Raw genomic sequence first — 288358 nt, 5'->3', positions numbered from 1 at the left:
CTGGTGAACAGAACGGTAACAAGGCATGTGTTTTTGATGAAACCTGACAGGTCAGGTGAAGATTCATTTGAAGTGATATGGACTCTACTGGACTACTCTTCAGAACTCAACATTAGGCGAATATTTTGGGAACAATACTAGCTGGTGGACAAAGCCTTTGAATTACAGGATTAATTCTTAAATCTAGAGAACTGAGACTGAGGTATTATTTGACGCACCTAAGGATATCTCGTCTTCTTGGATACAGGATTTTTCACATTCAAAAGTGTGACAATGCCTGTGATCGTATTAGAGGCCAGAGACTTCACCAGTCCCCTTTTTTTGGTGCGAACATGGGAAGTCTTATCCAGCTGTACCACCTTCAGTCTTGTGGCCTCTCTAGAACCTTCAGCACCAAACCTCGAGCATGTCAACACATTCAAGGTCTTCTGTATGTTTATTTGGTGCTTTTTCTTCAGTCTTACACTCCTCATCCACATTATCAGCATCATCCAGTTTCACAGTCTCATCCCAATATCCTGGAAGAACCTGACTATGACGGTGGCAGTCTTAGGTGCTCTGATGAGTTTCAGTGCCTCTGTGGTTTTCCCTTGGATCATCATGGATCATCAAAACCTGTCACCACACTCAGTGGCCGCCGCCGTGATCTCCTGCTTCACGTTCCTGGCCTACACCTCAGAGTCCTACGTTCTTTGCACCCAGGCCCATGAGCAAAGAGGCTACATGGGCAGCATGCCTGGTATCCTCAAGATACTCCAACTCTGGGGAGGCTGTCAGATGATACTCCTGGTTGCAGAGGTGGACTGTGGACTTCCTTGTGAAGTACAGAGTTGGCAGCGGTGGTTCTCGGGCGTGTCATACGGTGTCTGCCTCCTCATGTCTCTAGTAACACTGGTTGTCATATTAGGTGACATTGCTGGGCGATGTCTTCTACCTTTCGACCGATTTTTGGCTGGCTTCAGTCTGATTGGGGTGTTGCTCTACATGGTGGCCACGGTGATCTGTTTTACCAAGATACTACAGCTGGGAGACCTCATTCATTCAGTCCACAAGAAAAGTGCAGAACTGGTCATCATGGAAACAGTGGTTGTTGGTATTACACTGTTAGCTTATACAGTGGATCTTGCCTTCTCCATTAAGCTGTTGTGTGACCGGAGTCACGTATGAAATAACACATTAGAACTGTACTACATGCAAAGTTTATGTTGGATAGCCCTGAAAAGTTTAAGAAAAAATGATTTCTTTGGCAAGTGTGTAAATTTGAAACTGAACGGATGATTTTTCTTTTAACTATTTGCTCATAAGTCCTATACAATGTGTTTATATATTAAACTTAAAGGTTTAACTGACATGTGAAAGAGCAATATGACATTTATTGTGCACTTCAATGTGATGCACGTAATATACAGACATTAAACCTGGGTTGTGTGACAGGTGAATGACTTGTAAGCACACAACATGCTTTATGGACGTACTAACTTGGTGTAGATACTGTAGTGGTGGACAGCAGTCAGCACTGGTAAAGTTTAAGATATAAATTGCTGACTGACATATTTAGAATATATGGCTTACAAAAACAAAGTAAACTGACACCATAATTTGCAAACTAATAATACTTTTTTCCTGCCGTATCACTGAAAAATCCTTAACATTTCAACTGTAAAATTTTCTTTCAGATCACACACTTCTTAGTCTTCAAATCAAGTTGCAATTCACCACCACTAGGTGGCAACACTCTATTAGCACATATGTCATGTAAATCACAGGACTGGACTTTCCAGTGAACATATTAAACGTTTCGTCCTGCAAAAGTGCATTGTTCTCAACAGTGTTTTACTGTTAAGGTTTTAATGAGATAATTCACATCATGCCTTAACGTAAATAAAATAAAAAAATAACATACAGTAAGACTACATTGCTGTGATATCTATTAAAACTACGGATTACTTTGATCTGCTTTTAAGATATACACGCATCAAGACATTTGATTTATAAAAAAAAGAAAAGAAAGAAAGAAAAAATAAATTCTAGTTCGATGTTTTTAGGTCAAGCCTTTGATTTAACAAGACTTTCTTTCTGATGACCGTATTCTTTCTACTGTTCTTGTTGCTTGCACTAAGAAGCCAAAAAGCGCTGGGAAACATTATAATAATTTATTTACATTTTATACTGTTTACCTTCACACATCTGCTTCATCTGCTCTCTAGACCTTTAAAGACGCTCTATCGAAAAATCGATCTTCGACCTCGGACCAGTCAGCAAACCAGTAATCCTGCTGCTCGACGTCGATTACTCTGGCCTTGATAGACTGCTACTTTTTTTTATTTCAGGAACTGAGTCCAGTTAGGCAGTTGTCAACAGGCTGAGCGAGAAAACAAGTCGTCGCTTCAACTTGTTACGTGGAGCTCATAATACAAACGTTCAAACGTTACCGTACTGATAAAAGACTTTTGATTTGCTTTGGAAGTTCGGTTTTCCTCGGTGTTTCCAGACAGAAATGTTATTTGGATACGGTAAGCTATCTTTGACTTGTCTTTTCTTTGAAACATTCCGCGAGTTTAGTGAGGAGACCTCTCCCAGCAGGGACTTTAAAACATTTTTGTGATTCAGTTTATAGCAAGGTACTTTTCTATCAGTCCTGTATGTTTTATTATGCAGTCATATTTAAACCAGTAAGGTATCATAAAGTCTGTCTGTTGACTATCGTTAGCTTCTCATGTTAACCTGCATCACAAGACAGGCTAGTTTCACTAGTCGTTGTTTGGTTTTTGCTAATAAACCTTGATACGTGACTACATTAGCATGTTTTTTAGTCGATATAACTCCTTCCAACAACATCCATATGTTAACTACTACAGGGAACGCATGTCAGTTTTGCCATATGGTTAAAACTCAATCTACAAACACTAGTCAGAGGCTACCGATGTAACTGCTTAGTCTCCAAAAAGCTAATATATGTATTGTCTGTATTTGTTTTTACATCTGTAGTGATTCTGCATTTCCCCTGCTCGTAATGTGTTTCTCAGAATCCCCCCCAAGCACCATGAACATGTGAAACTTGACTCTCCAGTAGGCAGATGCAAGTCCCAGGCTGGATTGAATGGCACTGAGGATACAAGGTAAGCACTTTGCCAGTAAATTTGAGCGTATTATTGATCCATTTCCTGAGCTAGAAATGACCTTAGTGAGGGCAAAGTCCAGATAGACCAAGGGAGAGAGAATAGAGAGAAAGGAGGGAGGAAGTTGCTCCGGAGGATGGATTTCAGAGCAGGAGAGGGATTGCCATATTTGCCAATCACCTGAAGCGATGCTGGCTCATAAAATATTTGAAATTGTATTATGCTGATTAGCTTTCAACAAACTTGGGATCTAAAAGTTTTACTGTCCAACAGCTTTGAGAAACACCAAGGGAAGACTTGTTTTGCACTCAAACAGTTTACGATTGAAGGCCATGGATTCCATCATAAGTGTGGGCCTACAGTTACACTTCAGGGCCCAGAGGAAAAAGCCCTGAAGTGTGGATGGGGGAGGCAATAGGAGCAAGGCATTCTACAGGTTTCTTTGCACACATTGACCTCAAGGTATGCTTAAAATGTTAAGTAACCTGCAATGTGAGGTTTCTTTGCGTAATGACATCCAAATCAATTTTCTGCTGACAGTGAGCACTTACTTACTCTCTCTGTCAGATTAAATGCTTTGCACGGAGATATTGTTTTGATGTGTAGAAATATCAGAGGACCATACCGGTTGAAGTTGAGCATCTTGTAAAGGAATCTCAACATGTCACAGTAGTGTCACAGGGGACAAGACTCCAACTGCTGCCCCCCTTGAGCCCAGTGTCATGTAATGATGATTTATTGATCACAAAATCTGATGAAGAGATCTACACCCCCATACCTCCTGGTTATGGCGCTGTCTGACACATCACACTGTGCTTTTTGCTCCTATTGGCTTTCTGGAATTCCCGTTATCTCTCTGTTGATCCGACTCATCATTTACCTCACGATAATTTGCAGGTCTCAGGTATATAGAAACACTCTTCTGGTCCTGACATTCACGTCCCTACAACGATCATTTACAGTTCTCTTCTCTCCAGTTGTATTGTCTTCCCTTGTTTATTTGCTTGGGATTATGGTAGACTTTGCTTGTCAGAAAACCGTTGCTGCTTTGTTTGTCTGTATACACAGTAAATGATGATGTGACTTTCAGATTTGCATGAAAGACAAGCTACTGGATCATGTAATGTGAATAGAATACTGCTCATAGGGAAAATTTTCTTCAGCACACCACTAACATTACTTTTGTCTGAGTAATTTAGTCATTTGTAACAATTTTGTCCAAATAATTGATTCTATGTATCTATGTTATTAAATGCTAACAAAATTTGTATGTAGTACATGAAAGTGAAACACTTAATAATCGAACGTTGACTTGGTTTTTTTTATGTAAAATAATTATTGCTATATTATTTTCCCAGTAGTGATATTGATTTCAACCACATGACCTTGCCCTACATACATTCAATGTAATCATGTGTTTCTCTAGTTCTCAAAAACATGGCAGTACTTTCAAAGAAGTCATATTAAATCTAAAAAAAATCTAAAAATTAAAAATTAAAGATGTCTAATGTGAATGTGACAGACAGTTAATGGTTGGTTTTTCAAAAACCAAGTTTGTACATGATAAGAAGTTGGACAAAACAGGATGGCTCATTTTAAGTCCACTGAGACAAAGTTTAAAGATTAACCTATAGTTTATCATTGCTGCACTATCACCAAATCACATTACCAAACAAAACCCAAACACTATAAGTCTACCAAGTCTACCTATAAGTATGTATAAGTATAGTATAAATAAGTATAAGTATTCAATGGATTCCATATTCTTACTATCATCTTATCATTATATTGCTTGTGTTCATTTATTTATTCATTTATTTTTATATAACCACCATGAGCTGCTGTGGACTTGCATTTTTTGAAGAAGATTCACACAGAAAACAAATCAGAATGAAAAAGGAGCCATATTCAGTGGAATTGGCCAAAATATTTTGATGATTGTAATAAAGGACAAATCCATATTATTTGTTGATAATGACTGCCATGTTAGAGAGGAAACTATTGGTTTGCTAGAGAAAGCAAAAACAGAAACAGGGTCAGAAAGACAGAAAGATGGAGGGTTAGGGAACAGTTGGTGCAGTGACTTTTCACCAGTGTTATTTTCCTCAAATGTGTGCGTCACTTTAATCTGTCATGCTGAGACGATGAACATGTGCTGCTTATCATACACTTCATACTAAGTGGCCTACACCCCTGTTGACTGTACACCTGTTCATAGTTTTGACTCACTTTGTGACCATCCAAGTTCTCACTGGGTCTAACCTATTTTTATAAAACTGAAGTCTTCTTACTTGACCGTTGCACTACCCTGTGCTTACAGTGTGTTCACACCATTCGATTCACAGTGGCCAATTGCAATACAGTTCAATGACATCTTACATAATGTCAGTGAACCACATGGGATCATTTGTCCACTCATAAAACAAGGCAGATGATATTGCTCAGGAAATGGATGGTATTTTTCACTGTGATCTGATTACCTCTGATCCAGATCCAACAAGATAAGAAAGGTTTAGAAAGGTGAATTTCAGTCTGCCTTTTGTCACATTCATTTATTCATTTATTTGGTTTTGTCTCTTGTCTTGACCTAAAGCTTATTTGAATTAAAACCAATGCAACCCAGCTTTTACATTTAATTAAAGGCTTGCAAGTGACCCTGTGTGCCTTGCTTTAGGGTTACTCACTCACTGCTTGTTCAACCTTCTTGTCATGCCTCCTTAGACAAGTTTCTTACTTCATTTATACAGATATGTTTGATTAAGAGAGTTAATTTTCATTTCTGTTTAACTGGCGTGATGGAAAAGCTAGATAGGTAATTGTCTTTGTCCATAAATGCTCATCCAGGTTGACACAGTTAGCAATCCTGATAGCAATGCAAAGCCAGTAAGCCTAGCCTATTGTCACATGAATGTGTGCTTGTGGCAGCATCTTAGATTTATCACAGCAATGTCTTTCCAGAATACCACATAGGGGTGTGTCTGTGTAGATTTCACTAGACAGTTGTGTGTCCAAAAGATAGTGGGTGCATAGGACAGTGCAGATGATCATAAATGATCTGTGTTGACATTATATAATGGGAGAAATTATGATCTATCACTCAAATAACAGCTGCACTATAGCAATAATGTAGCTTGGCATTGCTTCTCCTGAGTATCCTGCTCATTTATACAGATGCCAGCAGACATCACAGTTGCTTCAGACAGGTGCTGCTCCCCCACATATCCAACCACTGAAATAATAACCATTACTGAGACATCAGGGGAATGTGTCAGCCAGCCACATCTACAGGTGTGATTCAGGTGCTGCCTCCATTGTGCGCTGACAGTACCATTCATCTGGCAACCGTCATAATAATCACTACCACAAGAAAGAGACAGAAGCGAGGTTCGAGGTGGGAAGGTGTATAAATAGCCTGACTATAAATATTACTTTGGAGTTTCTCACTTGAAACTGAGACAATATTCCCTGAGCTTCACTACGTTCACAGGCAGCATTTTTGCTCTCACACAAAATGCTGCCTGTGAACGTAGTGAAAAGAAAATGAGAGATGTCTGACTGTCTGTGAATCCATTTGCTATGTTAATTTGAGGTGTGAGGAATTGTGCAGCTTTTATTTCACAAGAATAAAGCCACTCTTGAGAATTTTGAGTCATTCACCATGATCAGCAGATATAATGCAAACTAGTTGAGTTTCCCATGAGCTGTTATCACATTTGATAACAGTGTAGTCTTTTTTTTTTCTTTACAATGTGGCTGCTTCCCAATTAATTTCATTTTGGCCAGCACTACCAACAATATATGTACAATTACTCTTAATTGAGTTTCTGTTTGATTCACTGTTGGCCATGAGTGCACAGTTATTGAGAATGGGAATCGGTTATTTTTTTGGGATATATTCTAAAATTCTGATGGTGATTCAATTCAATTCAGTTTATTTATATAGCGCCAATTCACAACAAAAGTTATCTCATGACACTTTCCAATTTGAGCAGGTCTAGACCAAACTCTTTAATTAAATTGTAAATAGAGAGAGCCCAACATTCCCCCTTGAGCAAGCACTTGGCGACAGTGGCGAGGAAAAACTCTTAATGACATCAACTATTGAAAATGAAATAATTCTTAAATGTGCAGCCCTACAATTTGTTGTTGCCATCAGAGGTTGTGTTGTGCTGTTGTTAAACTGTCTCAGGTGGCATGGAAATGCAATGACAGATAAGGAAGTCAATTACAGCTGTGGAGAACATCTTCAGAAACAGGAAAAATCCACAACCCCAGTTCTGCAGAGAAAATGCTCATTCTGCTTTGAGTCAGTCACATAACCTGTGATGCTTTGCCTGTTTTTCTGATTTGTTGAAATTAATGAATTGAGTGTGTTGACATTTGGTATGCACTGGGAATTGGCTGGAGAAACAGAACAGTCTTTGTGAAAACAGAGCAAGAAGTTGACCCAGCCCTCTTCTGGGTTCAACCAGATGTGGCCAGTCGGGCAGATGGCTGCCCCAAGGATGGGATGCAGACTGTGGCTTGGCTTACTCCACTAGTGTCATTTTCTTGTGTTGGCATGAAGGCTTCATTTGTACTGTAAAATGACTGTTTTTGCATAAAACAATCAAATCACAAAACGTGGTGTAAAATTTGGCTCAATAATAACTGTCATGGTTCACATCGAAAATTACTGTTTTTTGCTATTCCCCATTAATATGCTGCATTCGATGTTGTACTCATAACTCAGTTTCGGAGTTTACAAACCAAGATGGTTGCCTAGAGCATTGACTGTAAGTAAAATCTGTGGTTTTATGGGTTTTTAGCGTTTTGTCTTTTTTTGTGTCCAATTTAGCAAGCCATATACGCAAAACTGTCTTACTGCTGCCTATAGGCATATAGCTATGGTCTTGTTTGGTGTGAAATACAGGGTAATGTTTTGTTTATCAGCTGGTGCTGCTTGTAACTGGTCGTTGTTACAGCTTTTACAGCAATGGCCGAATAACGTCACAAACGAGCTGTCTCGTGCTGTGACAAATAGAACCCATCCAACTGGGTTTTTAATGGATGTTATGTCACCCCAAGTCCGGGGTTGTGACTTATGAGTACAAGTCGAATGCAGGGATAGCTTAAGCTCATCGCATTTGACATTGCATAAGTTAGCCTTGGAGCTAGCTGACTTTTCCTCATAGCTTAACAAATTATCCTGAGAGAGGAGTTAATTTCTTAATGTTCTTAGCCTTTCTTGCCACTACCTACCTGGTGCTAGCACTGCTTGAATGTTTAGGAAGGACGTGCACTTTGGCAGAAACAGTAACACAGATGCACCATGCCAAAATAAAGCCTTATCTTAAAGATGGTGATATGGACCATTTTTTTTCATTTTACGTTGATCATGTTGGATCGTTGATAGAGTCAATAATATATATCAATCTAAGTTGATGGATCATTACACCCATAGCAGTGAGACTATGTAGTTTGGTAGAAAGAAAATAGTTCCTACACGATACTGCTCACAACAAGGTCTGTAGATTATCTTCAGTAACCGGGTTAGTTTTTCAAATATATTTTTTGATGCTTTGAGCACCACAAATGAAGGGTCATCTAGTTACATTACATAAACAAGAAGACAGACATCTCTTCAGCTGATATCTCCAAAACTCTGCAACTCGCAACGAAATAATCTAGATGGATAAGTAACACCACAGATAAGAGGATGATTGATTTTGAGCTGAACTGTCCTTAACAAGACAGATTTGTAAGTGCTGAGAAGAAACTGCTGACTGTTTTACCCCATCATTTCTTCATTGGTTTTATTAGAGATTAAACCATAACTAAAATAATAAATAAGTCAAGGCCCTGGTTCGTCTTATAGACTGTCTGCAAAACGTGATTACATGCTTGACCTCTTACATGTAATAAAAACAGTGTCTTGTTTTTGACAACTGACTTGTTTTTAAGGACTTTACAAGCAACTAGCTGATACATTTTTATGAATAACAGTTAAGGCAAAGCTCAACCAGGAATAGAGGAGCTTTCTAATTTAAAGAACATAAACTAAAAACACAAAAATTAAAATGTTTGAAATGTAGTCGAAGTCAATCATCAACATGTTTTAGTTTTAATCCGAAAGAGATGTGTGTCCTGTGGGAGCCACTGTTAAGGATGACTGAGTCACTATCTGTAACTGGAGCAGAGATGCAGATCTCAGTGCTTGATCTATGGCACAGTTTTGTCACCGCTGCTGCCAAGGAGTTCATTCAAAAGTAATGAGGGCTTGTTGACGGGATTTAGCAGTTAAGTGAGAATTGTATTATTTAACACGAACAGCATGTGGGTCAGCGAACTGACGTGGCTTGTAATAGGCTGGACTTTACAGAGTATTAACTAAGTTCAGAAAACAAGGCCTCTTTTTGTTCTTTTCAAGTAAAAACAAGTAGCTGTGTATTGTCAGGATAGTTGTGGTTGTGAAAAGCTAGGGTCACTGTGCTGTGTAAGCCTGTTGTTACAGTCTCTCTCTCTTGCTGTGTGCATGTTAATACAGAAGTCTGGAGTCTTTTTTCTTCCTAGCCTTGGTTGTCACTCTGTCACATGCTCTCCACATGTCCACGTGCTTTCACTGATGTGATCCACAATAGTTGGGTTATTGCAGGCGATAATTGAGCAATCCAACGATTGTGACAGCTGTTATAGAACAACTGTTAACTCATTAATAGCCTCGCAGTGAACAAGTTACCTGAATTCAATACTAGTTACCTGCATGGGCATGTTCCCCAGAAAACCTCCATATGAATGCATCCAGGAGGTGTCTTAATCAGTTGCCCCAACTGCCACAACTAGTTTCAAATAAGAAGGAGCAGTGACTCTATTCCAACACACCCACCAGGGGAATCTTATTTTGGACATTTGTATCCTTGATCTCATTCTTTCAGTTAGTACCCACAACTCATGACCAAAGGTGAGGGATGGAACTTGGACTTGATGGACTGCCAGTCGACAGCGTTGCCTTCTGGCTCAATTCCATGTTCACTACCGCAATCCAGTGCAAGGCCCAGTACAATGCAATTTAGAAATATATATATATATATATATATATATATATATATATATATATATATGTATGTATGTATTTTCCTGACTTTAATATACAAAACAATTAAACTAACTGAATTTTTTAACTTGAAAGAATTTTAACATTGGGTCTTGGTCTTGCATATCAGAGGAAAGAGTCTCTCTTTAAAACAATGCTACCTGTTCAGATCTTACCTTTATATGTGGGTTTCTGGAGAGATTAGCCCAGAAGAGATTAGAAATTTCTTACAACAGTTTATTGGTGTTTAGGGGTCCAAGTGCCACTCATTCACTGTTTTCAATTCAAGAAAGAAGCGACAGCACAAAAAGAGCCGAGAGGTTTTTACGGCAGTGATAATGAGCGAGCCCCAGGCAAAATGAATACCACTAGTTTGCATTTTAACTGTAGCCGTGCAGAATAACTGTGGTACACCAGATTTATAAAACCAACACATAAATATATTTTGTCAATATGCTATGTTAGTTTTCTTGTTTCACTGTCAAAGTATGCTCTATTTGAAGCCAGAGAAATAGCTGATATCCATAATGATCTCACTGCCTAACAATTCAGTCCCCACCCATCTCACCAGTTTGTCAGCATACTTAAGAACAGTTTCAGTTCTGTTGTGATTCTATTGTTTATTTGTCTCTGGAACCTGAAATCTGAAAGGAGTCTGTGAAACACTTTTACCAGGTTACCATAGCCTCTAAGTCATTCAGACACACAAACATGCCTGTATGCACACACACAAACACTTGCACACTCCTTCCTCTCAGCTAATGTAGATAGCCCCTTTAAGTGTTAGCATAATGGTTTGCTTACTCATCTACACTGTATTTATTTCTACAGCTACAGAAACAGAGAGCGAAGGAATGAAGATGAAGATTATTGTCATCTTTTTTTTTTATTTCTTATCAAGTTAAAACACATAAAGGACCTTCAAGTGTTCATAATGGAAACAAAGATCCATTCTGAAGAAATATCTATCTTCACATTAAGCTCCTAACCCTAACCCTAAGCTCACATTCTTCCACCTCAACACTGAATAGTGAATCACTGCCCCAAACAAAGGGGCACCTAATCCTTGTGCAGGTATTATTTGTTTGTAAAAACTGTCCTTCTGTGTTGTTAACTGTTAGCTACTGTAGCTGTATTGCTAACTGGAGCTTTAATGTGAACACTGGGCTGTGAGACACTTTGCAAGTCATTAGCCAAACTGTCAACACAGGGAAAGCTATTACTACTGCAAATAAACAGCTTCTAATCCCTTCCTAGGCAACCTGCGAAAGGTACAGTGGTTTGGGATTTCATTACGTCCTCCGTGGGAGAATGTGTGAGGAAGGCTTGCAAGTTTTTCTCTTGTATTTAATCGCTGTCCCTTAAGCATTCTCTTAATGGTGCTAGTTTCATCTGGATCAGTGATGCATGACATTTGAGATCCTTTGAACAAGCTGGCATGGTGTGTCATATTGGCAGAAAGCAAGAGGCAGGATGACTTGCATTAATACCAGCACAGTGTAGTTAGTTGCCTGCACAAGACACACTGTCAGCCAGTTCTACGTGTGTTTAGGAGATAGGGACGGTAATATGGGGAGGGGTAACTCATGCTCATGTTTACTGACGTAAACATTTATCTAATAAGAACAGGAATCAGAAAATATGAAAAGGTGTACTATCTAGTCTCTCTACATATACAGTTTTTAGCTTCTGGAAACCAGATACAATGTGTGATCGTTGACTGTTTTTGTAGACTGTGAAGGCTACTGTTGTTTCTCGGGTGGCATGTCTTTTCCCATAGTCACATAGCAGCAATTACCCTAATAGTTCTGTTTGCTATGATTCAGGCTCACTCCCGAGTGAGCTGCAAGGACTTGCTGACTGATATTTGCTTCCTTTTAGGTAGGTAATCATTCAGTGTTAATGTACTTAGACAGAATTAAAGGTTTGAGGAAAAGTGACCAGTTGTTTGGGTCTTGGGCAAAGCATCAAATGGGGAAGCTTTTCATGAAGCAGCTTTTTTCCACACTGGATTGTGGAAGACACAATTTGGCCTCAAAATAGTGTACTTTTTCTAAATGTAAGAAAGTACAAACTTTTTGTTGGGATCTCTGGCCATGCGCTCTGGAGAACAATAGAGCGGCCTACATGTAACTCATAAAGCCTGAGTTAGAGTGACTAACTGTTAGAGACCCCACTCATGACGTGCACCTAAGTCATAAATTCCTGAGTTTAAACTCAGAACCGGCACGGACATTGGCTGTGTGCCAGCCATCTCCACGGGGGTCCGAGGTGACGTCACTCAGGTAATAAAAGGTCACTGCGACCATCAGCCTTCGCTTTTTCCCCGTGCGTGCTGTGACAGTGAGAGCTTCTCCAGGCTCTCCAAATGTCCAAACCGCCAAAAGGGAGCAACAATCAAACGTTTTGATTAACATCATTTTAGATCCCGGGTCACAGTTCTGCAACTCGCAGGCCGAGAAACAGACTGCTGTATTTCTCCTGTAACTTTTCCTTTTTCTTTTTACCGACGTGGATCGCTGGGCAATCAGCTGATCGCACGTTAACGAGCCGCGCGCCGACTTTGTTAAGGACGAAAACAAAGTTTGTTAACTTTTTCACCGGTGATTTTCTCCGCTGCCGCCGAGAGATCAACACTCCGCATCATCAGAATAACGGACCGCCAGCATCCCGCCGAGGACGACGCTGCGAACGTTTAAGCGGATCATCATTTCAAACTCCGAATGATCGGAGCAACGCAACGTAAGAGGCTTATGTCTGGGCAGAGATAGTGTAACGTAGGATTGTTTACACATGCTTTCTGTAACTTTTAAGTGCTGCATTCATTGATTTTAGTTTCCGGTCGGTCATTTCCGCCGTTTCAGCGAGACCGCGCGTCACCAGTTAAAGGACCAATAGCTGAGCAGATAAGCTCCGGTTTACTGACTCCGCTATTGTGTGGTGACACGCGAGTTTCTAAAGAATTTGAGTGGATTATTTTATTGGGTTGTGTTTCTTGTATTTTCATTTCTATCTTTCCTCACACTCTTCTTTCTGAACGGTGAGGCGAAAGTCCGAGCACGCGATCACGAACCGTAACCAAGGGGTACGTGGCGCTCAAAGGCTTCCGCCCATTGTTCTCTTCTGTGACCACATAAGCAACATCACGTTGGTTATCACCATCTTGGCTCTGAATGATACGGCCGGCGTATTCTTCGGTAGTCATTTGGAGTTTGCTGAGTCATCACATGCGTGTGACTAGTTTTGTTTGCTGAGTCATCATTTATGTGGTTGTTCATCCTGGTGTGCTGACCCCTCCTCATGTAGTCCTCCACCATTTTGGTTGTAGTTTCCCCACTCGCCATTCTGGTTGTAGCTCCTCCCCTCATGTGGCCATCCGCCATCTTAATTGTAGTCAGCTACTAGCTTGTTGTTAGCCACCCTCTGGCTATCTTGCTAACCGCCATTTTGTTGTTTTTAGCCTGTAGCTTGTTAGCCACCCTCTGGCTAGCTTGCTAACCGCCATTTTGTTTGTTTTTAGCCTGTAGCTTGTTAGCCACCCTCTGGCTAGCTTGCTAACCGCCATTTTGTTTGTTTTTAGCCACTAGCTTGTTAGCCGCTACCTGGCTAGCTTGTTAGCCTCCATACTGTTGTCATCATCTCTCTCTCACACACACCCATACATACACACACACACACACCTGTATATATGCACACCTGTATATAGATATACTCTTGCTACTGTACCTGTGTTATCTTAGTTAATAGTTAATGTGTGTTGATAAAACTTAGATTATAATAGTGTTTATTACCAAGTGATACTTATCTATGGATGGTTGTTGCTGTTTAATAAATCCTGTTATAGTTTAACCTGTCGTTGTCTGTGGTTATTGTGTATGTACTTGTAATAACAGCTGAATTCATGACAGCCAGTGCTCGGATTCATCCTTCACAATTTTAAGAGACTGTTTTCCCATTAATTAATTTGGCTATTGGTCCCTGGTAACAGGGTGGTGCCCCGATATTTATGTGTATTAAGCATACACTGATTTTACTTTGATGATTATTTCCCATAATCATTGACTTCTTGCCAATAACCAAATTGCTCCTACTAAGTCGCACAACATCATTGGTGCCCCGTGTGAGGCTGTCTTATTCTAGCTGTGTTACAGTATAAACACAATAACAAAAAAGGCAAAACCAAACTTTTCCATGGGTCCACCAACATAATTGGGGTCCCAGGTGAGTTTGTCTAATTCCAGCTGTGTTACAGTATCACCACAGTAACCTGCTGCTGACGGTTTAGAGAATTTCTTTTCTTTTGTGTTGTTTTATTATTCTCCTTATTCTCCTCTTTTCTCAGAATTAGAGTGAAGAAGCCGTCCCCTGCATTTTTAATTGTTAACTATTAATTACGGGTACTAAGAGTATTGGTTGTGTTGTGTTGTGATTGCACTAAGAGGTGCCATAGATTGGATAGTGGATTACATAGGTTAAGTAGCAGAATACAGACCGTGTTCTTTTGCTTTCCTGGCTCTGTGAGTCCTGTTTTGATGTGCACTAACTCCTTTAGCATAAGGTATAGTGCTACTGTGTAACCTCAGTTACAACTACTTAGCAGCCATAGTTAGCCCAGCACATTGTTGATTTTTGTAGGTTTGTAAGCCACAGGTTGAAGCCCACCTGTGCAACTTAAACTTGCTTAGCGTAGCAGTTTTGTGGTTTTTGTTTTGTCTGTTCAGTGGAAAGACAAAATGAGCAGTAGGGATTCCCACACCCCAGGAGCTAGAGGCTCCCAAGAGGCAGATGACCTGGACCTGCAGGCCACAGTCACTGGCCTCGTGAAATTGGCAGTTAATGGCATGAGCGACCTGAACAGCTACAACGCTAGCACCTGTGATAAGAAAATACAGGAAGTGGTCACTTGTCACTTGTCCCTCATTTCTCAGATGCTCAGTCAGGTAACAATGCTTTATCACCGTAAAGCCCAGTTACAAGCTGCAGAGTATATGGAGCAGATTACAGTGTTGCAGACCAGCTATCATGCTGAGCAACACAAAAACTTGATCCTACAGCAAGAGGTTAAGGACCTTAGGGATCAGCTGAGTGAAGTTAAGGAGGAAAATGAGACCATCCAGCAGGATTGTCCTTATTTAAATTTGCAGCTCCAAACGACGGAGGATCAGGTGAAAGCAGCCTTGATCCCTGATCCGTCTGATATTGATTCTGACCCAGATGCAGCCCCTGTCCCAGAAGAGATGGTTAAAACGCGAACGGCGGATACCATGGAGGACAAGCTGCGGGCTGAACGACAGGCATCCCGCGCACGGATAGCCGCCACATGTCAGGAGCTTGAGGGTGCTCGACAGACAGTTCGAGCCACACCCACTGATCTGAGGACAGTTAGTGGAGAGGTAGCAGCCCCTACTGAGATGCCCGACATGATCGTTGATGACCAGTACACTCCTCCACTGGTCCACCATAGGCATGGGAATGCCTCATGCACAAGAAGTGCAACTTCATCAGCTCTCCAGCGCTCCATACCTGACTTTGCCAAAGGAAGAACCTCCCTGGAGAAAGGTGGACATCAGCCATACTCCTTGAGAGACGACAGGGACTTTGGCCCCACACCGGCCGACATGCCATATCTAGGGCGCCGCTCACGCCCTCACTTTGACCAAACCCCTTCTCTGCAACGAAGGAGTAGTCATGGTCTTTCCCCCCAGGACTTGAGGAATCCAGAATCCTCAGATGACTCTGACGACGCCAGCACCTACTATCAACAGGGTCTGCGCATACGTCAGCTTGAATCTCTTGCAAGAGACATAGAGAGCTTTGACCCCAGGAACCAGGAGTCATCCATCGATGACTACTTGAGGGAAGTAGATCGCTGTCTCCTTGATCTTCCCCATGCGTCTGCCCGGGAGAAACTTCGCTTGATCTGGAAAACCACCTCCAGGAGCGTCCGTGTCTTCATGGAGACTCTCCCACCAAGAACCAGAGACCATTACTCAGCGCTCTGCCAAGCCCTGCGGGAAGAATACTCCCACTACACAGACCATGCTTCCGCCACTCTTGATGCTTTTGCTGTCACGCAGAAGAAACTTGAGCCTCCCTGGGAGTATTACAGGCGTCTCAGAGCAGCATATTTCCAAGGGCGTAATGCGCCTGGATTAGAGGAAGAACATGCATTCAAATCTCTGTTCCTCCATAACCTGCACGAGAGCGTACGCTACGACGTGACCATGCACTGCCGCACTAACAACCTCAACATGCAGGAGATGAGGCGGTACGCGCAGCTGGCATGGGAAACACGAGTACGCCCAAGTAGGACAGCTAACAGCAGTGCCAGGGTACTGAAGATCCAGCCGTCCGCCACTGCAGAGGTGGCACTGGAAGGTGGCAAGATGCCTCGTGCCCAGATGCAAGCGGGACCAGGTCCCCCGGCATACCAATCACTCTGCCCACAGGGTGAACACCCCAGTCAGAGGACCAACAGTCCTAACTGGTCACGAAACCTGAGCCCACCGGCAAAAGACACTCCCCAGCCAGACAGAAAGGGCAGGTTTAAATCCAACTCCAAACAGGGTAGGAGGTATGGTGGCAAAGCCCCACTTCCATTTAAAGGGGAAGACTTCCAAAAGGAAAGTTTAAAAGAACTTATAAGGAAGTGTATGGCGGAGACGTTCAGATCGACCACTCAGGCCGCCTAGTCACCCAAACTTACTCCTAACACCAGAAACCCTGTTCCTTTAACTGCTTTTCTTCTTTTTATTTCCCCTTTTGATTTTCTTATAGCATCACCAGCTGTATAGGATAGATTAACCCGACCAGCCACGGGGAGGGGGGGGGGTTGATGCTCACCCATGCCCTGACTCACCTGTGGTGGTCACCATGGTTACAAAGCCACCCTCCAGACACTTCAGCAGGTTGCATATTGGACATCCATGAACAACGACACCAGAGGTTAAATTCAAGGGTGCCTTACCTGCTGTCATCTTTAACCAACCATCCTCTGAATCAAGCACAAATTCAGGGAAAGGGGGGTCACCTTTTATGTTCTAATCTTCAAGTCAGTTAGATTGAACCAGTCCCTAAATTTACTGAAGGTAATAAATCCCTCCTTATAATTATCATAGACCTCTAGAAATTAGAGCTAGGCTCTGTTGGAATCATAATTATCATAGAATGGCAGAATGAGCAACTGAAGTCTGTTTTGAATGTTGGTTTTGGCAAGACAATACATATGTCATTTATATTGGTGTATCATGAGGAAGACTCCTCATTGGATTTTGAACCTTAACACATGTACCTGAACCAGGAATATCGACTGGGTCTGCCCCAGCAGCCATTTATTAGAGATGTGGATGATCTCTGTGGTATGAGAGTTGACTCACCCTAGCAAAAATGCCAGGATACCATGTCTGCAAGAACAGAGGAAAGTGAGATCCTTGCAGAGTGAATTGGCCACCTATGGTGGTGAATACAGTCACCACAAAGCCCATTAGCCTACGACCGGCATGATACAGCCACTAAGCTGCTGGCTACATTAGAACACATAGCCAATTCACTGATACTCCTCCTCTTCTTTCTCCTCTCTTTCTTTCCTTGGGTACCTACATTGAGCTATGCTCTTTTGAAGTGTGTTAAATGTGTTGTTGAAATGCCAAATAATCATAGTAGAGTTAGTTAGCTCATTACTCATATCTGCCCAGACTGTGCCTCAACTCTGTCCAGACATTAAAGCCTCAATGAACTCTGAATTAAAGCCTCAATGAACTCTGAGCTAAAGCCTCAATGAACTCTGAACTTTGAACTGTTGATCACTGTGTCTGCTCATCAGCCAACAGGAAGGAAGCCAGAAGGATGACCACCTTCAGCGCACATGGACCATTCGACCTTAGAGAATGTTGCTCTAAAGACTGTGGCCCCTACCCCATTCTTCAGACCAAAGGGGGGATGTTGGGATCTCTGGCCATGCGCTCTGGAGAACAATAGAGCGGCCTACATGTAACTCATAAAGCCTGAGTTAGAGTGACTAACTGTTAGAGACCCCACTCATGACGTGCACCTAAGTCATAAATTCCTGAGTTTAAACTCAGAACCGGCACGGACATTGGCTGTGTGCCAGCCATCTCCACGGGGGTCCGAGGTGACGTCACTCAGGTAATAAAAGGTCACTGCGACCATCAGCCTTCGCTTTTTCCCCGTGCGTGCTGTGACAGTGAGAGCTTCTCCAGGCTCTCCAAATGTCCAAACCGCCAAAAGGGAGCAACAATCAAACGTTTTGATTAACATCATTTTAGATCCCGGGTCACAGTTCTGCAACTCGCAGGCCGAGAAACAGACTGCTGTATTTCTCCTGTAACTTTTCCTTTTTCTTTTTACCGACGTGGATCGCTGGGCAATCAGCTGATCGCACGTTAACGAGCCGCGCGCCGACTTTGTTAAGGACGAAAACAAAGTTTGTTAACTTTTTCACCGGTGATTTTCTCCGCTGCCGCCGAGAGATCAACACTCCGCATCATCAGAATAACGGACCGCCAGCATCCCGCCGAGGACGACGCTGCGAACGTTTAAGCGGATCATCATTTCAAACTCCGAATGATCGGAGCAACGCAACGTAAGAGGCTTATGTCTGGGCAGAGATAGTGTAACGTAGGATTGTTTACACATGCTTTCTGTAACTTTTAAGTGCTGCATTCATTGATTTTAGTTTCCGGTCGGTCATTTCCGCCGTTTCAGCGAGACCGCGCGTCACCAGTTAAAGGACCAATAGCTGAGCAGATAAGCTCCGGTTTACTGACTCCGCTATTGTGTGGTGACACGCGAGTTTCTAAAGAATTTGAGTGGATTATTTTATTGGGTTGTGTTTCTTGTATTTTCATTTCTATCTTTCCTCACACTCTTCTTTCTGAACGGTGAGGCGAAAGTCCGAGCACGCGATCACGAACCGTAACCAAGGGGTACGTGGCGCTCAAAGGCTTCCGCCCATTGTTCTCTTCTGTGACCACATAAGCAACATCACGTTGGTTATCACCATCTTGGCTCTGAATGATACGGCCGGCGTATTCTTCGGTAGTCATTTGGAGTTTGCTGAGTCATCACATGCGTGTGACTAGTTTTGTTTGCTGAGTCATCATTTATGTGGTTGTTCATCCTGGTGTGCTGACCCCTCCTCATGTAGTCCTCCACCATTTTGGTTGTAGTTTCCCCACTCGCCATTCTGGTTGTAGCTCCTCCCCTCATGTGGCCATCCGCCATCTTAATTGTAGTCAGCTACTAGCTTGTTGTTAGCCACCCTCTGGCTATCTTGCTAACCGCCATTTTGTTGTTTTTAGCCTGTAGCTTGTTAGCCACCCTCTGGCTAGCTTGCTAACCGCCATTTTGTTTGTTTTTAGCCTGTAGCTTGTTAGCCACCCTCTGGCTAGCTTGCTAACCGCCATTTTGTTTGTTTTTAGCCACTAGCTTGTTAGCCGCTACCTGGCTAGCTTGTTAGCCTCCATACTGTTGTCATCATCTCTCTCTCACACACACCCATACATACACACACACACACACCTGTATATATGCACACCTGTATATAGATATACTCTTGCTACTGTACCTGTGTTATCTTAGTTAATAGTTAATGTGTGTTGATAAAACTTAGATTATAATAGTGTTTATTACCAAGTGATACTTATCTATGGATGGTTGTTGCTGTTTAATAAATCCTGTTATAGTTTAACCTGTCGTTGTCTGTGGTTATTGTGTATGTACTTGTAATAACAGCTGAATTCATGACAGCCAGTGCTCGGATTCATCCTTCACAATTTTAAGAGACTGTTTTCCCATTAATTAATTTGGCTATTGGTCCCTGGTAACAGGGTGGTGCCCCGATATTTATGTGTATTAAGCATACACTGATTTTACTTTGATGATTATTTCCCATAATCATTGACTTCTTGCCAATAACCAAATTGCTCCTACTAAGTCGCACAACATTTTAAAGGGTGCATTCCACAGTGTTGCAAGTCCTTGAAAAGACGGATGTGTGAGCATTGAAAAAGAAAGGTTGAGAGAGAAGTTCAAATCTTGTCCACACTTTCACTTTCTCACATTTCTCTTATCACTGCGTGAAATGAGTCTACTTGTCTGGTGTAGCTTTTTCCAACAGTGGAAAGGGGAGGGGCTTTCAGATGCTATTAGACAATCTGAAAAGCCTCTCATTTGAAGCATAATGACCCGTTAAGGGCCTATAGCTGCTAAGGAGACACGTGGCACGGTAAGAGCGAGCATTTCTTTCCTTCCTGACAGTCACATCTTGAGCATTTGGAGTTTCTGATGAGGTCACGCAGGGGGTGGTCACATCATGAGTCATGCTGCAAGTGTAACTGTCAATTTAAGGAACCCAAAGCTTGCAAAGAAGGCACCTTAGGAAAATTCGTTCTAAGAAAATATTAGATGATGAAAAATGGATTCTTCCTCGTATGCACAAGTATTATAACATCAGTGCTGGTGGTTGTTTTCAATTTATTTTTGTTGTAAATTCCAGGTTCTTTTTTTTAAATTTAGCTATTTCTGCTTCAGTTAGGGACTTTCCTGTTAGGACATTGTGAAACCTCCAGAGAATGGTTGTGAACCTGTATTGAACTCAGTGGTCACTGGTAGGAGGAATAGCAAAATCACACTAATGAAATGAGAAAGCAAGAGCATAATGTCGGCTTTTTAACCCTTTTAGCACCATAATAATAGATATATTTATTAAAACGCCTGGTCTTTTTTGTCTATTTTTGTCAATAATTGTGTCATATAATTTGAATTACACATACGCTGGTGTTTAGGGTGTCACCAGTGATCCCTGTAGTTTTAAAAGGGTTTTAAACTTTTTTAGTCTGAATTTGTCATTGAACTACTATAGATAGATATATAGATACTTTATTGATCCCAAGGGAAATTCAAGACTATTGTTAGTTGCCAAATCCTGTGCCTATAGTCCACTCATGTGGTGTTGGAATAATTAGTGAAATGAGACAACATTCCTTCAGGGAACACTTGCAACACCACACAAAAAGTCAGCACAAGACTATGGCTATATATACTATATAAATAAATGCATATAGTGCAAACAAAATTATGCATAGTGCAAACAGTAATAAAACATTTGAGATGGTGAGGTTATACGCCAGGTGGACACTAAGGAATTCGGTGTTGACTTTGCACCAGTCATTGCACATTGCCTGTCCGAGTCAGCTTACTCTCTGTTCTCTCTCTTGTTCTTATTGATGAGACCCACCACAGTCTTGTCATCAGCAAACTTGATGATGTGATTGGAGCTGTGTATTGCCACACAGTTCTTAGTCAGCTGTGTGAACAGTAGTGGCACAAGCACACAGCCTTGTGGATCCAGTTGCAGAGGGAGGTGTTCAGGCTCAGTGGGGCCAGCTTTCCAATCAAATGCTGAGGGATGATGGTGTTGAATGCTTAATTGCAGTCTATGAAGAGCATTCAAACACAGATGTCCTTTTTGCCCAGGTGTGTGAGAGCCAGGTGGAGCGCAGTGGTGGAGGCATCATCCATTGAGCAGTTGAAAAAGTCAGGCAAAGCAGTATTTAGTTAGTGTTATGGTGAACGTACTGATCTAGCAACAAGTGTGGGTCAACATCATTTCTAATATCCAACACCTACCACCACCTTGTTGAACTTCTCCAAGCAATTAAATACAACACATCCTCTTTGTAGCGTCCATTTTGTTTCCACAACTTAAAAGACCATGAACACAGTGAAGCCAGAAGAATGACTTCCTTATTGTGGAAATGGGAACATCCAAGGAGCATGCAAATGCAAGATAATGTTTGTGTAATAGTGTTATCATCTCTCAACTTTGACAACTCTTCTGGTAATAGGCATGTTTGTTGCAAGTTGTGTTTTGTTGATTAGACAACAGACATCAATGTTCTTGAAAAATGGTAGTGAAAGAACAAGAGATCAATAGTCAGTAAGTCCGTCTGCTCTCAAATCAACAATCAGGAAGACAAGTGGGACTATTGGTTTAGATCCTGCCACTGATCATAAATCTTCTAATCTACAATCTATAGTATGTACTATAGTCTAAACTAGGTTTGAATGATATATCCTTTCAGCAACAATATTGTTCTCATGTGCAACAGTAACACTGCAGGCAATGTCAAGTACAACACTTCATGCTACAGTGTCTTTGCTGCTTGATACAAAAGTAAAACTCACATGGTTCTCATTTTCATGACCAATCCACAAGAGAAGTCTATTTATCTGTTCTGAGCCTGTTTATTTTCTATACATTTTAATATTGTTACAAATGGTAGATTACATGTAAGTGACACAACTGCAAGACACAAGTGTAAAGTTTATTCCAAAACACACACGTTGTTTTTCACAAATTACTTTCCACCTGTTCTCTCCCCAGTTGCTCATGTTGGTTTCAGAGTTATGTATGTGAAACTATAAGTGGAGGGATGGCAGAGGGCTGAACCAACTGTGGTAGAAGTAGGAGGGGGAATTTGTTTTGTTAGAAGAGTACTGACTTTTAAAATACTCAAAACAATGAATCACGATTAACTGTATCTGTAAATCAGAAATCAATAATACACTGAACGTTTCATGTTAAGTTTCCTATTTTTTCATATCAATTTATATCGCAGACAAAAAGATATTACCTTGTCAGCTTTTTCCAATATTCCAACCCTAACCTAAACACTTTCTCTTGTTAGGATGTTATAGTTACCTTATTTTAATTAAAGAGTATGGTCTACACCTGTTCTAACTGGAAATTGTCATAAATAGAGATAGAGATGACTTTTGTTATGAATTGGCACTAAATAAATAAACTGAATTGAATTGAACTGAATCTTCTGCCCTTTATTAGCAATGTACATTTTTAAGAATACTGCAAATAACATTTGTGTAAACAACACTGGAATTTAAATACTGTTGACTTTGCAAATATTTAATGAGGAAGGAAATGCATTCAGCATTTTTGTTAGACCTCGAGGCTACACGTGATGCATTTCAGTGAATAACTTTTAAAGTAAGAATGCTTTAAAAGTTAAGTGCTTTAAGAGTGAAGTAAGAATTCTTACAGTGCTTGTAAGAATTTGTACTGGCTTTGTAAAGTTGTGAAGGTTTGAAAACATACATTTGAGCTGTTCCCACTCGATGGTACAGGGAGGACCTTTTTGGCATACTTAAGTATTACGCATATATTCAAATAACCCGTGTAATATATAGATCTGTGAAAAATTTCACCCTGCCTTTCCTTCTCATTATGTTTTTCTGGTTTAAAATACCACACATTTCATTCATAAGTGCGTCCAAGGTTAAGTTTAGAGCTTTAACTTAATGAATCTATTTTAGACCACTCAACATTATAAGACAGCACTGTGTCAAAATAACTTTTATATTAAATTACAGCATTTTCAGTTATAATTATAACTGTCCTTTCAACCCATTATCAAGTTTTTCCCCGTTCATTAGAATAATACATTTAATTGCGAAATACACAAAGCTGTATGTATAGCTACTCAGTTCATGTACATGAATATTTTCAGCATGTGTAATAGCTCTGTGAGTTTCTTCTCATTACCAGTGTGTGTGCTGCTTGATACCAAGGAAGTGAGCTGTTAGCATGCCTCCAATGAGTCCAAAACATTAGGGTTAATGAGGCTGACTTACTTCTGTAATTAGCCTCATCAGCATCAATGGCAAGATTTCATTCTGCACTGTCTGACAAACAGGGATTTGATTGTCACAGCAAACACATAAACATGCTGATGTACATGCCCAGTCTTTTGCTGTGTTTGTTTGTTCCTTTTCCATAGTGTTAAACTTGGGGATAGAAATAGCCTAGAAACAACACACACCGCTCATACATACATACCTCCCCATTTTATCACTAAACCTGATGTGCTGTTAGCAAATACTGCTCAGTCCTTTGAGTCTTGTATGGTAAAATGAAATCCATGTCCAACTGGTGATCCACTACAATGTCCTCATTGTGTTGCTGCCGACTGAAGGCTGGCTAGCTAGGGACAGAGGTGGCTGGCAGACTGCCTGGCTGGGTAACAAGCTCACTCGTGACCCATGTGACAATGAGTGACCAAGTTGAGTCTGTATATGAGTGAACCAGCATGACCTCATGCCACCTCTGTTGTCAGGACAAGGCACAAGGATGCCATTGCCATATGTCAACAAGAAATTACCATAACTCTTTTTTTCTACAAGAGGGTATCACATAGATGCAAACAGAGGCAACAGCTTGATCACTTATTGTTGTCAGACACTGTGTGTCCTGGCATAATTTTTCCATGTAGTGCAGAATTGTATTCCTTTGCAACCATAAAATTCCAAACATTAAATAAACTAGTCTTTAATTATATGTTCATTATGTCAAAGACCATCGTTCTGAATTACACTGGACAGCTTAAGAGTGCACTAAATCAGATATAGATGTCTTGCGTCTGGATTTGGAGATTTGGAAGCCTGAATGCTGATCCATGACCACATGTCTTACTTTTGTAGAGACCTGACCAGGCCGCAAATGAAGCGCTCATGTCCTTGTGCTTTACTTGTGCTGAAGTGATCTTCCCTACTGATGGTGACTCAAATGACATAACTTGAGGCAATTTATCAGATTTCTTGCAGCTCTCCCTCAAGTCACGAATGACATTCATGCAACAATTTTTTTCCTCGTATACAGTAGTATTCCTCAAGACCTCACTTTGGTGTTGAGTTACCTTTTAAGTTTTCTGCTTTATTAATGTATTCTCCTATAAGATGGGTTCCTTTTCTTTTGCTCAAGCAAGCACACCTGAAATTGATATTAGTTGATTGCCATTAGTACTTCAGGCATCTTGTTGTGACATATTACAAACTACATGTTAACGCAGTGTTCCATCATTCCAACCTTAGTTTGTTCTGTGGACTTCGGCCGATAATTATTGTCTTTGGAAATGTGCCCTCGAAAGCTGTGTTGTTTTATTACATGCCACACCGTATCCTTAACGTTGTGGCAGTTGTTTTATATTTTGTTGGCAAAGGTTTAAAGTGGAATCATATTTCCAAGATGAGTAATACGCAAAAGGCAGAGCTCGCACCTAATTTTATGTCATTCTCAACAGCACCGTAAAATCTTTCTTGTCTAAATGTCGTGTGTGAGGTTTGGTTTCTGTACTTGCAACATTCATTTTGCCTAGCAAGATTTGATTCTTGTTTTAGCCTGGCTGCATTTGTATGGACCCCACGGAGCTGCTTAATTTAGCTTAATATTTTAGCAGGTTGTAGGTATCCAAAAGTGTCATTGGGATGTGAGTGGGATTGGGAGTTCTAATCACTATTTTTGTGTGTGTGTGCGTGTTCGCGTGTGTTTGGGGTGATGGAAGATTGCTGCTGAATGCTTTATTTGCATCAAAAGTTATCTTTTGAGAATAGAATATGTCATGTTCTCCTTTTTCATAATTGGATCTTTCTACCTTTTCCTGCCTAGTGGGAATGCCAAATTCATTACACTGTAGTTCTTATGTCACTGTCTAGGTAGTGTATAGAAGGCAATTCACCAAGTGATCTCAATTCCTCTGTCTGCAGGGGGCTGGACTATTTACTGAATGTATCCATAAATATACAGAGCAATCATTGTATTGCTTTGCCTAACAAACAATTAGAAAAATATCACATTACTTTTGTGAGAATCAACTAATCAATGAAATGACAAATCATTCCAGCCCTTAATTAGTGTCATCTCTTTTTTTTCTTTGCAGACTGCGACTCAGTGGGAGTACTGCAATGACTAGCCAGCATCCTAGCCATGCAGAGAGTTCTCACTCCACAAAAAAACAGCCACCCGCTGTGTCCCCCATGCTCCATGTCCAGCGATCGCCTTCAAAGGAGACCATCACCATCCACTTCTCAGCTTTTGGGAAGGAGGAAGAGGAGGAGGAAGAAGAGCTGTACATGACAACTGTCTCCACTACCTCAGCTGCTCAGGATGACTCAAATATTGTGACAGCCTTAGAAGCAAGGGAGGAGATGTTCGAAGGGGTGCCGTTGGACTCTACAGCCGAGGTTGCTGTCATTCCTGAATCATCCAGACTTCCTTTACTTTCTAGACATCACACTAACAGTTCTCCCACACAGACTTCGTCATCATGTACTGCTGAGCAAAAAGGCTCAACTTCCAATTCCTCTCCCAGTAAATCTTTGAGCTTCCCTTCAAGTGACAAACCCTTCCTCAGCTTAGTGAAGTCTCTCTCCTCTGACATGGAGTCTCGCGATGGGATCCCTTCTGTTGCTGCTTCTACAGTAAGGCATAGGCACCTCATGAAGACTCTTGTCAAATCTTTGTCTTCAGATACATCCCAGGACTCATCGTCCTCCTCTTCCTCCTCCTCCACTCCCTACCGTCTTCCAGAACCTCGCCTTAACCTGCAACTTTTCAAGCAATTCACACAGTCCCGGACGTCGTCTGCTGCCGTGTCATTGGCTGGTGATTCTAAAACTGCCCCTTCCTCTCCTTTAACCTCACCAGAAAACCGCAGCTTCTTCAAAGTCTCAGAAGTCGAGGCAAAAATTGAAGACACTAAACGCCGTCTCTCTGAGGTCATCTCTGAGCCTCTCCAGCTGCTGAGTAAGATCATGGATGAAAAGAGTGGCAGTTTAGTCAGTAGCAGCATTTACCGGCCCAAGGTCCTCTCTGCCAGTGCTACAGAACTCTCTAACATTACTGCTGTCAATGGTCATCTGGAGAGCAACAACAATTACTGCATCAAAGAAGAAGAAGGAGGTGACTTGGAGGCTGAAAACCCTAACAGTGGGACCTCAGGTCCTGCTGAATCTCCTATTCTCCTTTCTGTTGACACTAAGAGTCCCAACAAATCATCTTTACTTTCCATGTCACTGGACAAATGCTCTATGTCTGCTCTTGCTAAACAAGAGGATGAGGACTATTGCATTCTGTGCAAAGAGGACTTTGAGAATTGTACTGACACAGAAGCTGATGTGGGTGATAGAACTGATGATACTGGAACCTGGAGTCAAACTAAAGTGCCACTGAGTGGTAGTACTGAACCATGCAGTGAAGATGAATCTGAAAGTATTGAGCCAGTGCCTACTGTTCCTCATTATACTCTCACCATCCTTACTCTACTGGTCTATGGGTATTTTGTATTACCTTTGCCCAGTTACGTAGGAGGAATGTTTCTTGGGATTGGCCTGGGATTCCTTTTAGCCATTGGTGTTGTGTGGTTGACAGGACCAGAAACTTCGAGCAGTAGTTTTAGACATTCTAGACACCATCGGAAGCTGTGGAATCTGCCAAAGTTGCACATTAAGGAACCAGAAATCTATAAGGTCAGTGAGTATTCCAGACTTCTCTGAATTAATTTGGTCACGCTGCAAAGGCCTTTTACATAAAGAATCTCATTGGTTGATTACTTTGGACTTCTGGAGTGTTTCTTATACAATCGCAAAGCTGAAACACCTGTTTTTAACTTAATTACACCAGAGATGACATGATAACACACTTGCTCACACAGTCTGCTGCGTCAGGGCTACAGTATTTCATGGAAATCAAATGTCTGATACCGACTGTGGAGCTTTTTGCAATATCTTTCTTTATGTCACAGTGTTTGATAGAATCACACAATAGTGAATTCTAACATCCATCATTTATCTATTATCTTATCATTACCAGGTACTCCTTAGACAGGTCATCAGTCTATCACAAATATTTACACTCACTCACCAAATTTGTACATGACAGCAACATGCCACAGAATTGTGTTTGTTAAAATTATAAACTGAAAAGAAAGGAAAATAATTCACATAAATTCTCCTGTTGAAAGCTAATTTTACTTTGTTAGTGCACTTTGTACAGCTACACCTATTGAATGCTGTGAATAAAGGAAAATGTGTAACTTCAGATGCATATTTCTGTGACAGTCATCGTATTGAAGTGACAAGACAGCAAATAAACTGGACGCAGATACTGGGCTGAATTTAGCCAGAGGAACTTCAAAGTCTAATACAAAAAGTAAATGACAGCAAACTGTTTATGTTTCCACTTGAAAAGACAGTGGTTACAAGACACACTTATGAATATGAAGTTCATAGAGACGGATAACCTTTTCTATCACAATAGAAATATGTTACGTGGGTGACAGCACACTGTGCAGATATTAAGTGTCCTCATTTTCCAGTCACAGTTTTGGATTGTTCTTTTGTCTGTGTCTGTAGTTGTTCAAAAGTATTTTGTCTTCAGATGCTGAAAAACACAGCATGTACATCTGTTTCTTCTTAAAGAAAGACTTCCATATATAGGGGAAAACTTAATAATTTGAATTTCAGATTTAAGCAGTTCTCTCGTATGATTGTTTTGGAACTCAACCTTGAAATATAATCTGAATTGTTTAAGATGGTTATGTCTTTCCCCCAGGGCTGGATGAATGAGATATCGAGCTATGACCCAGAGACATACCATGCCACACTGACACACTCTGTGTTTGTCCGGTTGGAGGGCTCTATCATCCGTCTGTCTAAACCCAACCACAACATCGCCCGCCGTGCTACACACAACGAACCAAAACCTGATGTCACCTACATCAGTCAGAAGATTTATGACCTCACCAACAGCAAAGTATGTTTTTAATGTAATTAAAAACATTGAATTTGTTGGAAGTTGATTTGTTGAAAATTGTTTTCTTAATCTTTCTGTAACTTGGTGAAAGTTTAGCCGTAGTTACCTGTGCAACTATTAAATCCTTTAAAAGATAGCACAAGTACCTTTACAAGTCCATTGTCCTTTGTGTCTTTCAATGGTCTTAAAAAAATCAATGAAATTTGGTGGAAACTCAATTTTTTTCCTTTTCCATAATCATCCCCACAGGTACATTTAGTGCCTCAGAGTCTAGCCAGGAAGCGCTTATGGAACAAAAAATATCCCATCTGCATTGAACTTGGCAGACAGGATGACTTCATGTCAAAGGCTGAAGGTGACAGGTGGGAGGCCAGTGAGAGCTTCAACACACGGGACAGAGGAGAGGGGGCAACTGGAGGACAGGAGCGAGGCTCATCTTCGTCCAGCAGAGATCTGACCCTCTATCTGTTTGGAAGGACTGGGAGGGAGAAGGAGGAGTGGTTTCAGCGCTTTCTATTAGCTTCCAAGCTCAAGGCGGACTTGAAGAAAGCTTCAAGTGTTGTGGGGACTAAGAGCGGTGAGCAAAACTGGTGTTTGTGAGCACAACACATTTTTCTCCTTCTGTCTTCCTGTATCACACAGTAAACATTTTTCTTCATTTGTCATTTATTTTGTCTTTTTCTAGGTTAAAACTGTCTAAATAGTCATTCCAAAAGAATATATTTAACACACTATACGGTTAAGGAATGGAAATGTAAAGGTTTCGTAGTCTAAAAAAAACAAAATGCAAGTGTAGCAACTAATTCCTCACCTTTTTCTGATCTGTACTGTGGCCCACAGCTCTGAGCTGTCACAGTCGCAGCAGCAGCCGCAGCAGTCTAGATGAGGTACTGGCCTCTCAGCCCAGGTCAAAGGACTCCTCACCCTCCTTAACAACAGCAGGCAGTGCCAAAGTCAAGCCGCTACTGGACTACAGTGTATACATGGCCTCCATACTGCCAAAGCAGGTAGCAGTCAGCCCTATGGCTGCCAGCCCTGCACTCCTCAGTCCTCAGAGCAGCCCTGGAGCTGATAAGAAGGTAGCATTTACTCATTTTCTATAATCCTCTCTTAGATGACAAAACTTCATCTCATTTGCATTTTAACCTCAAGCTTGGTTTTTGATAGGGTGTTTTACACGTTTGACTAGTGTTGCTCAGCAGGTTTTGTTACATTAACTAAATAGTGTGCTGATGCACCACAGAGATGGTAGTTTTCTGTAATAAATGAATGGAATCTGATGCTCATAGACAAACTGGGACCTGTTAAACGTATGTAGTGCGTCATTTGTGTTTTAAATGTTTTAGAATCATATGATATGAGATTCATATTCTTTTTTCTAATGTTCATGTTAACTTGCCTGCTGTGTTTTCAGCTTCAGAGCACCACTTCAGCTCAGGTGCAGCCCAGTGGGGAGGAGGAGGATGATACTGTTGCCTGGGTGAATGCAGCTCTTGGCCGGGCCTTCTGGGACTGCCTGAGTGAGCCCTACTGGGCTGAACTAGTCTCCAAGAAGATTCAGATGAAGCTCAGCAAGATACGAGTGAGTGGAGCAATTCCCCAAACAAGCTTTCACTCTAAAAGTGTTTGAAATTTGAGCATGTCAACAAGAGGAAAAGTCATGGTCACCTTACTGCTGAAAACAAGATAATGCTGATCTGTTCTCTAAATGTCGGTTTGTGCCACTGCACAGCCCTTTAGAGGCTCCACAGGAGCTGCACACTAAGTTTAGAAGCAGAGAGAGAAAGACTCTCTATCCCTTCATCTTTACTGTTTCTTTCTGATCCTGTCCCCCAGGCAGATCTATTTTGCTTGAACGTATAATGTGTTTTGGTGTGTCTGACTGTAAGTAATATCATAGTCTCAGTACAATAGAAAAAGACTGAGCACAGCTCAGTCTCAAGGGACCAGCACGTAGAGACAGCCAATTATAAGATGTTATAGGAGTGTGTGTACATGAGCTGTACTTATTTAATGATCCATATATCCATTTTTTTTCTCTTTCCTTTTTTTCAAGATAACATTCTATAAACTTTTTGAAAGATATACAGTTATGAAGTTAACTAGTTTGTTTATATCATCTTCTCCAAGTGACTTTTTTCATGTACAATGTACTCAGATCATTTGTGTGCTTTTGTCTTTTTCAGTTGCCTTACTTCATGAATGAGTTAACCCTGACAGAACTGGATATGGGTTCGGCCACTCCCAGAATCCTTCGGGCATCCAAACCCTCCATTGACTACCGAGGCAAGAGAGAAATCAATTTCAAATAAGGATTCACCCAAGCACACACACTGATTTCTGAAATTCCAGCCTGTCTAGTCAGCAATTCTCACCATGTGGTACATGGAGCTCTGTGCAGCATACTCTCTGTAATCTCTTGTCATTGTGCAGTATTTGCTCGTCCATGCAGCACATTTGAGTATTTGAAAGAACAACACCCTTACACTGATCAGAAGATGATCAGATAGCTGTATCCGTATTCCACTTCATTGACAAATGTATTGGGACCGTTACACCAACAGGGACCCATCCAACCGTGTCTTTATGGATCTTGCTGGAATAGAAAAGGGCTTCCCCCAAACTGTAACCACAAAGCTGGAGGCATAGCATTGTCCAAAATACCTTGGTATGCTGAAACATTAAGATTTCCCCTCCCTGGAAGTAAGAGGCCTAGCCAAACGCCTGAAAAATAGCCCCATTCCAATACTTTTGTCTGTATAGCATAGATAAAGTAGATAAGGTTTCACACATTAGATGATAAAATGGTAACTAATTCTATTTATGTAGTGCTTTTCTAGTCTACAGACCACTCAAAGCCCTTTGCACCACTAGTCAGCTTTCACCTATTTAGTCCACACTGGCGGTAGAGAGACTACCATACTACCTGCTCATCAGGAGCAAACACTTGCGCACTGATTGAAGAACCATCAGGAGCAGTTTGGCATTCATCTTTCCCAAGGACACTTAGACATGTAGATGGCAGGGGCGAGATTGAACCATCAACCCTCCAATTGGTGGATGACCACCACGGCAAACTGTTCACATTGTTTTTCTGATCTTCTCAATGACCATTTAGATCACAGTACTGAGACTGTCAGCCACTCTGACACAGACCCTTTCCAAAAATAAGTATCCATTAAAAACAGCTATATTAAGCAAACAACCAGTGAGAATACTGATAACAACATAAGTAAGTAAGGATCGTGTTATCTTCTTTTGATTTACTGCATGTGGAAAGACAGTGTGGAATGAGTCAGCATCAGTTTCAACGTTATGCAACTCCACACATTTTTAAAATGCCAAAAACGGAAATCCATCCACATTTATGATTACAGCAATAGTAAAGCCAAGAACATGTGCTTTAGTGTTCAGGCCCGACCTGCTGAACTAGTAATAGCCAGTGAGGGCACTATCCACAACACTACTGCTTCATTCACAAAGGGAGGCTTACTGTGCATCACACAGGAGTGTCACCCACTCAGTTTGTCAGGCAGCAGTGCCCTCCACGTTAGAGAGACATGCTTGTTACTTGAGGGTTCTCAACTGGCCAAATAAAGTAAAGTTTACCAAAGTGTTTGGTCAGTGAGCTCTCTTGGCTGAGTACAATACAGTCAGACCCTAAACACTTTACCAGGGCTTATGGTTGGCTATCTGTGGATGGGATAAATTGAGGTATAGCTTTGTAATCTCTTAGCTTTGTGAGGGATGGTGGATTTACTTGCCGCAGTTGCACAACTTTGTCAAAACTACAGTACTACTGCTAACAGAAGAAGCTTTGTATGTCATTTTTAGAGGAATAATTCTCTGATGATTCAGACATGCATCTGCATTGACTTTTCCATCTTTTTGTACCACATTGCTTTTCTCATTCCCTTACATTCTGTTACAGATCTGTCTCTTCATCTGTTATCTGTTCATATGTCTCCAGCCATCTTCCTCTTCCTATTCCTATCCCTTTCATTTCATCTTCCTCTTTGTGTCCTTACTCACTCTCTACTTTCAGTATCTCTCTTCCTTCTGTGCTATGAGTCACTGCCTCATTTTTATCATGGCACCACGAGCGTTACTCTATAATCAGAGTAAGAATTGATTGCATCTCCAGCTGAGATGGCAAAGCCATTTATTAGAACAGTTCCATACAAAACACACCTCACACACCACTCCAAGCAAAATTTGTGTGCATAGACCACTATTTTGTTGTTGTGGAACAGCTTTAATTGCGTTTTCATGTTGCAACTGCAATATGTTGACAGCTGTTTTGATTTCTCTCTCACAGATTGCAAATGAATTGATCTCTAAAACAGCAAAACTGTGCTTAGGTTTTTAACATATTTCTTGGAAGTGAAAGGAAACAGGAAGGAGGTACAGGCTCCACTATGCTAAAGAGAAATGCAAGCATTTAGCTTTACTGAGTCCTGTGAAGGTTGCTGTTTTCTACAAAAAAAATTTAATTTTTACCTCACCTCAATTACCCTTACCTTAATGTGTTAGAAAACCTATAATGGAAATGGCCTATTTAGTTCCCCTTTTAATTTTCCACTTGTATTAGTGTGTGTATCCTCTAGACGTATTAAATTCTATCTTTTCTGTTTCTCACCCCTCTCCTTCTTAGAACAAGCATGCTGAGTGCAATGAATCAATAAACCTTTCCAGCTGTGTATGTCTGCATATCTCTGGAGGGAATTGTCTCTGCATGCTAGTGCGCTTGTGTCCATGCATCTTTTTTTTTTGTTTATTTTGTTTTTTTGCATACACTTCTACCTCTTCCAGTGTGTGTGACACACATCTAACTCTGCACCCCAGTTAAACTTGAAGCACCACCCAGGTCCAGCAGCTTGCATTGCGGGTCTTCACTCCTCTACCCAAACTAACAAACCTCAGTGCCCTGCGTAAACCACAACCCAGGCACACAGTCCTATTATCCACCACACCGCTCCGGGGCAGGGCTGTAGAGCAAAGCCCTCTGGGGTCAGCAGAGTCAGTGTGTGACTGCCTAATGGTCTATTTTTACTTTCTGCTTTCTCAATCCCAAACCATCTCTGACTTTCTAACCTTCTGTTCTTTGTTTTGTTTGACGTTTCCTCTCTCGATTTTCATTTTGTTTGTTTCTGTCTGACTCGCTCTCTGGTTGTTTTTCTCTCCAGCACACCACATTCATTGCATTATCACGTCATTTAGCACAACCAGCTGGTGTTCAGGCAGAAGCAGAGCAGTGAGGAGAGAGCACCCAGTCTCAGTGCTGTATTCACATACTACATTTCTTGTTCCTATTTGAACATTTTTTTTCCTTTTTTCCCACACTTTATGAATTTGACATGGCATATATGTACATTGCAGCAAAGTGCAATGTGTTTCAGTTTAGAGCCCCTTCTGTATGCTATCGTTCTTGTGTCATCGCTTGTTCTCTGCTGCCTCCCAGTGTTATAAGGAGAAACCGCACCCAATGCATGATTTACTCTGGCTCTTGGTACACAAGAACATGTGATCCTGTTTTGTAAAGTGAGAAATAAATGAAAAACAGAGTGCACATAGCTTACCCTGTGTGGAGTTTGTATAATCCTGATTTTAGCAGGTTTGGTAGAGCAGAGCTAAAAGGGAGAGAGTGAGCGAGTCCTGTTTATACAGCCACCACCCAACCCCCTGCTGATATCAAATGTGGACTCTTTCTCTTCTGTTCAAAGGACCTTGTGATTACTCCTTCTCTCTCTCCCCATCTTTTGCTAAGTAGGTTAAGTCTAAGATCAAGAAAATGAAATCTGTCAGAGGAAGGGCAAAATGCCAAAGGTGGAATCAGACAAGAGGGAACACAATGAGAGAAAGACAAGCAGGGTGAAGGACGGTTGCCCGAACTGTTCTGTGTCTGCTTCTTTCATCTATTACTCATATATATGTTTGGACAATGTGATGATGTGACAGTACCTGCCATGCTACCTGTTTCCTGCATCATATCCCCATATCAACATTCAACATATCCCATATCAACATTCCTAATAACCACTGTGTGTCTCTGTAGGTCTGTGGTTCGACCTGGAGATATCCTACAGTGGGTCCTTCCTGATGACCCTGGAAACCAAGATGAACCTCATTCGCCTGGGAAAAGAGGGAGAAGGTGTCCGCTTTGGAGAATTTGGCAAAGATGGGTAAGACAATCAAAACCCCCTCATACCAAACACACATTTTAGAAAAACCTCAAGATTATCCCGGCCTGGATTAGATGCAGTTTTTCTCTCAGTGTGACATTAAAAATTATACATGTCTCTGTCAGCTGTGTGCCACATTCTGTTTGGCTCTCACTCACTGGCTGTCTTTTATATCTTCTCCTTTCTTTCCTCTGTTACGCTCCCTCTGCCCTCTGGCGGCTGCCTTTACGCCGCTGATAATCGGATATATTTCTGCTCTCGGTGAGTGCTGCTTCACTTTCAGAAATGATCTCTTCTGCTTACCTCTCATTCTCCAGTTTTGTATGCCTATAATTTTGGGGTTGTTTCATCTCATCTTACATTACATATTAAGTATTCATTCCTCACTGTGTTCATTGACTTCACCACTGTTTATGGTTGTTTAAATCTCCCCAAATAATCCTCCGCTATGAAGAGGAGCAGAATATAATAATAATTACGTCAGACTAAAGCCAGTAAAGGTCCAGTGATCAAACTGTTTCCTCTCTCGATACCAATAGCTCAGTGTATGTTAGGGTAGTGTGTAGTACTGTGGCAGTAACACTGAGTCATTGGCCTGCCAAGGCTAAATGAATGTAACTGATAGCTGAAGTGCTATAAGGCATTGAAGAAGGAACTGTGTTTATGGCGATACTGGATCCACTTTTTATGCTCAGTATCTGTGCCTTTACCAGTCTGCCATTTTTGACTGGTGCATCCATAAAGCATGCATTTATCCCTCAGGGCTACGCTGTTTGCCATTAAATAAGAAGTGAGCTCATTTCTGTTGGTCTTCATAAGGAAGCAAGTTCGGATTTAGTTTCACTTCAGTTAACATCTGAAGGTTCAGTACAGTTGAAACTGCAGAAGACAGCAGTTTTTGTATGTTAATATACTGAATTCTTTCTGAAAACTAATGTTTCCAGGAGTTTCTTGTTTTTGTGTGTGAGCAGTCATGGATGTGCACAGTCATAGCTCCCTTTTCTTTCTGTTGCTACATCTCATTTATTTACTGCTTTGTTGGTACAGTACAGTAGAATTTAGGCTCTAAGAAACACATCAGCACTATGTGCATGTGTCAGTGTGCGTGTTTTTGTCTGTGCTCGCCCTAATCCATTTGGGTTTGTTTTTGTGTGTCCAGATACAGGCCACGTACTTACTGCCTAGCCGATAGTGATGAGGAGTCATCCAGTGCAGGCTCGTCTGATGAGGAAGATTCCTCAGAACTCTCAAATGACGCTGCTGGAGCTGAGGGGTGAGAATGAGTTGATCTGCTTTATCTGGGCTCAGTCCACTTCCATGGTCACGAGACTATGGAATAAAGATATTCCTCTAATGATCATTTAAGAAAAAAAAGTGGAGACAGAAGCTTTCCTGTTACAAACATAAACATTCATACCTTATGTTAGCGCAGGCTTCACAATAAAAAATATTATTTTTTGAATTATTTTAATTGAGACAGAAGACAAAACAATATGTTGGCAGACTTTATGAATTATTAAATCTCTTCACTCTACTGACAACATAATCCATTTATTTGTCAGATAAAAAAAATCATTAAATTTAATGGAAACACAGCTTAGTGTGTAACTTCAACTGTGCTTTTATTGAATAAAGTTGGGCTGGAGGCCACAAACCCAGCAAGATCATGCGCTTCGTGGACAAGATCACAAAGTCCAAATACTTCCAGAAGGCGACAGAAACGGAGTTCATCAAAAAGAAAATGGAGGAAGTGTCCAACACACCGCTTCTGCTCACTGTGGAGGTGCAGGAACTCCAAGGAATGCTGGCTGTCAACATTCCCCCTCCACCCACCGACAGGATATGGTAAGTGCAGGAACTGTTGCATCTCGGCTACATAATTGCACAATTTACAAAGTGAATTCCCCCAAAGATGTAAAACACAGCCAACTCTGCAGATAGCAGTGGTTTTGCAATGACTAATAAATGTCTCTTTCCTCTCTTGTGTCAACTCAAGACATGTAGTTTTATGTGTAAGTGTTAAGGACTGATGGTTTACTCTTAATTTTTTTCTACCTTTTAACTGCACGGCAAATGAGACATTTGATATGGCACTTTGTTCAATACATCACTGCCCTCTGCTGGCGGTGCCTAGAGTCAGTGCTACAATGTTAATTTTTAATAGTTTGTAAGTAAATTGTTTATGCTTTTTCTGTTGCAGGTATGGCTTTAGGACACCGCCTCACCTGGAACTGAAGGCACGACCCAAACTGGGAGAAAGAGAAGTCACTCTCGCTCATGTTACAGACTGGATAGAGAAAAAACTGGACCAGGAGTTCCAGGTACTGCTAAATACTTCATGTAGCTTCTGTAAGTCAGAGAGAAGGTGCCCAGCCACATCTATTTCTTTATTTGTTTTTTTTAATTTAATGACAAACTACATGAGATATAAACAAAAAATTACCACCAAAGACAGAAGTTCCAGAAAGTTGAATTCATTGCATTATTCACTGCAGCGATTCCACTGAAATGAATTGCATTTGGTCCATAATTTGGCTGCCATAATTGCTGGTGTGAGCATCCCATTGTACGTTCAGTGGATGAATTACATTTAGCTCCTCATTCACCAATATTACAACATAACAATATTAAGAATCCCAATCACCTAAGCCATCTTTATGGTATTCATATGATCCTAGAATGAAAGCATGCCAAACAAATGTTTTCAAGCTGCCTGTTATATTCTGGCTGTTTGTGGTTAAAATTCATCACATGAGAAGACATGACATCCAGACATTACATGAATCCAGAATACTGAAAATTGAGAGAGTTACTAGACTTACTGTCCATTCATTATTCCCTCTCCTCTTTTAGAAAATCTTTGTAATGCCAAACATGGATGACGTATGGCTAACTATCATGCATTCTGCCATGGACCCACGCACAGCCGGTGGACCATTAGTTGGTCCCGCAGTTGACCCAGAGCCTTCCCAGGCAGAGAGGGACAGCACAACCCAGCCATGAAGATTGTTTACAGTATTTCCTAGAGCTTATGAAGTCTTGAAATGGTAACTGGAACCAAAGTCCATAGGTCAGACGCTAATACAAATACATTCCCACAGTGTGTGAGTTTCTCATTTACCAGATGAATTTTAATGGAATAAGATAGAGTTGTCCAAGGAAACACTAAACAAACTATTGCTTGCTGCTCTGTCCGTTAGTATTTATCTTGCCTGAAGAAAAGGCTTTTGTCTTTGAAGGATTTATGTAACAGTAAGAACCTACTGAATAGGGGATGAAATATGAAGAGAGTCATGTTTGGCTCAGAATTGGGGTTGCGAATATATTGAAATAGATAAATACATAATGTTCTGTAATGTCCATTGATGTAAAGCATTCACCAGATACCTTACAGTCGATTCTGCAAAGGCTAGAGAGTGGAAATAAAGCATGCTATCCCTGTATGATAGTATGTTGACAATGAGAGGTGTTTCATATTGAATGATTAGTGTGTGACTGCAAGTTGTTGATTCCATTGTGGAGAAATAATAAAGTGTAAGCAGGTTAACAAAGTGTACTGGAAAAGCTCAGATACTTGATGTTAGGTTTATGTACTTTGTCATAAAACTAGAGATGCACCGATACTGATGTCAGGTGTCATTCCGATACTTACTCAGTTGGTTGGATCCGCTATCAAATAATATTATTTTAATAGATAATAATTCAGTACATTGACATTTATGTTTTAATTGTTACAGCTTATCATGCAAAGTTAATTAAGCAATGTTTACGTCAACCCAATGTTGCCTTATACATAACAGAATGATCCCAGTGGCTTCCACAGAGAGGCATACACTTCATTAATTATACTCTGGTATGGGATCAGTACTCAATATGGGTCAAGTCCAAAGGCTTAGGTGTCAGAACTAAAAAAATCAGATCAGTGCATCTCTACGTGAAACCTTTAAGTGGCTTTATGTCTGCAGGTTTTTATATGGTGTTAGCAGTTAACAGTATTCATTTGTGCTGTGACCACACCCTTAACACCTCCCTTCATTTGCCAAAACCTCCTTTTTATGCCAATGATACCCTTATCCATGTCTATATGGAAATAAAGTTTAAGAGTAGCCATACATTACCTAGGAAAAGTGTAATTCATTATGAAAATTCCATAACACGAAAAGGGGAATGATTGAAAGGCTACAGTACGCTGCAGTATGATATGATGTATAGATATCATGTAAAAGTGTATATCTAGTGAGAAGTACAAGGCCTCTAACACGTCTGTTGAATGTATGTATGGATAGTATTTGATTCCTGTCATTATTGAATGATAGTTTTGACTGTGGTATGCAAATTATTGCACAAATATAAGTGAAGGTTTTCTATTTGCTTTCATGTGATAAACACTATCATCTTGCATATCTTTTTTCATGTGTCATTCAATCATTAGGTTTATGGAGTACCAGTTGGTGTATTTTTCTGTACATCATATAGACTACTGGTGTTAATGTTGATAATGATATTGTTGGAAGTGAATTTAAATGGCCAATTCTGATATGTGACAGTGCTTTAAAAAAGACTGTACCTGCCATACTGTATGTACATGATTAGGTGAAGATTAATAAGAATGTACATACTGTATGGTAGAGCATCTGTTGCCAAGAATGTATATCCTTATCTACAGGTTTCCTTTCTTAAAATACGCTTTTAACCCTTTCATAGTTCTAAGTCCTTTGATTAGGCCTATGTTGCCAGACATAACTCCCCCCCTCCCTCTCTCTCTCTCTCTCTCTCTCTCTCTCTCTGTCTCTCTCTCCCTCCCTCCCTCCCCCCCTCTCTCTCTCTCTCTCTCTCTCTCTCTTTCTCTATCTCTATCTCTCTCTCTCTCTCTCTCTCTCTGTCTCTCTCTGTCCCTCCCTCCCACCCCCTCTGCTCAAAGGTACACATCCTGTTATGACATAGCACTGTAAGGTACTATTTACAAATGTGCTACAATACTTGCATTAACTTTGTTTACAGGAATTCTTACCTTGTTCTCTCTCTTAGGATACTGAAGCACTGTAACATGAAATGGATTTTTTTTTTCTGAATGATTGTCTTTCCCTTTATGTCTTGGTTACTTTTTGTTAAGTATTTGTTTTTGAATGATTACATGAGATGGGTTGTGGTTGTATTTTTGTCAACTTCTTTGGAATAAACAGAATGAAGTGGGATTTTTGAGGCTATATGAAGATATGCTATGATTTGTATTTGTGAATTATTAATGACTTTTTCAAATTAACATGTAATTCTAAGGCCAAATTCAGCGATTATATATTTGCCTTATTTATAGAGCAAAATAAATCTGTCAATGAAAGCCATGTTGTTTTTTGTGAGGTTTTTTTTCTTCACATTTTACATTCCGAATAGCAGCAATCTCACTCGTTTTCTATTTATTTGCTCAACGTTGAAAAAAATCTTTTTCTAGCATGTTAAAAAGAAAGCATTCATTAGTCAGAAAAATGCCACCTTGTCATCGTTTAGAATGTGGTCATATCAGTATACTGATGATGATTTTAATATTAGTATTTCACCAGTTGGAGATGACCGACACACGCATGCATATTTCTTGTGCTTTGAGACAGCTGCCTGAACTGACCACACCCTCTGGTCCTCATGATCAGCACTGCGCCTCCTCCTCCAACGGAAGTTTACGGTTGCCTAGCAACGGTAGTGCTTGACTGTCGGTGATAATACTGCGCCGGTGAGTATGCAAGTGTTGTTAAAATTAAAGGAAATTACTATTTATATTTTTCAGTTACAGACTTTATTTATTTTATTTGTTCCTTAGCAGAGGTTGGTTGCCTACTCTTGGAATTGTGGGTTAATATATTCCTCAACGGCTCCGTGTCTATGCTTGTTATTATACTCTGGTTCACTGCTAGCGAGTTACGTCTGAGATAGCATGCTAGCATGCGTTGATATTGGCTTTGGAGGTGTTTTTTTGTACCGCACACATATGGAGAAAAAAGAAAAGAAAGAGTTTGCTACAGTTTCAGTTGAAGAAACAGCAGCATGAGCTAATAGAATTACAATCTATATTTGTTACGTTACAGTTAGTTAGAGGAAAGAAAATTACGTGTCAAAATATGCAAAAATAACTAAACCACTTGTTCGTAACCTCAGGTCCAATGCAGAGCACTGGAGATGAAGAAGGCTCCAGCCAAGAGGAGAGACACGGCGAGCTGCAGAATGAAAGTGACGAAGCCACAGAGGACTACGGAGCTACTGCCCCACCTGCTCAAGAGGTACCGTGTGTCATCTGTGCAATAGATAATAATTCTAATAATTAACAGCTGGCGTGCCCTTGAGCAAGGCACCTGACCCTATAATTGCTCCCCGGCGCCTGATGTGGCGACCCACTGCTCCAGTGTGTGTGCTCACTGCATGTGATTTGCTGGGTGTTGCGTGTATTGTCAACTGAGGATGGGTTAAATGCAGAAATGCAAAAATATACTGCCAATCAAAGCTGATTCTTCTTCTTAATTATTCCGTCTTATGCCCAGGTACTGTGATGTACATAATTTAAGTTAACAAAGAATTCAGTTGTAATGTGTGTCTAAAAATATACCCTGTTCTAATCATAATCAAAGTCATTTATACTCCTGTCTGTGTTCTAGTTTGGTTCACAGGATAGGTCAGGACCAGAACTTCACCCTGACCACAGTGGTGCTGATGAACACTCCCCTGTAGTCACAAATTCAGGTCAGAAGACACAGCATAACACAGTTCAATACAGCATCATTTATCTTCCTAAGGAAAATAAACACTGAGACTGGTTTGATAAGGATCCATTAGTTCAATGGTCGATTAAAATCTGATATTAATTTGAATGCAGGAAACTTTATTGTCCAAGAGCAGGATACTATGTTTAAGATTATAGCACCTTCACCGACTTAAACTATATATGAACTATTGTTCCTAATGAACAAAGAGAAAACACATCAACAAAAGTGTTGAACACACAAATACACTATATAGACAAAAGTATCCAGACACACCTCTTTTTTAGGGCTGTTTTCAGGGGTTGGGCTTGGTCCCTTACTTCCAGTGAAAGCAAATTTTAATACTACCAAGACATTTTGGACAGTGCTCTGCTTCCAACTTTATGGCAACAGTTTGGGGAAGGCCCTTTTCTAATCCAGCATGACTGTGTCCCAGTGCACAAAGCAAAGTCCATAAAGACATGGTTGGATGAGTCTGGATGACCTCAACCTGATCCAACACATTTGGGATGAACTTGAATGGAGACTGTGAGCCAGGACTTTTGGTCCAACATCAGTGTCTGACTTCACTATAGCTCTACTGCATTAATGGGTAAACATTCCCATAGAAACACACAATATATTGCAGAAAGCCTTCCCAGAAGAGTTTAAGCTGTTATAGCTGCATAGTTGTCTGTAGTCTGTGATGTCATTTAAGTCCCTGTTGGTGTAATGGTCAGATAGCCCAATAATTTTGTCTTTATAGTGTATATCCAGTTGGAAGACTCAGCCAAATACAAAAAAAGTTCTATATCACCTTGCAATATTTATAATTTTTCACATTTGACTTTTTTGATTGGTTAAGGAAAGTCTTTTATTTCCTCTGTTTCACCATAACACATCAGAAGACATGGAGGATCAGGAGCTGCAGGAGGATGAGGACGAGTTCATTGTTCTCAACGCTGAACATGTCTGTAACTTCTCCTTCACTTTTTGTGCAATCGCTGTTATTTATATGCCTAAATTTTGTCTTACTTCTCAAAGAGAATAAGGGTATTGTTATCTGTGTTCTTAATATCTTGGTGTATTAGGAGCAATGGTCACACTTTGCAGAAGGTTAGCTTGGGCTTTCATCGCTGTGAATTTGCACCTGTAACACAATGAATATATAAACATTATATTAACTGACACCATGTTTAATCTGATCTCTTGTCAGCCCCTGGTCAAAAGGCAGCAAGCTGCTCTGAGCGGCCAGCTCAACAAGCAGCTGGAAAGGATCAACCTGAGACTGAAGGAAAAGGTTCTAGGAACAAATTTTTTTTGTTTTGGGTTATTTATGTTCTTTTCTAATCTTTGCTCTTTGTTCCATTATTAATTGCATACACAGAAACAAATAACATGTAGTTCATAAGCACTTAGAGGTGAAATTTTCCTCACTTTGCATCTATAGGTCTCAATATGTCCACAAGATGGTGCTGTTGACCTGTATATAAATTAAATTTGCACTTTTTAATTGATCTTCTACATACAATATACACATTTATTACCCAACTGTAAAATGTTGACAAAAAATTGAAATTACCTTACTTTACCTAGAACAAAAAATATCTGTGATAAAGAATGTGGATGGAGGCATAAGGGAACCAGAATCAAACTGAGACACAGAGTTTGACATAATGATAAACAATTTGTTTTCTGGTTTTTACCTGTGCTCTTTCTCCCACTGCCCCAGCTGGCATTGGAGAAGACAGATGCCAACCATATTCTGGAGACAGGTGTTGAGATGTTCAGGATTCAGGAGCAGCTGGCCAGGCTTCAGACCAGGCTGGAGGACCGTCATCATACCAAGGAACAGGCTGAAGCTAAACACCAGCAGGCACAGTTTCAGCTGGAGGAAATGAAGAGCCAGTATTCCAATATTACAAACCAGGACAACAAAGCCAAAGCCAGTGGTGAGACTGACTTCCCATTTAATGCATCATTTACTTTAACTTTAACAAACTGATAGTACTTTACTTAATATGGAAATATGAGCCAAATATTGGTAAAACTAGGCCTGACCTGTTATTTCTGAAAATTATGAATCATATTGGTGTATAATCATGTTGACTTTTAAAACCAGCCTGTTTAAGGCAACAGCAAGGCAGCACTAGTGCTAGTCCAGCCATTGTGTCATCTCCTCTGTCTCTTCTCCATAGTGTCCCAACTACAGACGGAGATAGACAACCTGATGCTACATCTGATCTTTACACAAGGAGTCAGTGAAGATCTGCGTTCTAACATCAAAGCTATGAAGAATGTCAGACGTAAAGCAGGAGCTGAGAAGAACCAGGCTGAAGAGCAGAAATTGAAGCAGGTGGACAGATTGAAGTATTTTGACTGTATTAGGCTTGATCATTGATTGACTCAATGATATTGACTGAAAATACTCCTTTGTCATCAGGATTTGTATATAGAGCGTCTCACAAAGGACATGGAGAGGCTGACGCAGCAGATAGCTATGTCTGAGGCCCAAGTCAGTGCTCAAGCAGAGGAGACGCAGGCAGCTAAAGAGGCTCTCTCTGAGGTAAATATATTATGGCATAAGACAGTACATACTTATCAGTGTCTTTAATTACCAAAAAAGTACTATAAATTACTGCAGATACTGCAACTATTTGCATTTAAATGGCAGGAATTTGTAAAGCTTCATTATTATAGTTTTGCATCACTTGAAGCAGGGTTTCTAGTTGTAAGGAAAAAACTGACCAATGATCATCTTATAAAGTTGTTGTGGTTAACAATATATTTAGGCATCCAGTGTATATAAAGGAACATCATCATACATTTGAACTTGTATTTCTGTCCACATAAAAATGTTAGCCCAATGATCAATCTCCTTTTAGCTCAACTGCTGAGATAAATATTTGGATTATATGCTGCACTTTCTGTCACCAGCTAGTCACTGTTTTTGTTTGCTGTTACCTGCTGACCTGAGCTAAAAGTTGCTGGAATGACTGAAAAATTACACTGCAATGTCACATTATACATAATCATTTAATCCATTGTTAATGATAGATATAGTAAAAGATATTGATTAGTGCAGTTTTAAAATATATCAAATTGCTTATTATTTTAATCAATAATTCAAATTGGTCTGGTCTTTGCAGTAACTGAAAAGTGACAACAAGAACACATAATATCTGATTATGACAGTATAGTATTCACTGAAGATGATGGACTCAATCAGTCTCACACAACTTAACAACAAAATATTTTTCATTTGCTAAATCAAAATCAAGTATCTTATACAGTGAACATTCTCATATTCTGTGAGTGTTGGTGAAATATCTATACAACATCAGTCCCAGAACATGTCCACATATCTTTGTGTAGGCTGAAATGGAAATGGAGTCTGTGGCTATGGCACGTAAACAGCTGCTGCAACAGTGGAGCAGCAGCCTAATGGGAATAGGAAGACGAGATGAGGCCTTCAGTGCGATGCAGGAGGCCGTGAGGTGAGAATAAGGGCAAGAGGAGGATGAATATTAATATGTTGTTGATCCACTTGTGTTAGCGTGTTTCAAGTGTACCTATTGCTAACCATGTCCCCACACGCCATGGTGTGTGAATAGCATCTGGGGATTGATGGTGTTTCTGCTTTTCAGGCTAAACCAAAAAGACGAAATCAAAATAAAAAACTGGAGTCACATGCTAAAATAGAATTCACGTTTTTCAATATATGTAGATGTGTGTGAACAACAGGTAGAAAATACAATGCAGATTTAGAAGAGACAGTAATAACCTAAGGTTTAAACAGGTTACAAGGAAACAAATATCAAAATGAAAGCGTGCATCTATTCACTCTTTCCTGCTGTCCTTGTGTACCTCAGCACCATCAATCACCAGCTGATCTTGCTGGACAGAGAGACTGAAGGTTACAAGAAATCCATCACTGAAGAGCAGGAGAAAAATGAAACACTAACTATGCAGCTGAACTGGTCCCAGATGGACTGTACCGCCTCCAAAAAGCTGATCAGTCAGAAGCAGGCCCAACAAGAGGCTCTGCAGAGCCACTACAGCACCTGCCTCCTCACACTAAGGGAAACAGAGCTCACCCTCGCCAGACTCTCCAAGGTAGCCAGAAAACTAAAGCTTCTGTTTCGACAGCTCTGCATCAAATTTATCCACAGAGGTGTGCTATTAAAATGTCTTTCAACCTTCTCCTTTCCTTTGCAACCATTCCGCTCTCCATTTTTTTTCCATCAATGTTTTAGGAAACCAGTACCCAGCAGGCTGAAGTGAACGATCAGAGGAGGCAGCTGGAGAAAGAGAGCACTGTACGTCTGGAGTTAGAGGACAAGATCATGACCCACATGCAGCAGAAGCTCACCCACAACAGGGCTGCCAAATACTCGCAAAGGCTCACCAGCAAAATATCCACGCTCAAGAAGGAGAAGGTAAGTATTGCATTTAGTTAGCAAAAGCATTCAGATTGGTTCAGACTGCAGTTTGTGCACTGTTTAGTCAGTAGGTGCAGGTTCATTAACATTATCATATTATTAAATATAGACAGTATTTTTTTTTTTAAACCTTGAGTTTCTAACTGGGTCAGTTTTATTTGAAGGAGTGCTCCAGCCATTTATTAAAGCATAAAATTTCCATAAATTTTGAAACTCACAAGAAACAGATTTTTATAAAGAATGATCAGCAACAGAAGCCAAGACATCTTAACTTTTAGTGCTTAGTTTGTTTCAAGATCAAAAAGCTGAATCCTACATTCCCCAATGTGCAACTCAATAGCATCTTTAAATAGACTTCCTCTGCTTCATAGATACCCATTCATTTCAAACTCCACATCTCTAGCTTGTTACTCAGGTATTCTGTTGTAAATTAAGGTCTCAAGCTTGCACTGAGATGACCTTGATGGCATCACCAGGGTTATTTTTGCAAACTTTGAAAAGTTTTGTTCAGAGGAGAAATTATAAAACTGTTTTGCAGGCTGCAGAGTACTCCTCATGATGAGTAAACTGAACTTCATGTGTTCTTATTCTTCAAATCAGAGAGGAGCCTATTTAACACATTGTTATCGAGACCATGGAGGGTTGTGTAAGCTGAGCAGCAAACAGGATGCAAAAAATGCTAAAGTACAATGTGTTGAAGATAGAACATTAAAAAAACAGCACAAACAACACATGCACTATATGCTAAGGATAAAGATATTTAAAGGTAATGCATTTTTTTGTCCTCCCCTTCAGATCTCTCAGTTGTGGCAGCTGGAGAACAATATAGCGGCAGTGGGACTGGAGAGCAGTGAGGTCAGCCAACATCTGGACAGCCTGGCTCTCACCCAGGAGGCCCTAGATGAGGAGATCACAAAGTACAACAAGTTACTGACATTTAACCAGGATAATATTTCCTCCTTTATTACCCACATCAGACAGAAGCAAGACACTATCACCAACTATAACAAAAAGATCCATCAAATCACAGCCAGCACTGGGGTGAGAGAAACCTGTTTGTCTGCTGTTTACGTGGAATGGAAATTTGTGAGAAACTATTTCAGAAAAATATAATAATTGCATGCCGCCTTTGTAATTTGTGTGTCTTCATCCCCAGCACGAGGACCTGAGTCCTCTGCAAATCAAGATACAGGCATTAATGGCTCAGACTGAGGAGCTGGCAGCAAATATCAAGAGTGACCAGCAGCTCTGGATGAAACGACAGCGGACTCTTGTTGAACTGACCCAGGAGACAGAAGCCAACAGCAAGAACATGCTCAAACTGCAGGCCGAGTACACTGGCATGCAGCAGAAGAAAATACGCTTGCAGGGTAGGTAATCTAAAGAAACGTGTGCTTAAATAGGTACATTGTCAGTTGTCAGAAAGTTGTAAACAGGCTACTACTTTGTTTTTAGAGTAAAATTATCTATACATGCTGTTACCTTCCCTGTGCACTGGTGCATGAGCTCCTATTAAACGACTCTATCCTCAACAGGTCAGACTGAAGCAGAGCTGTGTGAGGAGGTGGAGCTGGAGAGGAATGTGAAGATGCTGAGAGGAGACCTGCTGAAGCTCAACACTCTGCTGAGCAAGAACGGACAGCTCAGCCTGGTGCTGGAGCAGGAGAATGCACTGACCGAGACAGACTTCCTTTGCAGACTTAAGGCATGACATATTTGTTCAAGTCATTTTTAGTTTTGTTCTTTTTTACCACTTTAATAGTAAATCATTTTTAAAGGTGATACAATGTGTTTAGGAGGCAGAGCGGGAGTCTATTGAAATGCAGATGAAACTCGAGAGGACCCAAGAGGAAAAAGAGAGACTACTCAACAGTCTGGTGGAGGCTGAGTCAGTCACAAACTCATTTTTTGCTTGTTCAATATGAGTTCATATTTCTATGGCAGTATGGCACTCATACAGAGTCTTACAAATCATTGCTGGCCTTTTACATTTGACATTTTACAATTGACATGTGACATTTTTTCCCATTAATGAATTCGTATTTATTGGAATAAAGTCATTCAGTTATTGACAGCTCAGTATCAGCCTGTTTTGTCATTCCTGCCCTCTACATTAACAGCTCATACCTCACATGACTGTGTACTGTTTTTTACCCCTGTCCTTTGTTGTGTACGTGTGGCCCACAGACGGCAGATTATGCTGTGGGAGAAGAAGATACAACTTATGAAAGAGACTCGTTCAGCTGTGGACTCAGATGTGGGAAAGGGAGACATCCAGATGATGAAGACTGAGATACACCATATGGAGGTAAACACACAGCACACACTACGCTTACATTTTACTAGACAATAAACTGTAATCTTAAATTGCCATCCAGCTGTTTGCCTTAGCATGTGCATACATGTATTTACATGGAGACAATAAAATTTTAAGAGCACTTTGCAAAAGTACCCTAAAACAGATCCTAGTTTTTATCAAGACTTGGACACCCTTTGTTAACTTGTCATCTCTCCTAATTTATAAGCTATAATCTGTTGAAAATCCAGCAAAAATGTGAACTTTTTTTTTTTTTAATCACAGCTGTGGTTTGGGTAAAGCAAACATTTATGGTGAGCAAAAATGAATGTCTGGGCCTCTAAAGCAACTTTAAAAGGTAACTCAATAAAGTCATCATAACCTAGTAATTTCTTTGCTTTCATTTGTGTTTTTTGTCTGTCTGTGCAGGTGCGACTCAACCAGCTGCTCAAGCTGCAGGAGCAGTTGCTGAGGGAGAGTGAAGCAACAGTGGCAAGGAGGGAGACCATTGTTCTGCGTCGCGAGGCCATGGCCCACAGCTCCCACAAACAGACTACAAAGGGCGAGCTGAAGCGCATCGTACAGGGCCTGCAGCGCAACATCCAGGACACACGCAAGGCAGGGCACATGGGGGACATTTTACATGTCTGTATTCATGTTTGAAGCATGTTGCTCAGTTATCTTATATGCAGTGTGTATGTCTTTAGCGTGTGGCAGAGTGTGAGCAGATGATCAAGGAGCTACAGGAGAGCCAGGTGAGTGTGAGCAACAGGCTTGAGCAGCAGAAGCAGCAGCTGATAGAACTATGCGGCACAAGTTACGTCCTTGACCCTGACTTCGTTAATCTCCAGGACAGCAAAGACAGGGTGAGGAGCACATACTTTTCCATGATATCCTGTAAATATGCTGCATGTCTGCTTTATGTTGGTTTCCTGTGTGCATTTATATACTATACTGGTTTGTACCTATGTTGTGTGTGTCACTGACTCTTTGTTGTCTTGAAATATAACACAACACACACCCTATTCATTTTTTAATCTATTAAAGTAAAAATAACATTAAACTGGTATGTGCAAAGCCAGTGTCCATCAAGGACTGAAATATACGCCCTCAGTCTCATGAATGTGTGGAACTAGTGACTTCAAAGTTTCCACTTATGGAAACCACTCCAACACACCAAGAATACTGGAAACAACTCATTGTTCTTCCACATTGTGTGTACATTTTCAAAAGCACAAACCGTATCTACATACATTCTGTATTCTTTCTTCCTTCTAGAACCTTGCTCTCCTCGTGGCTCTACAGAGCCAGACCAAGAGGTTGCAGGGGGTGCGCGAAGGCAGCTACCAAGCCTCGTCCACCAGCGAATCCGTTGGAGCTGCTCTGCAGTGCCAGATGGAGCATATGCATGCTACCAGCACCATCTTGCACCACGTGTGTGAAGAGTTCCCCCAGCACCAGGGGGCGCTCCGCAGGCTGTCGCTAGCATTGGCAGCACGCCCTCAGGCCCTGGAGTAGGACGTTTCCTGATGAGTGGAGAACAAAGACATGACAGTGAGTACAGAGGTGGAGAGGACGGAAAGGGAGTAAAAGTGAAGTGAAGTAGAAGTGACGATGAGAGGGAAGTGTTTAGAGAAGTGACTAATGGGGAGGTCATTTATTTTATTGTTTGTGTTTTGTTATGCTTTGAATGAAACACTGATTGTAAAACAATGTAATAAAATAAAGAAACAGCAATACAAATAACCAAATCCTTCATAGTGTTTTACTTTTTTAATCCAGTTACCAGTGTTGCCAGGGTTACTAGCGACATTGTCCTGATCATTAACGCAGCAATGACAAAAAAAATGAACTGGATGACTGAAACATTTCAGTATAGTTGTGCATTGAGCTCATAAACTTTTATTTATTCAGTTACTGAAAAAGGGAAGAGAACAGCACGTGAGTTCTGTAAATGTTGTGTCAGGACAATATCATCATTGTTCATAGATGCTTAATTGCCTTATTCACTGCCTCATTTTGTGATTTATTTTGACAGTACTGGACAATTGATTTTGACATGGTCCTGAAATCTCTGAGGTTTCACTCTCAATAAAATCCCCACAGCATCTAGTACTTGAGCAAAAAGTCCTGATTATTTCTGATGAAAACAGTAACGTTTTCTCATATAATCATACTGTAGCCAAACAATGTGTAACATGCATCATACTCCTCTTCTACCTTTTACAGTTTTCCTAATCGTGGGTGCAGCTCCTCATTAAATTTCATTTGTGTGGACAAAGCATTCAACACAATACTGAAAATGCGCACCTGTTTTTAAAAACAAATTCCATAAAACGTTCAAGTTCATTGTGGATGGTGGTGAGAAAGTTCTAACCTCACAATACCTCACAAAAGAAAAACGTTTAAAACCTTTGGAAATACGTTTTGCTTTCTCTAAGCTTAACAGTGTTTAACAGTGCACATATTGCATCATTTCTTGCAAGTGCAAAATGGTAAATTCCCCAGTATTCAACAGTGAAAACAATATAATATAATATATAATATAAAATATTACAGTTAGTTTATAGATCATATTGTATACAGTCAATATGTGGCATAAAATTGGGATGTATTGTTGATTCTGTTTATTTTCTCATTGTGCACCATCAGCATGTTGTTGAACAGTACCCACACATGCAGTTGTCTTATCTGACAGTGTTAAAATGACATTTGTGAAAAAATTATTTATACATAAAAACAACGTGTACAGGAGGCTGTTCACATGAAATGGGGGAAGTCACTGCACTGCTCATCACTGTCAGGGCTCATTTATATTTCTGTCTTTGGCTTGTGCATCATTTGTAGCTCTTAGCTTTATCATTATTGTTAGGGCAACTGTGCTCTTTGCAGTGAAGTGCAGTGAATTTCAGAACATGTTGGAACAGGACTTTGGTTTTGGGACATTCTGTGCTAATTTGTTCCCATCCTTTACAATGTGTTTTTTTGTGATCAGATGATTCACGATCAATCATGGCCCAATGCTGGAATGGACACCACACATTCCACACATTTTGCTGTGACCATAAACCGTGCTGTAGCTGACTATTTGGGGTGATATTATTGCGTTTGAAAATTGGGATGTAATTAAAGCTATTAAAGCTGTAATCTATAGTATGTTTTTAATCATCTCTGTGGGAGCTCATCATAAAAAGAGCACCTGCATATTTACCATGGGTGGAGATGACTTTATACCCTGCTACTGAGACAATGAATTCATCATACCTGTCCTAGCTGGCAATGTCAGTTAATTAAGCCTGTCAAGTCGTGACAACGTGTATGTGTTGTTAAGCACTGGGATTAATAGCATATGCCACTCCAACATCTGACAGCTTTACCACGCTCACCTGTGCACCTGAAGGCTGTTCTTAATGGCAGCATTGCATCAGGTGATTTCAACACTTGCAAGTGTGAGGCTCCTGCACAGATGGCCACCAAGCTTTGTCTCTGCAATGCTGTGGAACCAGCTCTTCAAACTGCATTCTCTCTGTAAGCATCGTGACTAGTAGGATTTAAAACTGTACATGGGACACCCCGCAAAATGAACTGGCAGCATTCATGCACCTGGAGTGTGATTAAACAAGCAAGTTAATAGAAACAACTCTGACTTCTATTTCACAAATTGCTTGTCACACTCTTCTTGAGAAAATCTAAAACTCCGACATGCCAACCTCACACCTATGGAGTGGATAGGGGAGATGACTTCTGCCTGATCAATAACATTTGTGCATGGGAGATATATTCAATGTACCTTTCTGTAAAGTCCAGTGACGTAGCAGAAAAACATTTCTTGCATTTCCAGTTTAACAGCATTGGTTGAATTGGTCTCCTGTATATTGTGTCATACATTATTTTAGATAACACACACTTCCTTGAAGCTGCTCTCTCATCTATGAAGACGGGGGGGACTTGTGATCTGTCATATAATTATGTTAAACCAACTCTGGTCACATTGCTCCTTGAAATCAGAGCAGGTCCAGCCCAGAGCAGGTTTCTGTTGACCTGATTGAATTAAAACATCGTTAGGAGGTCTTTTCCCAGTCATTTACATAATCATGACATTAGGGGGCATGGACATGTTAGTCTGACCTTATTACAGTATGTGAGCTTTGAGTCAGACTGTTTGACTTTTGAAAAACAAAATATAACTTTTTTCATTTCAAAAATTAAAACTTGAGTTCATAAGCAACAAAACACACCCTTGATTTGTTTTTTCTTTTTTTTCTTTTTTTTTTGTGACAGCATGACTTTGTCTGGCACATTGACATATAAAGGTGGGTGAGCCACTTCCTCTCACTGTGCAAAACTGAAACCAGAATATCTTGGATGTGGGTACTGCTTGTTCTGATGGTGATATGGCTCAGTGATATGGCATGACCTCAAAGTAAGAAGGTTCCAGGTTCGGATCCCGGTCTGGGCCTTTCTGTGTGGAGTTTCCATGTTCTCCCTGTGTCTGCGTGGGTTTTCTCGAAGTACTCCGGCTTCCTCCCACAATCCCAAAAAACATGTACATTATGTGTGAGTGTGTGGTTGTCTGGTTTTATTGGGGGTTTTTCCTTAGTCGATGTGAGGGTCGAAGGGCAGAAGATGTTGCTCTGATGTTATGTAAAGCCCTTTGAGACAAACTGCTTGTAAAAATGGGCTATACAAATAAAGTTGTCTTGTCTTGTGTTGTCTTGTCTTTTCTTTGTCTGTCAGCAATTGACTGACAAAAATATTATTCCAGGGTAGAATTTCTGTTGTTCAAGCAGCTCTCTTTTTATTACTGTCCTGTTTTCCTCATATATTATTATAGATGCTTAATGGGGAAATTCCTACTGTTAGTCGCCCACCTAGTATGAAATGATATGATGGTGATAAGCAGGCTCAGCACTGTTGACAGAGGCTGCTCAGGTTACAGAATACTGGATCTTGTACTTTAGACAGTAACCCCTTGAGTTTTGTAGCTGTGATGGGTGAGAGGATTGTATTTTGTTAGTCATTCTCATTGTTGAAGTATTTGGTTGTCACTTTGCAGTTGACTGGTACATTTACTGTGATGCAACACCATCCTTTGATCTTAAACGGCATAATTAATGGGAAAGAAATAGACAGAAATAGCTCTGGGTGTGTGAGACAAATGTTTGTGTCCTGTGATTGCTCAAGCTCTCCACTAATATTCTTTTAAAACTCTTTTTTTTTCATTTTTACAGTTAAAAGATATGTATTTGAATTATTTCCTTTCATTTCTGTATTTCCTGTACCTGGTGATTTCCTACATCCTCCAAAGTCTTTATGTTAATAACATCATTTACAGTAGGGTGCATTGATAGCTTCCATTTGTTTGCATAATCCTTTTACGGTACAGTAAGCACTAAGTCCACACAAAGGTTGTAAGTTAGCTAACAGCATGAGAAACCCTTGCACTGACATCCCGTGTCAGCTACTCGCCCAACCTTATTTCCTTCTTTAACAAAGGACTTTGCACTTCATAGCCCAGTGTTTGCTCCTATCAGCAGTGTGGTATGTGTTTGCTTTACTGTGATTAGGAATTATTAAGGTGAACACATCTAATTTTGTAGTCTTTGTTAGTTTAGACCATAGGCTGTGGCTTGATTCAATTCATCAGACAACTCTGGCTGCACTTTATAAAGTGAGACAAAGGTTTATGGTGTGATTAGGTATCGAGTTAGCTGCTGAAAACAAACAAGCTTTACTGAAAGCTTGAAACGTGTGGCTCTCTTGACTAATGGTTTGTGCGTGTCTGACTGTTTATCTGAATTGTGATTGTGCGTATGATCCTGTTTTTGAGCTCTGTTTGCACCAGCATGTGTTTTGCATGTGCCAGCCTCACTACTGTCTTGTTTCTCTGCTCTCTTCACACAGGTCTCTTCACACAGGTCTTGTCTTACAGGTTTTTCTACACGCCCACATATAAACACACACACATGCTTTGACACAAACACCCACAGGGCGTGGAAAGAGCGCTGGCCCTTTTATAGTGCTTTTCTGTCTCTTCCAGTCAGCCTGTCGCTGACTTGTTCCAGGAACAAGTGTATGACAAGTGTCTTTCCAACGGAGTTTGTGTGCTTGCTCCGTTTGCTCCAGCTGTGCCCATCGTCTTAGCAGCAGGCAAACACACACAACCCACTGGGATGGCAGGAGAGTGTATTCCCGAGGGTCCAGACCTGAGAGAGATGGGCGAGGAGGAACTGTGGGAACTGATTAACGACAATCGCCACAGGATCTCCTTGGGAGTGCGGCCATGCATCCTGATCCCGTATCTGAGGCAGGCCAGGGTGCTCACAGAGATGGACGAGGATGAGATCCTCTCCTGTCACAACCTCACCAACCGCAGCATGAGAACCAGTGAGATTTCTGACTTGGCTTGTTGCTCCTTGGATTGGAAAGAAAGTTAAAAGCTTGTCTGTGGGCATATGGAGTACTGCAGTCTTTGTAAACAATATGCGAATTCTGTATGGTTCTCTTTTACTGCATCCGATTTGTTTGCACTGACTTGTTGAATATATTGCCAAGAGGCAGAGGAAATTCCAAGGACTCTCTCTACTAAGCACAATTTTTAGACAGTTTTTATTCAACCAATATGTCAATATGTTATGCTGCCTGGCGAGTGTTTCGTCATGGTTATTAAGACATATTTCAAATCGTTGATCATGATCATTGTAGAGAACTATTGTTAGCATGCTTTTTCACTGAAGAGAAATGAAAATGTAGTGCTATTACTTATCTTCAGATACAAAGAATAAGACTGGAGTTAGGGATAGTATTGCATTGTCTTCCCCTTTTTCCAGGCTATATGCTTGATCTGCTGAGGACCCAGGGGAGGAATGGTGCTGTGGCCTTGCTGGACGGTCTTATGATCCACTACCCGACCCTGTACACGCAAGTCACTGGACGCAAACCCAGCACAGAGCCTTCACGATTCAGTGGTCAGTGACTTATGAGCCTACAGCAATTTTTTTTCCTCGTGCTGTATGTGTGACTTGTCCCGCTCTCCTTGCAGGCCTGATTAAGTACTCAGAGCTGACAGAGTATCTGGTCAGAGCAGTAACAGGTATGCAGAAGGAGCTCCAGGAAGCGCGTTGCGAGGCTGGCAGGATGAGTGCACGCTGTGCCTCCCTGGAGTCAGAGATTAGGGAGATGATTGGGCAGGAGGAGAAGTCCACAGGCCTTCAAACTGAAAACGAACGCATGCGGAGACACTTGTGCTCTTTGCAACATGAAGTCACCAAGCTGAAGGATGAGAAGTGCGAATTGTATATGCGCTACACAGCAGCTATCGAGGAAAAATCAGCTGTGAACATGCGCCTCCATGACCTCAACCTGCAGGTAAGTGACTAAAGTCTCAGCTGAGAAAAGTCAGAAATACACAGACTGAGTTTTCCTCCACAAGCACAAAGCTGTGATCTCAGTGAAAGTCTTCAAAAGGTCACGGTTAAAGAACTGAAATGTGGGCATTGTAGCTTGATGCAAAGTGTACAGGATCCAGTGTTTTTGGAGCTTGTCCCACTAAAAGCAATGAAAGTCTTTTTTGATCGTTACATTGCTGCTTTAATCGTATGGCTCAAAAAGCAATAAGTACAGTAAGCAGAAATATTGTTGAGTTGATGCTGCTGTTCTGTTTGAGTCATGGCTGCAATGTTTTGGTTCTGTACTGCTCATGCATTTTACCTGACCAACATTTTATTTTGTCAACTGTTATTTGATTAATCATTTGACTCATAGGAAATTGATCAACTATAACTTTAATTTAACTTATCAAGTATCATAAATTAGCCAAGTCCAGCATCTCAAAAGTGAGTATGCTATATACTGCTTTTCTCTTTTATGTAATTGTGAACTGAATTTCTTTGCGGATGGTGAGACTGTTATCGAGACAATACACACAATTTCAGGCCTTGGGTTCTCCACCATAGTACATTTTATAGACAAAAATATATTTATTAATCACTTTATTTGAACAGTGTTTCAACTCCATCAGCGTTGTTGTTTTGTGTGATGGCAGCTGTACCAGCTGCAGATAGAGCTGCAGAAAGCACAGACGGAGAATGAGTTCCAGAAGAGACAGTCGCTCAGATGTGCCCCTCACGCTGACCCACAACTGCAAGAGGAAATCAGGAACCTGCGCTGTCAGCTGTTGAAAGCAGAAAAACTGGACCCAGTGAGTATAATGATGTCATCTTTCTGTGTTATTACCTGAATTAAGTGGAATAGTGACAGTCCCTAGACTTCAGACAGTGAAAGATTCAATGGCCACTCACATCTTCATGTTTGTATCTCATCTGCTGTCACTACTGTGTCTCTGTCAGGCCCATCAGGACATCCTGGCCCAGGACCTGGCTGAGGCCATAGACAGCCAGCTGGAGCTTGCAGAACAGCTCAGGTGTTTCAGAGAGGAGAATGAAATGCTGCTCGCCGAGAAACAAGGGGTGTGTGTGTGTGCGCGCGCGTGTGTTTTTCTCTTTGTTTCATGCAAATTCAGCAAAGCATTTATGATGGACACAGTGCCATTTTGACAGTCCCACTACTACAAGGTGGTACATGAGGTGCAGATGCCTTTGACCAACATTAATGCTTTCTTTCTCGACAATTATTGTAATACTTGCATGAACCACTATATAACATAAAAGTTAAAGAAGCAAACATTAATACAATAAAATAGTATCCTAATCCAAATCCTATACCTCTGTAATGTATATTTAAAACATTTCAGGTCATTTAAGTGTGAGATGTGTGTATTTGCATCCAGCTCTTAGATCAGAAGGAGTGCCTAAGCCTCCAGGTGCAGCAGCTGACCCAGGATTGTAACATGCACCAGCAGAAGAACACTGTGATCCAGAACCAGATGAGAGAGCTGCAGGCAGAGAGAGACCAGGTAAGGAACTGATAACAATTACATAAGTCAAACTTTCCTGTCTTCGTAAACATGAATTCAGTTTTCTCTGCAGCATTTTCTCTTTTTGTGTCCATTTATATGTCTTGTCTGGAATGTAGCTTCCTTCAGTCATGTTGTTGAAGGTGTCAGCAATGTGAAGCTCAAACATCAACTAGCTCTTACTGTTTGCAACTCCCTCTTGTGTGTGTGTGTGTGTGTGTCTGTCTGTCTGTGTGTTCAACCCTGCTCCACTGGAAATAATATATTCTTTTAGTCACTGAGCTGTATGATGTTATATTACATTTCACCAATCTGAACAATCCATCCTCACTCCAACAAGCATGTCACATCCTGTAGCTGTCTGTTGCTCCACTGGAGCTGTGTTGTAACCAATCAACACAAGACTGTAATAATACTTCCTGAATATAATCAGTACATGATGGTGCTGGTGTACCTTGCTCTTTTATTTTAAGAAAAACAGATGATTAATCTATTGTTCCTGAGTTGCTGTGTTCACATGAATGTGTCAGAGGACAGAAAGCTGCCAGTCACAGATGCCTCACTGACAACATCCTGCATACCACACACCTTATTGGCCTGTATCTTACAATAATACTTACTCACTGAAACAATGGATGACTGAGACATATGCAAATCCACATTTTGAGTCACAGGAAGCGTGTGATGAGTAAGGCTATCTTTCTTGTCTACGTAAGGTGTGAACATGGCCTGATTGTGTCTTGTTGTACCTGTGCCCTGTCAATTCTGTGTAAAATAACTATGTTGTTAAGTAAATATAAATGGTTCTCATGCTTCTAGGCATACTTGTCCAGAGATGAGGCCCAGGCCATGATCGCCCGTGTCCTCGCTGAGAAGGACACCCTCAGGTGTCAGCTGGTTGAGCTCCAAGAGCGGGTTTTCAGTCTGCAGGTCAAACATCCCAGGGAACAACGGCAGAGCTGTGATGTAATTTCTGGCACAAGCGCATATCAGCTCACACATAAAACACAACACATTGAAAATGGATGTTAAGGGAGTGCTCTGTGTTTTTTGTCAAAGGAGGGGGGGGTGGACTGGGAGAGCCCAGTATCCAGCTGTAAAGAATACCCGTTCCCAGCTCGACGTAGACTTTGCCGCATGGATGCAGTCAATCCCATGATACCCAGGTCCTGCAATTCAGAGGTGTGTGTAAGCTCAGCCACAATTGTTTCAGTAGATGCTGACTTTTGAACAATACTTTGTGGACACTAAAGTAAACCAAAACTGACAAGCTGATTTTATGTCTGAGTCTCATGTATCTTATTCCTCTGTGCCAAGGAGCTAAGTGATGTCCACAAAGTATTAAAAACACATAAATGACCACACCATTACAATGTTCCTTCATTATGATAAAGATGGACATCCTACTTTATTTTGAGTCAAGCCCACATTTCACATTGCTGCTGTAAATACTCACAGGCTCTAAGAACAGTCCCCAGCAAATGCACTATTTACACCTGCTTGAGTAACATTTGCTAAAAACCTGCACTGACCAGCTGTTTTAGAAGAAATTGTAGAGGATCTCAACTAATTTGAAAAAATTAAATGTTTTGTAATACATCTACATATTGAGTCAGCTATAACAATTGATTTAAGTGTCTGAAGGTCTCTTGATTGCAGTTAAGCAGAGAGAGTGTAGAGTGCGATGAAATAGTTAAGTTAGATAAAAGTATTAGATAAATAATCAAAATAATTAATGGTATTGCATAAGCTACTAAAATACTGAATGACTGATCATTTTACCTGATTTTAATGCTTACTTGATTATTGCACCGTCTTTTAATAGACAGTAATGAATTTATATTTGTGTGTACTTGTACATATGTGTATTTGTATGTACTTGTACAGTGTGAAGATGCTGTAATAAGTAGTGTCCGATCCCGAAATGTGGAGCCCCCAAATCCAGAGTCTCTCCGCAGAAGGGAAGAAGCTTTGTATGCAGACAGCAGGTGTGTGTGTTTCCACCTTCAACGGGTATACGAATGTCAGCAGGTGCATTATCAGTTCCGAGACTGTTGGCAGCTTGCCTAGGGATGACTTAAAGGTGTTACTGACCTCTGGATTTTTCTCTGTTAACTTGATGACGTTTGAATGCATCATGATTTACAGGATTAAAAGGGACTTAATGGAGATCAAATACCAAGAGAGACACAAATATGTATGATTGAGAGTAAATTATAGAGCACATGATATCTCCAGAGAGAGGATATTAAGGAGCATGACAAACCCCAGCGAGAGCACACCGTGAATAGACTTATGTTTTATTAGTTGTTTGCAACTTTGCATCATCACGTTATAGTTCTTCTTACCTACCAAAGCGGTCTGGGTTGTAGCATGGCAGATAGTTACAGTTGGATGAAGCTCAGTATAAATCACTTAATTCAGCCTTGTCATTGTGTGTGGACGTGCTTGTATGTGCCTGCAAGAGGCAGAGAGAAATCAGATAAAGGTGTCATGTAGCTGTTGTCTTTTTTTTTTTCTTTTAGCTTGGAAACAGAGGAGAGTGACTCTCTATTAGACGACTTTGTGTTTCTCCCCAAAGGTATGTAGAGAAACATATCAAGTTTCTTTATTTAGGTCAGTGTCTATCTGTCTGTTTGTGTCTCTGAGGGCAGGGGGTGGTGGTTTGCTGTTGTTTGGCATAATCTTCATTAACTGTTGTTCAGCGCTGAACCTTTGCCAGGGTTGAAAAGTGACACGTTAACTCTGGCACATTATTTCTAGCCTGGGAAAGAGCCTTGATGCCAAATCATTAAACAGTCTCTCTTTTGTTTAGTGAGCAGTGAAGACAAACAGACATCCAGGCTTTCCTCTTCTAATGGCTCCAGCACTAATGGGTGAGGCGGTCCACTGGACCAACATTGTTATAGAATAGATAAAGAGTCTTGTACTACTGAGCAGTCTGTCTGAATGTGTGTGATATACTGTAAATCGGAAGCCATGTTTATTTATTTAAGGTTGTAATAATGGCAGTGTAAACGAAAAAACAAAAACTTCAGCCTAAGTAGATTTAATAATTAGGGTATTAGATAACACTGTAAGAGCTTATATATTGCAATCAGAAAGTGAGGCAGTGACATTTTCAGTGTTTTGAACTGGACCATGGCTGCGCTTAAAGTGCTGACTGTAAGCACTCCTCCAATTTAGCAGAACCAGAGATTTTTTTTTATGCCGCATATTCTTCTCAGCCTGGATTCTACAGCCCCCACAACCCAATTTGACCATAGACAGCGTACTGGAAGGTTCAGGTGTGAGTTCTTAAATGTCTAAGCAGAGATGAGGTCTTTTAAGACCTTTTAGATCATTAATTATTCCTTTTTAACCCCACACAACCAAATGTTTTTCATTTTCAAACTTGTAATTATCAGTCTCAAAAGATGTTGACTCAAGTGACATCACTTTTATTACCTTTTATTCACAGTGCATTGTACATTGTTCGCCTTAGTGTTGTTGGCTGGCCAAGTCAGTCACCTGACCTCAGTCCATCTGAGCAAATGAACAGGTGTTTCACTTGATAAAGGCAAAAGTAAACATATGTTACAGTATTGTCTAGACAGAGTGTCACTGGGAAAGATGCCAAGTGTGTAGTAATATCTGTGGGTCATCTGGGTGTTTTTGACTTCAAAAAAATAGTTAAGTATTAAGTTTGTGCCAAATTTCATGGCAATCCATCCTGTACTGTAGTTGCTGAGAAATTTCACTTCAGCAGTACAGGAAAAGTGATGTGATTACAGCATTCATCTTCTAAAGAGTATGAATATCCATACCAAATTTAATGGCAATCTATCCAACTTTTTTAAGATAATTCAGTCAAGACCAACTGAATCACACTGACAGTCTGACACCAGTATGACCAAAAAGGCAACAATTCATATAGTAATCATTTAATGATACTACTGGCACACCACCCCGGGTATACCTGTAAATATATACTATTTACTATGAAATGATTTTCTGTGTGCTCAGTGAGAGTTAACATTTGTCCTTACCAGAAAAGAAAACTATGATCCTTCCGATAATCAAAATCTACTTTCATACCAGCCTGTCAAGAACCTCAGCCCCTCCCTTCCTGATGCGTTCTCGCGCAAAAGCAATGCGCATCAACGGCCGTGTACTCACCATCTCCCTCCAGGGTGAGGCCCTGCTCAGCCAACTAGCAGTGGTAGGAGGCAACAAGACTGGAGTGTTTGTACATCAGGTGACAGAAGGAAGCCCTGCTCATACTGTTGGCATCAGCCCTGGGGCACAGATCGTGGAGGTGTGTTTAAGTGTGTTTCAGAACACTAATTAGAATTATTCTGCTCACATGAAGGCATTTCTCAGAATGCTGTTGTTCTACAGGTGAAATATGAGCAGAACCAGAAGGCTCTAAGGATGGTGCTGGAGGATTCCACTTTAGAGGAAGCTATGTGGGCTCTTGGCCAGATTACTGGTCTCTGTCACCTCTCCCTCCGGCCCAGACAAGATGGTATGTCCTGCAGCACATACATAAAACAGTTTTTGTTCTTTGCAACCAAGATAGTATTGTTATGATTTTTGCTAGGATGAAGACATACAAGCATAACACTCACAACAATCAAGTCAGTAGTTCAAAAAATACAGTCTTTGTTCAAACAAACAAGAATTTAAGAAACTGAATCTTAGCTGAACTTCAGTTTTTTTTCTAAGAGTCCAATGGAGGAGCAAGACAAATCCAAAAAGAGGAACCCGAGTTATCTAGGAAGACAATGGGGTCCAGAGAGCACAAGAGACAATGTTAGTAGGCGAAAATTGCAAAACACCTAGAGACGGAAACTGGCCAGAAGTCTATAGCACTTGTGTGATAGTACAGTCTGGCGGCAATGGAGTGAATGAATCAGTTCTAAAGTACCACAGGAATGGGATGCAGGTGATTGTACAGAATGAGTAGCAGGTGTGCAGGCTAATGTCACATAGTTTTTGTACAAACAGGTGTGTGAGAGCTGTAAATGAACTGCTATCATTTATGCTGTCCTTATCTAATAATCCTGCTAGAACAACATACCACTGAGCCAAAGTCACAGTGTACATCAAGTGAAGACATTATAGATGACAGCATATGTAAATAATGTAAAACATACAAAGCTATAGTGGCTTTGGATAAAGAGTCCTCCTCCACCTGAACAGATTACGAGGTGCTGCTGCAACAGCTGCAGAACAATGAGGCGTCATCTGGAGACTCATTCTACGTGCGTGTCAACATGTCCTTCCCCCCCGGACCCAATGGAACCCTGGCCGTCTCCTGCAACGACATCCTTCATGTGACCAACACACGACCTGCTGGCACCGAGGACTCATGGCACGCCAGCCAAGTTCACCCCTGTCAGCTACTGGACCTCCAGAGTGGAACTGTACCCAACTATTACAGGTTGGTCCACTGATGGTAAACGTAAAAAAGTAGGAAGGGAGGGAAGATGGTCTGTTCTGTTTCTTGTCAGTAAGCGTATAGGTCGGGGCTCAAAATCATCAGAGCACTGCAAATCACGCTTGAGTATTTGTTTGCCTCTGACTACACAGGGCACAGCGACTTCTGATTCGAGCAATTGAGGACATGAGCTTTCAAACAAAGAGGTGTCAAAAGGTAATAATACCCTAAAATTCAGTGGCCCCATCCATAATTTCGCTTTGTTAACTTATTCCTGGAAATATTCCTCTCCCCAGGTTTGCCGTGTGGTGACCAAGAATAAGGAGCAAGCAGTGAGGATTGTCAGCACCGGGCGCCAGGGCAGGAACCCAATGTGGGTCAGTGTGGAGGATGAAAAGACCACAGACTCAGGTACAATAGCCTGCGGCAGCACAGTTACAGTATGATATTATTGATCCTTGAATCTGCTGTTTGATTTTAATTACTTTTTTCAATTAAAACATTTACGTGTCTCATAGTGTATATTCCTTCCTGTGTAGGTGACCCATCTGCAGCCAAAAGTTGTGTATCCCTCATGCCTTACACCCTGGTCACCCCTCACTACCCACCCATTTGCAGGCCTGTCCTGCTGCTGCCCACCATCCTAGGACGCATCCTGGACAAGAAACTGGCAGGCTGGCAAGGCTTTCAGCTATGTGAGCCTGGTAAGAAATACTGTGTTGTTAGATGCTGAAATGAAACCCGCGCATTTATATTTCATAACTGTTTCCGTTGGAGCATCTGCCACTGAAAGCAATATTTCAGATATGAAGGATGGACACACTTTCCTGTGCTAGAAGATAAGTCTGTTTGATTTGACAGATCACATGTTTGTCTGTTGCTGCAGACCCGGAAGGAAATAAACTTTGTTGATAAATAGTAATAAAAAATAGAGAGGTTATAAAGCCAGTAAATGCTTGCCAGTGTTCACTGCAACATACAGGCAAATCTCAGTTTAATGATGTTTGTGGGAAAATTTGATCATTTTAAGCCCAGTGTATTTAAGACAATAAAAGACAGGACATACAGAAGAAAACAAAATAATAAATGTTTCAGATAATACCCCAATTAATTAAAGGTAGTCACTGCAAGTCAAGTCAGTTTTATTTCTATAATGCCAAGTCACAACAAAAGTCTCATGACACTTTTCATATAGAGCAGGTCTAGACTAGTACACTTTAATATGCTAAAGATAAAGATGCCACATTTTCATCCATCCATCCATTTTCTATACCGCTTATCCGTCAGGGTCGCGGGGGGGCTGGAGCTTATCCTAGCTGACTACGGGCGAGAGGCGGGGTTCACCCTGGACTGGTCGCCAGTCAATCGCAGGGCCAACACACAAAGACAGACAACCACACACTCTCACACTCACACCTAGGGGCAATTTAGAGTAGCCAATTAACCTAATGTGTGTTTTTGGTATTGTGGGAGGAAGCCGGAGTACCCAGAGAAAATCACATCTTCAGATAGGATTTAAATAATGCTGATGAAACTAGTCATCATTTCTTCATGAACTTATCATATAACTACATATGTATATGATCACTGGTTTGATTCTTCCCTCCCATTCCTCCTCACAGAGGTGCTGAGCCCCAGTGAGCATGCAGCCCAGCTGCAGAGGTCAGAGATTCTGGAGGAATGTGAGCAAGGACAAAACTGCTGCTACACCCTGAAGAGTGTCGAGAAAGTCATGAAGAAGGTCAGAACATCTAACTATAATGGAAGAAATCTCTATCTGCCTGTCTGCACATCCACCTTGTATTGCTGGGGACAATACCGACATCCAGTGTTGAACACACAACATGTTCAGTATTAATAAACTTTGAGTAGTAAGCAAATGGCACTTTGTACAGCAGTGGGGACAAGGCTTCAGGTTTGGACTCAAGCCAGTGATACACACAAACAAGACAAATGAAAGGAGACAATCGAAGGCCAAATACAATCAGAGAAAAGCAGCAAAGCATATTTAGCCCACATAAATTACGAAAAAGGTTAACTTCAGAAAAATCAGTCACTCCTAACATTTTCCTAAGTGTTTCTTCATAGCCCCCATCATGTTACAAATCATTTCTGCACCACTGCTGTTATAGTAACGTAACATTACAACATGTGTCACCTAATGTTGTACTTCAGTCATGTTATATTTTCTGTTTACTTTAACAAAAACGTATAAGAGAGAAGGTGGCTCAGACCAAATTGTTTGTGTGTATTTTGAGTTGTTTAGTTTGGTCAAAGTCCCCTCTGCTAACACGCTAATACTTTAGTTTATGACCAAACTGAAGACATTCCCATCAGCTTCAGCACATGACAAACATTACTTGCTAAACATCAGCATGTTGCTATTTTCAGTGTAAGCATATCGCATGCTCGCGTTTAGCATTTAGCTTAAAGCAGTGTTGTACTGTAGCCTGCCTCACAAAGCCACAAGCATGACAGCAGGTTTATTATTTTTGTCATATCCTCTGTAGAATTCTCATGACAATTTTCTGCCTGTTTGGATGTTGTCATGAAGTAATCAAAAGGAAGTGCTGTCACAATAATCTCTTATCAGCTCCTATTAAGCAGTGATTTTCAGATTCAAGTTGTTGCAGTTTAAAGGTGTGGGCTTCCAGAAAACTGTCCAAATTCAAAAGTTCACACTCATTTAAACTTCTGTCTTTAGGAGATATTCAGTGTATTCTTCTCATCCTACAGGGGATTCACTGTGTGCTGCCGCTGGGGCTGGACTGCGTGCGGAGGCTGCATCGGGCCGACATCTTCCCTATTATTATTTTCATTGGCCAGTCTGCACGTAGTGCACGGAAACTGAGGTAAACTCTTCTTCTTCTCCTTCATAGAAATATTCATAAAGCTCACCTTGTGATTCACAACTCTGATATCACAATCAGATAATCACTACAAGCACTTAGGTATGCTGTGTATCTGTATTTGCCGTAGTTTCCAGGCGTCAGAAATTCCTTAAATTATGTTCCACATAGAGCTTAAATCATGCAATAAGAATAATTGCACAAATGAATTTACTCTTCATCAGTTGTTACATGTTGCATAGTAATTCACATTTTTGCCTCTATTTCAGATTCCATGCTGTCATAGAAGTTTGTTTGGTCTTAGTACTGAGCAGATTTTACATTGTATCTTGGTAAACAATTTATGTGTTGTTTCTCTGTTGCTGCAGACCAGGAAGAAGGGGGGGGGGGGGTTTAAATAAAGACAGTAAAAGAAAAATGACAGAGGCTGGTAAGACCATACAGAAGATCCCTTTCTCTTCCATGATGCATCATTTAAAATGACTTACATTATATTACATTAAATGGTCGACTTTAAAGGAGTAATCTGCCTTTTAATGCAATCAGTTTCAATGTATTATGGTACTACATTTCTCCAAATTATGTTCAACCCCCACAATGAGCACGCTTAACCCTCAGATGACCAACCTTGTGTCAGGCTGAAAAACAACAGTGTGAGAACAAGAGAAAGCAAGACTCATCACTTTTTCCAATGAAAACAAAACAAACTAAAGTTATGTTCTCTTGTGACTGCAGTGTATTCTGGCCTATCAATGCTTGTTTTACTGGAAAAACTGGTATCTCCCTCTCTCTTTATCTTCTCCTTGTATGCTTTGCTGACAGTTCAGACTACATCGAGAGAGAAAACTGTTCTCTTCCGTTCTGAGGCACTGACATCAAAACCTGATGTTCAGTTATTTTGTTGTTCAGCAGGAAAATAAATATTCTGATGATGATCTACATCTGGACAGCTGTAAACAAAACAGTGAAAAAAAATGCATAAATTATCCTTTTCTCCCACAACTTTAGGTCAAAGCTGCAGCGCCACAGCCAGTCAGAGGAGCAGCTGCTGGCATGTTCGAAGAGCGAGGAGCCGCTGCTGGACAAGCTGCCGTGTCTGTATCACAGCGTGGACCCAGACTCCTGGTGTGACCAGGCCTCCCTGCTGACCAACCTGCGCACCATCATCTGGGAGGAGCAGAAGAAGATTGTCTGGGTAGAGCCTGACCTGTGGTGAAACGGAGGAAAACCTAAAAATAATAGAGAAAAATCGAAAGATAACAGAAACAGCCTTTTGCGAATATAAACAAGCTTTACAAGAAATATTTTTGTAAACATGAGTATGTATCTATGATACTTATGAGTAACTGAGTGAAGGAAGAACTTGGAGTGTAAGAAGCTATATGACTATTTAGTGTACCCAGAAATATTTTCTACTTTGCGTTGCCTCCCTTTTTGAGGCATTTATTTAAAGTAAACACTGGTGTGAGGTGTCCTTTAAAAACACAAACATTTATCATTAAAATATACTGCAATGACATGTACCGTATCTCCACAATATGTTGTAGGTCATTTCCAACCAGGAGGAATTATCTTTTAACGCTCTGCCGAAACCTTCTCTTGTGTTAAGTAGAATGAGCTACAGTATGTTGTCATTTGAATTTTGGGGAATAATTAGATATAGTGTAACATACTTGTCAGTGAACATCAGTCAGCTTATCTCTCCTAAAACTCACAGATTTTGGAATGAAACTCAACGATGTGCATGTGGTTAGAGTGAGTAAAGAGATCTGTTGAGTTCATGACAGGCATGTTACTGCACTTCTTCTTTTAAGGAGCTCCTCTCTTTTTCCTTCTCTTCTTCTTTCTCTTCTGCTTGGCACCGGCCAAAATTTCAAAAACTTCATGACATACCTTTGAAATAGTAATGACTTAGTGCACAAACTATTCTGCATTACACAGTGTATTCTCCCTGAGAAAACATGAAACCAGATTAAAAAAACAAAGAATGGTAACTTGGTGAACTTGGTAACACTGCTGAGCTACGTGTGTGTGTGTGTGTGTGTGTGTGTGTGTGTGTGTGTGTGTGCTTTAAAAGGCATATTTTGCAGGCCTGCAGGCACATGAAACACAACTTTGTTGAGTGCTTACAGCCTCTTGGAATTTAAGATAAGATTCTTATCAGGACATGAAAAAATCTGCGTGATGTTCACATTTTGTTTTTTGCCAAAATGACATGAAAGATGTGACGTCTGTTTTTGCTGGCCCAGTGTCGGAATTTAACTGTCTCCAGAGCATACGATACACTCAGTTACTTCCTCAGCAAAGACATTCTTTTAATTTCGGTGAGTATGCAAGACGTTGCTGACTTCTTAACTGCTTATTTCGAATGAAAAAAGTCAACTGCTCTGTTCTTGTGTCTCACGGTGATCAGTATTTTCAGTGTCAGAATTGTCAGCTGAAATCAGTCTTGGCTTTTAACCCTCTGAAGTCATGTATAATTGTCAGTTGTTGACTATTTTTGATTCTAATTTTATATTTCAACTTAGAATTTTTTTTTATCTTGCCATTTTGGAATCATTTTTCATCAGCACAACCTCACAAGTGTGATTTACTGTTGTTTTTTTTTTTCATTTTGACATACTGTATTGACACACTGGACCTAAAATCACACAAAACTCTAAAATCCGACTGGGGAAAATGCGCTGAAATGCGCTGAATGAAGTGCGCTCAATGCGCTGGTGTTTACTGCGTCTTCTTGCATAAAATGCGCGCCCCAAACGCGCACCAAACGTGATGGCAATGGTCATGAAAAAAACAGTGCGTATATTTTTTATCATAACTCGGGTTTTACTTGACATATTAACAAAATTTAAAAACTGGTATATAGTTTGAAGTGCCCACTTTCGCCACAAAAAAAACTGGGATTCAGCGAGGCTGCGTCTTGCAGCTACGTCGTCTTAAAGTGGTCTTGTGATAAGGACGCGCCGGTGCGTCTGTCGCCGGCGCGTGCGCCATTAAGATCCCATTTTACGAGCTGCGTCACCACAAGAGGGAGCAAGCGGAATATTTGACATTTTGAGGAAAAACATACAGAAGGCCGTTTCCAAAATGTGTAAACCTGTTGTCGGTTTGTTACGTGACAACGTTATCAGCTTAATACAACCAAATTCCACCACTGACTGTATATAGTGCTTCATCCGAGAGGGTGTGGTGTTCACAAAGAAAGCTAACACGAGATAACAGGTAGGTCTGATAGCTTAACTCGCCTCTTCTTCTTTCTGTGAAAGTGTCTTGAAGTGTTTCAGGTGAAGTGGGATGAAGTGTGAGCTAATAGCAACTCAGTGCTATTTAGGAGTTTATTTTCCCCACCCCAACCGATACTTTCCACCACGCCAAATGATACCTCCACTTTAACCTCGGCTAACATCTCTGCAGGTGACATTTTGCCCTCAGGCCTCCTCAGTTTACACCTGTGCATTAATGTTCGGCATGTAAGCAACATGTGATTTGTACAGCAGGCTCATGCTGAGTTAAAGTTGAAAACTGAGGCACAACATCTCAGAATCAACTTAAAATCCAATTTATTAACGTTGGTGTTAAATAAACTCAAGATTGTATTTGTTATAAATCATTTATGGTTTTTATTTATGGTACAAATGGTGGAAGACGTTCTCAGACATTTTAATCAAGTAAAGGTACTAATACCATCATGTAGAAATATTTTGTTAGAAGTAAATGATCTTCATTTGCACAAAATTTTCCTGAAGTACCCAAAGTAAAGGTACTCATTATACACAATCATGACCTATTTCAGAACACTATATATAAACAAAACTAATTTCTATTACTTTATAAAGTTTAATCAGTAATAAAATAATTATTTGTTAACGTGTATTGACAATATGAATCTGTGAACTTAACGTAACTAAAACTCTGAAGTGAAGTAGCAGAACAAAAACTACTCAATAGGCCCGTCAAGATAATTATTAATTGTCATCATTTTTGCTGATCTTGATATTGTGTGTTCGTGCCTGTTGTTTCCATAAGAATGTAGTCCAACATGATGCCAGAATAAGCAGCAGGTTTTTCCCTACCTTCACAAGTCTGCTCTCTGTGTCAGAGTTGCACTGTGTATAGACACACACAGCGACAGTGAACCAGGTGAAGATAACATGTTACTTGAGGCTAATAGGTGTTTTTCTTGACAAGCGCATGATTAACACCAAAAGGTTTGTGAGAATAAATCCAGATGAACCTTCACCCTTCTGGAGCTCATTAACATGAATGAGCCAGAAATACCATTAAACTAAAAGCTCATCTCATTTCATCTCTACATGTGCCAAATATTTAATGTTTATGGGCAATTTTTGTTGACAGAGCCTGAGAGTCTGTTTTATGTGTTGTTTTGGCTGTGTGGGTCCCATTCCAATGTCTAAATAGTCTTAAGAATGATCTCTTATCTTTTCATTGTTCTTTGGTGTCCTTGCATTACTGTGTTATTATTAATAGCTTAATATTATATCGGTGGCACAAAATGTTTTTAAATGACAATACTGTTTATCACAATTCTTTCTTGGACAATATATCGGCCAACAAATGGAGTTGCAAATGTAACGACAGGCCTAATACTTAAATACAATACTTGTTTAAATATACTTTTCATTGCTGCTAATTCTTTACATGTGTCTTTTAATGGAAACCTGTTAGAGTGCCTAAATTAAAAGATGTCAGTTATGTTGCCAGATTATGAGGCACTTAAGTGTTTTTATGAACTGGCACTTTAAATCTGTAAGGTGCTATTACTAACATGCAAAAGATTAATACCAACTAACAGAAAGCTTTAGTATAAACCTAATGAATGTTGGGAGTTTAAAAAAACCAAAGAATCCTTGTAATCAGTTACTGTTAACGTTTAGTGATTGAGAATTATTTTGTAGCTGGAAGAGCTGCCATAACCATTAGTGACCGCTGGGAGGAGCCAGAGAGAAATGAATGTGGATTGGAGGGAGTGGTTGGGAGAGGAAACATGGTTCCTGCTGAGAGAGGGAAGAGCAGGGAGAGATGAGAGGGAACACTTAGATTTCTGACCACAAGCCTAAAGCGCCACTGTCTTTCATCACACTGTCATGCAATTTCTTTGGTTGTTTCCCAGCTTTTGATTTTACTGCCTGTGTGTACAGAGTAGCAGAAAACAAGGATAATCAATGCCCCCCCCTTTTTATCTGTTGGTGATTATTGACTGGATCCGAAGGATTTTTTTTAAGACTTCCAGTGAATCAATTTCCTCTCCTGGAAGACGCTTTTTGGCTCCATCAGAGTCCAAAACCCCAAAGGCCTCCCTCCTGTTGCTGGGAAACCAATCCAGTGATTTGTGTGTTGTCAGAGTGTATTATAGACAGTGACATGAAAAGAGAGAGAGAGAGAGAGGCCTTGGCTGCAGAAAGAGAGAGAGAAGGAGAGAGGTGGGGGTTCTAAAATAAAAAATGATTATGTGCACTTCTACTGCAGCTCCCTTTCTCTTTCTTGCTTCTCCCAAACACACATACACACATGCACAACATACTGCCCTGTAGGGCTCGATTAATACGCTTTGATTCCCCTGTCTCTCGCTCTCCACTGGCATTTTAACTGGGTTGAGTTTCATCTGTTGGAATTAAAGGAATGGACATGGATGTGTTTGGCAGCAGAAGTGTTGGGGAGAATATTTGATGTTTAATTGATAGAGGGTTTAAGTCATAGCAGAAGACTTATTATTTACAATTAACCTAAGTGACAGTGAGTGCATTTGTGTGTGTGTGTCTCTGCGCATCTGCCTCTCTGTCTATGTCCATATGTCTGTGTCTGTCTGTGTGAGATTTACAGCTAGGAGCCGTGTCTTTGTGTGCTGTAAATGCGAGCTATTTCATACTGCGGTCAGAAGACGCCTTTCCTTGCCAAAAGCTTCTCTCCTTGATGTGAGAGTAAAACTGTCACATTAATTAAAAACAATAGGGCTCTGCTCAACAGTACATCTCTGTGAAGACTATTACATTTTGGAGAAAAAAAAGCTGTGACTGGCAGTAATATTAGTTGCAATATGTGTGGGTGTGAGTATTCCTCTGAAATTTTGCTTGTGTAGTGTCCTAAAAGTGATTTGCTTAGGGCTTATTGCCTTATACTAAATGGCATTTCTAATATTTTTTCCGCATCATTCACATCAGTGAGGGCAGACAGAATATTTAAAACACCTGTCAGTAACGCAGTATACAGCTCAGCATTTCTTTCTCAAAAACATTTTCAACCAACTAACTTTAACCTGCAACTGAGTGAATGTGCTGTAATTGTCGGGTCAAAGCTGCAGACTAACTACAGTATTTAGGTGCTTGCACTCTACTTGGTATTGGTGACTACAGAAACAAAGAGGCATTTGATTGTCCACGTTTTTCAGAAATTCTCACCATGGAATGAACAAACTCACAATTAATCATGCTTTGTAGATGTGAAAGTTACAACTGAGCTACTCTACATCAGCGAATGCTGACTCAAAATAGTGTTTACAAGTGGCCAGAGTCGTAGCTCCTGGTATAGCTGCTTAGGAGGGCCTTTGAGTAACACTTCTCAGTCAAAAAATGCCCAGACTGCAGCTGATGGTTATGGTGATTTCAGATCTTCTAATTTAGTGTCAACCAACAACAACAATAAATTATATTAAACTCTTTCTGGAACTCTATCATTTTTGTAGCTGAGGATGAGAATGAAATTAAAACTGCAGCAGAAATCTCTCTCTCTTTCTGTCTGTCTGTCTGTGTCTCTCTCTCTCTTTCTGTCTCTCTCTCCTCCCTTGCAGAGTGCTGACCCTCTGATGACCCAGTGTGGTGTGAAACATGTCACACAGGAGTGGCTGCAAACCCAAGTGTGAGTCTCTCCAGGCAATCATCTGTCTGTCTCCCACACTCACTCACACTCAGATCTCACCTTGAGAGCAGCCCTGTCTCTCTGTGTACCAGCATGGATTAAGCCCTCATGGGAACTCTGCTCAGTCAACAGGTTCTTAGTACACGAGTGCTGCGCTATCAACAGCATCTGTCATCAGTCGGTTTCTTCTGAACTCTGAAGATGTGCACAGCACAGCCCAGTGTTTTGCATAAGTTCTCGTTTTGTAACGCGTTTAGCCTTGTGTATGATCACAAAGGTTAATGGAAGGTCCGAAATGAACTTTTTGGTCTATCTTAAAATACTTACCAGCCAAAACATTTTTCAGCTGGCTATACGGCCGTTCAGAATACATATTATAGCACGTTAAAACTGAAATCTGACCCTCTCTGGTTTGTGTGGGACCTACTGCTTATTTAAATGAGACATAACCAAAAAACTTTAAACATTCATCATACAGGTAGCTAACACTGGGCTTAGGTTTAATATTAGCTTGTGAAAATGGATGAAAATCTTGTCCTTTTTGAATGGATTTTATTGGCATCTTCACCTTGGACGTGCCATGGCAAGCCTATCAGGGTGAACAAAAATGTAGTGAATGTATCGGTTTACGTGATGTATATTGCTGCAGCACATATATAAATAATGACTTTTAATTAAGAAACATTTTACATTTAAAATCCCACGACACAATGCCATAATTCGGCTTTTTTAAAAGAAAAAATGGCAGAGAATCACAACAGGCAGACTCTTTCTGAGACCCACAGAATGTTATTTTAAATTTCAGTCATGATCCAGTTTCTGTTTTTGAAAAAAAAATAGCTGATGTATTAAGATGAATAGAGGGAAATGTTTATGTTTGTAAAGTTATTTAGAATTTACCTTCTAATATAAAGGGATACCCATAGAAAGTGCTGTATGGGATTTCAATATTTCAGCAAGTGTAAGTGTGATGTAGCTTCAATGGAGAGCTGGAACTGCACATGATGCACAGAAGTTGATGTGAGTATTCTGTTAAATTTCTGGAGCGCAGGGGTTTGTGTAATATGCATCGTACAATAAAAGCAAAGGAAGTGCTGTACCTTTTGACTTTAACATGACATGAACTATAACATTTAGTCAATTAATTGAGTAGTCGAAATAAAATTATTAACTGTTTTGTTAATCAGTTAATCGTAAAACACTTGCTGGTTCCAGCTTTTTGAGAGTCAGGATTTTCAGACAGACTAAACGATTTATCATGAAACTAATCTGCAGATTAATCAATGATGAAAATGATCATTGGTGACAGCCGTAACCCACACACACGGACGTAATTTCACTTGCCCTGTACACTCCTCTCACAACTCCCCCCACCCCCATCACCCTCTGTTGTCTACCCGCTCATTCTCTGGCTGACTGTGAGGATTGAGGCAGCCTGGAAGGCTGTGAGTGGAGCCATTGTGCCCAGAGGTCAGAGAGAGTCAGAGATACACAATGCCAGGGTCAGAGCCACTGCGGCGATGGCCCGACCAATTGGCAGCACGGTCCTCAGCCAGATACACCACCATTTGGAAAAGAAGCCCAGTAAAAAGGGCCAGTTGAGAAGAAATATATTTTAAAGGTGAGAATAGCTGATAAAGACTGTCAGTTAAATAGGAGTTTGAAAATTGCCTTGTGCGTTGGTCATGTAATGTGCAGAAATTAAAATAAAATAAAATAAATAATAAAAAGAGTTTAAAATTGTGGTGTGCTGGGCATAGGAACTATTTGAAAGGCTGCTTTTTATGAAATCAAATCAAAAATAAGTCTCATTGAGACATTAAGGAAGTTCAGGATGTTAGTTCTTTGGTCTTTTATGCCATTGATTCAGACAGGAAATCTTCTACCTCCTCAGCGTCACCCAGCAGGAACCACAGGAAGGTGAGTTATATAAAGAGGAACTTAGAGGGTAAAGAGGTGTGTATGCGTGTGATTGGGGGGGTGGTGCACGATATGTGTGTGCTCAGACATATGCATGAGTACAGGTGTGTCTTTGTTTGAGTATGCTCGCAGGCTGTGACTAATACAGGAATAGCTGAACTGAAAGTCTTGATGTAAATTTGAGGCACAATGTCTATGTTGCGTTCAATAATCACATCTTGTAGTTTACTGCCCATCTCCACTGAAGTGCTAATGTGTTGCTTTCAAGCTCTCTCCACTCTATAAACGTAGCCTCGGCTGGAATAACCACCATCTATTAGCTGACCTGCTGTCACCCAGCCAGAAGACAATCAATACCCTCTGATAATGATGTCATTTACTCACAGTAAAGCACAGATAATGACGAGACTGTAGGTCTCCTGTTATTACCTCATTGCATGGGTTTTGTCTCATTGCAGGTATCAACTGTTACATGAACCCACTCATGAACGCACAGTTCACTTGAATGGAACCTTTAAGACAAATACTTGTAGCATATACTGTAACTGGGGAGTGTAGAATTATTAAATGAAGACAATAAGCAATTAGAAGCACCTTGAGATCCGCAGACAAATCACTTCTGTCTTTTACTCTGGATCTTTGGGTTTTATACGAATGCTGGTATTGAGTAAAAATTCTGATGATTTTACAATGTATCAAACATCTTCTGTTTTGCAATATGCTTAATGTGCATCAGTAAGATAATACTATCTGATAAATAGTATGTAGTGGATTCAGTTTGCATGTTGAACAGTTCATGTATTTACTTAACAGACTCCTTTCAGCCTACGGTGGTGCAGTGTTTAGTGCTGTCCCCTGATAGCAAGAGGGTTCCAGGTTTGAATCACGGTCTGGGCCCTTCTATGTGGAGTTTGCATGTTCTCCCTGTGCCTGTGTGGGTTTTCTCCGGGTACTCCGGCTTCCTCCCACAATACCAAAAACATGCACATTAGGTTAATTGGCTACTCTAAATTACCCCTAGAAGTGAATGTGAGAGTGTGTGGTTGTCTGTCTTTGGGTGTTGGCCCTGCGATTGACTGGCGACCAGTCCAGGGTGAACCCCGCCTCTCGCCCGTAGTCAGCTGGGATAGGCTCCAGCTCCCCCGCGACCCTGACGGTTAAGCGGTATAGAAAATGGATGGATGGATGGATGTTTCATATCAGAATTAGAATCAGCTTTAATGGTGACGTTCGTGTGTACAAATGAGAAATTTGACTCTGGTTAGACTTTGCTCTACAAGTACAAAACAGACACCTATAAGTAAGACCACAGAAGGTACTATATACAATAAGATAAGGATAAAAAATAGAAGAAATACTATATACAGTACAATAGCAGTGAATCTGTGGAGTAGTGCAATGACAGTGTAGGTAGACTAAGCTTTAAATAAATAAATCAAGCAAGACTTGTTTATGATGACGGCTTTGTATTTTTGTAATATGAACTCATACTTGACAATAGTCACACTAATATTTCTTTAACCAGTAGGCCATTTAATTTATCAGTCGAGCTGCACATGTAACAGGATTTAATCTCCACCTGTTTATGTCCAAATCCTTTTGTATTTACTTTCAGCTCCCAGTGATTTGAATTAAAGTGATTCATAAAAAAATCATTCAGGATATCTTTAATCTTAAGCTTCTCTTTTGTAAAAGAAGGATCCAGTAATTTATTTCTTTGGGTGCTTGTTTGTAAGCCTGTCCAGACCTAGTCATGACGAAATGTTGCAGTGTGCCCAAGGAGCGTGTGTATTGGAGAAGTGTTGTAAATTCATGCTGAGGTGAGGTCTGAGCTTCAGGTTGATCCATGGTCGATCTGACAAGAAGCACAGGGAGTCAGAATCTGCCTCCAGCCAAGTGCCCCCCCCACACACACTTTCTCTTCCACACACAGACATACACACATTCACCCCCACTCCTTCGTTTACTACCTCCACAGCACCCTCCATCATCCTTTCCCCTCCTCCTCTTTCCCCTCTCTCTCTCCTCCAGGATACAAGGAAAGGCAGCTAGGCTGAAGTGGATGTCGGGTGGAATTAGATGCTAGCAGACAATTTGATTTCTTCGTCTTCAAGGCTTCCTACTCCTCCCCAGACACAGGCAGCACAGAGGGTATGATGCTCACACATAGCAGACGAGTATGTTTTAGACGAAAAGGAGACGCAGATAGATACGGACAGAGAGGGAGGCAGGTGAAGGAAAAGATGGATAAAGACAGAAAGGGATTGGAGGTTCTAGACAGAGGTAGAGTTAACCAATGTAGTTTGAGACATATAAGAAATAAATGGGCAGGTAATTAAGACCGACTCAAAAATGACATTAGAACGAAAAGAAAAAAACAGAGAAAGGAAACAACACAGCAGAGGAAAGGTTGAGTGGGAGAGAAGAAAGAGGCCATCCAGGCAGCCACTTAATAGTCCACCCACTTGCTGCTGTCCAAATGGGCAGATTGACGCCCGTTAGCTTCTTTAAGAGCTCCCATAATGGACAGCAGTTTAGGTGGGCTGCAGGAAAGGGAGCCATCCTGTCCAAAGTAACTTAATTCCTCTTTTCTGTTCTCTTGTTTCAGCCCCTTTCAGAACAGATACTGTGCTCTTACCTCGCAGTGATCGTGTACACAGATAGATTTACTAACCCACAGAGGACTCTGGCAAGGTGAATTATGGCGAGACTGGCCAACCTTGTGGTAAAGTAATGTCAGTATGAGGTGTGTGTGTGTGTGTGTGTGTGTGTCTTTGTGCATGTCTGTCTCCGTGAAGCTCCATATGCGTTTGTGTACAGTGTACACATGATGCTGCATGTCCATTTATTTTTGTGTGTGTTTCTGTTTGTGTATATGCTTTGCATATGAAGGTCAGCATGTGGAGGGAAGTGCTGGTTGAGATTCAGCATTATATTTGAGTATCTTGCTAAGTTTTCTCATACTGGCAGTGTAATTTATATGATGCACACACCTTACACCTTACACCTCAGTCATAACAAACTTGTGCTGTGAAGCCAAAGATCATTTAATTGTATTGTAGAGGTTAGGATTTACATCTGGTGTTTCAGAAGGTGTGGAAGAGAACATGTGTCACATTCTTGTTGGTTTCTGTATGTGTCTGTCTCTGGACCCTGCTTTCCATGTTTTTGTGTCCGAGTGACTAGTTATTAGCAGTTTTGAAACTGGTCCTTATTATTGTTATTATTATTATTATTATTATACTATATTAACAACATTGATTTTAACAAATTGGGCTTACAGACTATAATGTGATCATTGAATTGTAAATCTAAAAAGAAATCAGAGCATAAGTATAAGGGAATATAAGGGTATATTTAAGTATATATGTATGTGAATGAAATTAATTTATGAACACACACATATTCATATCTAAATAATCAACTGGCTAATGGTTACTTGCGTGGGCTCTGGGCTGCTCGCATGGGCCTGGATAACGTACCTGAGGTGGATTGGCTAATGAGAGATGAACTACGAGTTAGCAGTTCAAAGTTGTGTATTTCTTCATCTGTATGTGATGTACTTTAGCAGGATAGATTCCTTGTGCTTCCTCCATTACGTGCCAAATGCCTGTTTGCACTTTTGAGAAGGATTGTTCAACTCTTGGGAAATGTACCTGGACTTTTGAGCATTTCTTTCTCCTTTCCATTGTTACAAGCTGAATCTCTCTCTCTGTTTCTGCATTTCTGAGATGGAGATCATGCATTTGTAATGTAACGTTATCTGAAAATAAACTGTGTACGGTCTCGCTGATCTGGAGTGTAAAACTGCCTCTTCAAGTTGGAAGTGATGTTTTGTGTTGAAAGGACTGATGAGAAAAATCTGACATACTGGACAATCTTGTGATCAATTTTTACACCACTGTATGTGAGAGACTTTTTTGGGCTAGAGTCTTTTTGGAGACCTTCTAAAATAATCCAGATGTGACACTGAATGTCCTAAGTGTCCTAAGTGTTTATTTATTTTTCTTATGTTGAAAGCAGTGTTTGTTGTTCGCACGGTTGTTAGTCATCCAATGGCAATCCCGTGATATTTTAAATATATGTGATAATATCATAAATAATATAGTTTTTACTCCACTACATTTATTCAGTAACTTTAGTTACCAGTTCCTTTGTGGATTTAGATTGTTAGTCAGTTGAAATAAACCCCTAATTCCCCACGTCCAATGAGACATTGGACATTGAAGCATTCGGAACCTGAAAGTTAAAAAAAAACAACAAAAAAAAAAAACACACAAGCGCCTCATTTGCGCACCGCCTCCACGACATCCCCACACACTGATAGAACATGGCGCATATTCTGCACTCAATCAACAATTCATGTTGTGTTTATTGGCTTTATTGCCAGTTTACAGTTACTGTTTTTTCTAAAATATCTCCCTTAGCTGCAGGCAGTGCGGCTCCCTCATCTGTACAGTCACAGAGGCTGTCGGACTCGCAGCAGGGAGCAAAACTGTATATCCACCCACTTGTGGGCTGCCAGACCCCAAACACACTGAGAGAAACTTGTAACTGTTCTCTGTTGGTGCCCTCCAGCCCAGCGGCTATGCTTTGCATGTCTCCAGCAACTCCACCCCCACCCAGCTGAGGGTTGCCAGGTCCTTGGTCTCCCAGATGCGGGTTGCCGGATCGAAGTAAGCCCATGCAGCGTGGAGGGGGTCTGAGACGCTGGCTGTGGCCCGGTGCCACGCTGGGCCCGGTTATTATCTCCAGATGACATCAGCATGAGCAGCAGATGCCTTTTTGGCCACAGGGGCCAAACAGAGAGAGCGAGAGAGAGTATATGTGTGTGTGTGTGTGTGTGCATGCTGTTCTCGGCAGGATCAGGCTATTTATTACCTCCTTACTTATCAGGCCATCTCTCTCACTCAGCTGGTAGGAGTGTCTGTTTCATTCCAAAACGACCATTTCTCCTCGTGATGATAATGTAATCATGCAAAGACATACACACACACGCACAGATGAACCATTTAATATTTGCTGTGGCAGTGATGCTGACATCCACGTGAAAAATGATATGATAATTAGTCTCATGAATAATTATGATAATACTAATTGATAGTAACAATCACAGTAATAGCGATGAAAGAGCACGGCTTGATGTCACAGTGGAATACACTTAACATGACAGTCAGACAGTAACAGAGTGTACGCATGAATAATGTTAACTGCACTGAAGGAGATGTGCAGTTAATGATGGTGATCAAGTTTGTTATGTAGGTCACCTGGTGTGTGTGTGGCCAACTGTGTCTGTGTGTGAGCCGTCCCGCTAAAAACTGCTGGTTTATTTATGCCTGTGTTTTCTTTGAGGGACAGGCTGAAGAGGCAGGAGATTAAACTCATGGAAGCAAATCAAAGCAGAGGCAGACGATTTAGATTAAAGCACCTCACCAGGTTTAGCAAGTGCACGACGGTGTGTAGATGTGTGTGCACGTACATATGTGTGTGTGTGTGCGTGTGTGTGCGTGCGTCTGTTAGGCTGTGCGTGGCAGCAGGCAGTGCAGCCGTTCCCTGTCTGTCATTTCAGTTATTTTACAGTGCTGCTTCCTCCAGCTTATTATATACAGTCTATCCCAGTTCAGCTCTGGCCAATTTAATGGAGGGAAAAATGGGCATCAGGAAATGATATTTTTAATCAGGCAACAGCAATGGGCCCCTTTTATTAAAGTGGGGGTGCTCTCTCTTTCTGTCTCCCTGTCTGTGTTCAGTGCAGCCTGATAATGGCCTCGACCGACCTGGTGCCACCATATTAAAGTGCTGAACGATTACGCACACACATGCACACACACCCCATCCTTCGTCTTCTCTCTGACCAGCTCCCTTATGTTCTTCGTCCTTCATTCTTTTCTAGTGAAAATGGACACTTTTGTTGTTTTTCTTTTATTGCTCAATAGCGGTCTGTATTATACCTTTGAAAAAATATTGAATCCCCCCGAGTTCTCTGGGTCAAGCAATCACACCTCATAAAAGCAGCTGTGGATTTGTAAAGCGATAATGTGCTGGTGATCACATGCGCTGTGGCAGGTGGATGATGTGGCGGAGCAAACAGTGTGCATGCGTCCAGAATTTACTGTTAGTGTAGTGATACTGAACTGAATTGAACATTTTTACAAGTTATTTGTTGTTATTTTACTTCATATGAAAAATATTGCACTGTAGGGGTTGTAGTAATATTCACACGTAATACTAACTGAGTTTTGATAATTGATTTGGTAAGTAATTAGTTCTTTATCTAGTGATCATTTTTTGCATGTTTGTTGTACTTAGACAAATCCCAAATTAAAAGGCTTTGTCTTTATTATTTACATTCAGTTCTAATTCAAATAGCTGTGATGTATTGCTTTCCATTTTTGTGGTTAAATAAACAACATTACTAAATGCTTTTGAAGCTGTTTACAGAGAGCCGAGGAGATGTTTTCCAAAATTTCTCCATGGACTCTCAGAAGTCGATCTTATCTGAATGTGATTAAAGTCATAATGTCTGAAGGTCAGGCATCTTCATAACAAAAAAGTGGATTTGTCAAATGAAAAACATTTCTTAGAAGGCCACAAAAGGCCTGCTTAAGCTGTTGCTGCTTTGGGACAAGGGATTTAATCCAAGAACAACACTGTAATTAGCCTACAAAGACGAGACCTTCAGAATGCATCTTAAAATATTTCTGCTTGCCAACCAACCTTCAAATATGCCTAGTGATGGATTATACCCTGGTCTTTATCAATAATTAATTCTTCTTTAACATTTCAGTGGAGCTAGACTGCAATGTCTGAAACAAAACTCAAGCCTTACAGTCCAGCCGACAGCTGACAGGGTGCAAAGGTTTGACTGTTCAGTCACGTCTCACAGTGTCAGTGCCCGTTTGTTTGAAGACCTGGACTGAAACTGGGATTCCCACAGTGGTTGCATCTGTACTTTGTGTGTTGGACAGGAGTGATGACATGCTAGGTAAACTGTTGAGCAGCTGATGGACTGATGGCCTTAAAGTGATGTTGTAATCACACAGCAACAACCTGTGATGAGGAAACGTGAGTGTAGACAGCAAGTCAAATGTTCTTTCACGCACGTGTGAGAAGAACTGTACTAACAAATGTAAAACTAAAGCATTGAATGCAGAGTAATGTTAATCAAGTTCGCTATCCACATGTGTGTTGTCTTAAAGCCTTGAAACACTCTCCTTTTGTGGTAGTTGTGAAAAGGTTAAAGGAAAATCAATAAGGAATAATGGCTTTAAACTTGACTCACTTTGTCACTTCAGAGTGAAAGAGTCTGTGTATATGAAACACTGTGGAGGCAGTGTAGACCTTTCAGTGGCCATTCACAGTGATATTCTGTATTCTGTCAAAAGCAAGTCGTCTTAAACTACTTGTAGAGTTTTTTTTTATTAGTAGAGCCAGGAGCACATATACGGTTAAGTCTCTGGAAGCTTAGCTGGTTTCAGTTGTAGCTGGTAATGCAAATGGTGTCTGAGCAGTGACAGACTAAACAGTTGCTCTGGGTTGCATCAGTTGTGTTTTTCTAACTTTGTGCCATATCATCACAGTGGAGCTAAATCAAGTTTAACTCCTAATTAGAGGCCACTGGTGGCTACGTGGGAGTTGTCTCAGAGATAGTCAGTGGTTTGTGTGGAAACAGAGAGGAAACAGAAAGTGTCACACAGGTAACAAAGCCTGGTTGTTGTGACTCTGGATCATCTTGACGTTTCTTTACTTTTCCATTTCTTTCCTTTTTATTTGGTTACATCTGCTGCAATATGCAAACAGTTCCTGCTACACAGGATCTAGCAATAACTTCTCCATCTGTTTTTCTTCCCCTCTACTCGCTGTGTTTTCATGCTGAGGCCTCTGTGCTGTCCTGGAAGTTCACATGTGGCCACAGGTGGAAAACCAACAGTACAGTGTCACCCAAACTCAGACACCACCCCCAGGCTTGAGCATAAGGTAAACACAAGTGTCGCCAGTGCACACATGCACATGCACACACACACAAACACACTTGAATGCATATACAAATACATGGGACAAAGTCACACACAGTGTGTCAGCTCATAAATTAAGGGTTCTGACGTAGACATTCACATTCACTGACACACACACGCACAGGTTGGCACAAAGCAGACATGTCATTCCAGCACATTAACACACACACTCATCCCCACCCTGACCTGACGCACAAGCATACAGAAGCAAAGCATAGTGGGCTGCTGAATACTTGCCCTGTCCCTTGGTGTTGTGCCATTCTTAATCCCTTTGCTACAGAATTTACAGTATGTGTCAAGTGCACTCAACGGATGATTCAGCCATTGTTTTCAGGGTGTGGTGTTGGGTTTTTTTTTGTTTTTAAAGCCAACAAACATCCTCCTTGTGTGCAGTTTAATTACTGCTTTTAGTGTGGAACATTGTTTGTGTATGCCAACCAGTTGTTGCTACCTGAATGCCAACATAACTGTGTCACCCTGATGGAAAGGAATGCCAACAGAAATCTTAAAAGGCTGCACGCTGAGGTTTGGACTGTTGTGTAAAATACAGAGGGAGTAAGTGGAAGATCAGTGGCATCATTAAAAACAGCAGAATCTCGCACATGCAAAATATAGAAGAACATTGTTCTCAGTGCATGTTCTGGGGAATAGCAGAATAGAATAGAATAAAATAATCCTGACTGTAACTGTAACAGACGCTAAGTTTGTGACACACCCTTAAGCAGATACGTCTGTCGTGTTTTGTATCCACTGATAACTCACTGTTCCCTTCCAGCTATTCACTGAGTTACATGGCAGCATCAAACTCTTTCGAACATTGTAAAAGACAATGACTGTGAATCAACAACCTTGCCTTTGCAACCACAGCTGATACGGTCATTTTAATAGGTATTGACGCCAGGTTTTAGCTGCGTTCTTCCACCACGCTTAAAAGCCCATGTTCCACTGATTAGCTAATTAAAACCTAGAGCGAGGGCTATTGATCCAGAGGAAGGCCAGTCGGGAGGCATCTGTCCCTCAGCTTGAAATGGCCCTGGTAGCCACACACACATACACACACACATGCCGCACACTTGCTCTTCAGCTCTTCAGTTAGGGCCTAAAAGCTTTACCAAGGCCTTTTACACTTCACTAGATCTATATATCGGCTTTGAGTAGAAGTTATCACTTCTATTTTGAGAACATTTGCTTGTGATTGCCCCAGTTGAGTAGGTGATATTTGTGTGTGTGTGTGTGTGTGTGTGTGTGCGCGCGTGTGTGATAAGGAGCTTCAGCCTGTGTTCGATCTGTCCCCTGCCAGGTTCTCAGTAATTGTGGGTATTTATATTCAGAGCTATCAGACACCTGATGGAGGCAGATTACAGGCTTGTGGCTGGACAGGTAGCTATAGAGGTGTCAACCCTCACTTTTGCAGAATTAAGGCTCTTCCCAGTTTCTGCCACTTCACATTACAGCTAACACCATGATATCCCATGATATCACCAGAGTGGTTTGAGACAAGCTTATTTTTCTGATAAGGGATAAAAACAGGTGAACAATGTGCTGTGTTAAAGGTATGAGCTAAATCACGAAAACTGGAGTCACTCTCTGGTATGGGGAAGTACCAAGTGATATTATTACCAATATTTAATTCAATGAAAGAATATTACTTTTATTGTATATTCATTTTATTAATTTTCTATGACGGTTAAAATAGACCTGGCTCAGTCACAGACTGAAGCATTGTATATTTATAAATTTTAAATAGATATACAGTTATTTTTTTATAATATGAATTAATTTACATTAAATCGTAAGATTGTAAGTTTGGCTGTATATGTTACTCTTCTCTTTATTTATTTCTTTTTTTCATATTAGAAACGCATCACTGATTTTGTAAAGACGCTACAGCCTGTTAACCTCAATAAAGCCTTATTCTATTTCTCTGTCCTTGAAAAATAAAAGTGAAAATATTAAGTTTATGATCACCAGGCAGTTTTCAGGATGAACAGAATTCGCATGGTAAGAAACTTTTGATAATTTTTATGTTAACAAAACACTTTAAAACAATGTTTTAATATGTATTTGTGTGTTTAAGCTCCTGCCTTCATAACAGCATGAGGTCAGCTCAGGTTGAACAGTGAATATTTCATTGGCACAGTTATACAACTTACACCACACACACACACACACACACACACACACACACACACACACACACACACAGTGGAAAGTAGGCCATGTTAGTTCCATAATCACATTTTTTCATAATGACACTTATCTAACCGCTGATCCCATCTTGGATAGGTTTTACCCAGTAAAGGCAAATCACCTGTGTGTGTGTGTGTGTGTGTGTGTGTGTGTGTGTGTGTGTGTGGTTTTGACATGTTTCCTCTTATATTGCGTTGAATAGGTATACTGATGGCCAACAGCCGGGCAAAACAAAATGAGGTGTGCGCTTGATGGTGTGGGGCACACAGACTCACATTTCCTCCTTCGTATTTATTAGCCTCCCACTTGTCTCTCCTGGGATGGCGGATTAGCCCAAGAAGGGAAATGAATCCTTTTGGGGTAGACGGCGTTCTCTCTGCCTGCAGCAGGAGGTCCATTGTCTGGTTTGATATCCACACAGGACAGGGGACATCTTATCTGGCAACCTGACACACATGACACAGCTGTGAGCACCGGGGACCAGAGAGGAAAGTGAAACATGCTGACAGAAAGTGCTGCTTTTGTCATTTTGGCACTATTGTTTGATTGGAGGAGTTTAATAAACTTATGATTGACTCTTCTCATTACAAAAAAAAAAAAAAAAATGGTGGACAGGAATGAAGACTTTATTGGCTTCCTGTTGACAAAAGGGGACATGACAACTGGAAGTTGGTTTATGCTTGTGGTGTGAGTCATTAAAATGTGTTGGAAATAGATTTTACTTAGGAACAGGAGGAGGGAAGTCAGCATTTCAGCCTTTATTGGGTTCTAGATTAGAAAATAAACAATAGGAAATAGAGACTGACTTATAGAATACACTGGAAGGGGATTGATTGGCTTTAAAAGCATGCATGTGGGACAAGGAAGCTGTGTACTGAACCACTCTCATACTGGAAGGGGAGTTGAAATTTTGATGCAATCAATGGCATAAATGCAAAGAGGTTTTGATAATGCATTATCAGCTTCTTATATTATTCTGCTTCATTACTGAATAATGCTGCATCAGGCAATAGATTTTTTTTTTTTCTAGCCAGTCTTTCAAAAAATTCTCTAGGACAAAATTGTGCTGCAAATGGCAACATTAAGCTTTAGAGGATGGAGCACGTCTTTCACCATACTGCCCCCTTTCCCTCTCTCTTCTGTCCATAAAATCCATCAAGGGATTTTAAGTAGCTGTTAATTACTTCCCTGTCCCTATTGAAAAGAGGAAGAGAGCGGCAGAGAAATCAAGAGAGAGAGGGAGAGAGACTTTTAAAGAGCTAAAGCTTTGCTGCAGTGCAAATCCTCTCTGCCTAACAAAACCAAATCAATCTATACCCCTTAGCCATCCACTAACCGCTCTACACACATACACACGCACACACACACACACACACACACACACACTCACGGGAAGATGATCCTGTAAATCTGTGGTCTCCAGGGGCTGTTTGAGTGCTACTCCAGGGGTTTTTGGGAGGGGGTGACCACAGGGGTTCGAGGATTGAAGGAAAAGTGTAAATATCCCCAAATTGCAGCTAAAATGTAACATTAGGATGGGTAAGCCCCACTCTCGCCCATAATCTTCCCCAGCACTAAACCATCGCACTAAATGACCTCTATTACAGAGCCAGAAGCCATTAAGTCAATACGAGAGAGATTACCTGTGAAATAAAAGTGACTGGCTGCCTGTTCTGACAGACGTGGGCCCCAAAAAAGCCTCGGGCAAAATTAGATTTGGGGCCAGGCATGGCGTGTGCCTGCAGGCTAGAATTATAGGATGTAGTATTGACCTCTACTCGCTTGTTAGGAAGGAATTTGTGTGTAGGGTGCATCAGGGTTGATCATAGTACAAATGACAGAGATCAAAACCAGGGCAGTGTTGTGTGTTTTAAAACCAAGTGAGATCCTTTAAGCTGAACCAGAACTACAAGTGTGGTCAGGTGGTTAGTGACGTCCTGTACTCTGAATGTCACATGCTGGAATCCAGCAGCTGTCAGCGTTTCCATCAGCAGCCACATGTCCTGGTGAAACCAAGTTGTTGGTTAAAATCTGCAAAGGACCAAAACTACAACATACAGTGAGCAAAAAATTAAATGATCACTCATGAGAACTGAATGCTAAGATTATATTAGATTTAGACTCAGGACTGTCAGCCTTCTGAGTGTAATTTATTGCTGTAAAGAGAAGGGAATTCAGTGCCAACAGTCAAGTTTAGGGGCAGGTGGAACTGGTTTGTAAAGAGTAGGTAAATAGAGAAAAAGATAACAAAAAAATTATAAATCATCCTAATGTGGACAATTTTAAGACATGACAGATGAACTTCTACTTACTTTCCCCATTTTGCATCAATAATTGTTATTACAAATTATAATAATTAAATCCTTAATAAGCTCTCATGTTTGAAGGCATCAGCTCACCATATGACAAAACACATTTGCTGCTAATGTCTGGCCATGTCTGCGGTGTTGGTTTTACCAGTCTAGGGCTGCAGATAATTGTGGTTTATCTGAGCTGAATGGAATTGTGTTTGTGGTGCTGACAACAAATTCCAGCAGCTGTCACTGGAACTACTCTTTACTGAAGATACGATCCCTATAAACAGCGATAACGGCGTGTTCTTGGGAGTAACAGTGACGAGGAGGATGGAGGTGATAATCTCAGAAAAAGATACCTGAAAACATGTATAAATCCAACCAAAACTACATTATATGCATGGCAACATACAACTAGAGGTAACTGAAAATATGTTTGTGTAATTTTAATGAACAAACCCTTTAAAAACATCAGTATTTTCAATGCCAGTGGACAACCTAAGTGGGAACAGTGGAATCATTTTCCTTTTCTGTCTGTGGGCTACATCCTCACCTGCTCACTGAAAAGCTGAAGCTCTCCCTTCATCTCTCTCTTCTACTCTCTGCAACACTTTATTCATAAAAAGAACCCAACCCAAATCATTTCAGTGCATTACTCCACGTTAGCTTTCATGTAGGATGAAAACAAAGTTGGATTTTTATTTTTTTTTTTTTTATTGCTTGTATGTGTGTTTCCTGTCAGATGCTATCAGATTAGAACAAGGTGATTTCTAGGCTGTGGTCACACCGTTCTTTGTGTTAATATGTGTTTAGATTCCTGCATGTATATGTGTGTGAGGACCATAAGCGAGTGAAGAGTGTGTGTGGTTGTGTGTGTGGTGTTTGTTGCCATAGCAGACGTCCCGCAGGGAGCGGATAGTGGTAGAGATGGAGGGAGGACATTTTTAAGCACTTCAAAGAGGCCTCATTCCACACAGCTGAGCTCAGAGGTGTGTGTGCATCTCTGCATGTGTGTGTGCATGAGTGTGTGTCCTCCATATGTAAACCTCTGTTTGTCTTTCAACATATGTCTGTGTATATATGTAAATATGTTTGAATGTATGCATACAGTACATGCATGAGATTTTATATCTTATCTTTATCTGTGTGTCTTTTGTATATTATGCTTGTGTGTGTGTGCGGTGCAAGCTGTTTCCGTTGTGTCTAAAAAATGCCACATCTCAAACGCAGAGTGAGGGATTGAGGGAAAGTGAAAAGATAGAGAGCATCACAGTGACTGATGAGTTTCTGGTTTCAACCTTGGACACGCTCAAAGTGAAATACACTTTCTACTGCTTTGTCTCCTCATTCCCCGCAGGAGAAAATGGAAATAGCCAACACTGAACCGATGCAGTCAATACCACTCTCCACAAAAGGGCTGTGAGAGATGCTCTCCGCCTTAGAGCAAGACCGATGGATGGAGGAGTGGGCGATAGCCGGAGTATGTCAGGTTTCATTTGCCCTGTGTGACACACAGCGCTCTGACAGCTCTGCTACACTTGATCCAGGCTCAAAACTTTCTGTCTCGTGCTCTCACTCATTTTCTCCCTCCCCGTGTTTTCCTCTTTTTCTTCCATGCACTCGCCCTTCTGTCTCTTTCTCTCTTTCCTGTTCTCACACTCTGTCTTCATCAGTTTCTCACCCCCTCTGGGCTGCCATTTTGCAGCATATGGCTCTCCCACACAAGTACTCACACATGCACTGCCATATGCATTTGCTCATACACTCATACACTCACTGTCTTTCTCTCTCCTGACTCGTTTATTTGCTCTTCTTCCTTCTCTGTCTTTATCAAAATAGCATCTAGCCAAGTCATTCGCATTTAAATGAGCTAATAATGAAAAAGTAACAAGATGGAAATGAGTTGATGTGACTGGAAGAATGATTTTGTGTCTATCAGATACTTTCATCTCTGTCTTGTGATGTTTCCTCTGACTGTTTGGCTGAAATGGCTGTCAGTCAGGCATTCATAAGCTGTCAGTCACTGCAAAATGTCATGACTCCTCACGTGATTTGATTGGTCAGCCTGTTCCCATTTTCTCTGCCCACTTTGGTCTCAAACAGACTGACCCTCAGGTGTTTCAATGTGTGTGTGTTTTAAACATCAAGTAACATGCAGTATCTCACACAGACGGGTAGGCTGATTTAATCACCAAGAAACACATTTCCAAAACATGAACCGCATGTAATACATATCACACATATAGTGAAAAAAATGTTGTGCCTGCACACGAACCATGCTGACTACATGTTTGTAATGCTTCGGTCATTAGTGATTTAATTAAGGTTCAAAGTGTAGGCAAAGGATAATTGTGGTCTTATTCTCAACAGAATAGAGTTATTAACGTGTCAGACAAGCAAATGGAGGATTAAGATGGTGAGACTTTGAGGGTGTCAGCCCTATGATTGGCTCGCGACCAGTTCAGGGTGTACCCCACCTCTCGCTCGTTGTCGGCTGTTAAGCTCCAGCTCCGCCGCACAGACAAGTGGCATAGAAAATGGATGGATGGACAGACATACGTAAGGGTTTGATAAGGTGCAGTAATTACTGTGGTGTTTCAACTCCATGTCTCCATGAGGAGACATGCTAAGAATTTTAAAAAATCAAATAAAACTTATGTCAGTTTTAGCTGTTTAGGTCAAAATTACAAAACAAACCTCAAAGACCTTCCCTGGATTATTTGTATAATATGTTTTTGTTTTTATAAGATGCTATATATACAGTTAATTAAAGCGAGTAGGTGCTGCTTATATGAGACTATTATAGTTGTGTTTCTAAACACAAATATCCAGTGCACTAAATCACAGTAATAAAGCAAAAGAAAAGTTTTATATTTAATAAAATGTTATGTATTTTCTGTTGTCTCCTTGTTTATAGATATGTTGTAGACGTGCATTTCCATTAAGTAGGAGGACGAGTACAATCAATTGTATAACTTCAACAGGCTGATTCAAAGAGCCTTTGGCCGAGCTGCTGTAAAGTGAGGACACAGACTGTGAAAAGCAAGCCAATGGAAACGCAACACCAGTACGCACAAGCTGGTCTGAAATATAGTTTGTTCATTTCATGTGAGACAGAGACTGCACAGTGTTCACAGTACAGAGCAGTCACCTGTGCCTCTCCCACACAGACTCATACTATATGTATACATAATTATTAGTTCTCTCTCTCTCTCTCTCTCTCTCTAATCAGTGGAAGCACTGCCTCGTTCTTTCCTTCTGTAATTACATCCCACGTACCGCATCAAGCAGCAGATTGAATCGTCATAGCCATGGTAAACGAGTTTCAAGAGGAGAGATTGAGAAAGAGACAGAGAGAGGGATCTCATCCTGTTTAATGAATTCTGTCTGTCTCTCTCTGTCACTGTGTGTTTGTGTGTGTGTGTGTGACAGAATGGGGTTTTTCTGTGACGGCTTGATCAAAAACACACACACACTGACAACATACACTCACACCCGATACCAAATGTATACAGACAGTGTGTTTGATCTCAGCATTGTTGGTTGTGTGTTTTAGCTTTGGCAAAGATTCAGTTTTAACATTCTGTTGTGTCCTGAATGAATGTGAGCAGCACTTTGATTAGCAGCAGTTTTGTTGTATTAGTGCTTCATGAAATATTCTAACTAACGAGATGTTAATAAGCTCTAGACAGGCACAGGCACTGCCAACGGAAGAGAATAGTCCCCATTCATAATCGATAGTGCTGTGGCCTCACTTCCATGTATGTGTATTGATCAGTCTGTGCTGCTAAATGAACATGTGTGTCTCTTTGTTTTGTTTTTCGCTCCAAAGGCTCTGCTCTCCAGTGCTCTCCTGCTCGTTTCTCTTCTTCTGTGTGTGTGTGTGGGTGTGTGTGTGATTGTGGCTGTGGAGATGGCTACCAGGGGTGGGTGTGTGTTTATTTGCATTTACATGCAAACATGTGCAATTTGTTGTGTTTTTTAGTGTTTGTGCCAAGAGTTGACATATTTATGTCAGTGGGTTTTTTGTATTAATGTGTGTACGTCATCCGTGTGTTAAACTGCAATGATCAGTCCAGCCTTTTTTTTTGTGTGTGTGTGTGCGCATGTGTGTGTGTGAGGTGGGGGTCTTAGGCGCTCCTGTGGTGAGATTGCATTGACCGCTGTGTTATTGCTCTTTAATTATCAATTACGACAGCCCCCCATCTCGGGCAGAGTGGGGGGGTGGAGGCGTATGCGGAGGTGATAATGAATACAGAGCTGCCATTAGGACAGTAACCAGGCTCTCCGTCTGGGGCTGGGGAGCCAGCGAGGAAGAGCGGGAGGAGGAGGGGAGCTGGCTGGTGTGCTAATGAAACAGGCTACATTGCAAGACAAAAGAAAAGCCACCATCCCTCCCTCTCCTTTTCTCTCCTCATTTCTCTCCATCCCATCTTGATCCCCTCATCATCTTTTTTTTATCTCTCTCGTGTATTTTCTTGCTCACTTTGCAGCCCACGCCTCACACGTGCACGTCCGCCACAATCATCGACAGTACACATAAGACGCACACGCACATACATACACATTCAAACACACTCACAAAGGACTACAGACATACAGAGTATTCACTGAGTGGGTCATCTTTGAAGCTGTCAGCTAATCCGTTTGAAAGTGTGCCCGCTCTTTCACAGCATATCATTACTCGGAATATCTCACATCTTTTTTGTTGTGCAGTTTCTTTTATGCCTGTTTTCACTCTAGTGTGTTTGTATAATAGGGCAAAAAAATGGAAAAATGTTTAGATTTACATTTTTACATATATTAAAATCTCTAAATCTGAAACAAATAAAAACCTTAATGGACAACTTTAGAGTTATGTTGTAAAAGAAAAAAAAATCAATATGTCCGAATTTATTGTGTTAGCAGACGTTCTTATTGTCTCTGTGTGCTCGCCTGTCAGTTATTCCGCGAGTGCAGTAGGTAGGTGGGCGACCTGTTGATTTCTGAGAAAATCGGAGGTGGCTATTAGTCAGTCCTGGATACTCCAGCTTTTAATGTCTTGTTTATAATGAGAATGACATTGCTAAAGCTACCTCATGGTTTAGCAGTGGTGCTTTTCTGTCCTTTGAAAAAGGAACAGTTTTGGTGATGGCAAAAATTCAGCTCCGTTTGCTAATTTTTTTGTGACAATAAATAGCTTCAGCTCTTAAAAATAAACCGCTATTTGGATTATCCTACGTGAAATGAAGATTTTAACGCGCTGCATCTTAGAACATGCAGGCAGTAAATCGCTGTGCCTGTCTACTGTGCCTATAAAGAGATGCCACATGACATTATGTCAGCAGCACTAACATGTAAATAGCCTATTTTATTTGGCTGACATGTAAATGCCATCATAGCAGCAGTGTAAAGCACGACGGGACAGACAGTGAGGGGCTTCTCTTTGTCCTTTCACTGCATGACAGATGAGAGCTGCTCCTAAAATGCAGCTGGCAATCACATCCTATTTTTCCCTTTTAGAAAATGAGACACATTAAATGTCTCCTGGAGGGGAAATGTGAGAAATAAACACAAATAAATGTGTCCTCTGCAGAAGCATGCAAGTAAATTACTGAATTAAAGCTATAACAGCCACAGGGCAATATAATGGCACATTTTCACATACAGGCATATTGTAAAGGCAACACCATCCAAGAAGCAAGGAGCAGACATGAAGAAGCTGTGCTTAGTGTTTTTTATCACTCGCTGTGCAAACATGGTATACGAAATGTGACAGAGAGGCAGCTATGCTCTGTTTTGTCCATCTGACCAGGCCGAGACCAGCTGCTCCACCTGTTGTCAGTCTACTCTGCTGCGGAGATACTGTGGCAGATAAAGAGATGGGTGAGCCCTGGTCTCCAGTTTGGAAGCCTTGTCAGACTAATCCACTGCCTAAAGATAGAAAAGTGAGTTACATGTAGATGAGTGCTTGTGTATATCCAAGTCCTTGAGATGTGAGACATTTTATTTCAACAGTCTTTTATTCACAGAGTCTCAAAAGGCTTTGCAGCTCCCACATTCTGAAGCACTAAATGACAAAGGCATACTCAACCTCAGAGTGAGAATAATTGAGCTTTGTAGTAAAGTGGACTAAGATGGTTTTACTCTTCAATATGTATTTACTAAATTAATTTCCAGTATCTTTGTTTTCTTTGTTGTCTTTGATATTCAGAATATTTTTTCCGCCTGACAGAGTCAGGTACTTGAAGCTTTTGCCCATTCATTTTCATTCAACTTCATGTTACATTCAGTGGAAAAAACACAGGGTTCCTGTCCGTGACTTTATATCTATTCAAGCTTTTCTAACTGCACAGTTCCAGAAGGAACTGATGCACCCCCAGTTTTATAAAGCTCAGTGGGTTTTTTTTAGATTTAAGTTTGAAACTGAACTCTACTCAAGGCTACAGAGAAAGTGATACAAAGCTTATTAAATTTGTCCAAACTTTGCCCATCCTTTTTTTAAAGATTATTTTAGACATTTCTTCTTTATTTGGAGAGTGAAAGCTAGAGAGACAGAAAAGGCAGGGAAAAGAAAGAAACAGGACAGCACAGAGCAAAGAACCTAGGTCTGAATTTAACATGTGTTGCTGCAGTAGGGACTCAGTCTTCTGTGACTGTGAGTAAAGGTGCTGGGCCTGATAACATCGCTGGCTGTGTACTAAAAATGTGTGCCTACCAGCTAGCCGAAATTCTGCAGTGTCTAATCTAAATTACTAATATCCTGTGGCACTCATGAAGTGCTGTCTCCAGCACAACATCTCAGCCAGTCTGAATGTAATCTACACTGCCCTTAACTTAAGTCTTCACACATCACACATCTTGAAAATAACAACACCCACATCAGAATGGTGTTTATATATATATATATATATATCGTGTGTGTATGTGTGTATACATATATATATCTATAGATATAGATATATAGATTAAGAACAAGTACCACTGATGGGCCCAGCTTTTGAGCTTTACACGGTGAAAGTGGAAAGTTAGATCTGCTTTACGCCTGCTACTTGGTATGCATTGGGGGGGGTCGAGTGGAAGACAGCCTTCCCTACCCTGTTATTTTGAGTATCTGGTGATGCCCTTCGGTTGAGAAATGCTCCTACAGTTTTTCAGGCACAAGTAAACAATGTCCTCCTTGATTTTTTTGAACTGGTTTCTCTTTTTATACTTGGATGATATACTCATTTTCTCATCTTTGTCATCCAGGTCATCTTGCGTAGAAAAGCTTAAGTCGGGATAACTGGACTTCACCTCTCATCCAAAAGGCTTCTTCAGTTGTGATTAACTAAGCGGGTCTACCATCTAGGTTTAATACCTGGGAATCCAGACCAGTTAATTAGAAGCCTTTTGGATGAGAGGTGAAACATCTTCCGTTTTAAACTGAAGTCCAGTTTCCCTGACTAAAGCTTTTCTATGCTTCTTTTCAGTACGTTATGCTGACGGCCAGGTCCAGACTAACCCAGAACATATCCAAAAAGTAGCTAATTGGCCTGAGCCCCAAACTTGCAAACAGTTGCAGCAGTTGCTTGGTTTTTCCAACTTTGATCATAGGTTCATTAGAAACTTCAGCATGGTAGTGTCCCCTCTTACCAAACTAGCCTCAGACCCCTGAGGCAGATTAAGCCAAGACCTCGTTCACCTCTGCCCTGTGCTCCTCCAACCTGACCCTGCCCTGGAGTTTGTGGTAGAGATAGACACCTCAGACTCTGGAGTCAGTTCAGTCCTGTTGCCTACATTCCGGCCCCCCGGCAGAGACTTCATTCCCGTACCTTCTTCTCTTGTCACCTGACCCCAGCTGAACGTAACTATGGCATGGGTAATTGTGAGTTGTTGGCCATAAAATTGGCTTTAGAGGAGTGGAGGCACTGGCTGGAGACACCTTTTCTAGTCTGGACAAATCGTAAGAATTTAGCTTGCATTCAACCTGCTAAAAGGCTGAACCCCAAACTGGCCGGGTGGGATTTGTTCTTCCGTCGATTTAGCATCACCCTGCCCTACAAACCTGGAACCCGCAATTTGAAGCTTGATGCCTTGTCTCATCAGTTCTCTGAGGATGAGAAGGACACTGGTCCTGAGTCCGTTGTTCCTTCCAGCATTGTGATGGCAGCGGTCTCCTGGGAGACAGTATCTGCGGTTCATGAGGCCCAGAAACAAGAACTGGATCCAGGTAACGGTCCTGCTGGTTGGATGTATGTACCTCATTATGTTCGTTCCCAGGTCCTACAGTGGGTTCACACCTCCAGGTACACGTGCCATCCTGGGATTAGACACACTGTGTCACTCCTCAGGCACCATTTTTGGTGGGATTCCAAGGACACCGACTATGTGCGCCCACAACAAATCCTCCCACCAACCTCCAGCAGGCCTGCTGCGGCCCCTTCCAGTCCCATCCAGACCATGGTCCCATATAGCCCTGCATTTTGTCATTGGCCTACCTCCATCCAAAGGTAACACAGTAATCCTTACTGTTGTTGACAATTTTTCCAAGGCTGTGCACACACATTGCTCTTCCTGCTGACTTAATTGTGACCCATTTTTTCTATCTCCTGCATCCCTGCCATTTAATTCAACTACCTTCCGTGACTACTTAAGGACCGGTCCTCTCATTTCCATCTTTGGCAGTTATGTGGTATACATGTCAGGCCTGATCTCTGCTTTTTGTCTTGCTTGGTTTTAGAGTTTGGTTTCATGTGTTCAGGTTCACTGCCTCGCCTCTTCCTTGGATTTTTTGGGATTTAAGTTAAGTTATTAAGTTATTTCCCTGTTTGTCATTCAGATGTTTTTCAACTCTTCTAATATGGACAGCCTTTTAATAATGTATTTGTTGCACGATTTTGAAAACAGTATATCTTTTTTGCTGTATTTGTAGAAATTAAACTGTAAATATTTGTAAGATTGCACAGAAAAGAAATTCAGTCATTCATCACTCACCTTACAAAGAAAAGTTCAGTGCAAGATAAAAGAATTTTGACTGTGTGCTGAACTGGAATCAGCAATTACTTTTTATTGTTCATGAATATGTCTGTCTTTAGACAGGTTTCATAGGTGTGTTCTCACCTGTATTCTCATCACATTCATTTAAATTAGTCAGACTTGGAGCCAAATTTCCTGCTAATTGGGACAGGGCACTACACGAGTTTTCAGTTACACTTTATACTTACTTATACTACTAGTTTCTCTGTACAGAATTATCTCACTGTCTCTACCAATGAGCAGTGGCTTGCCTCTTCACAATCAAAATTGTGTCGTATGTGCACTGCATTGAATGCGTGGAGGATTGTCTTGTTGTGAAACTTAACCTTGTGCAGGAAAAGTAGGACTGCACTTTGAGATTAAGGATAAATGATGTTTTGTGTGAAGGAACTGTAAGGTAATTTTCAACTTTCAAAGGACAGAGAAGAAATATTATCATTGGAAAAATGGGACAATAGTACAGCCCCTTATGCCATTTTTGGCTTCCTAATTTAGCTTGCAAAAATAGAAAGTCTTCAGGCTATATAAGTCCACTGGGCTTTCAGTCTATGTGCTCTCTGAGTGCAGCAGGAGAGGATGCAGCCATGTTAAAGGTCATGCATTCTTGTCTGAAAGGAAACCCTTCAAACCTTTTTCAACGAAGAGTAATACACGTCAGACTTTATTTTGAAGGGATCATATATATGTTTTCCACAGAAAACCTAATTATAAAAAAAATAAAATAAATAAAATTTTAAGTCACTTTGGTGATAAAAAAAAAAAGACACAAGTGTGTGAGGTGTGTCTGGCTGTTGGTGGGAAGCACCTGATCTGCTGTGAGAATTCATTTCATCTCCCTGCCCTTCCCTTTAATCCTCTGAGACCCCCATCCTCAACAAATAAACGAAAACATAACCACACTTAAACTCCAGCGGGAGTTCAAATTGCAGGGTAAGATGGGGGTAGTCTGACCACAGAGGATGTTTGAGCTCATGTCTCAGCACCAACTAGATCCCCCGCCAAGGCCCAGACTTACAGATACGCAGATAGCATGTACAGAGGGAGAGGAGAGAGGACAGCGGTGCTTAGCCGGCGTCCTGCCAGACACAGCCAGCTGCAAGAGGAAGACGAGACCCACCCCTTCTGTCCCCAGCTGTCAGTATGTGTGCGTCTCCATCTCTGCACCGCCGCCTGTACTGCTGTCTCTTTTCTGTGCTGATTGATTAGCTGTTTACATCTTTTTCTCCTACAATCACCCCCCAACACATTTATACACACACACACGCCCACATTGCTGCACTGTCTTCTTCTTTTTCCCTCTAACATGCCTCCCTCCTTCTCTCTATCCACCCCTCCTCTGCGTTCTCACCTCCTCCTCCTCCTCCTCCTCCTCATTCCCTCTCAGACAAAAACACCACCACCCCCTCCACCCCTTATCCGAGGAAAATAGACTGGATGCTCATGCTTGCCAAAGTGCCTGCGGAAAGCCTGGCCAGGGCTTTCACAGAGCTCTACCAGCAGTAATAGGCGGGCAGAGGAGGGAAAAAAAACACAGCACAATTTGGTCCATGTGTCTTGTTTCAGGAAATTGCGTTTTAAAGGGCAGCAGGTCTTTTTTGCACTCAAGTGGAGGGTGAGAAACCTTAACCTACACTTGTCTGTTTGGGAATATCCTGTGTGGTTGTGTGCATGTGTTATTATAGTACATCCTAGTTTCTTTTAAACTTCTGAAAGAGCTATTTTGAGACATTTGTAAAGATTAACATCTCTAGACATTTCTAATATAGCATGGAAGTTACAGACTGTGTTTCAAACACACAGTTCAGTGTCTGCTCATTTCTCCCCTTAAGTCGTTCTGTAAAACTACAGAACAGAGCCTTACAGAGCCTTTTTGTTTTTTATATTACTGCCTTGTTCTTGTTTTTTGTGCGCTGAGGCCCGAAAGGCACAAAGCAAGAAAGAGAGAAGAAAAAGATGAGGAAAAAAAGATTAACATGCAGCTAATTGTAACGGAAACAGCATCTCCCTCACACCATTGTCTCACCCCTGCGCCCGTTTGGATGGCACATAAAGACATAATTCCCCTAATGTGAGGTATTTGTAACGCTGCCTTTGTTGGCAGCAGGTCGGCTGGCATATCGCTCCACTCTGAGGAGCCTCTGCCAGCCTCTCACTATCCATCACCATTATCCATGCCAGACGGGCCTCAGCACACATGATCCACACAGACACGGGCCTGGTCCTCTGGGAAAACATCAGGGGTGTAATGTGTGTGTGTGTGTAGCACTGTAACTCTGTTTGTTAGTCACCTCATTGTCACTGTAAACAGTGCTGTTTTTGTCCTTCCACAAGCCACAGCAGTGTGTGTTTTTACAGGCCAGTAAGTGGCCATTACTGGTGCAAGTTAAAGCCTTCACTGATTTAAGATCACATCTGCATTTTTGTGTGCTCACGTGTTCTTCAGTCCTCTTCAAACTGTTTAGTAGCGCTAAGGTAATGTTTTCAGAGCTTCCTTTGCAAGACACAACCCATAATTTTGTGCAGTGTAACAGATATTTCAAACAAATCTTTATTAATTTGTGTTTAGCTTTTACATGCAGTCTGTATGAAAAGCTAAACCAATTCATTTTATAATGAAGTAAACTTCAGCCGTTCTTGTAAAACACTACAAAAGAGCGTATTGTGTCGGATCACACTGAATAAAGCTCAGTTCTTTAATTTTAACTGCCTAAGTCCTCTGAAAGGCTCATTTAAACCAGCACTGAGCTCAGTGGCATTGTTCACATTTTTTGGCACCATCCGTCTGCCACTCGGTCCGCAGAGTTCAGGAAGAGCCTGAAACACTTTTTCTTTTTTTTCTTCTTTTTTTTTTTTTTTTTAACATTCAGCCACTCTGAAAGCAGCCAGACAATTTTGAGGCTGTTGTTGGCTCTTTGTCTCTGTTAGATCGGCTTTTGAATTTCTCTGAGAAATGGCCTCTATAAGAAGCAGAGAGAGATTCAGCTGTCAGGACAGGCAAGAGGACACAGACTCCCTCACAAAGATACACAATCAATGTGTAATAATCACATCACCGTGAACGTTTCACTGACAAGTGAGCGTGTGCCTGTTTGTGTGTGCATTGCTTTTATTTAGCGTGTCAACATCAGCTTTACTCCCCCCCCCCTCCTGCCCTGCCCGCCACTGTCTGCGGCGTAAACGCCAGCATTCAGGAATTCATCTTATTCACAGCGCCAGCCGCAGTATTTCCCATCCCCCTGTCAAAAGCCGTATCCAGCCTCGTGCACCTCCTTGTTTACTCTGTTGCTTTATTCTGCCTCCTCGACGTACACATGCAGCCCTGACCGACCACAGCGAAGACAAACACAAATCTGTGCGGAACACAGTGCACAAAATGATAACACCACATTTTAAATACTGAGCTGAACCTCATCTAGAGTAATGTCCATCTCAGCTGTCTCAAACCTTCTCTTCCTTCACTTCTGGACAATAACGGCAAGATTATTTAAGGTCAAATTAGCCTCTTTAACCCTCTCATCTCCTTTTCATAGCGGTGGAAGACCTTAATGTTGTCCAGTCTAGTATAAAGGCACAGTATTTCAGCTGGATTTCAAAGATGTCAAAGAAAGAGCTTTAATTGACAGACTCACGTTGTGGTTTAAAGGAGGCATTTTCTCCAAACACCTTTTTAAACACAGCTGATAAGTTGCACAGTCATCAAACTAAAATTCTGATTTGACATTTTTGGGAATGAAAATTGGATCAAGCAGTAAATGAAAATGAAATTGTTTTTGAAACCCAACGGAAAACTGATTTGATTTTATTCGACCAGAAGAAGACAAACGATCAGCTTTTGTAGCCAGAGACGTCTGGTCTCAGCCTTCAGTTCTGCCTTTTCCCCAAAGGAAATTAACCGACAGATTCCTCCTGACAGACAGCTGTTCCTCCCACAGTGGGTCTTCTTCATAACCTGCACCTCCCCATGACACAAAGACACACACACACACACACACACACACACTCTATTCCAAGTTACAGCCTCCCAGGAGAATAAATCTGCAATCAACTGGCCCTATAAATAGCTGTGGCACACTTCACTGCTGCTGAGCCCCCCCTGCCCTACCCAGAGAGCTGCTAACACACTCTCACACACTCTGAGGCTCTCCACCCCTAATCCAAAGCAGGGCGCCCAGCCTATCTTTCCTTCTCTATGTTACCTCCTGCAGACGCAATGTGCTAACATTTCTGTGAGCAAACACATTAACGGAAGCTAATTAAAGTAATTTGTCCCTCACATATCTACACATTAGTACTAATAGCTTTAAGGCAATTAAAAGCCCGACCCACCAGCCATATTAGCCATTCCATCTGAATCACTGTGCTTAAATCCTCAGAGAGCCGCTAACGCTACGCCAGGCTAACGCTAGTTATTGGTAGCTGGGGCTAATCACCTCATTAGTCAGCAGGCTTAATGAGATGTGTTATTTAAGTAGATACTGTATCAGGCAGGGGGACCTGTTCCTCTGTAGCCAACACACACCACACAGAGAGGGAGAGGGAGATTTTTATCAATATTATTTGCACACAAGCACACACACTTCATGGTTTCACAGGAGAAAAAGACTACAGAAATGAATTTTATAATCAACACTTCAATAACTGTACAGTGTGAGTGAGAGTCATGCATATGTTAAAGCAACAAAAAGTTCAACTGTGAGGCAACAATGGAAAAGGTCTTGTTGTTTTCGAGACAGAAAATGGAACCACGACACGGATGCAACAGGCAGACATGTGACTGGTAATCACTGAATATTTCATCTCTCATTTCACTAAGTGTTATTGCATAGATGGCATCAATCCATACCAATAAAAAACAGTGTTTCCAGAATGCTTTTCATGCTCTTGAAAGTCACAAGCCTGGTAGTGATTTTGAAAAATGCGCAAATAGCAAAAAAATGCTGAGATGCAAGATTAAGGTTTTGCACATCAGTTCACCTCGATTCATACGCTTTGAACCCTGGCTGTGTTTTCCTCTCAACAGTAGCATGCAGGAAAAAGGCTTCTTAGCTTTCGTAAGAAGCTGAACCCTCATCAGTGGCTGTGTGCCTCTCTCTTGGTTAGCATCCTGTTTAGAGGTAATGGAGTCCTACTCCCAATATGTGTCTCTTATGTTTTACTATAACATTCAAGTCGCAAAGTCGCATTTTCTGATAAAGAAATACTTTATTTAAGCTACCTTATATAAATACCTGAAATAAAAGTTAAAATTAGGAGGTTTTTTTATCAGGTATATTTGTTTGTATTATATATAAATGAATATATTTTTTGTTTATATAACATGCTAATTATATATATATATATATATATATATATATATATATAGTATATGGATGGAATATTTAAGAGGCTTTGAGGTTTCTGGAACCCCTTTCAGAACAGTGATAAATGCTTTTAAACTGACTTCTGCAACGACTGCTTTGTATTAACCACTGACTTTGCACAAATCACATTCTATTTTAGGTATTAGAATATTCATTTTGTGCACAAAATGTCCATTTAAATAAATGTTTATTTTTTAAAAGTTGTCAGAGTTACTGAATCAGGATTGTAAACTACATCTTCAACTTTAAAGCAAAATGAAAATTATTGTTGGTGATTGTTCTGCCATTACTGAAAAGAGAAGCAAACAAACCGGTAACACTTTAAAAGGTCAGGCTGACTTATTAATGAACCTCGTCAGTTAAATGAGGGCTTTTTAATTGGTCAATCAAGATGCAATGTGAAAGGGGTGATTTTTTTTTTTTTTTTTTTGTCTGCAGGTGCTTTTTATGAGCAGGTAGATACATGTGATATTCAGTTGGTGTGTGTGTGTGTGTGTGTGTATGTCTGCTGCCAGACCCCTGACCTTTCCATGTCCTGATAGGGTCCCTGGGGAGAAAGCGATGGAAGGGGGGGTGCTTTGTTTTTCTCCTGGAGGCCTTAATGTCACCACAGCCAGAGCTCTGAAGGAGCAAACAAGCTGGTTTTCATGAACGCATCTTGGAAACAAACATATGACAGAGTTATGACATTTTTGGTACCTGGGAGATGAAACTAAATTTTGCATTAATGAGATGCATCTTCTGACTTTTTTTTTTTCTTTTCTTTAAAGATTGTTAGTCAAAGTGGAGGTTGCAAACACAAACACTAAACAAAGCCGGTTTTTCTGACGGACATCTTCTTCAGGAGAGGAAAAGCTTTGCGTGCATCTATGCACTCCAGTGTGTTGAGGCCAGATTTAATTGTCTGGGGCAAAGGCGAGTGTAAACTGCACGCCTCACAGACAATAAGTGCTAGTGTTACCGGGCTGCACAGTGTGTTAATGGAGAAGCAGGGAGGGGACGTTTGGGGTGGGGGGTGGGAGGGGGGGGGGGGCTGAGTGGGGGATGTTCTGATGCTTCCGACCCGTGAATCACATCACCTCCTCCCTTACTCTGCCCCCTCGTTCCCCCATCAGGCGCCCACCATTTGCTCATCCATCACCATCGCCTCTCGCTCTCCTCTCCCCTCCATCTTCCATCACTCCACCCAGCCAATTTAGTGCTCACTCATTTTTCTCTCCTCTGCAGAACGCTGTGCTTTTGTCCTTCGTCCTAACTTGTCTCTCACACCTTCACTCTTCTCTGGCGTCCGATTGGAAAAAAATTAGAGCAGTCAGTTGTACGAAATGGTGTTGAATGACAGCTCTCTGTTTGTGGTTGTTTTTGTTTTTTTTTTTTCTGTCTGTGTGCACACAGTCTGTTGCTTGGGTGTTTTGAATACATGTAAAAAGTGTGTGTGTGTGTGTGTGTGTGTGTGTGTATCTGGGTTCTGTTGGTAATTAAAACCAATGACAGCCAAAAAAAACAAAAACTCCATCCAGCCTTCACCATCTGTCTCACCGCAAACCTGATACTCCTGAACCACCTCTGTCTCTTTGTCCCGCTCTACCTCTCTCCACACACACACTTACACACACTCCCAAACGTACAGCTAATGCTTCAATTCGGACATTTTCCAGGAGTTTCTCTGCAAGCTGTTGCAGAATTAAAGAGCATTAGTTATAACTGCAGGGTACAGCACCCTGGCTTCAGCCTATCATGTTTACACCATTCCTCCTCCAAGCACACACGCAAATATTACCCACCAACACACTCACACACGCAGTACCAACCCATCCATCCACATGCACACATACACACCATACCCCCTACCCAGCTCCCCCTTGGTCCCCAGGCTCTCTTTGCCACTCATTAACCCTGTCACGTTTACGGTATGAATTAAATGATTTCAGTGATGCATCCCCACGCACCGAGGGAGCTTCAGCCAGACCCCGTCCCCCATCGGGCCTGGAGGGACGGCCCGAGGCACTGCGCTGCACCCTCATTATTACCAGCATGGTGGTCACTAGCTGCCACACTGTTGTTTTAGCTTGCACACATCTGAGTGTGTGTTGTGTGTATCTAGTGTGTGCCTGTCAACTTTCAGATGTGCAGTGTTTCAGTTTCTGAATGGAGGCTTGTTTGTGCTCAGACCTGCAAAACAGAATAAAAGTGTATGTCTGTTTTCATTCAAGATGAGACTCCTGTAACTTTGGAAAGCTAAAGCTTTTTTTTTTCTTCTTTTTTTTTTTAAACCATTAAACCAAAACATTTTCATGTCAATGGATGTACGGCATGCAGTTCATGGAAGCTGTTTGCAGATTTAAACACAAGTGGGGGTTCAAGAAATGTCAAGAAAGACGATAGTGTTTTCAAAGCCTTAAAGACAACACATATTAGCTTTTAAAATGTGTTCACTCAGAAATGTTTTACTTACTGTTGCGTAATTTGAATGTTTGACTGAGTTTGACACAAAAAAAGATGTTTTCACATGTGTCTCCTCAAGGGAAAAAGTTCTTTTTTAAACATCACTTTAACACAAGGAGTAATAGAATTATTTTTATATTTTTATAATTCTCAGAGTAATAGAAAGAGTTTTCAGTCAAGTAGGACACATCTTGAGTCCCAAAACATTTTAGATAAGCAATATATTTTTGTATTCATGGATTCTGGATTTTTCAGTGAAGGAAAAGAATTAAGAATTTTTAACAAGAGGACTCTTTTCTGTTGAAAAACTTTATCAGACAAATAATTAATCATAGAATTTTATATGTTTATATATGATCTTTAAAGGTTTGCTACACAGACTTTGTTGGATGCTGTTTGTAAACACACCATTCAAAGGTGCAAGAAAAAATGTTAATTGTTGAGTCTCATTCCCAGATTGGGTGAATGAAACTCAACAGTAAGCTATGCTTCTTCAGAATCGCTGATTCCCAGAAATTCCCACGCAGTAAGATAATGACAGTATACATTGAGAGGGTAGGGAGTCTGTGGATACTGCCAGAGGGTCATGTGAAGTGACTGACAGGGATCATTTTTGTACAAGTCTATACCATTGTTACGTTGTGTACCTTTAGTAAACCTGAATTTTCTTTTTGCAAAGAACTTTGTGTAGATAACCAGAAGCACTCACTCTGGAACTGTTGCTATAGTGGTGATAGAAGTTTCACATGATTGAAACACACTTCTTTACATCCTGTGGTACTTTACCAAAACAGTTTCAAAGTTTGGTTCCTGGAGAAATGATAGCAATAGCAACATGGTGGTTTTCATATTTATTATGCTCTTGTAGTGCTGTATTTCTGTAATGCTTTGTCTCAGCTGCTGATTTAACGATATGACTGTTGCTTGGACTGTCTGTTCAGTGACAACTTTTTGAGTCTTTTCAATCATGTTGGGTTTCACTGTGCAGCGTGTGCTTGATCCTGTTTTTATGGAAGCCCAGTTAAGACTATTGGATAAGTCAAAAATGATGAGAGCAACTAATCTCACATTTGATTATATCAGAATTGTCACTGTTCAGTGTTTGAGTTAAACAGTCAAGATTCTGTCTTAATATCCTATGTTAGTGTGAAAGAGTGTTTTTATTGTTGGTATTTCATTGGCGTTCACATTTTCATATGTACTTTCTTTCTCTGGAGGAAATATTTCAGGCTTCCATATGTTTATCTTGGTTGTCTGATCACTGTCTTGCTTCTTTTGCTTTGTTTCTTGTAATTTTGCAGATCAACAGACCCTTTATAAATGATGAACTGTGCATTTCTGTAGACACTGACAACAACACACAAAATCACTTAACATCAGTGATGTTCCAAAAAATGTGATATAGAATCTTGCTGATTATCATTTGAAAAAGCAGTCCAAGTCCTCTGTTAAACAATGATGAACTGTTCCTCTTTAGACAGCAGTTCTTGTTCCCAGTTAAAATTAGCAAAAGTCTGACTGCAAGTACACACACAAATAGCTTTTAAAAACATGAAAATAACCCCGTTGTCTGGCATATTGTTGGCCTTTTTACAACCCAACCACAATCAATCCAAATAAAAACACCACCCTCTTTCTCATTCACTCTCCCAGTTGGTGTGTGTCTGTGTGCACACACGTGTGTGCATATGCACACATGTAGGGTGCACTCAAACGTGACCTCCACCTCCTCAGTAAAGTAGTGCCTTGACACGTGTTCGGGTAATGGCGCTAATATGCTCATAAATCGAAATCAACCCGGTAGTGTCAAATAAAAGAGAGGGAGAGAGGTTGTTTTTCTGTATGTGTGTTTGTGTTTGTGCGTGTGCGTGTGTGAGTGTGTAAAGTCTCAGGCTGCCAACAGTCCAACGAGGCTTATCAGCTGAATTGCCCTGTCCTGCTGCCGTCTGTTTATGGCTTTAAGCTACACATACACCTCCTTGATGTTTCTCTGATAACATGCTGCCGTTTGTGAGTGTGTGTGTGTGTGTGTGTGTGTGTGCACATGAAGAACGTGTCAACTACACCCATTGAGACAGCTCAGTGCTGTTAACCTGTGTGTCCTCCTCATTACGGCCCATATCCGTGTTGCTATGGACGATATGAGAGGAGGCAGATAAAGCAGCGGGAGGGATTTGCATGTTAAAGCCTCCTTTTCTCTCTCTCTCTCTCTCCTTTTTTCACTGAAAGCAGAGTGGCTCATGGTGCACACACACACATACACATACACACACACACACACACACACTTTCTCCCACTCTTTTCAGGGCCTGAATGCATAATCACGCTCCTTCGGACCTGTAGTCCAAGTACATGAAGCACCAGTTTGAAACAATCGGCTGAAAGCCTGCAGGGCAAGCTGGAAATAAGAGAGTGAGAGCAGAGGAGAGACTCTTGAGAAGGGGAATTTCTGGTATAGGTTGAGAACCAACTATCTTCAGTATCCTTTCAGGAATTAGGAAAGAATAGATTTAATTTCAGATTTATGGCGACACATTCTTGAAATTGTATCCTTACTTTCACTGAGGCCTCTGCCAAGAGTTTGAAGCTTTGCTTAGTGAACTTAGTGAGGCCTCAAGCAGAAGAATTAGCAGACTTGCAGTGAGAGTTTTGTGTGTTGCGTTCAACATTGTGATTACACCACGTAACTGCTTTCTGTAAGATTTATTTTGCGGTTAAGATCCCTCAGCATGTCTGTGATATATGGCTGTTTGGTGTGGTATATTTGATTAAAATGGTTTACACATTATGATTACCCCAACATTTTTGAGGTTTGTGGTCAAACCAATTGCTTCTCAAGGGAGTGTTGGATGATTGTCTGCTGTTCGTGGTTGAAGTGGTTTAACACTGGCAACAGGGCTGTTTTAACTGTCTCATGTTTTTCCAAGAGGTGCAGTTTTTTTTTCTTTATTCCTTAATGAAAAAATAATTCCAGATATTGCAGATAGTTTGAGGATGTGGATGTGGATGAGGACTATGGAGTTTCCATAGTGGAAAATGTTAGAGCTGAACACATCTGAAAAGTCATTTCTCCAGAAAAGGGAAACAGCAGAATAGCTGCTGCAGTGGTGTGAGTGTTCACCATGCTGGTTACAAGACAAGACAGAGTTAAAGTTGCTGGATCTATTACAGCTTTTTTTTTATCAAGTTTGACCTTTAAAAAAGAGATACTGGGAAGATATTCGGGATCTTAGTGTGAAAGAGTTGCTATGTTATGTTTTATCCTATAAAGGCTAAAGAGGTGTTTCTCAGGGTTAGAAGTGTGTCATCAGTGCAGTCATGTTTTCTTAAATACAAGTAAATCTAAGCATTTTAATCTTTTAAGACTGATCTGAACTGTCCCACTGCAGTGAATCATACTCGTAAAGTGGTTAGAACGGGTCAAAACATAACGTGGAGGGAGTTTGCAATGTGTGTGTGTGTGTGTGCGCGTGCAGGCATGTGTGCTCTGTCTGCATGTGACTGTACGTCTGCCTGTTTACTTTATGCAGCAGCCTTTGGCAGCTCACTCTTGCCTCCTCCAAAGCTCTCCTCCCAACTTTAATTAACACATACACACAGAGACATGCACACGCAGACACACACACACACACACACAAACATACACAGCACCTCAGAGAGTCCGGGGGAGCAAAGGGAACCAGCAAAGGAAAACAAAAATATTGCTCTTACTGAAGAAGGGAACCTGCTTCCAGTAAAAGGAAAGAAGGGTGCTAAAGGTTGTGTGTGTGTGTGTGTGTGTGTGTGTGTGTATTTGTGAGACCTAGAGGGTGTGGTGACTCACTCCTCCTCTGAGTCATCACTAACAATGATGGAGGGATAGAGGGAGAACAGAAAGAAATGTGATTTAGAGAACAGTAGAGTCAAGCACGACTCCCTTCACACATCAATGTTGTTTCAGAAAACAGCAAAGTGTGTGAGAGTGTGAGAGTGCACATGTGACTCTGACCGCATTATGGAGGGTATGTTTATGTTTTTGAGCCTGATTTACCACTGAGCATGCACACTGTGTTTGTTTGTGCAGTGCTACGATGAGTCGGAATACTGTCCTTCAACCAGATGTCTCGCTGTCACTGAGCACAGTTGTGTGTTTACGTAAAGTCCAAAAGTCAGAAAGTGCTTAACAAGCTAAAGTTGAAGCTGCACTAATCTTTATTTTCATATGTCCATTGATTATGTGTATTGTGAAAGGTACTGTTCATTGCAAACTTGTTTTTTTCGCAGGAATTGGTGGAGACCAAATCAGAGCTATAAAGAGGACAGAATATTGGACTTAAGTTCACCAGATACTAACGTTGCTAATGTTGTTTGTGTTTGATAGGAATTTGTCACAGAAGATGTTCTGACTCACCATGGGTCAGAAAAGCTTATCTGTTAGTACCATTAAGAATGCCTCTGTTCAGCTCTAGTGTAAGCCGTGACAGTGTGACAGGACGTCAGATTGCACAACACCTTCCTTCATAAAGTTCAAAGTTTACAGAGCAGAGCTTAATTTAGATCATTAAATTAAAACGAGTTGCACCAGACAAATTAGTTAGAGATTAGTTGTTACTAGATACTGACACGCACTAGCTGCTAGTTGTCGCTGTTAACTAACTGATAGAACTAACACTACCATGTTAACATATGACCCTTTTAGACTGAGCAGTAAAGATTGCTGTCATTATTTGAGCTGATAATTCAGAATGCTTTCTGAAAATAGTATCAACTCATAAATCGTCACATATACCTCTAATTACAAAACAGTACGCCAATAATAGCTAAAGTAAAGTACAGTTGGTTATCTTAAAGAAATGTCCCACAGCTGCAAAGATTGGCAGTGAAGTTTTATATGTCATTTGGCCTCCTGACAATGCTACTTTTGAAGGTGATACTACAGCTTATGATGCCACAATAACTTCCTGTTTCCAGTTTGTTGAAACAGTTCAGAAGTCATTGTTTCATGATTCATTTAATCAGGCATGCAAAAACTTCTCCAGTTTTCCAGTGTTATCACCAGGCTTCACATCCAGCTTCAGATGTGAAGCTTCCAGACAGTAGAAGGAGATTTGTAACATGTTCTGTTTGGTTATTTGAAATATGGAATGTCATATGCCGCTTTTTATTTGTGTCTAGATTCAATTTGTTCAGCCATCTGGAAATCAAAGCTTTAAAACTTTAAACAGAACACTGAAAACAAAAATATAAAAAGTAAAAAAAACTAAACAAACTAAACTTCTGCACTGCTTTCTAGCTGTATTGTTACGTGCTACATTCAGGTTTCCTCCACCATTCGCTCAGCTTGTTTTCTATGCAATATTATATTTCGCCAGTTACAGAAAATCATGACGTTCACTTGAAATTCACATGAAATTCTGTTTCATATGTGCTCCCTTATATTTAATATGAACATTATAAACATTAATTTGAAGAAAAAGGCAGAAGGTTATTTTTATTTTGACTCCCTGCAGACTCTAGGCACACAGTTGTACCCTCTGACCTCCCTGTGAGAGGGACCGTGTGGAAACAGAATTTCCCCACCACGAGTGTATCACATTAGAGTTTATTTTTGTATGTTCAATCTAAAACACACTGCTGTGTTGCTGTCACCCCCCTGTTCTTCCTGTCTCCGGATCCCCCACCATACCGTTCACCTTTACACCTCCGACCAACAACATGCCATCAGCAGATTTGTTCATCAGGATGAGGTGTGGTGCAGTTTGCTGATAAAACTTTTATCACAGCAGATTGATTTAGATAGGGACAAACTGCACATGACATTTATATAACAGTCAGTGTTGACTCGCTGTGGACTCCAACCAGCAGAGTCATTTGGCTCCGGCTCTGTGGATGATGTGTTGGTCCAGAGAGAGAAGTAAACAAAGCAGAGAGGAAGGAGGGAGGACACATGTGAATCAAACACACACAGACAAGCACGCACACACACACATACACACACACCTGTGTGATGTTTTCCCCAGCTGCGAGTACATTCTGTTTCTCCCAGGGACTCTGACAGAGAGACGTTGAACCAAACTCACACTCCTCTCTTTCTCCCCCATCATATCCACACACACACCCACACACACACATACACACAGAGTCAGATGCACACGTGTACACGCTTTTCTCTGTGGTTTAGAGATGTCACGTCTGGCTGAGTTTGAAGTGTATCTAAGGGGCTGTGATTATTATTCTCCACTACACACACACACACTCAGAGACTCAGTCGAGCCCCTGTACGAAGGCTGCAGTCGATGATTCTGCTTAGTGCGGTTTAAAGTTGCCTCAGGCCAGTTGGATCCAGACCTGCGCTTAATCTCTGCTCCGCTGATCGTTCTACCTGCTCCACACAACACACATACTTTGTTTGTGTGTTGTCTGTCTTTGATGGTTCGGCCTGAGACACAAACAACACAGGTGGTTTATAGTACACCATCTATGTGGCTTTCTACAGCTGTGCTCATGCTCTGTAAAGGTTTTTATTATATTCACTCAGTAGTTTGACTTAGAGTTTTAAAGACCATCAAATTTCACATTTTAAATGTATTAATTAATTTTTTTATCAACAATTACTGCTCTAATGAACTGTGCTTTTGCACATTTTTCATTCTACCACATGACTCTGGTGTAACATTTTTTGCGGCCACCTATAATTATGTCATTTTTATGTTTTCGTCCCAATCATCTATATATTTCATTTTGTTACTGAAATAAGTTTACTGCCAAAGCTAGTGCTGTTCATATGTTTAAATAAAGTTGTTCATTTCTCTCAAAATATTGTTTCATACAACCCCATTTAAAAAATATATGTATATAGAGAACATTGTGCAAAACATAAATAATAGCAACTACAGTATTACAAATGTGCTCCTGAACCTATGTATTAATATTCTGTATACAGTCGTGTGTTTCACATAGTGGTGAATTGTGGCGCGTTCTTGTTTGTGACTGAGTCTTTCCAGGATGCCACTTCCATACCCAATCATGATACTATCACCTGTTACTAATGAACGTGTTCACCTGTGGAATGTTCCAAACTTGTGTTTTTGAGCATTACACAACATTCACAGATTTTTGTTGTCCCTGTCCAACTTGTTTGAAATGTGTTGCAGCCACCAGATTGAGAATAAGCATATATTTCCAAAAATCAGTTAAGTTGATGAGGTCAGACATTTGATGTATCGTTATTACTGGTTTCAGTTGAGTATATGTCAAAAGGGATTAGCCAAAGATCACTTTCTGTTTCATTTATTTTTGTCTATTTGCTTTTTTTAAAAATGACATTATTCATTCATTGTGTTGAAAGACACATTGCAGATGAGTTCATTGGGGTTTTTGTGTGATTTTGTCTGCCAAATAGATGATTTGGTCCCCTGTTTGTGCACCAAACCCAATAAGACACTCCTCTTTTCTTTTCTTTTTTAACTCAACCTAAAAAGATTTCCTCAGTGACAGCAACATATGTTGCATGAACATTCAGAGATTCCCATGGGTTAAAATGGTTTTTCATAAACAGTCAGATTCTGCCCAGATTGGGATCGCTTTACCAGTGGGAGGAAGAATTCTATTTTAACCTGCTGCATTTAAAAAGTGGGCTTATTTTCACTCTTGTTTCCAAACCTGTGTGCAACAGTGAACTATAATTAGCCTCTCTTTGTACTTGTTGACAGCTGACTGGAGGTGAAATGTATTGTGCTTCATGAACATACAGAGAGTGGAGGGTAAAAAGAAGAGACTGGATGAAAGCATTCACTAGAGTCTCTGGTGAATGCTGAGTTCAGTCAGAGGCACAATCCACACACCCTCAGTGCTTGTTGTTGTTCACTATAGCTTACAGCACTTGTGTAGTAAGGCATTCTAGGCTGTTTGAAGCAAATAACCACAAAGGTAAGGTAACATGTCAAACATTTTATTTGCTCTCTATGGATACAAGCATAATGTCAGTTATATTAAAAGAGAAAGAGGGTCAATTGTTGAGTCTCATTCCAAGGTTGTCAAATATCAACGTGATGCAGGACATCAGCAGTCTCCGTGAATTGTTTTTAAACAAGGATATCTTCCAGGACACCAGAAACTGTAATTTGACCACAAGTTATAATCCCCATTACACCTTGTGTCCTCTATGGAAAAAACATTTTTTTTTGCATGTCTGATCTATCTTTGACATCTCTGTCTTCTGCAGATATGTTCAGCATCCTTTGCATCCAAAAGGAACATCCAATCATGTGACTGTTTGCCATAACCTGAGGTGAAGAATTCCACTGTGAGGTTAAGGAATGGAGAGTAAGTTGGAAGAGAATGTGGTATCATCATGGGATGTGTTGTAAACCAGTCTGTGACTGAAAGAGAATGATGAAGCCCCACATCATCACAGATAGTTACAAAAAGCCCTGAATTCTCACTCACCTGGCCCCTTTTCTCCCCTGGCAGAAGTCCTTCATAGAAATCACCTAGGAGATTTAGCATTTTTATTTCTTTATTTCTTTTTAAATGTAGGTGTGGCAGAATGTCACAAATTGCAGCAATTGCAATTGTGGCAATTTTTAAATGAACTTGGAAAAATGTGGTTTGTAAAAATTGTATTAACCTCTGTCAAAGTCAGTGTTTAGTTTGTTATTTTGAAAGACAAAGATTTAGCTGTCCATTCATAGATGGAGGTCAAAGGTAGTAAAATGTCCTCAGGATAATGTGTCACAAGGTTAGGGACAATTTAGTTACACCTTCCCGTAAGTGGTCATTACAGTAAATGCTGTGTGTGTGTGTGTGTATGTGTTTTTTTATAGAGTGAGTGAGTGTGTGAGAGAGAGAAGAGAGAGCGAGAGACAGTCACAGGCACAGAGTGTGTGTGTGGCACTGGATCAGTAGTGAGAGACGGTGACACACTGTCAGTTCAGCTTTGTCACCAGAGCAAACATTGTGTGTCTGTGTCAGAGAACGTGTGTGTATAAGCCGGTGTGTGAGTGGGATGTGTGCTGTCGTTACTAAAGCACTATTGGCAGAAAAGACACAGCACCTGCTGATGGTGACGTATGTCATGCCACTTGCTGAAGGATGTAGGAATATATTTTTACAACATCTCTCTCTTAATTTCCTGTCTGCTAACAGATTTGTAGGCAGTGGCACATACTGTGAAGAGAATCAAGCCACATGCCAACAATAATACTACTGCTGAAAAATAAAATGTAAGGATTTCTTACATTTCTACACTTGTCAAGTTGATATTAATGCATTGCAAAGATATCATCAGGCAACTCTCCAACTCTCCAAAACCTAAACTTCAGTCAGAGACACTTGTGTCAAGAAATGTATATATAGTTTTATAGTTAATTGTTATGCAGTTAGATTTGGCAGAAAAGAGTCTGGTGTATTTAGGGCGTCCTCAAAGGATCAGCAGCAATGAGCGTTCTGCTGAAATAGCAATTTAGGAGAACTTTGGGGCCAAGTCAACCCCTCTAACTTGTTCTTCTTATTCTCAAACCGTTCTTGAACCATTTTTGCAGTGTGGCAGGTGCATCATCCTGCTGAAGGAAGCCACTGCCATAAAATAATATGGTACTCATTTTCCCTGAAGGGGTGTTCTTCCTTGGTACACGTACCACCTACTTAAGCAGCAACAATGTGTGGTACATGTCAAAGTAACATCCACATGAATGGAAGGACCCAAGGTTTCCCAGCAGAACATTGCCCAAAGCGTCACACTGCCTCTGCTGGTTTACCTTCATCCCATAGTGCATCCTGGTGCCATGTCCTCCCCAGGTAAGAGATGCACACAAACACCTGACCATCCACATGATGGAAAGGCAGACGTGATTGACCACACCGGACCACCTTCTTCCATTGCTCTGTGCTCCAGTTCTGATGCTCACATGCCCATTGTGGGCACTTTTGGCAGTAGACATGGGTCAGACTTACCTGTTTGCAGCTCCACAGATTGAACAGATGGCCATCTGTTCAATCATGAAGTAGCTGGTAAGTAACTATTTCAGGTTGCATTAAGAAGCAGAAAGTCAAACGCTGAACCTGAATTTCTGTCAGGCCTTTCACACAGCCAGTAGTGTCCACAGACACCCGTGTCAGACGAAGCATTACGAAAAGTCTGTCTCACCTCCACCTAATTAAAATAGTAACTCATTGTGATTATTTTAGCTCCCTGTGGCTGGGTTTACTGAAGTTTTATCTGTGATTTTATTTTAAAACTTTATTAAAGATGCTGTAATATTACAACACTCAGACATTTAGTTAGAGGTGTCCCCAAAAATAGCAGCCACACCTAAAGAAATAATAACAAAAATTATTATCAGCATCTTTGTAAAAATGACATGTAATGGACTACATGCTGGCCCTAACAGAGCCACCAACTGTCCTTTGAGCTCTCATGTGAAAGGCGATGTTTCTGTTTGGTGTTTTTAAAGAACCACTCATCCAGACTTCTTCACATTTTAAGCTAGGCTAATCTGGCCCCATGCCCATCTCGGTACTGCGAGTAAGTGAATTGTCTAAAACACTGAACTTTGAAAGTATCTAATTGAATAAGAATTCCCACACCCTCCCTTCAGGCCTCCCTCCAGAGCCACTCCTCTGAAACACGTGAATTTGCACTGCCTGACCACACTGACTGCCTGAAGCTGCAGTTGGGAGCTACACATGATCAGCAAGTTTGCCGTGCTCTACAAGTCCTTTTATCTTTTTTTAGTCTGATAAATACATAAATAACACCTCTGTTAAATCCCACAATCATATGAACAAATGTACCTCAGTCTGTTAAGGCTGTCCTGCCCTGCAGTAATGGGTTGTGGGTGTGTGCTTTCAGTGACTGGGTTCGCTGTTGGTCAAGTCTGTTGTCACTGCCACAGTGACAGTGACTCAAAACAGGACTGTTTGAGCACCTGTTCAGTCTAAAGATTACTGTGGAAGCAGCGTCCTTCGTGGTTCTCGACAGTGATGTGAAGTAGTTTAAAAAAAAGTTTAGTTATAACACACACTGGATTTTTCTTTCTTTCTTTCTTTTTGTCAAAGCATTTGTTGATTGCTGTCAGGATGTTAAGAGATCTTTGACAAATACAACAAAAACTACTTGAGAGCTAAGTGATTGGCCCTGACCATGTGAATGGATCTAAACTTGTTCATAAAGGAGCTGAAGAGTCAGTCTAAATCTTACGCCGATTGATGTGTCAACTTAATTGACCCTAATCGATCATTTCACTTTTTGTTCGAAAGTTCTTTGGAAAAAAAAACAATATATTTCATTTTCCTGTCATATTTAAGACATGGACTATGGCCTTCAGCAGAGATGCTTAATAAAATGTGAAGAAACCGTGCAGACAGCTGTAAAGGACATAAAGAATCCTCATGGGCTGTGTGTGTGTGTGTGTGAGAAAGAGAGAGAGAGAGAGAGAGAGAGAGAAAGAGACTAAGGCAAAAACCTGCTGGGATTGAGCAGCAGTGACACCCTGATGTATTGCCAGGCCTTGAGCGTAACCGTAAGGAGAAACTTGTGTGTGTGTGCGTGTGTGCACTTGCAACGTTTAGAAGGTGCAGTTACAGAAAAGAAGAAAACAATAAAGAAAAGTGAGGGAGATGAGAACAACAGAAAAGAGTGGAATGTGTTTAGATTGGCAGTTAACATATGGTCTTAAATCTTATCTGTAACTGGTAACACCTTGTGTGTGTGTGTGTGTGTGTGTGTGTGTGTGTGTGTGCAGGACATGTGCATGGAGGTTATCAGCTATCCAGAGTTTTACTGGCAGTGTTAAAGCACTTCCATCAGAAAAAAATGTTTTGATCCGCTGCCACACATGGTTAAGCATTCACCACCTGACTCTCCTTCGTTTCACACAGCAGCCTGAGGTAAAACGACAGAGAGAAGTGGCACAAGAGAAAGTCCAAGTTGTGGAAGAAGAGGTGTTGAACTGGTCAGGCGTGCCTGCCCTCACCTCACCGCTCACTCTTACCTGCCCACAGAGCTCCCTAAAGCAAATATACAGCATCGTTTTCTTTCCCCTTTCAGGTTCTATCAGCCTTCATGGACTTTAGATTTCTTTCCACTTCCCCACTGTATCTGTCTTTTTCTTTTCGCATTTTTCCCTCTCATTATCTGGCTTAGCAACTCCCCCACCCCACCCCAACCCACCCTCTCAGTATATACACACTCCTGCAGCAATGGGAAATCCTTCAAAATCCATAATTCACGCTTCACTGCTCCTCTCTCTCCCTCGTCTCCCACCATTTCCCCCACTGCAGGCCTCTGTGTTTCTCTATGTGTGTGTGTGAGAGAGAGAGAGAGAGAGAGAGACCTGAATGCAGATGCAAACCCCTTGTGGAAAAATACTAACTAACATATGGTTCTGCGCACACACCCACATACAAACACAGACATAATCTCACGCACATTTCCAAACACACATCTCATGCACTCACCGCACATTATACTCTTATGCAAATAGTTGCTCATTTTAATGATTTTGTATGCAAAGCGGAAAAAAAATATTTTAATGATACTGTATGCAAATTAGAGAAAGATTTCCACTGACACATGCTGCACATGAGAAATAGTAGTATATCAAAGAGAAACCCATGGAATACAAATTTAAATGCATGTAAAGTCTGTCCAAACCTGCTGGGTGTGCAGGCCGTTTGGGATAGATTCAGAACACTCAAAAATTCACACCAAAGCTGGTTCAAAGCAGAAGATTTGCCAGAATGTGTTTTTCTGTCATGCAGAGTAGAGGGCTAATTTCACTCTTTAAATTCTTTTTTATTGTATTTATGAAAAATGAATTCCCAGCTGAGAGCACAAACATGAGCGTTATTTTTAAAATAGGACAGAATAGAGTTTGACAGAACTTGTATGATAATAAATCTCACTGTTTCTCTATAGGTTTTTCTGAGCAATTTCATGACTTCTTATCCATGTTGGCATAAAAGGTGAGACCCACCTGCTGAGGAAGATCATGTGATACAGTGAAAGCTTCCACAACAGCTGCTGACTAGACCTAGAGGTGTGACTGTCTTTATCAAAGACCCAAGTTGTAATAAAGTGGAATAATCCTTTAGGATTTATTGGTCTAAAAGTCAAAGATGGAAATAAAATATATACATTATACACTATATTTATTTCATGCACTGTTTATCTCAAACAAGCTAAAACACACACACCCTCACTCACGCACAGTGATCTGTGTCATAAATCAGCCGACTCTCTGAGAGAGCCGGAAAACCAAGGACAGTTCAGACACGTGGAGCAGACACAGCCAAGACCTCCTGGTCCCACGCCACCCTCTGTGTGTGTGTGTGTGTGTGTGTGTGTGTGTGTGTGTGTGCGCGTGTGTCTGTCCATATTTATGGCTGCCTCTGAATGCTCATTCCTATGTGCACTCCCATGTTTGTCCGTGTCCGTTACGCGCATGCATCGGTGTGTGTGTGTGTGTGTGTCCGGTGAATATGTGCTGCTGTCTCTTGCTGCCAGATTGGCCTCTTGTTTCTCTCTCTCTCTCTCTCTCTCTCTCTCTCTCTCTCTCTCTCTCTCTCTCTCTCTCTCCTGCACAAGGCCTCCAAGTTATGAATCTGCAGACAGCCATCCTTTTGTGGCCCCTCAGCAACTCTCCACTCCGCCACTTGGCTTTTATACAGACAGACCATTCACTTGTGTGTGTGTGTGTGTGTGTGTGTGTGTGTGTGTGTATGCATGCATGCCTTTGTTTGTGTACTTCCATTTTAGTCCATGCTTGTCTTAGATGCAGTCTTTACTATGGTGTTGATTCCAGTCATTTTCTCCACATTCAAGCCACTTCTATGTGCCTAAACGACACATGCACACTAAACTCGCACTTAACGAGCTTTTTATCCCCAAATGAGCCTGACCCCCGTTAATGGCCACCTGTTCTGGGCCCGTGGGGAACGTGCTGTAGCCAAACACTGTGTTGTTTAACATGATTAACACACAACAATGTTGGGGGCGGAGGATGGAGTGCACGTCAAAAGGAAGCTATTGGTTTTTAATGATGTTTATCAGCCCCTAACTGACTCCATACAGCAGCAGACGAGAGAGCATTGACATGAAACAGCAGCAGGAGAGCGTCCTGTTGTCTTTTGTGTGTCTGGGGATGGGACTACAAGTTATTTATGGGGTCTTTAACACACTGAGGGGACACGGAGGAGGCCTGGAGAGGTGAGCAGAGCATTGGATGAGGAGGACGGCTCATTCAACAGAGTCGATGCCAAAGCAGAATAGCTTTTCTCCATCTCCCTTTACAAAATTCCTTCTCATTCTTACAGCCACCCCACCCCCACCTTTCTTTTTTTTTTCTTCCCATGCTCAATACTTTCCACAGATCTGAGGGATAATTCCAATTTTTCCTCCCATAGCCTCTGAATAAATCTAATTTCACTCCAGTCCACTCCTGCTAATTTGACATTAAAGCTTCTATCCTGTTTCCTTCTCCTCCACATCTCTTATCTCTCTGCAGCTCTTTTGCTCACAATGAAATTCAAGTGTAATTTTAAAATCTCCCACTGAATCAAATCTAATCTTTCTCACCGTGTCTCACACTAATGCGTATGTGTATTTTTAAAAAAACCCGTGTTTTGTTCTCTCTTTGGTGACCTTGCTGTTTTTGGTTATCCATCCTTCTTTTATCTACTTATCACTGTGTCTGCAGCACAGGGTCAGAGCAATACTGAAAGTGAAATTTTCAATATCATGTGATGAAAGATAGGGCCTTGTGGAAAAGAGAAATTTGTAGGTCTTTGCAACAAAAAGAAAAATCCTGAGATGAATATGAATTTATATGGCTTTGAATTTATTATTTAATTGATTATTTAAATATCAGCATTTTGAGAGTAAAACTGAGAAATTCTAAAAATTATGGTTTAAATTCAAATGTCTCTGCCACTAATTTGTCTCACCCCATTTTCTTTCTTTTTACTCTGGTCATCTCTCTTTCTTCTTCTTTCCATCTTCTCCTTTCCATTTCTCTTTTTTGTGTCTCTCTCACACTTCATCTCTCAACCCCCACCACCACCACCATCACCAGCAGCAGCAGCAGCCCCCCCACCCCTCAATCCTCTCCTCCAGTGTGTAACCAAGGGTGCGAGGTGTCTGGTCAGAGAAAATGTTCCCACATATCAAAAGGCTCCCGGGTTCTGAGTGGAAGCGGCCAAGAGAAGGAAAAGGTCAAGTTGAATACAGTGGGTGAGGATAGAGGGATGAGGGCAGAGCTGTGAAGAACGGTGATTAATACCAGCAGCAGAGAGGCGGCAGCGTTGAAAGGGCAATGAGAGCGGGAACTAATACTTCACTGCTTTGTCCTTTATTTCCTCCTTGAAACATCCATTCTTTGCACTTCTCTTTTGTCTAATACTGTTTTAGACTCAACTTCATTTTTGTTAGCTCTAAACTTTGAAGCCGTGTCCACAAATCCCAGCAAAAGACCAAAACTGACAGCGTGGTCAGATTTCCCTGCCCTGCCCAGTCTTTCATATTTAAGACATAACATTTTTTTTAAATGTTTCACAAACATTACATTTCATATTTAGGGGTGTGCCATTTCATATTGCTCATGATAATACTGGTAAAATTTTAATAGGATTATTAATATATGATTATTGTTAATGGCAGTATTTCAGTTTGTTGACCTGATCATGTCTGTGAAAGTAACACTGTTAACAGCTCCTGGTGGAGAAATTGGTTCCAAAAAAGTGCTGTGGAGGTAGACAGCAAGCCACGGTGATGTAACGAGTTCAAGAAGACTGACAGCAAGAAGGGGACAATACAAAAGCACAGTTCGCAACCTCAAGGAGAAGCACCTGCCTCGAGCCAGAGATCCAGTGAGGAGAGCTCAACAGCTCGTGTGAGTCCCAAACACAGCAGACAGTACTTGAAAAAACTATAATACTTATTTTGTTGCTATTATATGTTGTTGTTGTTTTTAATTAGTAATGAAACATTTTGATTTTGATTGATTTTTTTCTTATCACCAAGAATACTTCCTTGGTTGAACTGCTGGCCACTGATCAGGAGGTCGTAGTCTGCTTGTCTGCATGCAGTGTCCTTGGGCAGGACACCAAGCCCCAAATTGCTCTTGACGTCATAGTGGTGTATAATGTTATTTGAGGAGTCAGTCAGACTAAAAAAGCACTTAATAAATGCTGTCCATTATCTATCCATTGATCAATATAATTATAGATACATTAATATTGTGATATTATTTTTGGACCAATCGCCCACCCGTAGGCGTCCTGCAACAGCTGGGCGCTGTAATCGTCAGCAAAATTTACTTAAAGAGGAGAAAAGGATGATTGTGATTGTAATTTTTGGGGACTATTTTAGCAGTGTATTAATACACATTTGGCACATTTATGGTTGTTTACAGAAACAGGATCCTGTGCGTGAGGCTGACTCAAAATAAACTACAGTACCCCGGATCATTCTAAAGGAACATGTCACCCGGTGCAACAGTGTGGCTCACTGATGTGTTTTTAATAGTCCTTATTGATATATTACAGCGTCTTCAAATAGTTGGTTTATCCTTTTGCATTTTGAAAAAAAAATCAATTTCCTGAAATCCAATGAAAAAAATATCCTAGTATGACCATAAGCCTTCTCTTTGAAATGAGTTTCAAAATCTCTCTCAGCATGGCAGCCATTTTCATTCTTACGTTCATTTCTTTGTTCTCTCCTTCAGTCTCGTTCCCATGTAGCACCATGTAGCACCCTAATAAAAGAAATAAATAAAATTCAATCACAATAAGCAAATTTGCTCCCCCACAGGACATTACTGAGTGGTGCGCAGCAACGGAGCAAGGTACTCCAATCAATGGCCTTGTTCCCCGAACACTGGGCCCGAGCTCATAATTTGCATGACACTGGACGGGTTAGCAGAGAGTCACTCTCTATTTCTCTCTCTCTCTCTCTCACACACACACACACACACTCACACACACAGACAGCCACAAACACAATTACATGCATATTATGATCGTACAGCTATTGCACTCCATAACACACCACAGACAAGGATATTCACACAGGCACAATCCTGGCACATGTGGGCTCACACACACACATGCACACATATACACACACACACACACACACACACACAAAGAGACAGAAAAACATAATAAAAACAGAAGCAGCTCATTCTTGTGACATCTAGATGTGAAGTTTCCAATCAACATAAATCCAACTTAGTGCAGCCTTCATGTGTTTTGTTTCCTGTCCATAGCTGGTGGGTGGATAATAGACGTGGACTGACACGAGAGTGTGTGTTTGAGTGTGCGTACGTGTGTGTTTTCCAAATGATCATTTTGTGCATGAGTGCAGTGTAATTTACTGATTGCTAAACCCCTCCCCCAAACATCAATTGTTCAATCATGGCTCAGTGACTGTAACCAGGCCTGGCAGCAGACTTTGGAGTTTTCAACAAAATAAAGAGTTGTGTGTGTCACCGTAGTAAAGAGTTTGGAGATTCCACTTTGTCAAAACAAAAATGCAAGATGAGCAGAGCTTTTAGTCAAATGACATCAGATTTTGCCACTTACGGCCTCCCAGCATTTGGAAAAAGGCTGATCCTGACTCACTGATGACACATGTCAAGGTGCAGTCAGTGTGCATGTGGGCTTATGTAGAAAACAGTGGGTTTTGAAGTGCCAGTGCTGTGTGTTAAGGGTTAAAAATATAAAGCCAAATTCAGGACAGCCAGATCCACTGCAATGGAGTCAGTCTACTGTAATTTATGGTAACATAACATTTGCAGCTCAGTTTTATTTACATTTTAATATGGAAATGCTACACATCCTATCTTTAATTGCACTTGGGGAATTTACCCAAAATCTTTAAAGCATTTCCTTGAATGAATCATTTATCATTTTAGTCTTGTGTTGTCCTCCAAGGGTTTTTTTTCTATACCAGTTTGCAAACAATCCAGTTAACCATAATTAGCTAACAGGCTACATAAAATAAAATGTGCCAGCAGCAGTTACAACACTCATTTGAGTCAAGTCAGAGGCTGCTGCCTACAAATGACAAGTTAGCCTTTGTCTGCATCTGTCTGAGGTTAAGGAACCGTTGTGTTAAGAGTTACTATGTACATATTGTGAGTATTAAATCTTCCACTGTTGTAAGCTGCCACTGGTAGAAAGAACAGCATTACAGGCATAGCAACAGTAAGGGAGGTGGGGCCTAATAAATATTACAGATACACAACACACACACACACACACTCCTCCACTGTCTAGCAGGTGAAGGACAGAGATAGTATTTGTGCATGCGGCAGCTAAGTGGCTCAATGCACTATCGACTGGCTCACCGTGGCAACCTGCAGAATTCCACCGCCTCCCCTTGAGCCTGGTAGACTGTCTGTTCACCCTCCCTCCCCTCCTGCTTCCTTCCCTACCTCCCTTCCTCCCTTTCTCCTCTCTCTCTCTCTCTCTCTCTCTCTCTCTCCCTCTCTCCCATCCCCCACTCCAGCAGCTCCAGGGAAGCAGTGACGTGGGAGCTCCCTGCTCTGAGAACAGAGAGAGAGAGAGAGAGAGAGAGAGAGAGAAAAAGAGGCATGGAAAGAAAGGCTGGCAAAGAATGAGCGAGGGTGAGGAGAGAGAGAGAGAGAAAAGACAGAGGTGCCGCAGTGCTGAGGGAGAAAGAGAAAAGGAGCAGGAAAGAAGAAAGATAAAGATCCTCCTTCTCCCAGCACTCGTTGACAATGACACTGGGAGAGTCATTTTGAGGCAATGAGCCAGAAAACGTAGAGCCGCCGCTGCCATTCATCCTCCTAAGCAAGACACTCAGTCACCACCGTGCCACAATCACATTCATCTGCGAGAGAATAGCGCTGGCTTAATAAAATGTGTGGCAGAATGTTTGTACTATAAAAACAGCCCATTTGTGTGCAGTGATTCATATTGATAAAAAAAATAATAATAAAAAAGTGAATAGGAATTGTAGAACCTGGCAGTGCAGCACTCTCTTGATCCGTTTTTACCGGATCTGATTAAAAAGAATAACTTGTGTCTTCATGAAAATGTTTTTTGCTTATACCATGATTTAATCTGTATTTGTTTGATTTATCACCACATGGTACCCTGCTGTTTGGGCTTACAAGACAACAAAAACAGACAAAATGTACAAAAAAGTACAGTATCAGCATTACTAAAAAAAAAGCAATGTATAATAAGATAAATATTTAGACTCATAAACCAATCATTCAAGATATTCCATATAAAATGACCCCAAAATAACTACATTTGCAGCAGTAAAGTGTCACATCACTTATCCTTCTCCAAGTGGGACATCTTGTAATTGCCGGAATTGAATATTCACGTTGCAGCTACCAGCCATACTGCACTTTCTCTTTCTCTCTACAAATAAAAAAACCATTTCATTTCCCCCAGTCGGCCCCAGGTCATGTGCTGACGATGAGATGGAAAACACAGCGTGTCGTTAAGCTGCCAGCTAATCAGCGTTGGCTAGTAATCTCTCCCTCTCTCTTTCCATCATGTCTTCCAAACAGGCCCCTTCTCTCCCTCCTCCACCTCCACCGCCACTGCTGCTGCTGCTACTGCTGCCGCTGCTGCTGCTGTTGTAGTCAGCCTGTGAGATGGATGGCACGGCCCTAATCACCCCCTGCAGTGCACTGTCAGCATGGCTGCAGGCCGCTCTTAACATTTACACCACATGATCACACACGCACACACAATAAACACAAGCCAATAAGTGAGAAAACCTACTCTCCTCTCCTCCTTTCCTTTCTCATCCTTCAACCTCCACCTCCCTCCTTCCTTCCCTCTGCCCTGCCCAAGGCCCACCACACACCACCACTTCTCTCGCTGTCACCTTGGATGGATTCAGTCAGATGCGGCTGTGTCCTGAGGGCTGAGGGAGGCAGCCCTCCTCCTCCTCCTTCTCCTCCTCTTCCTCCACCACCTCACACAGCGTCTTCCTACCGTTATCTCCAGGCTGGAGTCTCATCAGCCTGAACAGTAGCTCTGGCTTCCAGCTGCCTCACCAGTAGCCCCGACGGGGAGGGAAGGCTGCCAGAGGAGCCAGAGGGGAGGCCGCTTCTGTATCAGTATCCTCTCATGCGGCCGGCTTCAAGGTTCCTCTCAGGCAAGCTTTCAGTCATGTCTACATTGAGGCACACACACAGTTTAAGTGTCAGAAGTGCAGATTTCAGCACTTCAGTTTTTACTATTAGAAGTGAGTACTTGTGTATAACTGATCAGTGTGATGTGATCATTCCAGTGCCGCTGCAATGAAGAAGACATGTCAGGCTACTTTAAATCATAAACAAGGGTTCTTCCTGTATGTTTGCAGTGAACATTAACATTCATATCATTAAAGAGGCAGCATAAACAGCATCTCCACGAAAAGGAGCCTCTGCAGACCAGTGTCTGTACATCCTGAAGACAGGACATCCCTGTGGAGGATGAGAGGAGTGCTGCACCACATCCCAGAGAACACCTGGGGAGAAGCACTAAATCAGCAAAGGGCAACAACCCTCACCACAAAACTGTGCAAACTTGAGTGTAAGATGCAGTTGAGGACTGAAGGTTCTCTCTATGAGATGTCAAAGCACAACTGAAAGCCCCCGTTCACTGCGTGTCACTTGTTTTTAGTCACTTCATTAAAGTCTACAATATCACCCCAATGGGTCCTGCAGGGTTTATGAATGCTGTGGCCCTGTCTTTTAGAGGAGCCCTGTGTCAAAGTCTTGTTTAAGGACGTTTATCTGTTGTTTTAATTGATGTTGCACTCACATGGAAACATTTTAATTAACTCATAGGACACAGAATCACCTCAAACTAGATAGTGCTGGATTTGGGAATTTGGTGGTGACAGTTTACATGTTTAAATGTTTGTAGGTATATACTTGAACTTTGTTTTAATATCATTTGATGGTGTGTTTATGTCCAGTTCATAAGCATAAGAACGTTTACTTAAGCAGGTTTAAATAATCTCATTTGTAACTTATTCACCTGGCATCTATAAATCTCCTTTCTTCTCTTATAAAATCCAGCACAAATGATTTTTCAATAGACTATATAATATATACAAACAAAGCCAAACATACAGCTTTGGAGTGTGTCACCTCTGCAGTCAAAGAGGTGGGCCAGAAAGACCGAGCTGTGGCTGAAAGAACTGGTCTTGCTTAAGAATATGAAAATGTTAAGTGATATAGTCTGTCCAACAATAATGACTTGAGGTCTGCTAATTCCTCACACCTTTTGCAATTCCTGTCACATTTTAGCATAATGTTGCAGAAGATGATAACCATTCATCAAACAAGATCAGTCTTAATCAGCAGTGACATGATGACAGACTATGTAACATAATAAACACTAGTTTCCTACTTTTTAATCCAGTTGAAAGTAAAACTAGGCCCACACAGTACAGTGTTTGATTGTGCCAACTCACAGCAGTTGAGCAACAGCTTCTGCTTATGTATGGCAGTACCACTTGGACAGAACACTGCAATACTAGAACTAATAGTTACACTAATGGCAATTTATCAAGCGTAGTTGATGATAACATTTGCAAATGATCATTTTGGATGGTGGTGTGTAATTTGCTGTCGCAGCATAGGATTTCTTTGAATATTGGGGGAGATGTGTCGAGCTCAATGCATAATTTCTACACAGCTTTCTCCATCTTTGATCACATTAAAACACTCACAGTGGTTTAGATGGCTTTGTTTATCTGCTCTGCATCCCTGAAGCTGTAGGGAAGAAAACAACCTCCTTCTGCGTGACTCTCTCTCACACACACACACACTTTTAACCAGCACATCAAAGCAGCGGTTCTGGTTGAAGCCGCGAGCCAAAAAGTCAATACTGCCTGTCAACATGTTTCCACATTCCCTTTTATAATATTGTTGCTGTGAAATTTATTTTTGTATCTCAGTCCAAAACGTTCAAGATCGCACAGGACAGGTCCTCAGGCCTGCTGATGTGAACTGAAGTGCCTTCATCTATCTGTTCCTATAGGCCGCCCTCTAACAGGAGAAGTTGCCTTGATCACCTCTGGGCAAACTTTTAGTTGTACAGCACATCTTGCTGCTATGGATGTGTACCTCAATCTGACATTTTAAGCAAACTAAGCAGTCTTTTGGGTGTGGCAGAAAGCCTGTAGGCACATAAGGTATACAGTATTTGCTTCTCATATTTATTTCAGTTAACTATTTAGAATAATTAGACGACAGGGGAGGCTGGTGCAGCATGTGACGAGTAGGAAGAGTGTGTGTGGACACTGGAGAATAGCAACTATCTTGGTTATTCTTGTTCTTAGGAAACCTGAATATCTTCTTCTTCTGTCCCTTCTTCAATCTCTGATCCTGTCCAGCTCTGAAGTGCTTCCCAGCTGCTCCTTTTCGTTGTCCTTCTGAGCTTGTTTTCTGAGTTTTTCTCCTCTTTTGAAGGAGGGCTCCCTCTTCAAGGCATCCTCTCTGGTGGCCAGCTGCTCTGTGAAGCGCCTCCTCTCTGCAGACAGCTCTCTCTGGAAGCGCGTCTCCAGAGTGTCATTTTCGGTTTTCCATGCATCCGCTTTCCGGTTCAGAGCTTTCATATTCTGTCTCTCCTGTCTCCATTTCCCTGTGATGTGTGGGCTTCTCGCAAGATTTTTCCACACTCTTGAGGCCCTTCCCAAGGTGGCCCGCCTGATTCTGCAGCCGTTCTTCCATTTTCTGATGATTTTTTTTTTTCTGATGATATTGTTGTAGTTTCTCAAATATCTCATTCTAAATATTTTTATCCAAATAATCTGGTCATTGTGTGATGGTTGGAGATCTGTTCATTTCTCTTCCCTCTCCAATAGAACATCACTTGTTTGACAGTCATCCTGTTAAAATAATGAAGAACTCACTTCATGGATAATGACATGAACATGAGCAAAAACTGTTTGATTCAATGTTATTTTGTTTAATTTCCTTGAATTCAGCTTTGTGTCTAATAAGGTATGTTTTAAGATATGGGTTGGACAACAAACTTGATCGTTAAAACAGATACTATTAATCTCATCAGGGAAGAATGAAGGAACATTCAAATTTTAAATGAGGATATATTAGAAGACCCTCCCTTTTCCAAAACTTTCCCAAAATATTTAGATGGCTGGATTTGATCACCCTCCAAATCAAATCAGTGGCTTGTCCATTTCAGCAGCAGCAAACAGGAACTAAAATTTAAAACACGCATGGATTTGGATGTTGCGTTTGAAGCAGCTGGAAAGATAAATTGCATTATATAGCAATGAATTTCACCAATTATGGGAGGATTCATCAATGTGAAAAGGCTACTAGGACTTGTGGGAAATTGTGTTTCAGTATAAGGGACTGTTCTGAGCGTGCTCAGCTTTAAATCAATTGGCTGTCTGGTTATGACATGTTACAGCTCGGTTTTGCTTGGCACTTCGCTGTGTGACTTCCTCACGTGTCCTTATTTTCCCAGGATGTCTGCCAGCCAAATGAATTCCCTGCCTGTTCTACCTATACACACATGTATCTGTGAGTGTGTGTGTGTGTGTCTGTCTGTCTGAATGGTGTGTGTGTCTGCTCCCCTCTTGACCCGATGACCTGGCGTTCTAATGAAACCATGTATCATCTCCGAAGCCAGACTCCCCTCAGCTCAGCTGCTGTCCCTCTGTCTCTCTTCCAGCCTCCCCACCAACGACACACACGTCTCCTACACCGATCTCTGCCAGACGCACAGTTACGCCGCTTTCCATTGGCTCAACTGGCACTGAAGGGGCAGCGGACAAAGAAGCGGGCGGACATATGCTGCTGCACAGAACTACATCCCCCAGGAGCCATTTTGTGGCGTAATAACAGGCCCGTGAGTGTCAACCTGTTGTTGTACACTTGGCTGCTTGTGTTCATTTTCTGTGCCAGGAACTGAGCTGGTAATGGAAACTGAAGCTGAATGGTTTCATAAACCAAACACTGAAGTCAATATTCACATTCATGAACTCACATTCTCTAGCACAGTTGATTGTGAGTTAGTCAGACACGATAGGAGAGGAGCTGCTGACTGCTGATGTACCATAAATAGTTGGAAATCTCATAGATATGCTAAATAGTTTCAATGTGTGTGTGTATGAGGGAGGCTTAACCCACGTCACTATCAACGCAAGATCCATTATGTAGATTTTTCTGCTGTGAGTCACCGAGCACAGCGGTCACTGCTCAGGCAGTCATGACTGCTACCTGCCTCTGACATTTGCGCGCGTGCACACACACACACACACAAACATCTTCATCAATTATGTGCCTTGACAGGAGTCTGAGTCACTATAATGCACTATGATGCGTCGTGAGCACGAGCGCTGTTGACGTAAGCACGAGGAATCGAGCTCGAGCAAATATCTCCCATGAGACTCACTTCACCCATGAGTCATGTGCCCTTATTAACTTCTAAGTCATTATGTTCCAGATAAAGAAAGAAAGAAAAAACAAAAACCTTCGATATCAGAATTGCGTCTTGAATCTCTTCATTTCATGCTGGTGATTTATGTGCAGCTCTCGCTTTGTGCGTCTATAAAAGCTTTTGAATTATTCTCAGAGGAGGAGATAATGAGTGTGACTTCATGAATGACAAAGAATTGACTCTGTCACCCCGGCAGGTTAAAAACATTCGTCACTCGCCAAATCAGATTCTTTAGAGGCAACTCTGGAGATTACATTTTCCTTTTGTGGCTGCTACAAAGACAAATCTCTGAAGAAGTGAGATGTTAGAGGTGTGTGCTCACTAAAGACGCCACTGCTGTTTATCATCACAGTCTAAAGAGCGTCATGTCGTTTTCAACACACCTGTGTGTGTCGAGCAGTTAGTCTAGTTAACAGCCCATACTGTCACTGCATGTATAGCACATGAGTCTTTTGATAAATATACAGCACTACCAATGAGTGATCAAAATTCTTATTTGTCAGACTGGTTTTACTGAAAAAGTCAACATGATCAAGTTTTGTGCTTTCAATCAGATTGCAAAATTAGGTGTCACATCAAGTGATCAAAGCTCTGGCGGGTGCTCGGACACAGATGCGTATTATCTCCTCTTGCTCTCTCTCAGCCCGTTGTTGCTACCAACAGCAGTAAGAGACAGCACAGGCTGAGCTGTTCTTTAAAGGTGCATTAGAACCTGCCTGCAGTGCAACACTGACTCACCTGTTTGATCTTTAGAAAAAAGTCTGAAGCAGCCGTTTGCAGGCCGAGTCCCAGCTTAAAATAAAACGGACAGTGAAATGGAGTGATGACACTTTGGGGCGTTCAGCTGCGACCGCTGAGGAACTGCTACTGCAACCTTTTCACTTAAAATAACATTAACCCCTCTGCGCTCAGTAGAACATCAGCTTTAACTGTCAAACCTTCACGGGCTGTTCCAAGAACAGTTCTCACTCCCGCAGGAGGCGTCAGGCGTTTTGAGTTTATCAGACGGGTTTCTAGCTACAGAGAAACAGGCAGTCATTGAGCTGATGTTCAAATATGACAGTTCTGAAAATCTGAAAGTGAATTATTTTGGTTTGCATTATGCAGTCCTTTATGCTTTCATTTACAGCAGGCACGCAGTCAGGTTGTCTGAGGCCAGCTGCTGTCCTGCCATGCTGTGGATACTTTAAAGAAAGCTGTCTGGTTGATGAAATGATATGAAAGCTTTTAGTACCAACATTTTTCTTTACCAATACCTTGAAGATGTGTGCTGTGGTAGCAGAGCTTTGGACCCACCTGCTTGCTGTAAAAAATGTCCTGCAGGAGAAGATCGGCTCACTGATCTCATGACAAAACATCTGTTAGATTATTGAATTTCACTCCAGTAAATTCAGTTCTCGGTGAATCGCAATGGGCAGAAGATTTTGGAGAAGCTCTCAAGCTTTAAACAAAGTGAGTCTCTCTCTTCTGAGGTGAAACAGTCTTGCTGATTTGGAACTACACCCACATTTCTGCTTTTTTTTTTTATGTGGAAATACAGTGTTATTAATCACACCCTTTCCACTGGACTTTGTTTCACGACACCTTGTCTCCCCTCCGTCCTCCTGTTTTTCCTCTGCTGTCATTTGATCTTTAGTCTGCCGCTGTGACGCAAACAGAGCGTCATTTCTTCCTACATGGAAATGTCATCCCAATCAGATGCCCTCACGTACAGCGAGAGCTGTGGCGTCATCTGATCCAAGTATTTTTGTCCATAAACACCAGCTCTCAGCATGCACAGAAATAAAAACCCTTCACTAATATTCTTGACTACCTTCACTTCCTCTTTGTGTGTGAAACAAGGTATTTCAGTGTTTCTTTCCAGCACAACACATTTACCTTAAATTATGCTTTGTGTCAAACTGTCAGCTCTCTCCAGCACTCATCTAATAAAGATACTGAACATATTTAGGAAAGCAGAATGTCTCCATTTTGCTTAGTGTTTCACTCCTCCTTACAGTAATGTCTTAATTAACTTCTTCCCTCCCTTTACAGCGTTTCTGTTTGCACTTCTCCTTTAATGACACAAAGACTTTGCAGCAATCATGTGCTTTCGAGGAGTTAGAGACCAGATACTGTGCGTCATCAGCTTATCTAACACATAAAAGGCGAAGGCTAAAGTTTACATATTTAAGATGGAACAAATGACTCTGAAAAAAACAAAATGCCAAAAAGTACATTTGGAAAGGTGGTGCTTTGAATGATGAACAACATAGTGATTTAGTTTCAAAATATTGACATTCTTAATTGTTATGACAGCGTATTAATGCCAGGGGAGATTCTATCGTGTAAAAGGGGGTTACATATTAAATTTCCTCCATTCAAAATGATCTGTAAATTAAGCTTCCTTCCTCTGGTGTTTCCCGTGGATTTCTCGTGATCATCTTCAGCGAGTCCTCTCATGCAGTAATTAACTCAGTTTCACCGGTGTGGCAGCTCGCACCTGCGCATCGCAGTCGTCAGTGAAAGTGACAATTTCAGAAAAGATGAAGAAAGCAAAGTCAGAAAAGGAACTTTCTTTTTTTTTGTTTCTTTTTTTTCTGAGAACGTGGCAGCAACCTTGTCGCACTTGCTGAACTTGTGTTTCTATCAAAAGAAGACCAAAGAAGGAGATAAATAAGAATGTGGTTTTACATCGGAATTGTTTTTGTGTTTGCTAAAGAGACACCAAACCTGCTTGTCGGCGTCTGTGCGTCACGTGTTTGGTATTGTTTGCTTGTTTTTTTATATATATAGAATTTCCGCAACTCGGTTCTTCTGTTGACTTCGAAATGTCATTAAATGAATCGCACTTGAAGTCGCTGGACAAACAGGACAAACGCGTGCATCTGATCAATTTTCGTTTGTGTCGTTTTGAAAATTTTTATCCAGCGTGAGTGTGTTTCTGTGCGGTGCAGCTCAGGTGAAGTTTCTGTGTGCCATTAATAACACACGCACGTGCTCCGTCACATTCCATCCGCCCATGGAGCACGTGCCAAGGTCCAAAGCGCTTATATGGACAAAAAGTGTCGCGTGAACGTACTGTAGATCAGCCACTGTTCCACTGTTTAGATACACTATCTGATCAGCATGTGTAGCATATCTGATCAGTATTGTTATCTGTTAGTGAAACCATCATGATGCGTGGCGGGTTGAGATGCAGACAGGTGACATTTGGACGGTCGCGTGGTCGCCTGATTAAAGCTTCCCGGGCAGCCTTTATTGAAAGCAACACCCGCCATCAGCCCCTTAGCTTCTAATTGACAGCCGCCTTTCTTTTGCTCGCGGTTAATTTAGGAGTGACGCAGTTGAATTAACAGTCTCTATGCATGGCGCTGCGCCCTTGTGCGCGCGCCGAAGCTGCTATGCACGAGCCCCGTCGTGCAGCACAGCGCACCACTGAAGAATAATGGATACTCTTGACAGTCATCGTGGCCGTGAAACGGCACCTGAAGCAAACAGACTACTGCAAATGTGTTCTGGTCGTTCATTTCATGCGATATTTCACCGCCGATTTGCACCATTGCCTTATAAGGAAAGACAGTCGTGCCTTTCTGCAATAGGCCGAGCGCTGCAGCCTGCGGGAACCCTGCTCTTTAACCATTTCACTGCTGAATTTTATTTGGTCTAACCGTATGAAACAATGCGACGAGGGCTTCGTCGTCAGTTTAACGTTTTTATTTTGAAAGCGACGCATCGAAATAGTATTCGCGCTGGATATGTACGTGTAAATAACAACAATTAAGAACTGTGTGTATGAGCCAATGGCAGTTAGTGGATAGATGTGTCTGACGTGTAACCAACTCTTTGTCCGTTTTTTGACAATAATTTTCACATACAGTGAGCGCGACATTGCGCACTGCCGTTTCCAGTCGAAACTTTAGGTTTGGTGCCAGATGTCTGTGTGTCCGTTCAGCGCCAGGCCTAAGCTGGTTTATTCTGTGAGTCATATCTGCACGCTCCTCCTGAAAGTGATAACGGAACCGGCTGGTGCCTGTCTTGTCGGGGCTCGTCGGTCAGAAATAACCCCGCTGGAGCTAAACCCTGCGGGGATAGAGGATGCTGACCTACATCGGCTGCCACACATCCACGGGCTATCCTTTAACACCGCGAAAATCCACCAGAAAATCCCCGGCGACACGGTGCCATCTGAAATGTCATCTCTTTGTGTGACCTTGACTCAGAGAGGATATGGAAATCTAGTCAATGTAATGCGGATAACAGTGACCGAGCTCTGACCGCTGTTTAGCTTCATACAGCAATGATTCATGCCGCATTACCACCCCACACAGACGGCTCTATCCGGTACTATAGAAGCATTAGATGGACATTTATGTAACCATTTCACCACGACTGGAGCAGGCCTTGTCACGGTGGCAGCGATAAATCAATGTCGAACAGGCTGTGGCCTTGACGGTGTCGGGTGGTTGTCCCTATCGTGAGCTTTCAGACAGAAGAACTGGGATACCGGCCGTCTTATTATCACACGTATAACCAACCGTATTATGTGCTCCGGCTCACAGACACGTGTCGGACAGCTCGCTGAACTCGCACGTACCCAGACAACTGATGCCTTGTGACAGAACATACAGGAGCAAGCAAAAGGCCTCGCTAAGCTGCAACATTTAAGGGGCTGAGCAGCGCGTTCAGGCCATGGCGGTTCGGAATTACACGCTGTGTTCTTTCACAGCACCCTCTTGCAGTTAGATCTCGCCTCACATGCAGCGACACAGGAGGGAGAAATGCTGCGTTCAGTGTCTCATCTCAGCGCTCGTTATTATTAACACTATTATTTTTTGTAGATTCACAATCACACGTTGCAAGTTTACTTGAATTTGGGTGGACATAAGAAATAACATTATGTATGATTATTATCTGTGTGCGGGCTCCTCTGCAGCTGACAAACAACAGCAGCTTACTTCACGCACTGGCACACCTTCTTAGCGAGAGAAGGAAGACTCAGTGAACTGCAGTGAAAACCTTTACATTCTTCCAAGGTACAAATATGGACTCGAAACATCGCCTGTAACAACTGTGTTGTGTAATGGATAATTTGTGCTTCGATACCATAGCAAAGACGAAGAGTGTGAGCTAATCAATGAGCTATGTATCAGCATAAATGGCTTGATGAAGCAGAACAATCAATCAAAGCACCAAAAACTAAAGCATATGTCTACAATGGAAGACAAACAACAATAGCTAATAATATAATTCACTTCTTGATGTGGTTTCAATGCTCCTCATCAAATGCCACACCTCAGGGTATCAGCTTTTATATAAAATAAATCTGTTTTTTCCTGTTGATCAGCTTTATGTACAGCTTAGTTACATATTGGTCATACGCGACAAGTCGTGATTCCACTTTTTCCCACAGCACATGAAAGCAGCCAGGGACCAACCCCCGCCCATATTACCTCCCCCTCGTCTGACGTTACTCCAACGGTTATTTGCATGAAGTGTTTTCTAGCTGCATCTCCAACTCGCCTGCAGAACGAGTCTCTCCGAAGAGGGAAGCGAGGGAATAGACGTGGTTAAATACGAGGAGGAGGAGGGGGGCTCTTGTGTTTCACATCCGAGGAACAGCAGGAAAAAACGGCCTGAAAGCGAGGACAAGGTATCGGATACCAATAGCAGAGGGGGAAAAAAAAAACAGAAGAGCCGCTTCTCTCGTATCGGAAAATGGAGCTACCCGCCGCGGGAGAGCACGTCTTTGCGGTGGAGAGCATCGAGAAGAAGCGCAGCAGAAAGGTTTGTCACTAGAGCAATGAAGGACATTTTTATACACATGCACATGGAGAGGAGCGTCATTTCCCTGTAGTTTTTCTTCACCATCTTGCGGACTGCATGTTTTTTTTCTTTGCTTTAAATGATGTTTAAGATGACGGTGCAATGCAGAGTTCATTTTGGTGCGTAAAGTAACGTTACGCTGATTATCCCGTTTGTGTCCATTCACAGGGGAAGGTTGAGTATCTGGTCAAGTGGCGAGGATGGTCTCCAAAGTAAGTCCTTTTTCATGACATTCACAACAGAAGCGTGTGCGTGCGTGCGTGCGTGTGTGTGTGAATGTGTTCATACGTGCGAGTGTGGGCGCGCAAATGGGCGGTTGCGCGTTCTTGCTTAGGACGCTCGACGCTTTGGCTTCTATGATGGATGTGGTTTTACATTGTATGCAATCCCCAGTGTGCCAGTTAAAGGAGGACGTGTCCATAATTGAAGCCTGTGTTTAAGAAATGCCCCTGTATCTACAGTTGAGTGGAGGCAGGGCCTTGGCACCCCTCGCCCCACCCTCAGCTGTGCGTAAAAGTTACTTATGATTTATTACACGTGTATCCACAGGGAGTGCAAGTGTCTCAGCATGTTGTTTACACATGGGTGGATTTATAATTCAAGAACTGGGTTTAGGCCAGTTGAGGCCAGTGCTTGTTAATGTCTGCCACTGTTTGACAGACCAGTGTGTTCTCACTGCTCACTGTCTCATCCCTGAATAGATACAACACATGGGAACCAGAAGAAAACATCCTGGACCCAAGACTGCTTGATGCTTTCCAAGACAGGTAAGTTTGGAGTTGGATAAACCAACCATATAAATGATGGGGTCCATGTTTAAATTCTCCATTCTGAATTTGCCTTGGGATCAATGAAGTGTCTGTCTGTCTGTCTACTCCATACGATTCCAGTCTTATGCACAGTACACCACGTGACTTGCTGCCTGGTCACTCTACCTTGTTAATCTCACACTGATCATGAACTGTCTACATAAAATGTCAAATAAAGGTGCAGAAGTTCAGTCCCCTAGTGTCTGGATTAGGATTAACAGTGGTGTTATCAGAGGGTCGTGTTAGGGTTAAAGTCAGGTCAGAGTTACCAGAGCAAAGTGTCACATTTGCTGCATCTGCTTTTTTGTAACTTGATAGCTATTTGAGCTTCAGCATCAGGTTATCGTGTTAAAGGGCTACCTGCTGTCCCACCTGCCACTTTCCAGATACACCCATGTCTTCATCCACATGGTAAATAATCCAATTTTCATTGACTATACAAAGTGATAGTATCACTTGCCAGTGTAAATTTCATGTTTGGCTGATTTGGTAAGCTGATTTTTGAGTTAATATAGACCCAAGTTCATTCTTTCACATCACACTTGTGTAATTTTCATATTGGCCCATCAGTGATTTCTCAAAAGTTTGCGATGCTACAATGCAACTTTCTCCCTTCAGCAGATGTGAAAACAGACTTCCAGTGTCAAACTGTGCATATACATCATTCTTAACAGTGGAAGTCAAACATCAGACAAAGACAACAACAGGCAACACATTTTTGAGTGAAAGGGGACTTAAAATTGTGCACTTTTTCCCCTTACTTTGCTCATGATGTAGTGGAAAGGCAAGAGGAAATGAAGATTAAAGTGAAAAAGTAACAAAATCAAACAACGCATTTTTATAATTATAAACTGAATGTGAGTTGAACCAACTTACTGACCTCATGTTCTCAATCAGTAAAGGACACTGTGTCTGTGTTTTCAAATTTGTGAAATCAGCTGCTTGGCTAATTGCTAAATAGTGTGATGAGTGGCTCACCAGACAGCTCCACATGAAGGCCAGTGTAATTGAATTTCTTGAATGCATGGCATGCATGTTAAACTGCCACTGGCTTTTCTCTGAGCTTCCCTGAGCTTTTGCTTACTGCAGCCTTTCAGGTGCAGGTCACACGTTAAAGCAAAACATCGACATCACTCTGCGTCTGTTTTTGCAATTACCTCTCTCTCTAAAAAGGAGACATTTTATTGAAACTAATTGCCTGTCTCTCCGGGGAGCCAAATCGTCTGAATGCCAGGCTATGAAAATACACTGAGTCGTCATTGTAATTAGATGTGAGGGAGGAGGGTGGGGGAGGGGACTGACATCACTCCTGTCTGCGGTATTGAGTTACTGCCTTGAACAGACTTACATCAAGACTGAGGAAAGCTAAGGAAAGTCAGACAGGGCCTGGCCTCTATCTTCTGTTTTGGACACAAACATTAAATGGGATACTGAGTGTTATTTTGGGTGGAAGAAGCTTCATTTGAAGTCACTATTTATAGCCACTGTTTAGCTCTATCCAGCAGGTGAGGACTGGTGTAATAAGGTATTAAGAGGGCAGGATACTGTGAGAAGGTAAATGCATGATAATGAAATTAAAATGAATGCTCCTTGAATCTGTGTGGAATGAATTTCACTTTGCATCTGGAAGTATAACTCCAACCTGTAACATTGGACTCTGTGTTTTCTAATCGAGCCTGAGGAGGACACCCGTGACGTTGTGTTGCCATGCAACGGCGACTCATCTCTGTCAGATGGTTTCACTGATTGGCTGCTGTTTTTCTCTCCCACAGGGAACGTCAAGAGCAGCTGATGGGATATCGCAAGAGAGGACCCAAGCCCAAGCACCTTCTGGTTCAGGTGAGAAAAAAATGATACTTAATTCTTCTTTTGAATTTCAATCATGTAGATGATGAATTACAGCTACACTTAATTTACATGCACAATTCTTCTCTCAAATCCCAAGAAGCAATATAGAAAAACTAAGATGTAGAATTTTAGGCATAAGGTAGATTTAAAGGGGCCCTCCAGGGATATTTATTATTTCCATAAAATTTAGAGACTCACATGGGGACAGAAAACACATTTTAAAAACAATCAAAGCTGCAGAAAGCAGAGATGTCTGTAGTTGCTGGATCCTGCTTTTCCCATAATGAAACTGAAAAGCATTACCCACCCATGCTGCTCAACACGTAAATTTTGTACTGCAGCCTTTCTGTTAAATTTACAGCTTTCACCTCATCATCAGGTTTGTTTTCTCAGACTTTAAACAGATCCTCACAGACTGAGTAGCAGCTGAGATTTGGGAACATATGTGTCAGAAGCGGTTGAAAATCGAAAATTCAAAAAATTTATAACAAGCAATAAATGAGTGAGGAGATATTAAATAATAAATTTTAGAGTCCAGTTCCTTGACCTAACAGTTGTAGCTAAATGACTGTGAATCGTACATTTAGTGCATCAATCAGCAGTCCAAAAGGCCAGGGGAACCCCTCAGAGGAGTGCTTTTTTGTTCCTCTCAGGAGGGTGTTGGTGGTAACACATGGGATAAAGTCAATGACGGGACACAAAGCAGCCAGTGACATTCCTCTGAGCTGAGGTCACAGCCACAGGAGACACTTTGAAATGTCACCCTGATGGCCAGGCTGGTGGCTCAAAGAGCTGCACAGGAACTGTAGGAGGGCTTGTGTGAACATGGACGAAGGCCCCTGAAATAAACTGTGTGCTCATCGGGGCCTCAGAAGAGCCCCTTCACACATTCCAAGCACAGTTTCTTCAGTGCAACTCGTGGGCCCCAGTCAACCATGTCTTTTTGTTACAGCCTTGACCATTAATCAAATGCCCTACTAGGAGGGATGCCTTTTACTTTAAATAACTGTGTAAAACCACCAGAAACTTTTCTCATATAATACTGATGGAGTTATGTGTTATTGGGATTTTTTAATAAGCCTAGTCACTGTCTGGCTTCACAGGTTCCTTCTTTCGCACGGAGATCCAGTATTCTGGCAGACCTTCATGAGACATCCCTGGACGATGACGGCTGTCAGAAGACCAGTCCCATTCAGATGCTCCGTCCCCAGGGCCAGCACTACCAGCTGAACAGCAAGAAGCACCACCAGTACCAGCCGCTGTGCAGAGACCGTGAGACCGAGCAGCAGGCCAGCGGCAAGAAGTTCTACTATCAGCTCAACAGCAAGAAGCACCACCACTACCAGCCAGACCTCAAGGTGCATGAGCCCATATTCGCTAAACCCCGAGAGGTAAAAGCCCCAGAGCTGGCTAACAAGGGGTACAACCTGCCCCCTGTGCTGCAGCAAAAGTGGGTCCGGGACAAGGACTCAGGCTGCCTCACCAAAGTTAAGGATATCACCATGGAACTAAAGAAGCTTCCAGCAGACCTCAATGGCCACAAAGAGCCAGAGAAGGTCAAACCTACAGAGGATGCTTTACCACAGCCCAATGGTGTCAGCAACAGCAAGCTGAAGATCGTGAAGAATAAAAACAAGAACGGGCGGATTGTTATTGTGATGAGCAAGTACATGGAAAACGGAATGCAAGCGGCTAAGATTAAAAGTGGTGATTCTGAAACTGCAGAAAAACCACCGCAGGAAACGTACAACAGCACGGAAAACCACCTTGAGAAGATGAGACTTGTCAAGAAGCTCGGCCTCATGAATGGATTTGCAAAAAACCCCAAAGACAAATCAGCTGTTTCCAGTTCTGGATTTAACAGAGATTGCCCCAAAGAAAAGGAACAGTCTCTCAAAATGGAGCCAGCTGTGACGGAACAGGATAAACATGTCGAGGTCAGGGGTCAGGGTCAGCTTCCAGCAGATCAGCCTTTACAACTGACAACCAAGCCTAATCTGCTCTCCCTGCCTTCCGATAGGGGAGTTCCTTCCCCAATGGACAAAAGAGGAAGCGAAGGTGGACAACACGGCCTAAAGCGACACTTCTCTGACACAGACAATGACGAGCATGGGAATAGTAAGAGGTTTCTGAGCTCCAGGAGTATCAGTGCTCCTAACTCTGTATCTTCTCCCACCCAAAGCATCAGCAACCACCAAAATGGACAGCGGAGTCACACTGGACTGCAGGACTGTGGTTATGCTGACCAAGAGGAACCTATTGACCTGAGGATTGTCAAGTCCAGGCCTAAAGCTACCCAGGCTGAAACACATACACAAGCTGAAAGCGCAACACAAGCTGACACGCACACACAGGACGAAACAGGCGTGCAAGCCGAAACACAAACGGACGCACAGACAGAAACTCAGCCCCAGATTAAAACTACAGAGGAGGAGAAAGTCGATCCGTTGTCTGTTTCTAACCACAAGAAAAGAAAAGAGGAAACGTTTCCCACTTTCCACCCTTTCCTTGGGAATATAGTGATCACAGACATTACTACGAACTGCCTCACAGTCACCTTTAAGGAATACATAACAGCATAATTGAACTGAGTACCATCTGTGTAACTTTATACATGTACATTGGATACTTTTGTTATTTCAGATGCTTGAATGTACAAATAGACCGTTAATATTGTTTTTTCTTTGTATAGTTCGGTTTGAAAGAATTTCCTTTCTTGCGTTATTTGCATATTTCTTCTCATAAACTCTACGTGTTGTTTCCTCTGGAGATTTTATCACATGCAGTGTCTAAATTTCAGCTACTTCAAACTTAGTTTAAAAAGCATAACTAGATGAGATAACTGAAGATGCCCTTAACTCTTGTAAATGCTCTTCACTTTTCTATGGATGTAATTTGATTACATACTCAGTGGTCTGCGTCTCAGATAATGTTCAACAAATGTAGGCTATATGGAGAATTTTGTAAGGAAGAAAAATTATATTGAAACATGGTAAATTACACTGTGTTGGTGTGTGTATGAGAGTGTGTGTGTGCGTGTGTGTGTGTGCAAACAGATGGACAGACTTAAATAGGGATACATGCTGCTTGGACAGATTATGGCATCAGGCAGTGCTTAAAGAAGCCGGAAAAGAAAAATGAAGCGTCTATCTGTCAATAAATGTGATTTGCATTGTTGAAAGGAAAATGGGATGTTTGTTTTAAATGAACAGTTATTATTAATTCATGTTTGATATATGCTCATTTTTATATGATCTTAGTTCAAACTGTAAAGTTGTTTGAGTCATGCATCCCATGCGATACTGAGCACAAGTCACTTCCATTGAGACAGTGGATACACAACCCTGTGGCTGCTTTAGGTTATGCAGCAGCGCCGTGACTAAAAATGACTTTTTTCATTTGAATTATTTAAGTCACAAATCTGTGTTGAGACTGCTGGTTGAGCAGTGTAATCCAATAGATTAGTACCACCAGCTGGGTGCTCTATGAATCAGTTTTTCATGTTTGTGTTTTCTGGCACCCTGACATGTTCAGTGCTGTATGGGATTGAATGGGCTTGTCTTGGTGAGTAACTTTTGCAGCAAAGCGGTAATTAAAAGTATGTGAAAGCACACGGTGTTATCATAATCAGATCTGTCCCCTTGTGTCATACATGTCCCCCTCCTCTTTAAAAACCCTGTCCAGCACTTTGTGATCTGAGGTGCATTGAACTGCTCCGTGAGAACGTTGATCGGATGCACTTTTGATGTTTCCTGTGCAGATTTGGAATAAAAAAAAAAAGAGTAGCCTTCCAATGATACATTTTGCAATAATAAAATTGTTTGCAAGTGGAATATGGACTTGTGTGTGAAGTGATTCTTTATTCTTGTCCCTACATAATCCTATACCGGCCTAAATAAAAAAACCTCCCGGCTGCTGTTCGACATGTGACCTTCACTTCCCATGAGAATGAAAGATTTTCAGTGGAAAGAGAAGCAGATAAAAGGCTCTTAAATGGCTAACCTTACCTCAGAAGTTCCCACATCTGTTCGTGGCTATATTTGTAGCTCTCTCTCTCTCTCTCTGCGTGTGTGTGTGTGTGTGTGTGTGTGTATAGGTTGCGGGCCGTGAGGATTATTATAGAGCCTGTGAGTTTATTTTCAGATGGGCTGCCCACCAAGTGTTTGCCTTACATGCATACTGTAACTGCAGATCAGGCCTGGTTCATACCGCACATGTAACGTCTTGTCATTCATTTAAAACACACAACGAATTAAAAAGTGACCCACATAAGTAACTAGCGTGGATAAATCAACTTTTCAGGTGTGTATATGACATGTGTCATACAGGTGGAACTCTGAGACGGAAAGACCTCGAGGTGACGGATAATATTTGTTCTTAATTGCCGTTTAGATGCTGACAAAAACCTACCGACTATTTCTTTATGATTTACCCAACACGTCTTTCACCAGAATATTAGTCGTTTAACGCTCATAATTATGACCTGACGAGGTGTTTATTTCGGATGTTTCTTGGATAAATGCTGAGAGAGGCGCCGCGGGAGGCAATTGATGTATCTGCCTGACCCGCAGGTTCAGCTTTAATGACAGAACGGAGGCTTTTATTTCCATTTTTCCACGGTTTCCTATTCCTGCTACATTCCAGCCATTCAGGCAGACAGTTGCTGCTCCTCTGAGCAACTGGAGGGCGCTTTAAAGGAAAGATGTGCAGAGGAGCTCCGTCCTCTAACCCTCCCGAAACACCGTTCCTGTTTGAGCTGAGCGAGACCTCCGCGGGCTGAATGACTGATATCCGCCTTTTCTGACGCCGTAAACACATGACTTGTGTCGAGACGCGGTGTGATTCGACGGCCGACAAGATAAGAGACGGCAACTCTCGACCATTTCCTCGGCTGCAGCCCGCCAATAAAACTGCTTTGTATGCGCGTAAATGTGAGCACCGACAGAGAAAATGGCTGTCCTCTCTCCACCGCATCCACTTTCTTCTCTCTCGCGTCTCCGTGAAACGCATCGGCAGCTGCAGACTAAATACTTGCAACAATGTTTCAGTGAAGAACCTGCAGCCGGAAACTCCCCGCACGATTTAAGACCACATTATTTCCTTTAAGTATCCATCATATTAGAGTTTTTTTTATGGGCAAAAAAATGTAAAACTTCGAACGAGTTGGCTACGTGAGGCTATCCGTTAAATAAACCAAGAGGAGTATAAAATAGTGGAATAAGTCTTCTTGACGACCCACCCTCTTTTCTCTTCCTCTTATCTGTCAGCTCGTGCTGAGTAAGTGCCTGCGTGACTGAGTCGGGCCTGTAAGTGCTCTCTGACAGAGAGGCTTGTAGCCGATAAGCTCAGCTAGTGGAGATGCTGATTTCCAAAATCACTGAGACATTCAGGGCGTCTTTCTATAGAAGACCGACGCTTTTGTCGGGTTTAGTAAATTCACTCAGAGCCAAACGCGTCTTCCCCTGAGTCCTCTTTCAGTAGGCCTACAGTTCGGTTCCACGTCCACGTGCACAGAAACATCAAGTGCACGCGCCGCAGCTTTGCATCACCGATTTTCGAAAGCAAGTCACACCAGTTGAGTAAGGAAGGGTGGATAAATATAACATCTGCAACGCGGACGTTCCTTCAGCTGTTCTTTATTTAATTATGAGCGTTGCTATTTTGCACTGTGAGGAACTCAACACAAAACCGCCTGTACATGTGGTCACGGTGGACTGTACAACTGCTTAAAAAAAATAAGCTCATTTGAGAACGCAGCTGAGCTATAAACTCCTTTATTTTGTGAAAATTAGAATGACACAACACAGTCGTTTCTAAGGCACCTACACTCTCAGAACCCTCTGCAAAAGCCGATATAACGTCTGCAGGCCTGCGTATTTCCCTGCGCCCACCGGCTGGATAACACTGCTGGTGTGTAGCCTGCAAAGGAATCTAATTTTGTCTTGGGGTAAGGAGAGTTCAGGGAAAGACACACTCGTTTAAAAACAGCGGTAGTACCTCACAGAACGCTGGTATGCATGATGGTTCTCATGTGCGCATGACATGAGAACCTCTGATAAAACCGCCCTGCCTCAGCTTTGCATTAGTTGCTTGTTAGCTTTAAATAAGAGGAACAAATGAAATCATACAGGATGGATGCAAGAGAAAGAACCCAAAGAAAGACACATAAGCAATACTCATCAACATCAGCTACTGACTGTTTCACATGAACATCTCCGAACCTGATCTGCTCTGCGCCTCTGACAACAGGAATCTGATCAAACTGGCTTAATGAGGTCAAACAATGCTCGACCATCTCTCTATCTTTCCTTTCTGTTTCCATATCGCTGCCTTTGAGGTACGGCAGGGGTTTCCCGTTTGTGCGCAAACCAAGAGCCCGCGTCTTGCCCGGATACAAGCCAACCAATAGTGTTTTAACGTCGGCAGCACTGCTGCACTGCAGGCGCGCCGAGACCAATCGCATCCAGAGTCTGAGGTGCGCCCGTCGTCCCTTTCTGTCTGTGCTGTGTCGGTTCCTACACTGAAAAATATGACAGGACAGAGTCCAGTTGTAATCCACATACCACAGTCATATCACGGTAACGTCGGCGGAGAAATTGATGCTGAGGGCTTCCAAATGCTGCTTTGCTTAAAGGATCCCGTTGGCATTTCCGAGGCGTTATCATTTGACAGTAAATCTTTAGAAAATGTAGCCTAGGTATCTTCCAAAAAATCTAATGTTTGCTTAAAAAAAGGCTTAAGATGGATTTGCCGCGTGTCTTTACCTACCGACTTTACCTACAGGCTTCAGCTCTGACTGAAGAAAGGACTCTGGTTTATTTGGTTAAGAGGGTAGTCCCACCTTGGAAAGAAAATAGGAAAGACTGTGATGGCTGGAGACAGTCTGTATTTCACAGACTGTCACATCTGCATGACTTTCGTTGTCAACAGAAACAAAGGAGAAATAATCTATTTGGCATCAGTGCGTTCGCGTCTGAATGAGGACTTTTGGAGAAAAAGCAGATACAGTAGCGTTTGTGCAGCCTGCAGACACAACAGTGTTTTAATCATTTTGCATCTAATGTAGGCTACTTATAAAATGGTTTTTATGACAAGTGAGTCGGACGAGGTGAAAACATGTTAGCGGCCAGTAGGCCTACTAAATCACTGACCTTCAGTCCCCCCTCAGTGGGAACTGTCACGGCTTTTAATTACCCCAGAGGTTTTTGTCTTTGCTTCTAAGATAAAGTGAGTGAATTTATAGATCAGATGGAGAATAAGTCTCTGAGCCGTGAGACGTCCAAAGGGAAGCCGTCGGCCGACTGTTCTTGTGTTGGAGTATATTTAATATTTTTTTTTTATTTAATATTCCTGACAATCCAATTCAAATCACGAGGCTGTCTGAGTTAAAAGTTTAACAGTTGTGACTGAGCTGTCTAACTATGCGGTTATGCTGCGGTGTCTAATTAAGGAATTCAGCCTGTTCTTCCACAGCAGAGAGAGGAGAAAATAAACGTTATTTAAGTGGACACTTTTAAAGCATTGGACTTAGGCCTATAATTGCAGGTATATTGTTTATTCACCTCTTTAAATCAATGCAAGGGTTTGCACAGCGTACTTGATTCACCATGTAAATCGTACGCCGACAAAAGCTGCTTTAAACAGCATCTCAGTAGCATCCTGTGTTAATATAACGTCAGGAAAAACACGCAGTCCGGATGACTGAACAATTTAATGTCCAAAAATCAGTTCGCGCTCCTCGATTCGGCCTGCGTGAAGACGTCGGCTTATTTGATTTTGTTTGTTTTTTTTATTTATTTATTTTTTATCCCTGCGTTCTTTTCTGATCACTTAAATAAAACATAATGAATGAATTACTAATAAATAAATAATAGTTTAGAATGAACAGAAATATAGCCTAGGCTCAGCTCAGACAGTTAAACCAACATCCTGCAGTGTGAATAATTTTCTTATTTTATACTCTTGATTATTTAACAAAAAACCTGTTAAACTCTATTAAACCGTAACTTTCCTAATTTATAAAACTGGTAATCCTATAGCCTATCAATTGAAATTCTTCTTCTTATTATTATTATTAAAAACAATACGCATATAACGCGTATCCTCTACATTTGCTAAGCTACTGTCCCCTTAACCTTTTTTCTTATCTTTATATCTCAGCATGAAAATGAAAGCTACCCATCAGCCTGTGAATTGTGGTGTGAGGGAAACAGCGATCTGATTAATAAGATAAATCCACGTGGTTACTTTCAATCAGCATTAAGCTTGATATATCTTATTTTATTAAATCACAAATGTATTTAAAAAAAACGAAATAATATTCACTTTCTAGGGTGTTTACTTATGGTCTTTTATTGCTCTTTGTCATTACGTTAAATAACTGGTGCATTAAAAACAATAAATATAAAATAATAATAGGTCCAAATTATTTACGCATTTGCAAACTTCTCATTACCAAAAAAAAAAAAAAAAAAAAACCCACATAAAAGCTGTTGGTGTTCATAGCCTGTGCTACTGAACTGATCAGTCAGACAGTGACTGACAGACAGGAGATAAGTAATATCGATCGGGCCTCACAGCCTCATGCAGATAAGCTCCGTATGAAAAGCGTCCCTGGCCGTCGCCAGTGTTGACACGCGCCAGCTGATTTTTTCCCCCTCATTTTGAGTCATGCCGAAAGCTTCGTTCTTGTAACATGTTAAAGATCAAAGTCACCAAATGTCTTGTATAATGATCAAAATCACCTGACTGAATAAATACGCAAATAATTAAATAAGTTTGTCCAAGGCTGACCACTAAATTAACCCGCATTTCTGTTGACCACGGAATAAAAGCTGGACAGATTTAGATGAGCAGCCCAGTGCGCAGATATTTTAAACCAGGGGCGCCATTAATAAGAAACATTCGATAAATATAACTTCAAACTTTGCCTTCAAAATTAAGGTAGGCCTACCAGGGGTATTTAGATGAAATGATATGAATACAAACAGTGTAAAGCTTTGCCTGACAAGAAGCACACTGATCACTGTGCTTGGTCTGGGACAGCAAGGACAAATTATATTATTGCAGGAATTGCTAACGAGTCCACACAGACTACCGCAGTTTGTGTGCTTAAGGACTAATAGCCCTGCAATTACCTCTGCCGGGTGAGTTTACTGCGTTAGCTAATAGATATGCAACACTGCTGGATAGACTCAACGAATATGAATGCTGTCTCACTGTTTTTCTACTACTGTTTCTGGCGCTGTCGCATAAAAATCAAACAAGCATTGTTATTTCCTGGTTTCCTTGGTTTACTTGCTTAACGACACTGTCGCATGCACATAACTACGCTATTTGTGATACCACGTGCATTTTTGAATATCTCAAATAACTTGCGCGATATGATTCACTCGCCGCGCGGGGAAAAAAGCCACCATTTCCCCCCCCGAAAGAATTCACACAGGGGCACGCTCCTCCCCTCACTTAGCAACCCAAGCACGTAGCAACGCTTGGACCAATGGGCGTTCTTCTAGTGGTTCCACCGACTGCGGTTCCTTAGCAACGCTGTAAAAAATTGCGCTGACGTCCATTCTGTTCGTGAGTATTATGGTCTGTCGGGAATTCAGAGTGGCTGGGACTGGAGAAAAATATCTGCTTTGCTAACGTTAGCGTCCAACAAGCTAACGGTAGGTAGCACTGGAGTAAACATGGAGCTGTCTGCCGTCGGGGAGAGGGTGTTCGCTGCCGAGTCTATCATCAAACGGAGGATAAGGAAGGTAAGCGGGAGATGTAACGTGCCCGTATTCTCCCAGAGCGTTCAATTTAACGCACCAGCATTGCACTCCAATACTACTGTTGCCCTGCAAGCTAATGAAGTAATTTCTGTTTGTTTCTGATGGCATGCAGGGTCGGATTGAATACCTTGTGAAATGGAAGGGCTGGTCTCCCAAGTAAGTCCTGCTACATTGTGTCTCTTGCATGTTTTCAGCCCGCGGCTGTGGTGTCTGTACAGTCTCGGCTGCGGCTGTCGTTAGCTCGCCAAAGCTAGCGAGACAGCAGGATTAAAACGAGGCACGATGGAGATTTTAGCTCGCAGGCTAACGCTGTGGCCATCCACACAGTGGTTGTCAGCATTCGCTTCCTCAGCCTAACTTAATGTTTTAATTCACAGATACAGCACTTGGGAACCAGAAGAGAATATTTTGGACTCGCGCCTGTTTGCTGCCTTTGAGCAGAGGTAAGATGTCTGGGCTGGCCTTTATGGGCAGAGCCAGTGAACGTTAACATGTCCCATAAATATACGGTGTCCTCTGTGCACTTTGCTCCCGTGACACTCAAAATGGGTCCCTGTCACTATATTTTTCTGCACAGGGAGCGTGAAAGGGAGCTCTATGGGCCCAAGAAGAGAGGACCGAAACCCAAAACATTTCTGCTCAAGGTAAATCTTTCAGTCCTAAGTTTTTACGGAATGCATGCTCACGGCTAATGCGACAACGTTTTCAGGTAAAACTCATTTACCCCCACATAACAGCATTGTATAAACCATGAATATTCATTATTCTAAGGTGTAAAGTTAAAACGCATCCAAATGAATTTAGGCCTTAGTGTTTCACCTAAATCTTCAGTGATGCTCATTAGGCATATTCAAATCAAGAATTAAATTAATTAATGGATGTGTATTAAGCGTGTGTTTTAGCAAACGTTAATACACTAAAGGCGATTCGGAACACGTCAACAAACGGTCATTCCTGTTTATAATCTGCCATTGATGCGACTTGCCCAGTCCTTTTATCAAAATCCGTTTTCATTTTTTTAGAACTTAAGATGTTAGAATATTACTGACCAACGTGAATAAAATCAGTTGAGTAAAGCATTATAGGCAGATGCAGTCAGCAAGAGGTTTCGCCTTCTCAGGACGACGAACCGTGAACATTGCTTAATGACCGATAGTTTATCTTGAACTAAATACCAGAATCTCCGCTGGCAGGGGGATTTCTCTGGTAAATACAGTGGCCCGACACAAGTCGTTTGCTGTCAATTTTTTTTTTTTAACCTTTTTGAAATGATGTCATCTTTTACTGTTATTCCGGTTAATGATGACTGAGGTCGCTTTAGCCGCTTTCACTTTCACGGTAGTGACTACTTGTATTGTCCATGCTGCCTTAAAGTCACATCACACTGTTCCACATCGTGATAAGTCAAAATGCCTGCTGTGGAAAAAGCCCTGTGAGTTGACCGAGAATTAAAAAAAATAATAAATTTAAGTATAAATTTGGATAACAAGTTCCCTCTCGTTTTTCCTACCTTCTTATAGGCTCAGGCTAAAGTTAAAGCCAAGTCCTATGAGTTCAGGAATGAGGCGGTTCGAGGGATGCACATCACCTACCCAACCCCAGAGCCAGTTGTCACCCCGAGGGCCAGGGAGGGCCTCAGAGCTGTTGTTCCTACCATCTTCCCACCCAGTACCGTTAACCGTGGAGAGAGCGTACGTGTCCGACCATCAGAACTGTGCTCCCGTGAGCTCCAGCAGCCTTCTCTTCAACAAATCAGTCCAGATGGACTCACCCATGTACCCAAAAAAAGAGGCCCAAAGCCTAAGCCCCGCTTCAAGGACAGCAGCTGTGGCCCTGTGGTGTCTGAGCCACACAAGAGGAGAGCGGAGGAGCAGGTGAGCCACATCCCTCACAAACTGGCTAAGCTCCAGGGTGGTGAAGAGATGAGGCTGTCCCACAGACACCCAGAGAATCACGGTCACAGTCATAAGCACCACCATCACCATCACCACCACCACCACCACCATCATCACACACAAAACCGGGGAATCTCCAGTGGAAGCTCCTACAAGCAGTTCTACGCAGACCGCAGCCTGTATCCACACAGAACAGACTTGGACACACACAGGACTAAGGACAGCTCCAGCTACCTGGCACCCCCACTCTTCAAGCACCAGTCCAAAATGAGCCAGAGCCCGAGTCGCCCTGCAGAACTTCCACAGATGGAAAAGCCTTACTTCTTGGACAGGCCGTCCCCAACCAGGCTTGACGTGGACTTGGATGAAGTGACGTGGAGGCCCTCTCTCGGCAACGTGGAAAAGGTCCTGGTGACCGACGTGACCACCAACTTCCTGACCGTCACCATCAAGGAGAGCAGCACTTCCAAAGGCTTCTTCAAAGACAAAAGATGATTGCTGACTGATTTCTTTATGCCACACTTTCCCTGCTGCTTTCCCTGACTTGTAACAGGATCATTTTGAAGTGTCATCGTTAGGCAAAGCAGTTTTTGTATGTAATGTATAATAGCAAATTACATAATGTGCATATTTGTATATATTATAAAGTTGGACATATGTTCAATGTATTGACCAAATCAAATGAAGTCCATTTCACAACTTGCATTGGTTAAACATGAAAATGAGTTGCATGTTTCCTTTGCAGCAGCTGGCTACTATCTGTACAGAGCTTTTGAATTTTACTATTTTGCATCTGAAACTAACTAGATTGTATTTTTTCACTCTCTTCCAGCCTGAGCTCGTGAGAGATTCGGGGCTTGGATATTAAATCCACTCTGTGGATGAAATATTTCTTTATAATTTGAACCGATTAGACTGAATATACCCTGGTCACTTGTATAGGGTGAATATTTAAAAATTGACTAAAGCACTTTGAATTGAAAAGTATTAAGAAATATTCCGTTTGTGTCGTGTTCTCAGACCGAGTGCGTTTCGGAGTTTGTAATGCCTAACATTTCTAATTGTGAGATAAATTAATAAATTCAATACAGACACTGTGTGCATATAACTGCATTTTCCATTAACATAGTATATTTTACATTTTCATAGGCAGCGTTCATGAAGCTTTAACAAGATAATTTCACAGTTGTTGTCAAACTGCTTTTTAGACGCTTTTCAATAAATCCTTTGAATTTTTCTCATTTCGTTGCCATCGTGTTTTGTCTTTTGTCTTTCGTTACAGCGCCGTCGGTCTTGACACGATTTCAATTCTCCTCGGAGGCCACGCACAAGTCTATAAAACAAATAATGGATTTTATCAAACCTGTTGAACAGCTTGCGTGGTGACGCACCATCTAAATCGTTACGATTATTTTCTTGTTTCTCGTTTTATGTTTTAACGGCTTCAGATCACGTTAGGTCAGGGGGGGAAAAGGTATGGGAAAAAAATGCATTATTTTAAATTTAAATTTTTAAATTTGTATTAGAGTTAAAAAGCAAAGGTCTCGGGCTTGGACAAAAACAGCGGAACCTAATTTGGCCAATGCAAGGCTCCCACAGCAGGTGGACGCTGATTTGTGGGCAGACAGACGTGTCCTTCACAGCAGCCTGTAAGCCCCAACGTGCTGGAAACATCTGACTTGAGCGCAGGCCTTCATGTGGTGTGTTTCAGGTTTCCTTTCGTCAATTCACCCTCACAGGCCCCGACTGTCATATTATGTTTCTGTTTAATTTTGATTCACTTTCCATTATTCCACAATACGCGGCAAATCTGTTTATTTATTTCGGCCTGATGTTTGATTACATAGCATGAAACAAGGCTGCGTGGACTGGGCGGCCTTTTAAAATAGCTTCATATTTCAGGGTCCGTTTAAATAGATTATTTTTGTGATCGGGTCTTCTTTGAACAGGCCTTGGTTGGAGTCTGAGCGACCCGCTTTTTACCGCTCTTCATTACATTAGGCCTCCCAGCTATACCTAACATGTATATAAATACCTCCTTTCCTTTATTATTATTTTTTTGTTGTTGTTCAGGTTCAACATAACCAAATTAAATTTACAGAGGCTGAATCCTTCCCATTGCACATCTGATACATGCTTCTTCTATAACGTAACTCTATCAGGAAGTGGCCCTGACCCGATTTCGAGGCACAAACATGGTAGCCTTTTTCTTTCTTTTTTCATTTTTTTTTCTTTCTTTTTTTTGGAATAGATAGATGATTGGGTCATCTGAACGCACAACGTAACTCTACGCTCCTCATTCAGATTTGATGCAGACTGAAACCAGAATCCCAACTGTCTCTGGGGACAAGAGGGGATTGGAAGTTATGTCAAGCCTCAGCAGTCCTCCACCTCATCTTCTAACAATAATAAGAAGAAGAAGACTAATATTAATAACACAACCATTACTACCCAGCATAGACGCTCATGCATTTTGATTTATTTATGATTTAATTTCCTATTAATACATTCCGTTCTGTGATGATACGTGATGCAAAATAAATGTAGAAACTACTGGTAATAGTAAACTACAAAGCTCTAACATATAAGATTACATGCACGACCATTTCAACAGTCTTCACATGGTCACATTTCAGGAAAGAGAGAGGGAGAAAGAGTTTTTCCATTTTTTTTTGAAATTCTTCCAGAGTTTTCTTTGTTGCCACTGTTGAGTCCGTGACCTCATTCCTGGTCTTTTACTGTGAAGGGGAAAAAAGCAAAGCACGTTTCAGACACTGGGATAAATATCTGTGCTCCATATGTAGCACATTAAAATATCATGCAGAATTAACAGAAACATGAGACAAAACATGTGAGACGGAGCATTTAGTCAGTGTGTGACTCTAAGGGTCAGGTGGTGTTTGAAATGTATTCATTTGTACTGTACAACAAGGTATGACTGAGTAGTCTTTCCAAAGCTAATATTATTTTTTGGGCTTTTTGAAACCATCCCCGGGGCATCACTTCGTCATTCCAGTATCTTTTTATCTTAACAGGAAGCCTAGAAATGTGGCATATAGTAAGTGCTGATTTTCATGTGCTGACATGGCTCTTTTTAAAACTACTCCACCATTGTTAACCACTTTGAGTTTGAAAGAATTTAAACAAAATAACACAAAATAATAATGGTGTTAAAAAAAACAACAACACTTGAGCCTGACTCTGAAACTGACAGGTTTCTGAGGTTTCCTGCTGTGTCAAACAATTGTGATAAAATCACAAAGAACAGGAAGAGAAATATCACAAGAGGATAAGTGTTACCGTATGCAAAAGAGAAAAAGGATAACATCGTTAGGCAATAAAATGATTCAGTTACAGATGAAAATTACTGTACTCAGGACTTGATGCACGTATTGCTTTTGTATATTTGAAATGTGAAAAAGTGACATAAGTTATAAACTGATAAGAAATCTATCATTCCAAGTGTTTGTGTAAGTGTGGAAAAAGGATGAAGCCCTGCTTGTGTTGGTGTCTTGCAAGTGAAGATTGTTGTTGCTTTGTATGTGCACATCGTTGCATTCGTGCACAGTGTGCATTTGTGGTTTGAAGTGAAAGTGGAGAGTTCTGGTGACCTCTGTCGACACTATCATCAGACAGGGTATCCGTAGTTCCTGTCACAGCGAGGGTAGCAGTGAGGGTTCAGCCAGTTCTCCAGGTTGGTCTCCCGGGCCCTCAGATCCAGAGCCTGCATGTGGAGCAGATGCTCCTGAAGGGGGGGGACACCAGAAAGCCAATAAATGCGGTTTTCTGCCAACACTGGTAGAAATGAATCAGAACGTTAAAGGGGAAACACTACAGCATTGACTCACAACTGCTTAGTTCTCTGCTTTAACTGTATGCATTACACCGCAAAAGCACAATAAGGCACACATGACAGCGCAAAGTGAAATTACAGAGGTGAGTGGAGATAAACAGAAGGAAACATACTGTACCTGGCTTTGTACAGCGATGAATGGATGCATTCAAAGGAGCACAACGATCAAGTGCACAGGGCAAGATGACTTTACAAATGCTGCTGTTGACTTGACTCAGTACAGAGACAAAGGCTCAAAGTATTCAGTGTGTGTCCTACTCGGCAAAATTGTACTAGGTGAAACATTTTTATTAAAATTTGTGTACAGTTTTGTTCCAAGCATTTAAGCGAAATTCTAATATTTTGTGTTGAATATTTTCAGCAGTAAGTCAACAAGGCTCTAATGTAAGATAGGAAGTAATGTCTGGAGGATATGATTATACAACAGTAAACGTGTTCCTACAGTATGTAAAACTGCACAACAAATTGTGCTTGTGGATTCATGATAGTCTTATATACAGTTATAAAGACTTCTAACTGGACTTGAAATGATAAATGACGATAAGTTGTAGCTATCATTTCTGCACAAGATCTCTTTTTTTTGTTTGTCATATTTCTTTAATTTTGCATTTCTGACCCTTAGAATGTTAGCAAAACATGTTTTTAAAAAAAGCAGTTTAATGAACAATGAAATTATATGTTTTTAAAAGATGCTGATGCAGTTTGCAAACATATTTTAGTGTTTCGATATTTCAGTAGAACACTCTACTCTATAACCAATTGAATATAAACACTATTATAACACAATAATGAATGATAAGCACATCTAAGATGTTTAATGCATTTATTAATGTATTTGTAAACAATGCATATCCTATAATGATTTAACGACTGACGAATGTTTAATATCACAAAGTGTCAAAATACTTTGTCAGTCATACGTAATGATGCGTCTTTATGAGTTTAGAAGACAATTAAAAACTGTTTGAACCCAGCTTTATATCACACTATGAATTATTTTGTGTATACTGTTGGATGCTTGATATGAATAATTGTTGTCAGAAACATTAACGTACTTTAAATGTCTTTGTAATCGCCTGCAACTACATTACAGTGTGTTAGAATTGACTGTTCACACAGTATTTATAAATGCTGAATAAGAAGGTTGAAATAAAGTGTTCTCCACACAGCCACAGAAGTCAGCATAATCAATAGCCAGTCTCCACCTTGCTCTTTGCTCTGAATGAACCTTACCCTCATTGGCTCATCGGGGTAGCCGGGCTTCATTGGGCGATCCTGCCTCTTGCTGCGGAGCAGCTGCTTCGCAAGGCTCTCCTTGATGATAGGGTTGGCATCTGAGGGAGAGATAAAGATAAGAGTTTGACTGCCATGAGATGAAATGTTTACTTTATATGTTGTGACACACACATCAAATGGTGGTGGGAAAGAAAAGGATCAATTAAGAGCACGTAAAGGAGGTAAAAGAACATGATGACTGAAGTAGTTTCCTCTGTTTTTACTTCCTCTTTCCAAAAGATTCAGGAACTCAGCCTTCTGCCTCTGCTCAAGTTATTTTATTTGTTTTTCTTGAACATAACAGCGATCAACATTCCTCTCACTGAAAGCTGTGTTCAGACCCACGAAACCCCCGCTATCTGCTGCTGGTGAGCTGTGGTCGACCTGCTCTGTTTAGCGAGTCCAAGGCTGTTTATTCACCAACACGAGCCCCAGGGGAGCTGCTCTCTCTCTCCCTCACTCTCTCGCTCTCTCTTTCTCCCTCTCTAACTCAGGCCTGTATTGGGAGGCCGGGTACTTGGTGGAAGGTAACAAAGTGCCCATTCATCCTCCTCACTCCCCAGGGAGCCCAGCCCAGGCAGTACGTGACCCCAGCAGGCAGCCAGGCTGGCTCTCTCTCCCTCTCCTGCCAGAAGGAGCTGCTGTGAATGAACCCAGTTCTGTCAACACAAGGCCAGAGCTTCTGCTGCTGCTGCTGCTGCCTGGACCCTCATAGCAACGTGGCAAAACACTCACACATATTCTCCATCTATCTTATTAATAAAGAGTGGGAGTTTTTGTTATTTTCAGAAAATAATAGCATTGTATTTGTGCATTTACATGTTGTGTCAATAGCAAGATACATGCTGAGATGAGAGTAAATCAGTTGTATGTGGAAAAGCAATTGGTACAATACTGCAAAAGAATGACTGTACAGATTCAGCCAAAACAATAATGAAACATTACTTCCCCTTCTTGTTTCGGTAACTAAATATAGTAAAATATAGTAATGGAACAAAAGGATGATACACTAAATTCATGCAGAAGTATCTTAAATGAGATATTCTGTTTTGTCCTTATGTGACTTGACTGACTTGAAATCCACTGATGAAAAATTTTATTTTTATTCAGCTATCACCCCATAACTTATTGTGACCCGCTACTGCTCTGCTCAGGTAAATCCCTGAGATTTTCCTACCTGTGTAGATGGTCAGCAGGACCAGGCACAGCAAAACCACCACCAGTTTCTTCATCTTCTTCACCTTTTTCCTGTCTGAGCCTACTCTGCTCTGAGGTGCTGACCAGAGTCCAAAGGGGGTGAAGGGAGCAATTCTCCTCCTCTTCCTCCTGCACGTCACCCTGTCAGCTGCTCATGTTACCAAGGATGTATTCACAATAAATCACTACGAGTGAGAATACATTTACTTACAAAGAAATTTTGTTTATATCCATTAATATCACCTATAAAGTTGCATAATTAGTGTGGAGGAGCAATTAAAAGCGCCTATTGTATGAGATTTATTGGGACAATAACTGTCCACTAGATGGCGATGCAAGTCTATTAGAAGGTATCAGTACGAGGGAGCTTTGGAGACTGTTTGAATCATTCCAGTCTATCTATCTATCTATCTATCTATCTATCTATCTATCTATCTATCTATCTATCTATCTATCTATCCATCTTTCTATCCAATCATGTACCGATTCAGATAAATTATTTGGTGGAAGCACATTTTTAATCCTGGGGTCCCTGGATTACTATGGACCCGGTTCCTATTTGTGGCATCTCACTTATGAGTCCATAGGTTTTCTTGGTTTATCATATTCTACATGGTAGCTGTAAGTTATTATCCTCACACGCTTTCTGCAGTCACAGAGTCCACATTTCTCGACTAGGACCATGAAAGCTTTATCTCATTTTAAAATATCAATATATTTTGTTTAATTTGAAACCTTGTGTTATCTATTTAAGTGTTGTGTAAGCTTGTAATGTGTGTAGTGATCACTCATGCAATTACTGTGTTTAGTCACTTATATACATAAATAACAGCCTATTTTCTTTTATTTTTTATGATTTTATTTATTTAATCTTGCGCTTGATAGGCGCACTGCAAGTGACGTACGACGGAAGACGTCATTGTGAGTCATTGTTTCCTTTTCCGCTTCTTGCTACCCATGTGTCTCCAGTAAGCTACTATGTGCTCTTTAACAGTATTATCATTTTGATCCACTCCTAAGAAATAAAAAGCTTTTGTTCCCTCTGTGTGATTACCTAACACACTCTGAACTCATGATGCAGCGCAAAGCGCATGCGTGTTGTGGAGTAATTGCGTTCACGTCAGTAGCTCAGAATCAGAGATTATAGAAAAAGTGGAATGTAACATGTGTTATTTTTCCTTGTTCGCTTCAATAGCGTTAGGCAAACCGGAAATGGCTCATTATATTGTACTACAATTGCTGGAAGTCTGCAGAATTACCTTACCTACCTTGTCCCTGTGCCTGATAGCATTCATTAAATCTCTCCACCTTAGAGGGAAATATTATACTTTTTATACCATTACTTGTATCAGACAGCCGCTGATACTTTTCAAATTAAGACTTTTTTTAATTTACCATATAAACACGTAAAATAAACTTATAAAAATACAGGTTTCACTGGTTGCAGATGTTCGTGAATTATTATCAGCTCCATTAAAGAGAGGTTTCTCAACCCTCTCATTTCAAGAGCTGTCAAGAAGAAAACATTATCGAAAAGTCTCAAAAATAAATGTAGGTTTTCCATCTTGCGCCCGCGCCCCCCGATGTGAACTGCTGGACAAAACAGTAGTCAGGCTATATACAGCAGTTAAAATTCCTCCACCGTACCCAGCAACAACATACAGTAAATAATAATAATAATGATAATAAAACACCAGCCAGAATTAGTACTTTTACCTTAGATTCTTTAAGTACATTTATCTGATACTGGATTATAACGGACTATTTTTATGATGTAGTATTTAAGGGAATAGGTATCATATCCATATAAAAGGATGTGATACGTCTTTCACCACTGTATGCTATTGGAATTAGGCTTCACGCATGTACGCATGCGTGTTTTCAATGTCGGTGAATTGAGTTATCTTGAAACTTAAACACTCTCTGATGAAGCTAAAGTAGTGAGATAGCTCATTGGTACAACGCCACCTCGATGCCGTCTTGTTTATAGTTGGTTAGACACAAAATGTTATCTTTAGGCTGAAATTAGTGCCAGCAGTCGGTTGGTGTCTGTGAACATGAGTGTCGCAGGGAAAATGTGGCGTGCGTCCGGTCTCCGCTCGGTGTTTACATAGTTTCTTCTGTACTGATTTCCGCCCTTTAGCATCGCCCATCGCTCGCACCACCATCCAGCAGCGATGTGCAAGGAGGGGGACGAGGCGCAGGACGACTGCGGCTCCCGGGAGGAGTGGACGCTCCTGTTCTGGACATCTCTGGCCGTCATGATCCCGGTCATCATCACACTGTGGTGCAGCGCCCAGCGCTCCAAACGGAAAACGCACATGAAAGATTTTTTCCGTAAGAGCAAACACGGCTGGCACTACACGGACCTGTTCAACAAGCCCACCTACTGCTGCGTCTGTTCCCAACACATCCTCCAAGGGGCTTTCTGCGACTGCTGCGGCGTGTGCGCCGACGAGCAGTGCCTTCGCCGGGCCGACCGGAGCCTGCCGTGCAAGGAGATCATGGCCCCCTGTAGCCCCGACGGAGCCATGGAGCACCGCTGGGTCCGCGGAAACGTCCCCCTCGCCAGCTACTGTGGAGTATGCAAACAACAGTGTGGGACCCAGCCAAAGCTCTGCGACCTCAGGTATCGTAAGTGGTGCTACAGGCGCAACCAAATGTGTATGAGACCCTCTTTAATGTGTGTAACGTTACTGTAAATCCGCAGCTTTGAGTGTGCGTAAAAGACGCGGGCTTTGTTCATGCAGAACATGCACCCATGCAGAACTCCAAGACATGTGCTGGCGAATATATGTTTACGTACACACTGCCATAGCTGTAAACGAAAAATAGGTAAGATAAAAAGGCTGCTGCTTCACACGTCAAGCTTCCAAGCTTGTCATGTCACAATGGTGTACACAGTCATTCCATTTTGACCTGTTTTAATTTGCTCTAATGGACTACTGCTGCTCTGTGGGACGGCAGGGCACAAGCTGGTTTAATCTCGTATTGTCAGATATAATTCTCTGCTGATGCTAATAGTGACAGCTTGCCAGAGACAGACCAGCACCTCTGCCTTGAGTAAAAATTGAGGGTCTTTCTCCCAACATCTTGCATGTTTTTGTGCTTTTCTAATAGGTTTGTATCTCCTCTTCAGGTGTGTGTGGTGTCAGACCACAGTGCACGACGACTGCATGGACAGCCTGGCAGATGCAGACCAGTGTGACCTGGGCGAATTCCACAGCCTCATCATCCCACCTCACTACCTCTACCGAGTCAACAAGCTCCGCCGCAGGCAACCCGACGAGTACTGCAAGGTGCTGGAGATGGGACTGGGATGTTTGGAGCCGCAGTGCATGGTGGACTCATAATGTGTGTTTCAAGCCGTGTTCCAGAGCTGTTTTAAGCATTGTCGGGTGTGTGTGTGTATCTGTAGCTGGCGTCTTCCTGTGGCAGTGGTTGGACTCCAGTTCTGGTCTTGGCTAACACGCGTAGTGGTAACAACATGGGGGAGGCTTTGCTGGGAGAATTTCGCACCCTTCTGAATCCTGTGCAGGTTAGTTCTGAAAGGGCTTCTTCACCTCCATTACACTAAATCATCCTTTCATGCTCACTTAAATTGTCATCTGCCTTTCAAAATTTTATTTCTGCACAAAACATGACTTAAACCTTGTGTCGTCTTTCCTCCAGGTGTTTGACCTGTCTGAGCTGACTCCCTCCAAAGCTCTCCAGCTGTGCACCCTGCTGCCCCCCGGCAGTGTCCGGGTGCTGGTGTGTGGGGGTGACGGCACAGTGGGCTGGGTGCTGGATGCCATCGATACTATGAAGCTGAAGGTGAAATGGGTCTCAGAACTGTGAGATTTTCATCACATTCGATCATCGTTTCTAAGCATTGCAGTGTGGAATTGCCTCTTTCTTTGTTGTCTCCACCTGTGTACCACCACTTCCCCGGTGCCAAGTGGGTAACATACCTGCTGCTCTTATATTGTCCTGTGCCAGGGCCAAGACCAGTTTATTCCAAGGGTGACCATTCTGCCTCTGGGGACCGGAAACGATCTTTCCAATACTTTAGGCTGGGGTGCAGGGTATGCTGGAGAGATCCCTGTGGAACAGGTTCTACGTAACATCCTTGATGCAGAGGTGGTCAAAATGGACAGGTGGGGCTGTAACACTAGTTCAGTGTTTGCTTTGGGAACAAGACTTCCACAGTATGATATCATCTCTTCAGCTCATAAATGAGTAATTATTATAAAGTAAAAGTTTTTGTATGACTTGTCTGGCATTAAGAGGTCTCAAAAAGTCTTAAACTGACACTTCAGTTTAAGACGGTGTAGTGATCTAATTTGTGTCCTGGGACGTAGCTAACATGTAGGACACTGAGGTCGTATTCTATTGTGTCTTAGCTTTTTCACAGACAAGTAGGAAATTCAACTCTTGAAACATCGACATTGTTTTTATTTCACTGTTTAGGCCTAATGTGTTTAAATTTTAATCCAACAATAAATAATAAAATAAAAGAACAACATAAAAAAAGTATATGTATACAAGTATAATTGAATAGATAACCGATGAATGCAGTGCATAATCCAAATAACATTTTTATGCACTTTATTTTTGTTGTTTTGTCAAACGTTTTGGTTAGGGAATGGTTGGGCTGTCTCGGACTCATGACTTCTGTGCTTTTAAAATCCCAGCTATGGCCCTGTTTGTTTCTTTTGTTCCTGCTAATCACCTACACAATCATTTTCAGATGGAAAGTGCAGGTGGCTTCAAAAGGCCTCTACTTTCGTAAACCAAAGGTGAGTTTGATCTCTGGTCTAAAATTCCTTTTTGTCCATTTGTCCGTTATCTTTTTCAAACCCTCACTGCATGTCCTCCTCAGGTTCTGTCCATGAACAACTACTTCTCTGTGGGGCCTGACGCTCTGATGGCACTCAACTTCCACACACACCGCGAGAAAACACCCTCTTTCTTCTCCAGCCGGATCATCAACAAGGTCAAGAGTTTGAACTGCTCTCATTTAACTACCAAAATCATATGGAAATGTTCACTGGATATGAGTTTGAATATTAATACAAAGTACCCCTAGTTATCTGTTTCTGAGAAACACCAGAGAAAGAAGGTGCTTTGTACTAATACTTACTTTCCTGTTTGTTTTTTTTTCTCAGGCTGTTTATTTCCTGTATGGCACCAAAGATTGTTTAGTGCAGGAATGTAAGGATCTGGATAAGAGGATTGAGGTACAGGCGTCTTGTTTATGTGATGAAGCTTCATGTTAATTCTGTTGCATGCAGACTAAAGCGGGGGGTGCAGTTAGCTTAGCTCTTGTTAAGGTTAAAAAGAAAAAAAAAACACTTCTCATCTTCTCATCAAACAGCAACCTGTCACTTTTAAGTGTCTGTTTGTGTAAGAATTAAACGAACAGCATACAAAGTCTTAATTATTGAATTGAAGAAGTGGTAGTAGAAGTACTTGTGATGACAACTACTTCCTCTCACTTCTGGTGTTTATGCTAAGCTAAGCTAGCAGATCACAGGCTTTAACTGTTATATATTTTAGTTGTTTATAATTCATTGTTACTGATTAAATTTCCAGGGAAGTTTACTTAGAAACTTTTGAAGTTTATTTTTCAACTCTGTCTTCCAATGAAAAATGTATATAATGCACAAGTAAATATATAAGGGACCCTTATCAAGAATGTTTCTGTCATAGGAGATTGTTATCTGACTCAAAATCCCAGCACTGGTTGAGCCCTACACAGTTTAATGGTTGAAAACATGACATTATTTTCATGTTGAACTGCATATAAACTGTTTGACAAGGCAGATGATAAATTAGCTTTATTTATATCTAGGTGTGTCGTTTCTGTGAGAATGATCCCAAGGCAGAGAAGGAAAGAGTCACTCCATCAAAGCAAGTTAACAAGCTGTCAATAGTCTATGTGTGTTTCTACCACAGCTGGAGTTGGATGGGGAGAGGGTGCCACTGCCTAGTCTGGAAGGAATCATTGTTTGTAATATTGGCTACTGGGGTGGAGGCTGCAGACTCTGGGAGGGTATGGGAGATGAACCCTGCCCCCCCACACGGTAAGAGAGCATCATAGAATTAGTTTTTAGGTATAAAGCTGCTAAAAGTGTATCAGAATTTATTTTTAGTTCTTGTTTATGCTCTAGTGTTTTCACTGCATTGTTTATATCCTAGTTTGCCAAGCGACTGCCAGTGAGCAGTAGTGTTGTTTCCTGTCTCCCCCCACAGGCTGGATGACGGTCTGCTGGAGGTGGTGGGTGTGTTTGGCTCCTTCCACTGTGCTCAGATCCAGGTCAAACTGGCCAATCCTGTACGACTGGGACAGGCCCATACTGTCAGGGTGAGGCAATGATACACTGCACACACATACACACACACACACACACACACACACAGTGCTTCCTGTTTACCACAGTAAGTGAGTATGAAGAAGGACAATGAGGAAGTCAGATTAGTTTTCACTGCCATCTGTCTCATCACAGAACTGAATGTATGAATGTAATTTTACTTAATCTGATTAAGCAGAGGCAACTCAGCATCTTTACATGTTTATACGGTCTCCTTGTTTTCGCACCATTTCATTTTGTGCTTTACATGGTGCCCTTCAGGAAAAAAATGAAATACAATAAAACAGATACTGATGATGTGCTGCACATCAACAGTGTCACAATGAAAAAAAAAAAACAGCCAGATGCCTGCAAGTGCTTTCCAGCAGTGAACACTGACTGCCATCTGCCTTATTTTCACTGTAATTATGATGGCAGTGGCAGGGAGAGAGAGGACGGCTGTCAGTGCTGTGCACCTGCATGGGTATTTGCCACTACAGCCAGAGTGTGACCATGACAGCCACAGGAAGCACAAGGGAAAACATGGGGAAGCTAATTTTACTGGCATTTGACTACCATACATATAGTTATGTGCAAGGCCATCAAAAACTTTGTTGCCACTCAACTTCAAAAGTTAAATAAGGAAAGAAGAGGCTTCTTGTCTGGCTGCCTTCAGCCCAAACAAGTTGAACTAATGAGATGGTCAGGACAGCTTGTCACCTGTGAGACAAAACCCAGGGCAGGATAAGTGCAGTGCTTCTGCTGTGTCTGCCTGTGAAGTGTGAGCAGCGATACACAGGAATATCTCAGTGCTTTTCTCATCTGGCTCATGGCAGCTGGGTAGTATGAGCAATCACAGACCCCAGCTTCAGAGCACACCATTCAGAGAGATGTTAGTGAGTCCATCAAAATAAGGACACGTTGCCGGTGGAAATGACATTCTTGCTACTAACCATTCCCTCAATTTCAAGCTTTGAAGAAATGTAAAATATTACATAATGAGGATAGAAATCAGCAATCTATAACATTAGGTAAAAAGAGGGATAAACTTGAATGTAGTCGTAGCCACAACAACATAGTTGTGAACAGAAACGTCATTTCCTGCTCAGTCTGTCTCATATCCTGGTGTCTGGTTTTATCTTTTCCTGTCCAGCTGGTTCTGAAGAGCTCCAAGATGCCCATGCAGGTGGATGGGGAGCCTTGGGCCCAGGGTCCCTGCACCATCACCATCACCCATAAGACGCAGGCCTTCATGCTGTACCACAGCGCCGAGCAGACGGACGATGATGACGATGAATCCAGTGCCTCTGAGACAGAGAGCCCAACCCCGCATGACTCACCGAGGCCCGCGGGGCTGCCGTCCGCTCGTGCATGACCCACCCCATACATGATGTGGTCTGAAGCTCTTAGTTTCTGTCTTCTTTCTAAAAGCCCAGTTTCTTATGAATCTCTCATTGGAATGGCACTCACCCGCCCTCCTCTCAGATTTTTGAACACAGTTTATCCTTAAAGCATAGGGATCGAGAAAATCGTAATTTTCCTTTCCAGTCATTTCATAGAGAGCTCACAGGGGTTAGAAAGGTCAGTTTTTCAATGGGGCTGGTGTGATTTGATTTTGGGTCCTCTGTCTCCACACTCCTCATTTATTGTGACCCAGAGCTCAGGCAGTTCCCCCAAAGGTGGGGCAGTCAGGAGCAGCTGAATGTTTGGAGAAAGATTGCCGTTTATTTGCACTGATCCCTTGTGCCATAGATATCTAAAGTTGACTATACTGTATTTATTATGCTATATTTACAGTTAAATGCCCAGCGCAGCCCTGCAGGTATCAGTGGGCCATTTCAACGAGTTGCCCAAACTCAGTTGACCAAATCCTCTCAAAGCCATGTCTCAATCAACAGCAGGTGATACAGTGCTTTTGCAGTTTGACTGGAGCTACATACCAAGCATTGGTCATTACTTTTTTTCCTCTTTTATTCCAATAAGAGCACAAACAAACAAAAACATTTTCTGCAAATGAGATAGTTGGATAGTTAGCCAGCTAGTAGACTCCATTTGATTGTGGGTGAATTGTAAATCTGTCTCGAATTCCCCGTTCAGGTTCTTCACAGCGTTGTTAGTTTAAGTGTCTCCTGCTTTTGTCCCCTAAGGTAAGGCTTTAAAATGTGTATGTTGGCCGCGAGGTCTCTGTTACAACTGCAATGTGTTGTCAATCACTGGACATCGATGTGAGTTTGCTGACTTGATGAGGCACTGTCTCAAGTAGCTCAACAAACAGGTTGTACCAAGATGCATTCTTAAAACTATATTTAATTGCTTGTGAAAGCTACAGGAAACAACATGACTTGTTTACTTTATTTTGAAATTATTGCCAAGTTGTTCAGTTGTTCATGTAAGACCTTTTTGTGTTTCCTCATATTTACACAGTTCCTCTTGTTTACATATTTTGTGCTGCACTGTTTTAGCACTTACACTAAGAAACACTGTACATTGCTTAGGACATACATGACACCATAATGTTGAGCTTGGATGTTGCTATCGATCGTGATAACTGCTGACAAGATTAGGATGTCCCTTGTTTTTGTTTTACGTTAATCAAGTCATCCTTTTGCATTTCATCATTTGTGTTTTACCCAATAGTCACCACAAGATGGCAGACTAAAGGCAGTATTTTGTGTAGACAAACCTTTGCAATTTAATATAAATACAATTAGATACTTGCATGTACTTCTCTGTGTATGCTTCATGTGACATTGATCTATCTGTTGGGTTTTATTGATTGCATCTTCCCTGTATTCTACGTAATGTGTGCCAGAGGTTATTTGTGTTTCTGCCTGTCCAATAGCCAACCTGTAGGGAAATTAATTTTACCGTTTGAGGTGGTCCCATTAAGAATGGAGAAGAAATTGCCTGTTGCTCACAGCCATATCAGAAAAGTCTGGTGAATGTTAGTTTAATCTTTGTTAGGAACCGGGAGCCAACTTGCTGCTCTTAAGGCTGAACAGGGATCAGTTTTTAGCCGCATGATGCCTATGCTTTTGGAATATGCACTTCCTTGGCAGGTAACCAAGCCTCATGGTTTCATCACTGTTTGTTTGGTGAATGTCTTCTTGCTCAAGGACACCTGTTGGATCTTTGACCTGATCTATGTTTACCAGAGTTGTGTGTGTGTTGTGTTGCGCTGAATTAGCTGAAATGTAAGCGGGTGTTGTTGTTGTTTTTAGCCACATTAGCAGCATGGCTCTAGTTCAAAATAGTGTTTTCGAGTGAGAGACTTTGGTAACTGTTTGAATTGTGGGGCAATTTGGTACATTGATGGTCCTCAGAGAATGAATCCTAATGTTTTTTTTTTAATCAAACCAACATTGCTCACAGAACTGCTTGCAAGTATTCTTTGCAGGATTTGTTGGTTGGAGTGTGTAACAACAGCACTCCTCCCCAGCTAAGTGACAGTGAGAATGCAGCTGAAGCGCACACTTCCTCCTGTCCACTGTGGCATCTCCTCTCTCTGTGTGTGTGTGTGTGTTTGTGGCTCCAGCCTGCCCTCAGTCAAACGCACACGGACCTGTTTATTTCTCTGTTTTTAAGCCATCAACAAATAAGTTAAAATTTAAAATTTATTAAAACTCACAGGGTTGCTAGTGTGGCTAAAGACTTTAACTTGTCTTGCTGTTAAAAGTTGGAGGGACATGACTGTGATGTTATTGTTTTGGATGTTGCCAATTCAAAACTGTTTATTATTGCTTATTAAATCTTGGCAAAAGTAGAACAGCCTTTATATGGACTCAGTTTGGCAAGTTTCAGTGTTGTTCAATGTTGTGTTAATCAGAATACTTTCATTTTTCATATATATTACTTCTTTGCTGTCAGATGTCTGTAGAAATGAAGAGAACCCCAAAGGTTGATAAGACTGACTGCAGTATGGTCTTTAAAGGAGCTTTATGTGGCCTCTGCTAGAGAGAAATGAAAACACAAAAACTGCGTGTGGGAGGAAAATAAGCTTTTATTGATTACAATCATGTAAAATAAAGCTATTTATGGAAACAGTTTCAATTTCCCCAAAAGAGGATTTGGGGAAATTGTTACTACGGGTGATAAAAATGAATTTTGATTGAACTGAATGTAATGAAGTGATGTTTTGAATTGGAAGACATTCCCATAAATATTTTCATACAGAAGCAACATGTCTGTGTGTTTTAATTATGTCACATTTTAAATGAACTAATGTAAGGGTGAAAAACTGGTCTATGCCTGGTCAGAGATCACAGCAGCCATATGCTCCTGCTGGGAAGAATAAAGCCTTTGTTTCTTATAAATTGTTCAAACATTTACCTTTATGACATGACGGAATAGCACTCATAATCCACACATTTTCAGGATACATGCGTCTCACAGTTCCTTGTATCAGGTCTGTGGAGGCCAATACATCTGCTGCTGCAGCAGCTATTTATTTTGACTTTGGATGGTGTCCTGATTTTTTTTCTGATGAAGGCTGGCTTTTGGGCTTGTCTTTCTTAGTGCAGTCAGACCCTTTGGCACTTGGTTTACTTCCTCCTGGAGCACTGGGGGGCTTTTTGTTTGGTTCTGAAAAAAAAATATACATAAAGGTTACTTTAATAGATCACCCACAGCGATTGATTTGTGCCACCTCCCAACAGAATGAACACCTGAATTTGTACTTAAAATTTATGATAGCTGAATTTGCTTTTGAAACCACAATTACACATGCAACAAAGCATATTCCATATTCTATTTGTTTTATTTTAATGTCGGTACTGAAAACATTGTAATCATATGTGATCAACATATTTTTAGATCAAAAGGATCTGACAAATAGACCTAATCTGGTTATAGTGTACATGGCCAACAAAAAAAACATGATTGAAATCGAATTTCTGTGCATAAAAGAATGAAAAGATCAATGACATACTGTGGGAGGAGTGCTGACTGGTATCACTTTTCTTGTCTGCAAGGAAAAAATGAAAGCACATATTTAAAAGAAACATTTGAATGATATGGCAAAATATGTTCTTGTGTAATCTGGGGGAAATAAACCAACGCTTAACTAGAATTACCACCACAGTCGGGTTGCAGTTTACATCCACATCTGTCCCCGCCCATGTATGTATTTTCTGAATTGTAATGACTATACAATTCAACATCTTGAGTGGTCACTGGAAATCTTCATTTTGTTTAAGAGGTACTGCACACTTGAACATGTTTTGGAGCAGCAAACTATATTATATGATTGTACTTCATGAAAAAGTGCCTATGCTCTCTAATCAGAGGAGGGCAGCCCACGATCCCCAGCCTCCGTCTTGGAGTGGAAAGCTATGAAACCTTGTTCATTTCCAGTTATACGGTCATTGAGAATCACCATTCACAGGAGTTTGTTATTTTTTTTTTACTAACCCCTCAGTATTTTTCAGTTTGGTGCAATGGTTGTAGTGACCCCATGATAAACAAAACAACTACAGCTACATACTGACATTCTCCCCAAGACACACACACAAACACACACTGTAAGCAGTCTCTCAGCTTCTCTGAGCTGCTAGCTCATCTACAACACAAGTACCACAAAGAAATTATTAAATAATAATATTAAATGTGCTTCCACTTGTCAAAGCTCCAGCAGACTGTGGGTTTAACACACACACACACACACACAAAGTGTGACAGCTCATGGCTGGTTAACTCTGCCTGCTGAGCTCACAATGTCAAAGTGTTGGTGCCTTGTCATTCTGAGAACAGGATACTGATCTACATGGTCACTGAGCCACCACCTTCATCATCAATATTGATAACTGATATCAGAGATCAGGTACAAAAGAAGCACACCAAGACACAGTCAGGATGTGTGTTCAGGTCACAAAAACTCAACATGTGCAGATGTTAAGCAACAAGTAATCTCAACTATATGAAGTATGTCTCACATGCTGTCAGTCCAATAGAAAACCAGAGATTTTTATGACATCAATTTCCGAATAAGCTCATTCTATAGCGACTGTCAAGAATGATGAAAATAATTTGTCAGAGGGGAGTTCTTGTACCCCTACCATTTGTATTTTTTAAACTATAATGATGTACTGCAAGTGACCAGAAAGTACAATGTAAACAATGGCAAGAACGAGAACAACAAGTAGGAGTCGTCACATATAATCCCTCACCAAGCGTCCCACTGGTGACCAAACCATAAATAGCACAGCTGGTGACTGAAGCCACCTCACTCAACCAGTAAGCGTGGTCATCTGGAAGCACGAAAACCATTTCAAATGACCTGATTCAGTACCAACATCCTCAATGCATTACTAAGTATGCTACATCAACTGACTTCAGATCAGGTTCAAATGGTACAAATCTGTTCCTAAAGCTTACAAACTAATTCAAACGTTATTGGTTCATTAGTATGTACATGTCCAGGGCCTATTTTGTAATTGTCACAGATCCGCTTTAATATCTTTCTGCTGACTGTGTGACTGCTATAATGTTTCTCTAGCCTTGTCTGAGGTCAGTTTATGAACTGGCTTGGAGACAGTTTTATTCCGTTTTTCCAGCATAGTTTTCCCTTAACATTCCTCAAGGTGTGATGTTACCCAACCCACAAGCTAAGCATTACAATTTAATGCATATTGCGTGTCAACATTCAGTCTTCTCATTGGTTGTTGGTTGGCTGTCTGCCTTTTGATCGTTCGATCAAGTTGTGCTTATCCTCTTGCATAAGTCACTGAATACATGCTAAATTAAATTAAATGTGTACCTTTTGTCATTCTTCATTATACTGTCATGATCAACGTAACAATTTTTTTTTTATATCTTACTTGTCTTTTGTCTTGCCGTAAATGGAGGTCCCCTATAAGAGCCCGGGGCATGGCCATGTGCATACTGGGATGGATTCCAGCCTCCTTGTGACCCTATATACACAGGTACAGGAACTGGCTGGAAGTATGGCTGGACAGGTGGACGTTCTGGACTGCGGGACCTGGAGTGTTGTTTCTGCTCTGGAGGATCTGGTAGCTCTGAAACAGAAGTTGGTATATGAACACATTCTGTGCACCTGTGAGTGTTTCACACTGTAAGAGAGTTGTGTGTTACAATGTGCTTGTCAAATTGTTTCACAATTCTGTCCCCTATGAAAGCAAAGTGCTTGATGGAGAAGTATGAAGGTATTTTATGAAAACATTTAGCATGCACACCACACACACATACAGATGAGCAAAATTCCACAAATTCTCCATACACATGGGCAAATATTTTACTGTAATTACATATTCTAGTGTGTTTGGATTTTCTGCTACAATTCCTTCATGGAGATAAACATTTTGGATGAGGTCCAGTACTTCCTGTGACAGGAAATGCTTTTTCACCTGTGAATGCTAAACAACCTGCATTTACATGGAGCTTTACAATTTGCCTCTCATTCAGCCATTCAAACACACACGCACACACACGCACAATATCTGATTTCATTTTCCACAATACCAACTCACCAGACGCAACGTCAGTGTTAAGTTCTGTAAAAAAAAGGACATTATTGGCTTCATTGTACGTTCATAACCCACTTCCACATGTGACATATTCCACTACGAATGTACCCGCACATTCACCTGGTTGAAGTTTCTGTAGTCTGGCCTCAACAGGCTCGTTAAAGATCTCTGTCACATGCCCCTTCAGAGCAGCAACGAAAGCCTGATTTGCCATCACCTTCTTGGAGTCCAGGTTGATTCGAGGGGTGTGAGGTTCAAACTTTACAACCCTAGGCAAGTCAAATGAAGCCTGGAAGGAACAAGGAAAAAGAAAATACTCACTAATGAGAGGGCTGTAATAAATGTAGAGTATTGCAACATGCATTGTTCTCATAGTTGATAGCATTGCTGGGGGGGGGGGGGGGGGGAGGATATCAAAATTATGTAACTAAAACTTTACTTTCATTGTCAATGTATTAATAGTGACATACATATTATATATACATACTATTATTAGGAACATATTAAACAAAATATCAGCAAATAAGGGAAAATACCTTCTATATTATCCAACAACCTAAGTGGATGCATTTCAGCAAATGTCTGACATTTCTGAATGACTGAAATAGCTGAAAATGCAATTTTCTGTTGATCAATTAATCACTGCACCTCCAGTTAAAATTCTACATGTTCACTTTGATTCAGATTGCTGTGGATGAAACAGAGCATGCGCCCAAATGACATACAGGCCAATTCCTCTGCCTTGTCTCAGTCATGCTGTCGCAGGTATGCGTGAAGAGGGGCCCTTTTCTGAGACCCCTCATTTGTATTTAGGCTACACATCAGTTTTTTCATCCTTTTCCCTTCCCCTTACTTTATCTTTCTGTGGATTTTTTCACCCCACCTGTAGAAAAGCCAGGGTCTGCGACTGACTCAGGAGACTGTCGATATCTTCTCTGGCTTTTCTCATTGTCTTAGCATTTTCTGTTAACTTATTCATGAGGTCCCGAAGTTTCGCCTGACCAATCTCCAGCTCATGGTCCACCTCATGTTGGGCCTCTCGTTCTACTCGGGTCAACATATCCCGCATCTGCTGATACAAAGCTGCGAATGTTGTCTTCCTGTTGGTTGCTGCATCCTAGGCAAGGGTCAAGAGATGATTCATAGACATAGTAAATACACTGACAACCAAAATAGATAAACACACTGATGTCGACTGATTGCCATCACGTTTTCCTTTGTAAATGAGTCTCTAATTTTGTTTTCTGTTTTTGTGAAAAAATGAAAATGTAACAGCAAAAACTTACCTTGAGCTTGCTCTGCATGTCATTGATTTGAAACATGACAGTCTCCGTTTTCTCAATCTTCCCATCCAGCAAACCCAATTTGTCCCTGAGGTCAGTCTACAAGACATACAAGACACAACCGTGTATCTAGAGAATTACATAATGACTGCTACACTCACTCCCTTCTACGCTCACTTCCTTACCACAACCTCAAAGGACCTCAATGAAACCAAAGCTTTTTATACTGCATGTACACCATCTATATTGTTCCAGCAGGGTACTCTTTAAATGTGAACAGAGTGCCACTTTGCTACATCTGAAGTGTTTTCATCTTGCTAAAATACATTTATAACAACAGCCTAGTAGAGTGATTGGTCCGGCACACCCAGACAAAGAGAAAAAAATGAATAGGGACAATTTGACAGGAAAGATGTCAAATTATTCCTTTCAAATGACTAATAGGCTCAGTATAACTCAGTGAATACTGACAATGACTCACCTCCTTCACGTTCCTCTGCTCCTCAGGAGAAATGAAGGAGCAGCCTTTGTGGGCTTGCTGGAGGCAGATGCTGCAGATTGGTCGGCCATGTTGGCTGCAGAAAAACTCCATCAGCTTGTGGTGGTCCGAGCAGATACGCTCCAACAGGTCGCCGACAGGCTCAGTCAGCTGGTGGACACTCAATTTTGGGTTTTCCCGGTGAGGCCTCAGGTGCTCCTCACAGAAAGAGGCCATGCAGGTGAGGCAGGTCTGGGACGCCTCTGCCTCCATACATGTATCACAGCGTATGACATCCTCTTTCTTGGCTTTGCTCTCCTCTACAGTCGGGCTGACTTCGCTCATGCTCAACTTCACGTTGAAGGCCTCCACGACGGTGCTGAGGACCGTGTTCTTCTTCAGCTCCGGTTTGGTGGTGAAGAGGGTCCGACACTGAGGACAGCTGTAGTCTGAGTCCTTCCAGCTTTCGAGAAGACAGTCCTGGCAGAAGTTGTGTCCACACGGGGTGGTGACCGGACAGTCGAACGTACTCAGACAGATGCTGCAGGTCAGCTCATCCTCCAGATTTATCAGAGAACTCAGACTACTGTCCATTTCGGCCATGATGACAAGTCAGATGAGGCTGCGAGGGAGAAACGAAACTTAACTAAATGGAAAACCAAGTGAAAAACGTTTTGTTTACCGTAATGTTCTATTAGAATGCCAGCCCCCCGTCGATGTAAAATGTCATTAACTGAAAGAGAAGAAAATGTCCAAGAACTTCCTGTGTCGCAGTTTCAGCACAGCGACTTCCCATAGGGATAAATGTGAAAGCCACTACATAATTACTATTCAGAGCATTTGTCTAACATTTTCATAATTGCTAGTTATAACCTCCACGTACCTTTGGGCTTCAGTTCAGTGGCATAAAATTCAGACAGTTACTGCGCTGCATGACTCGGTAACTCGTGACTCCTGATAAGCTCCGTCTTCATGAGTCTCTCTCTCTGTGTGTGTGTGTGTGTGTGTGTGTGTGTGTGTGTGTGTGTGTGTGTGAGTGTTTGTAAGGTGATGGGGTTAGAACAGTAACTGTGAATTTTGAAGTTAGAAACTAAAAATTGGCACCGAAAACTGAAATGAACTGAAAAAGGGGAAAAAAAAGGAAAACATCTGGATCTGACAAAGCTGAAGTGAAAACAGCCTATTCAGCCATATTGGTGTTTTTTTTTTAATGATCTTGTGATTTTTTTTCTTTTTCGCATATCTGTTTTTTTCAGTGTTTTTTTATTTATTTATTTTTTGGTGAGTATTTTTTCAGCCTGTTTTCTGTTCCAACTGTGTCACTGTTGTGGCTTGGAGCGGTTTGAGGATTTGCGTATCTGCAAAGCAGTGACAGCACCTGTGGACCAGCGCTCTGCTCACCGGGCTGCGTTAACGTCGCGTTGGTCTGCCAGAGGTCCTCATGAGCAAACCCTAACGTTAGCTTAAAACGCCTTCTGCACCATCATGCATCCTACCACCACGTAGATTTGGGGAGGAAGGGTGGTGTTAAAGAACATCCACATTATTAATTTGTAATTTGTTGTTATCCACATTAATGTTATTCACTTATAATGTTGTGGCTGATCGGTGTATGTAAAAATGAACACGAGAGCTCCCCCAAGTCATGACTACAACCGAATCGCCCCCTGATGGCAGTCTCCAGTATAGCTCATAAATCCCTCCGCCTCCAACTTAACAGAGGGGACTACTTTTACTTGGACCAAACTAAAACTCAAAGTACACTTCAGATAAATCTTGGCCAAATATGGTTTCTGTCGTTTTAGGTTGTTCTTATCATGCTGGTGTATGTTCCAGTGTTCATTTTCCTGATAATTTGGTTTAATTGCTTTTGGTTTATTTGATGATGTAAAAAAGGGGGTGAAACATTGACAGATGAGTGCTGCGCATGATGGATTCAGACAATGGATCAACATACTGTAGTTTGCACTACGACAGCAACATGAGTAGATCAGTATCCACGTCATCACTGTTCTTCTGCACACAGAGATGGGGGCTGAGAACGAGGTCAACTGTTGGTAAGTCAGCAACAGTAAAAAAATTCCCCAAATATCTGCTCCTTCACTTCTGGCTTCTTTCAAAGAATAGTGTGTCCAAGAGAGATCTTTATTGATAACAATGATTGGTGAATGTAATGTTGTAATACAGACCGATTTTTTTTTTTAATACAATCACATAATGTTCAAACTTGATCCATGCATCTTCTGTTGGAACACTGAATAAAACCAAGACTCAAAAACCTTTATCAAATGTTGGTTCAATATTAACTTCTGACAGCACACAGTGTCCACAGTGGGCACACAGTGGTTTGTCCCAAACCACACTTCTCAGTTGTGAGGATAAGCAAACGGTGAAAACAGCAAACTTCACTACTGGTTCAGACTTTATGTGCAGTGATGTGTTGCACCTTTTGTAAGATGAAATAAAGGTCCATACCTGAAGTGCTTTGGCAGAAGTGCCTCAGAGAGGTCTTTGCACTTAACCACCAGTCAACTGATGAATTCACTACAGCACTCGTCATATCTGAACCTTTACCAGCTCGCCAGCTAAGTCCCTCTGGACACCAGTGACTTGTTAACACCTTAAATGCAGCGAGGTTAGAAATTAGGCTACCTTTGAATGAACAAACACAAGTGTGTTCAGACAGCTAACTTCACTGTTAACGCTAATGCCTGACATCCATAGAGCTTATCACAACTTTTAGCACCCGCAAGGTGAGCATGCTCATCTGAAGCCTGAATGAAACCACCGATGAGCTCCAGTGGTGCCACATCAGGATCTGAGCCACTGTGAGCTAATGTCTCCAGTGTGCTTCAGCAAACACATCTTACAGGCCAGAGTAAACTTTGTAACAAGCAACAAATAATTTACTTCTGTCTACCTCCTTATAAAAAGTCAACAGAGCAATCTGATGGATCACCAGTTTATTGTGCCAACCACTGCTATAAAATAGAACAGCAGTTCTATTTCTGCATGTACTATGGAGGGTTAGGGTTAGGGTTAGGGAGGCATGACAGCCCAAGTTCAAATCCAGCCAAGGACCACTGCTGGATGGCAGAACTTTACTTACTACTTACTTCTTGGCTCCTTATCCATAAAATATAGCTATCAATCACTGGAACTTGCCCTTTAGTGTTGTTATTAGTTAACTGCTGCACAGCATTCTCATTTTATTCCTTCTGCATATAACATGTATAATAAAGCTTTAAGAACATATTTTTTATTTTTTTAAATATTTATTATTTAGTGATTGATGCAAATGGCTTGCACTAGCATAACTAACTTTTCCTTTGTCATCCGTTTGTATATGGAGTGAAGCATCTTTGAATTGAGATGGTTAAAGCTGCATTTCACGTAGATGATGTCCACTGATTATTTTTGTTGTAGTTTAAAAAGTGACCGATCGTTTAATTTTAAATAAGATTATAGTTACTGCAGGATATACTCCCATAGTACAGCTTTTCTCTACGCTAAGTGTAACAAGCCAAGGAATGCTAATTGTTAACATGATTGAAATTGAGCAGTAACACGGCATCCTTGCTTGCTTACACATACTCACCCTCCAACTTCGCAAGGCTATCAAAATTCTTTATATCACTCAGCATCAACAACTATAAAGACGAAATACTGACAAACCTTGTGGCCTTATCGGCGGCGTTAAACAAACCAATATTAAGATACCCGCCTCTGTTTGGTAGGCACACCTGAGGTTTATGGGACGCGCCTTTCCTGCCGGCTTTACTCTTTCAAAATAAAAGCTTTTATACTGTTATTGACGGGTCAAAATTAGAACAGCCTGAGGCAAGCACATGTGAGACCAATAAGACAGCAGAATGTTTAGATCATTCAATAGTGGCAAGAGTGTGGAAGATGAAAAATCTTTGTTTAAACCAGAAAGCTCAGATCTTCAACATTATGTCCTTCAGTAGAGCTCAAGTGAAACAACTATTTTCAGAGTTCAGTGTAGATTTTATTGCCAAAGCACAGTACAACAAAACAGAGATGCATAACCGGACAGCACCTGACCTTAAGTGAGAAAACCATTCATATTTATACTACTTCAATGACACTGTTGCTTCTTTAAGGATCACGGGTGTCCAGACATTTTTTTATGGTGACTCAGCTTGATATCAGTTTCTTATCTCAACGTGATCATCGGCATGGTTCTTAATACTCCATTATCTTCCCTACAACTTGTCTCACCAGGGACGTGGTGAAATGTACACACAGTCCTTGAACAGCCTTCTCTCAGTCACAGTCATTTTCTAAAAAAACATATTAAAAAATTACATAAACTTCATTGTTTAATGCGATTTAGATTAACATTCACAATAGAGGTCATCTGACATTACTAACTTTTCCCCCACATAAGCCTACTTCTGGTGCAAGTGCATGACTCACTGGCATAAATTCAGTCAGTGTGTTGTTGCTGATTATATAACTCATAACTACTGATAGCCAGTCTCTTTCTCTCTCTGCATGTACATGAATCTCTCAACAGAGTAACAGGACAATGTAGTTAAGACCTCTGAATATGTTATTGATAGCAACACCAATAACACCAATATTATAGGTTGTTGAAGCTCTGATTGCACGGTCTGAAAGGCATGTTTATATGGACTACCAAATTCTCATCAAGATAGCAGAAACACCACTATTTTAAGAAATAAATGGAGCTAGCAAGGATCACTGACAGTGATCGTGAACTTCTGTTCATGATTCAGTTTGATGAGTGTGAAAATCATGTTCTATTTAAGATTCATGAACGTAGAATCTAAATAAATACAGTAAAACGCCATGTTTTCCCGCTGGAATAAGCCTAAAAGGAACATATGCTGTATTGGTCAGATGGCCTAAGAGGGACTTAAATCACTTGTGCCTTCTAAAAAAGAAAAAAAGACCGTGTGTAACAGAATTAAAACATATTTTATTGACAGAAACCATTTATGAATTTATAATACAACCTGAGCTTGATTATAGTGCATTTAATGGAGAAATAATCTTTATTTTGAGATTACGTTAAGAATTTTAAGACAATTGCATACATATTTAACATGTATTGGTACACTGATTAAAACCAGCACATGAGAAGAATTACACATATATTTGTTTGATGTTAACTTCTGATAGCACACCACAACCATAAAAAAATTTGATGCAAAGAACCATGAACTATTTCACTTTCATTTGAAAGTCAGCACAAACAACAAAGTCAACAAAATGATCTGCAAGCTGCTGGAGTCAGCAGTTGATCAAGGATACATTTTACAAGTCAAAAGCAAAGGCCCAAAAAGTAACACAGAAATGAAGTCAAATGTTGCATGAAATCAACATATTCATTATTCTGCTAAGCATAGACATACTCATTATGTTACTTAAGGCCGGTAGTGAGAGTAAACCAGTGTTAGCACAATATTTGTACTTGAACACCCATGATGGGAAAGCTCTCAATAGGTTCACAAAGCTCTGCGTCCCAAACCACAGTTCTCAGTTGTGAGGATAAGCAAACGGTGAAAACAGCAAACTTCACTACTGGTTCAGACTTTATGTGCAGTGATGTGTTGCACCTTTTGTAAGATGAAATAAAGGTCCATACCTGAAGTGCATTGGCAGAAGTGCCTCAGAGAGGTCTTTGCACTTAACCACCAGTCAACTGATGAATTCACTACAGCACTCGTCATATCTGAACCTTTACCAGCTCGCCAGCTAAGTCCCTCTGGACACCAGTGACTTGTTAACACCTTAAATGCAGCGAGGTTAGAAATTAGGCTACCTTTGAATGAACAAACACAAGTGTGTTCAGACAGCTAACTTCACTGTTAATGCTAATGCCTGACACCCATAGAGCTTATCACAACTTTTAGCACCCGCAAGGTGAGCATGCTCATCTGAAGCCTGAATGAAACCACCGATGAGCTCCAGTGGTGCCACATCAGGATCTGAGCCACTGTGAGCTAATGTCACCAGTGTGCTTCAGCAAACACATCTTACAGGCCAGAGTAAACTTTGTAACAAGCAACAAATAATTTACTTCTGTCTACCTCCTTATAAAAAGTCAACAGAGCAATCTGATGGATCACCAGTTTATTGTGCCAACCACTGCTATAAAATAGAACAGCAGTTCTATTTCTGCATGTACTATGGAGGGTTAGGGTTAGGGTTAGGGAGGCATGACAGCCCAAGTTCAAATCCAGCCAAGGACCACTGCTGAATGGCAGAACTTTACTTCTCCTCCGACTCAGACTCAACCAATAAAGGTAAAATGCCATAAGAGGAGACTGTTCGAACTTGATAAGAACAGGGTCTATATTACTTCTGCTCTCATCAATCAGTTGAAGAGTTGAGGAAGTGATTGTGCGGGGCTGGGTGATAGGTGAACAAGTGAACAATATATTGACTTATCTTCCACGATGTGAAAATGAGAAGCTCTAATGCACTGTCCAGCCAATCACAACTATCAAACAAACCTATATTTAGCCAATCACATGGCAATCTTCTCAGAATGTACAGCTCACTTTAATGAGGTTGAGATTAACACAACACATCACATGCTATTGCTCGGACATCAAATGTAGAATAAATGTGTTTGTTCTTCACAGGAAACTTTTCAGTATTGGCAAAAACAGTGACTTTACATGCTGGATTTATGAGGATTTGTTCTGACAAGGTTATAGTTCTTAGTAATTTTCACATCTAGTCGTCTGTTCAATCTGTTAGAGAATATTACGTTTAAGTTCAGTTTTACGGTGTCTAAACAAGATTTGACAGATGTAAGTGCTGATATGAAAAAAATAAATTTAAATATTTTGATAGATTTTTGGTTACATCACCCAGCCCTATAACATTCCAACACATTCCAAAACAATCACACATTTTTCACATGCAGATTACATATTCAAACACTGTAGTGTGAGATGCTGGAGAATGGAGTAATTAATTCATCCCCTTCATCCAGTCACATTCACAGCTATTCTACAGTGTATTACTGATAATCGGCACACTAATACACGAGACACATGTGCGCACACATGCTGTATGGTAAGTGTATAGTATTGTGCTGTGTTCTTTTATAAACATAAAAAAGAAGGAAGCAGATCAAATCTGAACATTGAAACCAAAGTAAGGGAACCCAGCTACCAATCCTCCCAGCTTCATCCCAGCATGACAGCTTGATGAAAGTGACTGACAGCACATTATATGCAGTACACTTCCGACTGACTTCTTCATCTGTTGCAATAAAGGTTACTGAAAGAAAACTATGCTTGATCATTCACTTGGCCATCTTTTGCCATCTAACACAGCATTCTCCTTTTATTCCTTCTGAATGTAACATATATAATAAAGCTTAGAAAACATGCTCTATTTTGTTTTTATGAAGTTGTCATTCAGTGATCGGAACACGTTAAGTGTGCCTTTGGAATGCAGATTACAGACCTGAAAACACAAGGTATAATGCTTTACATCTGTTGTTGTGGTCACATAACCACCAATTAATCAGCTATAAACAGTTAGCATAGCTAACGACAACAGCTAAAGGCATCAGCTTTGACACGCCTTTAACTCTTGACCTCCATTTCAGCTGTGACATTTCCATTCTGTGTGGACTGATGTGCCCAGGTGCAGCAGAATAACTGCCACCATCTATTCCTTCATTTTCTCTGTATAAAGGAGACCTAACAGAAGGATACTCAGCAATAAACACTACAAGTGGGGATAATCATTGTTTCATTCAGTTCCCACTACAAAGACAACACTGGGTTCCACTTTAAATGAACAGTTGACAGAGCTGATAGCTGGGGGGGGAATAACTAATCAGCCTCTTCATGTGAAAATTCTTTGAATAAAGACAGGCTTTCTAAATACAACTACCAAGTTTTCCTTTCTGTTACTAATGACAAATAGTAAGTGTCTGTGTGTATGTGTGCACCTGCATATGCCATTTATGTGCATATGCTCCTCATGCCTGCATCTTGCACAAAGTAATATAGGAGCCACTTGAGAAAATCCAGAAAGCTGGATAGACCGCTTCAGCAAAGGGGAACACAAAGGAGTGGAAGGGATATGCCCTGTCTGCCACGTTATAGAACGTAGCAGTGCCCTCCTCACAATCCAACAGCACACCTACGCGCTTTGGATTGGGATTGGCCAGCACGGTCTCACGGCTGTCATACCAAGCCGACAGCTTGACGTTGAACCACTCGACACACCAGGACTGAGCGTTGCGGCCCAGTCGACTGGTGGGGCCTTTGCGGTCAATGCTGCCGTAAGCCAAGCCAATGCCAATGAAGTTGTTGCCGCTCAGTCGGATTTCCCAGTAGTGACGCCCCCTAGAGAAACCCTTGGAGGCGAGCACCTGGGAGCAGACAGCGAAGCGTTCAGGGGAGTCGGGGTAATTTAAGTGCTCATCTGACACAGAAGCCTTAGTGAAGTCCTCACACAGTGCGATGCGTCTGTGGGCTGTTTTTGGATCCAAGGTGAGTACTGTGGCATCTGGTAAAAATATTAACAAAAAACATACCATTCAGTTATGAAACACAGTTATTACTACCACACGAGGAGAAGACACCCGTTATGCTCACACACTTACATTTCAAAAGTTCGCTTCTTTTCTCAGCAGTTGTTATGTCAGTGGGAATGCCTGAAGTGTCTACAATAGAATACAAAAGCAATTTCTTATTAGGCAAAGTCTGTTCAATAAATTGTCTCAATCACTTGAGTCAGTGTCAGTCGGAGCTGCAGATAATGAAGAAAATCTTGGGTTGTGGAGTTTGTGAGCCTATAAGATCTCTGTAGCCTGCTCATCTCTGCTTAAGGCTTGAGGATCCAGGTTACATTAGCTGCTACTAGTGTAACTCAAAGTTTAAGTTAGGTACTGTGGGTAAAGTAAGTACCAGGTTTCAAAAAGGAAGAGGAACATGTGTAAATAAATGACAATATCTCTATTTTCTCTGTGTCAGTGTTGATATATATTTTTGAAACCGTCATGAGTCTGACAATTCTGCAATGCTGTAACAACGGAGTGAAGTCGTCAGTGGCGCCTACCTGGTTTTTCTTGGGATTCATCTGCAGTACAATCTCTGATTTTGTCCAACAGGTTTTCCACTGAATTAAATCGCTTCTTATTTCCCATATTGTCTTCAGTGGACTGGGAAGCTTTTTTGGTATCTTCTGAAGACAAAAATATGTTAATAATACATTTTAGAAATACAATGAAAATGAAGATATAAAGTGACATATATTATGTGACAGAGAAATCTAATCAACGCACATTAATGTGTAGTTCTTGCACGAAACTACGTACAATGGCAGACAGAGTCACATTACACAAGAGTCACTGAAATGGCATTTTCCAAATATTTTATAGGCATGTCAGTATAAAACAATACAGTTCAACACCACTACAGGGACAGCCTCAAAAATCAACATTAAGTTGAATTAGCATCTCTCTTCACAAGATTTAAAGCCTCCACCAAAACAAGCCAAGTTCTAGCTTATGGTGGACAGACAACCTGAAAACCTCTAGCCAAGGGTTTGGCAGGCACAGAGGCAAGAAGGACTTATTACATTATAATGCATTACTTTCATCTATACTGTATGTAACAAATAAACTGGCAACTGAGTGTTACGCTATCGATTAGACAATTACAAAATGGACATTTGGTTACTTTGAGGTTTCTTCTTTGGGCCTGCTTTGGGTTGAGAACCTGAACTGGGTCTAGGTTGCCCTGGTGCTGGTTGCAGGCCTGAAATTGGAAGAGGAAAAAGTAAAATGTTTTATTATATAAAATATAATCATTCAGCCTTTTATTTATTTTTTACACATATTCATGTGTGAGACAGATGAACACAGAAGGTGTGAACCCTGAGGCAGAAGACCATTCCTATGAACCAGTTCATTAGCTGCAGAATTTTCATTTCAAAACTGGATGTATCTCAAACTTGTAAATGCCATCAGGATAATCTTTCAGTTTTGGAAGAAAGGTGAAAACTGGTGTAGTCTATATGCCATTAGGTTGCACAGCAATCTGTTAGACAGTCTTTTTGAATTTCTTAACAATATTGTCAATCAGACTTATCCATATAATCATTTGATAGCATGTTTATAGCCTACGTTCTTGACTGCCATAAAGGGAGACTCCCTGCAAGAGCCTGGTGACCTACCCTGTGCATACTGAGGTGGATTATAGTATCCATGTGGCCCCATGTAAACAGGTACAGGAACTGTCTGGAGGAATGGCGGTAGACGTGGACCTCCTGGACTGTGAGCCCTCGGCTTCTTTTTCTGCTTTTGAGGCTGTGTTGGTTCTGATACAGAGGAGGTGATATAAGAAAACATTTTGTACACATGTAAGTGTTAATGTGTTACGTCATCTATCCCCTTTCAAAGCATGCATGTTCTTGACAGATGTATGTATCTGTAGTATCTTATCAAATCAAGATTAAGTATGCACACCACACATACTGACTAGTACAAAAACAAAAACAAAAACAAAAAAAAACGGGTGGAATTCCTTCATGGAGATAAACATACCATATTTTGGATGAGGTTCAGTACTTCCTGTGACAGGAACTGCTTTTTCACCTGCGAATGGTAAACAACCTGCATTTACATGGAGCTTTACAATTTGCCTCTCATTCAGCCATTCAAACATACACACACACACACTCACAACAGGAGTTGGAGCTCGAAACACCAACCCTGCATTCAGTGGACAACCAGCTCTACCTGCTGAGCCACCACCACTCATGAAGATCCCAGATACAGGTGCAGTGATTAAATAAGGTTAGTTAGTCCTCCACCACAAAACACAGCATCAGTAAAGTCAACATCCAATTTCATTTTCCACAATACCAACTCACCAGACGTAACAACGTCAGTGTCAAGTTCTGTAAAAATGCACATTAAATGAAATGCACATTATTGGCTTCATTGTACTTTCATAACCCACTTCCACATGTGACATATTCCACTACGAATGTACCCGCACATTCACCTGGTTGAAGTTTCTGTAGTCTGGCCTCAACAGGCTCGTTAAAGATCTCTGTCAGATGCCCCTTCAGAGCAGCAACGAAAGCCTGATTTGCCATCACCTTCTTAGAGTCCAGGTTGATTCGAGGGGTGTGAGGTTCAAAGTTCGTGGCTCGGGGTAGGGCAAATGAAGCCTGTGAGGAGATGAATATTCTTTTCTTTACTGCAACAAGGTGTCATTAAAAACAGTGAAGATAAAGCTATAATATCTTCTATTACAGGTTAAGATAAAATTGTGATTTAAATATCATTAAAAGAAAGAAGACAGCTGCGAGATTGCAGTGTGATGTTTAAAACATGGCATGCATCTATCCTGATTTAATCATCAGTGCAGACATGTTTTTCAACAACAGTACAAGCTTCACTGGTACAGACAGCAAATTAATGGCTTCAGGAATCAGATATCAAAGTCAGTGTCCTTTCAAATAAAGCAGCTCAAGAACTATTTACATTCAACATACAGCACAAGGCAATGGCTGTTTTTATGGGGGCAAGCCTGAAGCCTGTTGGAAGTTAAAAAAGTTTTAATGATTAAATAGATGTAATATTATAGCAGTACATGAAACTGGCGGTTATTTGTGTCTTTTGTATGACTGTAGGCTGTTTTAAAGAATGGAATCATATTTTTTCAAGTACTGTTGCTTTCTTTTAATGCTTTTATTCATATATTATTTATTTATATACCACCGTATGTCTTGGTCAGTCATGTCAGATACTGTACCATTTCGATTAAGACACACTACTCAGACATGCCATCAATTTCCAGGTGAGGTCCGTGATACATGTTCTCGGACAGCTTTCATGAATAACTGTGATACTGTGCAGACTGATGACAGATGTCTCACCTGTAGGAAGGCCAGAGTTTGGGACTGACTCAGCAGACGGTGGATATCTTCTTTAGCTTTGCTCATAACATCAACATTCTCTGTGAACTTCTTCATGAGATCCTTGAGTTTGGTCTGACCACTCTCCAGCTCGTGGTCCACTGCATTCAGAGCATCACGCTCATCTCGAGCCAACATATCGCGCATCTGCTGATAATCAGCTGCCAAAGCTTTTTTCCTGTTGGTCGCTGAGTCCTAGTGAAGGGAAGATCCATGAACAGGTGAGACAGGTAAAATATATAGGGACAGACAAGCAATAGAGACACCTTACAAAACTGAAACTCACACTCATGGATTGCCAATGAACAGGAATAACTTGTTTCTTTCTTCATTCAAGCTTCTTCTTCTTTAAAGGCACTATTTTTTCCCATTCAGGTAAATAAATATAGTAAATGTCAAATACTGAGACTTACCTTTAGCTTGTTCTGCACGCCCATCATTTGAGAGAGAACATTTTGATTCTTCTCAATCTTCCCATCCAGCAAGCTCAACTTGCCTCTCAGGTCAGACTGCAAACAGAGAAATATGATACACAAAGTTAATTCAAAGACACACACAGCTTAAAGTGAGTCATGGCCCATTCTCCACAGAGCCCTGCCTTACTTTGGCCTTAGTTCAAGTTCAAAGAGTGGAGATGTCATTAGACTCACACTATAGTTAACTGAGGAAGGTGAGATTTTTTTTTTCTTGATTTGGGTAAACTGCCCGTCTAAACTTCTTCTGAATACTGACAATGACTCACCTCCTTCACGTTCCTCTGCTCCTCAGGAGAAATGAAGGAGCAGCCTTTGTGGGCTTGCTGTAGGCAGATGCTGCAGATTGGTCGGCCATGTTGGTTGCAGAAAAACTCCATAAGCTTGTGGTGGTCCGAGCAGATACGCTCCAACAGGTCGCCGACAGGCTCAGTCAGCTGGTGGAGACGGAAAATTGGGTTTTCCCGGTGAGGCCTCAGGTGCTCCTCACAGAAAGAGGCCATGCAGGTGAGGCAGGTCTGGGACGCCTCTGCCTCCATACATGTATCACAGCGTATGACATCCTCTTTCTTGGCTTTGCTCTCCTCTACAGTCGGGCTGACTTCGCTCATCCTCAACTTCACATTGAAGGCCTCCACGACGGTGCTGAGGACCGTGTTCTTCTTCAGCTCCGGTTTGGTGGTGAAGAGGGTCCGACACTGAGGACAGCTGTAGTCTGAGTCCTTCCAGGTGGCAAGAAGACAGTCCTGGCAGAAGTTGTGTCCACACGGGGTGGTGACCGGACAGTCGAACGTACTCAGACAGATGCTGCAGGTCAGCTCATCCTCCAGATTTATCAGAGAAATCGGACTGCTGTCCATTTCGGCCATGATGACAAGTCAGATGAGGCTGCGAGGGAGAAACGAAACTTAACTTGTCAAGTTCACGAAAACGAAAGTTAAGCGTAAGACTCTTCTATTCGGCTTCAAAGCAGAATTTAACATCATCGTTGGCAGTTTTCTTCGCCTTTGGCATACTTTGTAAGCGAACTAGTACCGTTAAATATCAACAAATGTATCTGATGACGAGGTTTGAACGCTGTACACAGAAGTGGACATTCATAATTACGTTCGAGCATTGTATCCGGAGAAGTCAGAGAACATATTGCTTTCATAAATTCAGATTACTTACGTTAGGCTAAGTCTTCCACAATAACTTGAGTCCTCTAGTGCGCAGTAAATGGTGGATAACTCGATGACGTCTAACTTTAACTTCACAAAGTGCGCTGAGGTGTTGACTGTACCTTTTCGATATCAAGTATGACGAGGCGCTCTCTCTCTCTCTCTCTCTCTCTCCCTCTCTAGTCTCCCTTTTTCTCTCCCTCTCCCTTCTTTTTCTCTCCCTCCCTCTCTCTCCGTTTCTCTCTTTCGCTGATGCCTCCCTAAATTCGTATTACGTTAGCGATCCAGACGGCTCCGGCCCACGATGATGACAGTCAGAGCAGGCGCAGACACGGTTCAAATGCCCTTTAGAATTTGTGAAGAGAGAATATTGGACCTTTAAAAAGCTTTTTTTTTTTCTTTTTTAAATGTTACTTTTATCAAACCGAGAGTTGGATGTAAGTTCTGCATATTCGGGCCAAAATGCCACTTCCATTAATTACTTGGTGGTAATTTGTTTAAGCTCAAACGTGGTAAAGGCCTTAAAATGTATTTGTGCTCAAGGCCAAGTATGATATAGTAATATGGCCTTTTATCATTTTAATTTAAATAAACTACTGTAAAGTAATTCCTACATGGGGATGCTTGGTGGTAGTTCTATCTTAATTATGTCATGGGATCGATATTACTGATGAATTAAAGTGTAAGCAGTTTTTTGTGTGTAAGGTGGTGGAGATCAGTTCATTTTGACTACTTAGATTAACACTATTAACTGCTGGTTAGTTTATGTCAGTGAATCATATTTCAAGATCAACATATGTCTGTATTACATAAAATCTTGATTCAAAGAAGTAGATGGCAAAGCATGTAAGGAAGTATAAAATGCAATATTTCCCTCTGAATTATAGTGGAATATAAACAAGTACTTTACTTCTAGTTGAAAATGATAGTTCTGAGCTGCAAATACCTCAGAATTATACTTACAGTATCTATAGTATAATGAGATTTACTTGCACACTTACAATGACACTTATATTTATTGTACTGAAGAAAACATGTCAGGTTATGTTTTTTTTGTTTATCAGAGAGTCAAAGTAAAAAACATTTTGCAACCGAGTTACATTAGAAGCTGAAATGCAGACAGATGTGGTGATTTTGTCTTCAGAGTGTGCCCACTCCAATTCATTCTGAATATGTAAAAAAGTACACACCTCATCAGTAAACCAGAATTGTGTCTGCAGGCAATGGTTTCCACATGAACTCTACATATTTACACAGCACTGTGCAGCTCTAAATCTTTTCACTATCAGGGCTCAGTTGCTGTTGATGTGTGGCTTCTCAGGGTGCTGTACGTTGTTTGGGCCACTATTGTAGGCCTCACTTAGCTGTTGTAGGTCCTTCATCAGGCCTGCAAACTGTTCCTCCTGTTAACACACAGGAAACAGCCATGAATATGTTTCCATCAACTCACTCATGTATGCAGTTCATCTGCTACAAACTGTCAATGATAGGATGCAAATAGTGCAATTTTTCAGCTACAAAACACGTGTAGTTATTTAGTTATTTTCAATTTCTGCAAAAATTATAAGGGTTACAAGTTACCCTGTGCATAGTAATGAGCTACAACATCATTCTCAGTGTTTGATGGTTCAACAAAGTTTAGGGCAGTTTTGAATGTCATGTGGTTGAAAAGATAAAAAATGTCAGGTTAGCTGTTTTGACAGAGCTTTATTATTGGCTTTCTGTGTCTCCCTTACCAGTACATTCATTCGCTCAGCTGCTGCAAGGGCAACACTTAGCTTTCTCTCATCTTCTTCCCTCTCCTCCTCAATCACACCCAGCCTGTGACAGACACAGAGGAAATGCTTTCATGGACAAGGACAGCACATTTCAGTACTGAATTATATGGAAATATCAAATAATTACTGAGAATTAGTAATATCAATTAGCACACAGCCTAGCCTTCTGTTTTTTATACACAATCAAAAGGAGGCATCAAGAGCTTCATTAATCTTTCGGTAATTAAATAAAGGCATTAAGCATAGAATCAGAGGAGTATGCAGACTAAATACACATATGCATTAAAAATACTTCAAATGCGGGCGCAATTAAACATATCTAATTTAAAAACTGAATACATTTGCTTACTAATGAAACATGCACATTGCTATTTATACTCTTTTCTACCCTTCTATCCTACCTGAAGGTGGCGCTGGCAAGTTGCTCTTCTCGCATAGCCAGAAGATTCTGGAGCTCTTTCACTTCAGCCTGCAGCATTGCATTCTGGTCCTGACTTTGGATAATGAAGTCCTCCAAGCGCTTTGCCATGTCAAGCTCACGCTCTGTCACCTGCTCTATTCCCAGACGAAGCTCTGATAGCTCTTGAGCATGCTGTTATGTGATTACAAATGGACGTTTAATTAAATAATATTGAAATCATACACTATACACTATACTATACAAAGTTATGTCACTTCAGTCTGTAGGAGGTTTGACATACCCTATCCAGTAAGCTGAATTGCTCATTTTCGGTCTTCATCTCACTTGACTCCCTGTTGTGATTGACTTTGATCCAGGGAACTGGTGCGGGAGGACGTTTGATACTGCCACTCTGAAACAACACATAAGAATGTCTACATGGTTCCTTCTAATTAACCAGAAAAAGTCATATGCTTTCTGTGTTAACATACATGTCAAAGACATGTTTATTACTGTTAACCAAAAAACTACTTTATATATTGCAATAAAATGTAATGCTTTAAGGTAGTCTACCAGAAAAAGGTTAAGTATTTATTGCTGTGCTGTGAGCACATGATCTGCTGAACTCAGTAACCAAAATAGCCATGTGGGGCTCACAGTTCCTCTGTGTACTCACAGTTTTTGGTGATGAGATAAGTGGCTGATGTGTCTCTTCTCTCTCCTCTTCTATCTCTTGTTCGTCGTCAGGTGTTGGCAGTGTTTCAGAACTTGTCTGCCTCTTCAGGGTATGTTTTGGGTGACCAGGACGTCTGTGTGGAGCACTCTGAGTTCTGGTTACTGGCTTCCTATCTTTCTGGTTACTCCTCCGAGTCCTGACATCCCTGTTGAGTAATGAATTAATATATCAACCATTTAAATGTTATACATCAAATGATGGCATTTTAGGCATTCATCATTTTAGCAGGTTACATCATCGGATATCTGCATTGTAAACTATGTGTGTTATGTCCAGAGCAGAGTAAAGGATGCCTGCCATTCATTGTTGTCTGCTGATATTACTAACCACACAGACTCAAATGTAATGAAATGTCTTGTGCATATGGTGAATATGTACAAAGACAAAGTGGCCAAAGGAGGGAAAAATTATTGAGGTAACATCTTACTACACTGAGTGCTAAAATGCTGCAACATCTACATAAGATACAATTTGTTCTCATGTTTAGGTGAATTTGTGCAAATAAAAAAGTGTATGTTGAATGTGTAGGTAGGCTATCAACCTAACTATGTCATCATTCAAGTATACCCACTGTGTGCAAAAGCAACTCATTCAACAACCCTGTTTAATACCCCCTAAATTAAAAAAGAGTTGAGAATCTTCAAATACTTGTATGGTAGTCATTTGGGATAAAAACAAACATGCCGTTTTAATTGTTAATCACTGCCAACTGGCTTGAGAGTATATTTGGATTTGAACAAAGGATCGGGGGTACATGGATGTACGCAGAGCATCTCAGGAAATCTGGTGTACCTGCACGATAGCCTCGATCATATCAGATATGTGTCAGAAATTAAATGAATGAGTGTGGATGGATATCTGGTACAAAAGTTAAGGTTCAGTCAGAAATCTCCTTGATGATAACTGACATCTAAAAAGCAACATTGGCTGAGCCCAGTAACAGAAATACAGTATCATACACATCTCGTAGGCCTTTGGAGTCCACCGGAAGTTGCTGAAGGGATGATTGGTGAGGACTGTACTTGCTCAAGTCTTTTGGAGGAATGTACACTGGCTTGGCTGGTGCCATTTGACTGCAAGAAAGAGTTTGTTTAAGTAACACGAAACATTGCTATGTTAACGTTTGGTAAACATCAGAAGTTGCTGACAAGTCAAATGGGATATAGGCCTTAAACATGCCTGCTAACTATGATCCGAGGTGCTTCAGGGCCCAGGGACTCTGTTATCTGGTTCAAAATTGAAGGCAGAGGGTGCAGCTTGTCAACTGTGTGCTGAAGAAGAAAAAGGCTACGTTAGGCACCATTTAGCATACTCATAAAGCATGCTGGCAGTAACTTGATACCTTGCATGGATAAAAAAAAAAAATGCCATTTAGGGAAGCTATACATGCAAACATCAATCAGGGCAGGCCTGTCAGAAATGATTGAGACTGCAATATTTCCTGTATGTGAGTGTCCAAATTGACCTGTAGGACACTAAAAACTATATAAGCTGTGCTTAACAGTCTTTTGGTCAATCATACACACACATAAATCCCGTCAGGGCTACACAAACCTGTAGAACTAACTAACAAACTGCACTCACTGGTTTATTTCCCTACCTGATCCCTCTGATAGATGATGTCTACCAGCAAGCCATGCAACACAGCCAAGCGCAGAGGCAGGTCCACATAACCATCAAAAGAAGTCATTGGGATTTCAGTGTCTAAACTGGACACTGTTTGGAGAAAGTTCCTCATTCCGTCCCAGTGTTGCTGCAGGAATTCGTTCATAAAGAGCATGTATTCCTCCTTTTCTCCAAACCTGCATCAGATGAAAAGATGTCATTTGTTAAATCCACTTTTAATGTTTAGAATACTTTTTTTCAGGCTCAGATATATTTAAATGCACAATGATGTATTTGATTTTGTACAAGCAGATAAGAGGCCACTCACAGGGTGAAGTTGGCCAGATTCTGGATGACTTTGGCAGTTAAGGTGAGGGTACGCAGAGTGTTTGGCTCCGGATAAGGCTGTGTCAGGCCAAAAAGAGAAGGACTGAGGATAGCGGGACATAAGAAACGTAAGAAAAGGGAAGCAGAGATGAGTCGCTGGCCAATCTCCTGTCTGCCCAGGTCTTCGCACAGCTCCACCCAGTTGGAGAAGATCTTGTTTAACTCTTCGGGAAACGGTCTGAAGGCAGGGAACATGTCAAACATTATCTCTGTGAATTTGACTTCACTTTATCAGCTCAAATGCTACAAATGACTTAAACATTTGTAGTGATTTGTGATTTGGTGATTTATATGTTTTTCTATGATGATCTACTCTCACCCATGGGTGTTGATAATCTTTTGCACCACCTCCTCACAGGCTTCCTTCAAGTGCTTCTGGTTACTTGAAAGGTCAGATGCAGGGCATTTACGAGGGTCAACTTCACAGTTCTCCACTGAGTCATAAAGACGAGTGATAAAGTCCCCTGCAGTGAAAAAGAAAACACAGAATGTTGTGAAATGAAGGCACCAACCAGTGACATTTACACAAAGCCACCTTTACCACTGAACTACCCTACCTAGTGTGTCAATGAGGTACTTCTGGCCAACCAGCTTCATATACTCATCTATGGCTTTAGTGGCCAGTGTGTTCTCTCTGAAGATCATTGCCTCCTTTTCCCCAAGGCGCTCAACTTCTGCACTGCCCAAGTCAACAAGGAACTCCTGAAGCACACAAATGAAATGAAATGGCTATTTTGTTGTGTTTTTTTAATCATATTATGTTTGAGTTGTATTTTTCCATTGTGGGATATCTGAACTGTGATGCAGTTAGCCTATATGCATTTTTTGTGTGTCTCATTCTCCACCTTGGCTTTGCCAATACTCTGCAGTACATGAACCAGAGCTCCTGCCAGCTCTTCCTTCTCCTTCACATTCAGAAGTGGCTCCAGGCTTCTGCACATTTCCACATAATCCACCGTCACATATTCAGCAAATTCTTTGTATTTCTCCATTGGCAACACTTGCAAATTCTGGAAACGGGCCTTGATACGGAGTGAAGCCTGTGGCCCCAGTAGTTCTTTGCTCCCCACTGTGCCCGAGGCTTTGTATGGAGTGACAGGATACCACTTCTCCTGATAGGTCCTCCCTCTGATCTCATCTAAAGGTATGGACACGCTGCCCAGTGGGTGCAGGCTGGACTCATCTCGGGAGTGACGCTTTTTCTTGGGATCTTCTTCGCGGAAGAGATGCAGGGTGATTTGAGATATACAGGGCAAGTTGTCTAGCTCAAAGAATTCACCCCAGAAGAGCTGACACCCGCCAGCCACACCTCCGCTGGCCCCTAGGCCTCCTGAAGACCCAGTAGTGATATCCCCTGCTAGGCTGGAGCGGTTAGATGGCTTGCCTATGGCCCGGCTGCTGGTGCGGGCAAACAGGGTTCCATCCAGGTGTACCTCACAGTAATAACATCGTTTGGGTGGGAGATCCTTAGCTTCATTTACCCACAGACTCAAGGAGTTCTCTGTGCGCTCGATGTTATCCTGTGAACAATGATGCATTTAGCTCTTTTTATCAGCACTGTGATTTTACATGGCACATTTTTAAAAAAACAGATGACTAACGGCTTACCTTATTGGGCTGGGCAGCCCGTCTCAAGTCTTCAATCCAACGGTCACGTTCGGCAGCTGAGGAGCAGCCAAAGCAGTGGGTGTTCTCAGAGTTTATCACCTATATGTACATTGAAACCAATAGAATCATGTTAGCCTGACTGGTATAGGAAGTTTCTTTTGCTGACACAATGGAGGACGATGCATGATACTGATCGAGGGAGCATCACACACAGAAGTAAACGTGTACCTCAAAGCAGTACTTCTCCCCCAGGATGGAGCTGTGGACTGGCCTGATGACAGTGCTGGTGTCTGCACTTAGATCCAGACTCCCCATTGCACTGAGAGGAATTGACACAGACTCCCGGGAACCATAATGCCTGAGTAGAAAAAGGGTAGAAAAAAATTTACCATAACAATTCACACACTGCTGCTATTATGAAAGGTTCCATCAACATACAGTAGGTACATGTTATGTATTGATGGACAAGAATCACTTCTTTCTTTTATCATTGTTGTTATCAAGTTTTAACAAGAACGCCATGTAGAGATCACACTGACCAACTTAAAATGTTGTACAGACATTCATGGTCCCCAAAGGTTATAGCTTTGTGAATTTGCTGATACACTGAGTTTTCCTCAAGCATAATGTCAAGATAACATTTCTGTTTGTTTTGTTTTGTGAATTGTGACATCTTGGATGGATTGCCATAAATCTCAGTACAGATATTCAAGGTGCCCTGATGGTGAAGCCTGGACTTTTCTGATACCCTGACTTTCCCCTTGTGTCAACACCAGCAGGTCAAAGTTTTCACATATCCAGTGAAATATTATACTACAACATTTTCCATTTAGTAACTTGGGTTGGATTCCTATGAACTGTGGGGCAGACATGGATTTGCACAGAAGTGATGACATTCCCATAATACTTGGTTGTACTTCATGTTTTGTGCAAATTAGCAAATGGCATATGGGTAGACAATAATATCATGTTAAAATGCTAAACTTAAAGAGTATGAATGAGTTCATATTCAAGGATTCACCAACACAGTAAAACTTTACCTGCTTCCTTTGTTTAATCCTATTGGGTTTAGTTGCGTGTTGCTATTCCTCTTGGTCTTATTTTCAAAATGTCGTCTGATACGTGCCTAAGGGTGAAGAAGGCAAGCGTGGCATATGAAAGAACTATATCAACAGGAAATGCAAGCCCAGCAGAAACATTATTATCTCTGGTGTGTAAAGTACTCACCTTCACACCACCATCTTGGTGCTTTGGTCGAGGGCTATTCTGCAGGCCCATGTGGTCAGGGGTACATTCTAAGTATCAGAAAAACATGAATACTTTGATAGTGATAATTAATTGAAAGAGTCATTTTTATGTCACTGTTTTTCAATATTCTAACACGTGTTCATGTTAGGCAATTATATAGATAAAAATATGTTTTCTTTCCATTTAGGTTTGTGGTCAATATGGTCTAAGCTCCTATTCTATTTTTCTGAGTAATTTCTCTCCTGTCATTAAATATCCATACCAAGTATTCGATTTGCACACCTTGAGTTACAGCACTTTTCTTGAAAACTCCCAGTCACTGCTCCAAAACAGTCAGCACAGAAAAATGACTGGACCCTTAAAACACTAGTCAGCTTGCAAAATTAGAGAATACTTTCACATAGTCATAGAGGATGTGGTTATTAGCTGTAACTGCAACAGTCCAAGTTAAGTTTATCAACCTCACTACTTCTTCATTAGCAGTCATGCTTATTATTGAAATCTACTTAAAGATTTGAAGAGAATGAAATTAGAAGATTCTGCAATGATTTCCCCTGATTTCTCTCTTCAGTGTCACTTTATTAACTCTTCAGTCCAGGGAAAGATATCTTTACAGTCAAAGATGAGAATGTAGAAGTTCATGACATAGAATACTGTCAGACATATTTCTTTTGTTTTTTGCTTACCTAAAGCCCCACCACAAACAATCCAACGTCTAAATCCCATCATTTAGTCCACAAGTGTGCCGCAGTTTGTTAATTTGATCTCTGTCTTTTTAAGATTTGCCCTCCTCTCCTCCTTAACATATGACTATGGTGGGACAGAGCAAACTAGTCGATACAGGATCAATCAGTTCCACAGCCTAGCTTCAGAGCTTCTCGGCAAAACACCAGAGTTGAATGGAAGCACATACTGACTATAAGCTGTTTATCTTGACAAACTTTCATTGCACTGCTAGAGTACCCAGGCGTGATGTTATCTTCTCCAAACTACGTAGAGGAAGTAATTTGACAGTCACTCGCATGCATAAACATTCAGCTATTTCCTCTGTGACTGTCTGCACAATCATACTTAACATTACAGTGATGTCAGTAGCTGTTACTATGGTTATGCTTGTCCAAATTCCTGGTGGTTTTGCTTAATGTTGTATTTTAAAATACGACATCTTGTGCTTTGTCTTGCTTAATTTAAACATAGGCGTGTGATGTATTAACCTGTGTCGATATCTACGAGGTTCTGCATGCTGATGTTGGACAGGCAGCTGTTGAAACGACTTCGGGTCCATGTCATCGGCTAAGACAGACAGACAAACACACACACACAACATTTTGTCACTGACTTTGAAGTCTTAAATTGTTCTATGCTCTTTTTAGTGGACGTGTTATGCTTTCACCTTTGTGATAATTTAAAATTTTCATGTTGATAGTGAGTCTGCAGGTATAACAGATTTGGGTTAACCATGTGAATTGGTGATTGGTGTCTGTGTTGGTACCTCTTCCTCTTGAGAAATGAGAATTTGTCCATCTTCAAGGACACAGTTGCTAATGTCCCATAAGGGGACCTCCTGGGTCGGGACCCACTGTAGTTTTGGGACAGCACAACCAGTGGGTACAACTGATGCCGATTCACCCGTATCTGCCACATGCACAGACGTGCATACACACACACACATACACACACATTGATGTTCAGCAGTGCACAGCTTACAGAGAACTGACACTGTTGCAAGACGTCTGTCCACACCATATATTCACAGACACATTTGACAAATAAAACTCTCAATATCAAATCAATATAATTTCTCTCACTCTGGAAATCCAACTCAAAGGACTTTTGCAGGAGCATAATTGCAGGCACATGCAGACCCTCATCTGTTATTTATTTTTTGTTAATTATGGCATCATGACACTTATCTCACACAGTGCTTGGCCACTCCTATTAGTGGAGTTGCCAGGGATACTGATGTTATCACTCTCTTTTAATGACACACCAGGATGAGCTGTGCACATCCTGTGGTTTCTGTGCAGTTTTTTCTTTCTCTGTACACATCTTTCAACATGTATTTGCACGGTACTTTAGGTTTAAATGTTCTCCTAATTATTAATGTTAAAGTTTGTCATAATGTTTTAACTCTTTTGCTTAAGCAGAATAATGTATAAATTGAAACTAAAAGGTTAAGTAACTTCAAGTAGTAATGAATATAAAGCTATAGTCAGTGTAGGAGTTTTTCTAGTACGCTATTGATGAGAGATGATGTTGGGAAGTGGCATTTTATATGGAAGAGATTTTATATATCTTTAAAATCTAGATAAGATGTCTTGTACAGCTGGATGGTTGTTGCTCACTGTGTGTAATGGTGATGAATCTCAGCACAGACCTAACTATCTTTTTAGTTTGGCTGTTAACATTGGCTGTCTAGTGCTTCACTGCTTTTTTATACCCATCTTTTATGGGTACCAATTATTATTTTTTTTAAAATATTTATTTATTTATTTATTACACTCTTGCACTCTGTGTGTAGAGTTTTAATTTAGATTTCTTGTCTTGCACCAAGGAGTCACACACCTCAGTGCAGTTATTTCAAAAACTAAATACATTTGCTGTGTTCTCAGAATTTAAAAAGTATTTAGTTCCTTAGCATCAGAGCAGAAGTTTCCTGTGGGAGTGGTTCGTCATCTATAGTAAAGTCTATGTATTTTCTGTTGCTCTTCAGTCAAAGCTTGATTTTCTGGGTAATTTCTCAGCTCTTTTGAAATGGTTTGGAAAGTGATGGCTTTGGTTTCTGTCATGTTCACCATCAGGGTATGGCAGTTCTGAAAAAGAAGATCTCAGTTCTGCTTTAGTCATTTTTTTTTACCTGTGAATAACAGACATTTGAGGTCCGTGTCGAAAGTGAGTCAAACCTCTTGATACTGTAGGTCACGTAATGTTCATTTACATACGTCTGATTTGAAAAGGGTGGGTCGGTAGGGAAAGGATCCTTGCTAAACACCTTGCTTCACGCATTCACGCAGATCTGTTTACCACTGATTTTGACATCTACTGTGTTGTTCTTATGTGCTGATTTGCAAATATTAATAACTTTCTCTTATACCACTCTCTATTAGTTTAAATAATCTTCTCATTTTATGTTTAACTCAACATAAATTTATTTTGTCTTTATTTGGATGAGTTTAGTTTACAAATGACATTTTTTATGGGACATTTTAGTGTTCTAGAGTGAAAAATTATATCTTGAAATCTATATATCTTTAGTTGAGAATATTGATAGGTAGTTTCTTAGTAGTTACGAGGGGAGGGATAGGGCAGGGCAGGTATAAGAAGAGTCTACAGCCATACTGGTGTCTCTATGAGAATGAGCTAAATGCTAATGCTAGCATGTTAACACGCTCACATTGAAAATGTGCTGCTTTTTATTTTAGCATGTATGATTAGACTTTCACCCCAGTTTAAAGGGAAAAGTCAGATTAATTAATTAATTTGAGCATATTCCTCTACATGTTGATTAAGATGTTGTCTTACAAAAGTTGGTTTTCAGTTAACTCAGTGACTGATTAACCCAGTGATAGTAAATCTTTCAAGATCCTTTAGCTTCTGCTCTCTTTCTTGAATGTTTTTAAAAGAGTGATTTTCAAAATACGGTTTCCATTTATTTGCAATGTTTATGTACACAAATAAATAAGTTCCACTTTTCCAGAATGTAACCCCAAAGGCAGTTAGTAAAATCAACTACAATAGTTTGGAAGATATTATTACTACTGTTTTAACTAATATGAATTTTCTTCTTTTAATTTTTGTAAATTTCTCTTTCTAAGTTCTTTCTCGTCATATTGTATGTTTGTTCAGATATTTTTGAAGGATTTGTTTGAATTGCTGACTTTGTCTGATGGCACTGGATGCTCAAATACTCTAAACAGCAAGCCGTATTAATTACACGTCACTGTGAAAAAAAGTCACACATGCCCCACCTGCTGTAGTGTATCACTGACTGAACCAGCATAGACTAAAAAGGCTTCCCCATTTAACTGTGTGAAAACAAAATGTTAAGTGCATTCTATTTGTGGGGACTCAAATTTTATCATAATTATTGGAACACTGCGTAATAAAGTTAATGAAGTTTGAACACATGCATACTTTCAGCTTACGTGGCATTACCTTGCAGCAAATTGGGCGTACTGGTCCGACTCTGCAGCCTGGGCCTTTTGAACTTCTGGGACACAGTCCTCAGGTACTTTTTGAAGAGCGTTCCTCCACCTCCTTTCTGTGAAGGGTCTGTGGAGGAGACCCCCGAGGCCTCTGCAGCAGCTGGTGATGTTTCGTGAGCTGAGGTGGCAGAGCTGGAAGAAGGGGACAGGGCTGCAAACAGAGACCCAGGGGGCTCGGACAAGGCCCTTCTGAAGGGGTTCTTCTTGTTTCCTCCAGTGCTTTTATCTGGCTTGGTTCCTTCTCCATTTTTCCCGCTGGGTGAATTTTTGTCTCCAGGATCCTCGCTCAGGGCCTTACGCCAGTTTTGCATCTTGCTCCACTTGTTGGTAGAAGCCTTTTGAATCCTATCGATCGTAGATGTGGAAGAAGCTGCTCCTCCATTTCCCTCTTCTTTCACCTCATCGAGTGTTCCCCTGGAGCCGGTATGCCACTTGTACGTGTTGAGGGGGTCACTGGTCGCAGATGTTTGCCCTTGTGGAGGCTCCACAGGAGATTCCTTTTCTTTCTCTGGTGATCCCTGCTCTTTTGGTGCATGCTGAGCTGTAGGCTCTAAATCTTTCTCCTCGGTGCCCATTTCAGATGTTCAGACTATGTGACTCAAATTTTGTCTCTCCTCTCAAGGACACATCAAACAAAATTCAAACACCTTCATAGGAGGACTCACCTGATTTACAACTGTTGTGGTATAAATGCGAGCGCTAAGGATGACAAGATAGTCTTCGTTGGTCCGATCGCACTGCTTCTCTCGTTTCCTGTCTTGCAAAATGTCATCCGGCAACAACATGCGACTAGATGCTCTGAATGTGGTTGCATTGCTGCAGTTCACAGCTCCTGTCACTCAGAGGCCACTTGTTCCTCATGAACTGCCACAGAGAAGTTGATGTAACAATAAGTATGGTATTTGTATGTATGTTGCAAAAATTTCATATTTTTTTCTGCTCTTGATGTTTTCATTTAATACTTCCCTTCTTTCTCACTTTTTGTTCTGCTTAAATGTTGAAAGTTTTCCTCTAAATTCATTTCTGATTCATTTCTGATATCCTCTTAAACACAGGACCCAGGATGTCTCGAATAAATTACCCTTTTACTAACAAAATACCCATATTCTAAGTTTTTTCTTCAAAGTGTAATTTGATGCAGGCCTGCTGTAGGTAGTTATCAACTCCACCTCAAAGGAAACCTGTTTGTCTGTCAGTTCTTGAGTGATTTAGTCTGTCGCACTATGAGTGTGACAAATGTGGTTTCACATTCTGAGTTCATTTCAAAGATGGAGTTTGATGGACAGGGATACAATTTCAGTTCTATCCTTCTCTCTAAAATCCATCAGTATAATTAATGATTAACTGTAATATGTCAGTTTACTGAATAACATTGCTGTCCCAAAGCAGTCTTTAAAAGAGTGACAATATGTATTTGTCTTCACTGTCTGTGGGTGTGTGGACTGTTGACTGTTAAGATCAGTTTCCTGTCAAAGCGGGCTCACACTTCCTACTGAGATCGTTCTTTCATACTCTGAAAACCACTTCCTGCACTCGTGCTGCTCTCTTTTCATACACACCTGCAGGATATATCTGTGTCCCACTGGGGTGAAATGTTATCATGTCAGCCATTGCCCGGTGCTAGAATATTGGTGGGCAGCAAGCACTACTCTCCATATCTGAGACATTTAAAATTACAGACAGCAGGAGTGTTGTCTGCTTATTTTAAAACTGTCTTTTGTGCCTTGTCTGGTTTGATCTGTAAGTTATTTCAAATTTTGCATCAAATGATTATCTTGGAGCCACTTTACAAGTATTCATACATGTATAAATATTTTTTAATAATCAGTTGAATAAGACTAATTGAAGTAACGCTTTTGTCTGCTTTCACTGAGTCCCCCTGGTGGCTGTGTTTTGGTATTAATAATTGTATTGAAATTGTACTGAAAATGTGCATCGACTATAGCTATGACTATAGCTGCAATAATTAGTCAATGCATTGATAGTTTATCTACAGGAAATTAATCAGCAATGATGAATGCATTTTGATGAAATGATCATTTAGTCATTTATTCAGCCAAAGCGAATGTAAGAATTTAATCTTTTTCTTTGTCATGGCTGAGGGCAAACTGAATAGCTTTGTATTTTTGGGACTGCTGATGAGACAAAAATGTCATTTGAAGATGTCATCTTGAGCTGTGGGACATTTTACAGGGCACTTTTCAGTATTTTCAGAATCATCTAGCGGCGTGGTGAAAAGTGTAGGGATCACTAAAGATGTTACAATTCATCCTGAGGGCAACACGATTGTCTTCACCAAAAGTCATGCTGTAATTAGAATACGGTAGTTGTCAATGGCTGACATTTCACTCAAAGCCAAAAACTGTCAAACGGTATGGTGCCAGTCTGAGAACCATGCATGTCTCTTCCAAGTTTTATACCAGTCCATTCTGCAAATGAGTGTATTTCACTGGGCAGAAACTTTACTCAATGAAAAGTCAAAGGATCCGCAAAATCTGTAGGACTGATTCTCTGGGAACATCAATGTTTGTGCAAATTCCTTGTACTCTATATAGTAGTTGTTGAGCTATTTCATTTCATTTCATTTATTCGGATCTATCAATGCTGTCATCCAGATCGCCATGCATCTACATGGCTAGAAACGCCAACTGGTGAAGGCTAAATGATGAAGTGCCACCTGTACCTTTCGCTTTGCCATTACTGTAGGATAACATAATATAAGTTCAGTCTACACAGAGCTGTCCAATACTCTCATTAACCAGTATGAGGTGGTGTTTGGTTGGTGGAGGGAAGAAGCCGAGACAAAATAGGTAGGGTAGATTTTAGGATGACAGGAGATCTTATGCACAGAAATCACCGTTGAGAAGGGACACCTCAGTATAGTGACAAAGGTTGAAATTTAAACCCGGCACAAAACGCATCATTACACAGAACAATGTAAGCCCAGGCTCGGTATGATAGTGAACAAGGTGAGGCTTCTCAGCCGTAGGGAAAAGTAGAATGTATTTTGTTTTGGATAACGGAAAGTTGCAGCGGTAAGCCAAGTGATTTGTCTGTGCTCCGTCACTGCAGTTTGTTGCAACTCCAGCTATTCCCCACTAGAGGACACTGCACATCCATTGTGTCTGTTTGTGTTGTTATCATTTCTTATTTTCATACAAACAAACAATAATTGGGGTTTTCTGCTCATTGATCCGGTGTGGTATATAAGAATGCATGCTCATACTCAAACTCTGCACAGCTAATTGGACAAAACATGCAAGCAGCTGCATACAGTTTTCATCCCCTTTGCTGCACTGTACTGTTGTGAATGCAGGTAGTAACAGTAAGAGAACGAGGGTTTGTGGAGAAAGGAGTATGATGATGCGAGGAAAGAATCCCAAGCCGTATATGATCTTAGGATGTCAAATTAACATTTGCCTTTAGCCCACTGAGGCCATTGTTCACCCCACCTAATGATGGTTTTGTTCTGTTCTCACACACTTTAAAATGTTGAAATACACTCTTACCAAATCACTGAATGCAACATGATGAACTTTTGACATTGAATCAATCTGGACCAGAGCTGTGACATTTACTTTCACATCCTGTGTTCATGTTAAGGTGATGAATAGTGTAAGACTTTGTTACAATGGAAACACTGTGGATCACATTCTCCAAAGTGACATTAAACAAACAGCCCAGCCAGACATTATGTGACTATAGAATGACATTTTTTAATGTAACTGCTGTTGTTCTTTGACATCTGGTGTGGTGACAGACCTTGGTGTAAGCTGCACAAACTCAGCTGTCCTGCCCTTTGAAACACAATCGCCTTAATGCTATCATCCACCACCATCGCTCTAAACCTCTTACATAATTAGGATATGAGTGTATTTAACTCTGTGAACTAAACAGAAGCTTATAGGCCACAGCAAAGTCCAGACATATTTGTGCAACAACAGGGGAAGGAAATACTTGAGCGTGAAACACGAGTTAGAAATCGAAATAATTAATCAATAAATGTTTCAGTAAATCACATTCATACATGCAAAACATTTTGAATTGTTAATGGATGAAGAACTTAGATGTTTTTGTGTTTTTAACTTTATTTTGGGTCTGTGTTTTTTTTTTTTTTTGCTTTTTTTTTGGCTGGTATGTCAAACAACCGACTGCGTTCAACAATGAACCCCTGTTTAAAGTTTTACAACAGGAGAGGTCTTGTGTTTCAGGTGTGTGAATTAGCTGGTCCATATATAGGATCAGCACTAATTTAGAAAGCTCATTTTACACGACAGCAACATGGTATGTATCAGATTCCAACACCAATACTGATTATTTATGGCCTAATATGATTTACACTGACTCCATTTACACGAGGTATTTGGTTACACACTTTTGTGGATAGATGAAACCAAAGACGATCCTCTGGGGAAGATAAAACACTTTCCATAATCTTAAACAACTAAAAGAAAGATAACGGTGTGGTGAGTGTCATCCATTGCTTTGTATTATAATTAAAGATACATAATAAAAGACCTATATGAATAAGGTTGTAGCATTTGCATACATAATAATATGGTTCATTTTGGAGATTCTCCAGATACTAAACCACCTGGAGGTATGGATGTTGTAAAACACAGAATTTCAAATTTAATTTGTCTTGTCATCTGATGCTTCTTTTGGACCAAACATTCCGTTTGTCAAAGTATATTGAAATTGCAGTTTAAGTAAGCGGGTTGACTTCAAACGTTCACATTGAAACCTGTCGTACATATATCGTTTTTTGGTGACATGCCAGTCTAAAATGGAGCATAGTTTCCACCTGCTGCCTGAATAAATCTGTGGTTTTATGGGATTAACTGCATGGCAAACATATTACATTAATCTAATCTGGGGACCGCTGCTGAGCTGGGTGCAAAATAAAACTGAAGATAAACTGTGCACATCACTTACGAAGCGTCATTCATAGTAAATTCTTTGAAATAAAACAATCGTGTCGTGACCCGAGGAGTACATTTTATTTTGCTCTGACTATCTGCTTTGCCTAGGGACGACTGCCTTCCGGCATTTGTCCTTCACTTGACCAGATGTGGTCAGACAGAGGACTGTTATGAACACGACGCTGACTGCGCTGCCCTGAGATGTGGAAAAAAACTGAGTTTAAAAAGGGGGCGGAGCGACGGCATCACGGGCATGACAGAGAGGAGGGGAGTAGCGAGAGAGGGATACTGTCCTGCTGCGCCGACACTTCATCATGATTTAACTGTGGACTCATCAGGATATCTAGTTCAACGCTCTAACAACTGCCAGGCTGTCAGTGTCGGGCCGTCAACAGGACTAGTCCAGCGGTTAACTTGTTTGTTACTTGCTCAGGCTACATGGCCAGCTAGCACAATAAAGCTAACTATCGTTAGCTTCTAGTTTCAGCTCATCATCCGGGACCCGGCGAAGTGAAGAACCGAGGAGAGGAATGGCAAGAGTTTACTCGGATAGCCCCTTCAGAAAAAACAACGAATAACCAGACCAACCCAGTCCAGATTTATTTAGTTCCCCGAATCACCGGTAAGCACCAGTTTTGAAATGTATGTCAAGTTAGGAACCATTTGTAAAGTTAGCGCTAGCTTGCGGGCTAGTCTCATTTAGCCAGCTGTGTTGTGTAAGCTAAGTCGGCGTGGCAAGTGTTATGAATCATTTTCAAGGAGCCTCTGGTAAAAAAAACAATACCAATTACTCGGTTTTCATTTCACATTTTCTTTTTAATCAGTCACCATTTAGAGTACCACATGGAGATTTAAAGTATGTTATTTTTCCAGACGTAGTACACATAAAACTGCCTGTTCCAGTTATCGCTATATCACAAAAGACCGAAACAGGAGACAAGAACGAAAGCAGTTAAAACACAAGGAAATTAAACTTAAACATGAGGTCAAATTCATTTACTGAGAACGAGAGAGAAAACTGTACACCAAAACAGAAGTTACTTGCAGAAACGATTGATATAATTACCTTAATACCAGGTGGCAGTCACTTAGACATGATAGGTATTCACAGAGACAAGCTCTGCTGAATGATGTGTGTGAAACTGTGTCATCTGAAGTCTTAATTAACACACAGCTGTTAACGTAATTGTTTTGTTTTGATGTGTCTCCGAGGTTGTTGAACGATCCTGAAGCATGACGGTAATGATAATGTATTTCAGTAGATATGTGTTGTTTATAGAAGAAGACTGTGGCGACCTGTTTGCATTTTGTCTTGTCTTAGTCTGATTATTGTTAGTCTGCCTTCCCTGATCCCTCTTTAAGTAGTGCTGGGATGTTAGCTCACACCCCTCCTTGCAGCCATGTTCCCGTCACTGCATAGCAGGAGTTACAGACATGTGTCGGCAAGTTGAACACACAGAACATGAAGTTCAGGCCACACTTTGCACTTCTATTAAATTTCTTGGAGTAAACAGAATCCATGTTATTATACCATACTCTGACTGGTATTAATTAAAAACGTGCATTCGATTTTTAACCGTTAATGTTCAAGTAACTGGATGGTGCCTTTTAGTTCTGTGTTTGTACTCTTATCATCCCAATCTCTAGCCTCTACACAAATCCCCCATCATATCAAATGTGCTGTTTACATTTTCAGCACCTGCACCTTTGCATCGTTTCATGCAGCGTTGTCCTGTGTCGACGTGACCTGTGCTACTGCAGGAAGGCTTGATGGACTTGGCTTAGTTATATCCCCTGTAGTTCGCAGTGAAAGCTATTGCTGTGGTACAGTCGCAGTCTGATAAATGAGCGGGAAATGCTGCATCCATTGATCAGTGCGATCCTTGGTCACGGCTCAGGAGAGTTCCCTTCTGCAGCCCACCACTATACACGGTTTTCAGGTTCATAGGGCTGCTTGCCAACACACACAAGCACCTTGCATTGCTCAAGCAGTCAGCCAAAACACACCTAATTACACGCAGTCTCCTGTTGTAGGCCCAGATGTAGCTATAATGCTATAATCTTGGCACTCTGCACACGGTTATTGTGATGGTGATGCCAAGTGTAAATGAAATGTAGCACTACATCTCAGCTTTTCTTTTCTTCTTTCACAGACATTATGATTATATGATTATAATGTACTTTTTCTCTTCTGATTGAGTTGTTCATGTTTCTGTTAAGGTTGTTGGCGTTACTGTAATCCCCACCATGGTGCAGAAGTATCAGTCACCTGTGCGGGTGTACAAGCATCCTTTTGAGCTGGTGATGGCGGTAAGTGTCCTTACCTGTTCTTGCAGTTATCCATATGAATATTGCATTCCCATAGATGCAGAGTTATGTAATGCTGGTGGGTGGGTGCTTCAGAGGTCACCCTAACAAAGTAGACATTGAATTACACATGTTGTATGTGATTGGCTCACAGATTGAAAATATCGTTGCTGAAGGAAAACTGCAGTGCACACAGTTTGCTTCATGCTTCCCCCATTACAGTTCTCATGTCCACAGCTAGTTCAAGTTAGGTTTTTGCATTACCCTGCAGCAGCAACATTTCTATGAGAGTGTCTTCAGTTAAGCAGTGACAACATAAAGTTGCAAAAAAAATACACAGGCCAATACATGACCATTTCAGCACATGATTTTAAGTAAAGAAAAAGACTTATGGAGTTGCTTGCAGTGCGAGCATGATAGCAGAAGCAGCTCGATGATGAACTAACTAGAGTGATACCTGTGTAAATTAAGAAGTTACACTCCTGCAACACACTCACACACTCTCATAAGTCACCTGGGTCACTAAAATCAGCCTGTGTCATCTCAGGGTTTAAAACCTGTTTATTGTTCACTGAGGTGAGAAATCATTCTGCTTTACATCTGCACACTCAGCAACTGAATATACAACATGCCTGTACTTATGTCAAACCGAGGTTCCACCGCAGACTTGGTGGTAGACCATTTGCAGTGTAAAAAATTCATCACCTTGCCTTTCTTTTAGTGACTGCCTTCCTGCATGTTGGAATCTACTTCTAAGTATTCGCGCTTGTGTTGAGAGCAGAGAGAGAGAGAGACTGGATTTGCCTTCTCCTTTTTTTCTCTTTTTTTGCTCAGCAGAGTTACTAGTGCCATCTATGTTTCCGTGCCTTAAATCTTGGAAACTGTGTTATTTTTCCTTGTACTTCATGTAGTTTCCCATGCAAAGCTGCTAGTTGGCCTTTTTACCCCAGTGCTGTAAGACAGGGGTTGGGAAGGTTGGTAGCCAGCAAATGGAAAACACTGACTGACTGAGTCCTTCTAGTATAGTGTCTTCCTACCATACTTTCATGACTTATGAACACTAAGTATGGAAGTATGCCCCAGCAAAACAGATAATAATTTATTCTCACCATAACCCCATTCATAAATAACACAAGGACAGAGATTAAATCTTATTTTGATCATAGGTTTCTCACATTTTCTGTTGTAAAAGTGTTATCAGATGGGGGGGGGTTATCAAACAGTTATCAAATCTGTGTCACTTTAGTTTATTCAGCAATGTTATGTATTTAGCTGCTGTTGGTCAGTAATGTGATGTTAGTGTATGCCTACAGAGTCCTGGCCTGGTTATACAACCATCGATTTCAGCCTAATAGTCTAACTAGTCACAGATGCTTTATTGTTTTATTTCAGCGATATACAGCTACTCTTGTTTTAATTATTTAAATAACCTCTGATTGTCAGGAAATTATTTGGGCATTACTTTCTTTTAACAGCCTGTGCTGTGATTTTAGCACTGCAGACTCCAGGCAGGTGCTGTTTTCTTTAAATGGAAATCAGATTTCTGCACTGTAAAGAAAGAGGATGCAGGAAGACTAAATCTCCTTAGCACAGGCTGGATTGAGCACTGGGCAAACAGATGGCTATAAATAGAGGGCTGGTATCTACACCTGGGTCTACGCATGCAGCTGAAGGGGGGAAATAGTGGTAATAGCTAAGCAGACTCAGATGATTTGTAAGCTGGAGATAACCCACCTCATAGGCTTTTTGTAGATAGGACAGGCTTATTTTTAGAAAACTAATGGAGTAGCCCTGGGTGTTTTTTTTTCTTTCTTTTTTTTTTTTTAAGTAGAGCAGCAGTGGATAAGGTGTATGTTAAAATTGGATACAGAAAAAAAATCCTTTTGTTGTATAGTATGGTGTTTAAGACACAAGCAATGTGTTCAGTCTGTAGTGAATTCCTTTTTTTAGTAAGTGTCTAAATTGTACATTTCAGTTAGTTTGAAGCTGAGTTTGGTGCATTTGCGTTGTTTTCTCTTCTTGTGACTTTTCTCTGCAGTGAGTGTTTTTGCAGACACTGCAGAGCAGACTTAATGGTGCGTCAAAACACTTGCTGGCTCTTTTTATTGAAAACCCAGTGAGAACTCAGCCCTCTCACTTCCTCTACAGCAGGTCTGCCACCAGCACAGAAAAGTAATGTAACAACATTGTGTGTTTGTGAGAAATGGGAAGCATTGATGCAGTTGTTGCAGTGTACAGTTCTGTGTCTACAAGAATCAGCTTCTATATGTCAAGGCTGCTTTTACTTGCATGTCTATGTTGTTCGTGCAGGCCTGGGCATTATGCAGAGTACTTGCAGATAATATGCATGTTAATGTGTTTGACAATACCTTAGTTCAACCTTATTATTGCTCCCTCAGTTCCTCTGTCAGAGGCTTCAGAAATATCTGCCAGTAATGGTTTCTCCTTTTGTCAGATGGGGGATTATATTTGTCACTTTGTTTTAAGGTATTCTCGTTCCACTTGACTCTACTATTTGCATACTGTCAGTTCTTTGAAACAGACAAGGCAGTGCATTCCTCTGTTAAAGCCTTAAAATGCATTCTCTTCTTAGTCTAAATGAAATGTTGCCCCTCTTCACTTGGCCTTGAGGAACCACTCAGCCCAGTGACAGGTGCTATCGAAGTATCTTGACCTCTGGCCAACACTGCTATGGCTTGAATGTACTGTTGCATAAGTCAGGCTTGGATCTCAGGTGCCCCTTAGCTGTTGTTGTTCTGCAGTGGTTACTGTACTCTGCTGTGAACATGGTATTCTCAGTGTTCCCGATGTTGACAGCTTTGGCAGATTTGATGCTCTTTTCACAATCTAGCAGTTGAAAGTCCAATCTTATGGTTTTACAAGCTGTACTTGTAACTGCAGTAATTATGACATACTTTTCTAAATGCGTTTGCATGATCTGGCATTGACTTTAATGGCAATCATGTTTATTTATTAGAATGGTGTTGCATGTTTACCACAATCTGGAGATAATAAAGCAAGAAAATAAACTGACTACTGGCAGTCAGCACCCTCATATTATTGGGTGGTGTTGTTTACTTTGATTTGATTTTGGCTCATGGGTGTTACGAAGTGTTTTGAGATTCCAGCAGTGTTTAAGGATATACAAATAAACTTGACAGGGCTAGATGTGACACTTACAGTAAAAAAAAAGATTCTGCTGTAATATTCCACTAAGTGATTACTGCAATAATGTTGAGGTTTGCATGTTGCTTAATAAGCTATCTCCTGTAAGTACTGACTAAAATAGAATGGCACAAGAGAGAAATACTCAAAAGAGTTAAAGCAACACGTCTGGACTTGTGAAGATAGGCTTGAAGATGTTTCGCTGCTCATCCAAGCAGCTTCATCCTCAGCTTCATTCCGATGAAGCTGCTTGGATGAGCAGCGAAACGTCTTCAAGCCTATCTTCACAAGTCCAGACGCCTTGCTTTAACTCTTTTGAGTAAATATGACCTGGATGACTGAGAACCTCCACAGACACAAGAGAGAAATGCACACCATCACCTTCAGTATGTACCCTAATAGGAAACTGAACTTCCTTTGTAGATAACGTTAACTCGGTCAACAAGAGTCTCATCTTTCTGAAACAGCAATTGCCTGGGTTTGTTTAAGCCGCTCAAAAGCAGTCAAACACCTATGTGTGTTAGTGTTAAACTTGATAGGTTTCTTAGGGCTGCAACACCTTGGCCTGTTTTTTGTTGTTACTGCTGTTGTTCTTGAGGAGTTTTCAGCATGACAATAAGGAAGTATTTTTTTTTTTTTTTTAAATCGTCCTCAACCAGAGCAGTCCGTCCCGTGGGTTTGCTGCTGCATCTCAATAACAGGAAATGTTGTCGCTGCTGTTGCTGTTATCGCAGCAGCCCATTTTCAGAGCCTCTAGTCTATCCTCGGGGAGTCACACAGGAATGTCAGAAGTACAACACAATACCCCTCTCGCTGTTGTTTCAGGCCTGAAGGGAGAGTAGCTTCTGGAATCTGTCCACAGTTGAAGAATGACTTCAGTAGCCATGAGACTTAAAAAAAAAAAAAAAACAACTGGCTGACCCTGGAATAGGAAAATAATGCCTAACTTAATACTGTCTGTTACAGCTGAGCTTAAAAGACAGTAACTGTCCCTAAAGTCCTTCAACTCTCAGATTAGTAGCCATGCTGCAGAGAGAGGGTATTAAGTGAGGCAAAGCCTATCATAACCTAGTCTGCTCCATAGAAACATGGAGTCTGTAGCTCTGTAGGTCTCTGTGGCTAATCCATGAGGACAAAGTGCTTTGGTCCTGCTCCTGTCCCAGTAGAGTTTCTCCCAAGGAAGGAACAGGATGTGCCATGTTAGTGTAATGCCTGCTGCACTTGTTGGCACCGTCAGCAACAGGGGATCTTTCATTCTAAGTGACTAAATCCTTTTTATCACAGACAACATTAACAAATAGATAGAATTTAGATAAATGTTGTAATGGCAACAGATTGTCAGTTTAAAAAATAGGCTTATTTGTCTTGAACTAGCAATCAGAAATTTGTAAAACAAAAAATACCAATGAGTGAAACCATATGCATATTATGTTATACATTAAATAGGTGACTCAAAATATAATGATCACAGTATTAAAGGAATTGCCTAAAAGAACGGGAATAAGCATAACTTACTGAGCTAAGCAGAAATGCCACAAGAAGAGAAACCAAAGGGAAGAGAGCGAAAGGGAGAGACAGAGTGACCTAGCCTGTGTTGCCACTTATTAGGCTAAACTCTACCTGTCGACACAATAGCCTCTGAGCAAAAACCGTGTTACTTCAAAGTGTCTGAATTTCACCGTTTCCCTTTTTGTGGGACCCGTTTCACTCAGGTGAAAGCAATAGGTGAGAGAGTGCACTGCACACACCTCGTCGTTGGACAGAATGGAACCTGTTGTTGGCTCTGTAGCAAGTTGTTACCAAAGGCCCAATAATGAGACCCTCAGGATACTCCTGAAAACAGTAGTTTCAGTCCAGGGTTGCATTAACTACTCTGTGTCAGGGTAGAGTTATTGTATGGGTGACAGAAACAGGACTAGCCAAATAGCTCAGAGTTTTCCATAAGCAGCAGCTGTAAGCTGTATAGCCAGGGATTAAAACATTTCCACACAACTATTTTATGTTTCATGTCCTGTTACTGTCACTTTTCAAGATAAGATTTTGTCACACACACAATCATACACAGTACAATGTGCAGTGAAATTCTCTTTGTCCCTGCTACCAAAAATAGGTAAATAAAATGAGTAAAATTAAATATGATAAGGTCTTGGTCATTTTGACTAACGCTATATTTTTTAGCCCGGGTGAAGGAGTTTAGTCATTGGATGTCTGCCAGCAAATACATACATTTTTTTTATTCTGATATATTTGGGGGCTACTGTCTGCTAATTTTGTCTTGTTTTGCAGTGCACCATGAACTAGTTTTAGCTGTTTGTGCCTTCTATAGCGGTCTATATATGGGTCACCCCGAGCATGATTTTACAAGTGTCGGATCACCAACATATTGTTTTGGGCTTGTCAACTGCCAAGCCAGTGTTTCTAAACTTGGCTCATCATGCTGTCCCCCTTCTCCCTGTCTAGCCTGGCTAAGCGCAGAGCAGCCTTGCCAGGGTGACATCCTGTCCCACCATGTCCTGACCCACTTATAGTCAGGTCTGGTTAAGGCTTTCACAGCCCAATTCTCTAAAGCAGAAACATCTCAGGGGATATTATATTGTTTAAATCTGACTGTGAACGACTTGCTTGTCTGTTGCTCATATTCTTTTTATCTTCCATCTAGAGGCATGTACTCATACGAGCAAGCATGTAAGCCTTACCTTAACAGAGAAATGTCATTTTATTAAATCACACAGTTCTTTTTTTTTGACATGACAACGTGACCCACTGAAAAAGAGAGCCTAGACAAACAGAATGAAGTCTGATTACACAAAGCACCTCAAGGGGGATTTAGTATCAAGAAGGAAATTTAGTATCCCGCTTCTAGTGAAATGTCTGCTTATTTGGTTGTTTACACTTTTTTCTCAGTAGATTTTGTGAGCATTGCACCTGTCTGTTCTAATTCACAAAATTTCCATCCACTCTGCTGAATGAATATGTCAGACCTTTGCCTGCAGTGTGTAATTCACTTACTCGGTTAGATGCTGTGTGCCAAAAACAGTGAAGTGAGTTATGGCCTGCCTTGGGGAGGGGAGCTTATCGTCCAGCGTACTGCTTCAAACACCATTGATAAAGGACTGTACCACCCCCACCACATGACTCTGGGAGCCTATGAGAAAATTCTCTAGCTGATTTCATTCACTGATCACTAGGACACTCATTCACCCTGTTTCCTGCTGCAAGGTCGAGATGCTGCCACGACAGCTCCCCTCCCCCACCCTGCTTCGTTCTACTAGACACAGATCAGTGTGTGTGTGCGCACGCTCTTACACAGTGTCCCTTTTGCGCATTTTACACTGCAATCATGCTACGGCTCGGCAGTGGATGGTGACTCAGATCTATGTAGCAGCTCTCTTGCACTAATAAAATGTCTACAGGATACTGTGATAGTCTGATAGCTGACACATTTTACTGATGATGTGTAGGTTTTTTTTTAATTATTTTATTTTATTTCTTGCACCTTCTGATTAAAATTTTTTTATCCAAAAAGAGTGTTCTCTCACAAATGGAGACAGAAGGGTGAGATTAAGATGCTCACGATTCATCAGCAGCATTTCCTGAAACCATGCAATAAGAGATTCATCGCAGTTAATAATATAATTGAATTTTGTAATAGTGGTGACAGAACAACAGTAAATTGCTTTGCTGGCACCTCTCTTTCCCTTACTGAAGATGTCAATAGTGCTGCAGTTTCCTGTAAGTCGTTGCTTACTCAGAATTTTCATACACTGACAGTGTTTTATTCCTGTGTCGAGAATAGAGAGGTTGATCATGGTGAAAGTTTAAAGAAATAATGTGTTCTATGTAACACTTTGTTTTTTCACTTTTTCTCTGTCCACAATAAATATTTGTGTGACTATGGAAGACTTTATACATGAAAGGAGGAGTTGGATTTGATATAAGCATAATATGTGAGCACCATCAAAAAGATGTAATTGATACTTGCAAAGGTTCGCTTAAAATAGGTGGAATCAAAGTTATGGGAGACCGCCAGGGTGGTGGCATATTTCATATCCATACCGTAGTTTAGATTCTGTTTTTTTTCTTATTCTTGTTCTTATTTTCCTAGAATTTAGCAAGAGAGTAATAAGCACCGTTTTAGCGAAAACTGTTTGAAGTGAAACCAAAATGGATTTCATAAGGGACTGGAAGAGGTTTTGTACTGTGATGACTTGTTGATAGCCGACAGATGGCCATTCTGCTGCTTTCTGTTCCCTGGTGTGCACATATATCCAGTCATGCATGTAGAACCTAGCACTGCAATTTAGCATATTGCACGGCCCACCACATATTTAGGACGTTGCATTTATATAAGGTCTATGTACTTAGCAGATTGTCCCCCTCATTTCTCCAAGTTGGCAGTTCCAGGCAGTTTTGCCATTACAAAGCACAGTGTAGCAGTGAGATCACTGGAAGGAGAGAAGTGGGTGGTGTGGCATTCAGGGACCAAAGGCTCTATTGTTGCTTCTGTTCAATTACGAGCTTGTTCTCTCCTACCCCACATTCAGTGTGTACCTACACTTAAATTTGTCAGACCTGATGGGTGGAGAAACTTTTCATCTTTTATGTCTTTAGGTGGTGCTGGGATTACCCTTGACTTACCTTGAGAGACCTTTCATATCACACCTATGTAAGTTTGTACTTCCCTGTCAAAAGATATGCTGGAAGTTCAAAACACTTGAGGCTGTTTAGGTATAGTAAATACTATATTAAACACTCTACAAACAGATTAGTATTAGTACTATATCAACATTAGAGGCTGGTTCCACAGCATCCCTGTTGTGTTGCAGTGCAGGGTGTTTAACTGGTTGGTCTGGACAGCTGGGACATGTGGGCTCTTTATACAATACAGGATCTTTTCCTGATACTGGTTTCACCAATTTAAGCTCACATGAGTTGCTGCCTATTTAAATGTTTCATATGTACACACTGATTCAAAAGTGATATGAGTCATAGTGGAACCAGTCTTGTAAAGCTTGTAAATTCCACAAAATTCTGTTTTATTCTATATATGAATTTCATTTGTTGAATAATAATGAGAGGTGGGGCGAGAGCAGAATTTTTTATATTGAAAACATTCTTTAATGTACTGAAATTGCCATTGATAATTTTAGTATTAAAGATTTAAAAGCTTTAAAACCTCCATCCCATCCATCAGTATATGCTGATGGGTAAAAAGGACTCTTGAAGGCACAGACTGTTATTCGGAGCTCTGATGTTAAAGAAAAAAAATCTAAAACGGGGATAGACCGATTATTGGTCTGGCTAATTATTGTGTCTGCTCCGATGCTCAAAATGGAAATACTCAAGTAATTTACCTCAGTATTGTACTTAAATATAGTACTTGAGTAAATTGCTTTCATCACTGTTTATTCAAAATTTCTACACTAAAGTTTTCATTTTATATTGGAAATGTATATCGGTTCCCAAATCTATAATGTTGGTTTTATGTGTCTCTGAACTTAAAAGCCCAATTAAAAAACACCGAATTACATTAACTGCAGTGTTTTGGTTCAGGTTTGGATTACCAAGACAATTCTGGAAAAACTGTAGCAATCAGATAAATGAGCTGTCAGCTCAGAAAGAGAAAGATTTCTGCTCTTGGCTAAACTGTTGCAAGGGAGAGACCTTTTCTTTATTCCTGATCGTCACTAGTACCCTGATAAACCAGTATAACCTGTTTAAATTAATTAAGCTAATTATCAGTTATAACACACACTGGTGTTTTTTTTTTTTTTCTTCACACTTCGTTGTGCATGTGAGTCAGAAGAACCCCAGAGTTTTCATGCTGCCTGCTCAGCAACACCCCCCCCATTTCTGCTGACCTAGTTTGGATTTTATAGCTTTCCTCTGTGAAATGAAAACCAGGAGAAATTTTCCTCTCCATATGCCATTCTCTGTACCTTGTTGTCTATAACCTATTCACCTCAAATTAGGTCTTTTGTGTCGGATGTGGGTGGTGCATCTGAGACAACCTCATTGATAAATCAGGTGACAGCACTGGATTCCTGCTTGTGCCCAGTGATAGCCATGAGTGTTCCCCTTGTGTCTTGTCCTAATGCTCTCTCAAATGTCCTTGTGATCCTGGTAGTCCAGCAGACCGCATCCAAATGTCCTATTTGCAAGCAACATCAAACACGACCCAGTAAGTGGAATTAAACATTGGCACGCACTTTGTGAACAATGCTAAACAAAAATATAAACATGTGACAGGGCTGGTGTCTGATCTCAACACTTGGAATAGTGTTTCCAGTAGGTCAGTCCTCCAGATTGCCTGAGGTGAGGGGTGGGAGCTTGTAATGATTTTTGCCACCAAACATGATGAAATGACGTAGAATAAATAACGTCACACCCCTGGCAGCAGCACTCACTCAATGCCTGCTGTCTTTGTATCTGACATCAAGGGTGCTGTGTATTTGTCATGCAATATGCATTTGGTGTTTTTCGAGGAAGCAGTCAGAGTGTGATGTCAGAAAGCAAAAGTGTGGCAGAAGTCCAAGTAATGAAGCACGTTGTTGGTTGCCTGTTGGTTCAGGTCCATCCTACATCGAGGACATGGTCAAACCATACACTCCAGTCTGTCCAATTGGTACTCCCAGAAACCCAGTGTGTCTTCCATCACAGATTAAAAGCTCACCTGCCCAGAGTACACCTTGAATCTGTAAATAAATACAGATAAAAAAGAGAGAGAAACCCACATTTCTCTCTCTGTCTCTTACTCTGTCACTTATTTTCATATTGTTATGAAAGAATGGACTGGAAGCAGTTCAGCATATTTGATCAAGTTTGTTGTGTGATTCTTGCAATTGTTGAGTTGTATCCAAACGGTTAAATGCGCTTACCGTAAGTTTTTTTTCCTGTATCTTTTCCGGATAAATGCATCAGCTGAATGAAAGAATGATTGAATGAATGAATGAAATGAATGTTGTCTGACAGTGACCCTCATTTATCATCAGACTGCTTGTGTGAGATACTGAAAGATGCTGAAATGTAAGGAGGGAAATATGAGAAGCACTTACTGACGAATGCAGGAATCCCTTGTTTGTGCTATGTGTGTACATTAGTGGTTTATAACTGAGACCAAATGTGTAAGTTATGCTGAGTCATTCCTTTGTCAGAACACCAACAAAAGGCATTGTTTGTTTTTGGGCTGCGTAGGTTTCCAGTTTTGCAAGTCCAGTTTTGTGTACAAGCCTGATGGAACAGTTCTCTCTCATTGTGTAGCGGCCAGAACTAGCAGAATACTAACAGTTCGTTAGCAGGAGCACCAGGATAACTGTCTGGTTAACTCGTAGCAGGTTATGCTGTCTAATTTTATGTGCTACTACAAAAGCTCGTTTTGATCCACTCCCTTTTGCATTGTTAAAACAACTCAAATCAGTACCACCTGTATCTGTTTCCTTGTGCATTTCAGTGGACAGAAACATTACTTTATTAACAAGACTGTTATTGTGAAACATTTGTAAGAAGAGAGAAGAAGAAGGTATTGTCCAAAAACTTTACATGTAGCTTCTGCCATCTTTTCTGCATCAGCCTTACTTTATTTAGTGTTTTTGTCCATAATTAGAAGAAAAAAAAAAGCTTAATGGTTGTTGTGAGAAATAAACACAATGTGGCTGAGTTGTCTTGGATGGATTATGATGCTGCTACACTACTGTTGATGAAAATTTTGACACCAACCCAACCCTAGTCTGTTCTGTATTCAGACATTAGAATGATTGAACCTGTGAATAGAACATGCCAAGCATTTCTCATAAACTTAGTCACCGCTCTTCTTTGGAGTTTCCTCTGAGTTAGGAAATGCAGCCCAGTGTACTGCTGCGTCTGAACTTTCCTTTGCTTTGTTTGCTGGTATGAATTGACTTTGTCTCTAAGCGGTCCTCATCGAGAATTTTAATCTTACAAGTACCCCTGTTCAAATGTTGCCATTTTCCCAGCCATCAGAAAAGCCAGCTGATTAAAAATAGCAGAGGCTGACCTCTGGGCGACTGCTGTCTCTATTACACAACCATTTTCATAATCTCCGGAGATGTGACACTGCTGCTGCGGAAGTTGGAAGTGTTCTAGTCAGGGTGTTAGTCGTACGTGAACTACAGGGCAAGGATTTTCATCTTAACTTTAGCAGATTGACCCTCATCTCACATTCATCCTTTACTAGGTAACCAAATGACAGTATCTATGATAAAACACAACTAAGAAGTGGAGATATTTTTTTCAAACCCCCTGAAGTCTTGCAGCATCAGAATAGTTTTGTTTCAAAATCTGAGTAGCCTTGGGTGTTTTGTAGGATTTTGTTTTGGTTGGCTGTATAAAACTTGTTATACCAGAACTTTTACCATCAAGTCAGTTCGTGTCTTCTGCAATGTGGGGCTCCATCCAGTTCATGTGAACAGCCGTTATATGACTGAAATATTGCATGAGAGCTGTTGTTATGTTACAACAGGTCTGTCCTTTGTTGAGGATGTTTTCCACATCCATCCATCATCACTGTGTTGTGTTGTCAGTATGACTGTTATTAGGTATTACTACATATTTACCATAGATGGCGAATAAACTGCTACTTGACACTAGATGTTCGCAACCATTTTGGCTCTTCAAAAACAAAAATCAGGTCAGCTTCTGATGTGAGATACTGTTTACCATTTATCCAATGGTACCTTTCCATTTAATATCTGTGGGTGTGCAGGATCACAGTGGTTATCTTGTTGCAAAACAAGAAGCCAGACTGTTTTTTGTAATTATTATTTTCACATTTTGTTGATTGAATTGACTGTTCTATTATTAAATGGCAAAAAAACAAAAAAAAAAAACTGTGAAAAATGCCCACTGCAGTTGCCCACAGACCAAGGCGTCCAAACATATCCTCTTTAACGTGATATAACATTGAAAAGCAACACATCAACACTTTTGAGAAGCTGGAGTTAGAGAATGAAGAATTTCTTTTAGGAAAATGTCTCTGCGTGAATTGTCTGATAATTAATTAGCTGAAGGTTACGTTGCGAGATATTACGCCCAAAGTTAAAAAACGGTATGTCCTAGAAAGGGCTTCTTCCTGTGTTTGTTTGGAGTGTTCTTGCAGCTATATTTAAGTTTGATTTGACTTTGTTTTTACACCACAAGTTTGGACCAGATAATGCTTGGGCTGCCTGCCAGGACTCTTGTTTTCTTGCCCAGTAGTGCGTACTACACATGCACCGTGCACTTTTGTGATCTTGAAATGTACTTTGAATTCCCCTTGGAACTCCTGGATTTCCTGAGTCTCGCTTCCTGAGCAAAACGGGTCTTGTTTTCTGTACCTGTGCCCTTATCCACAATGCCTGTTATCTGTGTATGCAGGAAGGGATTAAGTAACCACATTTTTTTGGGGAAATTTCTCTCATGTCTATCATGGAAAGAACATAAAATCTCCATCCAAATTCCAGCATCCATTATTTATGTCTTGGCCATTGGAGGTGTGTCTGTACATGTCACCATGGAGACAGGAGGACAATGTTCTTGCAGTGTTTTTGCCACATGCACAGTTTTTTTTTTTTTCCCAGAAAGCCTGGAAACTTGGATGGGTTTTATGTATGTTTGTTTTTTTTTTCAGTGTGCTAAAGCATTCCAGGAAAGATTTAAGGTAAAGGACAAATGAATGTTTTCTCCGGTTACCGTGTCTGTTTTCAGTTGATGTGTCATCAATGCCTTCTCCTCATTACAAAGACTAACCACAGGGCAGGTGAATGTTTGTCATTAAACTGCAGCTTTGGCTGCTTACTCAGAAGTTACGTGGCCATCTTGTTTGGATGTTAAATGAAGGAGGCAGAGCATTGGAAGTGTGAGGTATACAGCTTAATTTTGTTTTTTTGTTCAGCACACATCTGGCAGTGTTATGTAATATTGAATCCAACCACTATTGTTGAATTCAATAGATTCATCAGCAGGTTTTATGGCTGTATGCCCTCCCCAAAGTCATTATCAACATTTCTCTGTGTGATAGTGGAGAATAGAGGAAAGTAATAAAAAGGGGCCTGAATAGAATACTATTGCACACTCACGTGCTGTTTGCGACTTTAAATTGCAGGTCAGTATTGCCTTAAGTATGTGTCTGGAGATATGAGAGGGCCTGAATATTGTCTGTGTCATGTCTGCGGAAACATAACCTGACATGTGAGTGAAGAGCTCTATTTTTTTATTTTTTGTTTAGAGCATCATGATGAATAGAACCTGTTGAAGGTGAGCTGACATGTCCTGGATGGACCATAGCATTGAGGTTTGTTTATCAAGTTCATGTGAAGACTATGCAGCACATGCTTTCAAAAGTTTGTATTTTCCTAGTCGAGAGTTGAGAGCCAAGAAGTGACTTTGAGACACTAACCATAAGCACAGTGTTGGCTTGATTGAGGGATTAGTGTGACAAAGGCAGTTCATTGTCATTAGCAGTATTGCATATACCCTAAAATATGATCAGATGTGACCTCACTGGGTCTCTGTGTATTTTGAAAAACCAACAGTGTAGCCCCGCAGCATAGCCTTACAGTCCCTTGTTGGGAGCAACGTATCATGACCTCTCTGTTTCCTGTTTTTAACACTTGAACAGTGGGAGCTATTTTCAGTGCTCAAGGGGCAGCTAAAAGTTGTGCTGTTAATTTCATTTTTGTTTTTTCATGAAGCAGAACAAAGCTCTGACGGAGGCTTTTGGTTCCTGTTAGTGGTTTACTGTCTCGCGTAAAGTCAGCCCTATGTTTTTGTACAGTATGTAAGCCCATTGTTGGAGTGAAAAGTGGCGGTGTTTTTCATGACACATGGCATTTGTGGTTGAGTTTGTTGTCGACGTATGGTTGTTTTTAATGCTTGAAACTGATGTTTACAATCAGTACTGTTGTGCTGACGATGGTACAAAGCCTGTGCCCAGTGTTCCAGAGCATCAGGGCAGAAAAACAGGGCTCAGCATTCACTCAGTCAGTGGACAGTGGGCAGCTGATTGGCTCAGTAGCCCTGGCAGTGGTATGCCAGGAGCTGCTGAACGCTACTGACTCTGACTGCCTACTCAGAGACAAACAACAGCTGCTGCTGCTGCTGCTGCTGATGATGATCAACATACTAAACAGTCTAAACCTTTTGTTTCTACGAGTAAAGTTGAACAATGGACGTTGACAGCTATATGCAAAGAGACCAGTGGTTGCTACACATGGTTCCAATTCAACTAAAAGATGAAGCTTAAACTTCAACAAAGATCAAATCTTAATGTCACAGTGATTTCTGTGGTCATAGTTTTCCCAGCAGCTTAAAGACACATGGGATGTCCTGTGCTTCATAGAACACAGCTCTTTTATCAGCTAGACTAAGCTGACATTAACTCAGTCGACCGGAAAAGTCTTGTGAGCAGAGCTCGCTCTTTCATTTGAAAGATCGCAGTCTGTCTCTGCCCTCGCCTTTCAGGCATTGTTATTTTCAGGGTTACTGTATGTTTCCAGTCTGTGTCCCTGTTGATAAACTGGTAGATTTGCAGCTTATAGGATCACACTGCCAGTTGCCACATTGCTTTATGGAAGGATACATGGCATAAGAGTCTCAGTGTTACAACCAACTTTGGCTGTCTCGAGCACACGTTATTATGACAATCTCCCAGTTTTCTGTTGACAGCCTAGTCTGATGTTTTGTACTTAACCAGTTTTGCAATCATGCCAGTGAGATCTACGATTGCAGAATGGTGGTGATAAAGTAAAGGAACGGGTGCTGCTGCTGACATTGTGCCAGCCAAGGTCTAGTTGCATAACAGCTGGTTGGCCTCTATACAAGAGCTGAGTTTGCCAGTGTTTTGCATTCATGAGAACACATCATGTGGAGACACAGTGTTGCTCCTGGGCACAGCAGCTTTTATTGTGCATCAAGCCCTTTTTTGTAAAGGAATTAAAAAGTACTTTAGTTGAGACTGGCCTGTTTTCATTGTGGCTTAGCTGGAGTTAGCTGAAGCTGCAAAGAGTAAGAACAGTGCAAAGTTGAAGGAGCTTTTGTTTGGCCTCTTACTTGTTCTCTGTGTAAAGCTATTCTTTGCCCTCCTTTTCAGATTTTAACTACTTGCATTCCTAAAGGATATGTGTACTGAATGTGAATGAATTTTATATAAGCTGACACTAAAAGTCCTTTGTTGCTGTGTGGCATTTTCTAAGCTAGATTTAGGATGAGTCTTTCAGTTGTAATTATTGAAAAAAAGATCAGTATAGACCTTCTCAATATTTTTTTTCCATATGCTGAAACTGCAGCCCTAACATATGGATAGCATGTGGAAACAAGCAATTTCAACAAAAACTTAACTGCCTATAACAATGAATTTGCAGGGAGGCACTCAGCAGAAAAGAGGCAGTAAATGATTGTATCTAATGATTCATCTAAAACCCATTAAACTAGCTTCAGTAATACACTCGAGATCATATACATTAACCCCCTTTCTAATAAAGGTGCTGTCAGATTTTTATCGTCCACCCTCTGCACAGCATGGAGTGATGACTCTTGAAAGTTCTTTTCCTCCTACCACATTCGCTAGAATTGAAACTCAACCATAAGACATTTTCCCAGATTGAAAGCCACTGTGTTAGTTAGCTGACGTTTTTGGTCCCGTTTCCCCTTTTAGGCCTATGAGCGCCGGTTCCCCACTTGTCACCTTATCCCCATGTTTGTGGCGAGTGATGTGATGGATGAGGAGACCAGCGAAGACGGTTCCGCTCACAGGATTGAGCGCCGTTGTGCCCTGGATGTTGATGCCCCACGACTGCTCAAAAGGGTATGTAGCATTTAAGTGTTCATTTTTAGTGCTATGTGTCATAGTTTATTAAGCTGCAACTTTGGGTTTCATTTTTGGTGTCTCATGTCAGTATATATTTGAACTGGTGTGTGTGTGTGTGTGTTTGTGTGTGTGGTTTGCAGATTGCTGGCGTGGACTATGTCTACTTCATCCAGAAAAACACTCTGAACCGGAAGGAGAGAACACTTCACATTGAGTCCCATAATGAGACCTTCTCCAACAGGGTCATCATCCATGAGACCTGCTGCTATTCGGTTAGTTGCATACACACCCCTTTGCTATTTAAACAACATACAAGTGTGTGTATTTGGAGTACAGAAGACCCCAGAGGTGAAATCAAACCCTGACCGCTTTAATGACATACACAACCTATAGAGTTATTCAGAACTATACATCTATATTCTCACAGAAATGCACACACACAAAGCCGTTGCTCAGCTGCCGAATGGCGAACTGCTGCCTTCAAGCTGATGTTAATATTTGTGACTCCTGTAATCTCTCTGCTTCCCTGCAGAGAACACTATGTTTAGACCAGCACTGAACATGTTGCTGGTTATCTCGGCCGATCTCTCTTTGTGAATTATTCTTTCCTCTCACATTCTGACTGAACGCTCCAAAGTACTGATCTGAAACCAGTATGTTTTCCCTTTTCTCCTGGTCCTACTGTGCATGGAATGCTTAAGTCTGATTTCAGATCTGCGTATTCATGAATGGATGTGCTGAGTTAATGAGGTCAAGCACATCGTATTAGCCTCTAACCATCTAGAGTGCTAATTTTAGGTCTGAGGCCACGCAGCAGTTCTTGGTGTGTGCTTTAGCTCACTGTGCTAACAGTAACTAGAACAGACAGCTCAGTTAAACAGAGCTAATGGACCTGGCTAAAGCTGAAATATTTTGGTAGCCAAGGGTAATGAAGCTACCAGCACAGTGCCTTCAGAAAGCATTAGACTATTGGCTTCTTTCTCAATGTAATGGTGTTGTAGCCTGAATCCAAATAGATTTAAATAATTTGTCAAAACATATATTAATACTAGAAATGTGTGGCTTGGCTATCATTAAAGAGAGCAGTGCAACAACATGGATTCTGATCAGCTTTGTTTTAGACAATACTCGTGCTTTAAATATGCCTGGATCAGCCCTGATACCACTACTTGGTGTGGGATCAGGACATCCCTGTAAAACATACAGACTAAGCAAAAATGAAAATCATATTTAGATTTATCTTTTTGCATCCCAAGCTTCAGCCCTGTAGGGTGGCTTAGCAGTACTAGAATGAGTTGAAAGACAGATGTAGAATAATTGCGCTTTTTATTAAACTCAGCCTTTGCACCACACACCAGAAACATGTGTCCTTGTATGTTTATTTGCTGTGCTTTTTAGCTCTGAACTGTCCGTGTGTTCAGAGCTAGCTAATTTTATGTGGACTGCCTGACACACACACACACACACACACACACTCCCACTCACCGTGCACAGTGTGAAAATTGCTCTCTGTGTGCGTCATCTTCTGGTGAAGCTGGGTGTGTGGTTGCCATAGTAACCCCGTCATCTTCTTTCTGTATGTGTATACAGTGTAATATACAGTGCGTTTTTGTTTGTGTTGGTACAGGTTCACCCGGAGAATGAGGACTGGACTTGTTTTGAGCAGAGCGCCAGCTTGGATATCAAGTCCTTCTTTGGCTTTGAGAGCACTGTGGAAAAGATTGCTATGAAGCAGTACGCCAGCAGTATCAAAAAGGTGTGTGTGTGTGTTGTCACTAATGAGTCAGTCAGTCAGTCCACCTCATACTGCAATTGCAGAAATAAGCTTGCATAATCTGTGAGTGGACAGGGGTCTTCTGCTGTGTGCCCAGTGAGTCATCTGCCTTCGTTTAGGATGGATGTGGACGGTGCTGAATGCATTCCCTTCATTCTCTCCCTCTATTCCCATTACCTGGCTGTTAAGTTGAAAATACTAAATGAATATGTAGAACCTTAGCCTTCATTTGAATAAAGTACATACTGTATGAAGATATAATTTTATGTATTGTTGGTCTGGATTCCAAATTACTCTTTTTAGTCTCATTTCTCTCAATTTACTGCCTCTTCTGCTATTTTACAATAATTTTGTCCCATTTCTTCACAGGGAAAAGAAATCATAGAGTTCTACCTGAAGGAGCTAGAAGACGAAGGGATCACCCATGTACCACGCTGGACTCCCTCCTCCCTTCCTGTGCCTCTCCCCAGGCCAACCAGCCTCTCCACCAGCCCACCAGTCTCCCCCAGTCTGGCAATCACACCAGCTGCTTCTGTTCCGCAGCCCACTGACGCCAAGGACAGCACCTCTCAGGACACCAAGCAGGACGGCAGTGCGCTTCAGACAGACAGCCTGACAGAGATTCTGGCTGGTACACCTGAAGGTCTGTTCCTACGCGTGATGATAAAGCCAGTTCTTTTTTGCATGTGTGAAAATCTGTGTACTAACACTAAAGTAGCACTGTTAAAGTTACAGCAGAATACAGAGAAGAAAAATTAGGTGTTGTTCAGCAATAACAATTAAAACAAGTCCTCAGTGTTTAGTTATGGAGGGAAGGCACATTTGGAAGCAAAATGCAAAAATAATTCCACAGGAGGTGCTTAACATGTTTATTTATTTTGTTTATCTTGTGTTCCACTGAAGTAAGTTAATTAGGGGAGTTTTGTTTTTCTGCTGCAGATAAGTTGGATGCAGACTATATCAAACGTTACCTAGGCGACCTGACCCCCCTGCAGGAGAGCTGTTTAATCAGACTTCGCAAATGGCTGCAGGAGACACACAAGGGAAAGGTAATGTTCTGTTTTATCATTTTTGTAATAATGGAGTAAAATGGAATCATATTTTAGACTAACAGGCTACATTTTTCATGCTAATTTGGCTAACTGACGTGCCGTCTGCTACAGTACAAATGGTCTGTTTTGCTTAGCCCATTGACAGGTTTTGGTCTTTTGTTCACAAATCCAGTGCAGCTGAACACTTTTCCCTTGCTACACAGATCCCTAAGGACGAGCACATACTGCGTTTCTTGCGTGCCAGGGACTTCAACATGGACAAGGCGCGGGAGATCCTCTGCCAGTCACTAACTTGGAGAAAGCAGCATCAGGTGGACTACCTGCTGGAAACCTGGAGCTCACCTCAGGTCCTCCAGGACTATTACACTGGGGGATGGCACCACCATGACAGAGGTAGACCCTGATTTAAGGAAGTATGTGCATTCTGTTTCAGGAAGAAAACAAAAAATGCTCACATGAGCAGCCATACTCCAAAACAGTTGAACATTGAAACATGGTACAATCTCACATGTGCATGCATATGCAAGAACCCATACACTTATGATTTATCTAGGCTGTGTCAAAGCTGGCTATACCCTGGTAACTTGAGGAACATCTTAGTTCTCCAGTTTCTTACAGACTGAAGTTACACCAACAGCCAACAGCTTTCAGCTATGCATATGAATTAAACATGAGGCCAATTTGTTGGCCAACTTGGTTCCTCAAATAGCTTACACAAACTCACGCACAGTCACGTTCTTCACTTTGGTGCATGCTGTACATTCCTTGTTTAGACCAAAGGGTGACTGTTGACAGTATAAATCACATTTAAATGAGTTTTATGTTCCCACATAAGTGAATAATTTATCTTCTTATTTCACTCTTTTCTATTTGATGGGGACCAGAAGGGACAAAAGATGAAAGCATTTCTCAGTTTACACAGTCATTTATGGTCTTACACAGTAGAAGAACCCAAAAGCAAACTATGCAAACCTGTGTATGTAACATAAAGCCCCAGAGAATGTAAACAGTGTGATAGATCATGTAAATATTTGTTCTATTCCTCTAGATGGCCGTCCTTTGTACATTCTGAGGTTGGGCCAGATGGACACCAAAGGACTGGTCCGTGCTCTGGGAGAGGAGTCTCTGCTCAGACATGTATGTAACTCAAGTTGCAAAACACTTACAGCTTGTGTATCAGTGTAGATCGATAACTTTGTAGGTCAGGCAGTTGGTGGTTTGATTACAGATTAGGGAACCGATGTACCCTGGCATGTCCTGACAAGTGCATTAACACCAGGATGTGTACAGTGCAGTACATATATAAATAGCCTGCTTGTTTATAATGTTGCACTCAGTGTAATTTGCTTGGCTACGATTGGGCGAGCTAAATACTTAAAATGTAAGTTTGCAGTAGACCACTGAGTTCATGTTCGTGTGTCATTTTAGGTGCTATCTATTAATGAGGAGGGTCTGAGACGCTGTGAGGAGAACACCAAGGTGTTTGGCCGACCCATCAGGTAATCCGTCAGTACAAATGAATAAAATGAATCACTTTTTTCTTTAAGTACTTTGTTAAAAAAGTATTATCTGACATTTTATAAGTTACACAGATTTCAACGTTTAAAGGCTTTTGTCTCATGGACATACAGTATGCAGAGTGAAATTGGGAGGATAATTAGAATAAGAGTAACTGAGCAAATTTTCTTCAATATGCTACACAGACCTGAGAATATACAGAAACAAGAGGACTGAGTTCACCATCATTTGATGTTGTGACAATTAATCAACAATTTATCAAGATATAATAATCATGAGGTTCAGCCCTAGATCGCTAGAAGCTTTAAATGTGGTTGCAGATGAATAGAAACGTGGCGTCAAGTGTCTTTACTTGACCATGAGGCCACATGCGGGCTGGCTGGATCAAATTCAGCAGTTATAGCCTGGACACAGGTGCACACACACACACACACACGCACGCACACAGCATGAATGAGTCCAGAGGAGAGTTATCTCCCCCCTAATGGAAGGAATGCACATGGCTCTTCCCTGAGTGGACTGATTCACATAGCGATGGAGAGAGTGAGAGGGAGTGACTGGCGATTGTATCTGTCATCTGTCAGCCCTCTCAAGCAGGAGGAGGTGGCTGGGATAAGAGCCACGCAGGAAGGCATCTGAACTATGAATGGCTCTCACGCTGCAGCCCTCAGCCAGAACAGATAAAGCGAAAGGGAGGATGTGGAGGGAGGAAGGGAGGGGGGCCAGAATTAGCAAGTGTTGCCTTCAACACTTAAGCTTCACTTGAGGGTGACAGGTGCTAAGTGTTCAAAAGAAGGCTGTAGCCCAGTTGTGTGAGCGTGTGTTTGTGGCGTGGCATTTATGCACACTCTAATCCTCTCTCTTCCTCTCCTGTAGCTGTTGGACATGTCTGGTAGATCTGGAGGGACTAAACATGCGTCACCTGTGGCGACCGGGAGTCAAAGCGCTACTGAGGATCATCGAGGTCGTGGAGGCCAACTACCCAGAGACTCTGGGACGGCTGCTTATCTTGAGAGCTCCCAGAGTTTTCCCTGTCCTCTGGACACTGGTGAGAACCAGGAGGGGGACACTTCTCATAGCACCAGTTTATATAGATTTCAAAAGATGTTTCTTGTAAATGGTCCACCCTCATCTTTATACACCGAGAGATTACCAATGTAATGTAACCATAAAAACCAATCACAGAAAACAGAAAAAGTCCCTTTTACCACACCAAAGGCACACATCTTTCTCTGCTCTTGTTACTGCTGTAAATGTGCAAATTTTTGCCATGACATAACTAGGATACAACTAATTTGGTGATAATGTATATTTATGTCTGCCTGTGCCCTTAGGTGAGTCCATTCATTGATGAGAACACCCGCAAGAAGTTCCTCATCTATGCAGGCAATGACTACCAGGGTCCTGGAGGGCTGGTGGACTACATAGACAAGGAGATAATCCCGGACTTCCTGGGAGGAGAGTGTATGGTAAGTGTGTGATGAAGATTGTCATTTTCTGAATGTGATTCAATTCTGCAAATTCTGAACTTTCTGGGACATCACTCGCATTGAGCTCTCCTTTACTCAACCAGTTTAATGTGTGTGTTTGTCTGTGCACCTGCTCTTTTCCATTGCAGTGCGAGGTACCAGAAGGCGGACTGGTTCCCAAGTCAATGTACCGCACAGCTGAGGAGCTCGAAAATGAAGATGTCCGCTTGTGGACCGAAACAATCTACCAAAGCGCCAGCGTCTTCAAGGGAGCTCCACATGAGGTGAGGCCGAACAGAGAGCACCAAAATGAAAAGAAAATACGAAAAGCCTGTGGTGATGTTTTATATCAGTATGTAGGGCAAGACATCAGAGAGCTGCTTGTGGTCTCTGAAGAATTTGTAGAAAGTTGTGCCACCTAGTGGCTGTATGTGGTAGATGACCTCTTTATTTTTTTTTTAATTTAGATGTGGAACAAATGGAATATGGCTTTGAAACATAGTCTGTCTACAGTGACATACAGTTAGTCATGTTATAATTTCTGCTAAAGGCAGAGAGACACTGTCATGCATAATCACCCTTCTGGAAATGGTTTTGATTTGATGTTAACAAACTCACAAACATATGTTCACTTTTTTTCTCTCTGCTCTTTGTCTCTGATGGTGTCTTTTATTTTGCCAAGTTTTGCTGGTGCTTAAATATGGAGCAGCACAGAATGAATAAGTAGTATGAGTTACTAATACACAAGAGTTATGAATGTCAGGTTCACAGCCATAGTGGTCCTTCATTATGCTTTTGATCAAGAAGGGAGAGAATGGAAAATGTTTTTCCTTATTTTGATTTAGGTCTTGTTTCTTTCCTGCAACATCTCATCATTCCACTGTCTGTCCTCCCTCCTGTTTTCCTTAATCAGGTTGTGATCGAGATCATTGACGCCTCCTCAGTCATCACCTGGGACTTTGACATATGCAAAGGTGACGTGGTTTTCAACATCTACCACTCAAAGCGGGCCCCCCAACCTCCACGTAAAGATCCCCTGGGAGCCCATGGTATCACATCTCCAGGAGGCAACAATGTTCAGCTAATTGACAAGACCTGGACTCTGGGGCAAGATTACAGCATGGTGGAGTCCCCGCTCACCTGCAAGGAGGGCGAGAGCGTGCAGGTGAGATTATGGCCCCACTGTAATGTTGCTGAAATACATTTTGTGGGTTGTTTTTGTTTTGTCAGCTTTAAATGTTATTTGTGCCGTTAATCTGTCCTCAGGGCTCGCACATTACGCGGTGGCCAGGCTTTTACATCCTCCAGTGGAAGTTCCACAACATGCCAGCCTGCTCGGCCACTAACCTTCCCCGAGTGGACGACGTGCTGGCCACCCTGCAGGTCTCCTCGCACAAGTGCAAAGTCATGTACTACACTGAGGTGTTGGGCTCTGAGGATTTCAGGTTAGTGACTCTGAGTGTGTCCGCTTGATATTAGGGCCGAGACATAAATTTGAGTTCATGCTATATATATGTGAACTTTTTATATGTGTCCATGTTTTTGCTGTTTTAAGGTGTTTTACCATGATGTTGTGATAATTTTAATTTCAAACATTATTCCTGTATGACTGCTCATTTTTCACTCCTGCCTTTTTCAGTTTCTCCCCTCTACAACTGCCACATATTGCCACGTATGACGTTTGATATTTGAATGAATTAAGTCTGTAATGTTGCTTAAATGACACTATGGAAAGCCTTAATAGCAAAGGTTTTCTAGGCCCAGAGTTTTGAAATGAGGGTGCTTCCTTCCCTCAGAGACTCCTTTAATCCAGCTTTTTCCTGTTCTATCGCTCACAACCCTGCCCCTCCTCCTTGTCCTCCTCCTCCTGCTCTGTCTTCTTCCTATGAAGAACGGCTTGCTGTGATGTGCAGAGTTTGTAAGTGGCTCAGTGTTTGCCCCTTTTTCCTTTAGCACTAGCTCATTGTCATCGCTGCTAATTTGAATGGCCTTGTGATGGCAGTAATGCTTCTGATTCAGCAAAGAGAGAGATGCCTGTTTTGCATCTGGTCTTGCTTATGACTTTTGTTAGCATTGGCTAACATGATGTTGTTGCTTTGTTCATGCTGAAGAAAGGATCCTTGCACTACAAGCCTACAGCCTAACTATCCACTTGCTGGCTTTAGTCACCCTGCTTGCATGACTAATGTGAGGAATCCTAGACTGAGTTAAGGTTACAGCTCTCAGCTATTGTATAGCTAAGTGTCTAGGTACACACACACACACACACACACACACACACACACACACACACACACACACACACACACACATGCACACACCACACCTGCTTGTGCACTTATTAATCTACTTACAGAGACATTTCCAGGTATTTGTTCTTGTTTTTTGTCACTCATTCACTTGTACTACCTAACATACTGATTCTCACTTTGCTTTCAGTACATCTGCTGTTTAATTTAAACAAATTTGAATTCACCATCTAACTCATTCCAGTAACATATAACAGGATGTTTTGCTCATGGTCTGCACATCTGTTTGAGATGTTTGAGACATTCCTAAATATCGAAAACACCAACCTGAACTAAGTATATGGAATTCCTCTTGCCATGTCCTATAATCTCAAAAGAGATCATATTGCAGTTGGACAGTGGTTATATCATTTTTACTCTTACTGACATTCATAAACTAAACAATTAATCAGTCTAAATAAACAAAGAAATAAATTGACTTGACAATTGAAACACTGGGCTACTCAAATATTAAGTAAATAAAATAAAATTAATAAAGGTGAAACTTAAATAAAAATATAAATAAAATAAATATATTCTATTATTATTATCTATTATTATATATTATTATTCAGATGCTGATTAAATGCCTCAGTATACATTGAAATCACAGTTGTCTTCTCACTTTGGCACAGCTTGTTTCATAAAATATTGTTCCAAATCCTGAAGGCACAGAATTTAAAGAAAATTGATTGCAAATGAAGAAAAGCTGCCAGCTGGTAATATAGTTGATTATAACAGTGTCAAATGTCAGTCATTTGTACCAGTGTGACCTAGTAATGTTTCACATCTGCACACTGTGATATGCAAAATGCTTGTATTCACTGTAGAGCCCTACTGTTGTATTTTACAGAATATGGTCTCATACTGCTTACTTAACCTTAAATCTTTCCTATGGTCTTTATATTAAATGTAAACACCAAAAAACCTACATATTTAATTGATTAAAAACACGTCCAAACTGCTTACATTATAACAGCAAAGGCTTTTCTGGTTTTGTACATGAGACCTGAGGGTGGACCTGCTTCTGCTCTCAACATGACATGGTGAACTTCTTCCCCCATAGCAAAGTATTTGGCCTTTGGATGTCCCGTCACACTTGAATCTTATCTGTCTGATACTGTCTGATACTGCAGCCTAAGGTGGAGCCTGAGCCTTGTTTGGCACACAGAGTGAATCAGTCTCCCTCTTGTAGCTTTGATCTGGCTGCATGGTTCTGCATCATGAGCACGAGTAGCACACATACGATGTACTGAGTTAGTCACTGGCACACTGTGGTCGCTCTGGTGTTGCATACATGTAAAGTTAGCTGCAGACTGTCACTCTGGATCTCTGTCTCTACTTCAGGGGATCGATGACCAGCCTGGAGTCGAGCCACAGCGGCTTCTCTCAGCTCAGCGCAGCCACCACATCCTCCAGCCAATCGCAGTCCAGCTCGATGATCTCCAGGTAGAAATTGGAAGCTGAGGACTTCAGCCCCCCACAAACTCCCCCTCCCCTCCCCACTGCCCTTACGGTCAACACCGAAGCCAACTCTCCTCCTGCCCTTTCGTCATCTTTGGACTCTGTTCCTATTGCACAGCCAGTCTCTGTGGAACTGAAGCATGCACAAACAGGAGACAAAGAAATTTAAAATAATCTGAGGCAAAAAGAAAAAAACAGACTGTGTGTACAAATTAAAGGGCTGATTTTTGCACAAAGGTCATATATTTTTTGTGCCTGGCATCTCTGCTGGGCAGCAGTTTGAATCAGAACATTAGCAGATTGTTTGTTTGTGTCGTGTCTCGTGCAGGGTGGCAAAGTTAAAGGTCGGGAGATGAATTGCAGTGCCTTTGTGGCACTGGAAGCTGAAAGAAGCAATATTCTTCTCGTCCTGGAAGCAACGGGACTGAATGAAGACACTGGAGGCGCTGTTACATATATGCATTTACATCCACACCAACGTACGCAGTACTGAGACGACGCATACCTCATTCTTGTGCGCTCGCTAAAATACTGGATGTGCTGTTACATGCAGATGCCACCACACACATAAACACATGCATGTTTGATGACATGCAAAAATTCAGTGCTTGCCATATTACCAGAGGGTTTTGTTCAATCTGGTGAATTGTTTATAAGTCAAGTGTGTGTGGGTGGTGTGAACTCTTAAATAGACCTGGGTCAAATATCACCTGCAAATAATTAGTTTTGCAAACTGCACTGAGCTACTGATTGGGTGGAGCTTACTCAATCATGACAATGAGGGTGACGTAAGCAAAGTTGTCAGTTGATGGGGAAAATGACTCTTGGATATTTTCCCGTAGCTGTGTGAGCTTTCTGTCACTCATTTTGTCATCTTATATGGCAAATCCCACCCATCTGTGTCCGGAGGAGTCTGTTACACCTTGAAAAGCATCTGAATATTTGACCTAGGTCTGACTCTTGGCGAAGTAATCCGCTAGAAGCAATAACACGAGTTTGACTTTCTACTGTGCAAAATATTTCTATTTATCACTGAAATGTACGCAGAGGGTCATGGGTGCTGATTGCAGATGACCTTTTTTGTCATACGTTGTGTACAAACAGCAGACAGACAAAAACTGAGCCAGTAAAAACTGCTAAATTCTGTGGCACCGACATCATCACTTTGTGTCTCAGTTATAATCCTGTTAGCAAAAAAAAAACGAGTAAGTTGTCAGATTTTCTCCTGGGCGCATTTATTTACTTGCAGTGAGGACCGTAAGTTTGCTTTTTATCCAGCATCTGTGAGATTGAAGAACTCAAGTCATTAAGGAGAGGCCTTGTTACTGATTTGTGAATGTGCTACTGATTGGCTAGTGCTTGCCAACCAATGAAATGCCTGAATTTGGATTTGGTTGTGATGTAACTGGGTAGAACCACCAACATTCTCTACTTGTTTTTCAGAGTAATGTAGATTTCAGTGTGCATTAGGGGTGAATGTTACTTTGTGTGTGATTATCATTTTGGTGGCACAGCAGTAGACTTATTGATACTGTACATGAACTAGTGTTGGTTGGGGTTTACTTTTTCTTTTTTTTTTTGGAGATGAGTACTTGATGGGGTGAAGCAGTGTGGTGTTACTGCATGTTCATGTGATGACTGGGTTTACAGATCTATTATATAACAATTAAGATATAGCCATTTTAAGAGTCATGTGTCAATAAATACCATTTTAGCCTTTGTAAGCATCAATTAGAAACAAACCTGCTGTTTTCAAGGGCACCAGTGTAGTAGATGAGTGACTGTGAGTTGAATGAACATTTCTAAATGCAACACATCCATGCAACAGTTTTTGTAATACAGTTTATTTAGTTAATAAGAATTGATGACTTTACTTAGAGGGCAGAAATGGTCGCCATTGCCAGGAGTCATTGTGTGCTGTTGCCATGGTTATCGAGTGCAGCTGACCGCACAAAAGAAAAATCGCATAAGACAGAGACTTTCACCTTGGAATGAAGAGTCCTGAAAATACTGGCACTGTATCTTGTTTTTGATACATGAGACTTTTTGTTTTTAAATATACATGAAAGGTCAAGGGTTAACTTGTGCTAACGATATGTCATTGGCTGCAATAACATGAAATGCTTTACTGAGAAAAAGGACCTACAAATATTGTGGGCTATTAAGTGTGTATGATGGTGTAAAAGAGTGAATATTAGAAGTGGGTGGGGATGAAAGATATGCCTGTAAAATGTGTGCAAACACTCCCTCTGCCCCTGACGGCAGCTTGGTTTCTCTGCTCAGCCTTTTCTCACTGTCTGAAGCATGTCTAGGACCATGCCTTCCTTCACCTGGTTACCCCAACATTTCCTCAGTGGTTTCTGATGATCAAACAGATAACATCAGTTCCACACCTAACTACTCTTTTTACTTTTTTCTTTCTCAATCTACTCTTTGTCACTTGTACACTCCAGTTTTGCTTTCAGTAACTTTTCATTGTGTGTATATTAGAAATCGATGTGGACCTTCATTGAAGCCATAGGCAGAAAGAAGTGTACTCTGAGGTTTTGTTTTATTTCTGCTTAAATTCAGTGTTACAAACATCAGAAAACTTCCATGGTCTGCTGTTTCCTGCCTCTGTGACATTAGCTCTTACAGCGTGTGCAGTTTTCATCAAGATCTCATGACAAATGAGGGCTATAACTGTTTGTCTTGTCCGTTCAACACATTTCTATCTCTCTCTGCTTTCTTTTGACATTGTTGCATATCTTCTCTTTACCTTGATGTGAGGAATTATGTAATAAGTACATGTTTGAATTAATGAGAATATGGCGCCTTTACATTTTTGGAAAACATTAAACTTGAATTATGAGAAAATACGTGTGCTTGTCTCACATTCATTTAAGTTTTTCATGTTTCGTTTCCACTTATGGATGAAGTGAAGCACATTGACACAGTCCTAAAATGATATATCAAATTCATTTAATTGCCAAACATGGCAAAAATTTTATTGTCCACATGATCTAAACAGGCAGCACGGTGGTGCAGTGGTTAGCACTGTCGCCTCACAGCAAGAGGGTTCCAGGTTCGAATCCCATTCTGGGCCCTTCTATGTGGAGTTTGCATGTTCTCCCTGTGCCTGCGTGGGTTTTCTCCGGGTTCTCCGGCTTCCTCCCACAATACCAAAAAACATGCACATTAGGTTAATTGGCTACTCTAAATTGCCCCTAGGTGTGAGTGTGAGAGTGTGTGGTTGTCTGTCTTTGTGTGTTGGCCCTGCGATTGACTGGCGACCAGTCCAGGGTGAACCCCGCCTCTCGCCCGTAGTCAGCTGGGATAGGCTCCAGCTCCCCCGCGACCCTGACAGATAAGCGGTATAGAAAATGGATGGATGGATGATCTAAACATTTAAATGGTTGAAAACTGTTAATGTGCCTGTCCTCACTCACCTGAATCTCCTTATTGCAAATAGGTGTTTTTCAGCCTAAATTTTCCTTTTAGGTACTGTCAGTTCTGGTGAAGGTCAGGTCTTGACAGTGTTACCATGTGTAGGGGGAGAAAGGCAGAGCTGCTGATAAAAAGAAAAAAAATTCCAGATTACTGGATGTCAAACATTATGATCAAACAGTTGTGAAAAAATACTGTTATCTGATTGAAACTATATGTGGAGTTTGACCAGTTATCCTGTAACACTGTTTTGTTTTTTTTTTGTTTTTTTTTTCAGAATTTCAGTGTTTGAAGTTTTGATTTTTTTTTTATGTTTATGTTTTTTGCAGAACTCAGGCTAAGCTCTAATTTTCTTATACTGGTCTGATCAACCGTCTCCACAGGATCATTATTAATCAAATGGCAGTACAAATAAATTCCACAACTGGCCATGAGATAAAATAAAAAAAAAATAAGTGCAAGAATCCAAGAACAGAACCCTGAGTATTTCAAGGTTTTTGCCTTTATTTGTTAGTGTGAGGATGGGCAGGAAATGTGGGGAGAAAAATCAACACATGCAACAAAGGTTCTCGACTTGACTCAAACCGAAGGCATTATGGTTATACAGTATACATCTTGACCATTAGGCTACCTTGACAGTCCCAGCTAAAATATGTATTTTACTTTATTTTTCTTAGCATACTTGCCCTTTGACAAGCATACCTTGCCTACCTGTAGAGTATGCAGATTATCGCCTCAAATGTGACCAGATATTATCTTTGCTCAAACAGAATAATCATCCATCTCTGTATTTTTGTGGTCATAGTGTCACATCGCTGTAGTTTCACTTTTTTTTTTTCAAATCACAAATCAGTCCTGTTATCAGATCATATTCTAGTCATATCTATTTGTGCCCTGGCATTACTTTCAGCACGAAAAAAGTTTCATAATCACTACTATATTACACTTTTTGTTGCTATTTCAGTTATTGAAAAAAAGGCAAAAACTTTGGAATAGATTTCTGTTTGTGAATAAAAATATAGAATAAAGAATAATCAAGTTATCAGCTTCAATAAAGATGAGAATCTAATAAAAAATTGTTTCTATGTTGTTTACAAAAGTTATAAACGGTATCAATGTCCATAAACTTAGCAGGAATACGATGAACAGGGGTATATTTTATTTCGAGCTCCAGCGTCAGGACAAAATAATGCATGAAGCGACACTGTCCATCAGACTAATTTACCATGTAGGCCACTAGAGGTCAGAATTTACCCACATAACATTACTCCAGACGCAGTCTCCGCCCTCACAGTGACGTCTGTACACGGAAGTAAAGCAGGGATTTAATAGCGCTGGTGTTCACGTTACTTATGTCAGCTGATTTTCTTTCCTTAAAAATCCTTCCCCGGGTTGATGCAGATGTCCGTTCCTCCTGCAGAAGATGTGGTGAAGCAGTGGGAGAGGTCAGAACGCTTCTCTTACAATTCACGTACCCGAACTATTCAGTACACTACATACACTCCTCAGTGTAGCCCTGTTGTCGTTTGCTAACCTACACAAGGAGCTTTGTAAAACAAAACAAAAGAAAAACACAACGTAGAGGTCTGTAATGTGCTGGCGTGTGTTGCCACAGTTGTGTCTCTGTGTGGTTGGAACTCTCTGGCAGCAATTGATCTGAGTTTGTCTGTTGGCAAGGCCAGTGGCCACCATGATTCCATTTCATGTCCTTATGCTGCTTGCCATCTCCAGCAGAACACAGTGTGTGTTGACATGCAAAGCCCCGGGTAGAAACACTCTCAACCTACATATAACTTCAAAATTCTAGTCCACACAATCCAAGGTCTGTGAATACAGCTGTGTTCCTACTGTGCAGATGAGATTGTACACACTGGAAAATATGAAACCATGAACCTGCTGAAACAATTAGTCATTCACAAAGATTCTCTGATTCTAGCTTTGCTGCATTTTTAAAATTATTTTTAAGTCTTTTTTTTTAAGCCATATCATATGTTTGATTCTAAAATTTTCAAATCCTTAAGTTTATTTTTTCTAAACAAATTTTTAAATATTGTATTCTTATGTAGAAACATGGCCAGCCTTAAAAGACATAACTTCTTTATTGTGTGTAATTGCAGAATCCAAACTAAATGTTATAAACATGTCAGTCACCATTAGAGTGTTAGCAGGGTTTTGCTGATGGGATGACAGATTGCCTACTTGTGAACAGTGTTCTGGCATTAAGTATTTCTCATGTGATTGTTGAGTAATTGTTCTAGCTTGTGCCCTGTGATTGCACTGTTACACTCTGTAGTGTGTTTTCTGTGCAGTGAACAGGCCCGTCTCAGACAGCAGGTGGTGGAGGAGGACACCGAGGATTGGCAGAGGAGTCCAGGCTTCTCAGGCCTGGAGAGAGTCGGAGGAGTGGACCTCTCCTTCATCAAAGGGGATGATGTGAACGCCTGCGCCCAGCTTGTGGTGCTCAGCTACCCCGACCTGGAGGTGAGCTGTCCCCCTCACTGCACCTATCAATTACAGATGAACTAGGCAATGGGTGAGCTGTCAACCTCTAGTGGTGACAAGTGGGAACAGCAGCGATAAGAAAGACAATCACAGAACGTTTTGAACATGTATAATGAAAAAAATCTTATGTATCATGATGCCAGATACAATGAAAATCAGACTCTGTGATGTACTTAATGATTGCCAAATCAGATATTTAATTTGTTTGCTGCCTGTCTGGTGATCCTACCATTAGTTTTATGAATTTCATGTATATCCGACCCCTAAAAGTATTGGTTTTTGATGTCCGGTGTCTCCTTGTTATTTGATATTCCCAGGGGATGGTTAGAGAGAAGTGTCCAGCAGTACTGTTGAGTACCAGGGATCAGCTATTTTTCTCAGAGCTGTTGCATCCTTCTCTTTTCTTCATTACTTGCATTTTTACAGGAATCACAAAAGGACACGCAACATTAAAATCTGTCATATTCCAAATTTACCTGTTATGTATGGAATTAGTTCAGTACTAGGGGTTTTTGAATGTTATTGACTGATTTTGTAAGATGGCCCTGTAATCGCTTGACCTGTGTGTCCTCTCAGAAGTGTGCTGAATTTTAATCATCTTTACCATAAAAGTGGCGTAATGTGTGATCTAATCCAGCTAAATTTTTCAAGTCAAGTCAAGCACTAAAATGGACTCGCCAAGCATAAAAATTATTCTTAATACACAGGAGAGGTGAGGTTTAATATATAATACGGCTCAAGGTTGAGTCTTGTTAAACCAGCTGTTGTTAAAGACAAGACCTTGGCAGTACCAATTTTCATTTCATTTTCTTGTTTGTACACCCTTCCACAAGTATTCCTCGCTCCTGCTATTTATCTGTGCGTTAACATGTGCTGCTGGCATCATCACTTTTCATTATATAAGACTTTGCAATTAATAATATTTGTCACTGTATGTTGTTGATACATGGACCCGACAAGGCTAATGAAATGTTCTGTCCAATAAAGGGATTATGTTCCCTGCTTGCTTTCAATTTAATCCAGCACTGCCACCTAAGGCCATTGTGTGACATTAAGTAATACCGCTAACATGATGCACAGTGTGTTCATTGCTGTGGTGGTTTTATTGTACACTTTGCATTTTGAAAAGCTAGTCTGAAACAGTAGCTCAACACACTTGAAAAATACTTTAAGGTCTAACATTCAGCAATGCATTATCACCTTTGTTTAGCAGAGGGCGATGAAGGTCACTGCAGTCAAAAAAATTTCTTGCTGTCAAAAATCATGTCAAAAGGAGCATGTTTAAAGTGTACTAGTTTGATTGGTTGTACAGAAAGAAGTATAGTTCTATGATGATCATAAGGACATTGCAGCAGACAGTAAGGCACCACCATAAAACCAAAAATTAGACTATCAACGTCTCCGAGGTGAACACAGGACATTAGATTTATAGAGCAGCGGGTGTATGCTGAAGCTTTCAGACACATATAATTTGATTTTAAACAGGTAACCTAAATAGTGTAGAGTGTCTGATGCTCAGTACATGTTCACAGTCTGAAATCAACAAGAAGTAACAGATGTTTCAGTTTAGGCCAGATGGGGGATGCTAGTGATTATCTTGCACAGCTTGTGTGGGTCTGTGGGCTTGCTCTTACATATACACTGGGGCAGATGCATTTGTCCGAAGTGTGCAGCACCGGATCTCTGCACTGATGTACTTATCCAAACTCAGTGGTGTTAGGATAGCAAACTGATACTGTTTTTAAGCAAATTTACAACTTTTTGATCACCAGAGTCTATAACCATTCAACCACCTCGTAGCCCTGAAAAAGGTCATGAATTATAAAGCAACAGTGTCCCGTCTCCATTCCCCAGGTTCTGTATGAGGACAGTCAGATGGTGACCCTGACGGCCCCCTACATAGCTGGCTTCCTGGCTTTCAGAGAAACCCCCTTCCTCCTGGATGCTCTGCAGCGGCTGGAGAGGAAGCAGCCCAAACTTATGCCTCAGGTCAGCTTCTGCACACGCAACATGCAAGCATTCATAGGTTTATATTCGGTATTTCATAAAAAAAAACATCACGAAATAAGTGACAAGCTTGCTAGAGAGGAGTACCTCAAATAAATACAAGTAGTCTTTCATTCAAAATTGTAAACACTCTTGCAAAGATGCTGCTTAGCATCCAAGAATCAGATAAAGACATCGATACCACTTTCGTATCTATGAGCAAAGAGCTGGAGTAAGGATGGTTGGATGGATGGTTGGATGCTTAGCCTAGCTTAGCATAAAGACTGGAAGGAGGGGAAGCTAGTCTGGCTTTGTGCAAAGTTGAGATGCCTATGAAAACTCTAAAGCTCACTAATTAACACTGTATATCAGACCAAAAGTGTAAAAAACAAGTGATTTGTTCTCACTGGATGTATCTAACAACAGAGAAGCCTGCAAAGTTACAGTACATGATTTCCCTTAAAGTAAGTCATACTAAGTGATAAGTGGCTGTTTGCATTTGCATCCAGTCTTTATGCTAAGCTTTAATATCCCAAATGTCATGTTGCTAATGCTATTAGCCTAAGTGTGGCAATATGTTGTTAACTATTGTATGTCAAGACAATTCATTAAACAGAGGCCATAATAAGACATCTCACTCTCAGCTTGTCAGGCTCTGTTGTCAGACTTCTTTCAGCTTAGATGTACTTTGTTAGCTTCTGGTGCACCAAGGCTCGACCGCAATGCCGACACTGGCGTGCTGACATGGTTACACAATAGAATCAGTATTACTTAATATCATGCTAACATATTTTAAAACATACTTAACCATGCTGAGGTTACATGCTAACTTTAGAGTTTTGGCTTGCAATGCTAGCCTTAAACATACAGCACATATGAGACCATGGATTTTGACCAGTAATTTTTGAGGTATCTGCGATGAACTGAGGAGATGTGTAGACTTTTAGAAAGAGTTACAAATAGATTGACTTTACTGACTTCATTGGGCTTGTTTACTTAATGCACATTAGCACCCACTGAAGAAATTGCAGCTACTGTCACAAAGCTCTTCTCTTTTCCTTCTCAGTTTCTCAAAAAGTTGCCTCATATTCATCCTCACCCACATACTTCTGTTTGTCGCAGCCCACACACCTCCTTCGCTTCCTCCCACTCTTTGTCCCTGTCACCATGCACGCAAGTGTGCAGAAACACAGACATATACACTTTGACCCATCACAGGCACACACATAGTTTTACTTTTACTGGCATTCAGCCCTAGACAGGTGCAGTCACTGCTCCCTTTATCTCCAGCTTTTGAAACTAGGTATTCTCAGTGACTGATGCTGAAATATGGCTATAGAGTCACCTTATGCACTTATCTCACTGTCTGTCTGATATTGTATTGAACTGTGGTAGCAGCTGGGGTCATAGATAAGGAGGACAAAAGTTTCGCACCAGGTATTTTAAGATGATGTATCAGGAATAGCACATTTGGACCTGATACCAATAACGATTCTTCTGCTTCATTGAAATGTGTGACCTGCCACGATTCACGCTATTTGTTACAGCTGTGCTTTTCCTTCCATGACATGTTAAAATGTCTGCAGCACAAAAGGCCTAGAGCCTTGGAAAAATTTTAACTTGAAAACATGCTGAACAGTTCAAACCCAGAACACATCAGATGTTTAGAAATATATATTTTACTCACTATGATGATGTTTTCAAAATGAGTGTTTAACGGCCATAGCTCACAGCAGGGAAATTGATTTCAGTTTGTTTTCAGTTTGTGCTGTGTGCCCTCTCAACAGGTGGTGTTTGTGGATGGGAATGGTCTCTTCCACTACAGAGGTAAGCCAAGATGGTTTACGTTCTGCTTTTTCTGTTTTATTCTCAGCAGGATGTGTTCAGTGACAGACCTGAAAATGCAGTAGATCTGTTATACAACTACCATTTCTACGTTTCCTGGTAAGCAAGGTGCAGATATAATGCTCTGGTTGAACAGCAAACATTTTGACTAATCAGAGCAGGAAAAAATGAAGGTGGACATCATAACATCATTGACAACTCTGTTCTTTTAAGTGTCTCAGTGACAGTCACAGTGAACCAGCATGCACAATAGTAAGCAATAAATAGTAGTAGTAATCAATAATACAGCTTCCTGGTACATTACTCCATTACTATCAATAACGACCAAGTTCCATCTTTGTGTGGCATTATGTTTCATTCATGAAATGTCAGCAGAACAAGAAGAAAATGAGTAAGAAAAAGAGTGTTCACCCATTATTCCAAGGTGTAGGACTAACCTAAGGGATAAACAGCCCAGATCAACTACTTTGTGTTAACAATAACCTAAGCTGTTAATTAAAGTTAATTATTAATTAAATTAAGGACTAGTTAGCAGTCCTCAAGGAAGGAATAGTTCAATATTTTGGGAAATGTATGTATGTGTTTTCTTTCTGAGAGAAATATGAGAAGATCGATTTTAATCATGTGTGAATGCGTCGGGTATTTTAGATTAGATTAGATTAGATTCAATTTTACTGTCATTACACATGTACAAGTACAATGCAACGAAACGCAGGTATGGAGCTGGAGTCAGGAAGTGGCTGGCCTAGCTTAGCATAAAGACCAAGAAAAGACTGCACACTGGTAACTCCCCCTGAAACCACAAATTGCTTTTTCCACATTTTCGTTTATGAATAGATAAAACAAATAAAATACAAAATCTTAATTAGCCACTTCAGGGGTTTTGGTAGGAGGGTTTTTCTCAAAGTTGGACTGAACCAAGTTGATTGTCTCTGCCTGCTTCCAGTCTTTATGCTAAGCTAGGTTAGCCTTGTTAACTCCAACTCTGTACTTAATGAGAGGAGTTCAAAGTGAGCCCTACAAGCTGTGTAGGACAATTGGATAAATTCTACCAACTCTCTTGTCTCTTAGAAAAAAAGGCTCAGCCATTTTTTTCTTTTGTGTGTTAGGCTTTTATCATGCAATTACAAAACATGTATTTATTATATCACATGAGGTCAAGATTGCTGGGTTGAGATCTACCTTTCAGTCTAACTTTGACTTTGTCACTGTTTGGACCTTGCAGAATTTGGCCTGGCTTGTCATCTCGGAGTTCTGTCAGGTCTGCCATGTGTGGGTGTGGCCAAGAACCTGCTGCAGGTGCAAGGTGTGTACAAGAATGAAGAACACCAGTCACAGGTGAGACAAAGTTTAGGTAATCAAAACTTTAATGTAAAAGATTTTGTGTTCTTTCTTGCCACGTATAAAAGAACTGCCACTTTTGACAAGAGACAATAGATTAATTATTCAAGTTAAGTTCATATCACTTTTTTCTGTTTATTACCCAAACTGCATTCTTAAAAAAAAAACACCAAAGAAATGTCAGAAGGACAAAGCAAAGGACAGAATCTTCAATTACGTGTGTGTGTGTGTGTGTGTGTGTGTGTGTGTGTGTATGCTGTTTTGACAGTGTGACTTTTATTGCAAGCCAAGGCCTTCTTGTGTAGCTAATGCTAATGTGACTTTTTGAATACAGATCATGCTGGAGCAAAAACCTATTGGTCATAGTATACCTGTGGGACAGCAAAAACTGGATTTCATTAATATGCAAATGCTCACTTTGTTTTAGTCTGGAGCCTCAATGACCTGATATGGAAAAAATCAAAACAAGTTGAAGTTAAATCTGCCTGATGAACATGCATCTGGCCCAACTCTGAAGAAAGAGGATAAACAGAGTAAATTTTCCTCTCAAAGTGAAAGTTCTGATGTCTGCTGCTTTGAGCTTTGATATGAGAAGTTGAAGATTTGGGTAGCTGATGAGCAGATACATTTAAATGTATCCTGTTAATGTGTTTGTCATCCTTCTGGTAAATGGTTTAAAATAAGATCTCCAGCGATTGGAGTACATAACCTGAAACAAACTAACACAAACACACTGATAGAAACGATAGAAAAGGTTGGAACCCGGTGTTCTGTTCTGAGGTGACAAAGATAAAAACTGACCTCAAGTGCTTTCTCTGAGGAAATTATCATCTTGCACGTTCTTAGTAGGTAATGTTGATCTGGGGAAGAGCAGTGATGGGCATTTCCTGTAATGGTGATGACAAGTGCTGCTCAGATGTTTCAAAGGGAACCAGCTTGGAAGAATCTAGCGATCATCCGATCCACTGCTAACTCAATTAGCAGGCAAAAGACTCTCTGCATATAACCCCAATGGTCTTCATGTAGTAGTGTAACATGCTAATTCAATTCTCTATAGTAGTGTATCCATCTCCCTCAATTAGTGCTAGTGGCTTTGGCGTCAGAAGATGTTGCTTTGTCTCTGCTGTGGGGAGGAACCTGATCTCCATGTTTACACAGACCATGGTCACCTCTGAGGATAAAGTCTCGCCTATCTACTGATGTCATCTCTGTGCCAAACTCCCAGTGGCTTTTACATGTTCATTTTAAGTATCAGGTAGCGTCTGCATTACACGCCCACTGCTGCTTCTTTGGACTCAAGCTCCAAGCTTTGGATCAGTTTTTGTGGATGAAATTTTAGAACTCCCCCCTTGTCCATACTGATATAATTGTCACTCTCTGGGGCTCTGTTTAATTTGTCTACAGGCACGCACAGAATTGCGATGCCTCAAGTCAACACCAGTTCTGGCGTATGAGCACTTGGTGGGAAATTAGCTGTGAAATAATCTTTGAAACACCAGCCATATCAGGTTCCTGACCAAATTTCTGGAAATTAGATGTTAAGAAATAAGATTAGCTCATACTGGATATACATGCACATGGCACGTACCACTGACAAGCAAAAACTGCCATACTAACTTAGATGCCAAAAAGAGTTTCTAAAAACACAGAGATTTCAAAACACCAATATGTACTCTTACAGGTGTCTCTAATAAGAGAGAGAACTTTCTCTCAGTTGCTGTAATGACATGTGTATTCCTCAAGAGTAAAGGTGTTTATGTACACTATATGGACAAAAGTATTGGAGCACCTGACCATTACATCAACAGGGACTTTAATGACTTGGCTTTTTAAATACACAGACAGCTTTGCAGCTATAACAGCTTCCACTCTTCTGGGAAGGCTTACCACAAGTTTGTGTATATTTTTTTTTATGGACCTGGCTCACAATCTCTGTTCCAGTTCATCCCAAAGGTGTTGGATGGGGTTGAGCTCAGGGCTCTGAGTAGGCCAGTCAGGTTCTTCCACACCAAACTCATCCAACCATGTCTTTATGGATTTTGCTTTGTGCACTGGGACACAGTCATGCTGGAATAGAAAAGGTCCTTCCCCAAACTGTTGCCACAAAGCTGGAAGGACAGCATTGTCCAAAATGTCTTGGTGTGCTGAAGCATTAAGGTTTCCCTTCACTGGAAGTAAGGAACTTAGTAAGAGACTATTTACAGGCCCCTCAACAGCCTCTGTGTCCATTAAATGGCACATGTACCTGTTTGAAGTGGCAAAAACAAAACAGCCCATCTCTGCTCTGCTCAGCAGCTCTATTTTAACTTGTAGCTGAATGCTGATGTAAATGTAACATCTCTGCGTGAAGAGAGGCAAGGGAGTACAGTTTTTATCTGAGACAAAACAAGAAGGATCAGAGGGGAGAAAAAAGTTTCTTTTTTTCCTATTTGTCCTCAAAACACTTTGGGAAAACTCTATCCTTGTTGAAGTTCCTCGCTGCTCAGTGTCCTTCAGATTGTACGTCCTCTGTCTTCCCTTCCTGTCTCTCTTCACCTCTGGTGTATCGCTCTTCCTCTCCTACTCCTTCTCCTTTCTCCCTCGCACTTATTTTCCTCCCATCTCATCTTTTTTTCTTTTCCCACTCTTTGTCTCTCTCTTTCTGTCTCACTGATAGCCAGGCTGTAACTCAAACTAGTGTGTTATTGATGACTTGGTCTGTCTTTCTGCTGTTCTGGCTTCAGGCCTGCTCTCACTTCATAGAAGCCAAGCCCCACACACGCACACACACACACACGCACACACACACACACACACACATACACATACATACACTCCGCTGGCCTCTTCCCAGCTGGGATCGGAGGCCCTGTGCGGCTCCTCCTTTCTCCCTGCTGGCTGCTTGCTGTAATCAGTCATAGTAGAGCAGACACCCCATCCATCATGGAGGCTAAGCTCCCTTCATCGCTCTGGCCCGCAACCACACAGCGCAACTGTCAACAACGGCCCACATCTCTACATCTGACTTTGCACTGACTATTAGACCAAAACTTTAGTTTGTATCACAAATAAAGAGGTCTTCTTAAAATGCAGTTGCCTTGAGTTCACCCACTAACCACACGTACGAGTATCTTACCAGAGTGATTTGACTTTTGCTGGATTGTGGGATGCTAATGCTGGACAAACAGGAAACCATCAGCCATAATTTGCAGGCTCTAGTAGGATTAGAGTATCCCAAAAGGATTACTTCTGTAGGTTTTTTTTGTTTTGTTTTGCTTTGTTTTCATTATGAAGGTTTGATTTAATTAGCTTGAACGGTAACTTTGTATTGAACAGATTAAATGTTAACAAGAAGTCATGCACTGCTTCTTAACCCTCATCTTTCTAGGCCCAGTAAACACTGGATGTTCCTTTTGTGTACTAAAATGACATAATATCCTTAGGGATTTCCTGATCATGTTTTTTGCTTCTTAACCTTGATCTGAGTGCTTTGATATTGATATTTGATTCAGTGTCTGATTCAATATATTTTCCAAAAATGTTGATTAAATGACACACTGAATTAAGGACCGTAGACTGGCTGAATATGGCGCACCCTGTTTTTCAAGGTACTTAATCCAAACACTCAATGCCCTGACTCAAAACTATTATGCTTTAATTATTGCGACAAAAATGAAAATTTTGATGGGAGAATGTGACCTCTGAAACTGAAGTGATGCAAAAGAGCAGAGGTTTTCACACGTGGCCTTTCCTTCGCCTGCAGAGCCCTGCCGTCGTACAGGAGAGCGTGGCGGGCCGAGGTGGATAAAACACAGGACAGACAGGGTTAGACTTTTGATCAGCTGATACCCGTCCTGCAACATACAGCTGGATCAGCACATATCAGTTTGAGTTTAAATGTGAGTGACCTGATCTCTGTCCCTCTAGAGGCTTTAGAGTATAAAGCATGTCAAATGTTTTGACGTTTTGTTTTTTTTTTTTCCAACATTTCTTCAGAAACAAAAACAAGAAGTTGTTTATCTCTGACAGATCAAAGGCACTGATCAAATCACCTACCATAGTGTTTGTTGTTTGTTCTGACCTACCGGGTGATAAATTTCTTCAAAATAAAATGGTTAGCTGAGTTCAGTGAGCTTGTACCATCCTAAAGCTTCATCTCGATAAAACACACAAACGGCTGTTTTTCCTTTCTATCCATGCACCATATAATGTCATTCAGATATACCTTATTTGGAAGACAAGATTTAAACATGAAGACGGCAGATATTGTTATAACATTATTTATATTTTGTCAATCAAGAATTTAATTTACTGTCCACCAAAGAAAAAAAAATCCAAAAAAAAATCTGTGGTTTCTTCTAAATCTCGACTTTTGAAATATAGCTCCAAATATACAATCATGAAAGTCAAGTCACGCAGAGTTTAAAGAATAAGTGTGTGCTGCTGTTTGTTTTGGTATCCTGGCATCTTCTTTTAACTTTGATTTCTGTTTGTTCGCCTCTGCAGATAGCTGCTCTGCAAAAAGGAGGAGACAGCTTCCCACTCGCAGCCGCCTCAGGCAAAGTGCTCGGAAAGGTGCGGCAGAGGACACACACACACACACGCAAAATAGAAACAGATACTTTTAACAAAGGTGTTGCTTCGTTGCTGCTCACTTCAAAGAACGCCCTCCCACTAAAAGTCAAACTCGACAAATTCAGGATGACGAGATCAATCGCAGTGAGAGGGGAACGTGCCGAAGTTAAACACAAAGATGTCTGTGTTTGTGTCCAGGCATTACGAAGCTCCGACAAGAGCTCCAAGCCCGTGTACGTGTCCATTGGCCACAAGATCAGTGTGGACACAGCTGTTCGCCTCACGCACTCCTGCTGCCGCTACCGTGTGCCAGAGCCGATCAGACAGGTACACACACACACACACACACACTCACACACTCTGGACTGTGTGGCAGAGCGGCCACAGCGAAGCCTCTCCTGTAAAAAAAAAAATAATAATAATAAAGGCAGAGCAAGAGATTCAGTGATCAGATGAAACAAACAAACTCTTCAGATGCGTTAGAGTGAGCATTGTTCATCGCCTGCTGTGAAGGAGGAGGTATGAGCGTCATGCTGTGTGGAGTCTTTCAGCAGCGCGGCCTGGGAGACTTTTAAAAATAGAGACAGCAATGTATGCATCCAAAATAGGGATGGATGCTTTTATTTATGGGGTTTTTCAAATTCCAGTAGAAATGAAGGAAAGACAATAATACCGTACTAATCCCTTGCTGTTGTTACATCAATGAGATGCATGTTTGCTGAGAGTATTTTAGCGGGTCAGCTCCAGACATTCCTGTGGTTATCTCCAACAGGTCTTCGTGCAGCTCACTGCCCAGGTGAACGTCCTTTGTGTGTGTAACATCACCTGCTCAATAATGTAATATATTCTTCCATTACCTCTTCTTAATCGCCTACCACATTAACATTATGGTCCACTTTACCTCAGATACTTCATTGGAAGTGTGCGGCTCTGTAAAGATACGGCCTGGAGTATCTTAGTTTATGTTTTTGGATGACATCAGTTTGCTTACAGATTTGTTTCATTTCCAAAATTGGAGTCTTCACCCCCAACGTATGCTGACTCAAGCAACATCGCTTGAGGACTGTTACCAGACTTCACACAAGACCCTCTGGAACCACAAACGACTTCATACAGCTTTTTCACACACTGTAGTACTTTTCTATAGCTGACTTGGATAACTTATAAGTGCAGGTTTCACACCAAAAAATATATGTAAGAGAGGTTAAGGATAAGAATTCTTGCACCAGGTCCACTGTGCACGTTATTATTTTGTTGATTCCTCTTTTTCTGACTTCAGGGGGCTGCAGTTTAAGTTGATACGATAAAGTAAAATGAATTGAAGATCACTACAAATGTTTTAGGGCCGTGTGATTTTCCCATGTTTGCCATTTATTTTTATGTTTATTTGTCTCTTGCCCAGTGCAGGCAGCAGTCTCAAAAACTCAAAATCTCAATCATTTTGATGAAAGAGAACAAAATCTAACCTCACGTGATTCTTCATCCTGCCTCGGGCTCTTTTTCCTTTCTGCCACTAGGCTGTACTGCGCTTCTGCTCTTCTGTATGCTCTTGCTTCTACTGCACAGAAAACATACATTGACACACATGCAAAAAAAAAGAAAGAAATCAGTTTGCAGTAGCTGGAGCTAACTCGCCCCCTCCTGTGTGTGTGTGATTGTGTATTTCATCAAAGTAACTGTGATGTGTTTAGGTGGGGGGGGGGGGGGAAGCAGCAGGGACTGAATGTGGACTTCAGAGAGAACTGAGGACACTCTCACCTTCCTCTGGCCAGTCACTGGCACCTCTGTCTTTATCTTTCTCTCTATCCAACTGTTTTCCTCTCTCCATCTCCCACTTTTGTGTGTTCCCTCCCTCCCTCCCTCCCTCTCTTCCCCTCTCTCCCACTCTCTCCCACAGATATTCTCTATTCTCTCTATTGCTGACATCACAGAAAAAAAAACTCTCACAGATCCAGTTCTTGGAACTGTCATGCTCAGAGTTGAACTCTGTGTTTACGTCCCTCTCTGGTGGACAGACCGAGATTCCTGTCCCTCAGGCCTGTGAAACCTCAGTCACAACTTCTGGAGAAAAAAACAAAAAACAAAAATGTCCTAGAAGACAGGAAGACAGTCTGAATTACGTAACAGTCGTCTTTTTGATTTTTCAAGGAGATGAGCTGCAGTGTCCTGCCTTTCTGTCCACACACACACTAGTTGTGGTTCACCACTGGAACACACACAGGAGTGGTGGGTTTTTTCACTCTCCTGATGATGTCATCATCTCACACTGGGATTGGAGAACACAAATTTAACACAAAGCCTCCATTTTGAACTATGGACACGGATTTGAGAGCAGTAAGGAAGGTCTAATGATCCTCCCTGAGCCACTGTTGTCCACTGTTGTCCACATTAGTAATCAGCAGCCAAATTACAGTAACTGACTTGTAATTGTTCTCACAATACCCTTCTGTTTCTTCTCCTCCATCCTTCTGTACACCATCTAGTAAGATCCTGTCAGTTTGCACCATAAACTCCTCCTTCCACAGCTTGAGGGATTCGCAGAGAGAGATGAAAGGAAAAGATGACATCATGGATTCTGCAGTGAAGGCTCATGTGTGAAAGCACTGCAGCAGAATCTTATGTACCGCCGACTCAAACTAATTCACGCCCCATCTCGGCCATGCTCCCTCACACCATTAAATTCTCACACTCCCTCCTGTGTCCCGTGCTTCACTCTATACAGCCTGAGACAATGTAACAGGAAGTAGAAGCCAGACACCTGCCATGACTCGTGCTTTTCTACTCTGTGGTCAGCGAGAGAGTGATGAGCAAAGGTCACGGAGAGGAAGTTGACACATAGGAGGGATGTTACATTAGTGGCCCACCCAGTCCCTGTCGAAGCATATAATGTCTCAAAAACTGTCAGTCGATGTCAAACTTGAAGCAGTGTCATAAAACGTTAACTCTCGTATTTGCAGATCTAACATACCAGGAAGTTAGTGCAGGAGCAAATTTAGTTCAGTTGTCCTCATGTGGCATTAGCAAACAAGAATATGTGTCCTCTTTGCTTCTGTTCAGGGGATTAACGTTGATGCAAGACTTTTTACCTTCAGTTTATTAAGGTGCCGTAGGGCATGTGTGCTCTTTTCCTGCATGGCTCCCTCCATCACTCCACTGTAACACTGATTCTACAGGTGTCTCATTTCTTAATGATTCCATTCAAAGATATGCAAAGACATACTATTTGCCTGCAGACAAACAGACAACCCAGCATATAGAAAAAGCACAGATTGCAATAATAAATAAAGCGTGAATAAGTTTTGACTTCAGATTAAATTGAGCAGATCACTCCTCAGAATCAAAGTGAAAGACTCATTGATCATCGTGAGTTTCTTCTATACTGTTTGCATAGAGGACATTCAGAGGACAGTTAAGTTTTGCTTTAAATTCATTTGTTGTTCTTTGTTTCGTGTGCAGTTTACACATGCGCCGCCCCTGTGGCTCATCTGTTGTACACAAAGCAGAGGCCCTTTGCTCCCTGTCCTGATAAATACAGGCACCAAAGCCCCCCCCTCCAAAAAAAGGTGGATCAAAAATCTGCATTGATTAAATTCTGATAATGATATGTAAATGTGAGTCCTTTGTTGCCAGTGATCAAATATTTTTGAATTCCAAGAATTTTGGACAGTGTGGAATTAAATAAGATGTCATATTGCTCCATTCTCCAAACCTTTTGACAGTACGATGTTTACTTTGTAGTTTTTTTTGCTTGTGTGTTTTCCTGAGTTGTTCTATTCACCACTTGACATGGCTGTTGTGGTGCTGTGGATAATTCACCCAACAGCTCTGTATTTACAGGGTGAAGGACTCACAGGTAAACGTAGGAATGGCAAGACTGTTCACTTTTATTCAGATTGTGTCTCTCACTTGCCACACATTCAGGTTTGCATAATTATTATTTTTTTAGAAAGATATAGAAAGAAATTCCTCTGGAAATCACCAACTGCTTTCAAACTCAACACAACTAATTAAACAACAGCAACAGTCTCTAAAGTATTTATTTTCCCTTTTAATTAGTATTGAAATTCTTTCCCAGGAAATTGTCAAGAAATTATTAGGAAACGACAGGCCTGTAAAGTAAAGTTTTACCAATGAGATAACCTTTACACTTTTCCCTTCTTCTTGTTCAACTTTGAAACACCAAACCCTGCAGTCAGAAGAAGCTCTTACCTGCTCACACCCGCTGTACACAGTCCACAGATATGCATAAACCCCTGTACACATTCCCACAAGACTGTACACGCACACACATACACACACACAGGCACATCTCCCGCTCCTTTCTTCCTCCCGTCTGTCCTCTCCTTTGGCAGTCAGTTAAAAGCTCTAATGGACAGCAGTAGGACTGAAACCTAATTCTCTCTCAGCTAATGTTCCCTGACAAACATACTGCTGCTCTGTCAGCCCTGCTCTCTTGGAATCAGCAGGCCTGTCTGCTGGCTCTTTAGGGAACTGGTACACAATAATAAAACAGTAATGGATTGCAGTTTAAAGTCCTTTGAATCGATCAGCTTCGGATGCTCCTTCTTTCTGAGGGGTCAAAATAAGCCAAAAAAAACTGCATTCTCAGTGAGATGTCAACAGTAAAACCAAAGCTATCTCTGTCTAAGGATATGATGCGGAAGGAAATAAATCTGGCATTGTATTTAGTCCCCAATATTTACACATAATCTCCAAGCTGTTGTTAATAGTTTTCAGAACAATTCCAACAGCATTTTTTTCTTGTATCCTGAAAAGGCTCAGAGGAGATGTACTCGTGTGGCCACGTGTTTTTTTTTATTTGTTTGTTACACTGCCAGCTGCTCTTCAGGATCAACTGGATCGATCTGATGTGATCTTAAGATTGTTCTACAAGTCTAGCACTTGCCTCGAAAATCGCCTTTGCTCTGGGTACTCTGTTTTCTAAACACAGTTTTCATCCTCCAAATTAAAAATTGCTTTGTAAGTGATACAATACACCCTTGCTCAGTTCACTGCACTCAGATGTTTTGCTGCGACAGCTTTTAACCTGTTTGGTGAAGTCTGTCCTGTGGCAGCAAATATAGCAAGCTTTAAACTGATATTGCTGTGTGATATAACTTGAAATCAGTCTGTTTGCTTACTTTACCATTCTTCTTTTTGCTCCTGATACTGGTCCACCTTAATCTAACATATCACAGATGAATATTTCAGTGACTGTTATCTCCAAAGTAAAACAAGAAATCATCAGTTTACCTCAACAAAATACATTTTTGTTGTTTGTCATCTGAGGTCTCATTCTGCTCCCTCTTAGTCATGTCAGTTACTAATGACATCTTAACCTAATGAAAGAGAAGGTTTGGAGACAAAAGAGCCACAGCTATGGTCAGCCTAGACCTCACCACTTTTTCTCTCCCCCCACGTTTCCTGTCTGCCTTTCTACTGTATACCAGCAAAAACATGCCTCAAAAAATCGTAACAATTAAAACCAATAAAAACAAAAACCTGCCATCGTTGTGTAGCTGCCGCTTTGGGCCACAGTGGTAGCTGTTTTAGCAAAAGCTGAACAGTTTCTGCCTTTCAGTTCAAAGAGATTTTTTGGTTGTAATTAAGGGAATGGAGTCAGTGTGCAAGATACACACACACATACACAAAAAGCTAAAAAAAAAAAAATAATAAAATAATATTCCCTTGAATATTCAACTTGATCACTCATTTTTGGGGCTTTGTCATTTCAGTGGACACATGATATTTCTTTGAGGAAGAAATCGCAAATCTTTTAGCTTTCGGCTCAAACAGCATACTCTATTCATACACAGGAATGATGGCGGTTTTCAGGTTTGTGTACACTGTTGTGTCATGTGTGTAGTCTTGTGGTCCATCAGTCATTATCTCCATCTGAAATCCATTACTCCCAGGTCCCCTCCTCTTCCTCCTCCTTCACACACATTGATGGGAAGACATCCACTAATAATGGGACTCTGAGGAGCTGCCTGAGATGTACAGTAACAGCCTATTTCCAGGCCTCTGCTCTCTGTCTGAGTGCTTTGCACCAAGCGGAAGTCACTAATTATTCTCCCTGCCCTTCACAGCACTCACCTGTACGCTGCTGCCTCTCTGTGCTACCTTACAGCTCTGTAAAATGACGTCATGTAATACCGTAAGAAGTCACTTTTGCAGTTTGAAGGTTTTCACGGTTTTTAGCGCACAGTTTAGTGGAAGTACCAGAGGGGTGTTTCTCTGTAGCTGACGTTTGTCCATGGCAGCGTTAAAACAGTCTCCCTGCGGTGCCACCCATGCTAAATTCATTTTCCTTTACATTTCCATAAAGTTCTTTGGCTACTGACGCATGTGTTTTCTTTGCTCAGAGGCAACAACTGTGGCTACACACTTCACACTCCACTGTGGGTTTCCTTACTTCCCCTCCCTGTGCTGGGCTGGAAGAAAGGAAATGTTCCAGCCCCACATTGTGTACAATGGGATTTCAGTGTGAGAGAACGTCAATGGGGGGCCTGCATGCATAGAATAAAAGAGATTGACGAATGCATTTTGTGTATGTGTTTGAGAGAGAGAGAGCGATTGCGGATGTGTGTTTTGTGTGCAGATATTGTGGAGCAGGATATATTTGTGGGTAAGAAACAAAGATTTTGTTTTTCTTTGTGTTTCTTTGTTTTTTTAGCGCTGCAGCATGCAGATGCAAGAATTTATTCTGCACCACAGCAGGCCATAACAAACTGTATGTTTTTATTGCGCCCGTGTGTGTGTGTGTGTGGTCTCTGATGTCACCACACCCAGCCTGTGTGTGTCTGGTGCGTCGAGCTTGCTTTTGATGAGTCCCCACTTTTTCAACTTTCTCTCACCTCCATGTTTCTTCCCGACTTTGTTCGTCCTCACTGTACTGCGTTTCTCTTCTCTCCGCCGTCTCGCATCCATCCATCTCCACCCCCCCACCCCCCGCTGCTTCGTCTTCACTCTCTGAATAATTCAGGCCTGCAGAGCTAGTGTATTTTTGGTTGTTGTCACCTCTGCAGTAACACAAACAGAGCCCATATTAGGTGCACGCAGACACACACGCACACACACTTGCGGATTCACACAACGAGGCTGCCGACCGAGACTCGCTAACTACGAAGAATTATCCTTACAGGGATTTCACACCGTCACTGTGCTCCACCCTGCCTCTGCTCTGCTCTCCCAGCAATGAATAATAATATGTCTCACTCCGCTGCATCTTCCAGAGTTGCACAAAGTTTGACTGTCAAGTAGTGTGTGACGAAAGACAAAACTTAGAAGCTAGAAACTTCCACAGTTTGTTTTTAGCCACATGGATTCCCCTTCACTTTGACTGCTTTCTATGTAGATGCTGAGTTTTGTCATCTTCATTATTCTTGCTGAGATCCATCATTAAGCAAAGACGAAGCCAGCACATTTGGTTAAAGGCCAGGAACCTCATTTATGAAAATCATCTTAGGCTCACTCGAACAATCTCCTCTGTCATCACTGCGATCTCGTCTTCCAAAAAGTTCGATTTTTTTCTGTTGGTTCATGGCTATTCTTAACTAAACCCTCATGTATGTGTATGCTGGCACTGTATAGGAGGAAATCGCAAGGCAGGTGTCATCAATTTAAATCGATCTGAGGTTTACAAATCACATGTGAGTTATTACAAATGGGATTCTTAGAACTTGTTTAAGCAAGTTTTTAATGTTCAGTATCTTTTATCATCCGAATACAGCTTAAGAACACTGTTGGAAGTGATCTTAAATTCAAGTATAAATCTAATGTTTTTTCAATTTTTTTTTAAGAAAGGACACCCCAGTGTTAAATGTGTAGCCAGCACTAAGAAACATTTCAGTACACAAACCCCCTCAGGCTCACTACACCCACTGGGCTTCAGGCATGAATCAATGCTACTTTAAAGAAGTTTTTAAAGAAGCTTTTAGCTAAATGCTAACTTTAATTCACTTCACAATCGCAGTGTTTATTTTTAGTTGGTACAGTGTTCGCCTTCCTATTTTACGATGTTAGCAGGCTAATGTTTGGAGGGTCTGATTTTATTAGTTTTGCATGTATTTGGTCATAAACTGAAGTATTGAACAAACTGCTGGGAGCACTAGTGGAAAGGTCATTAGTATTCATCTTCTGGGGACCAAATTTTATGGAAATTCATCCAATATTTATGGAACTATTTCAGCCTGGACCGTGGTGGATCGTCTGTTGAGCTGACCGTCATCGCCCTAGGCTCTCAAATGTGAGGATTTACTGCTCTTCTCTTTTTATATCTGTGTGAATTGAACACCTTTGAGTTTGGAACTGTCAGTCAGACAAAACGAGCAAACTTTTTTTTTTTTTTTACAGTTTTCTGGACATTCAGTCAATTAATTTATCAACAAATTTATCATTATGGAAAACAATTGCTCACATTCACTTGATAATGACGGCAACACAACACAATGTGTTTAGTGGAATTTGAAGTCTTGGAGAAATAAGAGAGAAAGAAAGAGAAGCCTACACAGCCATGAGACAGCCACATTGGACAACTGACGGGGTAAAACATCCATGAAGATTGACACCAGTGCTCCGCTGGTGCCAGCTGTACCAGTCAGCTTGTGGAACTTTTCAGAACGTGTAGAAAGGATATGACTGATTTAAACTGGAGCTCCCCTTCAGGCCCCAAGGCTGTCTAAATGTTAATATATGGCTGTCTGACATTCTGGTGCTGCAGCCACTGGACTCTGGACCTCCACAGAGAGATTTAAGGAAGGTTGGAGAGAGACGAAAGAGCAGCTCCATGGTGGATATGAGAGACAGAGGTTTGGATGAGAGGGGAGAAAAGGAAGCTTAGAGATCTGGTGGAAAAAGCTTAATGATTGGAGTGATGAAAAGATTTTGTGGAGAAAAAAGTGAGGGAAGGTGGATACTGGGGAGAAGGAGAATTATAAACTTGATTTGGAAAAGGAGGAGAGGACGTAGAAAGGAAGAAGGGGCATAACAGACCGGCATAGCTGCAGGGCTTAAGGGGCTTTGGGGTGCTAGAGGATAAAGACCTGCCACAGGCCGCTGGACCAGAGCCAGGACTCAGACACTTCTGCATGTGTGTTTGGTCTGAATGGACCAAGAGCCCCTGCAGATAGCCAGCAATGCACATCTGTTCACCTGTGCATTCCCACCTTGCTGCAGACTGTGACCAGAGGAAAACGCTTCTGAATTGATCACTTGAGTGTTTTTCCTTCCTCTGTCAGCCTTTACAGTTTACCACAGTTGTTTCCCCTACACTTTCTCCATGTCAGGTCCACACAGAGTAATATTTTATGGTGTTCCAAAGCAGAGTGGGAACTTTATTGCATTTTTTGTAAAGTTTGTTTAGATGCACACTGCCTAATTACAAGCCAACCAGCTGTGTAAATAAATTTTGCAGGAGCAAAGAAGTAGCTAGTTTATTGGACAGACTTTTGTCACTTTACCAGGTTAGAGGATTTGGTGGAAAGACAAGTCTAAACATTTGAGTCTTAAGGTTATGTTCGCATTTGCTTTAAAGGAATAGTTCAACATTTGGGAAACAGGCTTGTAGCTACTGCTTTCTTGTTCATGTCATCCCTTAAATGTTAAGCTGTCGCCAGCAGCATGTTAGCTTAGTGTAACATAAAGACAGCAAATAGGGGAAAACAGCTAACAACACAGCACACAACCTCCTCAGTTTTCAGTTGTCCAAACCATCATAATCGCATGCCTCCAAGGTTGACGTTTCCTGTTTGATGCCAGCATGTTTTTCTCACAGTTGCATATTGCACCTCCCATAAGAAGATGTCATGGCAGAGCAGAAGAAATAGTCTCAAGCGTGTCTAGTTGTAATTTCTGCTAAATGATAATTTCTAGTAACAGTGGATCTTAACATCTTAACATCTTGCATTTCCAGGAATGCTGTGTATTTGAGACTCTACATGTGAGTAGAAGTAGCATGTGCATTACAGAGGGTAAATGTGCTGTGCTATGATCACACTCATATTCAGAGATAATAAAACAGCTGTGCTGCCCCCGACGCTCCTTTTTTTCACACAGAAAATTGATGGGAAGGGGAATCAATAAAGAATGGGACAGATAAGCAGAACTGATAATGGCATTGCCATCAGTAGAATATTATCAATTCCCATCCACATCCCCATGCCCATCACCACCCCTATAGGATGGACGTAACCACACATTCATATGAAGGGTCACGTCCACCCAATACTGAGAAAATACCAGTCTGATCCTCAAAATAGCCCTTGTTTTTTCCTACTTATTTTCATTGTTGTTTCAATTGTTTTTCAATTTTAGTTTTTTAAAAAAAGATGGTGTGTGTGCGTGCGTGCATGTATGCAATAGAAAGAGACCACAAAGACAAAACGGGCATCTGTCTGACACAAAAGTGCTTCAGTCTCCTACAGACCTGACTGAAGAGCACAGACATGTCAAAGGCCCCAGTGTGTAACTGAAGATTTCTCTCTTGTTCTAAAGCTCAGTAATTAACTCCCTAAGCTAGCCGTCTGCTGTCCTGTATTGATATTTGGACAGATGTGACTTCTGTATTGATCTTCCAATTTACTGTAATTTTCAGAAAAGAAAGCAAAGAGATGTAAACGGTGGGCTTCTGCGTACTGATGTTTTTAAGGAAGATGCTATTTTACAGCAGCAGGATGTATCGTTTCAACATCAACATCACTATGTGTGACAAGGTCACGATGTTAGCCTGCTAAAATTTGCTAATTGCCAAATTAGCGCTCAACGTGAAGTTTGGCACTACTTTTTAGTACTTGGTCAAAACCAAATTGTTGGACATAGAAACAAACAAACAATTTTTGTCAACCTAAGGGGTACATAAACGTACATACAAAATGTCATGGCACTCCGTTGTAGAGATAGTTGTAGAGACCAAAGTGGCTGATCACCCACAGACAGCTTGAAATTGTTGCTAGCATGGCTAAAACTGATCCAATGATCTTTTTTTAGATTAGATTAGATTAGATTCCACTTTATTGTCATTACACATGTACAAGTACAATGCAACGAAACGCAGTTTGGCGTCTAACCAGAAGTGCAATAAGCAGTAAGTGCCAGGTATACAGTAATTATTGAATACTATAGGGACAAAGTGGACATATTATTGTAGTTTTGCACAGATCAAAGATCATCTCCGGGTTTGTGTCCCTCAAGCTCAATGACAGATGTGGCAGCTGACCCACATTTACTGTTGTTGTATTTATGCGTGTGTGTGTGTGTGTGCATGTGTGATCAGCCCAAGCCTCTGTTGGGCCAGAAGAAGAAATGTTCTTCATGTCACCATGTAAATAAGCAGTCTCAAACCTGCCACTCTGATTCAGTCTGCTTTTAGGTTTCTAATACTTCTCCAGCTGTAGCTTCTGCCTGGATCTGCTTCACAGCTCTGAGTATTTCAGTCCACTGGGCAGGGGGCAACAGTTTGTGCAGGGACAGGCAGTACAGAAGGTTGGCTTGTTGTCCACTGCAGGTTTAACACAGTTTGCCACACTAATTCTGACCACCTCAGGCACTGACGTTTCTAGGCGGTGAAAATTTGATTCAGTTGGTGTGTGGTGTCTGTTGTTCAGAGGTTGGGCTCGGCCCCTGACTTTAAGTGAAGGTAAAACTTAATGCTTCAGCATACCAAGACATTTTGGACAATGCTATGCTTCCAACTTTGTGGCAACAGTTTGAGGAAGGCCCTTTTCTATTCCAGCATGACTGTGCCCCAGTGCACAAAGCAAAGTCCATAAAGACATGGCTGGATGAGTTTGATGTTAAAGAACCTGACTGGCCCACACAGAGCCCTGAGCTCAACCCCATCCAACACCTTTGGGATGAACTTGAATAGAGACTGTGAGCCAGGCCTTTTCATCCAACATCAGTGTCTGACCTCACAAATGCTCTACTGCATGAATGAGCAGAAATTCCCACAGAAACACACAAAAATCTTGTGGAAAACCTTTCCATAAGAGTGGAAGCTGTTACAGCTGCAAAAGGGGGACTAGCTCCATATTAACATGGATGTATTTAGAATGTAATGTCATTAAAGTCCCAGTTGGTGTAATGGTCAGGTGTCTCAATACTTTTGTCTGTGTAGTATAGCAATACATGTTTTATGTAGGCCTGTGCTTTTAGTAGATGTAAAAAGTTTCATAATCCTTATTTTTTCTAAGAGAATACTGACATGGGGGCAGCAGTGAGAGAAAAAGTTCTAATTACAAATCCATTTGCTCCTTCAGCACCACAGACAGCAGCATGGACTCATAAGCACACAGCACAGTTAGGCTGCTGATATTTCAGAGCCACGGTTGAGATATTAGCTTTTAACTTGCACAAATCTCAGCCAGATAAAAGATCAGTAAGTCAGGAAGACTAGAGTAACATATTCAATGAAACAACCCCTTTGCCCCATGTAAGTGGAATAAGTGGCCTCAGATGACTGCGTAGAGCAGCTTGATCAGAGGAGACCAAGTTTATGAACTCAAACAGCCTCGCTGATTCAAAACATTGATCAAAAGCTGGGCTGTGTAACTTCTGTTAGATAGTGTTGGGAAGAAGACAGCACAAATTGACCATATGTAATCACGCTAAGCTTTACTTTTTCCAGCTTTTGCACTGATAACAATGAATATCAAGAGATTCAATCTTCCACTTTGCATAGGTTTCATTTTACTTTATTCATTTATTTATTGAGCTACAAAACCAACAATTTAAGTAATGTTTTAAACATGTTAAAGTGAGAATACTCATTTCTAAAATGGCCACAAGTTATTAAAAGACAGACATACAACATGTAACATAAGGTTCCTAACCTAATCATGCTAATCGCGCTGACCTGTCCAGACAGACAGTTTGTCAGTGCTGAGCTGATGCACAGCTCAGGGTTTGTGCTTATTTGTGAACCATTTTTTGTGAATGATTGAACTTACAGTGCAGATCCTTACAGACTCCTCCTTCTTTCTGGCAGTAAGATAATCATACAGACACTCTCGACTTTTTTGTGATGCCGTAATCGCCCATACATTCCTTGTTGCTGTAGCCTACTATGCCGCTACCACTGCTCACCCCTTCAGCTCTGGCAGAGCAGTCTTAGCCAACTGATGCAAAATGCATCACTACTGATGTGCCAGCATGGGAAAGTTGCCACAGACTTCAGATTTAAAAACCCTGATGCACTCTGAAAAACAGAGCGATTTATCTGGTGTCAGTGAGCTTCGTCAGCATTGTGTTAACTCTTGGCTTGAAAAGGTTGAGTATAATGGACATTTGTTTACATGTGAAAGTCCTGTACATCTAGTTAACATTTTCACAATTATCATATCATATTGCTCATATCTAGCTTCATGTCTTCAGAGCATAGAGTTTTGTCTTGTCAAAACTTTTGTCATTCGTGGAGCCTCAGAGGAAATCAAAAAAGAGTTTTTCTAATGTTGGGACTGGAGTAGTGGCACTGTAATATATCAATAACGTTTGGAAGGCAGTGCTGTCTCAGAAACATTTGTACAAACAACCATGTGTCACACAGTGATTTATGTTGTTTGTCAGATTTGGCAGCAAACAGAAGAGCTTAGTTTGTTCTGTGTAAAGTCAGGATCAAGACACTTAATTTTAATTTTCAGCTTCAGAAGAACATAAGCAAGGGCGTTCCTGCTCACACATCTGCGAGGCTCAGTTCGTGACAACTTGTTAAATGTGGAATCTCTCCCTTTCTTTTTGTCACTCTCCTCTCTTACACTTTCTCTATCTGGCTCCCTCCATCCTCGTCTCCTCTTCCACAGGCTGATTGTCGCTCCAGAGAATACCTTCGCTTACATTTCCCAGCCGCAGATACGTGAATCAAAGAATGAGGTAAGTGACAAAATACATCATACACAAGTGGGTTTTCACACCCTGATGCTCTCTCCCTCTCTCTCACACACACAAACACAAATAACTATGTGTGTGTGTATGTGTGGTACCGTGATACACAGCGAGAGAAGAGTGATTTACACAGTCTTAAAATAGGCTTAAAAGCTGCAGAAAGTGACTCACCAAGGATTTTCCCAGAATCCGAAAGTAAAGTCTGGTAGAAACCCTAATTATTCTCATCTAATTTGCTCTTTAAATTAAGGAAATTTATTTTAGCAGATGATAAGCATTCTGATGTATGAGGATTGTTTCAGAATTTGCCAGAATATTTATTTTTCCTAAGTTTCTTCTCCTTGCCTATTAGCTGGTCACAGCAGGGCCGGGGGAAGGATACAACGAGAGAATAGTTTAAATCACACCTCATATATTGCAAACACTGTGTAGTCCTGGTGGCACAGGTCTTGATCCATGTGAGATAAACATTTTGTAGCTTTGACCCTGATTATCAGGGAGGTCAGAGGTCAGCGAGAGAGCAACAGCCCTGTAGCTTGTTGGACCCAGATGTTGCGTTCACTGACGGTGCACACCTCCATGCTGCTGCAGTAGAGGGGCAAGTTTAGGAGTTTAAGTTCTCTGCATTTTCAGAGGGGTGTGACTGGCAGAGGTGAGCAGGGATGCTTGAGGTTAAGCAGAGACGCAGAGGCAGAAAGAGAGAGAAAGCCTTTGATCCTGTGATTCTCATCTGAAATAACAAGCAGCGGCGCTCAGTTCAACCCTACCTTCCTCATTACTGATCAGAGCTGTGGAGCGTCGGCATACCCGGATTGCTTCGAAAACCCCATCATCATTCACTCTCAGTCGCCAAACGCAACTATTTTCAAACGTGCACAGAATCGAAAACTGAGCACCAAAGTGCAGCCACCCGTGGGTGAGCTCACACTCCCGGGTTTGTTCACAGCTGCTCACACGCAGGCACACGAGGCCTGTGCACTCTCACATCCCTCCGTCACAACCCCACTGGGAGACATAATGGGATGTCCGTGTTCATCCGCTCCGAAGCTCCCTGATGTGGTGAATCCTCTGAGCGCACCCTGCTCTTTGATCAGCCTCTCTACAAAGAGACTGAGACAGGGAGAGAGGCTTTGTGCTGAGTAGGCAGAGCTGTAGAAGGTTCCTCTAGGCCTTAACCCAGCTGTGCTCTCTCACTGTCAGCAGGCCACAGGCACATTCCATCAGACACACTGTAGCTGGCGAGCTGTTCACTTCAGGCTTGTCATGCCTTTATTTACATTACAGCAGGACTATTATTTGTATCTGTGTGTCGTTATCATTAAGGCAGCTGGGCGGGTGCACGACTAATAAGGAAGATTTGATTGTCAGTCAGCAGGATATCAAAAAACCCTCTGCAATTCAGTGGAAAGTAAGGCCAAAGAAGTGCTGACTTGTAACAATTAAAAGCACTTACTGTTTTTGACTTGTAATTGAACCCTGTTCCATTCAAACCAAGTTCAAAACCTGCTTTTATTTTAGGTTTAAAAAGAGACAGGTGGGAGACAGACATACTAGGGTAGGACAGACTGCTGGTGCTTACTATAACAAGTTGGCTTGGGCAGAGTTTGCTAAATGTGGAATTAAGAGCCAGATTTTATGTTTGGGTTTTTTGCAGCCTTAGTGGAAAATTAAATGATTATCCTAAAATAAAACAGGGATTTGCAGACTGGATTGAACTAGAAGCTAGAAGAAATAGAAGCTCACGGCTCCTCCTACAAATGTCATCCAGTCTTCTCTGAACTCAGTACATGAAACATTTGGATGAGTCATAAAAACAGAAGTTTTAAACAGTAGGTTTTTTTTTTATTCTTTTTTTTTTTTCTGTAAATCGTTTTATCTCTTTAAAGACATCCATTTTGTCTGTCACTGTGGATCTTCCTCATGGGCAAGGGACTGTTGCATTAACTTGTTCTTGGACAGACTACCAGCTATTTGTGATTTAAAACACTTGTTCTTGTTCAGACCAGAAGGAAGCTGAAAAGCTGTACAGTAACAGACCAAACTCATTCCAGTGTTCACCAGCAGGTAGGCTCAGGGAGCTGACAGCAGGCCACGGCCTGTGCCCCTGGGTGGCAGAAGAAGAGAAATAGAGTTTCGGTCTCTGTCAAAGACAGAAGAGGGAGACATAAAAGACAGAGCAGCAGGAGAGGAGAAGGAGAGATTCGAACAGAGGAGGGAAGCAACGGGGGTGCAGAGGGAGGGAAAGAGCAGGAGTGTGGAAAAAAATCAATGCATGTGTAAGGGAGAAAAGCACGACAACTAGGCGAGAGGATAAAAATTTATCAGGGGTTAGAGTGATGGAGTGGATTTAACTTCTTCTGCGGCTATTGACTGCTTCTGCTGCTTAACAGAAACGTGATCTTACTGATACCTGAAACACAGAAAAACTTCAACTGCTCTGGTTTCTTCCACAAAGGCCTTCATGAATTTTGTGTTGCGCTTTCTGCCCTTCTCCTTTGACCACCCTGGATTGTGCCACAAATACTGTGAAATTACTGAGTCACTGGGGGATTTTGTCTGATTACTGTAAAGGAATAACAGAAGGGCGGTGGTGGTGCAATGGTTAGCGCTGAGTGTGAGAGTGTGTGGTTCTCTGTCTTTGTGTGTCAGCCCTGTGATTGACTGGCAACCAGTCCAGGGTGAACCCCGCCTCTCGCCCGTAGTCAGCTGGGATAGGGTCCCACTCCCCGCGACCCTGACGGATAAGCAGTATAAATAATCGATGATGGATGGAATAACTAAAGGAGGAAAATGGGATTACAAAAGTAAACCAACGACGGTCAGTTCTTGTTCTACCAGAGATATTTTTTCAACCTGAGCAAAGAAAGAGGTTTTTGTACTGGTTAAACTATAACAAGAGAGTCCTTTTGATTTTGCAGTTTGGCAGATTTTTCAACATAATAATCTTCACAGCACCAGGAAAAGACAAAAAATACGGAATTCTTTCTGTAAACTTTGTGTGCAGGCGGCATAGTACTGTCATTCTCTTGTTAAAAATAACGATTTTCTCCATACCTTGTTGTACTATTAACATATGCAACCTGTTGGCAGCACAATGAATTTTTTCAATTAGAATGGAAGTCCAAGTCAGTACAATAAAAACATAAACAAATTACAAGGTACAGAGAAGTGGTTTGAAATAACAGATCTGAATTATTCCTCATTATGTTTTGTCTTCTGAATGAAGGGCAAGGGGTCCCTGAGACCAGGACAGGGGGACACTGACTTTAAACTTTAAATCATTATGGTCTGGGTTTCTCTGCTGATGGACTCTCTGCTCATGCATTTCTCAGTTGTCCTCTTCATCCTCCTAAAAATGCCCGACTCAAAGCTGTGCAGCAGCTATAACTGCATCTCACATTTTAAAGCCATTGTCACAACTTATCAGTAAGTTATCTGGAAAGTGTTCAGTTTCACCACTGGAGATTGTTTCAATCAACTTCAAGCTGTTATACAAACTCCACTGCCCTTTTCAAAAACATTTCTGAAATGTCATGAAAAACATAGTGGAGGCAGTCGGTCCATGGTCGGGCCGATGTGCTCTGTTGGGAGCAACACACTCTCATTAAAAAGTTAGTGTGGTACAAGGACACAGCTTGTTGTACTCAGCTGCGATCTGCAGAGGGGGTGACTGTGGCTGACTTTTTTTAAACAACAGCATCTCAGGTTAGAGGAATTCAGCTTAGCCTATTCAGCTTAGCCTATGGTGTGTGTGTGTGTGTGTGTGTTTTTGCCATAGGTCATGTCATGTGGGCCTTGTGGCTTGTTCAGTCAAGAATAAAGTTGAGGTCCCTATTTTCATTACTTTAAAAGAAGATTCTTTGTTTATCTTTGACCTTCATTGAACATACTTCAGAGTAATAATATTAAAATAACATAGCAGTTATTTTAATATGTTTACTGTATGTTTAATGTGATACAAAATGAATAATAAGTTATTTGAAACATTTTTGAGTTTGCTGGGCACCTTTCATGTCAGTTTTTTTGGTTTATTTGTTAACTCAAAATTATTATATGTTTTTTGTTAACATGATCTTATATAAGTTTTGCTGAACAATGACAATTGTGGCAACAATTCCTGAAATGTTAAAATGTCGTTTAAGAGGACTGGCTCAGCAGCTCAAAGAAGGTTAAGGGTTCGCTTTAAGGTTAGCATGACTCTGTTGTAGTTAAATAGTAAATATAAGTTGACCCAGTATCTCAAAGTTTGCTGAATTATTGTGTGTGTGTATGTGTACGTGCGCGTGTAGTGTGTGTGTGTGTGTGTGTGTGTGTGTAGTGTGTGTGCGTGCGTGTAGTGTGTGTGTGTGTGCGTACGTACGTGCGTGCATGTGTGTGTCCTGTGTAGTGTGTGTGTGCGTGCATGTGTGTGTGTAGTGTGTGTGTGCGTGCGTGTGTGTGTGTGTAGCTCCTGAGAGTCCTGAAGGACTGTAGCCTCTGGCTGTGGGTATCAGGCTCTCGGCCCACACTGACCCAGACTGTGGAGCAAACAGTTTTGATGCCAACTCTGCTTCTATGGGGCAGTAAATAAAACATGTTCAGGTGACTCTGGGCCACAAAGCTTTAATGATATTTTTTTCTCTCTGTCTGTCTGTCTCTCCACTCTTTGTCTCTCTCTCCATACTCATTCTTTCACTTTTCTAGAGAAAGGGACACGTTCAAGCCAATTTTCATTGCAGCTGGGGGAGTTTGATCAACATTTTGAGTATACAGGTTTTACCTGTTTGTTTTACCCAGTAGGTTTTACCTCAAATTTTCAGTAATTACTTTTGTGAGCACAAAGGTATCTTAACAGACAGAAATTATTTGCAAATATTTCATAATAAGATCCAACTTATGTTAAGATAGAAATCAATCAAAGCTGCACTGATCAATATTTTTATATCAACACTGGATCAAATAACATGTAATTCTAGCCAAAACAACTTCAAGCAGTGTTTAAAGAGTGAATTTCTGCTGTTGAACCTTTTTCTGTGTAAGTTCATTTCGGGTGTAAATCCATACTTTTGGCCCATAGCGATGGCAGTTTCTTCTGTTTTAAAAAAACAAATACATGGAGAATCCATTAACTCAATATCCAGTCAACTTGTTTTATATACTGCAATAAGGGACTGCAAAACTGCAGTCAAGCAGCCCAGCCCTTTAATATTCCTGTAAGACCGCTGGATCCTTGTGTCAGATACATTTTACAACATTCTGAGTGCATAGTGCAGGTGCTTTAAATGTCACTGCTTCATAGCTGTTAGCTGCGTTGTTTCTTCAGCTTGTCGTGTCATTGTCCTTTTCCCTGTTTGTATGTGCATGGACACAAAACCAAAAATGCTCCAGCTTTGATTTCAACATCAAATTGAACCCGGAGCAATTTCTGTCACGATGAAGCCGTTTTTCTCCTTTTCTTCCGTACTTCCTCTGTTGTTGTCTCATTTTGTTTTTCTTATTTGTCCTTGTTTTACCATCCACACTTATCGTTCCCTTGTTTGTACCAGAAACACTGGCTCAGTTTCATTGAAATTTGTTTGCATTTTATATATTCAGCACCTCCCTAATCTGTTCTGTGTGTCTCCTCCCTTATCTGGCAGTAAGATGAAAACTTTGGCACATTCTGCTTTTTGTTGAGATATGAACCAGATGGAGTCATTAGTAATTTTGAGTTAGTGAAGGACAACTTTCAGCCAAGTTTTCTTTTATTATTATTATTTTTATTTAATTTAATCTCCAGCATTTTGGGTGTCCATGTTTTTATTTTTTTGCTTTGTTTTAATCACTTGACACTCTGTCCCCTTAATGTGTCTTTCCCTTTGGGGAGAGCTGCACAGTGTACCTGAGGCAGCTGCAGGCACTGAGCTGGACCAGTAGTACATTAACAGTGTGTAAGACGTGTCTGTGTGTGTTTGTGTGTTTACGCGTTAAAGTGGGGGATTGGGAGGAGAAATGATAAGATGATGGGGCGGGAGATAAATTGCAAAAAAAGGTCACAAAGTGTAAGGGTAGTTAGGAGTTTTGTGTGAGTGTGTGTGTGAGCGTGCGCACACACATGCTGATTAAGTAGGTTGACAGACGATAGCGAGGGAGATTAATCGAGAGATGGTTTGAAAGTTAAGGGGTGGGTAGGAGCGAGACCTTACATGGCATCATTGGACTGTGAAAGAGTTTCTCTCCCTCTTCTTTCCCAGTTTCTATCGGCATTCTGTCACTGGTTTCCACGCCACCGGAGTTAAAAATTGCATAGACAAAAAAAGGAAAAAGTGCACAGTAACAGAGCAAACCCTTTAAGATTGACTCCCTGGGATGGGAGGAGGAGGAAGGAGTGATGGGGAGGGTGTGGAGGGAGTTGCTGAGGGAGAAAAGCCAATGCTTGATGTGGAAGATGAAGCCTGCAGATGGAGGGAAGACCCTTCCCTCTCCCCTCCACTCTCTTTCTCTCTTTATCTATCCTCCCCACTGTCAGTTTGATGCAGCAGAGGAGAAACTGCATCTATTTCATCATGCCTGGCCTCACACAGAAAACCCTCAGCGTCGCGTTTTGCACTGCCTCGCCTCCCTCCGCCACAAAGCCGCCATGCACCGTTCGAGTGTTGATAAATTGCCACCACCTTCCTCATTTTTCACCCCCGCCGCCTCGTCGTCAGACACATACGCACTGACACAAAGCCCCTGTGCGCTCCTCAGTGATAACAAGAACAATCTCTGCGTCCCCAGGAATGACAGATGGGAAGACAGAGAGAGAGGCCAATGGGTGGAGGGACAACAGGGTGAGGTCGGGGGAGGGGGCAGATGAATAAAACAAGTGGCGGTAAACATTGCTTCATTTAGTTTTTGACAGATAGGTAGAAATGGTGTTTGCCAAAATGTGCTGAAGAAGAAGAGCTCAGTTTGATTGTAGCTGAATAAAACAAAAAGCAATACCCCTAAATATACATATATTCATACATATATTCAGTTTACTGGCTCCACGTCGGGTATCTTTAAAGTTTCAGGAGGATTTCAGTAAACTCAGGGAATCATGCCTAAGGTATGAAAAAGTGTTTTTGTTTAGTTGCCCAACAGCAGTGAATTTTGAACAGTGTCGCTGTTTCTCACAAACGCCTCGTCGTACCAGTGTCATCATTTCCAGTAGCCGCGTGACTAAATAACACCTGAGGCAGTTATGCAGCATAGTGCTGCGTTCAGAAGACAGCATCGTGGCCAGAGAAAAGTGTGCACATGAGTCAAAGCTGCAAAAAGACACATTGGTGAGTTAATCAATAGAATGTTTGCTTGCCTGTTTCTTTGTGCTCTCCTCATGCTTTGACCTTTTCTTGTGACTTTTTTCCCTGATGATGTCAATGAGAGGTAGTCATACTCAGCTGGGATGTCTCTGTGTGTCAGAGTAGCTGGTCAGATAGGTCATTTTGTCACCTATGCACTGGTCAGAAAGTGTCAGAAATTTGCTTAAAACCTGTGCAACCTTCATCATCTAAATGCTAACTTAATTTCATTGTATATTATGGTGGTGTGAGTTTTCTGTGAAATTAAAAGGGCCCTGCATCAGTATTACACATGAAGGTCACTTCAGTGTCCATGAAACAGAATACTACTGGTACTATTCAGCCCGTAAAGAACAGTTGTGTAATGTCTCCTGTGGAGACAATGACCCTGACATTGTCTTCAACCAAACTAGTGTCACAGAGAGAAAAATGATGGTATTTTAGATGCGGGGAAAGACTTATGAAAGCTTAAGTTGAGTTGCAGGATGACAAATTTAGATCCAGAGTTTTTGGAGGTTGACTAACATAAGAAATTAAGAGAACCCTAATTGTGGACTGGCAAGACTGAATTAATTATAACACCATAATCATTTGTAGTGTAGTAAAAAAATTTTAGTTCTTGCATTCTAGGATTTCATGTAAGAACTAACTGTAATCTCAGTATTCAACAAACTAGTTGTGACTGTTGTCGCTCAGTGCTTCACAACCCTCCATGCTGACATTGTTGTGATCACTGTCACATCACTCTGGGAAAAAGCTTCATCTCCGCAATATGAAAATGTAAATTAGATGAGAGAAAGAAAAAAAGGACAGTGTCCCGAAACTACGCTTGGGTGAAGCTTTTATTAATCCACTCATGACATCCAAGGCATTTTGTGCAAGGTTAAATCCAAAGAGAAGCACTGTGTGTGTGTTTCCCTGTGTTTGGTTTTTGTGTTCACTCTAAAACTGACAGAATGTGTCCCCGTGGCCTTGTGCCATATCTCCACCATTGTCAGCAGCGTCTTGTTCTGTTGTGGCACCCTGACGTGTGTGTGATTGATAGATGACCAGGCTGACACCGCCGGGCACCTGAGTTATAACGACAGGCGAGCAGCTGCAGTACCAGACAAATGGTTTTGTTTATCTCCTGTTGAAGCCCTGGCAAAAAAGGACACCCACGCAAACCAACATCCCACCCACCACTTGTGTGTCCATTCCCCTGCACCCTCTCATGCACACTCTAAGCATCCAGGTGTTTTGCCATCCCCCCTCACAAGCTTGAACTTCTTACATGCCCTCGCTATAAACCAAAAAAATCAATGAGGGCTTTTTGTTTCCCCAGGGCTTCTAAAGACAAATCAATTGGGCCCGATCTATTGTAATAAGGACACGTCAGCCTTAGATGAGCCAGAGGAGATGCTGTGAACATTGGTTATTAGATTTTCCAGCGAAAGGAAGAGAGGCTCAGCAGACAGGGCCAGGGCTTTTGTTTTCATTGAGTGGCTGTTATGTGAAGCCCACCCCTGCTTAGTAACTCCATCGTCGCTGCCAGCAGGCCCCTCCGCTCCAGCTTGTAAGGTGCTTCAGTCAGCAGTGATGCTCAGCTTCGTCAGGAGTGGGATTAACTCTCTCAGAAGCCTTTCCCACTGACTAGAGGTTTTCGACATTAATGAGATTCCCTTTTGGCTTTGTTATGCAACCCTGAATTGTGTAAAACTGTTGAAGAGCTCTTTGCCAGATGTCCATTGTACCCATCAGTGGAAAGTTGCATTCAGTTTTACAGGAGCTCACTGTATAACAGAAGATTGATTAATTGAAATTCTTAATGTTTTGGACCAAAGTGGATGTCTCCATGGCCAGACTAACTTGCTGGTGGGCCCCGAGGTAAAAACAAGCTGTTGTGCCTCCAAAATTCCCCTCCTGTTCAAACCAAACTCCACTGACGGACCAGTAAATATAATATTCTAGAAAAATACTGAATTATGTGTGTATTTTAAAATTCTTTCTGTATACAAAATCTGCACATGGTAACTAAGCACCACCAACAGATACTACGTGAAAACTCTTTAGTTAATGGAAGCTCAGTTGTTACATTTGCTGCTAGAGAAATGTTGCTTTCTGAGTCTAGAGACAACAGGCTAAAGCTTTCATCCATGGATCTGGCCCAACCACACACACCCCGTATTTTCACTGAGGAGAGGCTACGTGATCTGTTAAAGAAATCCTAAGATAAAACTAAAAGGCTCTGACTTTAGCGACAGATGAAGCACTTTTTTAGTTATACTGAAGCTTACAGCAGTAATAATCAAATAAATATCACAAAATCAATCAAACTGAATTAATGAATAAAATCAAACAACACTGTTCTTTCCCTTCTGTTACAGTTCTATTCTACTCTCAGTTTCTTTTTGGATGGAAGGAAAGGAAAAATGCAAAGAGTCCAAACGTTGCAACAACGCTTGTCAAAGGTTTGAATTTTACCAGAAGCAACACTAACAGTAGCTGAACTCCTATCTTCCTTGCTCTTCTGCAAAAGGCTCGTGAATTGATCCCAGTGACTGCTGCTGTCCTGAGTGTGTTGGGCCTTTGGGTATCACCCACTCTCTGAAGAAAGATACATTTGTTCTTGATGACTGGGCTAATCAGATTTGTTTTGTCAGGTGCTTACTAAATCATCCCCATTTTTCCCAATCTTTCCTGCAAATGAAACAATATGGCTGAGAAATGTAAAAACTATATCCCAGAAACTGAGGGGCACAGCTTGTCTTTGAGATGAGTTGGGGGAGGTCCAAGGAAAAAAAGCTGTGAACCACTACTATAAAACCTTGTAAAGTGATCATAACACCGCTTCAGTCGGATACCCTGAGGTCGGTTTTTCTGCCCTTCTCAACATCACCCAGCCTCAGATATCCCCACCACCACTGTCCAGATGTTTGTGTGTTTAAAACTGGAATACTTTCATCGTTCCCACAGTAATCTGGATTTTGGTTGCCTCCAGACATTTCCTCAAGTGCCATCCTCAGGAAAACTTAAAAATAATTAAAAATATGTAGTTTTTCACTACTTGTAAGGCTGAATGGAAAATTTATAGAACAATGCTTCTTTCATCAAAATGAATGTATTATATTATATACAAACATTGAAGTCCTATGTTAGCAAATCTAGAATTTCTGATGATACAGTTTACTCTGGCATTTAGTTGCCTGGGAAAATCTTTTCCTGTCCTGCGCCCAAACGGTTTCTTACTCAAGGGTTTACCTCTCAAAATGCTCTGACAACATGGCCCATTACGAATGACCAAGTACTTTTTAAAGCTCTGTTTACTCCGTTTTGGCTCCATGAAAAATAATGAGCTTTTAAATTCACGGGCAGAGTGAAGGCTCATTCACATCAATACTGTCCTGAGATCTTTGGGAATAACCTGATAGGATGATTTTTTTTTTACTATTAGTATTGTGTGAGTGTGTTTGTGTATTTGTGCAATTGATCACAGTTGGCTGTTGCTGAATATTAATAATCCTACGGCGCCTTAGATAGATATACCCAAGAGCACCTCATCACAGCAAAATGATCCAAGAATCACTTACTGAATAAAAATCTGTTCACTTGTCTGCTTTTCGTGTTCCATTTTTCTGCCTGTCTAATAGAGGTTTTACCAAGTGTTTCAACTAGTCTGGTAGTTCAATACTAATATACCTAGTCAGCACTGTAAGCACTGCTTCTTACTTGTGTATAATTTTTCATACATTTCATATATTTTTTTAGCATCAACCAGTTGTTAATGTTTAAATATGACATTTATTATAATCTCGGCACATAAAATTGCCTTATTTATCAGTATTTAGTGCATTGTCACGGCAGGAACCCATATGCTTCCTTTTCTTGGCCATCTATTAATTAATTGGACTCTTTCTGGATGCGTTCCAAATGCTTTTATGTGACTCCACTGATAGACCTGTACTGCAGAACGACCACAGGACATGCCAGATGGTGCAGGCAAGGTTAGCTAAGAAACACTCAATCTTAATTTGGTAAATTTTACCTTTAAAACAGATTTAGACATTTTTTAGCATTGGATCTCAGGAAGATGGTTGGAAACATTGCGTGGCAAGAAACTCGTCACTGTTAGGTCGATAGATAGATAACAAGCATAGTGAAGAAGACTCGGCCACAAAACAAGGACTTATAACCATTCACTTTTTCTCACTGGAACTTTTTTGGAGCTATGTTGACTAGCCCACTACTAGTTTTCTCAACCTTGCAACTAACAAAATTGTAATACAGAAATACCCACCGGGTATATTTATAACTATCCATTATACTACATATGTGGCTATCTGTTCTTACCTGTCCACAGAAGAGACAGACACACAGACAGTTAAATGGAAGCCAGAAAAAACCTTTGCTAGTTTCAGTGGATCTATCTAGGTATTCTTCTGTCTATGTCTGTCTGTCTACTATAGCTATAGTGTCTAGCAGATTCTTTGCTGCACTGGAGGACACTGAGGATCCTATACATTTTTGTCTGGGACTTAATGGGTTCTAGCAACCTGAGAGAAGCTTACATACAAAGAAAACCACAAGTTATAGGCTTATATCGATACTTTTGTATAGTGAAAGCTTACGAACAGCATTTAGACCTTTGGGTCTTACATTGCCTAAATTGGTACATTTCATGTTTAGGAATAAAGTTGAAAAAAATGGAGGATGTGGTGCATTGGAGGAATTTGGAATCATGGCCTCTTCAAGACCTGGTTATATCCCTGCCAGTGGTCAGTATGTCTGTCAAGCTATTTAGTCACAGTTGCATTTCCTCTATTCGAGCTATCTACCCAATTGTCTGTCATATTTGTCCACAGATAACCTCACACATTTTTCTGTACAAACATACTTTAGGCTAAAAACACTCATAATCATAACCCCCGAGGAAATAAAAAATGCAGCTCACTGGTTCAAGAAATACAGTAATCACATGCTGATCTGCAGCATCAGCCTCTTTTCTTAGCCCTCTGATCAGTAGCTCCAGTGTTGTTATCCCTGTCACATGTGTGTACTTATTCACTCAGATTTCACACTGTTCCCCTGGGATGCACTTTGCATCTATGCGTTTGCACTCACGAATATGTGTTTCACAATATGCAGTCGCGTGCACTCATTATTGTGGGAAACCAGTGGCCTCTGAGCGCACACAATCACAAACACACACACCATTACTCACTATAAGAAACCTGTGGCCTCTGGGCTCTTTCACCGCATCTCACCATAATGCCTCATCTCCCAAGCCATTCATAAGTCTTAATGTGCACCTTGCTGTGGAGTAGATCAACACAAGTATGGGTGGCTTGTATCGCCTACAAGTTTCCCGAAGATACTGCATCCAGTTCCATGCATCACACTTTCTAGAGCTCATTTGCATGTTTTACTACAGGCAAGGCAAGATTTGTTGGCAAGATGAGTCGTGAATCAGTGATTAATATCTGACTTCAAACTCAAATGTCACATGAATGTGTTTTTTTTTCCTCTCTGTGCATGCACACATCTGCTATGTGCGTAAATTTATGAATGACACCCTGGCATAATACTACGTAGCTAAAGAACATGGTGCTAAATTCTGGCTGTTGAATATACAGCAGTGCAGAATGTTAGGTGCGCAGATTGCATTATTCGTTATGTCAATTCTCTTCACTGACAGGGTATTGCAGAGGATTCCCTTCATCTCTTCTCCTCCTCCTCCTCCTCATCTTACCCTTCAGTGTCAAGGCTCAGCTGCCTTATAAAGCCTGTGCTTTAATGTCAGGCAGGCAGCTTCAAACATCCTGTATTTCTCTTTGTACACGCCTCATTTCTGTCTTTCTCCCTTCCTCTCCGACCTCAGCCATTGATCACATCCCTTTATCCTTCCCTTATTTTCCTCTGTTCCTCCACTTTCGTACACTTCTTCTCTCATCACACCTTGCTCCTTTTTTTGTTCACTTTCCTTTACCTCCTTCTTTCTCATCCCTCCCGTCCCGACAGGATCCCTCACTCTGCCTCCCGTCCATCGTCTTCTCACTCTGGTACACAGTTGTCAGACATGGCAGTGAATCGCATCACACTGACCCAATCAGCATTCAGTATAAGGGGTATCTCTTCAAAGTGATTGCTGGCTATTGGTAAGCAGCTGCTTTGGAGCAGAAACCAGAGAGAGACAGACGGACAGACGGACAGGAGGCAACAGGGACACAACTTCTCACTGTTCACTGATTCTCTCTGCTTGGAATTCCAGATTAGTCAGAATGTTGTAGCTGTTTTTAAAGGGACAGTTCAGTCAAACGAGACTAGCTGGGTCTGAAGTCAGTGGATGTCATTAACGAAATGGTTCTGACAAAGGGCTAGTTTAATGGTCAGAGGGAAATGGTGAGAGCAGCTGAGAAGAGAATATACACAGCAAAGATTCTCATCAAGGTTTAAACAAATGAAGGGACAAAGAGTGTATGTAGTATGAACTTTCATGAACATTTGAAATATGACATAAAAAGTACATTGTGCAGACAACTTGCAACAACCCAGCGCCTTCAACCACTAGCAAATAGCAAATTGTTCTTTTATACTTCCACTGGTTAAAGACAAGACAATATTAGATTTTTGCAAATAAATTCTCTTGAGGAAGGAGCCAGTGGGCTTCAGTAGGCAAACTGTTGATGTTAAAACAGCCAACAGCACTTGGTCTCTGCTGCAGACTTTGAGTTTGGTGTGTTAGTGTGAAATATTGTGCAATCTCTTAAGGTATCATTAATGTGTGCAATCTTTGTGTTATTACTACTACAACAACTGCCATCACTCTTTTTTACTGTTTCTACTATCTGTCAGTTACTTGTGCCACTACACTGTAGTTTAATATTAATACTACCATACAAATAGAACTTAATGTTTCCAAAATAGGTCCATTATGACGCATTAACTCATTTTCAGTAGAGGTCTGACAAGTCTTATGTTTTATAAATTATTATGTAGGGCATAAAAAAGGAAAAAAATCCACTGCTATTACTTACACCATATGGACAAAAAAATACAGACATACCTGTTTATGGGGCTGTTTTTCAGGGGTTGGACGAGCTGCTCCCCTTACTTCCAATGAAGGGAAATCTTCAGCATACCAAGACATTTTGGACAATGCTATGCTTCCAACTGTGCTTCCAACTGTGACACTGTGACCCAGTGCACAAAGCAAGCTCCATAAAGACATGGTTGGAGGAGTTTGGTGTGGAAGACCTTGACTGGCCCTCACAGAGCCCTGACCTCAACCCCATCCAGCACCTTTGGGATGAACTGGAACAGAGATTGTGAGCCAGACCTTTGTGAGCCATCAGTGCCTGACCTCACTAATGTTCTACTACTGCATGAATGGGAAAAAATTCCCACTGACACACTCCAAAATCTTGTGGTGCTGTCTGTGTGTTTAGAATGCAATGTCATTAAGGTCCCAGTTGGTGTAATGGTCATGTACACCAATACTTAGTATATAGTGTATAGTGTATGTATATATATATATATATATATATACACATTTTCTCATGCTCATATGCTTTTACTGCAGCACCTCTAGTCACCCACCCTCTCCCTCTGTCACTGCCCACTGGGCCAGTAACATTACAACTTTATGGTCTAAACAATCTAGCAGCTGGGTGCTCATCAGAGTTACACAGTGTTGCCAAGCAAATGCATTCCTGCAGTTTCAACATTTCTTTTTCACTCACAGCTATATTGTTACTGTCAGGGCTAGCAAATTACAGCAGCAACATACTGTACATACACAGACACCAAAGGGCCTTGGGGTAACAGCAAAGCTATTGCTAACTTAGCTGAGTTGGTGTTGCAATTATATTATTAATTTCCCCCAAAAAAGGACCAACAGCATCCAGGCTATTACTATCATTACTTGGGCCCTATCTACATTTTTGTGTCTAAAAGACTGATAGATACAAAAAGTTTTGGAACTGCCTGAGTACACCGACTCAGTCGGTAGCTGTGAAATTGGATGCAACGGCTGCAATGTAATCTTTACGGGCAACTGCACCCATCAAAGAATATCCACTAAACGTGCTTGTTTTTATCACTGACGGGACCAGATTGTTATTCTTATTGACAACATAATGGCACCAATCCCTACAAAGACATTTTTGTCAAAGAATTAGATCTTTTTGTTTAACCAGAAGCGGTTTTCATATTGCCGACTTCAAAGCTACCTAACTTTATGAATAAAACCAGTAATTTTACCTCATAGATCGTTGTAAGATACACTTTTTTTGAGCTCAACAAAAATAAACAAAATAAAACTAACCAATCTAGTCATATTTTTCTATCTACTTTTTCAGTAGTTTTTTTTCTTCTCAACACTATGTATAATCTTTCTTTGTTTGCACTATATACAGTTGTGTATAGTTTGTTTTATGTATAGTTTGTAGCTGTATAGTATGTACATACATATATAGTATTGTGTTGACTTCTTGTGTAGTGTGGTGTAGTATCTGGTCCCTGGAAGAATGTTGTCTCGTTTCACTGTGTAATGTACTAACTGTATACAGCTGAAATGACTGCAAAATGTTTTGTACCAACCACAAAATGTTTTGTACCAACTGGTTATTTAGACAACAAAATATATAAAAATGAAGCCCAAGTGTTAAAATAGAATAACAGAACTAAATTTAACACAGTTGTGTATAACTTTCAGCTTCAAAGGTTGAAGTTGACTAGCAGACTGGGTCTCATTGACAGAGTAAAATATACACACACAATTCTATAGTTTTCCAGTCATGATGACATTTAAATCAAAAATTCATTAATCCATGGAATCCATCTTGTCATGGTCAGATGGTGGGAGTAGCTGAGAAGAAGACTTTTGTGTTGGTTCTTGCAGCCAACAGCAGAAAACTTGGCATTCTTTGGCCTTTGTAACTTTGTAAATACACTACATAAATATTTTACAAGAAATCTATACAACACGTTAAAAGAAAGGGAAACATCTCAAAAGGGGAATATAGTCTCTTTAAAAGTAAAGTGAAATGATCAATACCACCATGGCAACGTAGGTACACTATATAGACAAAAGTATTAGGCCACCTGACCATTACACCAAGAGGGACCTTAATACATAGACAGCTATTGCAGCTATACTGATGTTGCACCAAACGTCCTGGCTCACAATCTCTGTTCCAGTTCATCCCAAAGGTGTTGATGGGGTTGAGGTCAGTTCTCTATGTGGGCCAGTCAGCTTCTTCCGCACCAAACTCATCCAGCCATGTCTTTATGGACTTTGCTTTGTGTACTGGGACACAGTCATGCTGGAATAGAAAAGGTCCTTACCCAAACTGTTGCCACAAAGTTAGAAGCATAGCATTGACCAAAATGTCTTGTTATGCTGAAGCATTAAGGTTTACCTTCACTGGAAATAAGGGGCCGAGCCCAACCCCTGAAAAACAGCCCCATTCCAATACTTTTGTTTATATAGTGTATATGTCCTATATTTTAATGTCATGGTGTTCTGACACACCTGCAGTACAGCTGCACACCACAGCAGAAGGTGATATGCTTAACTGCTGAAGGTCAGTAAAAACAAGATTTTCAGCCCAGTTACCTTTTAATATTATCAATATTGTCTGCAAAAATGACATTATTATGCATTACTTCATTGGATTTATTTCACATACATATGTAACATACACTATTTTTCTAATATCTCATTATTTATATCAATAAGGGTAGACTAAATATTAGAAAGGGCTCACAGTACAGTGCAGCACTGCTGCGGGCTGCAGGGACATTTAAATAGCCTCCAAAATGGCTGCACAGATTGTACATCGCTCTGAAACAATTGAAAATTGGAATTCTAACAATCTTGAAGGGAGGATTTACTGTGGGGCTATTATTCTGCATTAATTTTAGCTAGGTGCGCTATGGCCAACTGTATAGGTGAATATGTCTCATGATAAAAGTGTTTTGTAACAGTGAAAATGTCTCATGGTCAAAATGTTGCACATCAGCAGTTCAAGTTCAAGTTAAAGTTGAAGGTGCCTGGAAAATGCATGACAAACTGTGATTAAACAATGAACTCTGGAAAATACAGAAAAGACAGGGATTTTTGGTAGAAAAAACATGTAAACTTGGGAAGATTAATTAAGAAGTTTTACAATAAGGGTTGGGTGGCTTTGGGATGTAAATATCATGCTGTTCTGATATGTTCAGTTTCTTTGCAAATGCACTCATTTGAAGTCCAGTTTCAGTTTCTTGTGTCAAATACCGACCGGGGACATGACATCCGTCAACTCACGCTTGCCCATAAATTTTGGTGGTTCTGTTTTTTCCTCCAGAAATGGGTCAGCGGTTTGCGTAGGTACAGAGCATCTCCAGGGGACTGGCTCGATGACAAGGTGTCCCTGTCACTCTGCCATGTCCTCATCAGTCAGGTCACTGCTAACGTCACACAGCATAGACCTGATACTGCATCATCTGATATACTTGTAAAGTCCCTTTTATCATAGCTGATGCCTCAGCTGTCTCCTCACATTAATCTTCATGCACAGCTATTTCAAATGTGTGACCAATCAAGAAGTTTTTCTATATTTTTCTCTTTATGCATTCATGACTTAATGCACAGTATCGTGTTTAACATGGTTATGGGGCGAGTAAGACTAATCTCATAATGCTGCCATAAAAATGATGAAAAGGTGCGAATATGAGACCAAACTAGGTGTCTGTATTTTCAGGAGATTCTGTTTCATCAGGCTGCTCTCAGATGAACGAAAGAATATCAAGCATCAACGTAACTCAATATGCATTAAATTAACTGAGCTGACTTGTTTAATTAGCTTTTTTTTTGCATAGGATATGTGGGCATCAGAAATCACAAAAATACATGACAACAACAAGACATATAGTAATGTAAAGGTAATTGTGTGAGCAGCCAGCAAATACCTGAAGTTTATATGCACTATTTACTGTACCTATCAGATCTTTTAACTCTAAACTTTAGGTTCTTTAAAACACTGTATCTTTCATACATCTGTTCTGTCTCTGTCTCAGAGAGTTCTGTATCTGTCTCTGTGTAAATACAAAGATGTTCAGGATGCATGCCCTGCGTTATCTCCTTTATAGTCCAACTTTGTTGTTGTACATACACCTCTGTGCATCCAGACAACCTCCTCTGCATTTGTGAATATACTGCAGCTCTGCAGCCCTGGTCCGCTAACAATATCTGAACAAGTTCACTGGCCTCTCTCTGCACCCCAGAGTCCACACGCAAAATCAAGGACCATGAAGGCCGGCCTTCACATGGCACATCATGCCCCTCTTCCCTCTCTGACACATAGTGACACCACCCACTGTGATTCATCTCCCTGCCAGTGTGAAGTGTAAAGGAGATTATTACCAGTGAAGGGCTCAGCCCCCTTGAAGATCTACTGCTCTCCCGTCTGCCCTGCAGAGGAAATGGGAAAATATTGCTAATGTTTACAGCCCTGTGAGTGTGTGTGTGTGTGTGTGTGTGTGTGTGTGTGTGTCTGTGTGCGTTTATGTTATGTGCACCAGTAATGCCTGAAGCCTGACCAGCATGCCTAAGCAGCTCCCAGGCTTGTTTACTGTGTAGAAATGTGCTGACTTCAGGGGGTTCTGCGTGTGAATGCTTTTGTATGCATGCGTTGCAGTTCTACCTATGTGTGTTTCTGTGTGAGTCTGGCCATGGGTGTGCCACGATGTGTAAATTTATTTTTGCACATAAATAAACCCAGAGGCCAGCTGTTGTTGAAGCCTGTACAGTATGTCGTACATTGTGTCTTCGTTTTTCTCTCTTGTTGCTGCTGCTCTGACCAAAAGAGGTTAGAGGCCCATTTGAAATGAATAAACAGACAAAATCATGAGAATGCTACTGATCAGTAATCGTGCTCAGTAAGAGAGAAGCTCACTGATATGCAAATGCAAATTAAGGCCTATTTGCACATATAATGTAAATGATAGTGCAGGTCAGTCTTATTATTTCTTAATGAGTTGTAGGGAAGGATCATCCATATCAAAACTTCTCTCAGTCCACCAGTCTCCCCAAATTAGCATACGTTTTTCATTTAGTACTCAGTTGCTTTGATTGCAGTTTGTGCATGCAGATAGAATAGGATAGAAAGGAATAAAAGAGAATAGAATAAAATAGAATTTGACTTGTAGACAGTCAATAGTAAATAGCATAATTAATAAAAATTGCAATATATCTACTGGCTGTGGGGGCAACTGTGGCCTAGAGGTTGGAGAAGCGGCTTGTGACCCAGGGTTGCCAGTTCGATTCCCCCTGGACTGGCAGGAAAAACCTAGTAGCTTCATGAGATTTGAATTTTGCAGTGAAATTTTAAAAGGTTTTTGTTGATTGGCTTTGGAACCAAGTAACTATATAGGCTAGAATTACAGCCTCATGGTTGTACAGCTCCATGCACCAAGTTGTAGTTTGCATCGATGTCTCCAGCAGTGACAAAGTGTTGTTAACTAGTAACGTTAGTACAAACCAAACACACACAGCAATGAGCAGTAAGCGTCAGGCCGGGTAGCCTGAGGCATACCTCAGGCTATGAGTGACAGTACTATGACAGTACTATTTTACTTGTGTTTATCTGACTGTGGAATTTAGTTGTTTATTTATATATTTATTGAAGATAGAGAGATCTACAGAACTTACTTCTCATGCATATCTCCCATCTGGAGCTATGGGCAGTCAGTTTAGTCAAGCAGCGCACCTCCATGTGCTTCCTCCATGTGAGGAAGCACATGGAGGAAAGAGGGAGTGAGATTATTTTGGACTGGATACTTTCTAAATATACTTTCTTTTGCTTGTTTCTCCATTATTATCTGCTCAGATTTAAGCAAATGTAACAGAGTAAATGTGAGTCATTCCTACCCACCTCTGATAGACTGTATGTCAGTCTAGACTAAATCAATGGACCAACCAAGGGACCAACTGACCAACACACAAATGTAAAATGTGGAATATGTGAAAATGTTTGCTTACATCCCATTACCTTTTAGTGACATTCAGATCCACACTGGCTTTCTCTGAGCCGCCCTTGTTCTCTGTCATATGTCTATGTTGTGTGTCTGACAGACTGACTGCAGAAAGCTAATGAAAGCAGAGCTGAGCCTTGGATGTCTAGTGCAGACACGCAGGTCAGACAGGTTAGCAGAGATAATGACACACCTGGCCGCCGAAGGTCAAAAGTCAAAGCTTTCATCTTTATCTTATCTACAAGTCTCCACAGCTGTTTAATGAAAGGTAGGTTGTATCCTCCAAGTACATGAAACTCTTGGACTGGTTTAACAATTCAGTTCAATTCAATTTATTTATATAACACCAATTCACAACAAAAGTTATCTCATGACACTTTCTATTACAGCAGGTCTAGATAGATGCAGACCCCAGCTCTAGGTAGGCGGCCATCTGCTTTGACCAGCTGGGTTGAGAGAGAAAGAGAGAGAGAGAGAGAGGGGTGTGGGGCTGCGGGGCGAGAGAAGGAGCACACAAACAAAGATGCATAGCAACAGCAATAATACCAGAACTATTGGAACTATAGATAATGATAATGATGAGGTATACAGAAGGTACTATGGTGATTTAGATAACATAAGTAGTAACAATAATAATCTTAGCAGCAGCAGTAGTAATTGCAGTAGGCTTCAAGCAGGACCGCAGCAGGAGGTCCAACCACGATCCATGGGAACCTGCGAGACGAGAAAGCACAAGGACTTCAGGGAAGAAGATGAGTTAGTGACGTGCATTAATGAGACATAAATGTGTGCAGAAGGAGAGGGAGAGGAAGAAAGAGCTCAGTGCATCGTGGGAGATCCCCGGCAGTCTGAGTCTATAGCAGCATAACTAGGGACCAACCTAGTCCAGCTCTAGCTACAGTATAAGCTTTATCAAACAGGAAAGTTTTAAGTCTATTCTTAAACGTAGAGAGGGTGTCCGCCTCCCAGACCAAAACTGGAAGATGGTTCCACAGTAGAGGAGCTTGATAACTAAAGGTTCTGGTTCCCAATCCACTTTTGACTCTGGGAACCACAAGAAACCCTGTATCTTGGGAATGTAAAGCTCTGGTGGGATAATATCAACTCTTTAAGATAGGATGGTGCCTGACCGTTCAGGGCTTTATATGTGAGGAGAATAATTTCAAACTCTATCCTGAATTTTACAGGCAGCCAATGTAGAGAAGCCAGTACAGGAGAAATACTATATGATCTCTAATGCTGGAGAAATATGATCTCTAACCTTGTAGACCAAGGTTATGCCCTCTAGAGTTGCTATATCATTGGATAATTTGTTTCAGTGTGTTTCAAAGTGTTTAACTGACTGTTCAGTTTTGTCCCAGTTTAGAAGTAGAAAACTGAAATTCATCTCAGTTTTTATGTCTTTAAGGCACTCCTGAAGTTTGGCTAGCTGGGAGATGGCTCTCTGTCAGCCTGGCTACAGTGTTGAACAGAAACCTGGGGTTACTCTTGTTATCCTCGATTAATTTTGACTAATAGGCTGCTCTGGCAGTCTGTAGGGCCTTCCTATACAATCTAAGACAATCTAAGAGGGAGATTCTGTGAGTTTGGAGGAACACTGTTTCCTTTCAAGTTTGTGTGTTTGTGTCAAAGTTTTGCTTTGATATGTGAACCTCAGTATTATACCATGGTGCTGGTTTTTTTGTGTATTTCTTTTTTAGCAGGGCAATAAAGATGATTATTGTCCTTAATAAGCTTGCAGCACTGTCCACAAAATGGTTGAAGGACTACAATGGGCATAAGACTTTCTTTACTATTGCAATGTTCTGCGGTACCAGGATGTGATACTGAAGTAACTTAAAATAGAATTGCTTCTTTAAATTTAGCCACAGCGTTATCAGACAGGTATCTAGTATAGGAGTTTTTTCTTGGTGGTATGTAGTCAAGTAATACAAATTAAAATGTTACTAAAAATGGTCGAATAAAAGAGGATTTTGTTCAAAGACTATTAAATGTTCTATTTCAATGCCATATGTCAAAACAAGATCAAGAATGTGATTAAAACAGCAAGAGGGTTTATGTACACACTGACAGAAGCTGAGTCTAATAGAGAGACATAAATACTGTGCAAAGCTATTGTTATGAATGTCCACATGGATACTGAAGTCGCCTATAACACCACCCTTTAATATAAAATAAAGACACATTCAAGTTTCTTCATAGAGTACCAATTAAAACAAATGCAGTAATGCAAAATGCATTAGAAAGTAATAAAACATTAAAATATAAAAGGAGAATAGAATACAGAAAGATAAAAATAAGAAATATTAATAGTAGTATAGTAGTATTCTTCTTACTGTACATGAACACAACTTCAACTACAAACAACATAAAGGACATACTGTACATACAAACTAGCCCACCATAACCTAAATCTTTTTCCACAGAGGAGATAAATAAAGAGGATGGAAAAGGATGCTCTAAACTAAATGAACTCTAAAATTATAAGACATATCAGGCATATTAATATTGGGAGCATGAAACTTTTGTCACCAGGACATCTAAGAGATATGGATGGGTTTAGATAATAAGGTTATGTCTCACATGATGTGTGGAGCTAGATCTTTGGACATGAGAAGAAGGATTTTAAATTGAATTGAATTCTGAATACTGAAAATAGCCAATGCAGGTTTCTGAGGCTAACTCTAAATGAACTGCAGCCCCTGAGTGGTTTTAAAACTAATTAACTAATTAATTCATATCAGATCATGTGAGTCTTCAGTATCCGAATAACACTGTTAAGAAATAGTTTTTAGGCGTGGTGCTGTTAATGTGATTAATAATGAAAGTTAATATCAACTATATTTTTAGTTTGGTCATATATTTTAAATGACGTTTGAATGTCTACTTTATTCTTTCAATCCAGCTACCAGCTTGGCATCTGTACTGGCAATTGTGCTTCTTTTCATTTATCAGGCACAGGGCATCTTGTGGCTGTGTTACTGCTCTCATACCTCCCTCCTCTTTATATACGGTACAAAAGAATACATCGCAGCAAAGCTTCAGGGTGAAGATGATCATGTTTAGAGTGATTTTTGCAGTACGGGGACTTCTGACAATGTGGCCCAGCAGCTTGGCATTTTTTAATCACTTGTTTACTCTGAGTTTCTCTTTTATTTCAGAGGTTAACTGTAGCAACAACATCAATAATTTTAGACTGTGTACATTTCCACTTCTTACATGCTTTAAAGAACTAGAAGCTTTCCTTTTTATTACTGGACACACAGCCCATGATGTGTCTGACAACACAGCATGGAGGACTGAACTGGGAAAAAAACCAAAAAACCCGAGGTTATCGAGCGAATCGCATCATTGCCTGCCACTAAGCAGTTATTTTCGATTTGTCGCATTAGGACAGAAAAACTCCCTCAAGTAAGAAATGGTCATGTAGGTAAATACATTATCCTTGAATATGTTTAGATAAATTAAAATGTTCCCTGCTTATAATTAGACCTGCATCCTTGTAATACTCCCCTCATGGATCATCATGTCTTATATCTAATTAGAAAAGATGCATAATAGCCTATTAGAGTAACACTTACCAACTCTAATTGCCTGAGTCATAAGCCATCAAAGCCCTACTGTACACTTTAAAGAAGGTGTTGGTCCAAAAACTCATTATTGGTCTTTTATCAGCAATAAGCTTTTAATAGCAAAACTTGAAATTTATGAATTATGTGTTGCAGCAAACACGTGTGGAAAGAACGATGTCACACTGAGGATGTTTTTGTTTTTTTGAGGTAGTGTGTATTTTAAGACCAGATGGGAGTGAGAAAATAGAAAAAAATACTCAACTTTTCAGTGTCAATCTGACATGGTCTGTGCAGCACATTTAAAATCAGTGGATGGCAACATAGCATGGGTGAGCAACTTTACATCTGTGCATATCGAACTGAAATGTGCAAATGTCTAAAAATTATTTATTTATTTATTTAAGTTACTTTATTAATCCCAAGCTGGGAAATTACTTCTCTGCATTTAACCCACCACTGACTGAAACACACACACATGCAACATGCAGTGAAACACACAGGAGCAGTGGGCTGCACCAAGCGCCTGGGGAGCATATATTGGGGGTTTGCTCAGGGGCACATCAGCCAGATAATGGGGGGTGGGGACATTATCATTCCACCACACTCAAATTTTTCCTGCCCGTCTGGTGGGGGAATTGAACCAGCAACCATCCGATCACAAGCCACTTCTCCAACCTCTAGGCCACAGCTTCCCCCACTGTCAGATTCACGTTTCACAGAAGAAGAGCAGAAATAACATCTTTATTTTTCCACTTTGTTCTCAAACCTCCCTCATTCTGTCAGAACGTGTGCATATCTGCTGTAGTATCTTTATTATGTGACAAGTGTTTGGGAAAACCACCATAAAACAGCAATTCACCTCACTGCTCATTCATCAGGATAAATCCCTGTTTGCCTTTTGCTTGATTGTTTATGAACAATTCATGGTAACAGTGACACCTAACTGACAACTGCTTTATGTGGATGTCAAATCAGTGTTGATGGTAAATGTAGTTAACTGAAGCAATAAATTCCTCTGTTGTTCTTGCGGCACCAGTGCTGTTATTTGACCTGTGTGGTGACGTTGGAGTCAAGAAAGAACTTACGCTATTTCAGCTTGGATTTCACTTCCAGCTTTGGGTAGTCACAGGGACGTGGTAGACACCACAAAAAAATTCCTTGTTCTCTTTGCTTGCATTGCAAACTCCCTACATTTCATACAGCAAAAAAGGGATCCTAAAATATTAGGGCACAGGATATGTTTTTCTGTGTTTTGGCTGGGCTGGATATTCAGACATATTATACCTCTGCCCAGTTTGCTGTGAGATCATTACCAGCCAAGAGGTTGCATAGGTGCCACCTGCCAGGGAGGCTAATAGGGTTGAGTGATTAGACCAATACATCTGTATATATGCACTGCCCTTAATCCTGGTATTGTTAGGGTCATGATGTACTTACTTTGCTGCATGGTAATACACGACAAGACAGAAGAGTCCCATTATAACACAAAGCTGCTATCTGTAGCAAGAGGGGAAACAAGACCTGATACTTCATGTTGTGCTGTTGTGTCAGGACACACTCAGGGGTGCTGTGTGTGTTTTATAGATACTCACCTGCAGAGTTGAGTTTGCAAAAAATAATGGCTGCTTGAGTCATCAAACACACGCACACATAAACACACACTCAGATGCATCCCACTAACAGAATTAATAATACCTTGACATAATCACCAGGCATGACATAACGTGTCCATGTCTAATAACTAATATGTCCTGCAGTATATTAACATCAGGTCCACTGAGTGCGAACCACCCCACCCGACTGCTGTGCACACAGCAGGGCCCTCATCTTCTTTCCTCTAACACTGGCCCTGAGTCAGTCTCATGTAAAGTCCATTGTGTTGCCATTACAACTGCTATGCTGTCCTTTTATGGGCCCTAAAGCACCTTGACCATCACTGTGGCCGTCTGTAACATGATCTGGAACATCTCTCCATCTCATTCTCCATCTGGCTCTCTCTTTTATCTAGTTTTTTTTCTTTCTCACCATTCACTGATTCTGTTTTCTCTCTGCTGCTCTATCACTCAGTGTCGCTCTCCTCCAGTTTACTTGCTGATGCTGATTGCCTCTGTAATGTACTGAAAATGTCCTGGGTGGCTATTCAGAGCAGATTGCTTTGTGTTGTGTTGCTGTAGGGCCCCTACCAACTGAACCAGGGAGGCAGGCTGAGACCTCCATAGTTTGGGAGGAAATAATGACGGCGCCTGCTAATGGGCACACTGTTAGGCTCCACTGTTAGGCTCCCGTTTTTTGCTGTTACAGCACAGAAATAGCTGTGGCATGTTAGTGTAATGTGTTCAGTGCTGTGCAGATGAAGCCCCTCAGTATAAACTCACCTCCAATCTTAAATCATGAGTGAAAAGAATACTAAAATACTGTACTCAAGTAAAAGTGAATGTGAGATACTTAGGGAGTAGGTCGGTTAAAATGTACTAACTAAGTAAATATTACTTATTCACATTTTTAAAAGGCAAAGTTATATGATGAAAATAAAATAAATTAAAGTAACTGACAATAAATATACAGTCTACAGACACCACGGCAGGTGACACAAACATTATTTAGCCACAAAAAATGAAATATCCTGGCACTTCTTACTGTATCAGCAGCAGAATAACAACATCACCAGAACAGACAACACAGAGATGTAGAACAGTATACACTGCACACACTACGTAATGCACCAACATACAATGCAGCGTTGCTAGGCAACACAGTGGTTGTTGAAACTCTCATCTGTACAGTGAGTTACAGTAATACTCACCTGTCTGAATGTCATACTGTCTCATCTTTCAGTCCACTCTGTCCCATTGCAGCCAGTCCACCCAACCTCTGTCCCACTGTAACCAGTCCAGTCTGTCCCACTTTAACCAGTCCACCCAACCTCTGTCCCGCTGTAACCAGTCCAATCTGTCCCACTTTAACCAGTCCACCCAACCTCTGTCCCACTGTAACCAGTCCAGTCTGTCCCACTTTAACCAGTCCACCCAACCTCTGTCCCACTGTAACCAGTCCAGTCTGTCCCACTTTAACCAGTCCACCCAACCTCTGTCCCACTGTAACCAGTCCAGTCTGTCCCACTTTAACCAGTCCACCCAACCTCTGTCCCACTGTAACCAGTCCAGTCTGTCCTACTTTAACCAGTCCACTCAGCCTCTGTCCCGCTGTAACCAGTCCAGTCTGTCCTACTTTAACCAGTCCCCTCAGCCTCTGTCCCACTGTAACCAGTCCAGTGTGTCCCACTGTAACCAGTCCAATCTGTCCCACTTTAACCAGTCCACCCAACCTCTGTCCCACTGTAACCAGTCCAATCTGTCCCACTTTAACCAGTCCACTCAGCCTCTGTCCAACTGTAATCAGTCCAGTCTGTCCCACTTTAACCAGTCCACTCAGCCTCTGTCCAACTGTAACCAGTCCAGTCTGTCCCAATGTAACCATTCCTCTTAATGGATGCTTAATTGAACTGGAGGAGATAAAAAATACTTTAGTAGAAGTAAAATTAGAGTTTTGTTTTTAATGTTCAAAAAATACAAGTTCACAAAAAATAATTTTGTTACTGCAGGGAAAGTAAGTATAAGTGGTTTCCTCCCTGGTTAAAATACATCTTCTGTACCATCACATCTGAAGCTTAGTAAGTAATAATCTAGTAAGGAGTCTGGGATTCTGCTGTATTTATCAGGCTTCTCAGAGCAGGAAATCAGTCCTAAGTGGCCAGACATTCTCACAGTGACACATCTGCTCGTATGTGTCATGTCAGAAGTTTCCAGGAGACATTGTTCATTTTGGCAAAAATGAGACTGACCTTGTGCAAGATGTGGAGAATACATGTCCTCCAAGTTTTGCACTTTATTGTACCAGAGAAAATGTCGCTGTGCAACAGTGATGACTCTGTTGCAGCCAATGACTTCGGCAGTCATAAATCAAACATTTATCGTGCACATCATAAAGATAATGCTCACAGTGAGGATCCTCAGCGACAGCAAAATAAAACTTACCGAAACACAGTCATGTCCTCCTGGCTGGATGACAGCTGCATAATGAAAGATCTCTCAGTTTAGTTACAACAGGTGAAATATTTTTATGAGGCCTTATATCCTGTTATTATTAAATAAACTAAATTAGGTTATTTTAGATAATAATGAGGTTATAATGTCAGGGATAATAGGATGCATTGTAACAGTGTGTTCATATTGTTACAATGCATTTCCCAAGCTGGTGTGACATACAGAAATAACACATTTGGGTCTCTTGTGGGGCACCGAAGTTAACAGGGGGTGTTGGGGGAATAGGATCCGGATGAGGAGATTGCATGTTGTTCAAGTTACAGCACTGTTCTAACTGTGGTTGTATGGGGCAGATTTTCATTTTCTCAGTCCACTATATAATATCCTGTTTATGTAAAACCTATACATATTAAAGTTAGTTCACACTGAAGATTCCAGTGCTGTCCAAAATTTTAAACTGCAGCTGTCAGAGAACGTCTCTCCTACAGTAGTGGGAGTCCTTGCTAAATGTAAGTTCTAGCTGAACGTATGCTGGACTACGTGTCTCTGATGTTTTAAGCTGCAAGCTGAACTGACACCACCTGCTGAATGCTAAATACAGTAAGTGCCATTTCCAGACGACTATCAATTACTTTGATTTGAAAGCTTTGAAGCTTTCAAATCTGGTTCTTAAAGTAAAATAACTTTGTATTATATTTATTGCATTAAAAGGCTTGTTCTGTTTCTTCTCTTGTTTCAGGATGCAAATGATGCAGCAAAAGACCTGAAGAACACCAGCAGCTACTGAAGACCCCTAACAGTCATTTATCTGAAAGCAGTCATTTCAGACCCAAGACCAGTTAACCCGGGTGGCTGGTGCAATTGGAGATGGACTCTATGTCCCCACTTGGAAAACAGCTGGAGTGTGTGTGTGTGTGTGTGTGTTGTCAAGTGAGAGAGAGAGTGAGAGTGATTGTGTTCTCTAACTTTCATGTGCTTTTAAAAGCACAGCTGTTTTAGTCTGGGCCAAGACATCGTCAGATTAACTGAATCTTTTTATGCACTCGCTCCATATTTATTCTAGATATGGGTCAGACTGCCTCTTTTTATATACTGTTCTCATTACAATTTTGGGTCACTCAGCTTTTTACACTGAGAGCCTTGTAAATAAATCATATGTCCCTTATCAGCTTCAGAGTGTTGGTCATCTGTTAGTATCTGTGGGCTGTGTGAATTGTGCTTCATATTGAATTATACAGGGAGCTGTTCCCTTAAACAAAGTAACACGCACAGGCCATATTGTGTATAAAATATCACAGAATGTGTCTCTTCAAATGAGTCAGAATTTTCAGCGGACACCGCTGTGCCAGGCCGTTCCCAGAGAGGGGACCGGAAAAGAAGGGCAGGAGGGAAAGGGGCTGACTCTGCAGGGATGGTGGCCAAGAATAGAAGCAGTCAGGTGGGGCAGTATTGATCAGCAGGAGGGTCAGAGGATGAGCTGGTGGACACCACAGACGCATCCAACGTCAGAGGGACGTATACAGTGTAGGACACTGGGCAAATATTGTAGATACAGTATGAACAGACTGTGACATTTGGGGAAGGAGGGCAGATTATGACGTGGTGCACTCAGTACAACACTCTGCTTAAGTCACACACACAAGGTCCTTCATAACTGAGGCCAAGTAAAAGCCAGAAATACTTTAATCAGGGTTTGGTTTTTTTTTGCTCTAACTGAGCATTTTTATCCCCAACAAGGTTTGTTTGGCTGTTTGTCAGTTGTTTGTCATTACAGAAAAACTAGAGGAACAATATTCATGAAACCTGATGGAAGGGTGTAATGGGTCAAGGAGGAACCCAAACAAAGAAATAAAGACACTTTTGGTGAGTCTTGATAAAGACAAAAAAGTGATTTCAAAGAGAAGCAGACAGACGCGTCTTCAATATGTGTTTGAAGAATATATCCTCACTCAGCAGGTTAAAATCTGAAGCCTACAGATCACAGTGAAAAGGTGATTTCACCTGATGATCCAAACAGAAGAATAATAAAAATATACTGGCTTTAAACAAACCTTGAATTAAAATGAATTAAACAACAGACTGATTTAAACAAACCTTAATTCACAGGATCACTGCCCTCTGTCAGACCGGAGGGATTGTAGCTGGGCAAACTGTGGAGCAAACAGACAACAGATAGGAGAAATTTGTTTCCACTGGATAGTAGCATCAGCATCATCGGCTTTTCGGACTTGGCTTTATCAGAATGAGAATACTTTATTGATCCCTGGGGGAAATAAGCTGTAACCGGTCTCTTTCAATCAATCTGTCAATTATATTTTGTGAAAATCCTGATTGTGGACTTGGATTTAGATTTTAAGCAGAAGGTCTTTAACACATCATACTAAATGTTTTCCACTGTCATAACAC

General features: G+C 41.1%; 12 protein-coding genes across 31 annotated transcripts; 8 read left to right on the top strand and 4 right to left on the bottom strand.

The window, feature by feature from the left end:
* Positions 1-2020: 2020 nt before the first annotated feature.
* On the top strand, positions 2021-40340 carry LOC124066493 (testis-expressed protein 2-like). 5 transcript variants are annotated; one of them, XM_046402944.1, is made up of 14 exons: positions 2022-2513; positions 3027-3119; positions 3436-3581; positions 25944-27531; positions 28616-28816; positions 29066-29393; positions 29657-29895; positions 30231-30398; positions 31003-31102; positions 34872-34998; positions 36158-36271; positions 36634-36843; positions 37199-37319; positions 37852-40340. In XM_046402944.1, the coding sequence occupies exons 4-14, from the start codon at positions 25969-25971 to the stop codon at positions 37999-38001; spliced, it is 3321 nt and encodes a 1106-aa protein (XP_046258900.1). In that variant the 5' UTR covers positions 2022-2513; positions 3027-3119; positions 3436-3581; positions 25944-25968; the 3' UTR covers positions 38002-40340. The 5 variants fall into 5 exon arrangements, with proteins under 5 accessions (XP_046258906.1, XP_046258900.1, XP_046258885.1 ...); XM_046402929.1 differs by having other exon boundaries at positions 3393-3581; XM_046402950.1 differs by lacking the exon at positions 3436-3581 and having other exon boundaries at positions 2021-2513; positions 36164-36271.
* A 215-nt stretch (positions 40341-40555) lies between these two features.
* ccdc40 (coiled-coil domain containing 40) lies at positions 40556-50207 on the top strand. 2 transcript variants are annotated; one of them, XM_046402908.1, is made up of 19 exons: positions 40556-40723; positions 41146-41267; positions 41640-41724; positions 42632-42693; positions 42940-43023; positions 43456-43675; positions 43922-44079; positions 44167-44289; positions 45099-45220; positions 45596-45839; positions 45980-46162; positions 46961-47206; positions 47322-47535; positions 47701-47870; positions 47962-48053; positions 48353-48473; positions 48891-49079; positions 49169-49327; positions 49740-50207. In XM_046402908.1, the coding sequence occupies exons 2-19, from the start codon at positions 41151-41153 to the stop codon at positions 49977-49979; spliced, it is 2829 nt and encodes a 942-aa protein (XP_046258864.1). In that variant the 5' UTR covers positions 40556-40723; positions 41146-41150; the 3' UTR covers positions 49980-50207. The 2 variants fall into 2 exon arrangements, with proteins under 2 accessions (XP_046258864.1, XP_046258858.1); XM_046402902.1 differs by having other exon boundaries at positions 40557-40723; positions 42629-42693.
* Positions 50208-53729: 3522 nt separating this feature from the next.
* On the top strand, positions 53730-127812 carry card14 (caspase recruitment domain family, member 14). 7 transcript variants are annotated; one of them, XR_006844611.1, is made up of 25 exons: positions 53733-54848; positions 55292-55429; positions 55504-55829; positions 56506-56661; positions 56810-56929; positions 57250-57375; positions 58195-58341; positions 58435-58557; positions 59263-59363; positions 59901-59956; positions 60191-60251; positions 61456-61672; positions 61756-61882; positions 62560-62800; positions 62950-63013; positions 63094-63208; positions 63337-63501; positions 64420-64538; positions 65534-65649; positions 66655-67970; positions 72455-72522; positions 76474-76593; positions 82320-82419; positions 111947-112047; positions 127408-127812. XR_006844611.1 is itself a non-coding variant. In XM_046402886.1 (20 exons), exons 1-20 carry the CDS (start codon positions 54635-54637, stop codon positions 65980-65982), a joined length of 2799 nt encoding a protein of 932 aa, XP_046258842.1. In that variant the 5' UTR covers positions 53730-54634; the 3' UTR covers positions 65983-66648. The 7 variants fall into 7 exon arrangements, 2 of the variants coding, with proteins under 2 accessions (XP_046258842.1, XP_046258825.1); XR_006844610.1 differs by lacking the exon at positions 127408-127812 and adding an exon at positions 88299-88421 and having other exon boundaries at positions 111947-113910; XR_006844612.1 differs by lacking the exon at positions 127408-127812 and having other exon boundaries at positions 53733-54002; positions 54366-54848; positions 111947-113909.
* Positions 127813-131598: 3786 nt separating this feature from the next.
* LOC124066458 (E3 SUMO-protein ligase CBX4-like) lies at positions 131599-139824 on the top strand. The gene is made up of 6 exons (XM_046402845.1): positions 131599-133190; positions 133568-133941; positions 134149-134192; positions 134682-134747; positions 136562-136628; positions 137741-139824. The coding sequence occupies exons 2-6, from the start codon at positions 133873-133875 to the stop codon at positions 139217-139219; spliced, it is 1725 nt and encodes a 574-aa protein (XP_046258801.1). The 5' UTR covers positions 131599-133190; positions 133568-133872; the 3' UTR covers positions 139220-139824.
* Positions 139825-146210: 6386 nt separating this feature from the next.
* On the top strand, positions 146211-149549 carry cbx8b (chromobox homolog 8b). Its single transcript, XM_046402833.1, has 5 exons — positions 146211-146395; positions 146526-146569; positions 146791-146856; positions 146991-147057; positions 147934-149549. The coding sequence occupies exons 1-5, from the start codon at positions 146327-146329 to the stop codon at positions 148801-148803; spliced, it is 1116 nt and encodes a 371-aa protein (XP_046258789.1). The 5' UTR covers positions 146211-146326; the 3' UTR covers positions 148804-149549.
* Positions 149550-150767: 1218 nt separating this feature from the next.
* Positions 150768-154750, bottom strand: c2h17orf67 (chromosome 2 C17orf67 homolog). Its single transcript, XM_046378816.1, has 4 exons — positions 154614-154750; positions 153395-153495; positions 151920-152053; positions 150768-151046 (listed from the first exon to the last, which is right to left on the bottom strand). The coding sequence occupies exons 1-3, from the start codon at positions 154666-154668 to the stop codon at positions 151937-151939; spliced, it is 273 nt and encodes a 90-aa protein (XP_046234772.1). The 5' UTR covers positions 154669-154750; the 3' UTR covers positions 150768-151046; positions 151920-151936.
* A 1793-nt stretch (positions 154751-156543) lies between these two features.
* On the top strand, positions 156544-165143 carry dgke (diacylglycerol kinase, epsilon). Its single transcript, XM_046402799.1, has 11 exons — positions 156544-157262; positions 157773-157932; positions 158052-158171; positions 158306-158449; positions 158615-158772; positions 159366-159414; positions 159498-159611; positions 159784-159855; positions 160574-160701; positions 160871-160982; positions 162122-165143. The coding sequence occupies exons 1-11, from the start codon at positions 156811-156813 to the stop codon at positions 162341-162343; spliced, it is 1731 nt and encodes a 576-aa protein (XP_046258755.1). The 5' UTR covers positions 156544-156810; the 3' UTR covers positions 162344-165143.
* On the bottom strand, positions 164951-171246 carry LOC124066438 (E3 ubiquitin/ISG15 ligase TRIM25-like). Of its 2 annotated transcripts, XM_046402811.1 has the most exons (9): positions 171094-171246; positions 170214-170832; positions 169736-169831; positions 169333-169566; positions 168570-168738; positions 168453-168476; positions 167784-167981; positions 165896-165931; positions 164951-165549 (listed from the first exon to the last, which is right to left on the bottom strand). In XM_046402811.1, the coding sequence occupies exons 2-9, from the start codon at positions 170811-170813 to the stop codon at positions 165413-165415; spliced, it is 1494 nt and encodes a 497-aa protein (XP_046258767.1). In that variant the 5' UTR covers positions 170814-170832; positions 171094-171246; the 3' UTR covers positions 164951-165412. The 2 variants fall into 2 exon arrangements, with proteins under 2 accessions (XP_046258767.1, XP_046258776.1); XM_046402820.1 differs by lacking the exon at positions 168453-168476.
* A 3913-nt stretch (positions 171247-175159) lies between these two features.
* Positions 175160-184127, bottom strand: trim25 (tripartite motif containing 25). Of its 3 annotated transcripts, none has more exons than XM_046402776.1 (12): positions 183806-184127; positions 182905-183523; positions 182576-182671; positions 182124-182357; positions 181244-181412; positions 181110-181136; positions 180781-180831; positions 180411-180554; positions 179915-179992; positions 179292-179414; positions 178837-178896; positions 175160-178739 (listed from the first exon to the last, which is right to left on the bottom strand). In XM_046402776.1, exons 2-12 carry the CDS (start codon positions 183502-183504, stop codon positions 178207-178209), a joined length of 2115 nt encoding a protein of 704 aa, XP_046258732.1. In that variant the 5' UTR covers positions 183505-183523; positions 183806-184127; the 3' UTR covers positions 175160-178206. The 3 variants fall into 3 exon arrangements, with proteins under 3 accessions (XP_046258732.1, XP_046258724.1, XP_046258741.1); XM_046402768.1 differs by having other exon boundaries at positions 179292-179417; positions 183806-184125; XM_046402785.1 differs by lacking the exon at positions 181110-181136 and having other exon boundaries at positions 179292-179417; positions 183806-184121.
* A 665-nt stretch (positions 184128-184792) lies between these two features.
* rasal3 (RAS protein activator like 3) lies at positions 184793-196570 on the bottom strand. 2 transcript variants are annotated; one of them, XM_046402751.1, is made up of 19 exons: positions 195713-196570; positions 193050-193192; positions 192772-192850; positions 191537-191604; positions 191350-191435; positions 190538-190667; positions 190310-190408; positions 189547-190221; positions 189259-189403; positions 189021-189165; positions 188643-188879; positions 188310-188511; positions 187889-187980; positions 187669-187782; positions 186650-186854; positions 186275-186385; positions 185975-186165; positions 185532-185616; positions 184793-185198 (listed from the first exon to the last, which is right to left on the bottom strand). In XM_046402751.1, the coding sequence occupies exons 1-19, from the start codon at positions 196335-196337 to the stop codon at positions 185088-185090; spliced, it is 3543 nt and encodes a 1180-aa protein (XP_046258707.1). In that variant the 5' UTR covers positions 196338-196570; the 3' UTR covers positions 184793-185087. The 2 variants fall into 2 exon arrangements, with proteins under 2 accessions (XP_046258707.1, XP_046258714.1); XM_046402758.1 differs by lacking the exon at positions 195713-196570 and having other exon boundaries at positions 192244-192850; positions 193050-193096.
* Positions 196571-200926: 4356 nt separating this feature from the next.
* Positions 200927-231379, top strand: si:dkey-237i9.1 (SEC14-like protein 1). 2 transcript variants are annotated; one of them, XM_046402747.1, is made up of 16 exons: positions 200927-201306; positions 202905-202994; positions 218806-218955; positions 219099-219230; positions 220586-220714; positions 221102-221375; positions 221672-221781; positions 221988-222177; positions 222833-222921; positions 223213-223283; positions 224179-224350; positions 224637-224771; positions 224921-225055; positions 225685-225936; positions 226038-226216; positions 228407-231379. In XM_046402747.1, exons 2-16 carry the CDS (start codon positions 202932-202934, stop codon positions 228510-228512), a joined length of 2187 nt encoding a protein of 728 aa, XP_046258703.1. In that variant the 5' UTR covers positions 200927-201306; positions 202905-202931; the 3' UTR covers positions 228513-231379. The 2 variants fall into 2 exon arrangements, with proteins under 2 accessions (XP_046258703.1, XP_046258697.1); XM_046402741.1 differs by lacking the exon at positions 200927-201306 and adding an exon at positions 201326-201923.
* A 1849-nt stretch (positions 231380-233228) lies between these two features.
* Positions 233229-287998, top strand: LOC124066365 (endonuclease V-like). Of its 4 annotated transcripts, none has more exons than XM_046402719.1 (9): positions 233230-233394; positions 234259-234430; positions 236306-236440; positions 238225-238264; positions 239508-239620; positions 244109-244177; positions 244376-244504; positions 257974-258043; positions 267708-269339. In XM_046402719.1, the coding sequence occupies exons 1-8, from the start codon at positions 233345-233347 to the stop codon at positions 258028-258030; spliced, it is 765 nt and encodes a 254-aa protein (XP_046258675.1). In that variant the 5' UTR covers positions 233230-233344; the 3' UTR covers positions 258031-258043; positions 267708-269339. The 4 variants fall into 4 exon arrangements, 3 of the variants coding, with proteins under 3 accessions (XP_046258683.1, XP_046258675.1, XP_046258667.1); XM_046402711.1 differs by lacking the exon at positions 267708-269339 and adding an exon at positions 286692-287998 and having other exon boundaries at positions 233231-233394; XM_046402727.1 differs by lacking the exons at positions 257974-258043; positions 267708-269339 and adding an exon at positions 286692-287998 and having other exon boundaries at positions 233229-233394.
* Positions 287999-288358: the final 360 nt, after the last annotated feature.

The sequence above is a fragment of the Scatophagus argus genome, chromosome 2 (genome assembly GCF_020382885.2).
Source record: "Scatophagus argus isolate fScaArg1 chromosome 2, fScaArg1.pri, whole genome shotgun sequence".
Taxonomy (NCBI): domain Eukaryota; kingdom Metazoa; phylum Chordata; class Actinopteri; family Scatophagidae; genus Scatophagus; species Scatophagus argus.
This window is presented reverse-complemented; position numbering and strand designations above follow the sequence as displayed.

Bases quoted from the DNA above. Each gene is read 5' to 3' on its own strand.
- LOC124066493 (XM_046402944.1), top strand. From the start codon at position 25,969: ATGACTAGCCAGCATCCTAGCCATGCAGAGAGTTCTCACTCCACAAAA. The intron at 28,817-29,065 runs GTATGTTTTTAA...TCATCCCCACAG, and splicing joins ATGACCTCACCAACAGCAAA to GTACATTTAGTGCCTCAGAG. The intron at 36,272-36,633 runs GTGAGAATGAGT...TATTGAATAAAG, and splicing joins GACGCTGCTGGAGCTGAGGG to TTGGGCTGGAGGCCACAAAC.
- ccdc40 (XM_046402902.1), top strand. From the start codon at position 41,151: ATGCAGAGCACTGGAGATGAAGAAGGCTCCAGCCAAGAGGAGAGACAC. The intron at 41,725-42,628 runs GTCAGAAGACAC...ATAACACATCAG, and splicing joins CCCTGTAGTCACAAATTCAG to AAGACATGGAGGATCAGGAG. The intron at 46,163-46,960 runs GTAAGTATTGCA...CCTCCCCTTCAG, and splicing joins CCACGCTCAAGAAGGAGAAG to ATCTCTCAGTTGTGGCAGCT.
- card14 (XM_046402869.1), top strand. From the start codon at position 54,635: ATGGCAGGAGAGTGTATTCCCGAGGGTCCAGACCTGAGAGAGATGGGC. The intron at 54,849-55,291 runs GTGAGATTTCTG...CCCTTTTTCCAG, and splicing joins CAACCGCAGCATGAGAACCA to GCTATATGCTTGATCTGCTG. The intron at 61,883-62,559 runs GTATGTCCTGCA...CCACCTGAACAG, and splicing joins CCTCCGGCCCAGACAAGATG to ATTACGAGGTGCTGCTGCAA.
- LOC124066458 (XM_046402845.1), top strand. From the start codon at position 133,873: ATGGAGCTACCCGCCGCGGGAGAGCACGTCTTTGCGGTGGAGAGCATC. The intron at 134,193-134,681 runs GTAAGTCCTTTT...ATCCCTGAATAG, and splicing joins TGGCGAGGATGGTCTCCAAA to ATACAACACATGGGAACCAG. The intron at 136,629-137,740 runs GTGAGAAAAAAA...CTGGCTTCACAG, and splicing joins CCAAGCACCTTCTGGTTCAG to GTTCCTTCTTTCGCACGGAG.
- cbx8b (XM_046402833.1), top strand. From the start codon at position 146,327: ATGGAGCTGTCTGCCGTCGGGGAGAGGGTGTTCGCTGCCGAGTCTATC. The intron at 146,570-146,790 runs GTAAGTCCTGCT...TTTAATTCACAG, and splicing joins TGGAAGGGCTGGTCTCCCAA to ATACAGCACTTGGGAACCAG. The intron at 147,058-147,933 runs GTAAATCTTTCA...ACCTTCTTATAG, and splicing joins CCAAAACATTTCTGCTCAAG to GCTCAGGCTAAAGTTAAAGC.
- c2h17orf67 (XM_046378816.1), bottom strand. From the start codon at position 154,668: ATGAAGAAACTGGTGGTGGTTTTGCTGTGCCTGGTCCTGCTGACCATC. The intron at 153,496-154,613 runs GTAGGAAAATCT...TCTCTCCCTCAG, and splicing joins CCTGCTGACCATCTACACAG to ATGCCAACCCTATCATCAAG. The intron at 152,054-153,394 runs GTAAGGTTCATT...CCCCCCCTTCAG, and splicing joins ACCCCGATGAGCCAATGAGG to GAGCATCTGCTCCACATGCA.
- dgke (XM_046402799.1), top strand. From the start codon at position 156,811: ATGTGCAAGGAGGGGGACGAGGCGCAGGACGACTGCGGCTCCCGGGAG. The intron at 158,773-159,365 runs GTGGGGCTGTAA...AATCATTTTCAG, and splicing joins GAGGTGGTCAAAATGGACAG to ATGGAAAGTGCAGGTGGCTT. The intron at 159,612-159,783 runs GTCAAGAGTTTG...TTTTTTTCTCAG, and splicing joins CCAGCCGGATCATCAACAAG to GCTGTTTATTTCCTGTATGG.
- LOC124066438 (XM_046402811.1), bottom strand. From the start codon at position 170,813: ATGGCCGAAATGGACAGTAGTCTGAGTTCTCTGATAAATCTGGAGGAT. The intron at 168,739-169,332 runs GTGGGGTGAAAA...TGTTCCTTCCAG, and splicing joins AGACCCTGGCTTTTCTACAG to GCTTCATTTGACTTGCCTAG. The intron at 167,982-168,452 runs GTGAGTTGGTAT...CTTCTGTTTCAG, and splicing joins TAACACTGACGTTGCGTCTG to AGCTACCAGATCCTCCAGAG.
- trim25 (XM_046402768.1), bottom strand. From the start codon at position 183,504: ATGGCCGAAATGGACAGCAGTCCGATTTCTCTGATAAATCTGGAGGAT. The intron at 182,358-182,575 runs GTAAGTCTCAGT...TCCCTTCACTAG, and splicing joins GCGTGCAGAACAAGCTAAAG to GACTCAGCGACCAACAGGAA. The intron at 178,740-178,836 runs GTAAGTGTGTGA...TATTTTTACCAG, and splicing joins AAGAAGCGAACTTTTGAAAT to ATGCCACAGTACTCACCTTG.
- rasal3 (XM_046402751.1), bottom strand. From the start codon at position 196,337: ATGGGCACCGAGGAGAAAGATTTAGAGCCTACAGCTCAGCATGCACCA. The intron at 189,404-189,546 runs GTGGAGAATGAG...TGTGTGCTTCAG, and splicing joins AGAGTATTGGCAAAGCCAAG to GAGTTCCTTGTTGACTTGGG. The intron at 187,783-187,888 runs GCATGTTTAAGG...TCTTTCTTGCAG, and splicing joins CCTCGGATCATAGTTAGCAG to TCAAATGGCACCAGCCAAGC.
- si:dkey-237i9.1 (XM_046402741.1), top strand. The intron at 221,376-221,671 runs GTCTGTTCCTAC...TTTCTGCTGCAG, and splicing joins TCTGGCTGGTACACCTGAAG to ATAAGTTGGATGCAGACTAT. The intron at 224,772-224,920 runs GTAAGTGTGTGA...TTTCCATTGCAG, and splicing joins TCCTGGGAGGAGAGTGTATG to TGCGAGGTACCAGAAGGCGG.
- LOC124066365 (XM_046402711.1), top strand. From the start codon at position 233,345: ATGCAGATGTCCGTTCCTCCTGCAGAAGATGTGGTGAAGCAGTGGGAG. The intron at 244,178-244,375 runs GTGCGGCAGAGG...GTTTGTGTCCAG, and splicing joins CAGGCAAAGTGCTCGGAAAG to GCATTACGAAGCTCCGACAA. The intron at 244,505-257,973 runs GTACACACACAC...CCTCTTCCACAG, and splicing joins TGCCAGAGCCGATCAGACAG to GCTGATTGTCGCTCCAGAGA.